This window comes from Phalacrocorax aristotelis, chromosome 1 (genome assembly GCF_949628215.1).
Source record: "Phalacrocorax aristotelis chromosome 1, bGulAri2.1, whole genome shotgun sequence".
NCBI classification, from domain to species: Eukaryota; Metazoa; Chordata; class Aves; order Suliformes; family Phalacrocoracidae; genus Phalacrocorax; species Phalacrocorax aristotelis.
Window position 1 is genome coordinate 2,431,336 of NC_134276.1, and position 243,709 is coordinate 2,675,044.

Here is a 243,709-nt window from a genome sequence, read left to right on the forward strand (position 1 = left end):
CCCGTTATCCCCGTGCACACCCCTGCACCCTCTCGTGCACCCCTTGCACTCCCTGTGCGCCCCCCTGCGCACAACCCGTGCACACCCCTGCACCCTCTTGTGCACCCCTTGCACTCTCCCTGTGCACCCCTATGCACCCCAGCACCCCCATGTACATCACAGCACCCTTGCTGTGCACCCACCCCCCTGCACACCCCGTACACACCCCTGTAATCTCCTGTGCACCCCTTGCACTGTCCCTGTGCACGCCCATGTGCACCCCCTATGCAACCCAGCACCGTCCCTGTGCACACCCCTGCAACCCCCGTGCACACCCCTTGCATTCTCCCTGTGCACATCCCTGTGCACTCCCTATGCACACCAGTACGCCGCCGTGCACCCCAACACCCCCCCGTTTAGCCCCCAGCACCCCACCGTGCAGCCCCCAGCACCCTTCCTGCACCCCCCGCCCCGTCCCTCAGCGCCCCCCAGCGGCCGAAGCGGGACCCGGCGCGGCGGGAGGGCGGGGCGGGGCGCGGGGGGGGCGTGCCCACTCCGCCTCTCTCGCCTCACCCGCCTCTCTATGGTGGCCGCTCTAGCCGGCTCGGAGGCCTCCGCCGCTGGCGGGGCGGGCCGTTGGCGGGGCGCGCGCGTCCCCTCAGCGGGGCGCTCCCGAGCCGCGCTCCGCCGCCTCATTTTTTTCTTTTTTTTTTTTTTTTCTTCCTTTTCCCTTTTTTTTTTTTTAATTCCCCCCCGCTCCGCTTGCCTCAGCCCCGTCCCCGCCTTCCCTCGTCCGCCTCCTTTCCCTCCCCGCTCCTCAGGGCCGGCACTCAGGGCGCCCGCCCGCCGCTGCTGCTGCCCGTGAGGAAGAGGCGGCCTCTCCCCCCCACCCCCCCCCGCCATCCCCTGCTCCTCCCGCCGACCGGGACTCGCCCCGAACCGGGAGGGAGACGGTCGCTGCCCGCTCCTCCTCCTCTTCTCCTCCTCCTTCTCCTCCTCCTGCAGCGGGGGCCGCATCCTGCTGCCGGGGGGAGGGAATTGATGTGGAGACCCAGCGCAGCACCATGCAGCCCCCGCCGAGGAAGGTGAGGGGGGTCCCCCGGGGAGGGGGGGGGCTGGGGATGTGTGTGGAGGAGGTGGGTGGGGGAGATCGGCGTGGGGTGGGCGAGTGGGGCTGGGAGGGGTGACTGGGATGGGGTAGGTTTGGGGTAGGATCGTGGGGCCTTGGGGGGTGGGTTTGGGGGGGTTGTGGGAGGGATGAGGGGGTCTGGGGGTACGGGGCGAGTGGGGAGGGAGGCAGCAGGTTGGGGCTGTGCAGTGGTGGAGTCTGGAGGTGGTGAGAAAAGGGGGAGCGAGTGTTGGGAGGGAAGCAGGGTGCTGGGGTGAATCGGGGCCGTGGGGTGTTGGTGAGGGTGGCCCGGTAAGGGGGGAATGTCTTGGGGGGGCTGGAAGCTGGGCATGGGGGACCAGGTGTGGTGGTGGGGTGGGATGGGTCAGGTGTGGGAGCTGAGCTCTGGAAGCAGGACAGATTTTGGGGAAGGGCTGGCGAGGAAAGGGGTGCAGGGGGGGCCGGTGTTTGATCAGTGGGTGTTGGGGTAGCCGTGGCTGGGTCACCCCCATACCCATGGAGGCTCTGCAGATCAAGGAGAGCAGTGGCTGGGTAGGGCTGGAAGGGGGTCAATGACTGCAGAGGGCTTGGTGGCACGGAGGTGTTGAGACAGCCTGTACCGGTTGTGGGGTGCTGCTGGCAGTATTTTGGGGGCTTAGCTGCTTTCAGGTCCTACGGTGGGTTGATACCAACAGCAATGGGTTGGTTGTCTTGGAGCAGAAGGTCACGTCTGGAGTTGATGCAAGGATGCAGGCTACCCCGGCATGTATGAGGAGCGTGGGCGAACAAGGGGCAGCCAAAAATGTGCAACATATGTGTGATGGGATCAATCTGCAAATGCAGCGGGGAGGCTTTTTTGTGTCCATGCGGTCCCTGGGAATATGGGGTGCTTTGCGTTAGGGGGAGCTGGTGCGGGAAGAGATGCAAGAAGGAATGTAGATTTGGGGAAAAGGCTGCTCCTAGTGTGGAGTGTCTTTGTAGGCAGGTTATCTGGGGGACGAGGTGTAGTGGGGTCTTGAGCTACGTGTGAGCGCTGATACATGGAGACTTATCGGTTAGTTATTTTGAGGGTTATGTGTGATGGCCGGTGTGTGGGGAGAAAGGGGGAGCTAGAGACGATGAAGCGGGTCTCAGGATGGAGAGGCTGCTCCTTCACAGGCACCACGCAAGGGAGTTCTGTGGGTTTGAGATTCGTGCGTGTTACATATTCTTTGCGATGCTGCCCGATAAGGGAGGTTTGGGCTGTAATCGTTTACAGTCTGGTTGTTGTAGCTTGCCGTAGATGTTTGAGATTTCGTACCGTGGTGTTGAGGTTTCTCATTGAGGAGAGGAGATTGCGGGGCTTTGCTGTGTGAACTGTATAATAGTGACTAGGAGAGATGGGGAGGGGAGGAAGACTTGAGAGGGAGCGTAGACAGAAATCCCTTGTCATCCCCCGAGCTCCCCAGTAGCCCTGGCAGGCAGCTGCAGTGAGGATCTTTCCTCGACTCATTCCTGCCTCTCGACCTCTTGTTTTGCGGCTGGACTCTGCTTTTGTTAAACAGCTCTTATTTCTATTTTAGTTTGCATTTGGCAGCTTATTTATGTTACATGTGTATCATTCTTTGCCTATATTATTTCATTTGAGATTATTTCCATTACATGGGTCATCTTGTGTGGGTTTATTTATTTTAAGTAGGGATTTTTTTTTTCATATACAGATAAAAATGAAAATGCTGAAAGTTCATGTTAAAAATAGACACTTTCTGCTTAAAGTGATTTTTTTCTCTATCATGTGAAAAACTTGTCTTTATGTAATGTTGCGATTAAAAGGTGCTTGGTTGCTGGGGGATTGTTTTCAGAGTTAAAATCAAGGAAGCTTTTGCTGGCTGATGAGATCTATAATTTTTATTTTTTTTTTGCCTGGCTAGTGAAGAAGAGGGAGATCTGTGTCTTCTTCCTCTCTGAATTTTTCATCTCTCTTCCCCATTACAGTAACTGTTTGGCATTTCTGTCCTCATGAATGCATAATGTCTTCAGATATGCTGGTGATCACTTTATTTAGGCCAATAGATGGATTCCCTGTGATCACTAGAGGGCTTAAATGCCAAGACCACTTGTTTTTATGAAAACAAGAACAAAACAACCCCAAGGTTCCCCTCCCAAATCAAATAATTCCTGATACCTGTGGCAATGGTGCTACCTGCCAGTTATCAAGTGGGTTCCCAAAGTATTGAAATTTTAGCTTCATGATCACAAGGTTCAAAGGAAAAATTACACCAATACTGAAAACATAAGGCCAGCCTTCTGAAGCCTTTTATAGAAGGCTTTTCTGACCTCATGCACAATCAAAACCACCTCAAAGTTTAAGCTATCTGTAAGTGATAACAATTGTTGGACAGTTTGATAAATTTCAGAATTGTGTGACTTGCAATGAAGTGCTAAACATGTACACTGTAATTTAATTTTTGCCTCCTGTGGCTTGCTTTTTCTTTTTGGTAGGCAAAACTGTTTCGTTGCACACGAGCTTCCTTCCCAGGTTTTGGAATGAAATTGCACTTTTGTTGATGGTTGGGCATAAGTGTGAGATTCCTGCCATGGGCAGTGTAAACCTGCTGGGGTTACAGCGCTTACTGAAATTGGCCTTTATGATTGTTGCATGGGCTTAAACTGCACTCTTAACTCTGTGTTCGAATTTTCCACTGAAATGTTCAATTTCAAAATTGATGAAGAACATGAATTGCTATTTTTTCTTGTTGAAATTTGATGTAACCTCTACAGAAAATACATGTGGTCTATGTTTTTTTTTGTGTGTGTTTTTTTTTTTTTTGTAGGTGAAAGTTACACAAGAGCTAAAAAACATTCAGGTTGAGCAGATGACAAAACTTCAGGCCAAGCATCAGGCAGAATGTGATCTACTTGAAGATATCAGGTAAGGTTACAGAAAATGCTACCAAAATTCCTTTAAGATCCAGTTTTTGGAAGAACATTTGAGTTACAAAACTTCAGGAACTGACGATGGAATTTCCTCTTTGGATTTCCTGCTTTTAGGCTGTTAAAGTTTTGACACAGCTGGAAATTATAACTGGAGCTAACACAATGCAAACCATTTTTTATTCTCTTCAATGGGGGAAATGTAAAAAAAAAAAAAAGTCACAAACAACATACAAAAAGCATTGGTCTTTTCAGCAATATTTCTCGTTATGATAGACTGAGATTTACCAGTTGTAAGAGGCTGCTAAAATTATTAAAATATTTTAGAACCACTGATGATTTATAGCTCGCTAGAGATAGCTTGTACATTGATTGTATTTCTTACCAGAAATTTATAAGAAGATATTTGCATTTATAATTTAAAACTCTGCACAGGTTGACATCAATAGGGAAAATCTACATGACATCAGTTGCGGGGGTTTCAGTATTCATTTTCCCCAATGTGATTGCTTCTCTTTGAGTTAAAAATTTGCTTTTAATAAAATACGGTGGTAGTGGGTACCTGGCCTTGTGTGAAGGATTAATCATTCCATTTGGAGAGGATCAGTTTCCAGGATGGTTCTTCTGTAAGATATTCAGCAGTAAGTCCACGGCTGTCCTGCTCTTTTTGGCAGTGTATAGTCCACCCGTTGATTATTTAAATAAGTTTTTTTTTAATTTATATTCGAATATAAAATGCAAATGTGGCAGCTTTGACAGATGACGTGCTGTTTGTCTCGCTCTCATGGTGTCCTCTCTTCATAAATCAGAACGTTGAGCCTTGAGCCTTCTCTCCCCTGTTTTGCTCTGTGGGTGTTGAAACACTTTTTTTGTATGAGAAAGATCACAGCGTTCATTTCCTTAGATTAAAATTAGTGGCTGTGCAGTGTTTAACTAGCAAATGCTGAGTAATAAGTAACAGACTGATCCAAGGAATTTTTCCCCCTAGATAGAAGCTTATTTTTAGAACATCTAGACCAGGTACTGCTGCTCTGGTCCAGGTTTTGTTAGCATTTTCTATTTTTCAGGAGCTTAAAATTACTTCTGTCTGTATTCTGCTGAAAGGTGTCATGAACATGATTACCCTGTGGATACAAAAACAGCAAAACATGTGAAAACGCTGGCTTAAAATATTTTTCTTTAATGTAATTTAATTCCTACAGTTAATTTAATTTGTTAATGTTATGGATTAAGAAGCTGTGTTAATATATCTAATTCACTGACGTGGTCACTAAACGTACATAGTCTCTGTTCAGCATTCTTGTTGCAAGCAATCTGCGCTTGCAGAATCACTGTGTGGCTTTACAGATTAAACATTCTTTAAATACGGAATGATGTGATAGGATATGACAGCTCCATCGTGTCAATGATTTGTTCAAATATCAGATAACAGCGCAAGAGAGAACAAGAGAATTTTTGCTTAATAATGTTTGCTGGAAAAAACCCCCGATCTTGGTTTGTGATGCAGAGACCTTTTAATTGCTGTGAAGGAGGAACTGGGCTTTGAAGGCCGGGTAGTCTTGATGCTGCGCTGGTCAGCGTGTGACACTCGTGTGAGAAGTCGGGTGTCAGCCTCGTCATCCCGTTACTTGGGTATTTACGACTGTATTCAGGAGAGCAGCCACTGTCATTCCGGAGCATTCCAGAACGCAGTGCTCGCTGGAACCACACACAGGATCTTTTTGTCTCTGGGACGAAGAATTATTTTTATAGAAAGCCCCCTGCTGTTGTCCAAAAGTATTAAAATTTCACTGAATGCTGTTTGTTTATCAAGGCTTGAGAGAATTAGGGTCCTTTTGAGGCACTGTCGGAGCTCTCAGGCACTGCAGCAGTAGAGCTTCGTGCTCTTGTATTACGCGGCTCTGAATTCTGCAAACGTAACTGCTGCAGCGGCAACGAGGAACTCTGAATACGTGGCTTGCAAGCTAGTGATTAAGAATACGTATTTTAAAATGTTAAATTGTAATAAATAATTACTGTATTTGTTAGCATATAAATACCAACGTTCAAATAGCATGCAGTGCTTATAAACCATAGCATTTGTGTAGGATTTAAAACTCTTAATTAAATTTCTTACATCGTTTCAGTTCAGTTTTGTATACAACCAAAAAGAAGCGATACAAGGAAGAGATCAGAAAGTTCCCTTATGAATTCTAGCAGAATACATCTATTGTCTAGGATATTAGCAGATGATTTTTGGCAGCCTACCAGATCATGAGCATTCTTGCCATTCCAATAGCTTTGATATCTTTATGCAAACCCGAGCACTGCTTTAAATGTTTGTAGTTTGAAGGCTTAAACTATGTCATTTGGAGAGGATGAAGAATGATCTACTGTTTATTCCGAGCGGGATTCTTCTTGGTCAGGGTTGAGGCATATAGGTGTAACTATGTGTTAGCAAAGAGGTTTAAAAATACATTTCTGTGTTTATAATCTCCATTTGGCTCTTCTTGCTACATTTCTTCATACCTGGTGACTGGGGAATTGGTGGAACAAGTGATTCAGGATGCTTTTAGGATCGTTGGCGCAGTTTTAGGCATGACATATGTTTGTCTTCTGTTGCTCACTGAGGCTACCATATTCTTTCACATGGTAGATTTGTGCTGGTGTTACTATAAAAAGATTGTCTTTCTGCAGCTGTGGTGGAGAAAGAGGTATTTTCCTCCTGAAAGGTAAATGTAGGCTTTGTTGTGAACCAGAAGTCCATCCAAGCTTCTCTATGACTAGAAGTACTTCACTCTATCCACACCTGGCTGCTTTTAGGCAGCAAGTTCCTTTTGAATGGCTGAATTTTTCAGGGGTGTTGGCAGTTTTAATTTATTTTGGTTTTAAAGATTTCCTTATTTGATTGGTGGTAGTAAATAAGTCACATGTAGTGGTCTGAAATTGCCCTTAGTTTGTCGGGACATGGGCATGCTTTCCTTTTGTGTGTGCGTGTGTGTGTGCATGCGTGTCTGCAAAATTGTAAAGAACTCTGGAAGATCCACGTTTTAATTCAGCTTGGTATTTCTGTAATGTAGTTGTATGCTATAGGCTTTATAAACTTGGTAGGTGATAGTTGCTTTACCTTGAACGTTATCTCAAGGCTTGCTTTTCAAAAGAACTTTATATGCTGTTACATTTTTCGCTAATGTATTCTAAAAATTTGAAAATGTCTTTGCTTTCATGTTTTGCCAGAGAGAATGAGGTTGTGGTTACGTGGCTTTTTTAATCTGCTAAAGTCCAGACTGCCGCTGAAGGGCCAGCTCCTCTTGCCAACGGTTTCTACTGTCTTCTTGCAGGAGCACCAGGATGGGTGAACCATGTGGATTAGGGAACTCACCCACCTGAAATCAAACCTCCCCTGATTTTTCTTCCCCAAAAGTGATAATTTTTGGCTAAATCCATTCCCAGCTCCAGCTTGCTGCATGGCTGTGCAAGTGCCGCTGCTGGCATGAGGGGCAGGAGGAATGAGTACCTGAGCAAGGAGAGGAAAAGCAAGATGGTGCAGTGCCAGCCCAGGTTCACATGGGATTAAAGTCACCATGTAACCGCAGCCTAGTGCTCCTGTAGAAGGCACAGCTTCTGCTTTGTGAATTACAGAGCTGGAAGGGCCATCTTATTTAAGCCTTAGCTAATTTTCTGCTGTCTGGATGTGTTAATCCTCTGTTGCTTCATCATTTTAAGTCAGTTGGCTGTGCAGTATGTTGAAAATAGATGTCAAGATTGCGTTATTTCTGGCCGAGATGGAATAGCAATATAATCCTTTCACTTGTTGGGTCCCAAGTTTAGGTTTTCATCATTTTCAACTAAATGAATGTTAGAGGAATTACCAAAATTGTAGGCTCATAATCTTTATGTTCTCCTGATATGGATGCAAATATATGTACAAATAGCTCCTTCTGTTTCTTTTGCTTTTCTAACCTTGTGGTTTCTCCCTCCTTACCTTTTCTTCTTAATTAAAATATATTCTAATTCGGACTAGCATATAGTGTACAGCATCCTATAGATTCATTCAACTTCTTTTCATAAAGCCCCATTCTTCTCTCACTCTATTTCTTTGTCATTCTCCTTTCTCCTTCTGCTGCCTTGGCTTTTTTTGTGGTATGTTCTGTCTTCCAGCCCCTCCGCCAAAGCCCTGCCCTCTGCAGATTGCTTCTTCCTTCCAACTTGTCAACTTAATTTTTTGTTTTCCCTCCCAGACACTTCACCTCTTCCCTAGTCTGTCCTTCATCCCATTCTGAGCTTGTGAATTTTAATTAGTTTTTGGGTATCACCTCTGTTTCTGAGATGCTTTGGTATTTAACATCCAGCAGTACTGCTTACGCGCCTGCTAGGTTCGTTAAGCCTCTGTGTTTTCTTGTTAAGTGGGGAGATCTTGTGAGTCTTCCTTAACAATCTGAGCCCCTTCTGGGCTCGAATGCTGTTGCCCTGTCAGCTGGGCTGTCACTCGCGTCTGCTCCGCTGAGATGTAGCGGGTTAGATGTGGAGTATGTGGATGAGGAAAGGAGGAACTTCTGGGGATTTGTGTTTATGTGTCCAGTATGAGGACAGAGAGCTTCTTCGACGTCTCTAACTCCGTGTCTCATTCCTGTCATAACAAGCCTGAGTGAACTGTAGAGATATTTTAAAAAAGAGAAAGTAAAAGTATGAATGAATATGTATCAGTAGATAGCTAGTTGCTGCTAGTTTTAACATGTCATTTTATGTACTGAATTATGTTCCACTTAATAAAGTTGCGTGTAACCTTTTGCTATGAATATACTTTGTACTCTCCCGTGGAATTTGACTACGCTTCTGTAATCTTACTGATTATATTGGTGGGTTCGTGATAAGGTCTACAGCAACTCTGGCTGTGAGTCAAGCTGCTGAAGTAGCAACTAACTGCAGTTCCAATTTTAAATACAGCAAATCTAATATAGCAGCTACAACACAGATCACTTAACAGATAGTGTGTTAGGGAAAAGTCTGGTCGCAGTATGGGTAGCGCTGCAGAAGGATAGGTATCTGGAAGAGAAAACTGTAAACGAATACGTGTTTATATATGTATATAGCCATACATATTAGGATGCCATAAGAGATTCTGAAAAATTATGAGAAAGCTTTACTTTTCCTGTCCTGAGGCGAAGTGGTGGTGAGGAGTTTACCTTTCTTCTTGTTCTTTCTGGTCTCCAGCTGCAGGGAATGCAATTTGTTTGGATATTCTTGAACCCTGCGTGGGGCTTCAGTGCATGTTTGCCTCTGGCTAGTGGGTATCTGATAAGGTGCTTTTTTTAAAAAAAATTCCTGTTCAGAACTTCCTCTTTGCAGTCGCTGGGAGGTTTTCATACAGAGGTCATCTTTTTTTCTTTTGTGCCACTCAGAAATTTGCCCTTTATTGCCATCTTTTCCTTTTTCCTCCGAGGTCATTCACTCCATTCAGCAGGCGTGATGCTCGCCTCTGTGTTTGGGGCTTTCTTTAAGCAGGAGCAGAGTGATTTTCTGTGTTTGCAGGTTCTGAATTCTGTAACGTGGCAAAGTGGAAGAGAGCAGAAGAATTAGAAGAACTCATGAAAACTGTATGCATGATACTGTTTTAGTCTTGGAGGTTTGATTCACACTTGAAAAGGCTTTCCCTTTGCAACTACTAGATCTAGAGGCTTAAGTTTTTTTCTTTAAAGCTTGCAATTTTCTTAGCAGTTGATGACACTTTCTTTCCTCTTGGGTTGATCTTTCTCACCACTAGTGAGTATTGTGAGTTCATTTTTTGTTTTTCAAGCTCTGTTAATTAGGTGAGGGGACACAGCGTAATTCATCGCTATAACACTAAATATGCAGAAATTTCAGAAATTTTGAGAGAAGCTGATGGTGTTACTTCTGAATAATATTCCGCATAAAGATGCCACGGAATCTGTGGTCTGGGCACGTTACCTATAATTAGACAGTCCTTTAATGAGATGCTCGCATTCTTGATGGAATTAAAATCTGGTGATGTTTTGACTGGAACTGTTTGAGGGAAGCTTGGAATGTACTTTAAAAAAAAAAATGTTGCCTGCTGGGTATGGAAGTCCAAGTTTTGAGTGAGGGGAAAAAAATAATAAGTTTCAGTATAAACATAGCCACAGTGTAATGATTCAGGCCTGTCTTGGCACAGTGAAATTCTGAAATGGACCACACTCCTTCATGTTTTTTTTTTTTTTAATCCCTGACATATAAAAAGTAATGGATCTCCTGTTTCAATATTTTTAAGTAGCTTTACAGTTTTTGGTTAACTGATGGAGGCTTGGTTTTGACAGTTCTTTGGTGTTTTTTTTTTTTGTAGCAGAAGTAATAGTGTAAAAACCCAACAATCCATTTCTCACATCAGAAAGAAAATTAAATTTTTAAATTTTTGTTTTTACTCCACTTTAGCTTGAAGGTTTGCATTTGAATGAGCTTTTGTGTATTAAACCAATTCCAACACATGCTCTGGAAGTCTGATTTTTAAGGGCTTGTGTTTCCTTAGAAGCTTTCAGGGGAGTTCAGGCTTGTTATGTTCACTGGTGAGCACTGTGCCTTCAGTATGCGCGTCTTGGAAGACAGTGAAAAGATGATGATTCTGGTACCAAATCCAACCCGTGTATTCTTTGCCAAAGGTTGCATTTTCAGTTTTGACTCAGTGCCCCCTTTTTAAGAATGAATTCTTTAGTTTGCAGAAAGTTGTGTGGGGTTTTGGGTGTTTTTTTTTTTTTTCTTCTGAATTTTAACTGAGTATGGCCTTTCCTGGAGCTATCGTTTTTCACCATGTTATTTGGCAGAGCTCTAGAAAACCAGCAGTTGTGATGCAGTGCTGCAAAGTTGCCTTTGTTAGAGATTTTTACGGCGACATTTGCAAGGTGAGGCTGAAGACCGACCGAGTTAGGTATGTGTATTAGAATACATGGTACGGGATAATTTTAAAGGAAAAAAGTGCTCTTCCTTTGATCCACTTGATCAGACCTGAGCCTGATTCTGTGAGGAAGGCTTTCCCTTTGAGGTTCTGAATATTCTTAATTTCAAATCTTTCTTCCAAAACCCTGTATGGAAGGGGAATTGAAGATGTTCAGGACATACCACAAATGTCATGATAAGCTGTATTGGAAAGAGGAAGAGCATTCTTATCATTCCAGGCACAATTAGTGTAGCCTGGCTTAATTTCTGATGGTGTTTGATTGTATTTGTTTCATCTTGTTTGGTGGGATAAAGTTTATTTGGCAGGTTTTGCATCCTTTGCCAAGAGTGCTTTTAGCGTCTTTTGCAGACGGTGCTTTCAGCCTTTCTAGCATAACCTACACAAAGACTTTTGTAAACAATACCTGCTGTGGCTGGGGACTTTGAGGCTGTTGATAGAGGGCACTCCCCCGTTTTCATCTAGCTTTGTGGCTGAAGACGTTATTTTATCTTCCCCTCCCCTCTGTGCCAGCCTTATCTTTCTTCTGGAAGTTATTTCAGACATTTACAGGTGAACACAGAGATGTGCATCCACCAGTAAAGCTGATTTTGTGTTAGTCCAGTTCATGGTCCGTTGTATTATCTGTCTTGCGGGCACAGATTCTTGTCTCTTGCCTCTGTGAGAAGGGTGTGGTGAGTAGCAGGAGACGGTATTACACCACCAGAACTGGCTTTGCTGAAGTGTTTTTGACCATGTGTCAAACTGGCTCAGAAGAAGTTCAATTTTTGCCACGCTGAAAATAGCCGCTAGCACGTTGTGAACGCTGATTCTTGGCAATGCCGATGTTTGTGCCACGGAACTGGAGTTCATCAGAAAGTAAAACCTCGGCCATGATCCCTAAGGCAACCAGTGTCGTGGGTTGGTGTTTCTAAAAAATAATGAAAAAGATACGGCTTTTCATAGAAGCTGATATGACTCACAGAATCTGGTGGTTGTTGCTGAAGTGGTTTTTCTGGTTTTACTAAAAGTTATAATTGGAACCTGTGTGTGTTTTGTGTCTTGTAAAGGCTAGTTGAACTTTATATAAAGGATGCTGCAGAACCTCTTAAGAAACATACAGAATTTATGTTATAGACCTGTTTGGCCAATCTCCTGATGGTGCATTGTGTGAATTCCCTTTTAATAGTTGAGTTTCTGGATTCAGGTCAAGTCTGGCTTTGGAATCAAAAGAGAACGGCCGGTCTCGCCTCCCATCAGGAGACCTTGAAAACCTCATGGCTTTTCAATGCTAGCGAGCGGGAAGCTCATCCTGACAAATGAGGGGAATGATACTATCAGAACATGCCTCATGTAAATACTCTGTGCAGGGGAGGCAGGGGTACAAAGAGACCTTTTTTTATGGTGTTTTGGTGTTTTTTTTTTTTTCCCCCGACAGGCCAGTGTAGCGTGGTTATCTTGACTGCAGAGAACTTAGTACCGTGTTACTTTGCTTGCCATCCTCAGCTGTCACTGACATCAGCTTCTCCTGCTCCTAGTGGACTTTCAACCAAGCTGTTATCTTGTATTACAGTTTGTGATTTCAGTTTTCTGATGAATATGCATCTGATTTTTTTTTTTTTTTTTGGTCTTAATACAGCCGGGGACCTTGTTCAGTCTTCATAATCGCTTACTGCAGTATGAAAGCACGCAAAAAAGGTGGCTGCATTCATGTTTTTAAAAATGGGCTGGCAAAAAAGGGCAAACCTAATCAAACCAAAATTATTGCAGTCAAGTATTTGCAGTAAATGAAACTGGTTTATAATGGCTCAAAGTAGTGCTTTTCTGTTTGTTTTTTATACTAGGTCTTAAAATTTTAATAACATTTTTCCGAAGTGCGTAGTAGGAATATGTTAAGTTAGAGGCTTTTTATTGAATTAATGTTTGTAAGTGTTGGGTTGTATTTAGTTCTGAAATAAACGCAATATTTCCAATTAATACTTGAGGAAAGAGAGTAAAAGTAACTAAAAAAAGATACGTTGAAATCTAGTTTGTTTTTTTTTTTTCCCCTGTGCGCAATTGTAAGCATGTAGATTCTATTATTAGATTTTTAAAGTCACTCTTAATGTTTGGAGATGTTCCTCGTAACAGTCTTTGGAGTTAAGTATTCCTTTCTTTGTGCCTGTGAGAATGCGGTTAGGTCCAACCTCCAGTGGCTGTGAGAAGGTTGTTCACACACATCTCTCTCCTTGTGCGCTTTCTCCGTCAAACATCCTTTTAATGAGGAAGACAAAATGCGTTGGTGTCTAATTTTATGAGAAGAGCTCAGCCATGCAGAAGATTTTTGAAGATTTATGGTGGTAAAGCCACTAAGTATGGTTATTTCTAGCTTCTGTGCCAGATGCGAGCTCGAGTTAGTGAAGAAAACTTTGGCACTTGTGACCGTGTTTAAATACATACAATACCGAGCATAAATAAGTTGTGTTTTTGGCTCTGCTATACCCTGTGTGCATATTTGCAGGGGAGAAAAAAAAGGGAGGAGGCAAAGAACGAAACAAGCCACAGTTTTTCTTGAGGGTATGATACTCTAAGATGATCTCAGATCAAAAGTGCTTTTAAAGGTGTTTGAATATAAGGCTAAATGAATTTGTATATTTTGTGAGACATTCCTGGTGATATTTGGAAAGGCTGGAAATTTGAGAAATTACTTAAAATTATTTTCTAAGTGTATAAAAGGTGGAAATATTTTGGTTTTAATTCAGGGTTTGAGAATGACAGAGATGAGGGCCTGAATTTTTTTTTTAAAATGAGATAAAATTAACCCAAGCATTTTTCAGACTTTCAATAGCGTAGTAAAATAGTTGTATTCCCTTGATGTAATTGTGAATTTCTATCTTGAAACATTACCATACGTTAGGCTGCTGAATTTCTGTTGATGTTTGGTCTAAAAATCAATGTCTGTCCACCCTAAAACCAGGCAGAGACAGATGAGAGAGGTTAGAGTGACTTGTGAATTTAAAAAAAAACTCAGAAAAGCAATAATTGGCAGCATTATGGTGTCTTCATTTCTGGCAGCCACTTCTCATGCTGTTGGTATCTACCCAGCCTGGTTTTAGCCTATCTTATCTCTCAATCTACTTTGCTCATTTTCAGCTGTGTTGCCGCTAGTGAAAAAGGGCGTAGATGGCAGTGGCTTCACATGCTATTTTAATGTGCTTGTTGTTTATGAAGTTTTCTTTCATGTTAATTGATTTTGTGTGATTGTTTCTAATTATCTCTATGTGATCTAAGCTGACCAAATAAGAGGACAAGTAAATATAGCTGCCTCATAACACCTCATTAGAAAAAGGTCCTGCTTCTGAATTTCCTCTCTATCTTCTCATTCTCTTGTTCTGCTCAACGCTGTTAGTCCACGTAGTTGTGTGAGAGACATAGCGCATAGGTAGTGTTTATATCTTCTGTGCAAGATCTGCTATGGTATTTATGCATTTGCTTAGTTGGGCGAAACCAAGCCATTTCTGGGAATACTAGTATTAATTTTCAGATTCTGCTCCATCCAAACTACATGAAGGAGAAGAAACAACTTGAGAGGACCATCGCAATGTTTTTTTTTTAACAAGAGTTGCAACAAAGCCCACACCTTTTGAATTTTAAGATATTTATTTCATCAGCTCCTGTGGTATTGGTGGAAGGTGGTAGATAAACTTAATTAATTCACCATACCAGCAATACCAGAACGTAAAGGTGCTCTGTAAAAATAGATGTGCCTCCAAGGTATCTCCCCTGGGGTGTCGAACTAGTGCGCATTTCGAACTCTGCCACACCTTCATTCTGTGCTGCAACTATTGCCTTGATGGAACCAGCTGCTTCCTTCCTAGGTGAGGAAATGAAATCACGTACAGCAGTTGCTCTTGCTTCATCCTTTTGATGTCACCGCTCTCTGCTTGCATGCAGCACTGCTTTACGATTTGGCGCATGGGGAGTAACAGCTGTAGCTTGTCCTTCCTGATATTGGAGGAAATAGTTTGGTGACTGGAATGATCTCTACCCGCCTGCCGGGTTCTCCAGTGAAAGCTGCTGAGGTGACTTGTGCTTCTTTAATGTGTGTGAGTCTGTATCTGGAAATACGTCCAGACAGAATGCTGGGGAGTAGGTCTGGCTGGCTTTGCTCTCTAAATTGATAAAATGTGAGCTAACTGCAGTCTGCAAGTTCATAGAATCATAGAACAACGCAGCTTGGCAGGGACCTCAAAAGACCATCTGGTCCAGCCTTTCATGGAAAACGGAGCCTAGATGAGATTACCTTAGCACCCTGTGCGATCGTGTCTTGAAAACCTCCAGCAATGGGGACTCTACCACGTCCCTGGGGAGGTTGTTCCAGTGATTGACTGTTCTCTCTATAAAGAAATCCTTTCTTGCATTGAGATGAAACCTCTCCCAGTGCAACTTGTGCCATTGCCCCATGTCTTCTCCATGTGGCTTCTTGTGCATAGAAGTTTTATGACCATGGTGGACAACAAGGAGTCAGAGACGTGGGACCTTCTAGCTTAGGCTCGGTGGTAACACAGCCAGTAGCACTTACACATGTTCAACCAGAGGACTACAAAATTTGACTTTTTTTTTCCCCGCCTCCCTTCAGTGCCCCCAGAGATGCCAAGTGTTGAATGGGACTGTGTGTCTGGAGCAGCAGCACTGTTGAAACAGTGTATCTATATAGCAGGGTGACGTGGTATAGGAATGTGGGCTGTGAAAGCTGAATGTTGTGCATTTCAATACCTCATAATAACAGAGAATTTAATTCTGTTTACTGAAAGTATCCTTAGGTTGTTTAAAAAACTTAGATACTAGGCAATGTTTGTTCTCTATCTCTATCTAAAAGCAGCTGATAAATCTCCTAGAGATGATCTGTCTGAAACTTTGAGAATCTAAACAAGAAAGAAAATGCCTGTAGTGTGGATTTTTTGGTGTTTGTTGGTTGTTTTTTTTTTTTTGGGAGGGGGGAGTTATCTTAAAAAAAAAGGTGTGCGAATCTGTGAGCAAAACAATTCAAGTCTCATGATTTGATTTCCTCTCTAGACCTTTGAGCAAGTTCATCTTTGCAGTTAGAAGAATGCTCAGATCTTGGTATAGCAAACGTTTTTGGGGTACTGAGTTATTTTGTATGACTGCTGTCTTTGGGTCTGTTAGCGGGAGCTATGGCTATTCCCTGTATTCCACATTTTCCACCCAAGAGTAGAAAAGAGGCAAAAGAAAAGTAATTTCTGCAGTTTCTTTGAGCAGTTGCAGTAAGGCTAGTTAGTATTTGTTTCTCAGCTGTTTTCTGTCTGTTTCAAATGTAAGTGGAGAGCTCAGAAGTGATGGTCCGGGAGGTGCTGACTCTTTGGAATCACTACCTCAATATGTAGTGGCAGACTTGGGAAGTGCACTAGTTCTCTTTAGGCATCTGATTTTTTTTTTTCCCTGTAATTGCTGTGTAAAAGGCTCAGAAGCACCTGATACAATGCGGCGACTGACGGGCAGGCTTTCAGGGTAGCATCTGCCTAAAAACTTCTAATCTAGGAAATGTATGCAGAGCTTAAATGATGTGTGTTATGTTCAAATAGGTTAAAAAACCCAACCAACCAAAACACACACCCCACACACCCCCAAATCAAACAAACTTTAAAATTGTGCATCTGTATTTGTATTAATCTATGTGAAAGCAGATTTTGGTTAGTTACTATGAGCTAATCAGTTGCATAGAAGACAAAGAAGGCTGTATACTCTATTTTTTGTAAGCATTAGAAGCTTAGGCTTTTCTGCTGAGGAGGTGAATCTTTGTTATTACGTGAGTCTTTCATTTCTAAATCTGCAGAATTTTGATGCCAAAGACTGGCTAAAGTCGATGTTTCAGTCTGCCTGTTACTGGGGGAGAGGTGACTTGACTATCTCTAATGCCAGGGGAGTTAAACCCTCTAGGTTTCTATTGCTTCTGTGGCAGCTAGTGGGCATTAGGTGCTCAAAAAATAGTATAAAAATCTATATAAAGAGTTTGAGCATCTTCTAGTGTGGTGCTGAAGCCTGATAAAAATGTTCTTTAATTCTTCCTTTTGCACCTGCTTCTCGTTTGTTCCCTTTTCTTTTGGTAAGAGGTGGCTGTCTTCGCTTTCATCTTTACAAATGTGCTTTCAGGAGTGAAGGTATGTTTCTTTTACTTGAAATCAAGGATGGTGGTGGTGTTATTCCTGATTTCGTGGGGAGACTTGGACTTCTGACCAGTTGCATTCCGTGTCCTGCAGCCAAGGTTTACCATTGCTGCAGAGCTCTGCTGTGTCAGAGGAACGTGACTGTTGATGGTGGACTTTGTTCTGGAGTTTGGGGGAGACCTTTAAACAGCCTGGGCCTAGACTGTGGAGTGCATTGAGCTTTGATCTTTCCTCAAGAGTTCATTTTACTTAGCAGGGGTGCTTTGATGTTCTCTGCTTGCTGGAGGTGGTTACTGCCAAGTCCTTCATGTGGAGGGGCACTGCAATGCTGCAGTACAGTCAGTAACCGAGACCAGACCTTTTCAGCCAGAGAGATGTTATTGTGAATCCAGATGCATCCAAACGTTTTTCTACTCACAAGTGAACAAATGTATCGTCCTCCTGTAGAAGTTTATCTGTAGAATTTCTGATGTTTTTTTTTTTTCTTTCTAAATTTAGCAGGTTACTTCAATACTATGCTAGATGAGGGCTGGGCCCTGTTTTGCTGGCATAGCTAGCTAGATGTTCAACATGTGTTTTGCCGTATCTCCACCTAGTTGTGCTGGCGAACTGCCAGCGCAGAGGCAGCCTGCGCTAGCAACTGTGTCCTGGTTTTACTGTAGCTTTTCATTCAGGAAAAATAGACTACCTACATGATACTCGTGCTCCCCAAAAGTGCTGTTTTCATAAATGAGTTTCCAATTTAGTTACATTAAAAACTGATTCTTAATTCCCAGTTAAGCACCTGAGCTGCATTTGCCCTTGGGGAAGATTATCCTCTGTTGGGCTTCCTGTTCCAAGGTGTTTGTAGCAGCTGATGCTACTGTGGGTAGTAATCAAGATCAAGGAAAGCCAGTGGCAAGAAGAACAGGCTTCTCGTGCTCTTTCAAATATCTTTTCCGGGAGGCTGGTTGGCACTAGACTTCAGTTTCTGCTTTTTGGAAAAAAAGGATGGGGCAGGACCCTGGCTTCCCGTTCCCTGATAGGGAATGGTCAAAGCAGAAATGGCTGGTTGTACTCAGGAACCATCCCAGATGAAACAGGTAGAGGTGATGAATGCCGCCATTCCAGAGAAGGAGGTGAGCTGAATGGAAAAAGGAGCAGTTCAAGGATAGGTGGTGCCCTGCCAGGCCTGTTGGCAAGTGGCATTAGTAAGAAAACACTAGGGTTTGGTTTTGAGTGTGTTTGGTTTTTCTCCCCTCTACCTACAGAAATTTAGCTGCGTCCATTCCTTTTCTAAGTATTTCAACAGTAACACCAAATTCAGAAAGAGTAATTCTGTTCCAGTGTCTCCCCTGTTGCTTCCTCTGAGTCCCGTCTGGCCCAGGGATAATGTACATGAGCTGAATAGTGGGGAACTGAGCAACCTTTCCATTGCTCACTTAGAACAGGCGGTTGCAGTAGTAGGGGTTTTTCCATAGCATGTGGACCACAATCTGTAATAGCGATACAGCATTGAAATATTCTGGCAGGAAAACAAAACAACAAGGTGGTGGGAGGAAGCGTGCATTTCACAGTTCTTGGTGACTGCTGGGTCTGATTCCTGCATCCAAGGTATGAACAAGCTTAAATATTCTTTAGAGGAAAACTGTGAATGGTATTGTTTACAGAAAGCTATATGGTGTGCAGGAACGTGCTTTCTTGTTATGACGTCTGTGTCCAGTGGTGCATCCAGCTGTGGGGAAGCAGTTAGGTTGGTTAATCTGGCTTGTGGGGTGTCAGCCATCCTTACGCATCTTCAGCCCACTTTCTTTGGCAAAGTTCTGAGACTTGACGTTGAAGCGGCTGAGGTGTGGGCGCATTCCACGCCGACTGATGTACGGGTGGTGGTGTCTAGGGCAGACGTGCAACAAATGGCGGCTGTTTCTTGAGCAACAGCAGCTTTTTGTGAAGGTACAAAGGGGTTAGCGCATCGAGCAGTGTGGTCGGGGTGTGAACAGTGTGTGAACATTGCCTTCGCGCAGACACACCTCGTGAACAGTGTTTTAGTGGTGAATGTGTGGAGGTTCTGTGTGTTGCGTCATAAGTAGAAATAAATTGGTTTCAGTTGCAGCTTCTTTTCTTGCTCTAAAGCTTTATAAGAAATACTCTTAAGATAGACCTACAGTTATATTTAGAAATATTTAGATATATTTCAGAAATTGGACCACGTATTTTCAGTGAACTATTAAGTTTTATTGACTTAAAAAGTAACAGTACATGTACAATATTCTTATAAGACAGTTCTTTAAGGAGAAAAAAACCATTATGGTAATTATTATTACTTGTCAAATGCATTAAAATAAAGAATTTGACTTGTGTTAATGACAATGAAACCTTGTGAAGGGCATAGTTTAAAAATGAAGCATCTGTATTTAAAAATATAGGTGAAGAAAGGAGAAAAGTCTGTGTAATAAACCTGGGTGGCACTGTCAAGATTCCTAAAATGTGACAGATGAGCAAAGTAAAAACTTGAAGGTGGTTGTTGCCTACTGCAAAACATTTTGGAGATCCAGGATGAAATAAGCTGCTTGAATGATGAAATGTGTCGTGGCTTCTTCAGAGAGCTGTTAGGCAAATGGGGATCAAAGAAACTCTTCATATTCCTGTTTTCTAAAAACTCCTAGTAGGCTGTCTGAATTATGCTGGTGGTTTTTTTTCTAAATAGGAAATATCTTGAATATGATGAATCAGGTTTGGGTAAGCTATAAAAAAAGCTTTGTATTTGTCTAAATTGTATCTTTCCCTATTTTCTCAGTTTCCCATTTAAAGCAAAAAGTCATTAGTGATCACTTCAAATACACTTAAGCTCTAAACCCAACCTTCATAGTTGTTCTAAACACTAATGCTATAAAAATGGCACACTTTTCTTTTGAAGAGCGCGAATGAAACGTTCTCGCTCACAAGCAGCTTCCTGGTGGTTCTTTTTGTTTTCTTTTTTAAATTCTACTAAAGGGGAAAACTATTGTTTTAGTGTTGTTTTGTGTGTGGATGGTACGTTTCTCCGATCACATGCTGGACTGCTAATACTTTTCTGAGACAAATTGCTGAAAACATTGACTAGGTTTGAGGTTACAAGAATCTTCTATATATAGCGGCAGAATTTAATTTTTTTTTTGGCTCTGTTGCTAGTGGCAACTCATCCTAATCCCAAACTGTACAGTAATGTGATTTATGGTGAGTACATTGCTGTCTTGTTGTCTGGAAATTTTTCCAGTGTGCATTGCTGGAGGGTCATTGTTCAGGCACGAGGTAAAGATATTTCATGGTTTAAGAAAGAGTCATTTTTCATAGGTTGGGTGGATTGGAATATTTTAAATGATGAATAAAATCTTAGTTCAAAAGCATACTTAGAACTGAAACTTGGGAGAAAATTGCTTCTTCATTTTTGATAATGTTTATGAAGCTTCTGATTAATTGGAAGCTTGTGCTGGTAAAAATCACAAGTGTCTCCTGTTTAAACTCCAGTTTGCTTGTGGATTTGTACTATCGCACTAAATATTTTCCATAAATGTTAATGTTTTTGTTTAAATCGGGTAACTCTTACTGAGCGTGTTCCCCACATACTGCATTAAAAAGCTTCTGTTAGAAATGTTACCAAGCTGTACATTATGCATGTTATAAGGAACACCTAAACTTGCCCCCACTGGCCCGTTCCGGTTGTGACTGACCTCTGAATGGCCTGGTAAAAATGGTGACTTCATAACATGTTGTATGGGGAAGTTGTAGGTTTTTAAGTACATCAGTTAAACTATTGTGAGTGAGCAATTTACTCTTTAAAATATAAATGCGCTTTTTAGGGAGGGATATTTTTTAAACAGCAGGACATAATTAATGTGTGAGAATTCCTAAGGTCAAGAAATTCAAAGTTAGACTGTCTGGATTTTGTGTTTCTAAGTGAGGTCTTGTTTATCTGCTCTCTGTGGGCATGGAAGGCAAGACGGTTTTTTACTCCTTTGGATTGAGTGCGGTTAGAAGAACACTAGTGAATCGATTGCCAAAAATACACCAGCTGATCATTTTTTAAACCTGTCTGCCAATGCAGTGATTGAAAGCTAATATCAGAGCCGAGAGGCTGGAGTTTTGTGATGTGGTGGGTGGCACTACCCAACCACTAAGGGCTCAGGGTCATGTGGAGAGTTTCTAGCTACAGAGGATAAGGGAAGCTATTTGGCTTCCCTCTATTTACTACAGACCTGTTTCATACACGCCTGAATTTCTCTCAACCATTTTAGTAAGTGTGCTGCTGCTCGTTTCTTGTATAGGAGGTTGAGCCTTCTCTGGTTTAATTACCTCTGGGTCCAAATTAGGGTAAGCTTCTCCTGCATCCAGAAGAACAATGCTGATAAAGACCTGTAGCTGTGTTTAGAAACAGCTATAATTTATGTCAAGGATGGGGCTCGGTGATAACCCAGAAGAGGCAGATAATTTCTAGCTCTGCCTCTCTTCTAGGTTTTTCTAATTCCTCTGGAATCTATGCATAAAAGAAGTAATTTTTTTTCTATTTCAGAGAGTTGCTTGAGGGGCGGGCAAGAGGGTGATCTATATTCTGAAAACCGTGTGTGAAAATTGTAGTAAAACAATTGCAGATGAATGCCAGCAGGAGAGGCAGAAGACTGCTTTGGACAGAAATATGCCATGCAGAACTTTGATTCCTTGATTTAAGAGGATCTGTGTTATATAGTTTGCTATATGGTGATTTAAGTTACAAGCAGATTTTCTGCAATTTGGTTGAAATATTTTCTGCTCTAATACCTCTGTTTACATTCGAGAGAAGTTTCCTTTAGTGTAGTTTATCTTAGTTGAGAATAAGTGGATATTTAAAGAGTAAGCATTCCAAGGGACAAATTGTAGCAAAGCTGCCTGAGATGATTAGTTTTAGTGGCAGGAAAAGCATACTTCTAATTGCAGTGTGGAGATGCCAACTCGGATGCAATTGGAGAGTTACTGTAAATCCTCTGTGTAGCAGAATAGGAGTAGAAAGATGTTGCAAGACTCCTCAGGGTGGTAAAATGTTCCGTAGTAGTTGAATCAACAAGGGATTACTGTGTACTTGGCTCTAAAAGGGATAGGGTGGACATTGTAGCTTTTATTTCCTTGGGAAAAACTACTGTTTGAAAATGTTGATGCATGTGGTAGTAAGGAATTTATAGAGAGAAGAGCTCTGATATGTTACAGGATGTCTGAACTGTCAATTAATACCTTTCTGAAGGAGCTTAGGAAGCTGTATGCAGAAGAGCTGACTATTTTAAGGTTAAAGAGGAGTAAGGTAGTACAAGGAGTATGTATATTGAAGTAAAATTCCAAAGTCAAATCCACTTTTTTCCTTCTATACTTGCCAGAGAACTGGACAAGTACACTGAGGTAAGTAGGAAAAGCGAGGGATGACTTGCCAACGAGCTGCATGAACAGTGCCCTACAGGGAGGATAGCTGAATTCCTTGACTCAGCGAGCAAAGAGCTTCTTGATATTACAAATATTTGTGCTTTAAGAGCTGTGAAGATGTCCTTCACACATATGCTGAGATCAGGCAGACCTCGAGTTGATTCACAAGAAGGAAATGTCACTGGCTTCTTGTGGTGGGTCACAGAGCTTCATTGTGGGCAAAAGTTTAGGCTGTGGGCGACCTCGCGAGGGTGGTTTTGAGTTTGTTCTTCTGGCTTGCGTGCTTTCACAGCTGATGGGAACTTGGCTACCCAGCAATGATCGTATTAGTATGCTCTTGTTAGAAGTCTTGGCCTGGAGACCGCATTCACACTGCGTTGAGATGCTTGTGGTGTAAGAACTGCAGATTGTCCATACTTGCTGTGGGAGGAAGGCTGGTATTCGTAACTTGCTGTTAGGAGTCCCGTCCAGACTAGCGGCAGCTTGGGCTTCTGTGGCCACAAGTTGACTTTGGGACCTGGAGAGAGGCTGTCGTGAGGGCAGAATTCAGCTTCTTCATGCAGTTGGTGGGCTGGATCTCCTGGGAAGCAGACAGGAAGGGGAAGTATACCTGGACTGATGGTTTTAGCTGAGATTTTCTAAGGAAGACTTCCAAAAGGCTAAGGAGCAGACCACCCTGTTGTGTGGGATGATCAGAAATTTCAGCAGAAGCCCCACAAGGATGAACAAGGAGCTAAAGGACGGCGTACAGCACGTGAAATCGGTGGGCAGTAAAGGAGGTGTATTAAAGCTTTGCATGGCTGCTGAAGGACAGTATCAGTTGCATCTGCAGCTGGTCAGAAATGTGAAGAGTAATGAAAGGAGTGCTATGAGAATGGTAGCGGCAAGACATTTTCAGAGGCAACAGGGGAGACAGCCTAGCGATGGCTTCTAGGGAGAAGACTGCAGTACTCAACACTTATTTTTTTTCCCCTCAGTCCTTGCAGGCAAAATCTTTACCTAGACTTACGTGCTTAACATATCGTTCGGAAAGATACTGCTCTGATATGAATGTTGACGTACATCTTTCTACAAGATCTGGGGGAAAAACTGCACATGTATCTCCATGCAGAACTATGTGGATGATGATCTTGTACTGATGTATGAGACAGCAAGGTTAGGCGGAGATCAGACAAATAAAGCCAACGCAAATTCTAAGCAACAAAACTGTGTTTGGACAGTGCTGTTAAATCCTCAACACAGTTCAGTAACTTATTCTAGAGTTCAATAGGTGGTACAAAATCTTCAGCAGGATAGGCAATAGTCAAAGTGCTGATATTATTCAAACCTGACATGGAGTAAGAAGTGTACGCACTGAGGGATCCAGACTTTTGCTCCTTGATAAAAATGCTGGTGAATTGCTTTTTCTTTATCAGATAAATCTGGAAGGTAACAGTGTGCATATAAAATAGTCACCTTTCTAGAAAGAGATCTATTTCATTCAGACGATATAAAATCATTGAGCAAAAGTGTTTGTTATTTTTAAAACCAAACATAAAGGCTGTAACACAGCATCTCATGATTTTTTTTTTTCTTGGATTGGCTGAAAAGGAGGCTAAAGTACTCCGTGGCAGTGGAGAGTACTGTCATGAAAGAAATGTAAGCGAGCAGAAAGTCCCTTCTAACTTCTTGATTTCTTCAGTTGCCTTTTTGCAAGAGCAAAGGCGTGATGTCTGCTCTTAGAGAGGCAACGTTGGTTTGACTGACATATAGGGATGTTTACTTTGAATCTCGCTAGCCCGAAAGTGATTGGAGGCAATGCCCTCCCTGGTGAAGTGTCTGTTGTTGCCAGTGACTTTCAGGTGATCTGATGGTGCAAAGAGTTGTAATAAAAGAGTTAATTCTTCTACGTATTCTGATTAAGGTGAAACTTCACCTTGGCTATGGGTGCTGAAAGAGGAACTTGACACCTTTTTGCCTAAAAAGCCTTTGAACTGCTTCCTCTTGGGGATCTCTGTACCTCTGCCCTTTTTCTTGTGGGGATCTCTGTACCTCTGCCCTTTTCCAGGTGGATACAGGGAGGAAACGTCCCATGAGCCTGCTTGGATAAGAAAGACTTGCCGCTATCTAGTAGAGAATGCCTCAAACAGCTTGTCTGTGTTTTCCCAAGGCAGTTGAACATGGTTGTCTACATGGATGTGGGTGTATAAGCTCCTTTGCTCCATTCTCAGAGCTGGCAAGTCTGTTAGACACAGACCATCCAGATCAGAGCTGTTGGAGGTTCAGCCAGCTTCAACCACGATCGGAGGAACCGTCGGACTCGTACTAGGTGTACGGGCCTGCCTGTGACACTTGGGACATGCACTGTGCCTTTCTTGCTCTGAATCTTGCTGCTTTCCAAGTCACTTGCTTTGTTTTTTTGTGGTGTATTTTTCACTGTCAAAAGAGAAGTTAAATTTGTGTTAAATCTAATAGATTTTAACAACACTTTATCTGCGATGCTGGTACAATAGCAACAATGAATGGATGTGTTGGCACAAACTTAGTTTGAAAAAACAGACTGTTTGTTGTGATAAAAGCATTGCTGTACATTTAAGTTTGCATGCTTTGTCCTAGGTGAATTTTTTGATGCATAATTAAAACGTCATTAGTGGTGTTCAATGATGAATGTAAGCAGGGTGGGCAAGTAGAATTTGTGCCAGGAAATATATGTTATGGCTAGAAAAAATTAAACTAAACTGCATGTGGTCACTTAATGCTACTTTCTCAAACTTTTCTAGGCAGGCATGTCAATACGTTTCTTTTTTGAAGTTCATCACTGGATCAGTCTTTTGTGATCTTCATATATGTTATAGATACAAGGAGCCCCCTAAAACAGAACAAAGAACTGGTGCTGTATGGATTTTCCAGTTCCGCTTTCTTTACTGGAAAAGCAGGCAGGCTGGTGACTTTACAGCTGGATAACTCTTGGGGCTGGCTCAAGGGGCAGGGAAATACACTGTTGAGAACAGGAAAGAAGGCCGCACTGCTATTTTCACTGGTAGCACAAAGCCTGATCTTAAAATAAAACGACTGAAATTATACCAGCATTAAGAGTCCAGAATTCACGCTGTAAGGCTGCTTAACCAGCTTCCACTGGACTGGTGTGGGGTTTCTGTTCTGTAGCAGAAAGTGCAACAGCCGTGATCTTGTCTCAGCTTACCTTTAGCTGGGTGGTAAGGGACAGAAGGGTCACTGTCTTCCTGTCCTTTTCCTTCTTCCCAGCTAATGCCATGTCTGAACTTTGTACAAACCTGAAGAACCTGAGAGAGTTTTCCAGTTGTCTGCCAGATACTCGTGTCGAGTCACAAAGCCGACAGTGATTTTTTTTAGATGCTATAGGCAGTGAAATGGTTCTGTTCCTGCATTCCGGGCAAGGCTGCTTCATTGCTGTAAGACAACATTTTCTATTTTCAGAGGAGTTTTGCTTGGAAAAGGGAAAGCCAGTCTTGTGTGTAATTATGTCAACTCCCCAACCTACAAAAATCTCTGAATTTGAAGCCGTGGGTACTTTGTGATGAAAATTGTTTCTGATTGTTCTACCTCCGTTGTATGTAGTGTTTTAAATTGCCTTTGAAGTGGCGCGCTGCTCGCTCTTTTCTTTGAAGAACCACATGTGCGCTTACCTGGTAGAAAGGAGCTAACAGGACACCCCTTCTTATTAGATGTATGTTTCTAATTTTAATAACCTGGGTTGTTGCACTCCGGCTGCTGCTGTGGCTTCTGAAATCTGTATACAGATAACTGTAGAAATCAGTGCTTTTCTGTAAAATAATTTATCTTTCAGACACTCAGAATTTTATGCATATCATTTAAAATTCTTTGGTAGCGGTAATTCTGTTTAGTGTAAACAGAAAAACACAAAGAGGTGGCTGTTACATGCGGTGTTTGAGAGTCTCGTCATGATGAATAATTTCTGTAGATGAATTATTGCTCCAGGTATGTTGTCTTTGTCTCTGCTGGACATGGAAAGGGAATATTAATGCAGTCTGGCCCTGCATATACGGGTGTTCCTGAAGTACCTAATTAGGCATGCAGCTGCTAGTGTGCTATGTTATCTCAGCATTTATTGCCAACCACTGGCCTAAAGTGAGCTATGGAGATGCTTTATGTTAGCTAAGTACTTCTGAATTCAGTTGTGCCTTTGTTAGTGACACACCCATCCTTAAATTAAAAGCCAGATAACGGCACTTGTTCAATTGTATGGTATTGATTCATTATGGTGCATTTTTTTATATTACTGGGGGAAATTGGGATGAGGTATCCAGATAAAGTGTTGAATTAAACCTCCAAACAAGAATGTCAGCATTCCTAAAGAAATCCTGTTTCCCTACAAGACTGGAAAATGTTTTGGCTCCCTCCCTCCTGCCAAATATTTCAGGATTGCTCCCTCTTTGATTTTGTAGTGGCAGCTGGAATTACAAAGGATGTGTTAATTCAACTGTGACCATATCAAATGTAACTCTCCCTCTATTAAACATTAGCTGTAGTACCTTTGAAGTGTTAAGATGTTTCTTCTGGTATGCTGTGCCTTTTGCTCACGCACGGTCGTGCTTCCAGTGAGATTTCCCTTAGCATCGGCAAGATGGTGCCAGCAGAGTTCGCTACTTGACGTAGCAGTTGGTGCAGCAGTTTTCAGGCTCCTTCTTCAGCGCTCATCTTCTGGGGCACTGCTGTTTGCTTGCTGCTGCTGGCTGCGGCAGGCAGCTTCTCTTGGTTATTTCCTGACAGGGGGGTACTTAAACCTTTTTGTCTTCAACAGACTGACCAGGGAGCCAACTCTTCAACAGATGCTTAGAGAATGGCTCTATAGCTGCTAGCCTAGAGCACCGCTAACAGGTAGCAGATGGCATGGCAGGAATGCAGGGTGGGCCAAAGACTCTGCTCAGGGTGTGGAATTGCTTGCAGTGGAGCAATGATGGTGTTGGGAAGGTCAATGGGAGCAACAGAAGTTGCTCAACACAGGCAGAGGATGCTGCTGCCCAGGTCTGGGGCCGCAGAGTATGCATGGTGCCTCTCCCTGGGGCTGGGGCCAGCAGTCGCCCCTCCGATGGGAGATGTGCTCCGAAAAAGCACTGAGTTGCCACCAAGTAAAGGAGCTGTGGGAGGAATTGAATAGACTCTGTACCGTGAGGGGCAGGTGATCATCACTGGAGGCTCCCTCCTGCAGGAAGCAGAAGCATCCATATGCTGAGCTGACCTGATATCTTAAGGTTTGTTGTTTGCTGAGGCTGGAGTAGGTCCAGGATCCTGAAGAACAGCTACAAAGGCACATCCAATCTGGGGACTCTTATCTCATGTGGGCACCTAGGATGCTACCAGAGGTGACCTGGAATGTGTAAAGAGATATGGCAGAACTCGGGGGACAAGCGTGGAGGGCAGGGGAGGCAGTGGGTGTGTTCTTAGCCCTTCCTGTGAAGGTGAAGGGCTTGGGCAGGAGTGGACACAGCCAGCAGGTCAGCACCTGGCTTCGCAGCTGATGTTGCAGGCGGGGCTTTGGATCTTATAAACCTAAAAGCCTCGTTGAAACAAGGACTGCTGAGGAGGGGTGGGATCCATCAGACAAGGTGGGGCGCAAGCACTTTTGTCAACAGCTGGACCTAGTGAGGAAGGCTGTGAACTAGGTCTGCTAAGGGAGAGCTACCATAACCTGAAGCAAAGGCATGGTGTCTAATGAGCAGTTGTCTGGGGGACGGTGTCCTGGAAGAAGCTTTCCCCAGTATGACTGGGGACCTCTCGCAGGTGCCTGTACATGAGCCCGTGTAGCTGGGAAACACAGAGGAGGAATTGGAAATGCCTGTGCAGTTGGAGAGCCATGAGCTTATTGGGACTATAGAGATGTGATGAGGTAGTTTACACTCACCTTTGAAAGGTTATTGCGATCGGGAGAGGATCCCGATGACTGGAAAAAGACAAATGCCATGCCTGTTTTCAGAAACAGGTAAAAGGAGGATCTGGGGAACAGCAGGCTGGTCAGCTTTACCTTAGTTCCTGGGAAGGTTATGGAGCAAAACCTCCTAGAAGCAATTTCTTGAAGGGTCAAGGAAGTGATTGGGAGCTGCCAGCACGGATTTACCAAGGACAAATTGTGCGTGATTGCCCTCTGGGATAACTGGCTATGTGGGCGAAGTGACAGCAGTGTATGTTGTACGTGTTGACTTTAGTAGGACTTTTGACACAGCCTCCTGTAGTACCTTTATAGCCACATTGGGCACATGTGGGCTGATAAGTGGCCAATAAAGTGGGTGGAAAATTGGCTGAACTCCCCAGCTCTGAGTGGTGGAGAGCAGTACAAAGTCCAGCTGGCAGCTGGGTGTCCCTCGGAGGTCGATACTGGATCAATGCTGTTTAATTACTTTAATAACAACCTGGATGATGGGATGGAACATGCTCTCAGCAACTTCATCAAGGGTATTAAATTGGAGGAGAACAGTTGATAGTTAGGCTGGAGGCAGGGCTGTGTTCAGAGCGACCTTTACACATGGGAGAAATGGGCTGCCAGGAAGCTCACGAAGGTCAACAGAGGCAAATACCAACTCCCGTGGGACACGCCGGCCTTGAGCAACAGGCCAGGCTGGAAATTTCAATGCCATCTTGTCTGTAAATATTTCAAGTGTGTGTGGTTCACCATCGGTGTTCCCCCCCAGTGCTGGGGTATTGGGATCTATTTCTGCTGGCTGGAATAAATACGTCTCATCGCTGTAAAAGTCATTCTGGATCTGTTTGTCAGTTAAGGGAGGCAGGGAATCGATATCTAACGCTGTATTTTAACTTGCCGCATGCAGTTTTTTCCTTTGAATGTAGATTGGGAGGTCTTTTCCTGCTAAGCGACTGTGTTTATGCATGTATTTGCGTTAGATAGGTGGCTTTTAGGTTATTCAGTAGTGATTTTTGGTTTGTCTCTTCTCGGAATGGGACAAAAAGGACAAACAAAGCCAGCACTGTAATTCTGCTATAATACATAACACTGGCTTTTGAGTTTTCTGGGGTTGTCTCCCCCCTTTTTGTTTTTTAATTTTTTTTTTTTCCTTTTAATGAGAGCTGTCTGTTTTAATATTCCTAGGAAGGCTTCAGTACGAGTGCATCCTTTCCTCTTAAAAAGCAAAACCACCATAGCGTTAGTTTGGACGTCATTGCGCACGGAGTGTGTGTGCTGCCAGTGTACATCATAAGCAGAAGTGGAAAGCCATGATTTTCTGCTGGCATGTGTCCTAGATGTCATGAGTTATTTTTGATCAACTTTTTGAGAAGCTAGAAACTTCGGGGTATTTCATAATTCCATGATTCACCTCCTTGAGGTGATTGTTGGTGGATTGAGTCAACTTGAAATCAGTTGCGATGCGCTCTACAATGGCTATGTAGATTTACTTAATGAATTCTTGATGGGGTGAATTCCTTTTTAAGCTGAATTTCAAAATTGCCTTAATACCCCATAAAATTGAAACAATGGAAAATCTTCTAGTTCTCCACCTGCTTCTTTCCATTCCTTTTCTCATTGTTTTGGGGCTCTACATAGATCTGCACCTGCATCACTTAATGTGGGTTTCACTTTTTGTCGACCAAAATGTGGGGAGATGCACAGTTGGTAAAGCAAAGAGAAAACGATACAGACTTTATTGTTTTGATTCTGTTAGGGATACAGTACCATGTATTAAAAGGATTAAAAAAAGGTTTTGGAGAGCTGCCATTGCCATGCTGTGTGTGCATGTGTGATTCCCCCCCTTCCTGTTGTCATCTTTCAGTTAAATGGTGCTGGAAGTGTCAGTTCTGTTGCTCTGTGTTCTGCTGACCCGGGAAATCCAGTCTCTGCAGGGCTGAGCATGTTATTTTCTCGCTTGCTGCTCCTTGCTTTTGTTAGAGTAGCAGTTGGGGACTCTCTTAGGTCAAGGCCAGTTCAAACAGGTGCAGTTCTTTAGTCTAACATTTTTGCATGTTTCAGATGTGATGCTAATTTGTAAGTTTTCTGGTGCTCTGCATAGTTGTATAAATTGTAAATAATTTTTTAAAATTAAAATTTCTAAATAATTTGTCTGAATGTCCATGGCCAAAAACCTGTATTGGCACAACCTGCTGGTGTAGGTGAGTCGTACCAATTTGTCAGTTAATACAGACGGGTTTTGACCCTTACGGATCGTGATCTTGCATGGGGACTCGTTCCAGATGTGATTCAGGCCCCTGCTTGGCTCGTTGTTGAATTTCTTAGCCATTAAATGGAAATACATTCACCTATGCAAATTCAGCCCCTTCTTTTATTCAAGAGACCTGTACATGAAGTGTCTATTTTTGCATAACTCTCTAGAAGTAGTTAAATTAACTTTTTAATATAGAGAGTAATTAGCTTTCAGATTTTCGGAGTGTCACTGCGTTTGAGTGTTTTTACTCTACGAGCTGTGACCTTCATCCTTAGATTTGTATGGCTGGATAATCTTGGCAAATACAATATTGTTTTATATAACATTAATGTATATTTTTATATTAATATAATGATTTTTCATGAAAATGGGAGCTTTAGACATTTCCAGCCCAAGTGGATGTCCACATACCAGGTTGAGCCTGTCTGTTTCTCCACTGCCAAGTCTATAGGAAAACTTCTTGAAGTACCATTGTTCACTGACCTGACTCCTGAGTTCACGTTGTTACACTTATTTACAATGAAAAGTTAAAAAGATACCCAACTGTTTCATAGCATCTGTTATCTTAAGTTGATACGAGTTATTTAAATACCTAGCAGTTGCTGGAATCCATGTTTGGAAGCGACAGTGAGGGTTTGGCACTCGTAAAAAGTAGCATTGGCAAAGCGAGGGTGACGGTGAGTGTAGTTTTCTTTCCCTAGCTCCCTTACAGTTCGACTGTTTCACAGAGCCACAGGGACAGTTAGATCACATAATCTAACTTCTTTAATACAACAAGATCCTTATGTTTCATCCTTACGTTTCATCCAGATATTTTTTGTCACATAAAGTCACGTGAATTAAGACCAAAGAATTTCCTTCCTCGGGAAACAAAGCAACTCGGCCTCGTGGCGCACCTCGGAGCATGTTATCCCAGGTTGGAAACTTGGTGAGGAATGTGAGGAGATGACGTAGGTGGGCAAAGTCCTGCTACGCAGCAGAAAAACCTCCACCCTCCTCCTCTTCAAATATTCTTACTAGTTTTTAGACTGAAAGAGAAGTCCTTTCCAACCCCACATTTAGTCCTTATTGCCTGAATGACAACAGGAGCGACTGTTCTCTAGCCCCACTGCTCTGTTTTCAGCCAGACTTGGCCAATTGCTGATGTGTCAAAGGAAGACATCCCTTCTCTGCAGAGCTTCTCTAGCTCTTTGTGCTTCGGGTAGAACATTCCTTCGTAATCCCTGCAGGATTAAGTTCATTCTAGTCGTACGGAGCCGTAAGGCACAGAAGGGGCTGCAGGCAGCAGAGTGTGAGGAAATGCTGTGGGTGGCTGACATTGTCTCTCGATGTTAAATCATGTGTGTTGAAACCACTGAAATAACTTTCCCGAGTGTGACTTTTCCTTCGGGCTTGCAGCAGCCTTCCCTAGCAGCAGGCTCTTTTTAAAGACAGGTGCCTGGTCATACTCTGGACGTGTAATAAAATAATGTTTCTTTTAAATGGCGGCTTCTTGTCCTGATGGTGAGTGTAAATTACTTTTTTTTTTGTTGTTGTTGGTTTTCTGGTTTTGGAGACTTAAGTCAGGGTTTTCCTGCAATGTGAGGATTGTGGCAAGTACCATACTTCAACGAAAAATGGTTTCAACTTGATTATATGCGCCCAATATTGTTGAATTTCATTGTATTTATGCTTTCTCACCCTCTTTTTAAACTGGCAAAGACTTTAAATGCTTTTGAATGATTTTTAGTGGGGCAAAGGGAATAAGCATACCGCATGAATTCATGTTTGCAGGATAGGGGTGATATTTAGGAATTACTGTCCAAAAACAAGAACTAAGCCACTTTTTTGGGTGTGCAATTCTGGTGTTTCTTGCACTTAATCAATGGTTAATTTGATAAAAAGATGCAACACCAGATATTAATACATCCTAGTTTAAAGAAACCCTAAATAACGTTCCTGCTTTCTTGCAGACCAACTAATTTTATTTCTTAAAAACTATTTGGTAACAGTTAGAGAACATTTTATTAGCTTATGAACCAAATGTTTCCTTACATGAATGAACTTGAAATTTCATCTTGAATGACCGTGAGGTCAAAAATATCCCAGCTTTGCACGTAAAATCAAGATCCAGACATGAAAGAGTTCAGGTTTCCCAAGTTACGAAACTATGATGCACTTATTCGTCAGGCCTTTTTTTTTTCCTGCTCAAAATAATTTTCCCCTGGGAAATTTGACTACTTCAGTCTCATATTTCATTATGTTTTGCAATATATTTATGATTGTCATAAAGGATTCCTGTATAAACTGTCCCGAGGTTAAAAACAGCTCTGTTTTGACTAATCAAGGGAAATGCAGTTACAAAGCAGCCGAGAACACCGGCTTCAAGGAATGCAGACGGCTGATCCTGCCGGTCCTGCGCTACTTACAGTTTTCTTCATTCACCAAAACGTAGATCAAACACAAATTTAAGTATTGTATGACTTGAATTACGTGCTGTCTTGCCAACCTTCTTGTAAAACCCCATTTAAAATACAGAACAAAATCTAAAACTGCTCTAAAATGGTTCTAATTTATGGAGCTGCTACCGTACAATACACTTTCCTCATGCTGGAGCTTGTGGTCGTTCCAAGTCTGAGATTTCTGTCGTTTTTTCGAGTAAATTTGATTTGCATGGTATTTTGTAATTCTACACTAGGGCCAGTTGAACACTTTTGTTTTTCTTCTCTAGTGTAAACCTTTTAACTAGAAGGTTTTCAGGGGATATCTTCGGCTTCCAGCTTGTCACAGGTATTGGTATGCAATTAGTTTAAGTGGAATTTGTTTTGTATGGAGGGAAAAAACCCCTCTTGGTGAAATATCGAGCTCCATATCCAGGTTTTGTGTAAACCAAGTATCCTTAACATTTAGCTCTGATTATATGTTTTCAAATAAAATTAGCTGAGAATTGGAAAATACCTGCCTTTGCCTAAAGTCTTCCCAGATTTACGTTTCAATGACAGCTGCCTCTATTCTTCTACCTTTTCAATATTGATAATAGATTTCAGTTATTCCTAGCAGTTATTTCTACATTTATTTATACTTTGTACTTCTGCTAAAAGAAAAGTAAGTTCTTATAGAAGGATGCTGTGTTTTTTAGGTGTTTGCTAAACGAACTGAGATATTGGGCTTTCATAGTTCCTTTGGAACAGGAGAGTGTAAAAGAAGTTGTTCTGTAATATTAGATGAAATACCTTGAATGCTTCACAAAGTAGATTGATTTACAAGTGTCTCAGACCACTTTCCCTGTTCGTATAGGGGAGTTTCATATGGCACAGGCGTGCAGCCCTTTGTATCCACCCGAGCTGCACAGGGGGATTTAGGAAGATGGGGTGTAATTATCGGAGTTAGACTATGGCCAGCTCTTTGGGGCTATCATCAATCTGGAAAGAATTAAGTGATCACGATGCGTTTAGACTTTAGTTTTACGTCCTGCTGGGGAGACTGAGGCTGTAATGCCCTGTCAGCGTGTGGGTGCTCTTTGTGGGTGAAACGGAGCAGACGGGGCAGAACGAGCCTCTTCAGAGCTCCTTTTGTTTGTGTTTATTGAGTTAACTTCATTATAGGATGTTCCTGAGAATTTTTTTTATTAATGTGTCACCATAATTATTGTGTAACTGATTTAAGTAGATTTAATTTTCTTTTGCTGGTGGCATAGCCTTACGCTTAGTAGTTTACAGTACAGCCTGAAGAAAACTACTCTGCTTTGGCTGTTGAAGGGATAAAGAGGGAATAGCTTAAGCTCTTGAAGAAAGAGCCTTGCCACATCTAGGTATTTGAACCTTGTTCCTGTTATAACGGTGATAGTGTCAAAAGCTTCTATTTTAAAATAAGCTGAGATGGTGCATCTCGAGCCCCTGTGTGCACATACGGCGCTGATGTTCATGTGGAAGGACATCCGGCGATCGGCACCATTTGTGTGAAGTGGGTCTTACATTGATGGGTGGTTCAGGATGTTGCTCTCCAGTAAGTCTGTCTAGATGCATACGGCCAAATTCTTCCCTAGGCTATACCAGTGGAAAGCTGATGAGCCTTTAATGAATTAAATGGTATTTACACCGGTAGTCCTGGGAACTGAATTTATCCAATAAAACTTGGAAATTTGAACACCGCGTATGTGAAGTCCACCAGTCCACCCACCCTGGTTGCTAAGCTACTGATATACAGTTGTCAAACAATTTCGCTTTTTTGTTGCTCATCTAACTCTAAGGACTGTCTAGCAGAAAATCCTTTTAAGTAAATTATTGAATTTATAATGCTTTGCTTTTATATTAATGGATTTTTTTTTTCCCTTTCAGAGCATTCAGTCAGAAAAGAGCTGCGATAGAGAAAGAATATGCACAGGTAGGTTCTGGAATAATTTTAATGTCTATGGCATTGTTCTCTTGAGGTAACTTATTCATTAGCAGATTTTCCACAGTGTGTGTTTTTTTGGTTAATCCTTTCCATAATTTGCTTAGTATGAAAGTGTCTGGTGGAAATTCTGGATGAGAAAGTTTGGCCTTCGCAGGATTTAAGCCTATTCTGTGTTTTCGTGGACATTTTGACTCGAGGAAGTTCTTGGGTACAGAAGACATTTTTAACATTTTTTTTTTTTTTTTTTCAAATTGTTATAAAGTCAGTCAACTCTCTGTGAGGTTTTCTCAGAAGTTAGGGCGAAACTTGAGTAAAAAGTAAAATCAGGTCAATTAGAGGAGAAGAAATGTGTTCTGGCGTACTCAGTCCAAAATAAATTTACATTCACATTCTTTAGTAAGAGCAGCTTCCCATTATCTGAAATAAAAGCAGCCAGATTCGGCCTCATGCTTGTGTTAGGGAGCGGAATGAACTTTGATTCGTTTGTGGGAAAGGAGGGAGGATTGATTTTTCTCCATTGTTCCAAATTAGAAAGCATCTAATAAGGGGCAGCTGCCTGCTTAACTTATGGTAAAGGCTCTTGGAGCTTAAGTCCAAGTGCAAGAGATTAAAAATACACTAATTTATTTTAAAATAGATTAAAGGTAGATTAAAAATACAAGCGAGGGAGCTCGTGGAGCTCAGTGTACAATAAATACCACTGGAAATGTGCCTGATGTGACAGCTGTTGATGTTGGGGCAGTGACAGGAGTGAAATGTGAAAACCCAAGCTGTCGCTAGGATGTTTCCAAAAGTAGTTGGTGGGCGGTTGCATTAGGCATCCTCGTAGTCATCAGTGCCGCCGCGTCACCCATGAGAATATACAGAGCAAATGCTTTCTGTGGGCCAGCCTTTACCGTCAGTTTATGAAGGAGGGTTTCTCTATGCTTCCAAACTGTGATGGACACACTTTCTAGTCCTAGATTTTCTGCGTCAGCCCAAAACTTTGCTGAAAACACTTAGGAAATCAAACGAAATTTGTACTGAATTTGATCCAAACACTCACAATGGTGCTATAAGGGTCTGCAGTCACCGGTGCTCCAGTTCTTTCATTGTACGTGAATTTACATTAGCATCCATTGATTACATCGGCAGTTTCACTTAATTTGATTAAATAAAGCAATTTTTCGATGACAGAATCAATATACGCCTAATGAAACTTTGATTAAAAGTATGTATTCTTTAGTGATTTTTGTGATGACATTGTAGAGCATTTAAGATCCATTCTTAATACATTCATCCATTCTACACTGGGAATGTTTTTTATACGCAGAGGCACTTAGAGCAGTCGCTGCATTTAGGGAATAGTCTTCATAAGTTGGAAAAATAATTACGTTCTTAAATTCTGAAAGCTCAGTCTTAACAACCGAGGCTTTCAGATACTTGCATTTAAAACCCCGCAACTTTCCAGCAATACAGCTGCACCATTTGAGATTCACTGAATGGCTGCTTACATGAATGAAGTCTTGTGGGATCGCTTCCTCCGTTTGCCGATAAGTGTGCAGTTAAAGAACAATGTTGGATGTTTCTTCTTGGGCCTGTAAAAGGATTTCTGTTTTTGAGATGGTAATAAAATTTCACATAAAGCCTTTTGGTGAGAGAAATTGTAATCAAAATAAATGTGAAGTCGTATTCATCAGCAGTGGGAGATGCCTTTTAAACCAGTTATAAAAGGAACTGGAAAGTCTCAGCAGTTAGTTTCTGAAGCAAAACTTCGAAATCTTTTCACAGATTCTGTCCGAATGCCTTTTGTCACCTTAGGGAACGCGGAATATTTGAACTTATGAATTTTTGGCAAGCTAAAAAAAAACAAAGTGGAAGGGTGGATGGTGAAAATAAGTTTCCCAGAACTGACTGCTTTGTTGGTTCAGAAAATTTGTATGCCGATGCACTGCGCTGGGGTGCCAAGTTTTTATACAGAGTGCTTTTGTTTGGAGAAGAACCTGTAGAAATTCTAGTGAAACACCATGCTTTGGTGTTTATAATTTATCCCTAATTACATGGTAAGTGGCTTGAAGGCATGTGATGAATTACAGGATCTGTATGTAAATTGCCCAATGTTTTATTTTATCGAGGGATTTTTTTACTGACTCTTTTCACCGTATTGTACCTGCTGCCGTTGAAGCTTTCCTGAGCTGTTTTTCTGCTTATTGTCTGCCTCCAGTAGGTTCTTTCCTGGCTTTTCTAGGCTGTGCTGTGGTATAAATGGGAGAAGGAGTTGACATATCAGCCCTAGTACTGCAGTTCTTCAGTCCTTTCTGGATCTGGTGTGAATCTACACTGAGCTATTTTGCTCGTACGTTCAGTACTGAGTTATTTAATAAACACCTAAAGGCTTAGCTTAACATTCAGAATTGAGAGTATAGAAAGGCTTTCATTTCCCTTTAACGGTATTCCTAGTAATAGCATTTAAAATGCATTTTAAAATTATTATTAGTATCTGTTCTCCTTGATTAATAAGCTAGCTGAAATCGGCGGCTAAGAGTACTCTTTTGTTAGGTTGAACTTGGTGCCCGCGCGCTTTTGCTGCTACCTTGTAAAAAAGACGTTTACCTAGCATGTTAAATAGGTAAAATAGGAAAAAATATTCTGAGATTGTAATTACATTTCTGCTGTCCTTTCTATTTCCTTTAATTTCCTTTATTATGTCCTTTTGGCTTGACAACAGTCTTTCCCAGTCTGTCGCGTCCTGAGAACACAGAGGCGACCTTCCTAGTCGTGTTTTGTCATGCTTTGTTTTTGCTCGGTGTTTAGCCATTCTTGTTTCAGAGTAAAACGTGACTCTGGGCAGCCAGCGTGGTGTATCTTCCAGTTTGCAAGTGACCTCAAAGCGCTCGAGCTGGGGAATGTGCTACTCGTTTCAGTGCATGCTAATTCACTTGCTAACTGTTGTACCTACGCTGAAGGCATCGATAATGTGGAGAAGAGGTAGGAAAGTGTTCTGTGAGCTGCACAAGAGCTTTAAATTTGAACAGAGTTGCAAGTAGAAGTTTCTTTTTGCATGAGAAAAGAGAGACTCTAATTGTTAGGATTATTATTTTTTCCCTGTCTGTTTTTTCTGGAGGTCAAATTAACACTGAAGAGACGTGCGTGCTCAGTAAAAACAACTGTCTTATCTGTGATCGGGAGAGGGGACAGGTCACTCACTCGGTGTTGATTGCTGCTTCTTGTTGCTTAGTCTGTTGCAATGAGAAACGATACACTGGAATAATTTTACTATCTTTTATTTTCTCTGCATTTTAAATCTCATATCCACACATTCCTATTGGCAGCAATAAGTGAAGTTGTATCAATGACAATAATCAGGAAAGGAGACTTAAAATAAGACATGCCAAAGGAAGAAGCAGCCTGTCAGAGCAGCCGATGGAGGGAGAGGAGATGGAGGGGAGAGAGGAGCCGTAAAGGCAAGGGGAAAGGTGGATGGAGGCAGAGGGTGTGATTGCCTTTACCAGCTTCCCCCGTGTCTCACCAGACTTGAAAAAACACTTCTTTCAAGACATTGGAATATGTGAATACCTACTTTCTAGAAAAGGGATGAAAATGTGCAATATTCCAATAGCAATTTTTTTTGTATATATGACGTGTGTGTATATATCTGTATGTGCTTTATATAAAATATACATTGGATTTATATATTTATATATCTAAATACTACTTATGGGCTGCAGGGCCCAAATAATTGCTTGATTACTTTTTTTTTTTTCCTTACTATATTGGTTTTCCATTGTTTAAAATCGTAGAATCATAGAATGGTTTGGGGTTGGAAGGGACCTTCAGAGCTCATCTAGTCCAACCCCCTGCCATGAGCAGGGACATCCCCAACTCAATCAGGTCGCTCAGAGCCCCGTCCAGCCTCACCTGGGATGTGCCCAGGGATGGGGCATCGACCACCGCTCGGGGCAACCTGGGCCAGTGTCTCACCTCCCTCAGCGTAAAACATTTCTCCCTTCGATCCAGTCTGAATCTCCCCTCCTTTAGTTTAAACCCATCCCCCCTTGGCCTGTCACAACAGGCCTTGCTAAAGAGGTCGCCCCCATCCTTCCTACAGCCCCCCTTTAAGCCCTGGGAGGCCGCAATAAGGTCTCCCCGCAGCCTTCTCTTCCCCAGGCTGTTGGGTATCAGTAAAACAAAGCTGAGGTACCTGCCTTGAAAGTGCTTCTGGTGTGTCAACTGCAGACTTGCTGAGGGTGCACTCGATCCCACTCTCTGTGTCACTGATGAAGGTATTAAACAGTACCAGTCCCAGTACAGACCATCTTCTACCAGAAGATAGAAGCTGACAGTTTCTTTTACCACCTTCTGACAAGGATGCTAGGCAGCTTTACTTAAGATATAGTGGCCTTTTTAACAATTTTTCCCTGGATTAAATTCCTGAGGGTTAAAATCAGAGATTTCCCTCATGCTGTAGTTAACTTGTGCTGTGGCTCATTTTTTTTGCTTTGCTGTTGGGCATCAGTAAAACAAAGCTGAGGTACCTGCCTTGAAAATGCGACAAGCAGCTTCCTGTAAGTTTATTCCCTGTAGCCTGGACAGAATGGGGTGGGTTTTTTTGTGAGCCCAAAGGATACAGAAGGTTACTGTGGCCTTATGGGGAGCAGGAAGAGATGGTAGATGTCAAGGGAGGGTCCCCGACTTGGGGATGAACGAGAAGCGGACGTAGATTGAGTGGTCGGTAGCCTGTTTTGTTCACTGCTGGACTTAAATTATTTGTTTCTTCCTTTGAGGATGACGTTAGAGTTACTGCTGTGGTAAATCTCTCTAGAGTACTTCTGTAATATTTTAGTAGTTTGTCTTGGTTTTGCTTTATGGCTGAAATTGATGACTTTTGTAATCTAGCAGTAATTTAAAAATTACCTGTGAAACTAGCTTTTGGAGGGGTGGGGAAGGTATAATATTAAGATTTAAGCATACTTTATCTTTTAGGGAATTAAGGGCTTTGACTTCTGTCTTCCAGATCATGTAGGGAGGGGTTTAGCTGGTATTTAGCACACATACAGAAACAAGTTTTTTTTCCTCAGGCTTATCTTTTGAAGAAACTTGGCTATCGTTGCACCGTTCCTCTGCAGAGAATGGGGTAAATGGGTAGTTTATGTAGAAATTGCCGTACCGGGCAGCGAGATGAATGGTTGCTATATCTGGATGTACTTGATAGCAGTTAATTTGGAAGACAGCAAATTGCTTTGAAATCCTTCTATGTATGAATTTTTCCTGATGTTTCCTACAGAATTTTGAAAACATAAGAGTGAAATCTTTCTCCATAAACAATCTCACCACATGTCTGCAGGTGTTAGCTTTGTCATTCTTGTCTGGTTTGAAATTTGTGAGCTTTCTTTATATAATCCTTCCCTTGAGGTCTTCAGCATCTTTCCTGTTTTAGATCTCTTTAGAAAGCCACGTCCAGCCTGGCTCGCACCAGCCGTGTGAAGTGATCCCGGGGGCTTGAGGCGATCCACGTGCACAAGATATACTCTGAAGTATATCTGTAGGTTTGAGGTAGCTTTGTTCCGTTTTAGCATTAGTATTTTTGCATAGCGTTTTAATAATTTCTCAGTTGTTCTTTTACTAAATATGAAAAGCCACATTTTTGCCCTCTCTCTCTGGGGAATGTTCACCCAAACCGGAGCTGTGGCCTCACCATCGCAGCCTGGAAGGAGACTTTTCTGTGTGGCTTTTTTCTAGTGTCATTTGTCTCCCTTAGAGGCTGTGTGAATGTGCCACCTCCTTGACTTAGGAGAGTCCATTCCTTACCTGTACAGATATAACAACTACTGAAATCTTATAATCCAAGGTCTGAATGCCTTTCCCTTTGTAGGAATTTCTATAGGAAAAGCCAGCAGACCTGCTGAAGCTTCACGTGTAACCTTATTTTGGATGTTGCTGCCTTAAGCCTTGTTGGCACAGCTAGTTGGGGGAGGGGGAAAAGCTGTATCCAAGAAACCTCCGGATCCAAATGCAAAAATGCTGGAGCCATTCAGGCCTATTCCTGCACCAAGCGATATTCCCTCTCGTGTACTTAGGGGCTGTGAGGCTTCTCTGTTTCTCCCGCTTTGGAATCTTGCTCTGGTTGGTCCCATCTGTCATAGGAAATAAGCAGGTTTGCTTATAAACACACTGTGCTTCTTTCTGAAGCCTTCTTGCTGCTTTGTGAATAAAAATGGGAAAAACCGAACAGATTTCTGGGAGGGGGAAAAATAAAAAGTGAAAAAAAGGTATGCTCTTCTATTAACCTGAGAAACCAGGGAAGATGTAGAGCCTTTACAAGGAGCTGATGCTTTCTTGAGATGATGTCTTTGGTTGACACCTGTGTCATGCTGGCACGTGAAGCACAGGACAGCCTGTGAGAGTCCTCGCCTCCCCTTCCAGCTCCGGCGGGCCTGCCTGGAGGCGTCTCTTACTCCTGAAGCGCTTCGCTACACGCGTGCTTGGTGCGAGTCTGAACTCTGTGAGAACGTGCTTTGTTTGAGCTTTCCTAGTTCACCAAGTGACTCCAATTCTGTTTTGTGACTATTTTGTCCTCCTGGTTAGTTACTCTTTTGTTGTCTTTAGTTGATATAAGCACAGAATACTGAGAGGGCCTTGTGAGGTGCTTGGAAAACTCAGCTGAACGTGGCTTAAATCGATGATTCTTTTGACAACTGTGTTTTGAAGTCTTAGTTACTGGTATCTAATGTTTTTAAATTAAAATTTCATTAGGTACTAAGACAAATGCTTCATGAAAACGTTTTACATCTACCTCTAATGCATAATAGATTAGCAGTCTTCGCATACTGACCTATGACTCCATTCCCAGTGACGCGCTGGCATATAAGTTGAGTGGAAAAAACGGCGGGAAATGTTCAAGAGGGATTTTCATTAAAATACTGCTGGTTTTATTTTTGCAAAAAGCAGAATCCAGCTGGTCCAAACGTTTATTAAATAGTGTTTTCTTACAGGAGGAAGGGCATCTCCGTGTACATGTATCTTGTCTTATGGTATTCCAGTGTTTATAAAACAGAATATCAGTGGGTCAAAAGCTTTCTCCCTTAAGATGTGACTTTAATGGGTGTGTTGATTAGCAAGTCTTTTCCCTCGCTAATATCGCACATTCTCCACGGTACTAATGCGCTGCTTTGTGTTTAAAACATAAGCAAACTGCTGCTTTCCAAATATATGCTACAGATAGGGATTGTGCTTATGCACGATCTTCTGTGATTTGCTTTTTTTAAAAATCCATGTATAAATTTAATCACTGTACCTGACAGTGGGCCTGTGTTACCGCTAATTCTGACACGTCCATCATTCCATCTGCCAACAGAATTTCCTCCTCCCCAGGTTGAATATCTTAGTAGCCCCTATTTCCTCTCTTTTCCGTTTTATGTATATTTTTTTCTTAAAGCCTTCTACACTGATTGTGACTTCTGTTTAGTTATCTGACGAATCTATTTGTCCCAGTCTGGCTACATTTTTGCTTGCTCTAGGTTTTGCTCATTTTTCTCCTTTTGGAGTAATGAATGTATTTTAAAAAGCTAGAGAGAATTGTCGTGTATCTTTGTCCGATACTTCCTCTGCTTACCTTAATCAGGTTAGAGTCAGCGATCTGTAAGGCATCCCCACATTTCAGTCCAAGAATTCAATAATCTGTGTCTGTCTAAATGAAAGTTTAAATAGTTGTCTTGCCGCGTGCTTTTGTTTTCGGTTTAAAAAAACCCTGCCTTTTTAAGTTAAGAAGCTTCTCATGTTCTACTTTCTAGAGGTGTCCTGCAATTAGTAACAGCTCTCAAATAATTTTTCTGAAAGAGTATTTTCTACCAGGGAAAAAGTATCTTTCAAGTGTCTCCTTGGCAAAATAAGCTGTGGGGGTTTTGTTTTAATTATTTTTAATTTTTAAGTTTTTTTAATTCTGTGCCATTATTTAGTTTATGATATTTCTTCTGGATAATCCATGGCGATCTCTAAAAGAGCTTTGGATTCATTCAGTTAAGGTACAAAACTAAGAGGAAAACCTGTTTTTCAAACTGGATTATGAGAAATATGTATTTATTAAGACTCTAAGTGTCTTCATTCCTTGCCGTTTTCCTGGAAAACCTCATATTTGGTGTGGGCGGTGTGTACGCACATGATTTCAGAGACACCTGGAGACTGGGCTGTTTTGTTGGGTTGTCTTAAATCTCTGCTTGCTGGATTTTCCATTTTTCAGGAGAGGATCCGTACCGCTTCCCGGTCGCTGCCCGCTGGGGAGATCATGCATATTGATGGCCTGGCTTGGTCCTTTAGGCCACGGTGCTGCATAATACATCAACAGAACTTACTGGTTCCAGAAAGAAAACACCTGCTTGATACTACCTTTGTATTATATTCTCCTATAGCCAAATCCCATTCAAAACACCAGGATATCAGTAAGAGGTTGAAGAAAATGAAGTGTAAGACTTAATAGCTATTCACGCCATTCTTTCCAACAAAGCATGGAGAATCAACGGCTGTGAATGCTACAAAGACGTGATCTGCTCCATTTCATAAATGGTTAAGAACACTATTGTGAATTTTAGAATAACTTGTCTCTACAAGTTTGACAAATCAGGTGTTATAATGGGATTATTGATACTATTCTGCACTTGTCACAGTTCAACCTCTTAGTGCACGTTTCCCTTTTTACTGCAAAACAAGAAGCTCTTTAGAATTCTCTATATTAAATGTCCGTTTAACATTTAATATAATATACTTTGCCTGGAACAAAGGCTACGGGTCTCCGTGTGACATTCCAAACAATATTATTGGTGACCTTCTCTTTTTATGTAGATTTTGTGTTTGGCCGTTCATGTACGTTTTCTTCTCCAAGAAATACATGTCCGCGCTTAAAGCGGGGAGGGGAGAAGTCAGGTATCTGATTTTTAGGTCTTGTCTCTTCTGTTCTGTGGGACGAAAAACTAAAATGCCTTACACTGAAATATTTGTCCATTTAAAAAATTTTAAAAGGCAGCCTTGTAAAAATGCTAAGCTATCTGCTAAAGTTTTTATGGAATTCTTTAGGTTAAAATAATATTTCTCTAAGAACAGAGCTGGACTGTCAGCTTCTATTTTCAGTGAAAACATCTAGTCCCTTATAAAGGGGTTGCTAAGCTTAGAATTACGCTATTTCTACAAAGAAAGCCCTTCATAAAGGAACTACATTTTTTGCTGAACCGATGCAAGCAAATTTCTCTTAGCCTGCTTTTAGCCGTTATTTTTCTTTCCAATTACTGTGCTCATAAGCATCCACTGCCTGGAATTTTGATACATGCAAGCACTCTGCTTTCAGATGAAAACCTTTATTCTTAAAAGCTGTTCATTTTAACTTGGTCTTTCAGTTTTAGTGAAGCAGGCAGTGTTATCCTTCAGTCTGCGGAGTTATCTGTGAGCTGCTTCAGTGGGCATCCCTGTTTGCTCTAGGTTGGGTGTGTTTGGTTTTTTTTCCAACTGCATCGGCATCTCAGCTTTCTTCTAAGACATTGAATCCAAACAGTCATCCTTCCCAATATCTGCTCTTCTCCTTCCTGTGATTTAAGAGGGTAGGCTAGTCACAGCTCAGTCCTTTAAAAATAAAGGAAGTGGAAACTTTGGGCCTCCGAAGTAGTAGCAACACCAGCACTGAGTCATAAGTCCACACCAGCAATATACTGCTTAGTCTTTTCCACCTCGATTTGGATTCCTTTCTCATCTGTATCTTTTCATGTATCTTGTTCTGGGTATGCAAGAGGAAGGCTCCTCTTTATTTCCTACCTTTCCTTACCAGTATTCCTTATACGCATCACATATTCAGCTCAGTTATTTAAGTCTGGCTTTATGGCACCCCTCTAATACAGATGCTTTGTGCCTGTTTCGTGTAAACCTTAGGAATGACTTGGGAGAAGGGAGTGGGGTACACTTACGCAATATTTTGGAACATATGAAAAATTACCCCTAAGGTGAGGCACACAGTTTACAGTAAAAGAGCTCACGTCCTATTCACATTTTTGGGTTTTCTTTTCTTTCTGGGAACAAATGAAAAAGATTTTCCCAATCGTATTTATTGGCCATTTGTTTCATCCCAGTTCTTGTGCCCTCCCTTCCCTTGATCAAAAACTAGTCCTTGTATCCAAGGGGATGGGTTGGCAGGATTACCCCTCCAACGTTCCTGGGTTTCAGTAGGAGAGGAGATGCCTGAAGCGGGGAAAGACAAGGGAAAATGAAGCAGAAAATGTGTTGGAGGGAAGTGGCTGGGGCAGGTATGTTGGGAGAATGCTCTTGTGGGAAATGGGGATGGAGAGCAGGCAGCGGTGCTGGGGCAGGCAGTTCGTAGGTCAGGAATGAAGGTGGTTTCACTGCTCTAAGTCGTCCATTTTTCAGTCACAGTCACAACTGCCTCTTCTGTTCCCGAGACCTTTGCTGAGTAATGGAGCTCTATTTCTACTCATAATTTTAGAATCAGGATACTTTTGGGTGGAAGAGGTTCCTGGAGGTTGTCTGGTCCAACCTCCTGGTCAAAGCTGGGCTAACTTTAAAGTTCAGTGCAGTTGCTTAGGTCTTCATCCCTTTAAGTTCAGAAAACCTTGAAGCATGGAGATTCCCAAACCTCTGTGGGGCCGTTCCAGCATTCAGTGGCCCTCATGAAGAGCGTGTCTTCATTCTCACGGCCGTCTGATAGCCCAGGCCCTACCCGAGCTGCCTCCGTGGTTTGCAAACGGCTGCTGGGGATTTCTGTGCAGGGATCTGCAAGTTGTCCATAAGCTTATGAATACTCTGAATGTGGGCCGGGTATTTTTATCCCCAAAGCTTCTAGGTAGAGAGGCAAATATTTGGTGGATAAGCATCACTTATCATCCCTTCCTCATATTTCCTAGCACACTGGAGACAAGTCAAAAGCCATTTGTCTTTTAACTTTCTTTTGTCTTCTGTTAGTATTTATACACTTTCTCAGTTTGCCCTGCGTTCTGGAGCCATCAATTGTAAAAAAAGTAAAATCTTTTGTATTCCAACATAACACTGCTTCTTTACCTAATAAGCACGTTCTCTGTCACAATCAAAAGGCCATAATTTAGGGGAAAAAAGCAGTCATGGAATTGCCCGAGAATGGTACTCTGGAGAGGGTAATTAAAATGAAAATGTTTTTTTTTCTTTTAAAAAAAATCTATGCAGAACTAGAGGTATGTAGAGCTTCATTCCTTGTTTTATCCTGAATTTCAGCGGGTTTATAGATGTTAGGAAGACAAAGTTAATTTATTATAACAGGTTTTTATTCCTTTTTTTGATGGGATTTAAAGAAATATTTGTGTGCACCTTCTGCACAGTAACTGGAGTGGTTTTTTGGTCTATGTCTGTATGACTCCATTATAAATAGTGATACTTCTGAGAAATGATTCTTCTAATATTTCTCACATCATGTTACCTTAATTTTCCTGAGGATAAAGTCTCCATTGGTTTAAAAAAAAAAAAAAAAGCTCATTTAACCCACTGTGCAATAAAGTACCTAAATTTGTATGTATGCTGTAAAACAGCTTGAATATACCTTTACAGGAGCGGCTTCTCATCCTTTCAGTTCTGGAGCAGTCCCTGACCCCAGTGGTCCCCATTTTATGCTTGACACTTAGCAGTTTAGTAGATGGATGTAAGGTAAACTGGGCAGACCTTCTTGGCTGCTAAAGCTGTTTGTCTTAGACCGAGGATTACTTTAAAGGGTACAGTAGATGTGTTCTTACCTATTTTTAAAAACTATACTCCCTTCTTCCCCTTTGCAGCCCTGGAAGTTATGCTTTCAGACCTGCACAAACCAGGCCGTGTTGACAGCTGGAAAAAAAAAAAAAAACACAGAGAGAATGTTTAAGGCAAATCTACCGTAAATGATTATTCAGTATAAGACCCTACGTATACAGTGGTTGACTTGTTCAGCTCCATACAGATAAAAGGCCTTTTATCAGCCAGTCCTGCCTGCCCTCCCGAGGAAGAGGAGGGAGAAGGGAAACGCAAGGTTACTTAGTCCAGTGCAGGAGAGGAGTCCAAATGGCAGCTGCAAAGTAATGAAAGATGTGCTGCTAAACTGACCAGTATGGGCTACAGCAAAGAAGTCTGTCGGTACCATCGAGGCAAGTGCGTGTGTGCTGCTGTTCGCACGGCTTGCTGCTTCGGTAAATGTAGAAGTAAATGGCTAGGATGTTTCTTGCACGTGTTACGAAAGGGAGGCTTATTCTTCGTGTCCGCCCTGGAGCCACAACTGTGCAACCCTCTCACTGATGTGCGTGCTTTATGATAAAGACATGGTATATTTATAAAGTGTAGATGGGGAGCTTTTACATCATCTTACTCCTTACCAGTAATACGTAAGCTTTCCTTTAAAAATAAAGTGGTTTGCCCATATTTAAAGGAACTACTGCAAAACACCAGCAAAACCCAGGTATTACATCAGCTTTTAGATCCTAGGGGATTACTTCTTATAATTTACCAGAAAATGGCTGTTGCCTCAAACATTTCTTATGACAGATTTTCAGGTCTTTGTGGCCAGCAGTGAAACCCACCCCAACTGGGTCTTCCCTTACACGTTGTTTTAGAAGAAATAAGTAACGATATCTTAAAAGCTTGTTGCTCTAGTTTTTTGTCAGCGCAGTGCCGAAGATCTTGAAGATGCCAGTTTAGAACTGCTTTAAAGTAAATAAAGAAATAAAACAGTGGAGTTTGGGGTTATTTTTTATGCAAAACCAGCGCTGATGAGGGAGCCTGCTGTCCAGCTGGATTCTGGAAGAAATCCACGGGCCTGATATACAGTCTGTATAGATTATGGGCTCCCTGTGTATCACAGTTTAGGAAGCACCATTGGGGACCATCTTGGGCCAGTGCTTCCAATTTCTCCCCTCCCCTGTACCAGTTTCAGAACACAGTGTGGGCATTGTTTACTGCATTGGCAACATCACTATAATAATAATAATAATAATAATATTTAAAAACCCTGAGGTGTTTTATAGAGTGCTCAGTGAAATTTAAATGTAAGTCAACAGTTGCTTGCTACTTAAGTGAAAGATTTTAACCAAATCATGACGTTTTAGGCAGGTAGATTCAACAAAGCTGCTATTTGCCTTAGCTGGAAAAAACTGGGATAGATGTAAGCACGTGTTTGAAGTACAATACTGAATTGAAGCCAAAATGGGGCAGAAATTTGTGTTATGGCATCCATTCTAATTACATAAAATTCAAATGAATCTCCTAATTACAAGCATGAAATAGGGAAAACATACTGTGCTTCAGTCTCTTGCAGTTTTGGTGGAAACGGCATGGTGGTTATTTTCTTAATCTCAAACTGTTGTGACTTATCTTCGTTTAGTAGTGTTCGTTGGTTTGTAGTCTGTTAGTTACAGCGGCGTACTTGAGAAACTGGGTAATATTTTTCAGTACTTCCCCTTATTTTCCATGAAAAGTAAAATTAGGCTGTGCAATTAGCTCTATATTGGGAGATTTCCATGTATATTAAAATAAATTAACTCTGTACTTCTGTTATATTGAGGAAACCTTTTAAGATGCAGTTTGACTGCTGAGTTAGTGACATGGTCATCCTCAGTAAACTTGGATGCTATGCCTGAGGTAGAAATCTAGTGTAAGTACAGACCAGGAAAAAATCCGTAACATTGATTTGCATTTTAATTTATATATGTAAAATATTCTTTTCAGTCACCAAAGTTGTTTTCATGATTGCATAGACCTTTTCCTCCTATGCTTTTTTTAGCTTTTTAAATATTATTTTGTATTTTCTGCTTGACAGGTATTTTACCGCTGTTCATTTCACTAGCAAGGTACTTAATACACCGCCTTTTGCAGTTTAAAGCGTAGTTTATCATATTTTCAACAAGAATAAAAGCATATTTCATACTGGTTGCAAACAGAAACTAATTGAGTGGGAGGAAGCCTGCAGATTTATGAAAAAAAAAACCCTCAGCGCTGGTTTTCTTAGCCCTGATTGTGTACAAATGTGGTTAAAAGCTTTTTTTTACCTTCTCAAACCATAAAGAGGTAATTTAAAATAAAAAAAAAAATAGTAAGGGCTGGTCACATTTTTTTTGAGAAGTGAAATTGTGAGCTACTAGGTTTCCTGGACTTACTTCTGGTCAGGATGCCAAGTACATCTGTGTTTGCTTTTTGATTGTCTATCCAAATAGGTTAGCGAGAAATCTGCATTTTTCCTTGCAAATTATTTTTCTTCTCTTTATAGTAGTGTCTTGAAAGATATTTGCTGTCTGGTGTTGGTCTTCTGGCTTTGTTTTGTTTTTCCTGATAATGTCTGTTAAGGTAGAGCAAAGCATCTGTATGAATGCCCTCCAGTAAATGTGGTTGAGGTGAGGTTTGTGAGTAGGACTGTGTTTTCTGTGTGTTCATAAAGGTGTCATCTTCTGGATAAGGAGGATAACATACTATCTACCTCTTTGAAGAGAGCTTTCAAGTATGTAACTCTTATCAGGTGTAATGATGATACTATGTAACTTTTTTTAAGAGTATTTGATAATAATTGAGGGGGGAAAAGCAAACTTTTGGGTTGATGTGACCATTTTTAGGCCTTTGATTTTGAAAACATGCTGTAAATATGCACATGCTGCGGTTAGATGGGTAGAAAAAGAAGAAAGCTGAACGAATTAATCCAGGTTGGGGAGGCTATGACAGGACATTAATGAAACCAGAATGGGGTATGCTCCTAAGCTAAATCTTCCATAGCGACGTTCATATATGTAAAAGAGTAGAACATCCATTTTTGGAAAGATCAGCATTCACCTCTACTCTTACATCTAAAGTCTGAGACGTGAAGCTATCCTACAACTGATCCTGCCATGTTCTGCTTCAGTTTTCTTTGCCACCAAGCTCGCCACCATGGCTGTCCTGTCAGTTCTTCCTCATGGTCAGGAAGAAAAGGTTTCATCGCAATTGATGGCCAATGGAAGGCTCTCAAAGGGGTGTAAGAATCAAAGATCAAATGTTGCCTTAAACATGGCTTTCCATTTTTTTCCATCATGATGTGTGCTTTTAAATAAAAGACAAGGCATCAGCATGAAGATCTCCGTTCATCAGCTGTTTAACACTTGCTCTCCCTTAAAAGGGGTCGTGTAGAGACAGACAGCTGAAATCTATCAAAATGTTTATTTCTGATCATTCTTTTAGCCTATAAATAGCATGTTAGAGCTCCTATCTCCTCCATTTAGAAGCAAAATCCCCCTCATAACCTTGACTGCAAGAAAAAAAGCTCAGGAAATTTGAATCTTGGTGCAGACAACTTCTGGAAAGTCTCACGCAGAAGGCTTTTGGATGAGAACGCTACCATGAGTTCTTAGAAATGTCCTTAAGAAATACCAAGACTTTGGTAAAACTACATGGTGTGACTATTTTTCCCCTCCCCAAAGAGATGTACCTCTTACCCCACAGCTATTTCAGGGAACTTGATGCTGTGTGAGATCTGCACTGTTCCCTTTTTCAATTTACAACACCAAAATGGGGTTTCTTGGTAGGAACCAGAAGGGTTCATCCAAGCCATCAGGCTGATGGCTCAGCCAGCTTTCCTTGGGAAGATGGATTTAGGAGTTACTCTACAGCCTTACCTAGTAGCACTTGCACCAGCCAGCCAGAATCATGCTTTGCAAAAAGTGGTTTTTACTAACGATGCTAGTTCATTCCTCTAGAGGTAGGTTTTTCCGTAGAAAAAGAACAAAAAGCATATGGTGTATTGATTTTTATGGGTAGAAATAAGTCTGCTATTCCTCTAAATAACAAAGAAACAAGAGTTCTTGACTTGAAAGCTGATTCCTTTGCCTCTGTAGCAATAATTATATATCAATAAAAAAATAAAAATTGTGGCTTTTGGGGGGGTGGGTGTTTATTTTTTTAACAATAGGGCTTTTAGATAGTGGAAGTCTTGTGCTACTTCCTCCCCATCCCTTCTTTCACTCTGAGTCCATTCTCAAGAGTTGTTTGTTAGATGGCCATGTCACATAAGTTATGTCTAGGAATAAAAAAGTACATTTCTAGTGCTTTGTAGATTACTGTTAGGGCCAGGGTTGGACCAGATGGTCTCCAGAGCTCCCTTCCAACCTCAACCATTCTGTCGTTCTGTGATTTTTATTTCTAAAAAATTAAAATATTAGGAATTTCAGAGTCAAAGAAATGAGTTGTATAATTTTCATGTCACACTTTTAAGTAGGCCAAGATATTTTAAAGCTTTTAATGAAATGTGTCTAACTGGCTATTTCGGTACCTACATAGCTTCAGAAATGAGGAAGTACGTTTGTCATGTTTTGAAACTTGCTTTCTAGAATTAGGAGGCTGACAAGCTGAGATAGCACAGAAGAGCCCCAAAAGTTGGCCTGGACTGTATGCTTTGTTGTTCTCTTAAAAAGTAGTTCTCAATAAATCTACTGAGATTGTGAAGATTTGGGGAATTCAGCTGCCCTTTTTATTTTCCTTGGAAATTTTTGCAAGTCATATAAAATACAAAATATTAGATGGAATTGGATAGATCCCACTTGTTTAAATTACTGCACTACAATGAAATGTGTTATCATGTAGCTTGCAGAGTTCAAAAAGTTTGGCCCCCTTTTTAAAAATTTTTTTAAATAAAATAGTTTTTCTGGTACTGTAATATCGCTAGATAAACTTTTTTGTTTTGCATCAGCAATGCAAGACTTTATATAACAACAAAGGTATTTTTGCAGGTATAAAAGTCAGGGAGGGCAGAGGTTTTTATTTTTTGAAGGCGAAACTTAGGGCTTCTAGCAAATCTGAGGGCTTCCTCGGTACTGCAGAATTAATTTCTGGCATTAGTGCTCTTACTTTTGACATGGTCTCTATTCATCGCATCACCTTGCATTCATGCGGGCTATTCTTAAGTGAAGTCTTGAATCGCAGAGGAGTGTTGTGCAATTCTGTTCTTGCAGTAGGCTCCAGAGAGAAAGAAAAAGGTTTGATTGCAAAGAGAAATCATGGTACTTAACTAGCTGTTTTGATATGTGAAGACTGCTTTGTAAAACCTAGAGTAAAGATGAGCATTTCGGTTCCTTCTCTTCCAGCCTTTTGTTTCTCTTGAGCTTTTTATTTTTCTATGACGGATGGCAGTGGAAAAACTGACAAAGCGAAACCCTTTTTGATTGCCCATTTGAACATCTGTGAAGGAAGGGACAATAATGGCATCAGCCATCACAATAGATAAAGCATAAATTTTATGAGCGTATTTTTTTTTTTTTTACGTTTCAGTAAAAGCACAAATTACATCTTCTTGTTCCTCTCTCTAATACTCCAAATGGGGAAAAAAACGTTTGGATCAGTTGCTTTTTCCTTCTGTGCTCGATCTCCTTTTGTCGTGGTTTAACCCCAGCTGACAACCACAGAACGCATGTGGTGCCACCTTCCCCTTGAACGGGAAAAAGGCTGACTCGTTGGAGCGCGTGAGGAAGACCTCCCCTTCTTGGCTTGCACAAACGTTTTTTGAGTCAGTCTGTCCACAGCCAAGACACAGGCACACATGGAAGGAGCAAGATTATCTTTTGTATTCTTGGAGCTGTTTGTCCAGTTCATCTGTAGTTGGTGCCTCTGTTCCTGTCCAGCTCATCGTCACCGGGGTGTGGGCGTATGACGTCGGTGCATTTCATACAAACTTCCACCACGTGGACCGTGATGTGGGTCACCATGTGATCCATATTTCTTCTGGGTCTTTGGATGCCTGGTCATTACAGATCACCTCCAACACAGCTGATTCCCTCAGATACTGGACGCCTCCCTCGATGTTGGTCCATCTGCTTTGGGAATTCGCAGGTTCTTCTTGAAGGGAAACCTGTCCTTCACACTTGGCAGGAGTCGCTGCCAAGACCGAGGACTCCTGCCTCTTTTCCAATCCCTTTGTCTATAGCCTTGTCCTTAGCAAGGAATCTGAGCTGCCGGGCTTCCTTACCCGATTAATTCCTGACTGCTGGCCCCAATATCCCGGCATCAGAGTAACCAGCTGAGAATTAGCTTGCCTGGTTGCTGGCTAAAATCTTTTCACGTATCTCACAGCTCACTCAGGGATAGGGATCGGGTGGTTTCTGTCTCTTCCTCCCCCTGTTCTTGTGCCTGCTCTGCTACAGAACAGGCTGCCTCTTCTGATTCTTTGTCTTTGTCCCTCTTAGGAGAAGCTGCTTCTTCCATTGTTTCTTTTTAGTTTTAGGGGTGACTGATGTAGCTCCTGATTTAGCCACAGTGTCGGGTGGTTTGTTTTCCCTCTCTTTTTCCCTGAGAGTGCTCAATAATACCTAGATACCTTCCCATATTCTCCTGCATGCCATGTCACTCATGATCGTACTCTCGCGGAGCCTGGGCCATGTTCCTAAATTGCTTGTTAACCTAAGAACTACCAATAGAAGTATTTTAACTACCCAACAATGTTCAAGATGCTGAGGAGTTATTGTAACGAGGGAGAAAACATCACAGGAGGAGGTAGTGAAGGTGCCATTCTGTATTTCTTCCACAAAAAAAATCTCTAGGAGGTAGAAGTATAATTGCTAATTGTTTCCATGAGATGGTACCTGAAGAACAGTAATGGCTTCAGTACAGAGCCAAATGCCAGATTAAGCTCAATTAAGCTCAAGGTCAGTGTTTTAATAACAAATCTGAACTATGTGAAAATGAGCATGTAATTCTGTGGAAGTGAGTCACTGGTTCTGCCGGGGCTGATGTTTGAGGACCGCATCAGGATGCGTAGCGTGGCAAGACCTTCCTCCCTCACTGTTTCCATCAGAGGTGGCTGGTGTCTCTGCATACAAGCCAGATCATGTGTTCCCGGCATGAGGCACAACCTCTGTGTCGTGGCTGTTGGACATATTGTGTGTCAAGGAGGCCACAGAGGGAACAGAGAAGCCAGCAGGGCCTTGGAGGGTCCTTACGCTGTGGTCAAGATGTTTCAGCATAGAGGAAAGCTGACGGAATCAAAATACCAGGAGCAAGCTGTGTTGGTCATCTAATCAGTAGAAGTATTGTCTAAGTACAAGGTAGTATTTCTGCCTCCTGGCAAGTTCTTCTGGGTGCTTTGCTGTAGATGTTACAGCTCACAGCCCTTCACTACTAGAATTGTCGCATGACATGGAAAATTTGCCACCTGCCGGTTTTGGCAGCCATGTGCTGCCTGTCCGTGCTCTGAATGACCAGCTCATTGTGCCTGGTGCTGTTGCTGGTGTTGTTGGTGTTGGTGAAGTCCCTGGTATCCTTCGTGTTCTGGAGCAGCATGGATGTCACCTCAGTTTCTTTTAAAAGATGGAAGAAGTTAGGACAACTCTTGAAGAAAACCCGTACAAGATGAGATAATATGGAGAACCTAGAGCCGTGTCAGGGAACCTGGTGGGGAGGCAGTGGGCTTTAGGCTTGTTTGCTTTAGATTCCTGCCTTCCCGTGATTTTTATTTTAGGGCATTCTTTATGGATGTACCTCATAGTCCATGTGCCAGCTTTCGGCTGGTCTTGATATCCAGCCCAGTGTAAGGTTGCCGTTTTTTTCCACTTGAAATTTTAAGTGTCTGTCTTTCTTTTGATATTACTGCTGTGTTAAAAGAGGTTTGTTGTTTGGCTGGAACTCATGGGATTACCTCAGCTTCTGTTGTTGATGCAGCCTGGCTAATGTGTCCTTTACTTGGAACCTTACTTCTCCTTGCTTTGTCTGATGCCCTCAATTTATTGGAGAAAGAGAGAACAGTCAAAATCTCTCTATTGTCACTATATTGGTTGTGATTTCATAAACCAACGTCATTCTCCCGTCCCTTCAGTTGTCCGGTTTCCCAGGAGAACCAGACAGAACAAGCCCTCTGAGCCGTTCCCGATGTGCTGCTGATCTGTGCATTTTTACCACCCTTATACCTTCTCCTTCTCCAGGTCTTTATTTCTTGGAGATGGGGCAGAAAGAAAGACCACAAGAGCACACAGACGCCTGAGATGGTGCTCCATCTACTGCAGCGATGGCAATAATCTGCGTTATGTTCTTCCTTCCACTCTTCCTCTGCCTCCTCTATCACTGTTGGGGTTTTTTTGACTGCTAATAGTTTTTTTGATGCTGATGTTTTCATGCACCTATCTGTTATGACCCCAAGGTCTTGACCCTGCGTGGAAACAATCCCCGCAGCATTTTACATAGGAGACTGGGATACTGTTTTTTCCCTTGTTTCTGTCTCTTTACATGCTTTTGCTGTGACTGCTTAGTTTATTTAGAAGTTTCTGGTGAGAAATCTGCAAGAGAGTGTTGATACGGTGTTAGCTGAGCTCTTGAATGTTTAAAAAAAAAAAGCAAGCTGTATCTTACTACTTGCTGTGCAAGTTTGTGTGGCTTATCTAAGTTTTTTTTCCTCCCCTTTGTGTCTCAGGCATTAAGAAGAAGTTAGGCAAAGAGCCTGTAAGGTAGAAACGTTGAAAACAACCTTCTGAAATATTTTTCAGTTCCTGATATTTCTGCTCTTTTTGGTAAGCCACAGAGCTGAAATGAGGCTTAGCTTCCAAATTAAGATATTAAATGTAGCTAAATTTGAGTCATAGACTATAGCTAAAAATAAAATACTCTCTGGTTTACAAAAATTTCTTTTCACTAACTGGTGATGGTATTTTCTTCCTTTCACATTTAGACTAAGCAGGTTGTAAAATTCCACCAACTGTTAAGTCTCACAGGGTTGTACCTAACAGGAGTAAACGGAGATTTATTCTTTCAACTAATTTCTAATGTTGTGTTTGACAAAGTTTCTCCCGGATTATTCTTACAGTTTATGCAGGTTCAGGACGGTGAAATGCGTGATGATTCATGGCAGGATTAGGACATGCTGAGGAAGCATCATTGGAATTTAGACTTGGTGTGAGCACGAGTGTAGCCTGGCTGGTTGATGGTATCAGTATGTGTGTTCAGCACTGTGGGACGCAGCAATAGCTCTGCGTTAATTCCATAGTTTAGATATATTCAATGCTTTTTCTGGTATTTTATGACTTTTCTGATATTATCGGTAGTTTTAAGGAAAAGCGTTCAGTGTGTTTTAAAAGAAAAGTATCTTCCAGTGAAGACGGGAGAACGTTTGAGGTTGTTCTGCTGTGCATGTGTGTCCGGTCCTGCTCATGTAGCATTGTCCATTTTCCCTTTATTTGAGTTAGGATTGAAAAGACAGTGCCAGCGCTTCTGAAGGTATCACCTGTATCAGCTCTTTTTATTTTGCTCAGGCTTCTGATGCTGAAATTCACTTTGCCTTACCAGTTTTGGGAGAAGTCATAGGTTTTCCGCAGTTACTTGTGTGGCTGCTGCACTGAGAAATGTTGAGTGAGTTTTTCTGTAGGTGGTTGTGTGGGCTGTGTTGTTAGTGCCGCTGCACTTGGGTTATCAGTAAGGCCAGTAATTTGGTTGCTGAGGCTAAGATAGGATTTCAGGTGTTTGAAACCATGACCAGAGGCTACTGATAGGATCAGAGATATTCTTCTACAATTTAAAAAAGACCAAGTAAACCCAACCTTGAAATACAAAGCCAGCCACTTTTATCCCTTTATTATCCAAGAAATGGTTAAATGCTCCATTGGTGTGTATCTCCATACTAGATGTGTTTAATCAGCCCTCTTCGAGTGCAGGAGGTGTAGTTTAAAACGAAGATCCTTTATTTCCTCCTTTCTGATACCAGGCTTCAGCACAGGTATTGATAGCTTCGGCGTTATCGAGGTACTCCAGGAGAACGGCCTCCCCGCCGAAGAAAACAAGGGTTCATTGGTTTGCCAAGCGGTAAACTAAAATAAATAACATTTGTACAGCATTAATGTACATAATACTCCACTGATTTGGGGCTTCTTCTATCTCAACTTTTCCTATAGTTTACACCTCTGAGTTTTTAAAGCAAACTGCTCTGCCAGCTGTCTCTACCCTCAAAATTATACTGTCACCCGTTCTGTAAACACAATAAAAAACCAGTTTTTTATTAAATTCCTTTCACTGCATAAATGGTCAGTGAAGCTGGTAACCAAGTTACTGAAGAATCAAAAGCAGAGTAGCTTTTAATTGAATATCATTTGGCGAGGTGCCCAGAAATGTCACTGTTGGGGGAGTGGAGAATGAAAAGCAAAATGAAGAACTGCCACTGCTGCCTCTCCGAGCGTCTGGAGGGTGGATGCGCTTGTACGGGCAGATACGCTGCCAAATATTGCTAATAATAAAAATACAAATGCACTGAGCGGCTACTGTGTCAAGATGACCCTTGTGTATGTGTTTTTCATAATCCTGGTGCCAGTCATGATCAAATTTCACAGAAGGGCATCTTAGCAAAAGAATGGGGTGCAAAAATAAAATGAAGAAAGATCAGGCGTGGTTTTAGGATATTGTTTAAAGGTGCGAAGCAATTTAGTCCCATTAATTGCTCCTCATTTACATCAATATCACATGATACCAGATCATTTTTTAATCAACCCTGCTTGCACGTGGACTCATTAAATCGTTCGTACGCTGCTGCCAAGGTTGGTTTATGTATGTATGTATTTGGGGGCGGGGGGTGTCGTAGTCTTTGTTTTTACAATGTTCGATTTATGTCAAGGTTTTCCATAGCTGATTCAGTTTTTGGTTGTCCCTGGGTTTTCTCACCCACACATTGAATACCTCAGTGAGTGAGCAGATGGTTTCAGTGGATCCTCTCTTGCTATATTCAAGTGTACGGTGGTGTGGTTTCAGTCCCATCTCAGGTAGATCTTCCCTGCCTTTAACTGGCACTGTATATGCTTTTGATTTCCAAATCTGTCCTTTCATCTTTCTCAAACAAAATAGATTCTGATTTGGAAAACAGTGAGATATCATCTTTCTCAGTGACCTGTTTTCATATTTCACATATGTTTTGATTAATTTTTTGCCTCTTTATTACTGCCAGAATGTCTTTCTCTGTTGTCGAAGTACCAACATCCCTTATATAGCAACTGAAATGACTTGAACAAAAACTTCCTTTCAATATTCATGGAAACATTTGATATAGACTCATGTGCTTTTCTTCTACGCACAAGTGTTTTTCTGTCCCTTACTGTACTACAGCTAAGCCCTTTGTGAAGCTCTGAAGTGTCGTACCCTTGCGTATTAGCTGGCCTCTGGTTTTGAGCTTGCTCCTCTCAGTCTCACGGCTATTTTGCCCACAGCGGAGCTGTTCTGTGCCTCTCAAACACCGCCTAACTTCTGCATCTGGCAGGTCACAACATGCTCTGATTACTCTGGTTATTGGTGGTTTTATTTGTGTTGTAAGTGCTTCCAGGTAGGAAATCTGTTTCCTTCTGTGTTTGTACAGCACTATGTAAATTTGCAACAATATATAAATGTTTTCTAATGACTCACCCGTAGAAGTTAATTAAGTCACGTCAGAGCCGAGTTTGACGTCTTGTGTTCAGAAACACACAGTTTATTTAAAGGAGTCAAAATGAAAAACGTGGTAAAGAGAGGTTTGAGTGGCGAGATGAGACCGGACTGCAAATTTGAAGCTTGCTTTGGGCTAAATAAAAGTTGGGGTTTTTTTTTAAATCTGTTCCTTAGCAATGGTGATTTCAATATGAATGCAGTTCACTTTGGTTCTGATTCTATTTCAGATCTTTTAAAAACAGATTTTGTTGGCTGTTCGTAGCAGAAATTTGTTCTTGATGCATTTGCTTAAAACAAGACTTTAGAAAGCCCATCTGCATTCTGCAGTCGCTGTATACAGTAGTCTCTTCTTTCTGGCTTCAGGCATTCATGTGAAAGAGCATTTTCCTTTACAGAAACTTTGAATTTTAGGCACACATTGGCCAGTGTGTAAAATACAGTACCAAATGAAGTTAGTTTTATTTCTCTAAGTGATCTATTTAATTTCCCTGCTTTATCTCAGTTTTAAAGCTTTATTCACATCTTTGTGTCTGGGATTAATTTGACTTGGCACACTGCAGTGTCTCTGTCTCCCAGGAGCAGCTGATTATTTACAATGAATTTCTTTTTCCTCTTCTCCCTATGGCTTGTAGCGAAGATTTTTCTCTACGCGACTCCGAGTAATATGCAAAGAGCAAAACCTGTAACGACTGGAAACTCAAACATGACTCACCTTGTAATGAGTCCAAAACTGTTATTTACCAGGACATCTTTGGTTTGCAGCAGAAACCTTTGAGTAATGAATGGTGGCACTATCTAGCTCGCTGGACAGAAAATATTGGGCTAGAGGCCTGCAGTGAAACAAGGAGTTGACAAACATATGTTAATTATATGCTAAATTAATCATATGGGGTTTGTATGCCAAAAAATAGGGAAATGTGTTTTCTTTCCTCGCAGGTATGTGCATAATCATGATGTGAATAAGAAAAAAGTGGCTATTTGGATTCTCATTTTCAAAAGAGAATTTGTTATAATTTTTTATGAGCGCTGCCTTTTCTATGTTTTTTTAAGTGCAGCCTTACCTGTTGATTTCTGGGAACGTGAGGCAGTTGAGAGTGCCTGTAAGAGACTGGTGTCACTGGGCTGGGCAGACACTAGCCAGGGCAGGGGCCTGTCCTGCACCGCGCCCCGTGCCGGTCCCGGGCTGCGCAGCTCTGCAAGCGTCTCTTCAGTCAAATGGATTTGGCAAATAATTGCAAAGGAGAGGAGAGGGGAGCACCTACGTGCAGGCCCCGTTACGGGTGTATGCCCGGTGATGTGCCAGTGCGGTGGTGGAATAAACACGGTCCTGAGAGGGAGAGCACGCGCAGCACTGCAGCAACTCATGTGGTGCGATTTCTGGTTGGGGTTGAGGGAATTTGGGGTGGGGGAAAAAAGGTGATGGGGAGAAGGCCGTGGGTCGGACTCTGCTACAGCAGGCTGGGTTTGCTTCCCCTTCAGTACACATTATTTTCCCTGTGAACCTGTTTTTGTATTTTCAGTGCTTTTTGTCCCTCTGTCAACGTATTTTCTGTATACCTAGAAAAAGGACCAATAATAATATATAAAACCTATATAATGAAAGGTGGAGCAGAACTTTTAGTAAAATCCAGTTACGTGCGGTCATATAACTACAGCAGTGGTATTCTCCTATGCAAATATTTTTTCTAATATGTAGAAATAACCCCCAAAGCAACACAAACACTGCCGGGACCTGCAGCCATGCTTTAATTACAATAGGAAACACGGATATTTTTTAGCTGTGCTTCTGCTTACTTTTTTAACTGTTTCTGAAATTCCTGATTATTTACAGGAGCAAGTATATAGTTCAGTCTCAGAATAATCCCTGTCCTCTAAAGATTCAGTGAATTGCACATGATGGCGCACAAGAATTGATAACTCCGGAGGGAGCTTGCAGTAAATCAGGGTATGTTCCGAAGGCCATCGAAGGCTTCCTCTCCCACAGAATTACCTCCAGAACTAAAGTTAGTGCTGGCATCAGTGGAGCTAAAAGCAACCAAAAAAGTGTCAAGAGCGAAGATCTACGATAAGCGCAGATGGAAAGAGCCAGATTTGGGAGAGGAGACAAAGGACTTGGGGGGTGGAATTTTTGTCTCTGGTGAAAGAAGAAATGAATGGTGAAGAGCTGTGGAACAGCATAAAAAATGAGATTATAGGAATGGCTGATGCTATTTTGTGCTGCCGGGCCAGGACAAAGAAATAGAGGTGGGTGAAGAATGAGGAGCTGCTGAGCTGGAAAGTGTTAGAAGTTGCAAGAAGGAAAAAAAAGAGATTCAAGAGATTGACCAGTTGGTGTTGAAAATGGAAATGGAGAAATGCCTGGGTAGGGGAAGAATGTTCAGAAGCGTGCGTTGAGAGAGACCTGAAATGAGTTGTATCGCAAGGTAAGAGACCTCTGAAGCGGAACATTTGAATCGAAGACGGTGCTGAGAGACGCGCAGTAACTGAGAACAAGCAAGCACACAAAAAGAAATGGCTGAAAGATATTTGGAAGATCTACAAAGCGCCCAGAAGCCAGTAGGTAGGCTGATCCTGGAGGAGCTTCCTACAAGAAAGAGGGAGAGAGAGCAGGGGAGTTAATGGAAATGCAAAGCACTTGATAGCTTGGGAAAAAAGTAAGACTATGAATTCTAAGGAATGTCAAAATAAATGTGGTGTAATTACAGACGGGCAGGAGACGCGCTAAAGGCCATGTACGGGTGATGAACATACCAGCGAGAGTCCGCACTCCACGCTATTATTCGTAAATTCTGTTGAATGAGGAAAAGCAGCAATAATATCTCTGGTGTAAGGACGATTTTATTAATTGCTTTAAAGCTATGGCAGAAACTGCCAAGAAATTCTTCTGAAGATCAGCGTGAAGTCTTTTAGTTGTCAGGATCTGAATGGAGAAGAGGCGGGGATCGGAAATGGCAACCAACGTCCAGCAACTGGGGAATCAGAGCTGTATGCTTTGGGAACCTGGCTCAAGGATTAGGTGGTGTTGAGGGGAAGCAAAAAGAAGCATAAAAAATGAAGTTCTGAAAAGCTGTGCTTTTAAAAGTAAAGAAAATCTTTGTATAGGAGGCAGCTTTTATCTTTCCTAGTCCAAATTACAGGGTTGGAATAGGAGGAAAACCTGGGTTGCTGTACTGGAAGCGGGGGAGGTATCGGTCTTTCGATCACCGAATACGGATTATCCTTAATACTGCTCCTATAAGTTACACTCAACAAACTTTGAGGCTTGCTGTATCTCTGATTGCCATGGGGGTTTTTGAGGAATGAGGAAAGGGTTTTATTTTATTTAATTTTTTTTACTTGAGCCAGGTTGGCCAGGTGATTATTTCTTATTTTAGTCTCCTGATACCAGCTGTAGAAACCTGGTTCCTTTAGAAGAGTAAGAGTGAAGAATAATAGCTAACTGAAGAAAATATAATGATTATTGAATCAAGTGTCACAGCTTGCGGTGGTTGTCCGGCTCACGTGAAACCATTTCCTGGAGTAAATCTCCATGGGATGCAGCTGGCTTGGCCCTGGGAGGTGTGGTGGATGGGGAACCTACCCCCACTGAACGCAGCCGCTCCTGCACCCCTTCGCGGCTGGAAGAGCTCAGCTGCGGAGCTGCATCCTCGACCCGCATAAAAGCTAATGCTGATGGGACAGGTTGTTTATCTGGTACAACCTGAGCCCATTAATGCTGCTCTGCATTCATTTAATACCTGGTGCTTTGTGGGGAGGGACAGTCATGCCCTTATAATTATAATTAGTCATGCCAAACTTAAAAATAATAAAGTTGCAGGCTGCTGGTTAGTTACATCACTTTTTTTTTTTTGCCTACTGTCTTTTTTGTGTCCTGCTGAATTCTCTAAGATACAGTTATTAAATGAGCAGAAGGATAGTTGAGTTATTTAGATGGAAAATTGATCTTTGGGAGAGGTGAAGAACATTTTGTGTAGAAATGGGTGATTTAAGCCGTGGGTTTTGGTGTTTGAAGTACGAGAACCATTCTGGTACTTTTTAAGAAGGAATTTTACATACCTTTTTTTAAGCTACTAATTTTAAACTAGTCTATGTTGTGGTACAAGGTGCTGTATTTTAGTAAAACATGCTTAAATTAATAATCATTGAAGGACTGAAGTGCATTGACTTAGATTTCACTTTTTTTAATCACTCTGTGATCGAGATGTGGAATTAAAAAAACCAACCCTCCTTCAATAGCATAAAATCCGAACGAAATTCAGGCTCCCAGGTAACTCCGTGATCTGCTGCCCATCTTTTATTACAAACTTTCTGCTTGTCCTGGTAAAGCATCACCCGGCCCCGCCGTTCCCATTTAAGTGATGTATAACAACCGAAGGAGAGTTACCATCTTTAAACCGCTTTGTCCCTCTGTAGAATACAAGGGAAAAAGTAGAATAGCTGCGTATGAAGAATACTTTTCCTGGGCTCTGAACTCTGTGTCTGACCCCTGCTATCCGCACTCCCCCATGGAAATCACGTTACCGTTATGATCATTTTAAGCATTTTTCAGCGAGAGAGAGCAGAAGACCAGCCCGGTAAGGGTATGTGTTGCTATCTCCCGTTCACATTCCCTCCCTTCTTTCTCTTCGTTTGTTTTCCACATGACTGGGAAACAATTGCTTCTTCCACATGGAGCCCTTCGCCCATTCCTGGGAAAATAGCAGGGAATAGGGAACATTTGCATAATCGTCTTTAGTGCTATTGTGGGCGGGCTTTGGATGCCGGCACGGAGTTGCAGACTGGCCACCTGTCCAGAACAAATGAACTTAGCTTTTGTATAACGTTATCTGGTTTTCCACAGTGTTATTTTTGTGTAATGAATAACTCGATTAAAATATTATAAAACCCCATCATTCAGTAAATGTTTGCGTTGGGTTTAAATCCCCCCGTTTCAGGGGCAGGGATGGGGTGGGGGGAGAATTTCCTCTTTCTGTGTTAGCACAACTATATTTTCAAGCTGCCTCTGACATAGTTTTATAACTGCCTTTGTGAAATTATCCTCATGAATATTAATTAGGGGTGTGGGAAGAAAAAAACCCCAAACCTCAAAATGATTTGCATTCATCCTTGTATAAATGATAAATTAAGTGTTGTCTAATGTTTTCTAATGGTCCATTTCACCTACGTAAAACAATTAATTAAACAATTGAGTTCTTAGCGAAGGAAGACAAGGAGGGTAGGAAAGGGTGCTGAGGACGCTCCCCCTGCCAGCGCTTCATCACAAGAATGAAGTTTGTTGGCTATACGCCTTTTCTTGACTTTTGCATGGATGAATGTTATTTCTTGATCCCTTGTACCCCAATGGCTAGAGGTGCAGTAACAAACTAATTTTAATTTCCACTTCTAAGAATATAAAATATGTTCTTTCGTGTAGGTTTGGTGCTTTTGACAGCCAAGGCGTAGGAAGGGCAAACTCTTGGTGCCACATCTTATTGCACGTCAACCTTTGCACTGAGAGCGTCTCGGTACGCGAAGATTGAGTTTTGATTGCTGCATTATGATAAAGGAAAACAACCCCTTCCATACTTATTTTGGCCATAAACTGCATCTAAGATAAACCTGATAGTAAGATTCCCATACTGCTATTTTTTCACTTGTATATTTTAATGCATCTTTTGTCCATATTGAAAAACAACTGGCCAAAGTTTGGCTGAGTAATTGTTACTAAAGAATAAAGCCAGGCATGTTTTTTTTCCTTCCCCTGCCTTTTTTTCTTTCCAATAGAAGTCAAAGGTAAGAGATGCATTGCACCAATAAAACATTATTATTTTAACTCTCTCTTTGAGCCTTTGTTCGGTGCTCTGCAGTGTCCGTGGCATTTATGAGTGCTCTTTGGCACCAGTGGATAAGCGGACAGGAGATTTCTGTCAACCATCAGCTGCTCTTGCAATTACATCTTGAGACGAGACGCACACCACGTACATTTTACTACCTTGTTTTGCTGCTGTCTTTTTCCTGATTCACTTTTATCACCATTTGGGTGGGTATGGAGCTGCTGCTGCTCCTGTATTTCCCTTAGTTAGCAATCATTTGCTATTTACAGATTACTTCTATGTCGGTAGTGTCAGCTGTGCAGGTATTTGAATTATTGTGGGCTTCTGTATGAAAACTGCGTGGAAAGACCAGCTGATCAGTCCCTGTTGGTCGGTAGTGCTGGTTTTATAAAATTCTGAATGCTGTTACTTGCTATTACCCGGTAAAAAAAGAGCTGTTTTGTTTGATTTGCAAACCGTGCTATAGTTTGCAAACCCTGAGTCACTAAATGTGTGTTTTCTCTGCCTGAAATGTGGTGTTTAAAACCCAACAAACTAGTGAATTGAAAAATCTGTGCATGTTGATGAATTGGACGTGTTTGTTTTCATCTAGCGCTGGTTTTTTCCTGCTTTGGCTATCTCTTCCGTAATAACTGAAAATTGATTTCACTTTTTATGCTGTCATCCTCTGACTGAAGACCTGAAAGATCTCTGATTCTTAGCCGAAGTTTCTGATTTACAGCCGTAGTTCAGAGCAGTGTTTATAGGAGCAGTTCTCCATATATGACTTAATTTGGGGGATTTAAAATCTGACTGTTGGGTGTAATCCGATTCCTTTCTCCGTTCCTTATTGACGAGGTTTCCTAGGTTTTCCAGTTGTCAGCTTGCTGATGTAGCTTCGAGATTTAGGATGTTATGTGGGTATGGGAATCTCACTCTTTGTTTTCTTATTAGGAGCCTGACCTCTCGTACCTCACTTTAACATTAGAGCGGACTCTTGTGAATAATGGTCTGTGTTGAAAGTGCATCCAGCTGGAATTGCGTCTTGGGTTGTGGGGGTAGGGGAGACCGGAATCTTTGGATGCCATCATGAAGCAATTAGACAAGCTACTTAATAATTTATAGCTTGCTGTCTTAAGAGTTGTAAGCATTTTGACTGAAGAGGTTTTTGTTTAACCTTTCAGTGCTTTCTATGAAGCCTATACTTAGGTTAGAAATGATTTTCCTTTGAAGAATGGTGGAGAATACAGAACCAGATGATTTTGTCATCTATTAATTAACGCTTTGTGCTGCTATCTAAATATAACAGTTTGCTCAGATGTATCGGAGCCACGGTGTATTGCGAATACGTAAAAACCTTTGTGAAGCAGAAAGTGAACATAACGGTATTTTTTTGCAAATCCTGTCAGATACATTTGTTAAATTCCTTTCAGTCAAATTTGCTTGCAACTTGGTGGGGTTTTCTTATGTTCTGTAACCTTAAATATAATACTAAACCAGGAAAAAAATCTAATACTGGGGAAGGGAGGAAAGCAATTGCGTATCTGCTAGATCATTATTTCAATATACTTGGCATTTATATGAGTGATCTTAGAAATTACATGAACACCTTCTAGCAAAATAGTTTCTAGTAGTTTAATATTTCACAAAAAAAATAGTGAGGTGCCCAACCTTTGCTACATCAAAGAAAGAAAAGTGCACCCATGTTTTCAGGTGCAGAAGCATGAGGCGCTGTTAGGTCCGATTTGTCTGTCTGAAGATGTGCAAAGGTCAAGGAGAACCAGAAATACCATCCAGAGCCCATCATACAAAATACTGTCTGTAAACACTATTTTCATTTTCACAATTAAAAAGGTTTTTTTTTGTTTTATAATAAATAAAATTATTTTGGAAAATTATAGCAAATTTCCATTGCTATAAATGTTATAAAATTGAAAAGTTACGAGCAATTTCTAATGATAGTCTCTTAAGCGTTTGCCTAGGGAAGAAATATTCATCCAATGTAGCGCTAACGTTCTTGCATGTGACTTTTCCATGTCCAGGCGATGGGCAGCTGCTTTGCTTAGTTTAAATAGTTCTGCTGTTATTCTACAGTGAAACTCTACAGCCATCAGGGGACATTTTGATGGCCACATTCAATAGTTGTTTGTTTGGCTTCTTCCAGTTGTTGCAAGGGTATTATTCAAGATATAAACCTGTGTTTTGTTTCACATTGCTTTGAATTCCATTCTAAACAGCCACATGGTTTCCACAATTACAGCATGGATTCACTTTTCCGTACTTTATTCTGTCTTTTCCCTTTTTGCAATCAAACTAATCCCTTTTTTCCAAGGGCTCTCCACTGTGGGGGGGCCGGTCTCCATTGCACAGTGTCTTTTGCAATATCAATACTAAATTTTGTGGGTTTTTTTCCTAAAAACTTTCAACCGTCACGTTTTAATTCTACCAGAGCTCCCTCCTCCCCTCTTAAGTGTGCTTAGTAGTGCTCTTTGGCTAATATTATTTCTACTTTAAGGATTGGAGTGTTTCCATTTGAGTTGTGGGTTTTTTTCCGAAGGTACTGAAATGCAAATATTCATATAAGAAATACTACGTTTGATGTATCGCTGGTTGTAGAATGACTTTGCTGGATGTAACGCTGGTGTTCATTGCTGTGTGGACGGATAACTTCAAAGTCAACTCTAGCAGCGGAGCTCATGGTCAAGCTGCCGTGCTGTATCCTGGTTCTGTGCATCTGCTGAGCCCGGGTAGCTCTTGGTGCGCTCTTGGCTGGAACCGCCGGCTGCCACGAGGGTTCGGCACACTGTTGTTTTGGAAGAAAGCGGGGTGGTTGGAGCAGTTACCACTAATGGCAAACAGTCAAGCCATTAGAAGAGTAAAACGCTCAACCGCGCTGCTTAGCGTAGGAAAACTACAGTTCCACAGAGCTCAGCTCCAGCTGCCGATCACCAGGTAGCTGCGTTCGCCCTCAAGCAATGACTTATAACACGGCCGCTGGATCAACAGCGATGTTTGCCTCTGCGCTGAATGAATCCCATCTTGTATTTGCACTGGTTAAGACCATGGACACAGTTACTGCTGTTCATTTGGTGCATAGTAATCTTAATTTTATGGCTGCTTCATCATGATAACATCCTGAAAGCCTACTGAAATATTTGTTCTAGGAGTGAAGGCACAGCACTTGAAGGGCTCAGCCAGGTTAGTTGGCCACATCTTTGTAAGCGTAGTTTTCCACCCCCCTCCAGCTCATCTGCGTTGTCTTTGATAGGAGCAATCTGTGGTTTTCTAAGCAGGCTTGTGCAAGGCTATTCCTGTTGGAATTTAGTTACAGTAGTTGCTAATACTTATTCCTGGTAGCTGCAGATTTTTTTTAATCCTCGTATCTTTTTAGATACGAAGATAAAAATTGTACCTACTAATCTTTGCAAAGTGACAGTTGCTGCTGGGTACAAAAAAGTAATGCTAAATACTCAGCAAGTCTTTACTTTGAGTACATAACAGCTGAACCTATTGCAGTAGGAAGTAGTGCAACTTCACGTAACTGCTGCGTAATGGCAAATTAAGGGACTGATGTGCTGAGGTCAGTGTTGTGTCGACTGATATTGTCTCATTCTCTCCTGTGCTCGAGTCATTTACATTAGATTAATCTTTTTTATATAATTTTTTGTCTTAAACTTGAGGAGTTGTTACTATAGTTGGTTTCTGGAAGTTTTGGTTTATCTTTCTGCCCTGGTGTTACAGAGAGCTGACCCATTCAGGGGGCACTGGTGCTCCCAGACACCACACCAGTCCATATAGAAAAATCTACATTAGTAGGCATTTATCTCATTTAAATTGCTGAAAACTTGAAAATATAATCAGAACTTAGCATGGAAATGAAACCTTATGATAACCTGGGTGGACAAAACACCTGAGATGCTGTCTGTAATACTTATGTGAGCGCCCGTGAAATATGAAACTGTTTCCAGGTAACTTGTTTCAGTCCTCTGCTAATTTTACATCAAAATATAGTATATTTGCTGCCAGCAGAGACTTTTAAATCTTCCCTTTTTGGTAATTTCAGACTTCTGGTTTGTTTTATCGATACACGAGTAAAGTCGGTGCTTGAGAGCTTGTCTTGTAACAGTTAGTAAATATACAAATAAAAATGTTAACTTTTTTAAAAATAAACTTACTCTGAGCCCAAAAAAGTTTGGCCCAGATAATCTTGGTATGATTTTACTGATATTTCAGTCCTGCTGTGTTTTTTTTATTATTATTTTTTTTTCTTTGACACGACCTTGATGCAGACTAGGGCATTTGCCATATCTACTCTTTGAAAATAGCATAAGGAAGATGTCGCATGTTGAATTAGCGCATGACCCGTTAAGAAAGCAGAAAAAATACCAACAGAACAATTCCCAAAGATTACAGAGATTTTCAGACTTACTCTTCCTACTTAACTCTGCTTCAGAATTACCCAAAGCGAAGAACTCTGAGGCTCTCTAGGGTTTAATTTTCAGTATGAGAAAGCTTAATACAAACTACGCAAGGTCTGTTAAGGTTCTGACACAAACTAAGAAAAGCCAGAAAATGCCCAGTTAAGAGGAAACGTACCATATGCTTTCCAGTCCTTAGCTGCCAAACTCAACTCCTTCCCTATTGTGTTAGTGTGTTAGAGACCAGATGGTCTGCTTCCCCCGTCGCCGGGCGTTTTCTTGCTTTTCTCAGTTGTTCTGTTTGTCTGATAATACCAAGTCCGTGAGTTTCACATGTGAAAATATATATATATCTCTATATAAAAATAAAAGTTCCTGTGGGCGGACCTGTACTTTGCAAACACTAAGACTGCATAAATTTGTGTTGTAAATACCCAAAGACAAGCTTTCCTTCTTCCCTGGCTGGTTTTCATTGACTTGTTTTCTGTGCAGAGATTAGCTCGATTTTTTTTTTTTTCCCCTGAATTGTTCCTGTTAAATTCTTTCTTAAATGAACAGGAAGGAAATTTTTTTTTCATATGAATGAAGTCAAACTGAGTTGGACTTGGATGCTCTTGGCAGCTCTTATAAGAGTTGGCTTGCCTTATAACTTCAGATTAAAAAATATTTTCTAATACTGTTTTTCCCCTCAGCGAGTGCTTTGGCACCTGTATCCTGGCTGTGGAGGTTTTTTTTTACTACAGATGTTTGAACATGAACATGGCCTTTATCATCTCTGCAGTAGTTGCAACTGCCTGTTCTTCTGTCCTGTCAAAAGTAGAGTTTTGTTTTTTTTTTTAAAGATACCCTTGATTTAAGGTACCAAGATACCTTGAGATACCAAATTTACCCCTGATAAACTTAAAATGCTAATAAAGGCAGTTTAAGGTTACTCAGACCTTACTTATAATTTAGCATAGTCTGAATATCCGTGTTCAAAGATAACATTGTGTCTCTGCTACTGTTTGATTTAAAGAAGACAAAATAAAACACAGTAAAGCCCCTGAAATATACACTAGTGCTTTTTAAGGTCAGATTAAGGAATGCGGATGTCATCTCAATAGCTTCTTATGTGACCTGTAGGATATATGAGGGCAGGCGTTCTAGGAAACTGCTCTGCACTAAGTGATATTACTCTTAAATTATATCCTGCTTCCACTCAGAGTTAATAATGGAGTCGTAAGAAGGTGGGAAATTTTATATGTTAAGGGCTCTGGATAGAGGAACTACAACCACTGCGAACCGTGAAAATCACTGCTGCTCCTTAAAAACAGGCTGTGAGCTTTGGAGCCACCTTGCTGGAGGAGCGCTGGTATTGGTGATCGCCTTTAGACCTGGTTTAATTATTTGCAGTAGTGTTAGCACGGTACGTTCCCCTGGGATCGTCTCACAGCAAACTTTTTGTGGCTTTACAGGTAATACAAGCATTGCTTACTTTTACTGCTCTGTGGAAAAAAGCCCCCAGAGATTCTCAGTAGGCAGCGCATACGATTTGCGTGGACCTAAAGTGGAGGAGAAGCCGCCGTCCTTTCTTGTCGCCATCAGCGTGAGAAGAGCAGCGAGCTTAGTTTTGCTATAGATTGATTTTTATGTTCATCCCAGGAGCGTAAAATCCAACTTTGTGTTCTGCGTTGGGAAATCTTGACTCAGCTCCGTTGCCTTGGCGTGTGAATGGTGACAGTTTCAGACAAACAGTTCAGTTCTCATCATTTGAAGTTGAACACTGCGTTGGCACCTAGCGTTTCATGAACTGCAGCGTCAAGTACATGATGTAGTGATGCAGTGAGAGTGGCTCATTCGTTAACTGGAGTAGTAGACCGTGGCTTAAAGATCCTCGAGAGCGTCATTTTTCATCTCAGCTCAGCTGAAAGGTCAAAGAAACTTCTGCTGGTGTTGAAAAATAGTAATTGCAAAAATTTGAGGTGTCCCGGGTGATCAGTGGTGTGTTGTTTTGACTGATGCATAAAAGAAGGCTGAAATTTGGAGTTATGGGAAGGAAATAAATACTTGTATTTTATTCTTGTTGGGAGTATCTTCCATAAATCTCTCACCTGTGGAAGTGGAAGGTGAGATTTTTTTTCATTCTTAACTGGATTAATGGGCCTTTATCAGCTCGCATCGGCTTGCAGATCAGCTGTCATGAGCCGGCCAGCCCGAGACGAGAAAAACCCTATCCTTGGCCACATTTCTCCTGAAATAATGTTTCTCAATCTTCGTAGTTTTTTCTGTATTTCCCTGTGGGACACCATCGCATCAGTTTTTATGTCCTTACATGAATGTGGATTCTTACGAAAAACCACTTAGCTGGCATTCCCCTCCCCCAGCATGTATTTATTATTCCGTTTCCTTACCACATCACATCTCCTCCACTGAAATTATTGAGAAATAGTTCATCAGCCCCTTTTTGTGGGTCAATTTTCAAACTTCACTAAACAGAAGAAAGTAGCTTTGGTGTCTGATGACCTCAAATGTTGAAAATAGTGTTACGTACGACCACACTCCTCCTTACCTCCTCCTCAAGCTGCCTGATTAATCCAGCTGTTTTACTCAGGAAGTCTAAGCCTTTGTTTTCCGTAACTGGATCATGATGCCAAAGCTGATTTGCAGATGTAAGCATGCACGCTTTTTCTTTCTGATTTCCAGAGAACAATTGGGTTGTTTGTTCAGCTGAAAGAGTTGACGGGCTGAGGTGAATCATCTTCATTTGTTTTTAGAAATTTGCAGTTCTTTATGTCTCTTTGTCTTTTACACTTAAAATGCATACCAGTCCCTTTAGGGCATGCTTGTTTGTTCAAAACAAATCCAAACTATCAGTCTAGAGATTAAATGTACTGGCTGAAGCAGCCTGGTGTAGCATTTACACTACAATTAATTATTTTACTGATCTGTTCATATCTAGACAAGCAGTGGCAAACCTTTCCTCCTCCTCAGCTGTTGTATTAGTCAGAAGAAAATAAGCTGGGCGGGTGGAGGAAGGGAAGCTGGTACCGAGCAAGACTTGGACATGACTGCCGGTTGACTGCTGAGTTGGGTGGGTTTGGCCTTGTGCCTCCTCACATCATCAAATTTTATCATCTAAATTATGCAAGCGTTTGTATTTAATGTCTATATTTCATAATAATCATTGTGATTTGTCCTTATCAGGATATTCCTTTTCCAATGAGAACGTGCGAAATACTCCCCAGACCTAATAAAGATCTGGCATCGAGGGAACTGTTAGAGAAAATAAAGGTTTCTTGGAGAAAACCGTGTGAATGGGTTGGACTGTCTGTGGTGGTTGTGGGGCCAGTTGGGGCAATGTGGTGGGGTTGGGGGCACCAGTAACACTCGCAACGTGTGAATGTAGAATTAGGTGATCTATTTTCCATGCAAGTACGTGTTTTGTGAGGTACTTGAGGAGAAGGGGCTTTGCTCAATTAGCCCCAAACTACATAAGCTGACAAATATAAAGCTGTAGAAACAAGAGTGGCTCTGCACAATCTTTATCATCATCATCATCTTGTATTAGAGGGTGTAAGATTTTGGCAGTGCTAAAAGTAGACTCTCGGGGTTTATTGCTTAAGAAGAATACTTGAAACAGAATGGAGAAGAAATATTAGTAAAGAAACCCCCGTGAAGTCTGACCAGTGATAGTTTCCAGAGTGAAATTTGTTCGTGGAAGCGTTGCCAGATGTACCAAATACCAAGATACACCAAAGACCAAAACATGCCAAACTAATTAAAAATACCAGCATTGCGTTGTCAGGTGGATTTTTGTGTTCCCCCCCACAATATGAAGAGCACATTTAAACTAATGCCAAAAACTGACATGAAATTTGAATATAAAAGATGACCTAATTGCAAGTTCCATAGTCTGAAGATAAAACAAACTTGGAAGCTAATTGCCAAAAGCAGAATGAATTCTGACACTGTAATGTGATAAACTTCAGAATAGTAACATTTCAGTTGTTCTAACCAGATCGATAAATATTACGTGGAGCACAACAAATGCAATAGTCATCTGCCAACTGGTTTAGGACGGAAAAAAAAAATAAGCTTTGTGCTTCTTAAACCACGGAGCCGTGTCGCCGCTTTGTAATCATGCGAACCTGTAATTAAGAAGTTCCCACAGGACAGAGAATGCCGACCTGGTCTGTGGCAAAGACACAAGGAATAACGCCGAGCACCTTCAGACGCGGCAGGTAACAGCGCCTCAGAAGATACAGCACATTCAGAAGTGTTTTCTGCAACACAGAAGGAAGTGGGTGTAGGATGTGTTCCTCTGCAGATGGGGAGCGGGGGGAAGTAATGCTTTGCAGTCCTTTTCTGGTGCAATAAAATACAGACTCGTTCAAGAAATGCTTGTTAGAGATGAGCGTTCAGATTCGCCAATTAAGAGCTCTAATAACTCGGAAGGAACAGCTGCCAGAATGGTTTTGCGGTTTCTCTCCTTCTGAGATTCCTTCCAACGCTAATATACCCACGACATGAAATGCTGTATTTCCAGTTACTATGCTTTTTCAAAATATTAAATATTCAAAAATTGAATTCTCGCAAATGGAATAATTTTTTAAAAACCCCAAACATATTTATGCTTTATTTATAACTGTAAACGCAAAGTCACCCAACGATGATAAGAGAACCATAATTTTACAATCCCAGGCTCTGCGGCTGACTGGGTGAAGTCTTAGATACCATTTTCAGTAGCAGCCTGTCTCTGCAACAAGTTAGAGAGATTGCTAACCAGTCTTTGTTTTACTCCGACATTCCCATATGCTGTCTTTTCAGCTCCTCTAACGTCCCACTGCTTTTTGAACAGGTTCAAAGTAACTTTAAAGCAAGCAAAGACGGAAAGGTTACGCAGCGTGGCGCTTCATGCGCACACGGGACGTTTCAGGAAATGCGTTGCCTTAAATCGGCCTAACCTGAGTTAGGCTGAGAGGTGCCACGTCTCCGTTCCTGTGTCCCAAGTAGTAACTCCAACTTGTGTACTCTTCCGTACTCCTGGTTTCTTTGAAACACCACCTTTTGCCAAAGCATCCAAAATCCAGCTGCGCTGCCTGTTCCCGAGGGACGGTTGTGCAAGTGAGCTGATCTGCAGGGAGCGGTGCTTGCTTGGGGGCAACGAGTACCTTTAACGTGGAAGCCGAATCTGTTGGGCTGGTGTGGGTTTGTTTGTCTGCGGTTTCTTGGAAAACATGATCACCTCTCAGATTCAAGAGATGAGTTGTGTAGCTTTTTATAAGCCAGTGTGGTGGCTGAGATGCTGGTGCTCCCGTTCATAAAGCCAGAGAGCTCCTCCTGGCATAGTTATGCTCCTGCCTTTGTAGGAGTATCTCCGTATGATCTTCACGGAGGCTATCTATGGGTTTTATCCTCCTTGTTGATCTCAGAAAACGCTCTGTTTCGTCTTTACCTCAATATGCATTTTTGTAACTTCTTCTGGCACTGTACTAAATATTTTCTAGCTGACCATTAACTTATATCAAGGGCAGCTACTGAACTACAAGTGTTTTCAAGAACAATTCTTAATATGTTTTGGCTTACTCTGAACGACGCGGTCGTGCTTAGCTTGTGTCTACCATGCTCTTACATGGTAATATCTGTGAGGGGTGTTTTTGCATTCCTATATCAGAAAACTTAACTTGCCTATTGCTGTTCATTTATTTTGTAGCTGCTGATTCTTTGGGGAGTTTCAGCTGTGTTTGATAAAATAAATGCTCTAGTTTTAACAGATGATATCACTTTCTCTGTCTCCTGACCCGAGTCTTTTAAACTATTGTTCTTAATTGTATGCTTTTTCCGTATACATCTGTTTTCTTTAAATAAACTGAAGATGAACATGTTTAATTTTGGTAAGGTTCTTATGCGGCTTAGTTCACAATTCTGCGTTTTATTAATAGCCTCAAACAGTGACTGCAGTTACTAGAATATTTTCACCTTTCCCTGATACTGCGGTTGCAGGCTTTTAAAGCTGGCTTTGATTTGAACTTCCCATTTACTTAATTCTTTCCTGAAACACTGTATTTCACCCCGTCAAAATTCAGCTACATGTGTTTTATAGCCTTGTGATCAAGTAAAAGTAAAATTGGACTGTGGGATTTTCCTTAACTGAACTTCCTCAGTTAACGTGCTGGTTTTGATGTCAGACGTGGTGTTCAAGTTTTCTTAAAATCCCCTTTCCTACGGTCTCTGTAAATCTCTAATTTTGAAGAGCCTGTTTTTATTGTCGCTTAATCTGCCGTTGTGGAGGACTGATCTAGTATGTAATTTCATCATCATATTTTCAGATCTTTTCCAGCCTGTTTTCAATTTGCACGCTCTTTTCATATCTTTTTACACTTTACTGTAATTTTGTAAGAAAATATATACATTCTGTAATGTTATATTCTACTGTGGCTTATTTGCTACGTTTTTAGTGTCCCATCCAGTGTCCCAGTGTTTTTATTCTTGTACAGTTCTCTTCTTGTGCTCAATTTTTCTGCGCATCTGCATGAATTGGGCGTCCTTTCATGTCCTAGAAAATTGCTGCAGAGTTGACTCAACCATTAAATTGCTTCAAAAAACACATTTGAACTTGCGGGTGAGAATGTGCTTATCCTGTTTTCAACCACGTCTCTGCCACCAAGCACGATTTTGAAAGCAAAAGTTTGGATTTTTCAGGTTCCTTTACAAACCAGGCTTAGAGGCAGGGTCAGCTGGCACCGTTGCTTGGCCAGTCTCTTCGGAAAAGGGTTTGGGTAGATTATAAATACATCTTCTTTTTTGTGTTTTCTTTTTTTGGGAGGGTAAAGAAAGCATTTCCCTTTTTAGAAGGAAGAAAATAGCAAGCGTTGTCCATGACAGGTTGAAGTTACCGAGGGCAGGAGAGCTGCGTGAATGGTTTATCAAATTTGGGGGTGTACAAAGCTATAGTAACCTTTTTGCTACTTTCTTTAACAAATGTCTTGAATCAGAAACTGGTCCCAGTGGTGGTGATAAAAGCGCTCGTGCGGGGCTGTTCGCTGGTGCAGATCGACGCACTTAGAGCTGTTTCACTGGAAGGATGATAAGTAATTCTCAAATTCTTCCATCAGGCAGGTGAACTAGTTAATGTTGGTTTTTAATCCCTAGTTCAGTTTTTGCCTACGGGATCCTGTCCTGATACTTCTGGTTTGTAGAGGAGTGGTTGCCCCAGACAAAAATACTGTAGAAGATGAAATTGTTGCCATACTCCATCGGCCACCCGAGATCTGAGTTACAGGAAAATTGACATTTAAAACTGCACCGACTCCTCATACGTTACAAAACTGGGAAGTGCCAGGTTATGGTCTCACTCAGCAAAACAGAACCTGTGGAGGTCATTATGGGGAAGGCGAGAATTTGAGAAGCTGTTGGGTTTTGGGTTTGGGTTTGTTTTGGTTTTTTTTTCCATATTATTTTTTGTCCTAACTGGTGCTTTGCTTTTTCCCGCAGCACCAGATCACAGTCCTTGTCCTTCTTTCTCTCCACTGACACCGGGCTCCCACCTGAGGGTGGGGGGGAAAGGCGGCGATCACCATTTCAGCAGTGCATAGAGTAAATTCTGTACTTGTTGCAAGTGATATTTCTCAGCAGTTCAAACAGAAAGTTGTGCAGAGAAGAAAAATACCTCTACTTAACAGCAGCGCTCATTCAAACCCGGCATCGAGCGCCTTCAAAGTCATATTAGATAGCACCTCTTTGTGCTTTTGGCTTATATCCCTTAAAAGGGCAGAAGGTGATGGTGAGGAAATGATACAGATCTCTCCCGTCTCCTCCTCCACAGGCAGCATTGCTCAGATAAGGTTTGTGCAAACGACTTGTTTGAGACAGAGGAAGGATGTGGCATTTGTTTCACAGAGGGCAGGAAGACTGCTGGGTCCAGTAAGTGTGAAATTAGTTCCTCTTCTGAGTGAATGACAACTGCTTTTTTACTATCACTTTTCGACGTGGTATTTAGATTACATTTTGCATAGGTGAGGAGGCTTAACATTCAAACGTTCATTTTGTGAATGTGCCCTTGGGGCCAAGGGGGCCAGCGGTGCCCTGGGGGGCATGGAAAGGCGTGTGGCCAGCAGGGCAAGGGAGGTTCTCCTTCCCCTCTGCTTTGCCCCAGTGAGGCCACATCTGCAGGGCTGCAGCCAGTTCTGGGCCCCCCAGTCCAAGAAGGGCAGGGAACTGCTGGAGCAAGGCCAGCGCAGAGCTGCCAAGGGGATCAGGGGCTGGAGCATCTCCCTGGTGAGGAAAGGCTGAGAGACCTGGGCTTGTTCAGCCTGGAGAAGAGAAGGCTGAGGGGGGTCTCATCAGTGCTTGTAAATATCTGAAGGGTGGGTGTCAGGGGGATGGGGCCGGGCTCTTTCCAGCGGTGCCCAACGCCAGGCCAAGGGGCCACGGGCACAAGCTGGAACACGGGAAGTTCCAGCTGAACATGAGGAGAAACCCCTTTGCTGTGCGGGTGCCAGAGCAGGGGCACGGGCTGCCCAGAGAGGCTGTGGGGTCCCTTCCCTGGAGACATTCACCCCCCGCCTGGACGCGGCCCTGTGCCCCTGCTCTGGGTGTGCCTGCTCCAGCAGGGGGTGGGACGGGATGGGCTCCAGAGGGCCCTTCCAACCCCCACCAGTCTGGGATTCTGTGTTTTATGACTTAAAATTTGTTCAACTAATCTGTCAGGATACTCTTAATAACAGAGGTACGCAGATAAAGAAACTTCCAACCTTTATTTTTTGCCAAGTGAAGTAGAGCACTGTGGGTAGTTGGGATCATATTAATCCCTAGATTATATATCTATCTTGGCCTGATGAAAGATCAGGAATATAATAGGTTAGAGGATATTGTGATGAATAAATCTGAATTGGCTTTGGGTCCAGTCAGCTTGGCTGCAGAGGATTTAGCCTCGCATAATTTCCTGTCTTAAAGCTGTGAGAGTTTGTCTTTGAAAACTTTGAAAAAAGTGGCAAACTTTGTGCCAGGTGTTTTTTTAAAAGGAACGCTGAGAGAGGAAGGGTTAAATTATATACCATTCAGGTCAGTTTAAATTCCTAGGAAAGCATTGCAGCAACACACAGAAGTGTAAAGAAAAACTGCTTAATGCCGGCCGGCTTGGTGTAATTTTTTTACTTATTTTTTGCTGTTACAGGGTAACAGGTCTGTAAATAGAGAAGGTGCTGGGTGTCTCGGCTTCAGGGAGGTTATTAATTCTTTCATGATGTGGTCTAAAATGTACACTAGGGAAATGTGGTCTGGGTAAAATGACACAACCGCGATGAAAAACATTTGGAAAATCCTGTAGATAGCAAATAGTTCTTTGTTGAAATGAAGGAGGTTTCTTAGGGCCTCTCCTGAATCTGGTAGTAGTCAGCGTTATCACTGATAGCTGGAGGATGGAGTGGGATGCGTGCTTATTAAATTTTCTGATACCGACTCAGGATGGGGCGGCAGGTGAATGTGCCAACAGCATTGAGGTTCAAAATCAGCCTGGAAAATGAGCCGTCCTTCAAGTCTTGGCTGCTACGTTTTAAGGAAGATTTGGACCAAGTGGAGAGAGACCAGAGGAGAGCAGTGAAGATCAAGGGCAAAGAAAATAAGCAGGTTATAAATGAAGACTGAAAAATTTAGGATTGAATGAAGAGGCACATGTTTACTCTAGAGCGTTAAGGAAGTCTTGAAACACTAAAAAGAGTGGTGTAATTATTCAGTTTCTCTGTTGTATAGTGTGCTGCAAGTTGCAGTAAGTGGTATTAGGGACAGTAGGGTAAAAATAGTTAGGCGTTGGGATAAGACTCCGCAATCTTTCCCGAATGGCCTTTGCTGGGGCAGGATCATTCCTCCCTGGACTTGGGGGACTGTCATGCGGATGGCTTTTGCCTTTCCTTTCTGTAGGATCTCACAGATACTCCTCCTACCAGTGAATATGCTATTATTGGGAGTTTATTTTTTTAATCTCTTTTATGGATTGAATACAGGAGATAATGCTAAACTCCAGGAGCAAGATGTTTTGGAAAGAATTAACAGGCTTCCAGTGAAGTAACGCTTTTAACTCTTAACAAATGAACAAAACCCATGAAGGATAAGAGATTCAACATTCCCTTTGCTAAACCTGATTGCGAGAGTGCCCTAGGTGATATTTAACTGCTGGAAATTAATTTTCAGCTTTCCTCTTTGTTTTCCTTTGCCTTCTTGTCATGCTTCAAATATCAAGAAATGAGAAATGGAGCAGCCTGGAAAGAGATTGCAAATGGAAGGATGAAACTCTGTGTTTTCTGGCATTGGAATCATCTAATAGTAGGAAGGGATACGCCATCGCCAGGAAGGGGAAGCAGCGTGATTAGAGATGCAGCTTTATATTAGATAACCAGCCTTTCATTATGTTTCTGGGGAGTTTTACAGTTGATGCTGCAGGCACAGGGAAACCCCCTGTACCCATCGGTTAGCTCTATTAAAGGCAATGCAGATAAACAGCCCCGGCATAGTTCTGATCTGCGCCTTTTAGAAAGTATTGGGATGCGCTGTAGAAGTCCGTGTGCTGCCGGTTACACGGTTTGTTTTCATTTTTATTTGCGCTGCAGCAGCGCTTTAGTCATGGTCTTGTTGCCCAAGGCCCTGTGTAAGCTCTGAGCAAAATAATTGTGTCTGACAGTGGTTTCGTCATCAGCTTATAATGTAAATTGGACCAAGTCGTATCCTGCATGGAATCCCTGAATTGAGTCCATGCTGAACGGAGTTCATTCTCGCTAAATCGGTAAGGGTTTTATTGAATCTAGCTCTCAGAAATAAAATACCACTTTAAATAATCACCGTGAACACTTAATAACTATCTTGGAATTTAATATTGAGGCTAAATTGTTCTTCTGTATTCAGGAGCTGGAGTCCTCTTCTCACCACACAGACGGCATCGCGTTGTTCGCTCCCACATGTTCTCTTCTCCCTGTCCAAATGTTTTGAAGGGATCGGCAGCAGCGTAAAATATGTTTCCAGTTACTCTTCAAGCTGGTGAAAAAAACATCTGTATGACTGATAAAGTTGTCTATGAAATTTTTGGCACTAAGTGTCTCGCTGTTTCAGTGAGTCGGGCTCACTGAGCTAGCGAAAGTCGTGTAAAACCTTGCTGATTTAAGAAAAGAATCTGAGAGCATCGGGGAAGCACGAGCGTCTGAAATGGCTTTTTCGGATGCATCTAATTTTTTTCTCATTTTTGTAGTAGAAGCATTCTGCAAAATATGGAAATTTAGCTCAGTTGCGTGGGGTTTTTTTCCTTCTTTTTTTTTCGGAGGATTCTCTGTATTTGGCAGTTTTCCTTCATTCTCAGCCAGTCGTACTCTCCTACAACTAAAAATGTTACTTTAAAAATATCTGATATCAGTCAAACTGCTGTTTTTACGGAGGCAAGACAGTCTTAATGTAACTCAATTTTATTTTTGAAGAACCAGTAGGACTGAAATAAAACAGAATTTTCCATCTCACACACAACTCTCAAATAATAACAGTCCAACATTACTGAACCTTTCTTTTTTTGTTTAAAAATAGACCAAAACAAGGCTGTCTTGCACATAAGCAATGGATGGGTTTGACAATAAGGATTTATACATAATAAAAATACTACTTTTTCTGCTGCTATTGGAGAACCTTAATTTGCAGGCGTTGGATAGTACAACTGGCTTCCAGTCTTCTGCGAAGTCAGTCGAATTGGGAATAACCTCACTCCTCTCAGAAAAGTCAAGTAAAGAGAGAGATGCTAAAAACCTCTCCCTTGTGGAATGTTTGCCTGCCAGAAGAGTACTTAGCAAACAAAATAATGCCACTTAGTAAACAAAGTAATGTCAGGAAGCTGCTGCTGCAGCACAAGACGCAGAGGCAGCGATCTCGAGGACCAGCCAAGCAAATTGCTGTGCATGTATCCGTGGGGGAGAAATAAAGCGTTATTTGTTGTCACTTGTCAGCGATCAGTGCTTGGAAAAGTTGCTTTTCAAACTAGAAAAATAGCGTATTAACATCCGGTAGTAGCTAATGGATGTTAAACATACGGGACATCATCTGCCCAGCTCAGACTTGGCTTCAGGTAGGGGCTCTCCCCTGGTCTCCTGCTTCAATTTGCCTTTGCATCTTCTCCATCGCTGCTGCTTCAGGGTCCCGCCACCGCTGCAAACGGCATGGCTGGGGGAAGCTTTTCAATCACAGACTTGTTCCAGCAGCTGCCGTCCATATGCCCTCCTTGGCTGCCAGCCTCAGATTTAGCGTGTTGCCTAAGGCCTTACCTCCCGGCTGGGCTTCTTCTACCATCCATTTCCCTTTCCCCCACTCGGAGGGATTATTTGGGCCGTTTGCTTACAACCTGTGTTGGCGTTCCTTGGATCGCTGACTGTAGAGATTACTCAGACGACGGTATTTCTCTGCCCTTCTCAGTTAAAAGTTCCTTTTTTTCCTGCAACGATAACAGAGTACAGATTTATTTGTAGCACTGAAAGTTATAAGGGTTGGTTGGTGGATTCGCTCTGCTAAAGAGAAATGCTCAAAATGGTGCAAGACACTGAAAGCACCTCAGTGAAAAAGCGCACCACGTTTGTCCTGTTGATAGGTGTTTTGCAAAGCTCGGCATTACATCAGGTAGCATCTACGATGCCCTCTGCAATCCATAGTAGGTTTTAGAGGACCTGACTGTCATCAGCACCTCGCAATTGTTGCAAATAAAGATCTCGAGACTACTTTGCAAAGCATCGTTGCTGTATCTTTTTAAAAGCCGCCTACTTTTCTGTCAGTGATCTTTTAATTTGGGACATCTTTCTCTACCCTTTTCTGTCAGTAATTACTTATTTCTATTACTATTATAGCAAATATTTACAGAGTATTCCTTTTTTTGGGGTGTTATTTTTTTTCCTCCCCCAATATCTGTCTGTATTGGGTTTACGTGGCCTTATTAGAATTGGCCCTATTAGAAAATACTGATACATAGACTTTAGCTAAGGTCTGGTAACAGGGAACATCAAATAGGAGCTGCAGCACTGGGAAATATGAATTTGAGCATTCATGAAACCGTGCTGATTTTATTGATGGTCTTTCTGTTCAGCAGAATTTAATTTCTAGGTGTTGATTCCTTGGATGGTTGATTGACACAATTTTATACCCCATCCATCCATCTGTTAGGCAGATTTGCAAGGAGTTGAAGTACCCGTGAATGTGCAATATTAACGCGATTGTAGCACAGCGATACAACATTTGTTTTGATGGAGGGGGAGGAAGGGGAAACCAAGACATGGAGGAAGGACATGCGCCTTCTTCAGATGAGTTAAAATTGGGTTTATGCGACAGCCGGTCTGTTTACGCTATTCTATATTTGCTCTTTCTAAATCCCGCTTAATGAGTTAATAACACACGCAAGCAGAGTCACCAAGTACATTTCTTTCGACAGAGGTTGAGCAGAGGTTGCACAGTGCTTGCGGGGATATCAGATGTTTTTGACCTTTCCTGTCAGTAATTATTGATTAAAAACAGTGTAGTTCAAAATGAATCAATTGTTGCTACCATTCAAAGGTAATTAACTGAACTGTGATTCAAATTCAGTGATACACACCTTAGAATGAAGTGGAAAAATTAAATCAAAAAACCTTGTTTCACAGCCATCAGAGAGCAGACTATTATTGTAGTTTTGGTGAACTACACTTTTACATATTTGTACTAAAGATTGCTTTAGTTCTTCTTCCGCTATGGAAGGTTTGAAGGCAGGCCCGTGCCTTCGCACGGCCCACGGAGGTGCCAGCACAGCGGGACGCAGGGCTCTCGAGCCCCGCGGCAGCTGGGCATGTGGATACACCGACCTCGCAATATGCTTCTCTTGAACAGGATTTTCAGTTGTGATGCTGCAACTGTCTGTAGCCCGTCGAGACTGAGAAGGAGGGTTTTTATGGAGTTCACTCAGCTTTGGATGGGGATTGACGTCATTTTTGGTAGCGCCTTTGTTCAATGAAGCTCTGCCCCTTTCTCTAAAGTTACTTTTAAATAAATATTAAGGAAATGCGTCGTCAAACAAGATGGAAATCAGGAGGGCATTCTGCACGGACTTCTGTTCTTGCCTCTCGACAAGTTTATCTTTGCATTTAAATATTATCTCAAGCCCGTTAACTGGGATCGATGTGCACCTTCAAGGAAGACACGAGCACGCTCCTAGGCTGCAGGCAGAGTCGGGCGATGCCAAAGGTTAAACAATCAGTTGACTTCCCTGCTTGAGCCCGACAGTGCCCTTCTTTGTTTCCATGCAGCAAAACAAGAAGTGTTATTGAGAACAGGACAAGGAGGATCTCATACAGAAAAGTTACATTCCGCACAAAGTTTAAGAAAGCAAACCTACTGTGCTGGGCTAATCAAAAACCACACGTTCGCCTCCAGAGGTTCTGTATGAAATGCCAACGTGTGGCTTCCCCTTTTACATGAACAAATGCTAAACGATGAGACGTCTTCCCGCTGCAGCTGGAGCCCCCTCCTTGACGTTTCATTGATTTCAGTAGCTGGCTTTGTTCTGTTTGGAAATAAATGGTTAGTCTTGCTAGTTTTGTAGTTGATTTGCTGACATCAGTAATAGGGTTTCTATGTGCAAAAATGGTTTTCTTTATGGAATGGAAACATGAAAATAGCACCAGGTGGGGAGTGCCTAATACAGCACCAAATCCCATCACAAAATGCTCCGCCAGAGTTAAAGGAAATGTTATTTTTCCTTTTATCTGGGATTTTTTTAACAGCTACCTAATGCAATTTGCGCATCTTTAAAAAAAAATGGAAGAAACTGCAATGAAAGTGCAGGAATTTATAGTTACAGGCATGACTTTATGTGTGACAATAATTGCTGGCTGTATATGTGAACAGGTGCGTTCACGTATTTCATGTTCCACAATGAAATACCAACGTGGAGTTTGAAAAATGATCCTTAACTGAGCAAAAAGTGCAACGGAAATCAGGGGAGGTAACTTGGGAAGACTTGGAAGCTCAGAATGGGAAACAACAGATCTTGAAAACTGGCTTCACGAGGACTATTAGCATAAACCCGGCTGCAAGTATTGTTAACACCAAAACCTGGTACCTGGCTCAGCAGATCGGTTCAGAGCAGTTGAGCTCTAAGGTGAAATATATATGTTTACAATGAGGGAGCGTAAGTTTTCTACTAATGATATATTAGCAACAAATAACATTTTTCTGTGTGAAAGTGTCAGTCAGACTGTAAGCTCAGTAATAAATTTTTAGCATCAAATGGGCTGGTAAGACAAGAATGAATTCTGGTTATGTTTTTGAGTTACTTCTGATATTTTTCTCTAAGAGAACTTAAAGGCTGCCCTAGCAGGTGGCAGCATCTTAAACAGAGTACGGAAGATGTAAACAAATGACACTGTGCCATGCCTCTCGGCCCTGGGGAGGCCCCACCTCGAATGCTGGGCTCAGGTTTGGGCCCCTCGGGACAAGAAGGCCCTGGAGGGGCTGGAGCGTGTCCAGAGAAGGGCAGCGGGGCTGGGGCAGGGTCTGGAGCACAAGTGTGCTGGGGGGCGGCTGGGGGAGCTGGGGGGGTTTAGCCTGGAGAAGGGGGGGCTGAGGGGAGCCCTTCTCGCCCTCTGCAGCTGCCTGAGAGGGGCTGGAGTGAGGGGGGGGCTGGTCTCTGCTCCCAAGTCACCAGTGACAGGGCGAGAGGGAACGGCCTCAAGCTGCGTCAGGGGAGGTTTAGGTTGGCTGTGAGGGAAAACGCCTTCCCTGCCAGAGCGGTCAGGCCCTGGCACAGGCTGCCCAGGGAGGTGGGGGAGTCCCCGTCCCTGGGGGGTTCAACCACCGTGTAGCCGTGGGACTTGGGGCCATGGTTTAGGAGGCCTGGGGGTGTTGGGTTGGGGGTTGGACTCGATGATCTGAGAGGTCTTTTTCAACCTTAATGATTCTTTGAATCTCATTGAGTGGGTTGGAGGTGAAGATGTCTCACCCCAGGCATTTCCTTAGGATGCACTCTTCTGGAAAGCATGTGTGGGGTTGATTTTTCTTAGCTGGAAAGGGAATCTCAACCCAGGTCTCCCACTTCTTTGCTAAATAGACTTTTATACAAAAGCTGGAGAGTGCTTCTCCAGCGATGGTTCTTTAGAAGAAGCAGGAATACTTCTCAGTGTTCGTAAACCCATTACCCAGCTCCATGAGTTGGATACCATACATACTCCTTCCCATTTGATGGTACTCAATTCATAAGCGATATATACTGTTAAATGAGATTACGAGCCCAAGGAGGGACCACTGCGACGGCGACTCCCCCTCCCTTGCCTTGTTTACAAACTAAATTTTGCTGCCTTCTGAGCTTGAACGTGAAAATGTTGTTATTGATTTTCTGAGACCATGCAAAGTGAAACGCAGGGACTAAAGAGCGTAATTAACATTAATAATTAAAGGTGAACTGCATTTTTCAATCTGTGCGCTGTTGTAATCCTCTGAGTAAAGGCTTGATCCTGTGAACAGCACAGCTTCTTCAGTTCACTGGTAGTGGTGCAACCTTGAAGGGTCAAATTTGGGCATTTCGGTTTGGGCACGTAAATGACCAGATATTTCATTGCTCCTCAGAACCCCAGGTCCTCGTTCAGTTAAAGAAGAACTTCGACTCTTACAGCTGTGACAAACTGAGACGTTTTACTTCCAATATTCCTGCCTCTGATTCTGCTCAAACATCTTCCGTACTATTGGTCTCACTGGGGTTAGTCACATGCAGAAGTACTTCAGAGCTGAGCTGTGCATGTGTAGGTCTCGGCTAGAGTCCCTCTGATTTAAAATATTACTGTGAAACTCATGAATTGTTCTCAACAGAAACTAAAGTCAAACAAAAATATAAAAAGGGGTAAAAATAACGGTCTTGCACTGTAGTATTTTGCTACTACTGTAGGTTGATTGCTTCTTTATGCATCTGGTTCTCATTCGTCTGATATAAGAGGTAACTAAACAGTTTTGCTCCTAATTTTAATATCTTTTTCCTTCTTTTAACAGAGCATTCAGAAGCTGGCTAGCCAATACTTAAAGAAGGACTGGCTTGGAATAAAAGCTGATGAACGAAGTGATTATAGGTAATCTAACAGTTGGATGTCTCAAAATAGCTGCCTTTATAATTTCAATCTGTATAATCATTTTAGTCAACAGGGAAACACTGCTTTTCTGTAGCTAAAGTTATTTTTATCTCTGTTGTAGAGCAGTGCCAGTTAAAAATGAACCTTCGTTTTCCCCTGAAATTCTGAGATTAGTCTTAAATAGATGTTTCTTACTTGAACATCTTTCCGTAGGAAGATTGGAAAAACAGAATGGCATGAGAATGGCTGGGTATTAGTGCTTGTACCTGAACATATATTTTAGTAAATAGCTTTAAGGTTAGAGTAATGAGCATGTGGATTTCTTCATAGGAAGGACCAGCAAGAGATTTCTTTCTAGGAGGCTGTTCTTCATGAAGATCACATCCAGCAGCAAGGAGGAGGCAAAGCAAGAAACAGTTGTTTACAAAACTGGGTTTCATTAACATGAAAGGTGGTTTGTAACATGACGACAGAAATGGCTCAGTTGCTGAAAGCCTCCCACCTTCGAACAGCACCTCCTAACTGTTTTGAAAAAGTTCTCAGATGCTTTGTTTTAATGTGTTCTTTGTTGTCTGGCAAGTTTTATTTCAAACAGGAAGAAATTGTTGATAGATTTGTGTTTTGGACTTCCCATACCTTCACACCGCTTGTGTGTCTAAGAAGGAATAAACTGAATTATCAGTCTTAAGTATATATAAAATGCTCCCATAACACACAGACCCCTCTGACATGCAGCTTGCTCCCCACTGAGTAAGCCTTTCTTCTGCCTTCCGTGCCGTCAGATACACCCACAGCGCCCAGAGCTCTCCTCCAAACACCTGCCGCCCCCTCTGTCCCTGTTGCCATGTGCTTGGGCTCTGCAGGCTCTGGCAGTCGTTCCTTTCTGCCAGCTGCAGGGGAGATCTTGTCATCCTCTTCCCCCGCTCTCCCTGCTCCACCTTCTTCTGACTTGGGTGCTTCTGAGCGTTCGTGGTGAATTACTGGAGCCCTGCGAAGCTCTCTACACAGCTACGGCGGTTGTCTTTGGCCTATTACACATGCTGAAGAAATTACAGGTAGCTGAGGCAAAACTGATGAGCTGTAGCTACTTGCTTGATTGCAAGATGCCCAAAATCACAAAATCCCTGATCTTATCAAAAATTGTCAACATCCGCTCTGGCTTCAGCTGCTGGACTCTGTAGGGTCTGTTCCGTTGGAGCAATGGGTTCAACCAAAAATATTTGCCAAAAAATTGAATCACAAAACAGGGACAGGAGGGAAGAGTTTTCCTTTTAGTAAAACTTCACTTAAAATTTTTTAGCTTTGCTTTTAGAAGCAGTCCCTAGAACGTACGCTACTGTTATGTCAACCAATCCCTATTTTCAGTGTAACGCCTGGCCTCCCTTTCTCCCTTCCTTCCCACAACCTTTCTGTGCTTCGATATTTTAGGAGCATGTACTCAGTTTGGAAATCGCTCCTAGAAGGCACGATGCAAGTGGCCCAATCCCGACTCAATATCTGTGAGAACTATAAAAACTTAATTTCTGAACCAGCCAGGACTGTACGGTGCTTTAAGGAACAACAGTTGAAGAAGGTATTTGCACTTTAATACTATCTTTAAACTTGTGTCATTTTTATTTAGAAAAGATGGTTATTACAAACCTTTTAGTATGGCACTTTTAAAATATATGTACTTTTTGGTCTCTTCCTATGCGTGTTGTTGTAGAAGTAAATAGTTTCTTGAAGGTCTGAGCTGTGTTATCTGAAATGAAAATTGCTTGGAAATGAGTCTTTTAAAATGTGATAGGCAGTTGGTCAAAACTATCTCTGCAAGTCTGACATCACGCTGCAGCCATTACATTGAATCGGTTTTGCAGTGACAATTGCATGTGAGTTTTGTTAGAACAGGCTCTGATTTTAAGAAAAGGCGTATCTTATAGCTGAAGGAATGACTTGTGCAGTAGTCAGGGTGTAGAATGCAGGTTATCCAGCCACCTCCGGTAAAGGTATCACAAGAAAGTATTGCAAAAGCTGCTGTAATTGATGTATGTATCCATGCAAAGAAAATAGCGTAGTTCAAGGAAAAAAAGTAAGCTTGACTTTCATTTAACTGATTGTTACATTTTAAAGTCATTTATGTCTCAAGAGGTTTCTACCATACCTCTTAATCAGAATCCGTTTCAACTAAAATGTGGTGTTCCATCTGTTTCCATAAGGCAGTAAGACACGTTTTAAAATACAGTGCTGTGTATTTATGTAAAAGCTAAATACTCTTCATATTTCACCTAGTTCGTGTTTGTGTTCTGCGGATTCTGCTGCAGTGAGGAGAAAACTTTCTGTTTTAAAGAGTGAGCGTAGCTTACAAAAAGTCACTGAGGCACCGAACATAAACTTCTGGAAGTTTTCAAGAATGATCTTTGGAAATGCTTGCTCTGTGGCTTGGGTGAAACGTAACAGAGGGAGAGGAGTAGAAATGCTGGTGGAATGCACTTTGCAAGCGTCTCAGATATTAGTTGGTAGTTGTAAATATTCCTTCTGTACATTATCAGCAAGCATTTATTAACATCGCCTCTGGGTTTAATTTGAGGTAGGCTGAACGATCCATTCTAGGTAAAAGACAAAAAAAAAACAAACCCAAACCACCCACCATTTCAGTTTTGTTCGCTAAAAAGTTACGACAGCTAACTGGAACTTACCTAGTTATATATTTTAAAGGACTGTTTTGTAAAATACTTGGCTACAGACTTTTAAATAGATGTTAGTGTAACATGAGTTCTTTGTTTCTGAGCCAATTATTATGCAGCTCTTAGAAGCATGTGCAATAGCTGTTTTTCTGGAGGAAGAAATAACTTTATTCATGTTGTTGTATCGTCCTGTGAAATATTATTTTTCACTGAAGCTTTCCAAACAATGCTATAGCAATTTTATAGTGCCCTTACTGGGTAAATCACCTCCAGTTTTATTATTCTGCAAGTGCCGATGCTTCAGTGTTTATCAGTCAGCAGTAGAAGTGGGGACTACTTCTTTAGATTACATAAATGATAGAGGTTCCTTTTTTCCTCCACTTTTGAATTAACAGAACAAGTTATTACAGTTATCGGGGCAGTACTTCAGGTTCAAAGTATTCTAACAGCAGTACGCTTTCTCTACAATATGGAATAACCATCCACTTGGCGGTACTAATTTCCTCCACAACAAACTTACTGTTAATACAGTGCGATCTCTCACCCTTTCCTTTGGATTTCCAAACAGAGAAATAATGAATTGAGCTGACCTCTGTCTAGACAAAAGCTTAGTAACGCTGAAATTCAGAGTCAGTAAGACACTTGTAACATTATACTGGAAAGCCCGTGTAAAATGGAGTTTCTCTTAGAAGCAGCATCTCCTTCCAAGACTGTGGTAGGACTTGAGTTGCTCTTGATGAGACATCAGGCCTGTCACTGTGAACTCAGTGCTAGGGAAGGTTATGGAGCAGATCGTCTTGGTGCCATCATGCAACACGTACAGGACAACCAGGGGATCAGGCCCAGTCAACAGAATTTAGGAAAGGCAGGTCTTGCTTCACTAACCTCACCTCCTCCTGTGACACGGTGACCCGCTTAGTGGTGAGGGAAAGGCTATGGATGTTGTCGACCTAGACTTTAGCAAAGCCTTTGACACCGTCTCCCACAGCATCCCCCTAGAGAAGCTGGTAGCTCATGGCTTGGATGGGTGGACTCTTTGCTGGGTAAAACTGGCTGGATGGACAAGCCCAGAGAGTTGTGGTGAACGGAGCTGAATCCAGCTGGCAGCCGGTCACGAGCGGGGTTCCCCAGGGCTCAGTGTTGGGGCCGGTCTTGTTTAATGTCTTTATCAATGATCTGGATGAGGGGATCGGGTGCACCCTCAGTCAGTTTGCAGGTGACACCAAGCTGGGTGGGAGTGTTGATCTGCTGGAGGGCAGGAAGGCTCTGCAGAGGGACCTGGACAGGCTGGATCCATGGGCCGAGGCCAGTTGTGTGGGGTTTAACAAGGCCAAGTGCCGGGTCCTGCCCTTGGGTCACACCAACCCCAGGCATCACCCCAGGCCTGGGGCAGAGGGGCTGGGAAGTGCCCGGCGGAGAAGGCCCTGGGGGTGCTGGCTGACAGCCGGCTGGGCATGAGCCAGCAGTGCCCAGGTGGCCAAGGAGGCCACCAGCCCCTGGGCTTGTGTCAGCCCTGGTGTGGCCAGCAGGAGCAGGGCAGGGATGGGGCCCCTGTGCTCGGCCCTGGGGAGGCCCCACCTCGAATGCTGGGCTCAGGTTTGGGCCCCTCGGGACAAGAAGGGCCTTGAGGGGCTGGAGCATGTCCAGAGAAGGGCAGCGGGGCTGGGGCAGGGTCTGGAGCACAAGTGTGCTGGGGGGCGGCTGGGGGAGCTGGGGGGGTTTAGCCTGGAGAAGAGGGGGCTGAGGGGAGCCCTTCTCACTCTCTGCAGCTGCCTGAGAGGGGCTGGAGTGAGGGGGGGGCTGGTCTCTGCTCCCAAGTCACCAGTGACAGGGCGAGAGGGAACGGCCTCAAGCTGCGTCAGGGGAGGTTTAGGTTGGGTGTGAGGGAAAATGCCTTCCCTGCAAGTGTTGTTGAGCATTGGAAGAGGCTGCCCTGGGAAGTGGTTGAGTCACCATCCCTGGAGATATTTAAAAGACATGTAGATGTGGTGCTTGGGGACATGATTGAGTGGTGGATTTGGCAGTACTGGGTTAATGGTTGGACTCGATGATATTGTAAGTCCTTTCCAACATAAATGATTCACTGATCTTTTTTTTCCAGATGTTTCTGTAAACCTTTACTTCCTCGACTTGGTACCTTATAGAAACTTCATTTTTATGACCTGTTTTAATACTAAACTGGAACAATTTCAGAAAACCTCATAATTTGCTGAAATATATTGCTAAACTGCAAGGTGACCCTGGAGCAGCAGCAATAAATACGTCTCCTCTAGATCATGTTTGACCTCTTAAGAAAAGTAATCCCTATCCCTCGCTCAGCAGCTCTTGGACACAGACGAGAAGGCTGTTTTGAGGGCAGCAGCCACCCCTTGTCATTATCTTTCCCCAGAGACCATGTAAGCTTATCCCGTAAGTGATGTGTGGTTTCGTATGTTGGCCTGGGACGAGAAGGCAGAGAGCTGCAGCGGTGTTCATCAGGTGTGTTCTGGGAAGATGAGGTGGCCACCACTGCAGACGTGCGCACGGATCTGTATCAGAAGGCTGAAAGGCAAATAGAATAAAATGGTGCCGGGCGGAGGCAATGCAACAAGAAACCATCCCTGTCAGCTCTCTGGAACAGCTTTTTAATACAACCAGTGTCTACCCAACCCAGAACCCCTAAATGGCATCCACTCTCCTGACAATTTTTTATTCTTCAGAGATGCAAAAGCGAGATTATTTTAGGCTTTTAAAAAGATCTTCTTAACAACTGGGGTTATTTGATATTTTAATTTTTGATGCCGGCAGGAGACTTCAGGGATCAAAATACCGATTGATGTAGCAAACCCCCCGTTCTTTTGAAATGATTTTAGGTCTCTGTCAGCTGTCCAGATTTTTCTACCTTTCATTTTTCTATCATACACTTGGAGGACTTCAGAAAACCCAATCCTGCCCTCTGCTACTCTCCAAACCCCCCACCGTGAAGCTTACCTTACGGAGCCCATTGCTTCATTGTTCTGCCCACATCCAGTACTGGTTTTAGTGTGAACTTACATAAATTTTTATGTACTTTATAGCCAGAAAGGTATTTGACTTTTTTAGCGAGACCAGGATGTGTGGTGAGAAGATGAACAATTTCTATTGACTGAAAGAAAAAGCTTCTTTTGTACGGGTGGCTGGATATTATTTTCAGCAATTGTTGAATACAGTGAAACTAATGTTACGTTGTTGGATTGCATCACCTTAGTAGTCCTGTGATGCTTGTGAAGGAAGTTACATGCATTAATAATTGGTGTAATGAAAAACCATAGCTGTTTAGGGGGGGTGTTCAGTAAGAGGACAACATGTGGCTCCTTGAATGGGAGAAGTGGGGTGTGTGATAATGATGTGAAAAGAGGTGGGTCCTTGGGTCCTCTCTTTGGAGGACAGAAAGGCAAATGGAAAGGCAAATTGATTTCCTTAAGCTAGCTCGAGGCTCTGCCTCGGAGTATTGCCTGGAGCCTTCGCTGACCGCATCTAGTCTGTCATAGCTATAATTAAATACAAATGTGTTGAACTGTCACTCCTGCATGTACTTAAGCTACTTCGGGTAAAAGAAAATCTTTACAAATCACTTTGAAAGATAGTATAATTCTAGACATGGATAATTCACATTTGTTTTGTTAAGTAGGTCCTTTCTGCTTAACATAGATCCTTTCCCACAAATGTTTTTCGAGGCTGATAGGGCGTTTGGAGAATTGCTGAATGTTATAGCGATTGTTGTGGGTTAACCACAGTCAGCAGCTCAGCCCCAGGGAGCCGCTCACTCACTCCCCGCTGGCGGGATGGGGGAGAGAATCGGAAGGATAAAAGTGCAAAAACTTGTGGATTGAGATAAACGCAGTATATTAGGTAAAGCAGAACAAGGAATTCGTTTGCTCCTTCCCATCAGCAGGCAGGTGTTCAGCCATCTCCAGGAAGGCAGGGCTCCATCACACGTAACGGTGACTTGGGAGGATGGATGCTGTAACTCCGTATGTCTCCCCTTCCTCCTCCTTCCCCCAGCTTTTATTGCTGAGCACGACGTCCTACGGCATGGGATTCCCCTTGGGTCAGTCGGGGTCACCTGTCCCCGCTGTGCCCCCTCCCGACTCCCTGGGCACCCCCAGCCTCCTCGCTGGCTGGAGAAACAAGCGGCCTTGACGCTGCGTAAGCGCTGCTCAGCGGTAGCTAAAGCATCCCTGTGTTGTTAACGGTCTTGGCCACAAATCCAAAACACAGCACCAGCTACTACACAGAGAACGAACACACTCCCAGCCAAACCCAGTAATTTTTCAGCTATTCCTTTGAATATTATTATTTAACATTAAAATGTATGTCTTAACAGTGGTTAGGTCGTACGGAAAACGTGGGATTATCTTCACTCCTTGACTAGCTCGCTGTGTTAAGCCCCTAAATTTTCTTTGCGAATGACACCCATTTCTGACATAATCCTATTTGGTGGAAAGCTCTCAAAATAGTTTAAGAAAAAATGAGCTCTTAAAATAATGTTTATCAGTTTGTTCTTGTTGCTGTTGCGTTGTTGTATTACAGAGAAGGAAGGATTAATCATTTGTTACATCACCTCCGGTAGATTGCCTTTGGATTTTTCCCAATTGTATTCCAATTATTGCAACTAATTGCCTCATCCGAAGCTTTCAGAACTTTTATGTTTAATTTGCAAGTTATCATTGAATTTGAATAGTTAAACAGCAGCAGAAAGAAAGAAAGAAATAGGGTTTTATGTTCTGATCAGCTTTAAGAGAAAGGCATGAATAATTGACCAGGGGTGACTCGGAGACAGTGTCGTTCCATATAAAATGTAATAAAGAGTAGTAAAATGATGGTGATGGTATTATTTGGAGGCAAAAAACCCCATTAACGTTTTGTTTCCTGAATGTTGTTTTTTTCAGTGCGTGGACCAGCTGACAAGGATCCAAGCCGAATTACAAGAGACAGTAAAAGATTTAGCTAAAGGCAAAAAGAAATATTTTGAGACTGAACAGATGGCTCAAGCAGTGCGGGAGAAAGCTGATATTGAGGCCAAGTATGTTTTTATAATAGCATATGTATAAATAATTGCATGCGTATAAAGCAGATTTGTGCTTGTATTAGTTTTTACACTTGATATTATTTTAGAAGCTAATTGCTTTCAATGAGCTTGTGCCATTTTTTTTTTCTTCTTGCTTGTGTACATTTTTGTAACCATTTCCAGCGTGCTGCTACCTCGAGAGTAAAGTGTAACTTATTCACGCTGGTTTCTTTAGGAAGGAAGTTAAACTGTTTGACATTTCCAAAGGACAGTGCGTGAGCTGCTGCTCTTGTTGATACTAAAGGCTGCTCGCTTTGTTTTTGCTCCACGGATCTCAAATTTGGTATCAGTCCATCTGGAAGGGGAGAGGGGATGGCACGCTCTTTCCCATTTTTGAAGATTAATTTTTGAGGCTTTAGGTTTTTATGTGCCTTGACATCCTAAAGCCGTCGATTTCCTTCCTTTCAGGATAGCAACTCTCATGTTTTCAGTTTGGAGTTTGGCCTGCCTTACGGGAGTTTGCTGTCCCCTTTTTTTGCAAATTTATTTGTTTTTATTTTTATAAATGACTCAGCGTTTTTCTCAGGGAATGAAAAGAAATTATGGTTTCATGGGAGAATTCTTGTGTCTTTCACTTTATGAGGGCTGGATGATGAAAAGAACTTTAATAAGATTTCCTATAATACCTGTAGAAAGTAAAAAACCCCAAACAAAGGAACAAAAACGCCAACCAAAAACCTGAGCTTGGGAATTTTGGGGCAGATTCATCCTGCAGTATTGTTCAGATGAAAATAGCTATTTATTTGATTTTGGGTTTTATTTCCTTTTTTTAAACCACCGTCTTTCAAATAGCTAATAAAGTACTTCTTTAATTTCTCTGTCATGAATCCAAATATCTTCTGTTAATTTCTGTTCCAGGTCCAAACTTAGTCTTTTTCAGTCAAGAATAAGCTTGCAGAAGGCAAGTGTAAAGGTGAGTATAAGAAAAACTTGCGTTTTGCTGCTGATTTCCTGAGGCATATTACCAAAGCAGTCTGGAATCTAGAGACGACTGCCGTTTTGAAAGGTATATTGTTAGAACAAGTGATGAGATAAGAGCGCTCCTTCGGCAGTCAGAGTGCAGAGTTACATAGGACCAAGTTTACCAGGAAAGTTTTTCTAGTGTGAGTTACAACTGTTCTTTGAGGCCCGCATGTGAAATGATGGTTGCATGAGAGGAAAACGCATTAGAAATCCCCTTACCATTTATAAATCTGTTAAGCTAGTAATCCTTTAAAGTTTTGACTATAGTAGTACTTACATATGCATGTTTATTTGCTATTAATACATGTTTGGCCATTTAACTTCTCATTAGTACCTATTTTTTACCTTCTGTTTCTCGTTGTAGTTAAAAGCACGACGATCCGAGTGTAATTCCAAGGCTATCCATGCAAGGAATGATTATCTTCTCACTTTAGCAGCTGCTAATGCACACCAAGATCGCTATTATCAAACAGACTTAGTAAACATTATGAAGGTAAGGAAGCTAATTTAGGTACGGGAGCTGGGAGGTGTGAAAACCTGGAAAGCAAAATGAGTGAAGTACAAAATCTTGGGTCGCTTTGCGACAGCAACGTTGAATTCTCTGACATGCTGCGATCAATGACAGCGTGGTGTGGTAGATAGATCCTGCAGTAGTGTGCAGGATACTTGGTACCAGTTGTCAAGCCTCAAAGCTGAGCAGTCAGCTTTATTTTTTAATTCACTTTTTTTACCTGAAAAACTCACTTGGATAAAGGAATCAAGTTTGTAAAACTAAGACCTGTATTTCCTATTGTAGTCGGCCTTAAGGAAGCTGGAGATTTTTTAGCTCTTGAGCAGCATAACCCATAATCCTTGTTTTGTATCCAGTTATCTGATCAGAACATTCCTTGCTGGTGTGATTAATGAAAACATAATCATGAAATATCTTGGTTTCGAACTATGAATTTTAGAGAATAGCAAATCAGCCTTGCTGTACTCACGCGTGGCAGCTTGCCACATCAAGCCAAGAGTAGATACTTGAACTCATAGGAAATGACATACTTAAAAAGTTCAAATATGATTGCTCACATTTTTTTAATATCATCCTAGAATTACTGAAACGTTCACTATTCCTGTAACTGAGATAGTTGTGGATAAATTGGAAAATCCTTAAAGTCAGCTATTTAAAGCTAATTCTTGCTTTATGTAGGTGCATTTCATGTATTGACATATTCAAAGTTTATTTAAATTTGCTAGCTACAGACTGTTTCCAGGTGATGCAATCAGGCATGGCAACTTAGGAGTCTGTAATTTGCATTTAAAATGGCTTTCCTGAAGAACTGCCACTGTATGGTAACAAATCACTCTTTTACCAGCATGCTTTTGCATACTGGGAATAAAAAATATTGATCTGAAAAGCAGGTAGCCAAAATAGAAAATGAGAGTGCCAAACGAGGCCTCTGAGGGATTCTTATACGTAATCCTTTATATCTTGACTGAGGTAAGCACTCCTATGGCAATATGTGCGTGCCTCTTGGAGTAAATTACAGCCTGAGTTACAAATTCATTGCTGTGCCTAATATCTGACTTGGAAGGCTTAATCAGAGCTGGGTATCTCAGGGGCAATGCAGGGCTGATAGTCCTTGAGGCAGCAACCCTGCCTTCGCTCTGTCTGTGTGTGCAGTTGTGCTTTTCTATTAGTAAAATGGGAATATTTGTGCCGGCTAAATGTTTAGTACATGGAAATTGTTGCAAAGTAAATATTGCCTCATGATACTGGAGATAAAATTATTAATTGATGCTTACATAAGGAAATTCCATACTTACATGCATGGTTGGCTGTCATCAGTTAATGCTCTTACTTGGAAGTAATGCCAGAAGCGAATTTAGTGTGTTCACAAGAAACCAAACAAAGCAGTCGTTTGAAATAATTCAAGAAATGAGCAGACAGCCCAGGTAAAATGGTGTCCGGCTCTGGGGGGCTATGGCTGCTCTGGTCTCGGGGCCGTGGCCCGTAAACCCTGCAGAGGGATTCTTGTCGCCTCTGTATGTCTGGCTGCGTTTCGGGTGTATTCCAAACTAAGCACATGGTGAGCCAGGCAGCATCTCCAGCTCGTTGAGTTTCCGTAAACATTTATGTCTCTTGGAAGGTGTGGGTTTTCTGTACTGGCAGGTGAGAAACCTGCGGATGCCCCGGCAGCGTAGGTTTTTTAATAAGTTGCAAGAAACCATCAAACTAAAAACTGTTGAATTGTTTCTGAAAGGCTGAAAAGTACAATAATGGAAAACAAAGTCATGCTGGCTCCGTTGCTCTGCGTGCGTGCTGGTGGCCGTGGACGTTCTGCTTGCATGGGGTCCAGTCGCTATAGCTGCTGCTGATCCGTGGTGGTTTCTTCACTCAGCTACTGGGCTCCCTCTTATCCAGTCCTTTCTTTTGTAGAGCTTGTTTTGAAGCTTTTTTCAAAGTGAACGTTTTTTTGATATGGAACCTATTCTTCTATATAAATAATTGTGGTTTGCTGAAAACCTAAGTTGCAAGTGCTTTCATTGAGCCAAATTACTTTGGGAAGGACAACATTCAGCGTTCTTTTTCTGCATCTCTCTCAGATATTTATAGTAGTTGGATCTCCTCGTCTGATAAACAACTGTGTTCTTAATGAAGAACTGTAAATTCGGGATTTTTGCACTGTCGTCCATGAGCAAAATCACATGGGAGCACACCCGCGTGTCCTTGCAGCGGGGTCATTCTTTGGAGCAAGGGAGAGAGTAAGACAAGGCAGGGTCTCAAATTGAAATGGCTGCTGAATGCGTTTTTAGAAGAGGGAGTGAAAACCCTCAGGAAAATCAAGTGTAACGTATCACCGGGCTCCAACTGCATTCATCCAAGAGCTCTTATGTAAACTCAAACATGAAACTGCTTAAATATAAACAACAGTGTGTAATCAGGTGCTAAAACCCACCTCGGTGCCAACAGAAAGCAACAAGTGTGCCCCAACCTTTGAAAAGGGCTCCAGGAGGGGCCCTGTGAATTCTAGATGAGGAAATGCAACTGCCCTACCAGGCGGGCTGATGAAAGGAGTGGTGATGAACAGAGTCAGTTCACACATGGGTAGAAACGATACGCTGGGAACAATCAACGTGATTTTTTGACGAGGGAAAGCATCCTGCAAAAAGAGATCTTTAAGGAGTCAGTCGGCCTGGGGAGAAGGGTGATTCATCTGACTTAATGTCTCAAATTTGCCGGGAGCTCTCAGCAGACTTCCCACTCAGTCTCTGCTTACGGAAAAGAACGGTGGTGTGACAGGTAGGGCAGTGAGGGTTTTCTCATAGATTAATAACTGATGAAGAGATACAGAAGATGTGGAATTAAAGTGAGTACATGGGTTTTATAAGGGAAGGAAATTTGCTGGCAAGTTCCTGGTTTCTCTCTCACCAGTCTCCTCCTTCTGAAATGCGTGGGGGAACCGTGCTCTTTAACCTCCTGAGGAAATGATTATTTAGCATAATGATTTAGCATCAACAATGTGGAGATGGAGCTGAAGAGCACGGTGATGATTTGGAGGTGAAGAGTCGTTCAGCGTAAGCAAATGTTAAGCTTATGACCAAGAGCCGTAGTAAGATCCTCACAATTTTGGTTGGCCAGGCAACTAAACAGCACATGAAATTCATGTTAAAAAGAGAAGAAGAGCCAGCTGGGGAGAAAATTGCTGCCTGCAGAATGAAGAACTGCGAATAGCCATTACCATTTATGAAGGATGCTCAAACTGGAAAATGGAGTGAAGGATAAAGAAATGGAGACTTTGTCTGTTAAATGTTTATAATCCTTCCTGTAGGTAACATCTCTAGGGAAGGAGGTGTTTCCAAAGGGTATTAACACCCTTCCTAGGCAGCACAATTCCTGTTCTAATAGATTGAGTGGTGGTGTGACCCGATATGTGTTACATGCTATAATACAGTTGTGGTGTCTCAGCTAAACATGCTCATTTTTGTCTTGAGATTACCATTCTAAAAATGTATCTTTTATCTTCATTTTGGTAAGCCCTTAGGTATTCCTGTAGTGGTGGCCACTCTGCTGTCTGTAAGTATTTCTTCATTCAGCTGCCACTGAACTGATACAGAATCAGAGTCTTCTTCTGTTTGAACTCTGCAGGTCTGTCCACATTTCTAAAACACATCAAGTTTCTCCTTAAACTGTTCAGATTTTATCTGTCTTGCAGTACCTTTGGAGTTACTGCCTTCTTGCAGATACTCAGCTTCTCTCTTCTTGGTTCTCTCTTGACCAAGACTCTCAAAGACAGAACTAAGCATTCCTGAAAAATTCACTTCCCACAACAGCTGCCCCATTTGAAAGCGAACTGTAAGACTGAACTGGAAGACTGACTTCTGTGAGGAATGAGTTGGGATTGTTGAGCGGAATCAGTAGCATCTTGAAGATCATAGGGCTTACGCAGTTATTTAGTGTCTGCTCTTCCGGATGAGTTTTCCAATAGAGCCATTAAAATCATGTGGAAAGTGGAAAAAATGCAATTTTGTTCTGGTTTTAAAGACAGAGCTTACATCTTTGTCTAGAACAGTTGTTTTAAATGGCATTTAGGTATAAAATGATGGCTGCTTGGTACTGCTCCTTTGGAGTGCATCAGTATGAAGTTCGCTAAAGAATCATGGAATCATAGAATCATTAGGATTGGAAAAGACCTCTAAGATCCAAAAGTCCAACCCCCAACCCAGCACCCCCAGGCCTCCTAAATCATGGCCCCACGTCCCACGGCTACACGGTGGTTGAACCCCCCCAGGGACGGTGACTCCCCCACCTCTCTGGGCAGCCTGTGCCAGGGCCTGACCGCTCTGGCAGGGAAGGCATTTTCCCTCACACCCAACCTAAACCTCCCCTGACGCAGCTTGAGGCCGTTTCCTCTCGCCCTGTCACTGGTGACTTGGGAGCAGAGACCAACCCCCCCCTCACTCCAGCCCCTCTCAGGCAGCTGCAGAGAGCGAGGTGGTCTCCCCTCAGCCCCCTCTTCTCCAGGCTAAACCCCCCCAGGTCCCCCAGCTGCCCCCCAGCACACTTGTGCTCCAGACCCTTGCTCTTCAGAAAGAGTTGAAGTTTATATGGTTTTCTAGTTAAGTTACCCAAAGATGATAAAAACTTTAGCAGTGGAAAAAGCTGTGAAGAAATTTCAGCCGGCTACCTATTACTGTGCAAGAAAGTAAATCTCATGCTTATTTACAAATGTCTCAGTGGCTGTTTCTGTTTGCGTTCATCATAAACAATTTCTTCATAGGTTTTCATTTTAATTGGGTGGTTGTTTCCGGAATGAGAATTGCGCTGTGCGGGTGGTGTTGGTGAGAGAGTCGTGGGCCTCCAGCTCGTTCGAAGCCAAGGTTGGCTTGGCTGGAACACAACCAGTCTCTGGCCATGAAATGCTGCCTGCTGCTGGCTTTGGGCTGGAGTTGTAGCGTAGCGCTCTCTGAAACCATTGCTTGGGACCATCTGCGTGTGCAGACAGCGCTCGCTTTCCTAGAAACTTTGAAACTTTACTAACTTTGACGTCAACTTGTATACATTGAAAAATAGTGGATTAAAATAAATAAGCTGTCTTTTGCTACCTGTTTTCTTCTTGTATTAAATTATCTTCTATTTCACTTTGCTAAAACCTAGGTCTGTCTTAGTGACACTTGATCCAAAGGTGGCAATTCGTGTGACTTCTCTTAAAAACTCTTGTTCACATTTAACCAAGTTATAATTTATTAATTATGCCTTCAGTTTTATAGTACCCAGCTGTCAAGAACTCTTTTGCTACACGTCCCTTGACTCCTACTTACTCAAGAGGGCAAAACACTGCAGTTGGTTATAGGATGCGTCCATCAAAGGTTGGCCGTTGCACCCTGTGCCAGTTGAACTGAACGCAGACGGGTAACGTTAATGCATGGACAACAGCGTGTTCGTCCGTGGCTTATAAGCAATTAAATCCAATAAAAGTTCATACCAGTGTTAAGACAAAGGAGGGGTGGTGATATTTTTGCAGTAAGAGTGTTTGTTTATGCTGGCACAAGGTATTTGCACAACTCTTGTCGGGAAAGCATAACGTGTGTTGAGTTAGAGACACCTTAGGCTACTCCGTGGTTGGAAGAAGCCGGTGTTGGTTTTGTTCCTCGTACCTGACTCAGAAATGCTGCTGTGGCACTGTCCTGTGACAGACGAATCACCAATACATGTTGTGGCCTTATTTAGTTCTCTGTAACAGGCAGCAAATCGAGTTTTCCATTGGCAGGATTCCTGGTGACATCCAGCTTGTGACAACTGTCTGTAGTTTAGAATACGTTGCTTTATTTTGCAACGTTTTTATGGAGAGAAGAATAAATGATTCACTCTCCTGTGTTTGCAGCCGTGAAAGCCGTCACAAACAAAACAGGGTGAAAATACAAAATGCTTCCAGCATTTTTAAAGGAATCGAGAATTGTTTCTACAGTGCCATCCTACTTAACTGATGACACCACTAAATAAGAAGCAAAATCATTCTAGATCTCCCTTTGGAAAAGATTTTAAGCCTATTGCCTTCTTCTGTATCTGTCCTTTATGTCCAGAATTTACATCTGGGTATAACAAAGTTACACCACAGACCTGAGCTCTGCATTTCATCCTTTGTAGGGAAATTTAAAAAAAAAAAAAAAACAACAAAAAAACATAGACTAAAGCATCGCAATGTTTTATTCCTTACCAGTTTCCTGACAAGCTGCTTAGGAGCAGTTGCCATCACCTGATTGCTGAGGTTCAGCCTGGAGACCCTTTTAAGCCTAAGTTGTCTGCCTGGTGCTCAGGCGTCTGCGGCGGGTTAAACTGGGGGCAGAAGGAAGTGTAAGATGATGGTTGAAGTAAATTCAGGGCTGTTTTGATACTTGGGCTTTTTAGAAACTTTATTATTGCTGCATTTAATTTTTTACTGCTCTGCTCTTAACTCCTCTGTAAGTTCCTGTCACGAGCCACCTCAGAATATGACTTCCTAAAGCAACTTATAATGAGGAAATGTTGATCTAAAACCAAGGGGGCGTCGCAAACGTTTTAAATAATTCTTGGTGTATTTTTAGTAGACGGGGAGAACTAAAACTTAAATTGATTTCAAAGTCTAGACTTTTATAGATGACATGAGCATCGTCACAGCCGTTTATTCCATGACAGCCTGTGGGAGGTGGGTGCTCGCGTGTGCGTGCGACTTGTGGGGTTCAGGACTGCCTCATTGGAGCTTCGCAAAAACCAAGGTCTTTGACACAGTGTAAAATATTTTAATATTTTGTTTCTCTGGTACGTTTTTAAAATCGGTTGCTCTCAAGGGTTTCCCTTGCAATGCTTGTATTTCAGTGTTGAGATCTTTAAGGAAAACCTGCCTTAAGATTTCAAAGGTGTTTTATGGAGGTACGTCATCAGTGGAGCTTCGTGGTTGATGCCAGCCATACGGTCACCTTCGTAGCTAATCACTCTTTAAGGATCCTGAGTGGTATCGTAGGGTATAATAAAAAACAAAACAAAAGCCCCAAAAAGAAACCTCACCAAACAATGAGCAATCGAGTGCGATCTTAATGTTGGAGAACTGTATAAAGTGATATATGTTTTATGAACAATGAAAAACATCTCAATAAGGTATTTCTAAATAAAGCTTCCTGGTGCTTTTTTTTTTTTTTTGTCGTCTTAAATTTATTTCATATTGTACCTAGCGCGGCCTTTGGTGTTTGAGGGCTGCGTTGGAGGAATGGTGTCAAAAGCCAGTGTGCTTTGCTATTTCTGATTTCAGTCAGGGTTTTGATATTGTTGTATCAGTCACCTTTTCTGGTTTTTCTGTACTTTCCAATTTGCGTGGCATGAGGAAGTGCAGTTGTATAACTTGGCTCTTGTTCTCGATCGGAGTTCTTGTGGTGGTACGGCAGGTTTAAATAGAAACTTCGTGTTACGTAATTTCCCTGAAACTGGTCTTTACTTATGCATGGGCGATGATACTGAAACATGTTACAGCAGTGCTTTTTTAATTCGAGAGATCAGTTTTTAAAATTACAGGTGCTGTTTACCTTTTCCACATATTCACCTGTTTTTAAGCGCTGTCTTAAAGGGTTCTGAGGGAGGAAGAGATCTGGCTGGCTCCTGAGGAATGAGCTGGCAGTCATGAGGATTAACGTGAGCAGTGGTTGAGCCATTGCAAGGGAGCACCAGGAGTGAGTACCGTACCTGGAGCACATGGTGAAGGAGGAGACACTGAGAGAACTGGGCTTGCTCAGCCCAAGGAAGGAAATGGAGTCTTAAACTTAGGCTTAAACAGTCTTAATGATCTACAGGTGCCTAGTGGGGAGCGTATGGAGGCGACTGGGCCAGGCTTTTATTTTATTTTTTGGAGGTGATGGCATCATGGGCAGGGAACGAACTGGAACCCAGGAAATTCACATTAAATGTGAGGGAAAGGTTTTGCCATGAAGGTGGTCAAACAGAAACAGGGCCTCGGAAGGGAGGAACGTCATACCTTGGAGACATTCAAAGCTTGACTGGACGCAGCCTTGAGCAACCTGATGTGAGCAGAGGTTGGACTGATATCTCCCTTTCAACCTAAATTATTCTGTGATTCTTTGAAATAACATTTTCTATTAAAAAGGTCCTGCTTGGGAACCCCTACCTTCCACTTTCTGGGGATTTTTTCCTGCCATTAACTGGAATAACTGCATGAGCCAACAGTGCTAGAATATTCGTGTTTTGATGAACCCTCTTTTTTCTTTATGAGAACTGTTGGGAATTTTTGTGAAGCTGAACTGACGTCCGTGTTTTCAGCATCGTCATCCACCACTTTTACGGAGCACTTTTAATGATAATTTAAAACAAATGTAAATACAGGCTCCAAATGTGACTCGTACAAATGAAACTCAGCTGAAGCTGGCAGTTTTTATAAAAACGACCCAAGTTTTGAAGACTTGGTGGTTTTCAGTTAATAATTTGATTTATGCCTGGAAACTAACAGCTTGTGTATGGCAGATGGTTCTTTCCTCCAGTGACTCCGTTTGACTTGAAAAGTAAGTTGATGTTAGCCGAAGGTGTTAAATTGTCTCAGGAATGTTATCCTAGCAGTGGCCGGCCAGCGTGTGTCCTGTATAAATCAATGGCTGACATTTGCATATTTCTGCAGGCTCCAGAACAAGCAGAACCAATCTTATCGCTGTAAGAAATCATTTTATGTACACGTTATTGTTTCATGCTTCTTAGAATGATTTAGAAGCACCCAGGGAGTTACTTTTCTAAGATGGAGATTATGTCCTCAATGAAAAAATAGCATTAAGATAAAATAATTTTGAAGTCACTCGAGGTTTCTATTTTCTTCTATAAATCTCTTTTATTAATTCAGCACTAGCTATTCTTTTAAGATCCTGTAATACTCCCTTTAAAATGTAGAGGGAATTGATGTAAGCGAAAGAACTATTGTTTCACTTCCCGCTCTTGTCAGCTGCGAGCCACAAATATTTTGTAATTACAATTAAGCCAGCCTAGATTGTGTTATCTACAGTATCAGATGGGCACGGTAACTTTCCTTTACAGACGGTCGATGAGTGTGCGTTGCTTTCTCATGTTCATTCCAATGAATGGAGGATGAGTGAAGGGAAGCAGTTGCCCAACACATGATACGAGTGTTCCAGAAGTGCTCGTTGTAGGCTTCACAATAGCTGATACGGCGCTGTTTTCCCTTCCGGGGACGTCCGTCTGTGTGCATACATGCACGTAAAACCTTGGGGAAATGAATATGTTTAATAAGGCCCTGTTTGTAGTGTGATTATGATGCGCGTAAATTGTTGGATAATTAATACAAAATTGTGCTCTCTTGTTCAGGCTTTTTCTTAAATGCTCATCCGTCCCACTTCCCAGCTGATACCTAAGCGCTGCTTTGGAGAACTTTAGTTCCTTCACAGTCTAGCGAATATGCGCTAACTACAGTTTTGAGCATTAATATTCCAGCTGACTGTGAGTAAACATTTACAGGGAAGTGAAAAGAAGCTTCCCAGAGGAAAGACAACCACTTCTGGTGGTAATTTGGGCACAATCACAGGGAAGGGAAGTTTAGATGGCCTCAACAGTGAGGGGTGCTGCCACCACCGGCTGTGGCAGCATCTAATAGTTTTGATTTCAAATCCGCCGCCTGCACTCTGGGAGATCCCGCTACTCATCACGCAGCCTTTCCAAGCTAACTCGAGACGAGAGCGTGGGTCTGAATCACAACTATTTCTGTCGTACGGATGAAAAACTGAGCGATGGTCACATTGGCCTGGTGACAGTCAGCTCTGTCTCGCCTCGTGTTTTAGCCACTATTCCTTGTTCGAGCATTTGGTCCAAAAAGGCTTTTCATTTCCAGGGGGGCTAAGTATTTATTCCTCCGTGGGTGCGGAGTGTCTAGTGTAAAGACAGAGCATAGCAAAACCTAACATATAAATCAGGGCAACTTAATTATCTTAAAACAATAATAATTTTTCATGGGATAATAAAACTATTTCTTGATAATGCTTCTGGCTTGTCAGCGAGTTTTCCCCTGGTGTTTTGAACTGAAATACCTTTAGAAAAGAGATGATTGTGAAATACTGTGTGATTCTACAGAGGCTCATGAAAGGTATTTCCTGTGCGGGTGGTTATGTAGAAGTAGTCACGGATGTATTTATATGAGAAAGTTAATCAGAAGCTATCATTGATGAAGTGAGTGGGAGCGACTTGGGAAGGAATAAAGAGAAATAATCAGCGCTGAAGGCTGAATGCAATGCAGTAGAGCAAGGAAAGTGACTGGAAAGCCAAAACCCCTTAAAATCACTGCCAGGAAGCGGGCACAAGGAAAGCAGTGCAAGGGTTAAGATCTGGAAGGAGGTACTTATCAGGAATCCTGGCGGTCTTGCTGAGAAATCCAGTTTAAGGAGTCAACAGAAAACTTGAAAACCCTTATTTTGGGGGGCTTTTAAAGATTTTATGGAGAAATTGTTTAGGATTTGGATCAGGCTTTCAAATGTCATAAAACTGCCCATTTCGAACAGGAAATGAAACTTTGCCATCTTGTTTCAAAGCCCTGCTGTAATACAATAAGAACGGTTCCTGAAATACTTCGCTCTGCCAGAAAGCAGCCGGCGTGCTTTCGAGCCACTCTGTAGCTAGCGCGGAGAAATAACCAACCTCAGGAAGCACCTGGAGTGCTCCGATTGGGAGGCAGGTGGGACTAGGTCAAACAGTTTTAACTAGAAACACGCAACATTCCTATTTTAGAAGCCATGGAGACAGACGTCTCAAACAGATCATCCATGGGGTTTCGGTTGGTTGGGGTTTTTGTTTTTAGCAACTCCGGATTCACTTGAAGAATTGGAGATGGAAGGGAAGAGAGTCTCTTTTCCTCAGCATTTTTGGCTACTATTACTTGTAACCACCGAATGGGTGAGAGAGTTACATGGAATTTACATGTATTTACATTGAATCTATGTGAAAAGCTCACGTACTGTTTTAAAAATTGAATGCGAGTGTGCAGGTTTTGTCCTGTTAAATGAGATATTAAACTATAAACATTATTGAAACTGTAGACTACTAATATGTATAAGTTGAATGGCAGTCTGTAGGACTTCTCTGTGTGAGACACGAGCTGTCCTGTGCCCCCAGCCTGGTTTTTTAGGACTGAAGGGATAACAGAGTTGGTACTGAAAAACACTGAGATGCTCCGTTGGATGATTCAAAGTGAAATCCAGAGGTTTCTGTGAATAACTGCTGCTTCATCAAGAATTAAATATCTACTTGTGTAGCTGTCCTGCTAGACACTTCATTGTTGATGAAACTTAGCCAATATAGGTTGCAAATTGGAAGTGGTCGTCTGGACGCATTGGAGCTAGTGGCAAAGATGAGGTGGTTTTAATCCTCTACGAAAGCCTCTAGGAATGGTAGGAAAATTTTAAAAAGTGTTTGAAGCACAGTCTTGCTGTAGATTTTATCTACGAGGAACACAGAAAGCGATTTAGAAGGCGGCCAAACATGTTATAATGACCATCTTTTGATGGAGACTCTGAGGACTGATGCAGTGACTCGTACGTCAACGGCAGGAGAAAACGTTTCTGAGTGATTTAACTTATGAAAGAGGTAGAGGAATTATAAGAAGGAGATAAAGACCCAAAATAGCACAAGCCCAGTAAGTGTGAAATGGAAAATGTCACACTGAATTTGAAGTGTAATTGGGTCCTAAAAAAAAAGTTACTGGAAAAATGGTTTCTAATCTATTACTTTCTTGCATCTCGATGCCACCCCAGAGGGAGGCAAACCCGGTAAGAGTTTGTACAGAATTGAGAAGGTTTGTGTAGGGTGCGGCTCTCAAACTGTGAGATGTTTTTCACTCTTCCAGCTTCAGAAGCTTTGCTTCTCTCTTTCAACCTAAGTCCATCTGGTCTCAGTGGAGGTATCTACTAGTATGGATGGATGGAGGTGAGGAGCTGGTCATCAGTTGTCAGAGCCTGCGTGGACAGTGGCTGGCTGGGCTGTATTTTTGGCACAGTCGTTAGAAAACTTTCTTGCCTTAGGATCCCTTCCCGCGGCTGAATTCTGGGTTTGTGCTTGTGAGCCTTTACAGGTGCCGTGGCTTGCTGCGCACGCTCAAAGGGCAACACGACATCGCGTTTCAGCTTCTTCTTGAGAGGTCAGTAAATAGCTCAGGGCTCCGTCGGCAATAAATGGGGTGTGCAGCTAGTGTCGGAAGAGAGAACTGTTCCTTCACTGTGAGCTGCTCTGAAAGGAAATGACCGGAGCTGATCTGTGTGCCGTCGGAACTGGGCCACTGAAGGGCATTAGGAGGCAAGAAATTCCTATTTAGCATTTACAAATTGCTAGGGAGATAATTGATTGGAAAGCTGGCCGAAAAGCTTGGTCAAGGGAGGAGGAGGAGGAGGAGGAGGAGGAGGAGGAGGAGAAGGAGGGGGAGCCCTGCAATATGATTTGTCTGCCTACCTGCTAGTTTTTGTACAGAATAAAAAAAAATCCCATCTGTTCAACTTGTCATCTCTGCTAAAAATTCTTTATAGCTAGGATAAACCCCTTTGTCGTGGAAGGGAAGCAAATATTCCCTACCAGTAGATCCATGAGATCTGTAATGCCGGACGACTGACCAGCTGGAACGGTGTAGTCCAACTGAACAAGGCTGTTATTTTGTAATGCTTTGCAAATTACTGAAGCACTAAGGTAACCGCTCGTAGGATTTGAATGCTAATTAAAAGAGATAATATTTCTCTGGTATACCCAGTGTTGCTCATCGTTAATGGGAAAGACCCTGTTCACTGCAGCTGATTTCATCAGAACCCGCCTGCTGTGGGTGCACTCGCTTCCCCCTTGGCAGCAGCATCGTCCGGAAGCATCAAGCAGCACCCTTCAGTTAGTACCTTTTAAAAATCTTAATGGATTTCAGAAACTTCAGGAAAGTTTAAATGCTTAGGTTCAAGGGCTTTAGTCTCTCATAACTCAAAGTTACGGGAGCTGAAAATGATCTAAAGATACTGGAAGAAATTTTGTTTGAAAGAACGATGACAGTATCCTGATTTTTGGGTGCCTAAATTTATTTGGAGAAGCTACTTTTGATGAGAGTGTAAAACCAGGTATGTGGAGAGAGGCAGAAATCAGGTTTCTAGTTCAAGCTAAAGAGTATTAGAAATAAAATTTTTCAACTCCTATTAATCAAATCGTTCCATGTTTTATATTAGACCTTAGATATAAGGATTTAATTTAATAGATGAGAATTCAACTCAATAAAAGAGAAATTTAAAAAGATGAGAGTCCTAAGGAAAAGGTGGATAAAAAGAAGATGGCCAATCTGAGTGAGAAGCGTCTTTTTTTCTCAGTAAAATCTTCACAAATATTTGAGACTGCGTATACCCAAATAATTTAACAAGTTTTAATATTTGGCCCACTTCTGTCATGCTTCGCTCTTCTCAGTGGGCGTTCACTCGCTTGGATTCTTACGGTGTATTTTCACGGAATGCATATGTGATTTCAGGTAGGAATGTCTCGAAATCCTGTGTGTCGACATTCGCGTTTAGCACAGACCCTGCTGTCTGGTCTAAAAGGCCCGTTTCAAGTTTACAAGACGAATCAGAGATGGTGTTCAGGGACCTAACTTCGGTGAACATCTCCATTTATTTAATAGCAAAGGCTAGGTATTAAAGACAGCCTTGTATCAAAGAAATCCGGAGCCTGCCGGATCCTTGGGACACCCCTTCCTGTGTGATTTAAGCGTTGCTTGCCTGTTCTGACCACGTAGTGTCGTTAGGACATCTGAGCAGTATTATTGCAAAATTAAGTCGTTTCTAAAAAGGTTCGAGCGTTGATCATGGAGTGTGCAGCGCTGCTGAAATAAGTTTGAAAAGAAGCTTACTTTAATACAGTTATGTTCGTTGAATGATGTTATGGGAGTGGAATATATCTAGGTGTTTCCAGTCCGGCTCCGCTTAAGAAGTGATTTAATTAAAAGATAATTTAACACCACCGGATCCCATTTTGTTCACCTTTCTGTTGATTTTTGTTACCCATCGCTGCCGTGTATCAAATAGTAGAAGCTTAGAAAATACTGCCAGCCTCTGGAGACAATGGTATGACCAGGGAACCCATCAATACTTCTTTAGGAATACGGCTTGTAACAGGTTTTTCCATGCCAGGCTTTGTGTTGGGGTGGGGATCTGTTTAAAAGGGAGAAACCTTTCACAATGTTTTTAATTACAGACGTCAGACTAAAATTATCTTTCTCCTGGCCCACTGGTGCTTCTAAGGAGTGCATGCATAAATTGTGAGCCGGTTTCCCCTGGGAAGAAATGAGAATGGACTACTAAGAGTAATAAAGCATAATTGGCACGTGGAATTCCCGAGCGATATTTGGGAAACACAAATTAATCTTCTGTGCTGCAATGCAGCTGCTGTACCTTTGGCATACCCCGGTGATGTTTTTTCCTTTATTGTTTGAGATAACTTCTTCCATTGTTCTGTGATTCTATAATTATTACAGTAATCGCGGTACTGTGACTCTGAGCCATTTGCCTTTTAAGAACATGTTGCTCATTTGTGTCGATTACAAAAATTCCTAAAAATAGTTTCACGTGCTTTGGTCCTTAAATCTTAGTATGACTGGTAAAGAGTGTTTAGCAGTCCTTTAGCAGAGTGCCTTTTCAGGAACCTGGGGTTTGCTGTAGGAAATATGCTCTGCCCTTTTCATACCATTTAATTAATTGACATTTTAGTATAAAATTTAAAAAACATATTAATTTGAGTTAGAAAATGTCTTCATTATCCCGAAAAGCCCCTCTGTGAGGTGGATTAGAGCGTGCAATGTTACGTTTGTAGGACCGCGTCACACTGCAGGTTGTGTCTCTTCGGCGGGGTAAGAATCTGAGACGCTCAGTAATAGATAAACTTTACTGAAGTTTTTAATATTGCAATATTGCCGTCGCTAAACTGAGAAGAACATTTTCCGAAAAGCCTCTTCGCTGAACGCTTTGCTGGGAGCAACAGGTAACTTTAAACCCATGTGCAGAAAAAAAAAAAAACCCATATGGAAGTGATGAATCCCACCAGCAATTGGGAACAACAGCCTCTGTTGGAGCAGAAAAGGTTTTGTTCAGCAGATTTATTTGAAGAGGTAAATGAAAAGCACACTGGGCAAAAAATTAACTGCTGTTAAAATGATAACACGGAGATTGAATCAACTGAACCAAAACTCAAAACAGCAAAGGCAAAATAGATTGTTGTAAAATGGAAGGATGCAAAAGAGGAAATAAAAGCTCATGAGGAACGCATATGATCCGTATCTCATTTTTTTTTACACTTTTTTATGCATTTTATCTGCCAAGGGAGTATTTTTAACTACTAAGAAACGTGGAATTTGGTATGAAATGCATTTTCACATGCAGACTTGTGTCAGTTCAAGGTTTCTGTTCCTCAGCCTCTGCTCCTGTAGAACACAGAAGTTTTTGAGAGTTATTGGGAAAAGCTAGTGTGTCTGAGTCAAGGAGGTTCCATCTGCAGCACGGGGCTTCTGTGGAGACTTGCTGGTCAATCCACACCTTGGACACAGTGCAAGTCTGTAGTAAGGAAAATTTCAAGAGCGTTCTTGGAGGTGGGTCTGTTTGTGCACCATCAAATCCTGTAGGAGCTAAGGATCGTCATGGTTTTAGCCCATTCTCGAGCAAAGTTCATTTCTTTAACCTACCTTCCAAATTCTCTAAAAAAATATATATTTTTTTTTAAACTGAGCAACAAAATAAATCATTGTTGGGTACATTTTCCTACTGAAGAAAAAATGAGAAAGCCAGCTGCAATTGCTAGGCATACCACATACTCCACTGCTGCTCAGCGGTCGTTACGATGACGATGATGATGATGATGATGATGTGGTCAGCGTAAGAATCCTTCCTTGAATAGCAGAAATCAGCGGTGAAATGCTGAACGCTTGAAATATGCATTTTTCCACGTGCAGGAAGCCAAATATTATTGGCAGGAACAGTATGGAGTGCTCTTCAGATCTGAAGGTAACGTGATGGTGATAGTCTGCCACAAAGCTTTCTTAAGTGCTGGATTCAAGCCCAGATTATTTTATCCCCCAATAACGAGGAAGTACAAAAGCAAAGACGATCGCACCAGTGCAACTTATGAAAATTAGTCATGCGGGCAGAAGGATCCCCTTGGGATTTATTCCAGTGCTATGATAGAAAAAGCAAAATAGGTCCAAGAAGTCTTGGGAGTTGACACTTAAAAACTCTTGGGAAAAGTAGGTGCATTTCTGGGTTATAAAGAATCTGCTTTCATCTTCCACATTTTTTTTAAGCCTTATACAGTAGAATTTTGGAAGATTGGATTTTTCAATTCTTATGGCAGTCTTACACCGGGGTGTTCCCACTGATCTAAGTGGAATTATTCTTGAACCCTGAAGCGTTCATTTCATGCTGTCTTCATCAGGTAACTCCCATGGCTGGCTGCCTTGTGGGGCAGCAAATTTTTGCCAAAGAAATACAGAAGAAAAATTCCCAAAGGAGATTTCCTTCGGTGCCTGCACTCACCTACCAGACCCTCTCATTAAATGTGACAACTACGCGGCGCTACCATGAGCTGTGTGGAGGCAAATCTACAAGGAGTACTTAATATTATCATGAATTTTGCTTATCCTTGTTTTAAAGGGACTCGGCCTCTGGATTGCGGAGGGTGATGGGAGGCTGATGGGCATCTGCTGGCGGCCTTTCCGTGTTTTTCTGTGGTCGGAGTAGACTTCAGTGCACCAGCAACAAAGGTTTTGTCATTAAAAACAATGACCCTGCCTAAATTGTAAGGGAACAAAATGATGTGCAGAACAATCATCAAGTGACTAATGAGACCAAACAAAGAACTTGCAAACAAGCCCAAAACTATTGACACTAGAAAATACAAAGCTCTGGGGTAAGGGAAAGTGCAAAGTGTGTTTATGAGCACTGAGCTGAAAGGCAAGCAAACAGAAGTTTGCACTTGCTGTCTTCTAGTGTTTATTGTTCCCACGTTTGCCACGATGAAAGCTCCTTCTCTAGGTTGGGGGAAGAAGAGGAGGAAACTAAGATAGCTTCTGCCACCTTTGTTGATTTAAATAAACACTTCAGACCTTTTGCAGCCTTTTCCATCACAGGTTCTTCCTACCTTTTGCTCTGCTTTTCTTATTTTCGCTCATTCCCAGATTTTTTTATCATTTCTCTGCTCCTGAGCGGAATGGATACGTCCCTGGAATATCTTTTGCTTCCTTGTTCACGGCTGGCTGTTTAAGAATGTACTTCTGAAGAACAGGCAGTCGTGCAGGATGTTGATTTAAGAAAAATAAAAAGAAACAGGAGAAGCTGATTAGCTTGGCAGCGACAGTACAGTGAGACAGTTACAGTAATTCCTTAAAATTCCTTTCTATGAAACCACAAGAAGGAGCAGAAGCCGGAGAGGTGGCAGAGGATCTTTCTGTGGGGGCTCTTGAGTTACTGGGCCAAAACGTTTATTTCAAGGAGATACGAACAGGTTGGCGGCTGCAGAGGTAGAAGAGTGCTCTGAGTGCAGTAAGAGCTAGCAAAGTGAGACTGGCTGCAAGTTACTACTCTTTTTTGGTTGTTTTAGCTGATACTTTCTGTCTGACGATGCTTGACATTCAAAGAGCTGCAGGAGTTGAGGTCAGCTGAGGTGCCCAGGACGCTTGGCTGTCCACCTCTACTTTAGGGTTGGTACCTACTGAAATACTTCCAGAGTCGAGCTGAAGATGCCACGTTACAGGGGAAGCAGTCAAAAGCAGTTTCAATTGGCAAATTCAAGTAGCAATAGGGTGGGTTTGCTGCAGAATTCAATTTTTACAAAGCGTTGAAGGGACCAGCGTGAGCAGATGAGCGATATTCTGCACACGGATGCAAACGTTGGGTAAGGAGCAAATGCTGGTGGGACCCTCTTGTTACTCAGAAAGCTTTTTTTTCCCCCTTCACATCCCAGGTAACAGCGTGGCAGCAGTCGTCTAAGGAAAACCAAGAGTTTCAGTCCCATCCTCCTTTTTACACTTGCCTCTTTGGGACTGGTCCCAGCTTCTGTAGCTCTGCATTTTGAGTAGCAGCTGCCTGCCCCAAATTAAATAGAAGTTTTCCTCGCTCTGTCCAGATGTATCTTCTTTAGGATAGTCGTGTTTCCCTTTTGTGGGACCCCGCTAAATTCCAGATGTTCACAGGCAGAACTAGCTGGTGTTACTTCACCGAGAGCGAGTTGGATCAGGAGCTCACTATAAAGCAGGCTTATCACTACAGCAGCTCTGGATGTGCAAGATTAACCTGGGACACCAATAATTTTATGGCCTTAGCTCAGCACTGTTGTGCATTGGATGCAACCTGTGGGGCTGCACTACTGTGTAACTTGAAATTCTGGTTTTACAGAGCTAAGCTTAAACGGTCCTTTCTCCTTGTAGGCTGCAGATATCCAGCACTAACTTTTTGACCCAGAGAAGAGGGTAGGTTTGTGTCATGAACTTGTCTTTGCAGCTTTCTCTACTAGCAGGCCTGGTTTAGCAGAAGAAGAGGGTTTTTATCAAAAGGCAAGCCTGCGAAGGGCGGGCTAGGCAGCAGGCTCGCAGTCATTTTAAAGTCAGGCTTCAGGATCGTGGTCGGTGCAGAGAGTTGTTCCTACAGGACTGCGGTGACTAAGAAACGCAGAAGCTCGCTCTAGTTTTATGTCAGCAGATACAGGGTTGCTGCAGGCACGGTGTTCAGGGATGCTTCTCTTGCTTTGATCTTGGGTTTGTAGCAATTTATATATAGAAGTCGCATTTTGTTGACAAATACTCCCAGACCTGATTTACTTTTATGTTAGGATGTCTTGATGGAGAAGAAGGGTATTTCAGCAGTGACAAATAACCACAGTGATGGAAGAATTTAAAAAGAAAAAGACTTAAAGAAAGGAAGCTCCTCTTCTGTGTTAGGAGAAATGGATGCCTAGAATAAATTACTACCAGGAATCAGCATTTTTAAGGGAAAATCACGATGGAGTGTAACTGTTAACTGAAAAGGATGGGTTTTCCTGACCTTCCTTCCTTTCTCTCCCAATGTCCTTGGGAAATGCTGTTACGTATCACTGATCCAAATACTGCTGAGTTCAGCTGAGCCAGCTGATTCAAGCTGTTGACTTTACTACTTCTGAGTTTTAGACAAGTTTTTAAAATACTCTGTCCTTCACCGTCAAATACTCTGAGATCCTTTGCCACACTTTGGATAAAATAGATAAGAGCTACTTTTTTTTTTTTCAGTCTCTCAGAGACCCGGGAGGAGGCTTAAGCTACTGTCTTAATAGTAATAATTCCTGTTAACAATTATTATTGTACCTTTCCTTTTGGCGTTCCTTTTTATATTCTGAGGTATTTTCCAATAAAAATTAAAACACTTGGAGTCTCATTTACCAAAATCATTCTGCTGGAAGTTCCCAGACTGCACCATCCCTGCGATGGCACTGTTTATTTAATGGATTATAGGCGTAAGCTTTAAAGACAAACGCTCAAAAAGCTTCACTCAGCATGCATGTTATGTAATTTATATTGAGGGGGGGTTTAATGTTAAGAAAGAAGTCTAGTGTTACAGAAATTATGGGATGAAAAACAGAGTCCCTCTTCTTAATGGGTTACAGGTTGCTTTCAGAAGAAAATAGGTCAGGGATAGATAAAACAGGGTTTTTAATGCAAATAGGAACAGGCTGGTATAAGATTTTAGTTTTAATTTTTAATAGGTTACTTAAAATAGAGAGAAGGCATCTATGATATGGATCTCCCTTTTTATTTGAGGGGTTTCCCCTGACTATTAAACAGGAAAATATGTCACATTGCTGTGATGCAATACCAAGGGCTTCACAGCGAAGTTATCACTCCGCGAACACAATGATTTTTGTTCTATTCATTTAAAACTTTTCCTTATCTTTTCATTTCCAGGCTGTAGTCTGGGTGGGGCAGGGTCAGGTCTAATTTTGTCCTGTTACCTCCACCCATGTAAGGAAATTCTTTCCCTTCAACATCAGCTATATTGTTTCCGACAAAGAGGTGGCAGCTTACGAAGCATTTGTCCACGTTTTTAATGCTTGGCCTAGGCAAAATTAGCACAGGTAAACTGTCAAGTTACATTAACTCACAACAGGTTGGGTGTTTCCAGACGAAAACTTCATTTGATCCACAATGATCATCTTATCGAAAGAGTGGGGTTCCAGTGAGGGTTAGGAGTTCAAAAAATATACAAAAATACAAGTGCTTATGTTTAAAAATACAAAATTGGTTCTAGGCAGTGGTGATTCAGATGAGAACAGTGTCAATTAGTCAGTGAAAACCCACGGGGCTTCACAAGTGTGGCTTCACAATTGTGTCTTTTTCACTTAGCTCGGTAAGGCCCAGGTTTCGGTGCCTGCCGGATTCAGATCGCTGAACGGCAGGGTTAATTTGAACACCTGAGTTTAAACTGTAAAAATATTACGCCAAGCTTCAGCACGGCTTAGCAGTTTCTGTGCAAGACAAACATGAATAGAATAACAGGAATAGGTCAAAAATAAATCACAGAATCCCAGAATGCCAGGTTGGAAGGGACCTCAGGGATCATCTAGTCCAACCTTTCTAGGAAGAGCCCAGCCTAGACAAGACGGCCCAGCACCCTGCCCAGACGGCTCTTGAAGGTGCCCAACGTGGCCGAGGCAACCCCTTCCCTGGGGAGATTATTCCAGTGGTGACTGTCCTCAGTGTGAAAAATCTCCCTCTCGTGTCCAATCGGAATCTCCCCAAGGGCAACTTGTGTCCATCCCCCCTTGTCCTCTCCATGGGACTCTGTGTAAAAAGGGAGTCTCCATCTTCCTTGTAGCTACAAATGAGAGAAAATGGAAGACCCACCCTTGGTGCCTTTGCATGGCTCTGGTCTGCGTGGGTCAAATAATTTCCATTTTCTTCTTTGGGATTTGAGAAGGAATGAGTCTTTTAAAATAACGCGCAGTCATTTAGCTTGTTCTCCCTCTTCTCCAAGAGATTGAAGTGGTAATTTTTAAATGGAGTGTGACTGAGGCCTGTCCTAGTGAAGAGACCATGAATTAACTTACAGGGATGAGCGAGATACGTTCAAAATGGCGTCTTTTCTACACCGTGCATTATCATCTGAGGTTAGGCACACCGTCCCGAAGGCAAGCGGGTATGCTAACGGGATCTAGAATAGTTTTATTTACATCTTAGCTTTTGAGGAAATCATTATAGAATGTAGAATGATTAAAGCCAGCCCCTATGAATGGAATAGAAGTTAGTTCCTACAGTGTTTAATATATTCTCTTTAATTGAAAAACCTCCTCAAAATCGTGATCTAAACGGGGACTGAAATTTTGTTCCTAGGAAAACTATGTTGTGTTATCTTGAAACTTTATGTTGCAATCAGAAAAATGTTCTCACCCCCCCGTCATTTTATTGATTTGAAATAATATATAGAATTTCTCATTAAAATAGACTTTCTTTTTATTATAAATATTTTAAAATATACTTTATTTTTAAATTCTTTTTATTTCTTATAAAAATACACTTTAATTTGGTGGTGTATCCATTGCCTGTGTTAACAGTTTCCATTTTTGTCAGCCCTGTTCAGCTGTTATCTGCTGAAGCGTGGACTCAGGTGGGGAATTTTTCACCTTTAATATGACAATTACGATGTAAAGAAATAATTTCTTAAAGAACATTGACTTTTTTCTGTCCTTGGAAATGGTAATTCTGTGGCACTTAACTTCGTATTATCTTAGTTCTGATCCCAGATTTAAAAACCAAAAACCAACAAGAAACCTTGATTTCCTTTTGAGGTTGGAAAAAGACAGGTTTTCAGTCTGATGGTAATACAGTAAGTGATTTAGTAATCTTTTGAGATTCAGAAGGAGAACAAAAGCTATTGTACTGAAATAATGTGTGTTGGGGTTTAGGGGTTTTTTTTCAGTTTCCTCTTCAGGTTGTGTGATCAGAAATTTTGAAAAGACTTTTTATTTCAAACCTAAATTGTGATGTTCAGTGCTTTGGGTCAGAGTTTTTGTAAGTAAATGAGATTCAGATTAGGTATTATAAAAATCCCACATGAATGCTAATTTCTATCGTATAGTTCAGCAAGTCAAATCTTTTGTTTTAATATTAACATATCCAGCTTGATATAATAATTACCACTTTATCGAATGAATAAGATACATTATCACTGAAAGCCATTTGTAACCAACGAGCTCTCTAATCCTGTTATTGATGGGATTGTCACTTTTTCTGTGCAACGATGAGTTTTTTAGCATGTGTTGGAGCTGCGCGCGTAGCCGTGGGTTTACTTGGCTGACAAACGTGCCTGTGTTGTATTGCGGTGAGTTTCATAACTTCAGTTCTGGCAGTTCTCATCGGTATTTAAGAACTTCATCATATTGAAACCGCTTTTAATTAATGAAAGGAGAAGGGCTGTAATGCACTTTTCACATGCTGACAGATTTGTATGCTTCCTAATGTTTCGCCACGCTTTACTTTGATGTTCTTTCTTCTATATCTCTCTTAGATATCTCTACATCGCATCGGGGGGGCGTATTCTGGCATTTTAGCACAAACCTTGAGTGCTGTGGATGTTGCATGAAGAGTGGGGAAATAATGACATTACTATTTAAATAGCTTTTTATAGTCCTAGAACTACAGAATACAGCTGTAGATTAATTAATTCCTAATGGTGAATAGTAGTAAATAGGTAATAGTTGGAGAGAATAAACACGTGTTGAGATAGGTTTCGTCTCACTCAGCTTTATATGACCACCGTATAGACATGTATATCTAAGTTAATTGTCCGGGCACTATTTACAGTCCGCGAAGGGGAAGAGGCACGTAGCATGCTGCGTTTCATCTGACCTATTTTAGCCATCTATCTTAGAGGGAGATGAATTGCACCGCAGAAGTACCAACTTCTCTCCGTTGACTCTAAAAAGGGCCTAGAGTGACACTCCAACGTAGATGCCTGCACTGTAGAAGTCTTAAGTTAAACGACATGAACCCCTCCTGCTGGGTTTAACATAAAAAGAACATATGGGCTTGATATGAAGGCAGGGGGAGCCAGCTCTGAAATACTTGTTTATGTCATGCTGGAATGAAAAAAATCACAGCTGCTTTGCAAACTGAGCATTTGTAATTGCTTCGCCGAGTTTAAACTATTTATTTACATTTTTTAGCAGAGTTGCGCTCCAACCCGGTGTTTGATCTGAAAAGCTTTAGGAAGAGAGTCATAGAGTCATTAAGGTTGGAAAAGACCCCTGTGCTCCATCATAAAAATCCAGAAGTTCCGTTTTGGGGGAGTTTCAGGATTGTCATAGTCGTGCAGGAGTTCTCCTGAGAGCACAACCAAGTCTCGGCAATTTTATACATCCTTTGTATTCTCTGAAAGTGCAAGACAGACCTGCTATTGGGACCGTGCGTATCTGATGTGAAAACAGATGCCTTTGAAATGGGATGCTGACTTTGGCGCTCATATCGCTACGGTGCTGAGGGCTCAACCCTTTAGCGTTACAAAAGCACACAAGGTGTTAAAATCCTCCTGCTAACCTAGGACTATGCCTCATGACACGTGCACTGCAAGATGAATTCCAGTAAAGCTGTGCCTACACCGAGAAGGACAAGAACTGAAGCTGCGCACGTGTGTCCCTGTAGGTTTTTATGGATTTGTGCTTGGGAATTTCCTGACATCTTTGTCAAATGAACATCCCAGCCATAAGCTCATATTATTTAATTATTTTAATAAGAATTTTTTGAAAAATGATGCTTAATAGCATCATTTTCTCTTCTCCCTAGTACCAAGCGATAGGACGAGAGGAAACGGCCTCGAGCTGCGCCAGGGGAAGTTTAGGTTGGACATTAGGAAAAACTTCTTCACCAAAAGGGCTGTCAGGCCCTGGCACAGGCTGCCCAGGGAGGTGGTTGAGTCTCCATCCCTGGGGGTATTTAAAAGAAGGGCAGACGTGGTGCTTGAGGATATGGTTTAGTGGTAGACTTGGCAGCGATGGGTTAGCGGTTGGACTCGATGAATCTTAAGGGTCCTTTCCAACCTTAACAGCATATTTGGCAGAGCAGACATCACTTGTAACAGCCTGGAGGAGTCAACCTGTAGCTCTTTCCCAGCCATACAGTCCGTCTTCCTTCGCTTAACAGCCTGGACTGAACCCCTTAACCCTCTACGTGGCTGGGGGGGGGCCTTGCGTAGCTGCCCTGGCTGCCGACCCCTCGAGAGCGGCCTTTGGTGCGGGGAGCTGCTGGCATGGCTGAGTGAGCGGCTGCATTGTGGTGGCTTGAAAGCGATTCCCATGTTTGCTGCTGGTTTGGCATGGCGGCCTATCTGTTTTCTGATGGCCCTAGTTCTTGCGCTAACAGCTTTGAGGCAGGTTTAATGCCTAAGGTGGGTGGAGGATGAAGAAAACAGTTTAGTACAAAGTGGATTTTGGATATAAAATTTTAGATGTGAGAATTCCAGTTGCTTAATTTGATTATTTTCCTCAAAGCCTCCTTCACTAAGGATGGCTGTATTTAAGGTTTCCATCTGGGGGTTGCCGTAGCTGTGTCCCCATGGTTGGTGAAACTTCTTTGCACACAGAAGATCTCTTCTGCTGCTCGTCGTCAATTCTGAGTGATTTGTCTCTGCTTTACATGGGTCTGTTAGCCTCGTCTTAAGTGTTGGGCCTGATTTGGCTGGAGCAGAAACTATTTCTTAAGGCTTGCACACTTTCACATTCCCTCCCCCCCCGACTTTTCAAAATGATTTAAATAATCAAATGCAATTTTATATAGAAATGCATTCTTGAAGCTGTTGGAATCTGGTATACACGATTTCAATGAATGTACTATTTAAATGGATACCTGTGAAATTAGGTATCTTTAAATATATATATTTATAAATATGTCTTTATAAATATATATTTAGATATATGTAATGCATACTTAAATATATCCAGGGTCGAATAATTAAATGAAATTGTCAGTCACTTGCAAAGTGGTACACACTTAATACAGAACTTGCGTTAAACCTCCGTGCACCCTAGGCCACGGGATGTGATTTTACGGCTCTGGTTACAACAGGGCTTTTGAGTTTGAACTTTGATGTCATCCTCTCGTAACCGCTAAGTTTGTGATACGTTTTTGTTACGTATTTGGTATTTCTGTGCGCAGAAGAGGTACGTTGTGCTTATGCGAAATGGCAGCTTTAATAAGCCAATAGCTGTGTGTCTGGAGCACGGTAACGTCATTGGGAGTGCGGTACCGTGGCTTGAAGAGAGCCACGGCGGGTCGACGGCCCGTATCCTTGAAGTTAGCAGGTCCCTTTCTTGACATAAATGACATCTCCCCGAGCGCATTCACGTATCCAACCCTGACCTCACTGTTCTGCTATGGCTGTATTACACAACTGGATGGAAATCATTTTATAGAACGTGCTATTGTTACGGTGCTCTGTGGTGCCATCTAATGGAGGTAACGCCCTGCCGTTCCTCCTCGGCAGAAACGAACGATGTCCACCTGTCGCTAGCCAGGCTAAGAATTGTGCGTGTTAAAAGAAATTATAGAGCGTCTTAAAAACCTGACCGTGAATTTTAATAAATGATATAGGTACAAAAGTAGACATTGCTTTTCTTAATTTCTTTCTTAATTTTCTCAAATTCTTTCCCTCGTATAGGCTCTTGATGGAAATGTATATGATCACCTTAAGGATTATTTAATGGCTTTCAGCAGGACTGAACTAGAGACATGCCAAGCTGTACAAAACACGTTCCAGTTTTTACTGGAGACTTCCAGCAGGGTAAGTTTTTACCGAACGATCCTTTGTAACTGAACACCTACAGCATATATAAGTTCCCAGGCTCAAGATTTGCTTCCAAAATAATGACAAAACTGAATGGTTATTATTTTTGGTTACTCCTCAGTGGTATTAAGTTAAAAGAAACTAGACAGTTTTCTTGGGGAGAATTTTCCCTGTCGCCACCCAGATGGCGTTCTCCTGAGTGCATTTCCACAGCCCAGGATCTTTAGAGAGCGGCAATCGAGAGATGCTGTTACGCTCACTCGGCATGTTTGGAAAGAGAAATTGCAGCTGAGCTCTGCGCTGGGTAATCCAGAACCGCATTAGTCATCCATCACAGTAAAGCCCTGTGAAACTGTTTGGATCATTTCTTAATAATTGACTGTCAACTTTAAAAAGAAAATATTATGGCATTTTCTGCTTTGAATTAAGGATGGCAAATAGAGAAAACAGATTAGAGTCTTGTCATAGACGTGGTTTGTTTGCTCTGTCGAGCAGCCAGAGTCAGGAATACGTGATCGCTTCCAGGATAATTTTGATAATTAAATAATTGATCTGCAAAAATAATTGCCATTGAGCTCAAACGAGCTGCTTTGGTGCAGCCATAATATTCCTTTGTACATGTACCTTAACCACCCGCATGGAAACAGAGCTCATTTGTGCAAGGACGTATGTAGAAGCAACATTATTTAAGACGTTCCTTAGTCACCTGCAAGCATGCTAACTCACACCTGACGAGATGTAGAGGGGGTGGATTAAAAATTGGCTTTGCTCTAGCTTGTCTTTGAATTTACTTGGCAGCAACTGTAAAGATAATGAAAATAGCATTTTATCTTGTGTTGGAAAAGAACTTCCGATAATTTACCGTGGTGGATGTCATTCAGGTCAGCTTAAACTATCTCCCCCAAGAATGCTGATTTGGAATCTTTTAAGTAAATATGCTTATATAGAATGTCTACATATTCATGATTAATTTCTCCATATTGTATTCAGTGCGTTGCGATGAGAATATCTGGAGCGTTGCCTGTCTGGGACTTTCACCTAACTAAACTGTCGTTCCCAGACAGCTCGTTTGCGTAGGGGTACCTTCGTCGTACGTTTGCGTGTGCTGAGCTTGTGATGGCTTGTGTTTGCAAGCCTCTGTGTGGCCAGAAGCCTGCGGGTCTGGCTTATTTTATACAGTAACGTCATGCTGTATGTTTGAGGAAAATAGTTCTGTTTCTGCTTTACTAAGTTAGTACAATGCCTGGAGACCGAACAAAAATGTAAATACAGCTGTCAGGTCTGAACAGGATTTTTACAACTGGTTTGTAGCTCGTCAGCACCAATTTTCTTGCAGTTCAGGAATGCAGGGAAGAAAAATTTGTATTACGTTACTACTGAAAACGTGTGTCTGGCTCTAAACCACATTAATTGGTGGCTTATTCCATGGAGGTGGGCTTTGCTCGTCCTTTCTTTGGAACTTTAAGTATTTTGTGTAGGTCCACGTTGCAGGAATCAGCTCAAAAAGGAGAGGGGAAACCAGAGTAGAAACTCTACCTCAAAAGCTATGCATGTGTTTTAAAAGCAGGTGGAGTGTTAAACATGTACAAATTTGTTAGCAATTTGGTAATTTGAATAAAAACCAGCTTGCTAGCGAAGCAAAGATTTAAATATTTACTGTGCGTTATTAATGCTTCACCTGTTCTTTGCTAGTTTTCAGTGCAAAATCACAAGCTTGCCAAGCTACGTTTAGAAAAGACACATTATATCACTGGCAGAAATGGTTGCAATTTTTCCATCTCAACTATATTTCTGTTTACAGGGTGGAATTAAAAGATATTTGCTTTAGAACAAGCCGGGTTGCTTCCCAGAAGTGCCTGCTTACCTCTTGGATGTCAGAGAGCCAGAGGCGGCTGCTTCGGCTGGGCAGGGCTGTGCTGTAGTCAGCTGGTTAGGAGATCGGCAGTCACCTAATGCTAGCGCAGGTGGAGGAAAACATCTCAAAAACCAAGTTTTCTGTATGAAATGAAGGGTTTTCACAGTTTATCGTGGCATCATTTGGTGCAGCTTTGGAGGTTTTATTACTTGTAGGTTGGGCTGATCCATGTCATGTCTCTGGCATGTCGAGGAAATATTCCCCTCTGACACTGAGCATATGAAGGTGGAATTTAACTTACTTTTTGCTTGAATGGTCTTATTTGAGGCTGCTACTTCTTGCACTTCTCTTTTGGAAAAAAATCTGATTTTCTTTGGAACTTTTTCTGAAATTCCATTTGCTGTTTTGAATAACATTTCTGTGATATTTCTGGTAAGAAGCTGCATCAGCCTGGGGCAAATAATGTCATTTATGCTCGTCTCTGACTAACACTTCTTTCTGCACATGGTACATATTTAATATTTGAAGTCTATTTAACATGTCAGTTGACATGGGGATGGGGCCAGACTCTTTTCAGTGGTGCCCAACGCCAGGCCAAGGGGCCACGGGCACAAGCTGGAACGCGGGAAGTTCCACCTGAACACGAGGAGAAACCCCTTCCCTGTGCGGGTGCCAGAGCAGGGGCACAGGCTGCCCAGAGAGGCTGTGGGGTCCCTTCCCTGGAGACATTCACCCCCCGCCTGGACGCGGCCCTGTGCCCCTGCTCTGGGTGTGCCTGCTCCAGCAGGGGTGGGACGGGGTGAGCTCCAGAGGGCCCTTCCAACCCCCACCAGTCTGGGAGTCTGGGATTCTGTACCTAAAGGACTATGTGAAGACCGGATCTGTTTAACGTAAATGATCTCGATGCCCTGGTCAGTCCTGAGCATCGTCTGAAGCTGCAGATGATTCCTCCTTTAGTATTTCCCAATTTTCTATTTATGGGAATTCCTAACGCAGACTCCCTGTATGCCTTCTCTGTGTGTTTTCTACGCATTTCAATGTGTTTACATTCAACTGCTGAAATTGGTGCAGTAATTATGTACTTTACTGTTTTAAATGAGTGCATTATTGGCCCTGGAGGACTATTTACTTTCTTTAACTGGAGATTAATTTTTTATAGTTTGGTATATCGGTAACACAAGCATCAACATTTTGATGCGTTAGAGACTATGTTGTATTTACCATTGTACGTGCAGATTAACCAGAATTCTCGGTCGATACAATGCTGCTGCTCTTTCTGGAGAAATACCGGCTTTATTATACACTTCTGTACATTTCAGACCCCAGTTTGGTGGTAGATATTTATAATTTCGTGCTGCTCTTTATGCATTTTCATCAATTGAAGCAGTGAATACTCTCTAGAGTTCTTCACCCAGTGATACTATTTTCTCATATTGCAATCACTGGGTTTTATTTTATAAATATGTGTAAATTGTGACATAAGAGGTTTGTTTAGGGATACGTGTCACGCTATCTGAAATGTGTCATTAAACAAATTTAGTAGCTGAATTAGTTTTGGTTCAGGAAAATGCAAGCTATGTGAGTTTTCTCTGGAAGCAATTTAATATAAAGAGACGAATTTTGCAACTGATTTTGTATGCATTATTCCAAATAGTCTTTTCAGCTCCCGCAGCTAATAATTTGTGTACAAATGAGACATTTCAGCTTAAGAAAGAGCTGCGTGCAAGAAATCATCCACAAGAGGAGAGGAAAATAGGAGCGAAACCGCATACTGTATAGCTGATGGTTGACTTTCCCCCCCTATTTTACCTTTGTGGGATTTTTTTGTTGGTTAACAGCAGGTATTTTTTAGGTCTCTGTTGTTCAGCGCATGTCCTGCCCGTCACTCAGAATAACTGTGGGTAGGACTGCCCGGAACCAGGCCTTGTATTTCCTTTTGTTGCATTCAGGGTTCTGCTGCAGATTTGATCTCTGCTTGAAACACTGTGCTGATTTTAGTAGATAGCGTGGATTTAAGTTTACAAAATAACGGCTCTAAATGGCATTTGTTATCTTCTCAGGTGGTGCGGGATTACAATCTACAGCTGTTTTTACAGGAGAACTCTGTGTTTCACAAACCGCAGCCTTTCCAGTTCCAACCGAGTGACAGTGACACTGTAAGAACCCTGCTGAATTCCTTGATTTATTTGTTCTCGCTCTATTTTTAAGAATGTTGTTCTAAATGGGTAAAAGAATCGCGCTCACTGGTATCCCAGGCTGGTTTAACCTCATGCTATATTTTTGGAAAAGAAAGGGAGAGCGGCCTGATTCCACCAGCTCCGCTGGCAGTAGGTGGGTAATCGTAACAAAAGCATCAAACAGGCTCAACGTCACCCGCAGAAGAGCTGGATCTGTTTTATTTCCAGACTGTGACTAGCAGTCCTTGGGTTTCTCTGCTTTCAGCATAATTTTTACTACATTTTATTAGCTTTTTATCATGCTGGTGAGGTTCTTTATAACTTTCGGTAATACTGGGTTACAGCGTGTCTGATGCTCTGCCAAATAAAGTGTCCAAGTACCCCTAAATCACTCAAGGAGTACCTATAGACACATATAAGAAGTTACTGCTTTAGAAGGAATACTGTTAAATCAGTGCATTCCAAAATAATCTTGGAAAATACTACTTTTGTGCGTACGTTGCTTCCAAAGCCATCATTAATGACACTAAAACTGAGCAGGTAATAGTATGTAAATATATTCCCAAACAGCACATTTATTAAAGTGGGTTGTTGATGTCCCGGCAACATTGCTAACATTATTTTAAGAAATACCAGTTCAAAAGAAGTCTAGAGCCTTAAAAAAGTTGACCTGTGCGGCTTTTTATGACTTGAATTCATTAGTAAACTGACTTGGGCAGAGATGTCTTGCTCTCTCCAGTTCCGGTGGTTAAATTCAAGAACCCTTGTAGCAGATACGTACAGGTGATTTTCCAGCCGTACTAACACCAATAACCCAGTTCCCTTTGTCTTTACATTTTAACAGCCTGTGATTTTGATTTTTCTTCCAGCTCCTTTGTATAGAGCCACTTATTTCCATGAACTTTTCGGTTGTCCTTAATACAGTGAGCAGAATCTTTCTAACTGTCTTTGCCCTGCCTTTCTAACCTTTGCTGCTGTGTGTTTTCATCCTTGTGCCATCTCTGCGTCTAGAGTTTTAATGCAGTTCAGCTGGTGGATATTGAGCCGTCACCTGTCAGTGCTATGAGAATGACTATAGCAGAGGTATATGGTAGTATTTATGATCAGCCTTTGGCGTTCGTGTTGTGCTCGGGATGCTGAATTCATGCTCACGCAGAGGTGGCAACAGAATGCGTAAGATACATATAAAATAATAATAATAATTATTATTATTATTATTATAAAAGCTTTTTCCACAATGAGATTTAAGGTAAGGAAGGAAGAAGCAATTCAGCTGTGTTATTTGTGGGGATCGGCTTCACGCTTATCTTTTGCACTTGCACAACATTAGTAATTGATATTCTGATCTTTTGGGGCCATGAATTAAAATTTCACAGCTCAAGATAGCGCTGTGTGTAATTGGTTACTTCTCTAATGTGAGTGGGGAAGCTCGTGTAACACCCGGAGGCTATTAGTGTGCGCTGCTGAAATGCGGCCCTATTACTAATTTAATTTTGTTCTTTTTTCCAGAGGGCTATCCCCATGTAAAGTAGAACTGTAATTCGCTCTTATTAAACTCTTCAACATTAAGAATTACATGATTCTCTGACATGGCACTTGTGCGGTCTGGCAGTGTACGTGTGCGCTGCTTGTACTGCTTGACTTCAGGAGCTTTTTAGAAGGCAGTGAATGGGTGGATCACGTCTACAGCTGTCTCGGTGCCTCAGAGGCAGTGACTTCTTTACTCGGCTAACCCACCTGGGCTGCAGAACGACTGCATTTCTTCATCGCACGGCATTTTTTGAGCTTCTAGCTGCTTGTGCTGTAACTGTTTTTCACAAGATGAATGAATTATGCAGGTTTCTTTATGATCCATAGAATTACGCTCAGCTAACAGGACCCTACCTGGGCAATTGCAGGTTACACATTCACCGTTGTCAGTCAATAAATACAAGAGAATGAGGGCTTTTGCTCAGGGTCTTAAATTTATCAGAAATCGTATGTTTTCTAATTAATCGAACAACATTTAATTGAAGAGCAATTATCAAGCATTCTTTTGCCACGTATTCTCTTTGTAGATGATCGGCAGAGATTATCGGTTGGCTTTTAGTTTTTATGGGTTATGCATGATAATTTTCACACCAAAGTCTAACACTGAGAGAAACATAAGTGGAGTGATTAATGCATGTAATCAAATTTAATATCAAGTTATGGCCTCTCTTCAGGCTAAATACCTGATACACACGGTGACTGGGGTCAAAGTTTGGAGCATTTCAATAATACTGGCATGAAATTGTGAATATTGTAGGGAAGAAAAATCTTATAAACAATATGGATGTGGAACTCGGCTGTAGGAAAAGCTCTGAATGCTTTTATAAAGTCTAGTTTTACACGGTCCGTCTCACAATTTCGTTTTATGACGGGAGAGCTGTTGCCAAAGAATAGCTTAGAATGGATTGCCATGCGATCCTTGAGTCAGGTACAAAACCCGCGGCTCAATTCGCTTTCAAAATACTCTCAACATGCTCAGTCAGAGCCTCCAAAAGAGACTGTTCCTAAGAGGGGTAGGAGTGACGTGGTTCTCCGTCAACTTTCAGGGTTTTTGTTTCCCCAACATCACACTAACACTGGCTGAGACGAAGACTCCTGAGTGTCCACGAAGAGAAGCCCACTGCAAAATACTCTACATCAATCAACTACTTTCCATTATCTAGAAAAAATTGGTTTGAGCTTAACTTTATACATTTGTTCATCTTACTAAATTATTTAGATTGTTCCAGTTTCTCAGTTAATTTGGACTGACATAAATGTATTTTTTAAAAAAAAGGTTTTTAAATTTAAAAAAAATCCTTCAAGGAAGTAGTTTGTTTTAAAAGTTTTCAGTAAGAAATTATTGATAAATTCCAGCCAGCTTTAACCCTTTCAATGAATGATTTGGCAAAATAGGTTGGGCCTTTGCGACCAGCAAGGTGGAAAAAATAAGAGAGTCTTTTGAAATACCTTTAGCCTCACAAGAAAAACCAGTCAGGACCCGCTGACCTTACGCGGAGGCTGCTGCTGTATTCAGTGTAGTGACAGTTTAATCGTCAAACATCCTCCCCTGAGGCGAGTGATATTTATTAAATCCGCAGAAATCTATCGCGCTGAAAACATACCGTCCCCGTGCTCCACAGATAAGCCCGAGCCACAAGAACAGGGCAAAATATAACGGAAATTACCCAGCTTTTCTCTGTTTCCTGTTTGGAAAAGATTCTTTTTCCTTGAACCGTCTGTTATCAGGTGAGAAAATGAGCCAGGCGACAACAAGCGCAGCCCAGTGTGGGAGGATAATGGCAGCAAAAAGCTGACACTAAACTTTTGAGGTCTTTTTCCTGTTTTTTTTATCTCCACGTTGTCTGTGACTGTGGCTTTCCCTGGACATTTCTGCTGCTGTCGTTGTCTTTGAGCACGCAAGGGAAAAACGTAGCCAAATCTTACTGTATGACAGCTGATCGACGTGAACAAAAGGCTTTTTTCTCACTGTAATTTGCAGAAAAACAACATCTCAGTGAGATCCCAGAATCCCAGAATGCCAGGTTGGAAGGGACCTCAGGGATCATCTAGTCCAACCTTTCCAGGAAGAGCCCAGCCTAGACAAGACGGCCCAGCACCCTGCCCAGACGGCTCTTGAAGGTGTCCAACGTGGCCGAGCCAACCCCTTCCCTGGGGAGATTATTCCAGTGGTGACTGTCCTCAGTGTGATCAGTGGAGAGTTTTGGGGTTTCACCCCTCGTTACTGGGATGTACAAGTTTTATGGATAGGTTGTGAGAATAAGGATGAATTTCAGTTCACTATCATACACGGAGGAATATCTGGCATTTCTGAGCAGCCTGTATTAAGCTGTTTCAGTTATACAAGCTGCACTTACAGAAGGACCTCGCTCTTGCTTGCTCAAGGCGTGTTTTTGCAGCTCTTGCAAGCGCTCAGGGGTCTGAAAGTAGGTAGATATTACCAATGGGAATGAGGACTCAGACTCCTTTTAGCAGGTTTCTGTGCATGCATGTGGAGGCAGAGGGATTTACACATTTCAGCATTTACTACTGAGTTTACTTAAATATTTAAAATATATTTAAAACCTTTTCAGGATTGAATACGTTTAAATATTTTAAAGTTCCTTAGTTTTCTAAATAATGTTATATTCTATTTTTATAATGATTGAACAGAAATATTTGGTGTTCGATATAAATGTTTAAATACAAAAAAGTTCATTAAGTGTAAACTGTTAGTAAAAAATAACCCCTCATGTAAGTAAGCCCAAACTAAGAAGTCCAGAGAATTCACTACTTTTTCTGTATTTAGTCTGAGCTTTAACACCAAGAATGAGTAAAGTGATTGTTTTTAAACAGAACTTTTCTGAAGCTAAATAGACCGAAAAAGTTATAATTGAATTTTATCAAAGTATAAAAGTTATGATTGAATTTTATCAGAGTATAAAGTATTAGGTATTAGGAGTTACTGCTGAGGAGAAAAACAGCCGTCAGACAAGGGCGCCTTCAGCGGATGCAAGCGGGAGCCTGGCAAAGCTGTAAATTCCCTGTATAACTTGATGTATCTTGTGTGTGGCCGACATGGCTACAACTGATTTCACTCAATTCCTCCCCACCTCAGTCGTGGTTAAAATCAGGTCTGAGATATAATGCTTATATTTGAAGTTGATATTGAAGATTTAATTTGAAGAAAAGGGAAAGTCCACACCCTGGAGTTACCGGCTGTCTTATCTTGGGCTGACTTTTAGCATCGTTTCTGATTACCCTAAGTGTAATGAGCTGAAATTGGCCCACTACCTAATGGATTTGATTTTAATTTCGAGAGCGTGCTGTTAGCATTCTTTTTTTACAGTCAGGAAACGCTGCCTAAACAAAGCTCTGAATAATGTCTAACAGTGAGACTAGAGAGCAGAAGCAGTGCTTGAGGGAAGTGGACTCTTAAGAAGTAGTTCTTTGTTTATATTGCATTGAAAAATACCTATAAAATTGTCAAATACCTAAAAAATTGTCTGTGTCAAAGTTGATTCAAAAGGGTACTCTTTTTTTTCCTTTGGTTACCCAATAAGGGCGTTTTTTCTGTTTCTGGTTACAGAATGTAGAGATTTTTTTTGAAAAGTTGGATGCGAATGCAGCTGCGGTGACAGCTGAGGCGAATGGGAGTAATTGTGAGGGTGAGAATGGAACTACACCAATAAAAATATACTGCACTCTAATTCAAAAATTCATTTCAGTGAGATTAAAAACATTTAAAAATAAGGTTAAATTTAAAAATATATATATATATTTGTGGCTTTTAATCTCTGCTATATAGCAAAAGTGCTTAATACAACACCATCAGGCCCTGGGAACAACAGAGCTGTATTAGTCACTGACATTTAACAAAACCCAGTACTGTTAAGATTCTAGTCTTTAAAAAAAGAAAAACAAACCCAAAACAAACCCAAACCAGAGCTACAACCTTTTCATTAACCTTGTTCTAACATGGTTGTCATCAGCTGCTGCAACAATCCGTGTGCACAGTGTGCTTCAAAAGAGCTTTCTAGCCAATGGTCACTTGTAGGTTAGTTGTGAGCCCCCAAAATACCGATCGAACCAGAATTCAAAAATAAACAACTCCCTAAAAACCAACGGGATAAAGTGTTTCATCCATACGGCTGTACAGCTCTTCCTTTCGTGGGCTCTTCAGTAAGGTGGGTTTCAGTTACACCAGACGTCAGACAATAGCTTCAAAATTGTCATAGAATCATAGAATCGTTAAGGTTTGAAAGGACTGTTAAGATCATCGAGTCCAACCGCTAACCTATCACTGCCAAGTCCACCACTCAACCGCATCCTCAAGCACCACGTCTGCCCTTCTTTTAAATACCCCCCAGGGACGGTGACTCCCCCACCTCTCTGGGCAGCCTGTGCCAGGGCCTGACCGCTCTGGCAGGGAAGGCATTTTCCCTCACACCCAACCTAAACCTCCCCTGACGCAGCTTGAGGCCGTTCCCTCTCGCCCTGTCACTGGTGACTTGGGAGCAGAGACCAGCCCCCCCCTCACTCCAGCCCCTCTCAGGCAGCTGCAGAGAGCGAGAAGGGCTCCCCTCAGCCCCCTCTTCTCCAGGCTAAACCCCCCCAGCTCCCCCAGCCGCCCCCAGCACACTTGTGCTCCAGACCCTGCCCCAGCCCCGCTGCCCTTCTCTGGACACGCTCCAGCCCCTCCAGGCCCTTCTTGTCCCGAGGGGCCCAAACCTGAGCCCAGCATTCGAGGTGGGGCCTCCCCAGGGCCGAGCACAGGGGCCCCATCCTTGCCCGGCTCCTGCTGGCCACACCAGGGCTGACACAAGCCCGGGGGCTGGTGGGATGGAAAAAGTTCACTATAGCAAATTTAGTAAAAAAAGTGTGATCATGTTAGGTCTGTTTTTCAGCCCAGATGATGTCAGCAAGTCCCAGGATCCCCCTTCTCCAGTCAGATATCCCGGAACCATCTTTCTTGTGATGGGTTTAAATGTAATTATTTTCTTTACTCCCTGCCTGGTGGGATGTTCCTCATCCTCCTGCACCCCCCAGCACTCACCAATGCCAGAAGAGATGATAATTTATTAGATTAAGAAGCAGAATGTGGTTATGTAACGGTCGGTTTGTTTTATGCTTTATCATACCATATGAACAGAGGTTTATGTAACTTATTAACAGTGGATGTAGGTCCTTTTTTATTCTTCTGAGTGGAAAAAGCCCTCTGTATGTGAGTAATCTTTATTTTTAAAGACGGGGGGTGTCCTGTTTATAACGCTGAAAACTTACTGAAATGTAAATCAATCCTAGCTCCTCCTTGGCTAAACTAAAATTAAATCAGTTCTACAATAGTAGACTAAAACGAGCACCGAACTTGACTCACGATTTTCTGATCACTGCTGTGTTTAGCTATCAGCTGTGTGAAAAATGTCATGCATATCCCTCCCTCCTCCCCAGCGGTGCTGACCATAAAGTTGAGCTTGCTTTTCAACATTGGCATGGTGACCTCTTATTTTCACCCTTGGAAAGAAACGGCTGTGATTTTTAGGTGTGTTTTGTGCTGGTGGTTTGCATGCAGTGAATGTTTGCTGTGTTTTTCCTTTGTTGAAGCAAACTTTTTCAGTCTTCTGCTACAAAACTAAGGAGCTTTTAGGCTTGAGAGCCAATTTCTTTCCTGCTCTTAAAACTGTACGTGTGCCGTCTTGCATCCAGGTTTAACTGCATAAATAAGAGAATGCAAGCCGTGTGTGTTTGTCCCTGTCATAAGGCAGTTCTGCACCTGCAACAACATTTCGGACAAAAATGGAGCTGCGACATGTGTCTACAGACTAAATGCGTTTGTTAATTTAAGAAACACCATTGCTAGCCTCTAAGCTCTTTAGCTGGTTGGAGTCATCTAGTTCTTTCTGTTGGTTTACTGATTGAATTTTTAGCGCTAAACACTGCTTTCACTGTAACCCAAACCCTGAGAGAACAGCAGAATGTCCATCTATGTTTAGCTCAGGTTTTTTGGCTCTTCCTTCATTCCTGGGCCATGGTAAGTGGTTTTGGTTTCCCTCTTTTTTGGAAGAGGTTAAATTGAGTCATTGGATGTCTTGCCACCACCGAGTTCCAGTCTTGAAAACACTTAAGCGAGAGCTTAATTTAGTAAATCAGGTTAGGGCCAGACACTTCAGTTCCCCCACCATCTTCCCTACACTTCTGATTTTCATGTCTATAGCAGATAAATCTCTGGTTTAACTCCTTTCTTCATACCTATTGAAATGGCAGTGGGTTTTTTATTTCTTACTTGATCTACCCCTCTAGCCTGTCTTTACCTGAGGATACAGACTTCTCAAGTCATCCTTGATGTCCTCCTGAAGCATATACTCTTCCACACGAGTCAGCTTGGCACTGCTCCTCTGCTTGTAAGCTCCTTCACGGCCTTAAGTGCCAGCATCTCGGTCTTTTACAGGTGAGGTGAAGGCCGTCCCTGTGATTTCAGCTCCATTTATTCAGGAAGCATTCCAGGTCCTGATGGCTTTGAAACCTTCCTCCTTGCACTGTCTTCTCAGCCAAGGAATTCAGACTGTGTATTTCCGCTGCTCTCCCTGGTTTCGTGCAGTTTAGGAGTCCCTGTTTTCAGCTTCTTCCCCAGGAGACTAAATTTTGCCACTAGATCTGGTCTCCTGCTTTGGCCTGTGTTTTTGGTATCCACACAGACCACAGCTCCAGGTTTCTCCCCAACTCTTTTTATTACCTCATTTTCAGGTTGTTCAGTTTTAGACCTTTAAGCAAGGGTGAGGTCTGTGTGGATACAATACTGTTTTATGAATAACTAATATAACCGCTCTGATCCAATAGCAATTCATTTCTCTTTTAGTATGCCCTTAGGAGTAGCCACAAAGTTTGCATTCATTTTTCTGGTCAAGTGCTTTTGATAAATAGATTAAAAACCAAAACCACACTTGGAATAACGCAGAAAGTTATCAAGCGACTGAAAAGGAGTCTGTCTTCTTAATGAAAATGGGATGCTGAGTGGGAGCAAGACCAACGGGAACACTGAAAATTCATTATGAGATGTGTTACAGGGGAGAGGCAGTGTTAAACCATTCTGCTCAGATTGGCAGTTGTTAAGACTCAGCTGGAAGCTGTGGAAGAAGCTGTACAAAAATGCTTACTCCAATAAGCCGGGGGAAAAACTGAGATCAAATGTTATCTTAAGGTTCCGATGTGCCTAAATAAATCCATGTGTTTGTTCCCTTTACGTGTTGCAATGCCCTAGGGGAGTAGCTTAATGAAGGTCCTTAAAGGGGTCAAACAGTAATGAGGAGATAAGACCGTATAAAGCCACTTCAGTAAAAACAGGCAAAAGCCAATTTAATACTTAAACTGAGGGGATGGATGAAGAGAGCTGCACCTCTCTGTTCTTTGCCTGGTAGGCAGCTTTGCCTTCCTGCCTGTTCAGGCCAGAGGTAACCATGTGCTTGTAACGTGCCTCCTCCTCTTCCAGGCTGCTCTACGCCTCATCTAACAATTCCTTCTACTTTGAAAATACCGTTAACCCGGGCTTTGGGGCTCTGTCCCACTCCAGTGGGTGAACTTCATGGAAATGTTTGTTTCTGGCTTTGAGCTAAAATAACTTGACATCTTATACTGGCTTGTAAAAGCCTCTTGGGGTGGTGTTTTTTGGCCTCTGTGAGCAGCGCAGGGACGCTACCTCCCCTCCGCCCCTCTATCGGTGTATGCCTTAAGGCATTCTGTAGGCACAAGCTGAAGCACTGCAACTTCTTGCCAAGTTACAGCTTCTTGAAACAGAGGCAGAGTGTGGCCTGAAAGCCGCCTCAAGCATTAGATATATTTCAGAGCCCTGTGGTAGGAGTGTGTGTGTATGTGATGGGGTTGTCTTCCTTTCCCTCGCTTGCCTCTACCATTGGAAGTCATCTCCTTCACAACCCCTTGAATCCGCTACCCCCAGGTCTCTTGTAATAAGAAGATGAATAAGAATAAAGGCCAGATTCAATTTTGTTGAAAAGGAGCTTAGCGGAACAAAATAACACGCTGAACCAATTTTTGCCTCATTTCAATTAAATCCTCTGATAGGAGGTTAGCACAAGTTATTCTTATTGCCTCTCCCACGTGGGCAGTGTAATCCAAAGGCATAAAAGTCTTGCTTTCAGAATCACTTTGGTTTGCTTCCCAGTATCTCTTCATTTTACTCCAGCCTATACCAGAAGCTGGTATTAAAATCGTCTTCCTTCCTCGACACAAGTCGTACCGCTCTGCCTGCTGAGATACCCGATAACACCATCTCTTCTTGTGCATCAGCTGGAGGCTTCTCACCTAGCCTGAAATAATTCCTTGCCTTTCTGGTCTCTTACCCTTTTCCTGCTGGCTGACCTTGAATTTCTCCTTCCTAAACAACTTTTGCATACTTGTGGGATATTCTCTAGTTTCAAACCGCACCCGATGGAGAAAAATCCTCGTCTTCTGTCACAGAGCTGAGAGTCAGAGAGAGGAATTCATGGAGCGGTCGTTCCTTTCTGTGTGCATACACAGCCTCAGTTTGTTTTGAGCAGCGCTAAACATACTCTCTCTTCTTGAGTGATAATTCATAAGGGGATTTTTGCAGTTGATCTCAAAGGTTGTGCAAGATTTTATCAGCCCAAAGAGGACTTGTGATACAAAGGAGCGCAGGGTGGCCCTGGACGGCAGCGACTGTCTCGGCAGTGAGATGTGTGTGAGTCAGCAAGTCATCCAGGAAGAGCTGTTGTTCGTGAGGATCCCCTTCAGAGATTCATTAACTTAAATTGGAGAAACCACTGCAATGTATGTTGAAAGAATCTATTCTGTTGTGCCAGGAGCACGCCCTGGGATGGTGGGGTGAATATAATGTCTTCTCACAGCTAATTTTGCTGATTGGGAGAGTGTGAGACTGGCTCAGAAAAAAAAATCACAGAATCCCAGACTGGCTGAGGTTGGGAGGGACCTCTGGAGATCATCTGGTCCAGAGCCGGTTGCTCAGGATCGTGCCCACAGGGCTTTTGAATATCTCCAGGGATGGAGATTCCGCAACGTCCCTGGGCAACCTGTGCCCACGCTCGGTCACCCTCACACGGAGAAGTGTTTCCTCGTGTTCAGAGGGACCCTCCTGTGCCTCTGGTCCTGGCACTGGGCACCCCGCAGAGAGCCTGGCTCCATCCTCCTTCCCTTCACCTATTTTTTCCCCTACATTTATCCCCTATACTGATGAGATCCCTCTGAGGCTTTTCTTCTTCAGGCTCAACGGTCCCAGCTCTCAGCCTCTCTTCGCAGGAGAGATGCTCTGGCCTCTCCATCATCTTCGTGGCCCTTTGTTGGACTCTCTCCAACTTCATCGTTATTAAGTTACTTATCCTTACGCAGTTTAGGTGCAATATTTGCGTACACAATACCCACAAATACAGAAGGAATATCAGGAAACCTACTTCAGTGGGAAGATAGACACGGATTTTCTTTCTAAACACTGAGATATGTGTGCAAATGCAGAGTCGCTGTGTCAGTAACGGAAGTTGTAGAAAGATTGGGAGTGATTTCAGTTACCCGGTGCTGGGAAGTCTGTCTTCAGAGTTTCACATGGGTTCTGCTTTATCTGTGGAGAACAGAGAACTTCATCTTGCTTTAGTTGGCATTTCTTGAGCAGGAGAAATAATTTTTTTGGTTACTGGCACAGTAAAAGCAGGCATAAGATGAAACAATATCCAAAAAATGAGATTTGAAATTTGAGTTACTGCTTTGCAGACAATTTCTTTTTTGGACAGAAACAGCTGTGCTGTTGTAAAATATTTGACGGCATTGTGATTTGATCACAAATTACAAAGAATGAGCCTAAATGGCCAGTTGGCTCACGCTTAACCTTTCATCTCTGCTTCCTGTAGTGCATGTTTGTTTTAGAAATGAGGTGACTTCCTTGGCTAGTTATTCTTCATCTCTTTGATATAGTGTATGGGTGAAATAGTATTTCAGTTTTATTCATTGTCTTTCATCGCAGTAGAACTGTGTCTGGTATTCAGCATCCCGCTGATTTTCCTGAGACAGTGAGTTGCAACTTCTTTTGAACTTTGCTTTGCTTCCGTAGCTGGCTTTCTATGACATGGTACCAGCACAAAGTTCATCCGGAAGAGCGTTGGGTTTGTTGACTCTTTCTTATTTTGTATGAAATGAGATCCTGGGCTGATAAATGTAATATAAAGTTATCCTATAACTAAACATCATCGTATCTACAGAGGTAGCCCCGGGTCTGTGTGGTGACTCATTCTCTTGTTGTTTTCTGTTTCAGAGTCGACAACTGGAATCGGAAACTGGAACGACTGAAGAGCACAGCCTCAACAAGGAGGCTCGGAAATGGGCTACCCGAGTAGCCCGTGAGCACAAAAACATCATCCACAGCCAGCGGGTAGGTTAGGAAAACTTCCGTGTGCAGGTTTTATTTCTTGCAGCTCCCCACTCCATGAAAGAGGAGCTGCTACAAGCACCCAGGAGTTATTTTTGTCCTGTTACCTCTACGGGCAACCTGCCATTTTAATCTTACCCTTTCGTGACATGGTGCACTCAAGCTGCCAGAGCTCCTCAAACTTTTCATCAATAAGTTTTGTTATTCCCATATAAATCTGAAGTTAGAGCTTTACTTGTCTGCAAATACCTTGCAGACCTACCTCTATCCTACACAGTGTCCTCTGTTCAAATTAAAGTTTCAGGGGTCCTCTTATCTCTGCTATACCGTGTCTATATTACCTGTAGAAAAAAATGTATTCATCTGGATTTCAAAAGTCTTTCCAACACTAGGAAGATCCATGAGTACTGTGCACTTAATTCTAATGTGAAGACACAGAATTAAGTGTGTATTGATGAATTTATTTCTACATAAGTGGCTCAACTTAGAAGAACCTAGGGCTGTATTTGGACGTCCTACTGGGCTTCAGGTAGCTGTATTCTGCGATGCAGCTGAGCCTGCCTAGGAGTAAGAATAAAGTCAGCCAGTAGAAACGCATCCCTTGGGTCCCCAGGTTCCTTAAACAACTATGGCAAGGCTCTCATGGTCTTGTTTGGAGAGAGCATTGGGACCCACGCTAACTTCTAGTGCTAACTTCTGCCTAAAAACATCCGTTTCACCTGCGTAGGTCAAGCCTAACTTGCACATACTACATTAAATTCAGTTAAAGACAATGTGTCTATACTACAATATCTGTAATACTGTATAACATTCAATGAGCTTCAGCCCAGGACGTGGGTGACCTGGCTTCCAGTTCCACTTCGGTCTTTAGAGATTTGAGCCATTCCTCGAACTACCCAGGGGAATGCACAACGCAAGGCCAAAGTAGGCGTTCAATGCCTTACCCATCTTCTGCTGAGCCTGGGTCGCTCTGTAGCAAAAACCAGAAGTTGTAACATCAGGCAGAGGGTATGAACAGAGTCTGTAACCAAAATATGATGGGAAAAAGCTCTCCTCAGAGGAAGGAGTGAGCATCCTGGATTCTGGTCCTAGCACCAGAAGCACCTGATGCTGCTTCTGCTCTTTCTCCAAAGACTATTTAACACCAAACGCATAGGCAGTCGCTGAACCAGTCACAGATTTGCAGATAACCGGTGACGATTTGTGCCCTCACGTGATTTACTTATTTTTCACTTGGATCTGTACAGTCGACGTACACGTACGCGAAGCTAAGGAACTCCAGCGTGTCTTACGTGATTGAGCAAATGCTCCTCTGGAGACAACGTTTTTACAAATGCAGCAAACTTGTCTTGGCTTCCGCTACAGCGCGGCTACCATTAGCAACGCTGCACTCCATGTTTAAGACGTTCTCTTTCAACCTGACATGAACGTGGGCCAACGTACCCCTTTTAAATATGTAAATATCAACATATAAATGAGTTGATTCGTACCACAATATCGTGTTTTCATGAAGATGTTGAAACATTCCCCTAAGCGGAATTTCCATGTGAAATCCTCTGCTTTTAAATGGTGTTTTCCTTGGTCATTGCCTTTTTTCCTGGAACAGGCTATAGTCGGTCAGCCCAGCATCTAATCAAACACTGATTTCCCTGACTTGTCATAAATATTTATCGTGTGAATGGCTTGCTAGCATTTCCTACATCTGTGATGTGCTTTCTTATTCCTGACAGACACTTGAAGAGCTCGAATGCCATGGGCCTGTGATGTCTGAGCAAACCCGAGCAGAACTGGAGCAGAAAATAGATGAAGCAAGAGAGAGCATTCGCAAGGCTGAGGTAAGAGGGAAGTTCTTTTGGCGTGTTCAGCTTCTTACCACGGCAGGATTTATGTTACAACTATTTAATTCTGTTTGTGGAAATGTAAGCTTTCAGCCTCAAAAACCAGGGGATTTTAGGATGTCGTTTTTTTTCCTTGATTTTGTCCTTCTGAAACCACTGAATCAACTTAATGAAAGACTCGAGATTAGAAGAATAATAGTAAAAGAAAACTCCTGATGCAGAGTGATTAAACTTGGTGTGTGTTCCGCTATTGTGCAAAGGTCGAGAATCCCTGTATTTAGGAGCTTTGTCTTAAATAGGGAGAAACCAGTCTCAAGTTTACTGGTTTCCTCCTGCTTGAAGAAATTAGTACCAGAAAATGGTAATCGTACCTCTTCCTTCACACTTTTTGTCTTCTGGAAGTAACTGCCACACGCTGATGTGCCTTCTGTTCTGGTATTTTTTGATACACGTATTAATTTGTGATGTTGATGGGAAAACTCTTTGTGAGGTACTTCTGGAAAGGTTGCAGAGGTTTTTAACCTGTTCGGGGTTAAGAAGGACTCATGGAAAGATTAACTCGCTTCATACTTGACTGCCACTCTTGGGTTGGTAAAAGTTAACTATTTTCATGGCCAGTGATTCAAAACCCTACTGCGAGCAACAGGAACTAATCTGTTAGTTTTCGGCTGGGTGGGCTGCTTAATTAAAACCGTAGAGCAAACGTAATTATTTCAGTTAAGTGCTTCTCTCGTACTGCTGGATATTCAGAGTACCTGATGTAATTAGGAATGTGATTTACAGTTTGAGAGGTTAGAAGATACAGAGTGACATTATTCCTCCTCCTGGTGTGATAAATGTTAGCCTCTCTTTAAAACAAACCCAGAATACGCACTTTTAACAGGAAGTGTTTTAAAAATGCAATAGCCCTTTATTTGAGTAAACAGTTTCAAAGAGACTGTGCTCCCAAACTGCTTCGGTGTATATATAGTTAATGATTAAATATGCAAGGACAGAGAGCATGAGAATGAAAGATAAAAGCAGCGGCAGAAAGAAGAATCAAGATAAGAAGTTGCAGGGGAGAAGGTTCTTGCACAAAAAAATATGACAAAAGGTACAAATTAAATTGGTCTGGAACGTAAGTGATCACGCGTCTTAAGAACACATAATTAACAGAACCCAATCAATCAGTGGAAACTGAGCAAAGGGATAACACGTTTCCTTGGGGGACATGGTGGAGAGAAAAAGTGATAGGAGTATTTTTTTATTTGTTAAATTCTGGAAAGTTAGAATTTTAAAATAGTAATGGCTAAGAAGGATCTCCGCAGCAGAAATTAGGTCACGGTCCTGCATGAATGGCACAGGGAGCACAGAGGCACGGGGTAGCACGGCAGTTACTGCCTGGGCAGGTGCAGCAAAGAAGAAATGTGAGAACACACGGGGCCTTTTGCCCAGCAGAAGGTTGACTTTTCTGAGAGCTGTTGCTAAAGGAGCTTGAGACAAAATTGTTAAGTTTTCCTTGGCCAAGCCACAGAATATAACTGAGGATAGAAGGAAAGTGCTAAGAAATGGAAGCTTTATATATATTAAAGAAAACCCAAATGAGATGTGAGATCAGAAATAAACCCCGTGGAAGGCAGCGGTCCTTTCCAAAAGCAGAGGGATGGATAGAGCTCCGTTCGGAAGCATGTTGGGCAAGACGTGCAGGGCCAGGAAGGTGATTCATAAAAGCAACGAAGGAGGAAAATACAGCATGCAATTCTCTGATCTACTGAGGAGCAAACGCAGAGTCATATGTCAGTGTCCTCGTAAGCACCAAACAGAACTCCAAAGAGGTAGAGAATATGGATATTTTTTTTTCCAAAAGATGTGTTTTACAGTATTTGGTAGAAAGCATTAAATGTAGTCGGGTACTGTGTTTCCGTGGTTTTCCAGTGCTAGCCGCCGTGTCGTGGTTAGAATGTCCCTAACCTTTCTAATATTTAACACGTGTTCTGTTTTACAACAGAAAGTGGCGAAAATGCCAAGTACTTGAGTCTAGGAAGACTCAGCGGCTGGGTGATTTTCACTGATTTTCTTCCTTTTGATACAAGTTTTCTACTGTGGATTTCAAAGCCATGAAGTTGTCTCTGAGTGTCTGAATGGAAGGTGTGTAAACCACTTTGTGTTTGTGACTTCTAGAGAATCACAGAATCATTAAGGTTGGAAAAGACCTCTCGGCTCATCAAGGCCAACCCCCAACCCAACCCCCCAGGCCTCCTAAACCATGGCCCCAAGTCCCACGGCTACACGTCTTTTAAATACCCCCCCAGGGACGGTGACTCCCCCACCTCTCTGGGCAGCCTGTGCCAGGGCCTGACCGCTCTGGCAGGGAAGGCATTTTCCCTCACATCCAACCTAAACCTCCCCTGGCACAGCTTGAGGCCATGAGTATTGCCACATAAGTTATTTGTAGTAGAGAATTATTTTTAAGGGAAATAGTAAGTGAATTCTGTAAGTTTCTTTCCTTTTACTTAGGGATGGCCTTTTCTTTTAGCTTCAACTCTTATTAGTCCCCACTCCTCTAAGTCCACTATTAAGTAATTTCAGGACCATTAATTAGAGAAGGGCGTTTTGCACACGTGTGATCCATAGAAGAGTAAACTACATAAGCTTGGAGTAAAAATGTTTTCTTCTTTTCGGTATGTGAAAAACAAACATTTGCAGCATTCCTGCATATTTAAGTGAAACTGATTAAGTTGGAATTACTGATGGTTGGGTTCGGGAATGGTATTTGTGCAAAAAGTTACAGTCACAGACTCCCAGAGTGGTGGGGGCTGGAAGGGCCCTCTGGAGCCCATCCCGTCCCACCCCCTGCTGGAGCAGGCACCCCCAGAGCAGGGGGCACAGGGCCGCGTCCAGGCGGGGGGTGAATGTCTCCAGGGAAGGGACCCCACAGCCTCTCTGGGCAGCCCGTGCCCCTGCTCTGGCACCCGCACAGCAAAGGGGTTTCTCCTCATGTTCAGGTGGAACTTCCCGTGTTCCAGCTTGTGCCCGTGGCCCCTTGGCCTGGCGTTGGGCACCACTGGAAAGAGCCCGGCCCCATCGCCCTGACACCCACCCTTCAGATATTGATAAGCACTGATGAGACCCCCCTCAGGCTTCTCTTCTCCAGGCTGAACAAGCCCAGGTCTCTCAGCCTTTCCTCACCAGGGAGATGCTCCAGCCCCTGATCCCCTTGGCAGCTCTGCGCTGGCCTTGCTCCAGCAGTTCCCTGCCCTTCTTGGACTGGGGGGCCCAGAACTGGCCGCAGCCCTGCAGGTGTGGCCTCACTGGGGCAGAGCAGAGGGGGAGGAGAACCTCCCTCGCCCTGCTGGCCACACGCCTTTCCATGCCCCCCAGGGCACCGCTGGCCCCCTTGGCCCAAGGGCCCGGTGCTGGCTCAGGGTCACCTCGCTGCCCCCCAGCACCCCCAGGGCTTCTCAGCAGAGCCGCTCTCCAGCAGGTCCCCCCCAGCCTGTGCTGGTGCGGGGGGCTGTTCCTCCCTAGGGGCAGGACCTTGCACTTGCTCTTGCTGAATTCCCTGAGGTTCCCCTGGGCCCAGCTCTCCAGCCTGGCCAGGTCTCATTGGAGCCTGTCCAGTCACATATTTAGGCTGGGGAGGAGCTGTGGAACTGCCCTTTCCCTGTCCCACTGCACTGCATTTGGGTCAAGGAGCTGCGACAGGTAAGTAAAGCAAAGCAAAGCAGCACCTGATTTAGCTCAGTGCTTTGAAGAAGTCCTTCTCGGGATAGCGCGTGGGGGAAGAAGGATGTCTGGAGAGTTGGCCCGAGTCAACAGCCAATTACTGGAAAGACCCAGCTTGGGAAGGGGCAAGACTTTTCATTGCCTCCCTGTTATTCAGAAAAACTTGGAAATTGAAAAAAGAAAGATTACACACATGATGTTTCTTTTTTTTTTTTTTTTTTTTTTGACAGTCAGTTTGATGTAATTTATAAAGTTAAACAGAAGAAAAAAGTCCCCAAAAGATGCAGAGAACTATTTATTGGCTTTCCATTTGTGGCTGTTACTGAAGGCATGGTATTTTACGGTTGCCTGACACCATACACGGTTGCACCCTGTGTGAACAGCCCGAAGTCATTTGCCCTTTAACTCTAGTTAGTTCGTTATCACCTTGTCGCATTCAATCTTACCATCTGCAAAGCTTTGTGGCTGCTGCTCCGACTGTAACTGGAAGGGTGGTACGTTCTGCTGCCGCGTCTGGACGCGTTTGATGATAACACGTAGATTTTCGTTTGGTAAAAAACCTCCATACTGTTTTACTGGGCAAGTGTCGCTGCAACTTCGCTGGTGACGGCAACAAGTATTGGTTAATGTGCTGTTGGTTGTTGCCATAGTGGTCGAGTCTCAGACGTGGAAAGCTCCTTTTTATTCTAATTGAGCAAAGCAGCTAGGGGATAGTACGCCTGGAAGATGACAAGGGTTGCAGAGTATGAATTCCGTAACCTTGAGGTAACTTCCTTAAGTCAATGGTTGCGTCAGCCTGCAATGCCTGTAAAGCAGCATGCGTCGGAGTTGCTGTTTCTAAACGATGTGTGTGTGCGCTGCGCATCTCAACGAAGACCCGGCCATTTTGCTGGATGTTATTTGTAGGGCATAGGTCACCTCTTGTGGTGTGTTAGGTAGCATGTACCGTCATTCCTCATTCTGGAGGCGTTCTCCCTTCTGCCTTTTGGGGTTTTTTTTGTGTTTTTCTCTTGGAATCCTTCCTCTCTGGAGCAGCATGCCTGTTCTATCCCATTTTGGCTGCTTGACCCATGCTTTGGTGCTTTTTCCTTTGCAAATCTACTCCTTTTCTTTCTTCCTTCATCATTTCGGAAGAGGAAGTTAACTTCATAAGCGCATTGAGATTAAATTTTGCCTGTCTTCTGGCAAAGCTATTTTGGTCATCGTTAGACCCTTCCACTCGCGTGTTTCTCCCTGGGGGATTTTACATTCTCGAAACGTTGCTCTAGTGCCAGCCTGCTTAACTCTCAGAAGGCAAACCGGTCTCCGTGTGCCTTCTAATACAACCTGAGCTGAGTCAGAACCTTTTAGAGATGATATATGTTGGTAATGTGGTTTCTCCATGGTGCATTGTGCATCATCTCATTGCCGTCTTCCTCACAGACCCTGAATCCTTTGAAATCTAACAACTGAGGGGAACCAAGGAGCTGAACCGTACGTATAACTTAGGTGTTTCCTGGCAAATGCGCCGGGTGTGGAAGCAGGCACGGCTGGAAGGTACAGCGAAGAAATACAGTAAAAGCGTACATACAACCAAGACATACTGAAGAAATCCACGTTTTTGTCTGCTGAAAGGTGCAGTGCCTGGACGTTAAACCTTAGATCGGCACATTCACGGCACAGTGGGTTATTTTTGGTCTTTTTCTCCCTGGGATAGAAGGTATTTTTCCCTGTGATGTTCCATGGAGCAGCGTCCTTGATTAAAGTCTGGGGAAACTATGGCTTACACCAGACTGCTCCTGTACAACTGGGGCATGACAGATGATACACCAAGGCTGTAATTGGTAACCAGAACCCATATATTCTTCTTAAAAATTCAAAGTTTTTGTTTTGTTAAAGGTTTTTTGTTCAGTTTGCTTGCTTGTTTTTAAAGGAAATGTTAGATTATGTCTGATAATACCTCTGGCACTGGCAGAGCGCTGAAATTGGCTGCGGTTAATGCTACGCCGTAGTGTTTAGATCCAGAGGAAACTCCATCCTTGTTAAAACAGCATTTAACTACTGCTGCATCAAGGCTGGATTTTGATAAAGGCAAGCACTGAGAGCAGAGGGTGCTTGTTTAAATTGAAGGCGGAACAATTCAAGGATCATCTGTAAGAGGAAGTCAACACCTTTGAAATTCAGTAATTGGAGAAAATAAATTATTCTTGTAGCTCTTTTGCACTTACCCGACCAACTCAGGGAACTGAACTAGAACTTCTGTATTTGAAGCTTTCATTTTTGTGACAACACTAAGGAACGTTGCTGGGCGTTTTACAGCTGTTAGTTCAACCAGTTGGGTAGATCTGCTTTGCCATAAAACTGCTTTCCGTTTCTCCACTGCCTGTGTCCCTTTATCTGTAAACTCCTGGAGACAAAAATTTCCCATCTCCACTGCTCTGTGTTACAGCAGGAAAGGAAAAGTTGAAGCTGTTTCCTTGGTTTCTATAACCCTTCCCTCAGCCTGCATCCCGGACCCCGAGGCTGGGTTAGCTGAATTCTTCCTCTCATCTCATTCCGTCTCTGTCAGACTAAAGACTCCGATACTCTGATAGCCCGGCGTGAGCCTCGCCAGGCAGTACAGCTGCTCCCAGGGCTGACATCATTTTTCTCAACGATGATGGGAGATTTCCCCTTTGTGCTCAGGTCTATGCTTAAGGAAGGTCTTGGGGCCTCCACAGTAATTAATCCTATTTCCACTTAATTATAGGGGGATGTGTTTTGTCTCATCATTAGGAAATCTACAGCTCTCAAGAGAGTATTTGTACCAGATAAGATTTGATTAAGACTCATTATGGTGCTGTTTACTTCCTTTGATTAGTTCAGAAGCTTAGGTCCATTTTTAATTGTAAATGGAGGGCTGTTTTCTCCCTCCCCTTATATTTAGCTATGAATATTTATTACTGCGCTGTGGTAACAGTTGTGTTTGCTGGCCGGGCTCCTGTTCTATCCTAGGATCTAATCTATTAATCATATGCTGCATGCGGCCCTACTGCATCTCCAGTAGCCGTAGCTACATTTCAGCCTGTTGTTATTTGTGCGTTCTTGCAGCTGAACCTTTCGACTGCAAGAGCGGCGTCATTCTCTGCTCATAAGAAAAGTGAGAACAGCTAATTCCACATGCTTCACTCAAATAAATGAAACGGAATAAGGCTCCCAACCCAAAACGAGGTGAAATTGTAAAATGTCGCTCGCTGCCGTCGATGGCTTTGCTCGGGAAACATATGCTTGGGAGAGCTGCGCTAAGTAAACAGATTGCCTTCTCGGTGTGAGATTTGTAGGAGCTGTTTGTCTTTCCAGCCAGGCAGAACGAGGGCTAGCCTGGAGAAATGCCGCCACATCCCCGGGTTGGGAATTCTGAACTCTTTTGGCGAAAGGCAGTTCAGTGAGGATGTCTGCAGAGGTGAGAGTGCCATTGCTGGGGAGAACATCATCAGAGCCCGGAGGCTGTGTTATGGCATTACGAAGATGTACAAGTCTTAGTACTTTGTCAGCTGTATCCAACCATTCTGACTGCTGTGTTGCAAGAATTACACTGTCATATTTGAGAACTTTTATCTTGAATTAATACCTTCTGGTAATTATTTTTCAGGGATGTGCCGTGAGTGAGGCATTTGGAGAGTCTGCAGGACGCTCAGATCCTCCTTAAATATTTCACAGCATAATTTTTTGACAGGCCTGCCTGTTCTGGTGTGAGCAGTGAGGAAGGAGGTCTGTAGAAGACTGGGGTGCATGAATTCACGATAATAATGAAAGATATTTTTTCATCAGTGGGCATTTAACAGAGAAAGGTATTTTGTGGGATGAAGGGGCAGGAACAAACAGGGAGGTGTTTTGAAGCTAATGATGAAATACAGTCATAAAGATTCCTGGAAGGATATAGTCAACTGAAGAGCCGCATTTACCCTCCATAGAACTTACAGATCCCTAGGGACTGTGAAGGCTAGATGCACTTATATATGGAAACAAGTGGGTAAGGCATTTCAAAAACATCCTACAAATAAGAGTCATCATGACTTCAGATGTTGCTGAGGTGAGGAATAACTGCCGTAGGACTTCAGGCAGTAGACTATCTCTCAGATCTTTTTGGTAAACGGATCAGGGAAGAGCCTGGGCTACAAGAATGGTAATGTTGCGTGTTTTGTAGATCTTCTTTTTGTCTCTCTTTTTACTCAGTTCTTTTAAAAGGTGGTTTACAGTGAAAATCCAACTCAGTTCCTTAAACCCGTGATTTGAAAGCAGTGTCATTTCACAGAGTCATTCAGGTTAGGGGCTTTGGGGGGGTCTCTAGTCCAGCCTCCACTTAAATCTTCCTGAATCTGTTGACGTTGAAGTGTGTACAACATCTTTCGCTATAATAGGAACCAGTGTTCGTTACCAGGACTGCAGAGAAATGTGCTAATAAAGGTTTGCATACATATATTTTATATACATTTCATTTCCTACTTACAGAATTTGGGTAATTTCCATTCAGCCCCGTTACCAGTAGCCTGGGAACAACTTCTTAAACCCTACAAAACGCTTCGACCCTGCTCTCATCTACCCTCCACCTCTTTCCCCACCAACTGCTTTCTCCGTTAAGGAATTTCTAATGTTTTTTTTATGCTTGAGCTTGGGAAAAATCAGCCTGCCAGTTGGGCTGGAACTATGCAGGTGGGCTCTTCTCCAGTAATAGCTTCACCTCTGTTTTCTTAACCTTGGCATTCACTCTTGAGACATGTTATCTGTGTCAGTGTTTCATTTCCTGTTTGCTTGACTCTAACAGTCTCGTTTGATTTAACTCCATGCAGAATATTGAGCATATAAATTAACTGACTCCGCTGTAATATCTGTAGGAACTTCCCGCCCATCCTCCCACTTAACAAAAACCACTCAGTCTTGCCTTGAAAAATGTCACTTATTAGCTAGTTCCTTAGCTGGCGCGGAAAAACTCTTGGGTCAGGGGTTTTTGGTCCTGGCCAGGTGAATTCACAGGGGCCGGTGGTTCCAGGTTGCTGCGGGACTCACCGCCGTCGCTCTGTTGCAAGCAGTGGCTGAGCTTCGCCTGGAGCCAGGCAGCAAGTGTATTTGTTTTTTTTGGCTGCAGGGAAGACAAAGGAAACACGGGTTAGAGCAGAAAGAATATCTTTCTTCCCTGTTTTTTATAAATCTCTGCCATCATATGGGCTTGATTTGCAGTACTGCAGAAGAACGCTGTACAGCGAAAATTACTGATAGCCTCCCCTTCCGAGGCTGAGCTCAAGTTTGTGCCTCAGGGATCAAAACTTTAGGTGAGTCATGTTGGATAGGATTGGGGGTTTTTTTGATCGGGGTGGTTTTGGCACAGCTAACTTTCCACCCCAGACATCGGCAAGGCAGTGAAAGTTGAGCTCCGTGGATTATTTGCTCGTGCATCCCTATGTAACAGCACTGGCCTGGGGATTCAAGGTGATGTGCAGGGGAGGGCTTACGGCGGGTGGTGAGGAGTTTGTGGCATTCCAATACTTCTGCCTGTCACTGCACAAATAACTCTGGTGGCTCAATATTTAAATGAATCAGTATTTCTCATTAAAAGAATGGTTTCATTTTCATACTTCTTATAAAAAAGCCTAGGATTTAAACAAAAATTCCTCTTAAATGGGAAAAATAAAGATAATATCTTTCCAAGCTTTGCATGTTTTCTTCTCAGCTAAAACAATTTGCCAGCTGAGACTACCCACGCCGCTAACAATTTTGTTCCTGCGCTAAAAAAGATCGCAGTGGAATAAAATGCTTCTTACAAAAGATGGTGTAGGTCTACTTGTAATCCTAATCTAATCTGATTTTAGTGCCTGAACTTGCTCGTAAGTATAGCCTTTGTCTAAAATTAATAACTCTGAATTCTTTAAGAGAAAAATACGGGCTTGGCAGGGGGATTTGGGCGGCCTTAGTACAGATCAAAAAGCAGAGGGAATGCCCAGCAGGGAGAGGAGCGCTCCGCTGGGCCGGGGTCGCGGTCTCGTTCTGCGCCCTGAAAAACTGTGGAAAATAAAGCAATTCTACTTTCAAGAAACTCCGTCCAAAACTGCCCTTAACAATCATAAACCAAAATATTTAAGGGACCACGTTAAATCAGCTTTGCTGGATTTCTGTATTCGTTTTTTAGCCCGACACTTTTATAAATGACTTTAAAAGACTCGTAACCAAGGTGTTTGTGGGATGTAAATGAACGCTTGGTTTCTTATAGGCCCTTTTCCTTCTGGCAACAGAGAACAGCCGTGTAATGTATTCTTGCCGGTTTTCATTTCCATGAATTCCAAAGCAGTTGTTTATCTTCATCTTGTGCAAGCTGTAGGTCTAAAGCCTCTGCTTAATTAAGACTGGAACAGTAAATAAACAAAATCATTCCTTCTTCCATGTAGAGCAACGAAAGGTATGTGAGAAATAGATAACAATATTTATATTTTAAAAAACTTCGGGTTTTTTTGCCTTTGATCTTCTTACAACCTACCGTCAGCCCCGGCAAAAGAACTGCTCAGAGGAGCAGGAACCACCCAGAATGCTGTTTGTAAACTTTGTGGGTGGCTGACGGTCTTTAAATCGGCGTAAAGAGATCCCAGTCCTCGGCTATTAAATGGTAATTGGTAAATAGTAATTGTAAATAGCAATTTTGCTATTAAATAGGAAAATATTTGTCCTGCAGAGAGACTGAACAACAATGAAATTTGGGCAGCACCCAGAGCGAGTGCTGGATTCCAGCATTCCTGTGCTTTGGAAACTCAGCTGCCTTCCTGGAGACACTTAGTATTGCTGGGAATAGAAGTGGTTACTCGATCGAAAATATTTTCAAGTCTATGAGCTTCTGTCCGCGGAGGTCACTCGGGCAGGACGTGTGGCATGGGTGTCCGCTAGGGTCCGTTTTGTTGAGAAGGGAGCTCAGGGATTAAAGCCTTGATTAGTTTTTAATTTGAAATATGTGATCCTTTGGAGGGAGCAAGGCTTGGAGAGCTAGCGCCTCCTCTTTTAAGGGTCTTGTAGTCTTGCCTGGGTTCGCGGTGTAATGCGAACCTGGGATTCGTCAGGCCACGTCTCTTCCCCTTTCCACGCGCCGCGTTCTGACCACCTCCCTCCCAGAAACTGAAAGAGAAGGCTGGGCAGGCTGAGGTTGCCTCCTTTGTGCAAGGTGGGGCCCTCCTTGATGGCGGCGTCCAGCCTCCAGAAGCCTCAAAGGGAAGAGCTCACCTCGTGCCTGGGGACACATCCAGAAGAGCTCATTGCATGACACCAGTGTTTCCTGCGGGTGATCCCTCGTTTCCCTCTTCCTTAACATTTTATTCCGGCATAACGAAAGCACCAAATCCCAGCTAATTTAGACATAGTGATACTTGAATGAAGTGCTTGTATTTTTAAATATGTAGTTGCTCCTGTGTGAGGAGCAGAATAGCCATACTACCCTCTGGTATTTTATTTTTTTTTCATATAGGTAGGAAGCTGTTAACCCTGGCCCACCAGTATAATTATTTAGATAAAAACATATGTGGGCCTGTAAATAGCGTTCTACATCTTTCAAGTGCAGGCCTGACCTAATACCGTAAGTACTTCTATGGTTGTCTGCCGTGGAACGAAACTCAAAACATTTGTGGTTTGGACCAAACTTTTGTTGAATATTAAGACGACTCCGGGTAAATAGAGCGGGGGAACTCGGCTGGGTTTGCTGGGTACCTTGAATTGAAAACTCTCATCTGACCCTTGGCAAGTACAGTCAAGGATCTTGGAGCGGCTTGTTTATTTGAGCTAACAAGTTTGTACAAACAACATGGTTTACAGCAGACCGAGTGCTAATATGAACTACAAATGTTTATAGCATGCCTAGACTGATGTTTATTGCTGTTGCGTAACTCGAGCTCATTGGAAATTGCATAATGAGGTAAAACAGCAAAACAACTAAGCTGATCATTTTTCCTAGGCAGCTTTTGTTGAAGGCAGACGGAAAATCCTCACGATATAATGCCAGAATTATCAAGACAAATCGGGGGTAGCTACTTTACTTCACAAGTATGTGCGTACACGGAGGCACCTCAGCTTGGTAGAGCGATAAAACGGGGAGTTTCTCATTAACGAGCTAAAGCGAACGACTTGCATCAACTGCGTTAAGTTGATCTGTCACAGCTCCAAAAAAAAAAAACCAATAAAAGGATGATGTGTCCGCCGAAGCCGCCAACCCACCCGTGCCCAACCACAGTCACAAATCAACCCCGCGTGAATTAATTGCCTTTGACTGGGTGGCTCCCACGCTGCAGATGTCTGGCCTGCCTGGTAACAGGCAGCTGCCGAGGTTGGAGCTGACCGTGCCTCAGCATCGAGCTAGCAGGTAGTTCATTTGGGTGTAGGAGCCTCCAGATAAGAGGCAGGATCTGTGCTCGTCTTCACCGGGTGCTGCAGAGCCGCTCGTCTCCCCCTCTTTCAGAGCGGATGTGGTTAGAAAGTGGGTTTGCTCAAACTCTGGAATACTTACTAACAGAAGAGAGGGGTGTGTTCGTGGGCAGAAATTGGCATCCCTGGTTTGAGCTTTTTTGATGCAACCCTTCTGTTCTGACCCCTTTCGTTTACAGGAGTATTCTCTGTTTAGCTTGATCTAGCGAGAAATCCGCTTCTCAATTTGAAAAGTGCTCCTAAAGCAATTCTTTCCAAAGAAAAGGTTAATGATTAATCAAAATTATTATTGTTTCCATGTTCTTACAGCTTTAAACTATACAAACTAATATAAGTAGGGGTAAAAGGAAGAAAACTAAGTGAGAGGTGTTGCCTTTCTAAGTCCAATAAAAAGAAAAACGCCTACTCCATCCCCCCTGGAACTCAAAACTCTAACGCCATCTAACAACTCTGATTTCAGACCTTCTCGTAGGTGCTGCTTTTGTAAACATTTACGAAGCTCAGGCTGGGGCTTGGGCCATACTCACTCACAGGGTTTTCAGAAGATGCTCGATGCCACAATTGAATTGAAAGGATCTGCCTTCCAACTAGAGTGCGGATGTGTGCGTCCATCTCTGGTCTTTTTATTCATTTTAAATCGGTATTTTCTGAATCTCGACTGAAGCAGGGTGACACATATTAATACACTTCACTATTTTCCTCATTTTCTCGGCTGTATGAATGGTATTTACGGTACGTGTTAATCATTCGCCTTCACTTGGCGAAGCGGCTTTGGCTTTTCCCGTGGGAAACACTTCTCCAGCCTGTCCGATCCTTCAGTCTCCGTACTTAATTACGTGGGGGAGCGTGTGCGTGCAGCTGTACCCATAGGAAGATACATTTCACATAATAAATTCTACTCTAATAACTTATCTGGTTTTTAAAAATCACATTTCTTCTCCATGGAACTAAATATCTCTCAAAAGAATTTTTGTTGTTTGAAACAGGTTTAAAGTGACTTTCGTAATTAGTTTTAAAATGAAAAGGGACCTGTGTTCAGGGCTTCATGAAAGTTATAGTCATTTATTTTCTGATTTATCTTCTTAATAGAAAGATAACAGCGAAGTGCAGCAGCGTGTCAAAAAGAAAACTAGTGGTATCGTTTTGGCTCAACACACAATCTTCTATATAGTAAGGATATTCATCAGAGAGATAAAAATCTATGTAGCACCACGTGGCATTTTAATTCACTGTACATACATTCCTACAGAGCCTGCCGTGCTTCAGCTGCTACCGAAAAAGTAATTTCCCTCCCATTTTTGCTTAGACCCATCTATTTTTGCTGGTTTTGCTTGGTTTCCCAGGGCCGCTGATAACCTGATCTCTCAATCCAGGCAGTGATGCTGAAGTCAGGTGCTTCTGATCCCCGCGGAAGGGGCTGGAAGGGTGAGAAAGGAGGTGGCGCTTTGCTACTGGCACAGTCACTTGCCTAGAATAAACAGTGCTGTGAAAGGAAATGCAGACAGATAGATAGAACTCCAGGGCAGCCCAGTGGGTTCCTGTTGTTGCCTCCTTCAGTGTCTCACTGAAGGACCTTTGGTAAATCACTTGGTTTTTGTTCCTCCGACGGAGCAGTGCAACAGGGTGATGGTGATAGGGCTGGACTGGACATAAATCTCCTCAAGTTTATTCCTAGGTTTGCCCCCTGCTTCTTGAACATTGGAATTAGAATCACAGAATCATTGAGGTTGGAAAAGACCCCTCAGATCATCAAGGCCAACCCCCATCCCAACACCCCCAGGCCTCCTAAACCATGGCCCCAAGTCCCACGGCTACACGGTGGTTGAACCCCCCCAGGGACGGGGACTCCCCCACCTCTCTGGGCAGCCTGTGCCAGGGCCTGACCGCTCTGGCAGGGAAGGCATTTTCCCTCATATCCAATTGAAATTCTGCTTTTCTTATCTTGAAATTCTGTTTTGCTTTGCTTGAAACTGCTTTGCTTGAAATTCTGAATTTCTTCTTGTTACTCTTTCTGTTCCTTCCGTTAGGTCGTTAAATAATTTGGATCAGGGTGGTGTTTTGCCATGAATTTGTTAAAGCCTTGGCTCTGTCAGCCAGAAAGCGTGCCAGGATGCTGAAGTGAACCCAGCTGTCAGAAAACCTAAATTTTCCTTCTGTTCTAAAGAAAGAAATGGTGAAGCGGTTAAAGTGTGATATGTATTTAATTTTGCAATTACTAAGATATTCTGTTTCCCTCACAAATAAGCTTCCTGCGATCTCTGGCAAGTGCCGATGGAAAATAGCCTCATTTGGGGGGTCGGTGAGTTTGGGCGCGTGTGCGTATCGCGTCGGATTTATTTGCGTATCGCATCCAGTTTAGTCACCAGCCAGAAGGGGCCTGCAGCCCCCGAGGACCGCGACTTTTAAAAATACTGTGAAACACTGTCTTTTTCTGGGTTTTTACACTTTGAAAATAATCTAAACTAGCTGACCACTACAATGTACGAATAGGATGTTAGCGTAAACTAATAGATGTTGTTTTAAAAACTTGTGAAATTGGCTGCGCCCGGAGTTTTACGTCTCTAGAAAACCATTCCCCTCCTCTTGGCTCACGCCGCGCTCCTGCAGGCAAGGAAATGAAGAACTGGACTCGTTTCCGCGTGGAGCAGCTTTCGGAGCCACCTGAGCGATTTGCAGATCAGGAAATAACCCATTCGAATGGTGGCGAGGAGGGAAATGTAATCTTGAAAGAATTCTGACTTGTGCGTGTTTGTTTCCTCAGATAATTAAGCTGAAGGCAGAAGCCCGTCTTGACCTGCTGAAGCAGATCGGTGTGTCTGTGGATACGTGGCTAAAAAGCGCAATGAACCAAGTGATGGAAGAACTGGAAAACGAGCGCTGGGCCAGCCTGCCTTCGGTGACCAACAACGGCTCTTCACACCTGGTACGCTTTCCAACGCGTAAAACTCGCTTCGTCTCCACGTGGCTCTTTCCTGGTAGCAGCTCCTAACTCAACACCGAGTATGAAATAGAATTGATGATGTTAGGTTGGTCGTTAGCTAACAGGAAAAAGCTTGGAGCTTTACGTGCCTGAAGCAAGTGGCTCAATTTCATGAAAAACAAAACCAGCCAAACAACAGAAAAAAAAAAAAAACAGGATTTGTGGGTTGTGGTGCTGAGTTTACTTTAGATTGATTTTTCTGACCTTGGATAAGTGCCATCACATTTATTTGCCAACTTCCTGAAAAGAAAAATGTCTCCGTGTTTCTTTGAAGTTTCATTAATAGTTTACGATGTTATCTGAGACACTTGGATGAAAGGCTATGTTTTTCCTAATGTTTAGAAAAAAATGGAGACCCTACATCATCTCTTCTGCAGTCGTTTGTGCGCCGATCGCAGTGAAAGCCATCAAGAAAGCAAAAGCCTGTTTGCCAAATTGATTTGGATACTTGAGGTGAAAAATTTGATTCGTTAAAAATCAGTGAAATGATTTGGGAAACAGGCAAAAAACCCCTGTGAGCAGTGTTAGGTGTTCCTTCAAAGATTTGTCGTAGATTTAGATGTTCCCGCTCTTCACCTGCAAGTTCCTGCCCTGGTAGCTGAGATACATTAAATATTTGACTTTTTTCTTTATGAGTAACTAGTTTTGTTAAAACAACACTGAAGTTAGGTTGGAACAGACCACAGACTTGCTCACGGCTGCGTTTCAGCTGAGGAGCTGATAACTTCTTAAACTGTTACATTCAATCGCGTGAACGCGTCTTGCTGTGACCGAAATCGTGCTCAAGTCTTTTGAGAATTCCATCCAATACACCCAAAACTGAACTGAAAAGCGACTTGGATCAACGGAAGATGGGCAGTGAGTTTTTACTCAGTAGCACGTAAGGCTGATTGCATTTGTAACATCTAAGGCTGGTTTGCAAAATAAGCCAGAGGTATCTCCCATCTGTTCAGCTTGGAAAAAAGCACATTTTTATGAAATTTAGGGAAGACTAAAAAGCAAATCCATTTCTCCTCCCTCTCCCCCCGCCGAAGAACGATATCTTTCAATAAAAATAGCAATAGCTGAATCGAACAGCTGCCTGAACGAAGAAACCCTGCTCAGAAAGCAGGAACTGCTAAAAGAGCTCATGTTCTCCTTTTTTTAATTCCCCTACATGGCACACGATGCTGAGCTGTCACCTTTGGCAGTAAAACTAACCGATCTGTTGCTCTTCACCAATAACCGACTACAATACAATCCCTGAAGGTTTAGTCAGTTTGCCTCAAGCAAATTTTCAATTTTCTCTGCGCCTTTATATATTTAATATTTAACAAAATTCAGAGGCTTTTATAAAGTCTTGGTTTGCACGTGGATACTTCCTAACTCCAGTCGTCATACACTACTAAAATTACTCAGGTCACGCTTTCTTTTTAATCTTAAACGCTTTGGAGAGCCAGAATATATCTTCTTTGTATCAAAACTTTCCGGGGGAACAGGGATGGGGTTTTTCATTGCATTGTGAAGGATTTGGAGAACACCTCGCTTTCGCCAGCCACCTGAGAAGCAGAATGTCCTTTTCAGCAAGTATATGGTATCTACCCACAAAACCCCCTGTGTGTTCCCAGGTTTCTTCATGCTTTTCTGCTTCTTTATTGATTTCTTGGTAAAGGTGGCAAACCCTTAGCAGGAGAAGGTTTGGGGGATGTACGGCTGTCTTCATCTACATCAGCGTCAGTTCAGAAAAGTGAGCGAGCACTGGATGGAGTCTCAGCAAACCCGGAGACTCCTGAATCCGCTCTTTGCTTTCTTCAGGGTGTTAGGATGTTCATTCCAGGATCTCAAACAGGGTGACAGTGATTTGCAGTGCTTTACTCCCGTGCTTAGCAGCGTACGTAGAGATTAAAGTTGGGACACGCAGATCCAGCCTTCAGCCTTCCCAAATCCCAACGGAGTTCTGGTGCCGAGTTCCATTTCAGATTCTTTCTAGCCAGGATAGATGAGGATATGTAACGTAGCTGTGTTTAACAGTGGGGTTTTTTTCCCTTTCTTCTTGTACTCCACCTTCTGTAACTTCCCGGTGTGCGTGTTGGATTCCGCCCAACACCTTGTTCTCCGTCTCATCAGACGTGCCAACAGTGGGCCCTGGAGCCAAACCCCACACCAGTCCCCGGCGAGCCAGCAGATGCCACAGCGTGGGAGGTTAAACTCTGATTCTTATTTTCCCCTTTTTTTACACTTACGTACGCTCCCGGATGAAAAAAAGACGCTGTTGACCTTGGCAGGCCAGATGAGGACAGCCCGTCGATGGAATTCTGAGAACCGTTACTGAAATTATGTTGCTTGTAGTTACTAGAAGAATTACTGCAGCATATAACAAGCAGCACTTTCACTTCAGCCTTGACGAGTGGGCAGGTTGGAGGGGCAGAACCCGGCTATCTGCCGAGCTTGCGTCCTGCAGACGGTAGATTGTGCCTGTATTTCTCATGGCATAATTTGTTCAGCAAAGCTTTTGATATATTTTCTTTTCACAAGCTAAAAAGAAGGCAGCATCGATGGCTTGATATCACTGTATTTATTTAACCCACTGCCATTATATAACGAGTTGAAGTAGTTAATACCCCATCACCTATCCAGTCGGCTGACTTTCTGGTATAATGATGGAATGCATCATAGGATCACAGAATCATTAAGGTTAGAAAAGACCTCTCGGATCATCAAGTCCAACCCAACCCAACACCCCCAGGCCTCCTAAACCATGGCCCCAAGTCCCACGGCTACACGGTGGTTGAACCCCCCCAGGGACGGTGACTCCCCCACCTCTCTGGGCAGCCTGTGCCAGGGCCTGACCGCTCTGGCAGGGAAGGCATTTTCCCTCACATCCAACCTAAACCTGCCCTGACGCAGCTTGAGGCCGTTCCCTCTCGCCCTGTCACTGGTGACTTGGGAGCAGAGACCAGCCCCCCCCTCACTCCAGCCCCTCTCAGGCAGCTGCAGAGAGCGAGAAGGGCTCCCCTCAGCCTCCCCTTCTCCAGGCTAAACCCCCCCAGCTCCCCCAGCCGCCCCCCAGCACACTTGTGCTCCAGACCCTGCCCCAGCCCCGCTGCCCTTCTCTGGACACGCTCCAGCCCCTCCAGGCCCTTCTTGTCCCGAGGGGCCCAAACCTGAGCCCAGCATTCGAGGTGGGGCCTCCCCAGGGCCGAGCACAGGGGCCCCATCCCTGCCCTGCTCCTGCTGGCCACACCAGGGCTGACACAAGCCCGGGGGCTGGTGGCCTCCTTGGCCACCCGGGCACTGCTGGCTCATGCCCAGCCGGCTGTCAGCCAGCACCCCCAGGGCCTTCTCCGCTGGGCACTTTCCAGCCACATCTTTCCCATCTTTGGAGGGAATCCATTTTTTCCCCCAGTGTACACACCTCAAAAAGTTGTCATTTTGAATTTTAATGTCAGCTGGAAAACGTATGCAATGTTACTGTTACCTATTAACGTCGTTGGGAAACCTTTGTGCTCCCTGCCACAACTATATTCTAAATAGAGTGTAATTTATTCAGAAAAGGAAGAGAGAGTAACATCTTTATGGGTTGTGTTTTGTTTTCTAGTCGCTGGGACTGGAAGCAGCACAGCTGTAAGAAACATTTGTACAGCAGAAGTGCACAATTGCGGAGTTAGAAATCAGGTTTGCAGTTGGTACATTTACTGTGCCCATGAAAACGGATGCTTTGAACTTTAGAGAGATACAGCATCTTCTGACTGTAAAAGGTTACAGCGTCTTTCATCTCTGAGGTTACTGGGTCATATTCAAGCCCAATCGTCATCCGACAGCAGCAACCTACGCGAAACAAGCTGTGGTTCCAGTCCCTAAATACATGGACTGCAGAGTTCCCGTGACCGATACCTTCGGGCGCTCCGGCAGGCGGCTCCGTTAGCGAGCTGGCAGGCAATGGCAGCCGTGCTCAGCTCCTGCAGGTCTCACGGCCAGACCGGACTGGCGTTGTCTGTCGTTGCCAGGGTCTCTGCGCTTCCAAGAATAGATAAAAAAGGGCTTTTGGTATATATTTTTTATATCGAATCTCTTTTTTTGTAGTATCCTACACAAAACAAGATCTATACTTGCATACCTTTTTCACATGTATACTCCAGCTATCTTCACAGAATCCCAGAATGCCAGGCTGGAAGGGACCTCAGGGATCATCTAGTCCAACCTTTCTGGGAAAAGCCCAGCCTAGACAAGATGGCCCAGCACCCTGCCCAGACGGCTCTTGAAGGTGTCCAACGTGGCCGAGCCAACCCCTTCCCTGGGGAGATTATTCCAGTGGTGACTGTCCTCAGTGTGAAAAAATTCCCCCTTGTGAACCTCCCCAAGGGCAACTTGTGTCCATCCCCCCTTGTCCTCTCCATGGGACTCCGTGTAAAAAGGGAGTCTCCATCTTCTTTGTAGCTGCCCCTTAAGTACTGGTACGTGGGGATGAGATCCCCTCTGAGCCTCCTTTTCTCAAGGCAGAACAAACCCAGCTCTCCCAGCCTATCCTCATATGGCAGCTTCCCAGTCCTTTGATCATCCTGGTGGCCCTTCTCTGGGCCCCTTCCAGCCTGGCCACATCCTTTTTGTACAGCGGGGACCAGAACTGCACACAGCGCTCCAGGTGTGGCCTGACCGGCGCTGAGTAGAGCGGGATGGTGACTTCTTTCTCTCTGCTGGCGATGCCCTTTTTGATGCAGCCCAGCACCCTGTTGGCCTTCTTGGCCACAGCAGCCACTGTTGGCTCATGCTGAGCTTCCTGCCCACCAGGACCCCCAGGTCCCTTCCCACAGAGCTGCTCCCCAGCCAGGTGGGTCCCAGTCTGTGCTGCACTCCTGGATTATGTTTTCCCAGGTGCATGATCTTACACTTGTCCTTGTTGAACTTCATAAGGTTCTTGCTGGCCCACCCCTCCAGCCAATCCAGATCTCCCTGCAGAGCAGCTCTCCCTTCTGGAGTGTCTACTGCCCCACTCTTGTCACCTTCTTACCTGCATTTTTTCTTGCCTCTGCTCTCTGTTACGTACCTGCGGGGTAAGCGTGGCTGCTGTATCCATTCTTTGCTGGCGCTGTCGTTCATTACCGGACTCCGTAGAAGGATGAACTTTGTGAAACAAACTGCTCCGTTTTCAGTATCGCTAATGCTGGTTTCCCTCCGTGTGCCTACTTTGCAAATGATTCTATTCAAGGAGTTTGAGCAACCCACACACTGAAAATTAAGATGGATTTTTCCCTCCTCGTGTAGAAAATGAGGGCCAGATGTTTTACGAACAAGTCTTCCTAGACATGATACACTCATTTCCACCATGTTTCATGCGGCTGTCAGCTGAACATCAGCTTTGGCTGCTGGGACATAGACCATGCACAGCAAAAGGCGGTTAAAACTAGAGGGGGAAACCTTAAATTTGCCATAATTTATAGTTGGCTGTTAATATAGCAAAGCATTAGCTAGGCAGGATAACGGGTTTTTGTTGTTACCGCAACATCCGCATTTAAGTAGCGACGGATGCGAACTGCACTTGAATGAAAATGAGTGGGGAAAAAGAAGCTGACTTACAAGGACGTAGTCTAGAAATCACAACATAAGCATTAATGTAAGTCAGAAAATGATGAAGCTTTGTGCTCTTCTACCCCAGGTCTAGAAGAGCAAAGACAGAGCAGAGGGACGGAGAGGGCTGCTTCAGGGAGCCTGCGGAGTGCCTTTTTGGTCTCAGCCTAACTTTCTGTTGATCTTTCAGGCTTTTAGGTTTCACGAGGAATACCAAATTCACTCCTAAATTAAAAGCAATAAATGAAGGGAAGATGGCAAATGCATAACAGTGTTGCCTTTGATTAAAGGACTTGCCTATTTTCACATGAGATAAAGTGTTTATTCAAAATTTAAGCCAGGCACGAGGCCAAAGCACAGCTCATGTCAACGTTGCCCAAACGACATTTATAGAAACTTGTATTTTTCCAGGGTATTGACTTCAGCTTTTATTTAAACTTTTATAGCTAGTTGTTAATCATCGTTCTTTCTCTAAGGACTTCTTTTTTTGTTCATAAACTGCAGCAAATCTATTGTGCAGAATACAGCAGCTGGAAGGCTGGTGTTTTAGAAAATTTTTATTCAAGTTTAAGTATTCCGACTGCGGTTTCGTTTTATAACTCGTGGTCGCAGGTATATTAATCTTTTAATAGCATAAATTCTCAGTGAGTGACTCTTTTTTTCCATTAAACTTTTTGCTATGCCTGTGAAATGGCATCTCCAAAGGACATTAGCCACCGTTTCACAGCTTATATAAACGCGATAGCTGTCCAGCAGTTGAGTTGGAGCTTCCAAAATCTGCGGTCCTTTCTGAAGTCCGCGGGCCTGTGCTTGAATGAAGAAACACAGCTGAGTTATGCCAAGATGTCATTTGGTGACAGCTCTTACTCTTTCGCCTCCTTGTATTTGCTGTGTTCGACGACTGCTTTCCCGATGTTACTTGAGAAACCTGCGTTGAATAGCACGGAGTCATTGAGTGGTTGTTGAATATTATGTAGTCATTGGGGTTTTGTCCAGTTTCAATAATCGTAAGCAGTAAAAAAAACACGCTGAGGAATATTGATCAATTAATTTTTACTACTATTTCTTCACTTAGTCCCATTTGATGATAAAACTCCAAATATAATTTGTTTTAATAGGTTAATGCTGATACAGAAAAGGAAGAAGGTGAAGAGTTTGAAGACAGCATGGATGTTTTTGATGACAGTAGTTCTAGTCCTTCTGGTACTCTGAGAAATTATCCTCTCACCTGCAAAGTTGTTTATTCATATAAGGTTTGTGATTTTTTGAAAAAAAAAAATATTAGAAAAATAAATTATGCAACAAACAAACAATAGATGTAACTGTTCTGAGGGAGCTCCAGGTAGAATGGCAGCACTTGGCTCAGTTACGGTGCACATGAAATATATTTAACACCAAGTTGTGAAAATGAGCAGCATAAAATTCGTGGCGCTGTGAAGCGCGTCGATCTGCGGTTGAGTGGAGTATTTACGGGTGAACGGGCGTATGCAGAGACGTCCCTCTCTGGCTTCGAGGAGGCCAGTTGCCATTCGAAGATGTTGTAATTTCTGTTGCTGAGCCCGTGTGGCCGTACTGGCAACGCTTCCTCGGCATCAGGCGTGCTTGTATGCGGTATGACAAAGCCCCTCTTTGTACTAGCAATAGTGAAACCGCCATTCATGAGTTAAAGCTTTGCTGACAAACTGCATTCATGCTATTTACTACTGCTGGCGCTGCGAGGTCAGCTGTAAATCACACCGCTGCGGCAGCCGACGCCAGCGGCAGCCTTCAAGTACGGGGTAATTAGGGTTTCAAAAGTAAATGGGGTTCGACGCTCTGGGTGGTGTTCAGGGTGCTTCCATCCGTCCTCTTGAGTGAAAAAGGGTTTGCGATGCCACTAGGCAAACAGAAGAACCCTTATTAATACATTTTAAAGTATGCTATGTTGTTAGATTTTCAGTTTTTAAAAAAACATAAGTTTTAATAACAAGTCTGGATGAGAATGTTCTTCAAACTACCCGTCCCGTGGACCCGAAACCACTTGTATTTTCTAATCTTCCCATTGTATATTTCAGGCTTCTCAGCCAGATGAGTTGACCATCGAGGAACATGAGGTGCTGGAGGTTATTGAAGATGGTGATATGGAAGACTGGGTAAAGGTACGATTCTTCCGAGATTATTTTCTTTTCACTATTACTTTCAGAATGAGAACTTGGGACAGGAGAAAGTATTTGGATTCTTTTCAGAGGGTCTTTTCTGTCGTTCGCTGACAGGCACGGAACAAAGCGGGTCAGGTGGGTTACGTGCCAGAGAAGTACCTGCAGTTCCCGACATCCAGCAGCCTGCTGAGTATGCTGCAGTCCCTCGCGGCGCTGGACAGTCGATCACACACCTCAAATAACTCCACAGAGGCCGACTTAGTCTCAGGCAGCCTGAATGGAGACTCCAGTGGTAAATACCGATAATTAAGTAAAGGAGTGTATTAGGCTTGTCCTCAAAAGCGTTCTGCGTATGGGGTTTGGATGTCGCACGTGAGAAGCTCTCGTATGTGACCTGTCTCTAAGTACAGCTGTTCTCAGTAATCATGTATCTCATATCAAATCTGTGCAATTTAACCGGCTATCTCATGGAGTTGAGATTAACTAAAATTAAGGAAAACTAAAATAATTTGACTCAACAATTACAGAATCACAGAATGCCCTGAGCTGGAAGGGACCCACAAGGACCATTGAGCCCAGCTCCTGTCCCTGCACAGGACACCCCAAATTCACACCGTGTCTCTGAGGGCCTTGGCCAAGTGCTTCTGGAATATCGCCAGGCTGGTGCCGTGATGCCTCCCTGGGGAGCCTGTTCCAGGGCTCCACCACCCTCGGGGGGAAGAACCTTCTCCTAATGCCCAGCCTAACCCTCCCCTGGCACATCTCCCTGCCGTTCCCTCGGGCCCTGGCGTTGGGCACCAGAGAGCAGAGACCAGCCCTGCCCCTCCTCCTGCCCTCGGGAGGGAGCTGCAGAGCGCCATGGGGCTGCCCTCGGCCTCCTCTGCTCCAGCTGAACAAACCCAGGGACTCCAGCCGCTCCTCGAACGGTTTCCCCTCTAAACCCTTCCCCAGCTCCGTGGCCTCCTCGGGACACTCTCCAGTACCTTTATGCCCTCCATGTCCTGCGGCGCCCAACGCTGCCCACAGCACTCGGGGTGAGGCTGCCCCAGCGCGGGGCAGAGCGGGAATCATTTAGGTTGCAAAAGACCTTTAAGATCATCGAGTCCAGCCGTAAAAGTATGGATAGTACTTTCAAGCCAATGCCAATTATACTTTATTTTCCCCCTTTTCCATTCTTCAGTCTGTTTTGTAAAAGCACTTTATGATTACGAGGGCCAGACGGACGACGAGCTGTCCTTCCCGGAAGGAGCCATCATCCGCATCTTGAACAAGGAAAATCAAGATGATGATGGCTTTTGGGAAGGAGAATTCAACGGCCGCGTTGGGGTGTTCCCATCAGTATTAGTTGAAGAGCTTACGGCCTCAGAAAACGGAGAGACTCAGTGGATTGGAGATATTCAGGTACGCAGAGAGTTGCGGTGCTACCTTGCACGTATGATATGAGTTTGTTGGGGCGACTTTGGAAGGCCGGAAAGATCTGCTGCTTCTTTGGGGAAAAAACCTCTCAGAACCAATCCGAGAAGAAAAAAACCTTTTAGTTTCTTGCCTAATAATTTTAGCTTCTAGCGTAGTAATTATCAACTGATATATTTTGGCAATTGTAACAGATTTGTGAATAAAGGAGAGTACTTGGGTAGAAAAGAAATGAACCAAAGGAGAAAATTCAGTCTACTTCCTGTAATTAATTTGTGGCATAGACTGAGACATCAACAGAACCTGGCAAAAAGAGAATTACAGGCTCTCTCGGCCCTAATTTATGTTTTTGTACTTAAATTATTCCATAGCCTCTCAATTTTTGAAGGGCAGAGCACTGCCGAATATCATATCACGGTCATTTTTGCAAAACTCCTCATTTCGGTACGGTTCTGTAATCCTTGTGTCATACTAGAAAATCAGACACGATCCCGTATGTAACTGGGGCTAGAAACTGGACTTCCATGTTCCCTACAAAGAAATTTCTCCAGTATTTTTATTCTTTGATTTGAGAAGACCACAAACACTTAACATTTAAGTGAGGTATATGCAGCTGAGCTGGGATAAAGCTCGTTACCCTAACGCTTTGGGTGAGTGTCTGTGGAGAGGCGTGCTTGGCCAAACAACTTTTTTTGAATAACCTTCAAAAAGTCTGTCGAAATTATCTGGGAGAGGATGAAAATTTCTGCTCGGTGGCAACCTATGATTTAAAAATATATATAATCACTGTTGGATATCTTGGCTTTCCTTCCCAAACGTACCCGACAGCACTTTTGGCAGATAGTTTTTCTCCAGACGAAGGTTCGTAGCGTACTGATGTGTCAGAGAACTTACTGCGCCGCGGTGTGTCCGTGAAAACCGTCGAGAAGTGAGGCTTTCTGCAGCCCCTCTCTCTTTCTAACACAGGTATCCCCGACTCCCAAGCCTAATAATGCCCTTCCACCGCTGCCACTGTACGACCAGCCTCCCGCTAGTCCCTACCACAGTCCGGATAAAAGAGGTTCTCAGTATTTCCCCAGATCACCATCAACTAACGGTAAGAAATTTAAGGAAACGTTTCAGCTAAATGCTTAATTTAGATTATTCTCATTTCGGAGGCGGGGGGGGCGGGGGGGAAGGCTTTTTCGCAGCGTAAAGTTAATTCGGCAGTAGCGAGTGGCTTGTTTGTGATGGCTTGTTGCTTACTCTTTCAGAAAACAGCTTCGGTTCAGAGTCCCCTGGATTCTCACAGCCTCCGCGAATTCCTCCCGAAACCTCGTATGGCAAACTGCGACCTGTAAGTTAAAAACAAACAGCGGTGTTTTTATTGCCGCCGCAAAGTTTTAAGGCCAGGTCTAGGTCAGTCGGGGTATGTCCGTTCGTAGCAGGGGGGTGATACGACGATTTGGCTCTCCGTGTTCTGCAAACGCAGTGACGCTGTATAAAACCACGGTATCTCAGATGAAAACTGCGAGGAGAGGCCTGGTCGCTCCCCCGTGGTGATGCTGGAGACGTGTCAAACAGCTATGGAACGTGAGAGGTGTTTGAGATTAAGTGAACACTAGAACCAAACAAAGCTGCCCTCGTATCTGCCTTCGTAGGTGATACCTGCACGTCTCCATGAGGCCTAGGGACCAGGAAATCTAACCTCCGAGGAACGATAGTAAACCAGATGTTAGTCGATAAACTCACACTGCCTTTTCGGGCGTTGGGATGTTATTTCTGTTCTTGCCGCATGTAATAACTCCTCAACACAACTAAAAAAGAGGTGGCGAATAAATGCCAGAACGGTTTAGTCAGGATTTGGGCAACTGCTGCTTCTCCAGCATGCCGGCAGAGAAACCTGCTCGCCGGCAGGCTGGCGTCATCTGCGGTCCTCGGGACTCGATGGCGTTTAGGGTTAAATTTATTTCCAAACCCCTTTGATTTGAGGGGTTCGGATTAAAAATTCTTGATAATCAGATCTATACATTTGCCATGTCCCTGCTGCCTAGAGAGAGAGATTTTGCCAGAAAAGGAAAGGAAGACTTTAATATTTAGAACTTGCAAAATCCACCTCCTAGGATTAACTCTGAAACCAAGTTTTGGAGGTTTCAGTGTCCTAAACCAAATCATATTAGGGCGTAACATTTGTGTTTTTCTGGTATTCTCCGTGAATGAGGTTGCAGAAAAAGAACTTTTATGGATATTCATAAATTATGTCTGAATGTGCCAGTAGCCGGTCAGTTGCCCTTATTCATGGACATACACAAGGTGTAGAGCTGCATCGCTACGTCCTCAAGTATCAAACAGAGGAGTTTCACGTCACCTTATTCCCCTGTAAAAAGACACTGATTCAGCTTTTCCGTTTGTAGATTGATATTTACTTCATGAGTTTCTTGCAACTGCCTGACTGTTCAGGATATTACCACAGTGTCATGCCTCCATTAAAAGGATTTCCCTTAGAATTGCATTTTAAATATGCCTGGTTTGAAAATACCGTGACGTTTGTTCTGGTATTGCTCCACAATTCGTGTTTCCCGTAGCGAGTCACTCTGGTGTCTTCTGAAATCCTGTGATAAAAACCCCACATGAAATGCTGTTAGCACTTAAGGTAATCTCCGGAGGGAGCAATAACAACTTTATTGATGTGGCAGAGCGTAAAAATAGCATCAGATTTCAGGTGTCTCTTGTTCAGGCCAGTGGTTGATTAAATATGAGTAAAAGGCTTAGATACAACAAGGCATTCCTGAAGTTCCCAGGCACAGAATCAGATTGTGTAAGGCCCAAAGCCCATCCCAGGTTCACGTACCGGCTTAGCCGTGGGTACAGGGAGGGCAGGTCGGTTCTTCCCCTCGGTGCGGTCACGCTGTCACGATTGCTGGTCATCCTGGAGAAAAATCACCCGAGAGTGGTGACGGTTTATAAGGAAGAGCCTTGATGGCTCAATTGGAGGCCGCAGGACCTGAATTCGGCGTGTTACTCGCTGTAGTTCTGTTGATCTTAACGTACCATCTGTGCATTTGCGTCCTTTGGAGGAATAAGCCCAAAGCGGCAGTTTTAGTCCATAAAAGCGCTGAAATGTTGACGGGTTTCTGATAGTTACAGGCTGGTTCTGGCTGTTTCAGGTGCGAGCAGCTCCGCCGCCCCCTACGCAGCATCATCGCCGGACAACAGAGAAGATAGAGGACGTGGAAATTACTCTGGTGTAACGATCGGACTAGTTAAGTAGTAGTGCTACAATCAAGACCAAACGCGGTATTTGGTCAATCTCGTTTTTAGGCACCTTTGCATGATGAAGACTTTTAATAGAGCAAGAGATAGGGAGGATTTTATGTGGCAGCGACATGGCGGATTCCTTCCCACAGTCATGAATATTTTGTGCCTTTTTCTTTGTTTTGATTTATATACATCGTTTTTCCTCTCTTAGCACAAACCAAGCCGGGCCAGGCAGCGAGCAGAGCATTGCCTCGGAGCAGGTTTCTCTCTCGGCTGAAGACGGTCAATTTTTATACGGAGGCCGAGGAAAGAGCCTCGTTCATGCAACTTAGTCATAGCGTACTTCGATCACGTGCATTAGTACAGTATATTACTGTTGCCATAGGAATGTGTTAAAGATTGTCAATTCTTCAAGTAGCGTTACTTGTCTGATTAGGTATTAATCAGATCTTGCGGAATGAAAAAGGGAACCGAAAAAGAAGTATAAGGAGAGGCTGGCTCCTCTTTAGTCCCCTCGCAGAAAGGAAGAAACGGGAAAATAACCTTACAGATAAGGAAAACTGAGGCAGATCATATGGCGTTAACTCCATTAATGCACACCTCTTCAATAATTAACAGTTAAACAGAACTAAATGTTCTTTGTATTAATATTTATGCAGTACATTTAGTAATAGAGTATCTAATACGGAGGTGCTGAATTAGTAGCAACATCTTGTTCCATAGCATAAACCAACTGGTAGAAAAGTAAGTGAGATTTTGTCTAGATCTGGAAATTCTGCTTCATTTTTTTTTGTAGCAGATTTTTGGGGTTTTGGTTTATTTTTTTTGTTCTTTTGGGTTTTTTTTTCCAAGTATTTGGGTGACTCTTACCCCAGTTATTGCCGTGTACTTTATTATCCAACATTAGCAGTGTATCTTTGTCATCAAAACATCCGGCTAGAGCTAGAAGTTACATTTAGAGTATTTACAGGCGTTATTTAGTTTTTGCATTGGATGGTCCCGTAGCGTTCTCCCACGCGAAGCCCGATCCCCAGCCTAAGCCAGAGAGGCGGGAGAAGCTCCGGTTTCCGCGGAGCCGTCGGACCGCCTTTGTGGCCGAGGCTGCGGCCCCGCGTTAGGCGAGAAACGGAGAGCGAAAGAATTTCAAAACCGATTTTTGATTGGAGATCTCTGGGAAGGAAGCTTCTTGTTTGAAAGAAGAGGGCAGAGGATGTTCTGATGTTTAACGTGGAGGGAAAACCGGCTGAAAACAGGTTTTTTCTTTGTGTACGTACTAAATTACTTTCAGCGATCTCCATCGGATCAAAGCGTCAGTTAAAAGGCATCCCAAGGTTGGGGTTTTTGAGCTGATATATGGGTTCTGCTGAATGCGCTCTTACGCCGTCATATTTTTTTTCCTAAGCCAGTAAGTTTTCTACCTTTAGTTTACTAACAAGGGCTATTTTTTGAGGCTGCATTTACAAAAAAAAAAAAAATTAAAAAATTCAATCATCTAACCAGATTTTATCATAAACTTTGCACATACTTGTAAATCCCAACCCAGGCCGGGTCTCTGAGGCGTTCGTGTTTGCCAATCTCCTTCCCAGAGGGATCTTTAACCAAGAGCGGAGCTGTTTGAAGAAAACAATTCATGGATCAGTTATGAAATCGGTGACTGTCCAATGAAGTCCTTTCCATATTTTTCATTCTTTTGCACCTCTTGTCCTGTTGATCTGTTTGAGGTCTTTTTTATGTGTTTATCAAACTTGTTCTTAAGTTTAAAGAAAAAAAAAAGTTTTTAAAAAAAAGATTTAACTGTTTGCAAAAATTCTGAAAGCTTCACAATGCAGAAGAAAAGCAAGTATTGCCATAACGTTCATGTTTGATTTCTTTGGCCAGTTTTTCTGTGTCCTTCACACCTGGACTTTCAAAATTCAGAAAGTGTTATTTAAAGTCTCTTTAGTTGTATTTTAAAATATTTTCTGTAAGAGCTGCTAATTTTATTTAAAAAAAAAAGAAAAAAAAGAAGAAAAGTTGTAAAAATATGCCTCCTTTTTAACTATGATTTCTTCATACAGGGCATGTATTCGACTTATCATCGTGTACAGCGTCAGTACACTGAAAGCATAGGTGCAAATGCTTTCTTTATATTGGCTGTAAAAAGTTTGTATTTATTATGTATAAAAAGTTGAATAATAAAAAAGTGGAACTAAATCCACGACGTTGCCTCGGTACAGACACCGCTCATCCTGCCGCAAAGCGTCATCAGAAGATCTGGGAGGAGAACCTGACATTTGGGCATGAAAACGAAAATTTTCTTCGGTATCATCTTTATGGTTTGTGCTTTCAGATGAAATTTGAATCTGCTGCTCACAGACTCCCAGGCTGGTGGGGGCTGGAAGGGCCCTCTGGAGCCCATCCCGTCCCACCCCTGCTGGAGCAGGCACACCCAGAGCAGGGGCACAGGGCCGCGTCCAGGCGGGGGGTGAATGTCTCCAGGGAAGGGACCCCACAGCCTCTCCGGGCAGCCTGTGCCCCTGCTCTGGCACCCGCACAGCAAAGGGGTTTCTCCTCACGTTCAGGTGGAACTTCCCGTGTTCCAGCTTGTGCCCGTGGCCCCTTGGCCTGGTGTTGGGCACCACTGGAAAGAGCCCGGCCCCATCCTCCTGACACCCACCCTTCAGATATTGATAAGCACTGATGAGACCCCCCTCAGCCTTCTCTTCTCCAGGCTGAACAAGCCCAGGTCTCTCAGCCTTTCCTCACCAGGGAGATGCTCCAGCCCCTGATCCCCTTGGCAGCTCTGCGCTGGCCTTGCTCCAGCAGTTCCCTGCCCTTCTTGGACTGGGGGGCCCAGAACTGGCCGCAGCCCTGCAGGTGTGGCCTCACTGGGGCAGAGCAGAGGGGGAGGAGAACCTCCCTCGCCCTGCTGGCCACACGCCTTTCCATGCCCCACAGGGCACCGCTGGCCCCCTTGGCCCCAAGGGCCCGGTGCTGGCTCAGGGTCACCTCGCTGCCCCCCAGCACCCCCAGGACCCTCTCAGCAGAGCCGCTCTCCAGCAGGTCCCCCCCAGCCTGTGCTGGTGCGGGGGGTTGTTCCTCCCCAGGGGCAGGACCCTGCACTGGCTCTTGCTGAATTCCCTGAGGTTCCCCTGGGCCCAGCTCTCCAGCCTGGCCAGGACTCGTTAGGAAAACACTTATGTACATATTTCAAGCAATCTTTAAATATTGGGTTTAGGTGGTATTTATATGAGGAGCAAAATTACAGCAAAACTGGAGAGCCTAAAGGCCTTTATGCAGTTAGGATAATTACACAAAGAAAGGGAGGGAGAGAGTGATTGATAATAACTCTTCAGCATGATTGTCCTTTAATAGGGCTGATTTGCCTAATTGCACACGGGGTATTTCCACCGCATCCCAAGCCCCTCTAGTTTTAGGATCCCTTTCAGCTCCGGCTTTCCCTGCCATATTTCCTTGCCGGCACTCGGAAGCCGCCCGCCGGCGACCAGCTCCTCGCTCGGCTAATACCGGTTCTCGGAGGTGAGCGCCTTCTGCGTTGGCTGTGGTACCTGCGCTCCGCCGCTGATTTCCTCCCCATTTTTGCCTTCAGCTGTTTGGAGCCGGGACTGCATTTTACCCCGTTTGAACCCAGCCCGCGGGGTGCTGCCGCGGCGTTGCATCGGCTCTTTCCTCTTTCATTTCCGCCGTTCACACAGAACTCTTACACAGGCTTTCGTCCTTTTTCCCCTGAGCTCCTGCAGCCTCCTCCTTTGAGAAATCCCATTTTCCCCTGCTTTTGATACGCATTCACAGTGCTCGTCCAAAAATTATTGTCCTGGTTTGCTCCTTTGCCCACTTCGTCCTTCTCTTTTGGCTCCCTGCTCGTTGCATCTCCCATTTTCTTGCCGCATCACACACAGACCTCTTTGCTCGTGATTCTTTTCACCGTCAGCATCGCTTTAGATGATGTTAATCCTCAAATCCACCAATCCTTTAATGTCTTCCGTTTTTTTAACAGGCCGCCTTCGTGCCTCTACTTTTTCTCCTTCCCCTCCTTAAAAGCTTTGCCGTGGCAAAACCAGCCCAGCGGCGAGTGCCCGTTCAGCAGGTGTGCGGCGATTGTGTCATTCCTGCCTTGAACACGGGCATAACTTATTTCCATGAGAACCTTTTCACCCCGCAGTGCTCTCCCAGCGGAGCGGCCGGCCCCCGTTGCCGCCGTTTGCCTGCGGCTGGGAGGCGGCTGCGGTTTGAACAGCACGCGGCGGCCGTTCAGTGGCAAAAAGAAAAGGGGCTGAGTAAAAAAAATACAGGCTCTGCGGGTCTATATTGTGCTCGGGATAGTCAGAGCGGCGGCATGTGGAACTCGCCCAGCGCGAAGGTTGAGACATTGGTCTCGGGAAGGCGGCAGCAGGACCGTCGTCGTCTCCGTTAGAGCCGGGGTTTCCTCTGATGGCTCCGGCTCCCGGATTTTCACAAAGGATAACAAGACCGAGGCTCAACAGAAGCCATGGGGGTAAAGGATGTGATGTACCTGACCACAGATTAATTGTGCCGGGGTTTCCTTTTGTTTGTTTCATGGGAATATTAAGCCCAGGCACGTGGGTGAGTTCCCTTTCCCATATAGCACAAGTACCTCTCACTGTTAGTAGTAATTAAAAATCAAAACCTGCACCCTCTTCTCCAAATAAAGGATCTTCTGCTTCTCTGCGTGTAACATGGAGGACTGGCTACTCTGCAGCTTGCACGTTTTTCCTTCCTCCTCTTCCAGCAAGTCCCTATAACTGATAACCTGCAACTCTCGGCACGGCCGAGGCAGGAGGAGCAGGAAATCTACCTTAACCGGCCTTGCCTTGGATTGAGCCTCCCAGGAAGCTGTGGGGGGGAGACGCTGCTGCCCCGGAAAGGGTCCTGCCTCGCCACAGCTCCGCTTGCAGATCTGCTGCTCTAGAACGGAGCGATGGGAGGGACGGGACGAAGTACGTGGCCCCCTTCTGTCCCACGCCTGGCCGGCTCCCTTCGAGCGGTGAGCTCGGGGGTACTGAGACGCCCGAGTGAGTTCAAGGTTGGAGAAAGTGAAGGATAAAAGGAAAGAAAACCGAACTGAAGTCAGGGATGCCGTAAATGAGCCAATAAAACACGCAGCTGGGAAAATGCTGATGTGCTTACTATACCAAGTAGTTTCCTACACCAGGCATTACCCAGGGGGACTGGAGATTACAGGTCTGGGAGAAGGATCGCTGTAGCAAGCGAGCCTCTGCATTGCAGGTCATTTCATCCAGAAAATAAAAGCACCGCAGTGATACCGGGGCCGGCCTGGGGAAGGTAAGAAATCTCCGTGGTTAGGGGAGTTGAACTGGAACAGACGCCGGACGTGCGGTGAATAACCACCCCCGTGTTCGCAGCAAGGAGGGGACGACGGTCACGGGTTTGCTTAAGTACAAGCGCGGTCGCTGGCCGTCTCCACACAGCAGCGTTTGTGCGCGGAGTCCGGGTACAGTCGTACTGCAGCTGTGCTTTGCTACACGAGCTGAAGAAAACCGGCGGGCAGCAGGTCGTCAGGCTGTCATTTAACGTGGTGGAATGTGCTTTACGTCCCAAGGGAAAATTCAGCCCCACCCCCCCTCAAAAATACACCTTGGAATACTTTTATCTGTAGCAGAACCATGATTTAGTTTATATTGCGTACGGCAGACCCAGCGGGGGATAAAATTGAGAGGGGCTAAGTGGAAAAAAAGTATCTCTTCATAAATTATTAAAACTATTTCTCATATACAGCCATCACCGAGTGCGTGGTGCTGCTCTGAGAGCTGATGAGATTGTCGTCTGGAATAGGATCACAGAATCCCAGACTGGCTGAGGTTGGGAGGGACCTCTGGAGATCATCTGGTCCAGAGCCGGTTGCTCAGGATCGTGCCCACAGGGCTTTTGAATATCTCCAGGGATGGAGATTCCGCAACGTCCCTGGGCAACCTGTGCCCACGCTCGGTCACCCTCACACGGAGAAGTGTTTCCTCGTGTTCAGAGGGACCCTCCTGTGCCTCTGGTCCTGGCACTGGGCACCCCGCAGAGAGCCTGGCTCCGTCCTCTTGGCGTTCTCCTTTTGGTGTTGGTGAGACTCCCCTGACCCTTCTCTTCTCCAGGCTGAAAACTTCTTCCTCTGTACTCCTCCGTGTGCACTCCCTGCAAAGAAGAGCTTTTAAATGGGCCAGAAACCTTGCAGGAAGCAAGCGCTGTGGGCTTTGTGTTGTCTGTGGGTCCCAGCTCGCTGCTTCGGCGGGTCTGGAGCTCGCCGGTCCGACAGAGAGAAGCTCTGTGCTGAACAGCACGTTGGGCTGGGCACCGCGCGGTCGCCGCAGACTCGCATCGCGGGACGGAGGCTTCAGATTGTACCTCCTCAACGGGCCACGAAACCCAATGTTCTGAGGTGGCCTTGTTTCTGTTCCCAAAAAGGCTTTGGAAAAAAAACCCCACGTGATGTAGAGACGGGCTGCTTTGTACGTTGGAAACAGCTCGTGGAGCCTTTTGGATCCCGAGTCCAGGCACCACCAGTGAGCGGGGTGTGTTGCCGTGCCTGCCAGATCAGTTTGCTGCCCCGTCTCGTTCCTCCTCCTCTTCCCATTTCAAGTTTGCTCCCCGCAATCACTTTTCCAGCCTCTCGGCCTATCTCGAATGTATTAAGCGGCGATTCTTCCGCCGCTTTGTTTAAAACCCTCTTTTGCTGTCTTCTGAATTTCACAGCAGGTATCTGAAGGGGCCCGGCGGAGGAAACGGGCCCGGCGATCTCCATCTAGCTCTTACTGAGCCGGCGTCGCCTCTCGCGGAAGCTCACTGCTTCTGTCCCTGCTACTTGACAGCCTGGGCAAGGATTAAACGGACGTTGCAGAAGGCTTTGGATTCTCTTACATCATTTCACCCAACAAAAATATAACCATGTGAAGACGTCTTACGTGTTCTGCTCAGTCATCTAGTATTTGCTGCAAAGAACAGGGACATGGTTAAGCTTGCCGCCTTAGTGCTTCATCTCCGCCGTGAAAACAGAAGCTATTGAACCACCAGCCTGCAAGCTGAGCTCCACGGATGGTTTTCCCAGTTACCCCAGTTCTTCTTGCACTTAAATAGATCATTTCAGCCCAAAACTTGGGTGCAGAACAGGCAGTGTAGACACCCACAGGTGGAGGAGACTCTGGGTCCTCTTCTGAGCACTCACCGGGAGAGAGTGTTGCTGCTGAGGCTGGTGCTCAGCCTTCGATCGCTAATATGCCTGTGCGTCGTCACGCAGCTGTGAAGGGCTCCGGAAATACACGGTTAAAATTCGACCCGTGGAATTTTGCTGCATGAGAATATGCTATTTTATGTTGCATTCTGCATGTGCGGTGAGGGCAGAAGCAAACCTAACCAGATGCTTTGAAGGAAGAGGTTGGGCTGATGGAGCGGTGTTCTTGATCAACACACAAGTGGTCGTGGCTGCGGCACGAGTGAGACGAACGTGAAATGGGCCTGATCAGGGAAGAGGCACTTACATGAAAACATTGGATTGAGGAGCTGGGAGCTCATTTCTCACTCATTTCAAGTGCTGGGTTTTGCCCCTGGGGTGCGGCAGCCCTGGCTGTACAGACAGACCGGGGCACGAGGGGCTGGGGAGCAGCCCCCCAGAGGGACCTGGGGGCTCTGGCCAATGGCAAGTTGAACACGAGCCCCCAGCATGCCCTGGCAGCCCAGAGGGCCAGCCGTGCCCTGGGGGGCACCGAGCCCTGCATCGCAGCCGGGCGAGGGGGGGGATTGTCCCGCTCTGCCCCGCGCTGGGGCGGCCTCACCCCGAGTGCTGTGGGCAGCGTTGGGCGCCGCAGGACATGGAGGGTATAAAGCTACTGGAGAGTGTCCAGAGGAGGCCATGGAGCTGGGGAAGGGTTTAGAGGGGAAACCGTACGAGGAGCAGCTGGAGTCCCTGGGTTTGTTCAGCTGGAGCAGAGGAGGCCGAGGGCAGCCCTCATGGCGCTCTGCAGCTCCCTCCTGAGGGCGGGAGGAGGGGCAGGGCTGGTCTCTGCTCTCTGGTGCCCAACGCCAGGCCCTGAGGGAACGGCAGGGAGATGTGCCAGGGGAGGGTTAGGCTGGGCATTAGGAGAAGGTCCTTCCCCCAGAGGGTGGTGGAGCCCTGGCACAGGCTCCCCAGGGAGGCATCAGGGCACCAGCCTGGCGATATTCCAGAAGCACTTGGCCAAGGCCCTCAGAGACACGGTGTGAATTTGGGGTGTCCTGGGCAGGGACAGGAGTTGGGCTCGATGGTCCTTGTGGGTCCCTCCCAGCTCAGGGCATTCTGTGATTCTGCTCCCCACTCTGACGTTGGCCTCCCTGGACAAATCCTCTGTGCCCCTGCGTCCTGTTCGCAGATCAGCGCCAGCGTCACCTGAAGATTTATCTTTACAAAGATAAATCTGTGCATTATCATGCTGTGAGAGGAAGTACCCGTCTATTTTGAACTTGTTTTTATTCTCCTCCTGAATTTTTACCTTTTATTTTTTTGAACTGAGTGGGTTTTGGTTTAGATTTTTCTTTTTAAATGCAGATTCAAGAGCAATTGCTGTGAGGTATGCTTTACTCTGGTGTAGCTTTGTGTACTGAATTGCTTCTCCTTTTTCCATTGTTTATTGAAAGATGAATGAATTTCCAGGTCTAGTTGCACTGGGAATGCTGACAGCAGCGTTTTTGAAATCCCGTAGCACAGCTATTTGTCTTCTTTACTCAGCTGAATCCTGCAGAGTGGGCCAATTTCGGCTTCACCTCTGTGTCCTGGGCAAACTACCACACTAATTAATTTCTCTAAGACTGGGGCCTCCTCCCTGCTTACCATAGGGGCACGAGGAAGTGAAGGCGTCTGTCTGCAGGCATCAAGTGTGGATAGAAAACAGTGACAACCTCGGGTTAACTTGCCGAGTAAACTTGCATGTCAGGACGGGAGAGGCTGATCGTTTAAAAGTAAGGTTACAGGATTTTTTAAAAATCTAGACTATCATTCGTAAGAATATCTTGATTTCTGAGAAGCGAGGTGTGACACACGCATTGCACGGGGTGTTTTTCTGTTTATGCTCCCTCGGTTTTTTGCTGCAGGGGTTGCTGTGGAGTTGATTTTAAAACAGAAGAACTGACATTTTTCTTGGGACTGAGGTGACAGAAATTATCGCTGCTCCTTAAAAAGGCGAAAGGGGGGCTCCGTACGGCAGCAAGGGAAGAGACGACGAGGGGCCCGTGGCTGAAGGACGTGCGTGGTTACTGAGAACATCAGTAACGGTGGGAGAGGACAGACTGTGCGGCACGTCCGGGTGCCAGAAGAGGAGGACTCCGCGGAGGAAAGCTCCTTTCGGCAGAGCTTTGGAAGAAAGACAGAGGGAAGCAGGGACTGCTTGGGCATCCCCAGACCTTCAGTGAAAGGATCCGAGTGCTCCTCTTGGGGTGCTTGAGCCAGCAGAGCTGAGACTAAGCCAGATAATAATCACTTGTGAAGGCGTGAACGTGGCAGGACACAAGCGGCCGTGGTTTGGTGATAGAGTAAATCCGGCTTTAGGGCACCTTGTGCTAATCCAAGAACACCGTGGCCCCGTACGATGGAGCGCTGATGCAGATAAACTCCCTCTGCCAGCTCGGATGTGTCCAAAATGCTTTTGACGGGTTAAGTTCTGTACCAGCAGGCCGGGTTTTATCTGTCTGTGACACTCGAATACGCCAAATCAGGTCTTGCGCGTCCCCTTGAAGGCAGCGCGGCGAGGGACAGCTGGCCTGAGGTCAGAGCTCTAGGTTGTAGCTGGTTCAGCAGAGGCAAACCTGTGCCGGGGCTGGTTCAGCTTTGTGCTGGTGGGCACTGGGCAGGGTCTTGTTTCTGAAACGAAAAGGCGAACGGGGAAAAGCATTAAAAATTTTTCCAATGAAGCAGATTTCATTAGGAAATGCTGGTTTGGCAAAACCTTTTAAGAATCCGTAGCAGTAGCTAAAGCAGAACACCTCACTGCTTCAGTCAGTTGCGTGGAAGCTTGGGAGAGAAGCACCCCAAACCCGGGTGGGCGTTGCTGGAAAGTTCGGTCTCCCCACAGATCCGAGGCTCGCAAAGCCCTGGGTCCCCGCGCACGCTGCTCTCCCGCTGGGGACACCCGGGCGTCCATCGAAGGCAGGCCTTCCTTCCAGGGTCGAGGAACATGGCGCTGCAGGCTGCCCGTGTGGAGCTGGAAGCCCATGAACAACACGGAGGGACAAGGACCAGCAGAGCCAAGAAGCCCTCGATGCCTCGATGGGCTTCCCTGCCGGTGATGGGGGCTTCTCCCTCTCTGCCGTGACACTCGTCGGAGTCACAGCTTCCAGGATCCGCTGCATCTGCTTCCAGTTTTTCCAAAACAGGTGGGTTTTTTTTTTTTTTGCTAGAGTTTTAACAAAAATTTAATTCCAAATATTAAACTTCATAAATACGTACTTTTGACATGGGTAGACTTCTGAGCAGAACAGAAACGCCACGTTTTGAGCGTCCCCCTGGCGAAAAGCCTGCACAGATCTGAAGTGGAAGCCCACTGCAATGCAGGACACAGCCAAGGAGCTGCATGGCTGTAAGATCGAAAGAGGGAGTGCTGAGTTCTTCGCTCAGAGTGACATTTGAGGGACTGCAGCAGAGGAGAGAGGAGGCCAGACCGAGAGGTGCATCGGTAAACCTACTGTTGTGATTTCCTTTAACCCAGCTCTCGTCTCTGAAGTGTCTCCTACGAGTTGGCGTTTGATCACCGCCGGCTTTGCAAGGCCGGGTCTCCCCGCACCATAAATCAGCACTGCTTTCCCTCAGCCGACGTTACCGCATCGCGGCTCTCGCAGTGGAGAGCCACGCTGGCTGCGAGGAGACTGAAATGCCAGGCGGTTAATGTTCCTGGAAAGGAAACCCGCATCGCAGCCGATTCTCAGACTACCACAAATTGTTGTCGAGGTCAGTGAAAATTATTACCCAAGGACGCTGGCAGAGTGCGATTGTTCTCGGATAACAAGGGGGATCTCATGTTAATTCAGCTGGCAGAGCTGTTAGCACTAATAGCAGGGAACTGCTGCCGCTGCTTTCGAAATTATCTGACTGAGCTAATCCGAGGATGAGGAGACGATTTATTGATTTGAAGTCCTAGCCAGGCGTAGATGGAGATAATTCTAGGATGTTAGGGGTATTATTCCTACAGAAAAGCAGGCTTGGTAAATACTTTTCATTTATTTATTAGCCCCAGCAAAACAGTTGTGCTGTATTGCAGCTTGAATGTTTTATTTAGAGATGTGAATAGCTGAGATACTGAAAATAAGAGCTTTCTGGATGGCAGTCATCTGATGCTTCTGCTGAAACTGCTCGTTTTCTAAAGCAAATAGCCACTCAAACGGCTAACGCCGGTTTGAGCTCGCCCTTTCTTTAAAGCTATTTTTAAAAGATAAAGGTGTGAAGTTTGCAGCTCTGCTTTTGCATTCTCGTCAGGTGTCTTTCCACTCTTTGTGAGTCTTTTGAAAGCCTGTTTCTGCAGACTCTGGTTAATGTCCTAGAAAATAACCTTGTGCGTGGACTAACAGCCATTTTATCACTTGCTGGTTCCTGGGGGTGGAGAATCGTCTGCGGGAGCAGGGCAAAGCAACAACCAGGCTACTGCCAGGCTGCTCATGAGCAGCTCCCGCCCTGCTGCCCACCGCCGGTCCCGAGCCCGAAGCGCTGCTGCCCACCGCGGCTGGCTGACATGGGGCCCCGCTGAGCCGGCCGCCTGGCGGACCGCGAGTTACCAAGATCAGATGTACGTATTGTGAAGGATGGGCTCGGACCCCGCGACTCAGCTGGCGACGGGGCCGCAGAGAGCGTTTTGCCCCATTAGTACCGAGTCTGTCCTCTTGCCAACGGCCATTAGACGGAACCGCAGGATGGAGGTCAGCCAGCGCTGGATCAGAAAGCCTCCCCGAGGAGCCCTGGTGTTGGATTACAAGTGCGGATGCTGCCTCTTTGATGCCTTCATCTTCATTCTCTGCGTTGCAAAGTAGTTTTGCTTCCCCGAGCCCAAACAGAGAGGCGACATGGCTGAAATCTTTTGAGGCGCAGCTCTGGGGTGAAGGGTCTGGGCGTCGAGGTCAGCGCTGGCTCCTGCTGCAGCCTCGTCAAGTCACTTCGCTGGTACTTGCCTCCAGGTCCCTTAAAATGTGCTGTGGCTGTCATCCTCCCACATGGGTGGCTCCACGGAGAAGTGCCGTGTCGGAGACGGAGCAAGCGTTGCTGATTTCTGGCCCTTTCAGGCTCTGCGTGTTATCGCTCACCGCCTGCAATCTTTCACCATCAGTTTTGCTTTCATTCGCCGTATCACTATCAGGCTGGGATAAGTGCTGCTCTCTCGTTACCCCAAGAAGGGAGAATCCTACATCCTCCAAATCCCCAGACTCCCATGAACCCCCCCAAAATCTCTGTCACTCTGCAGAAGAACAGATTTCACATTCTTAAGTAGCATGTCCTCTGGGAGGTGGCTCCATGGTCCAGAGGGGGGGGCAGCACTGAGTGCAGGGGTTGCATGTTCATAGAACCACAGAATCATTGAGGTTGGAAAAGACCTCTCAGATCTTCAAGGCCAACCCCCAACCCAACACCCCCAGGCCTCCTAAACCATGGCCCCAAGTCCCACGGCTACACGGTGGTTGAACCCCCCCAGGGACGGTGACTCCCCCACCCCTCTGGGCAGCCTGTGCCAGGGCCTGACCGCTCTGGCAGGGAAGGCGTTTTCCCTCACATCCAACCTAAACCTCCCCTGACGCAGCTTGAGGCCGTTCCCTCTCGCCCTGTCACTGGTGACTTGGGAGCAGAGACCAGCCCCCCCCTCACTCCAGCCCCTCTCAGGCAGCTGCAGAGAGCGAGAAGGGCTCCCCTCAGCCCCCTCCAGGCTAAACCCCCCCAGCCCCCTCAGCCGCCCCCCAGCACACTTGTGCTCCAGACCCTGCCCCAGCCCCGCTGCCCTTCTCTGGACACGCTCCAGCCCCTCCAGGCCCTTCTTGTCCCGAGGGGCCCAAACCTGAGCCCAGCATTCGAGGTGGGGCCTCCCCAGGGCCGAGCACAGGGGCCCCATCCCTGCCCGGCTCCTGCTGGCCACACCAGGGCTGACACAAGCCCGGGGACTGGTGGCCTCCTTGGCCACGGGGGCACTGCTGGCTCATGCCCAGCCAGAGAGAGACCGAACTGACAGTTAAATAGTTTGAGTATGGCCAACCTACCATCACCCCGCCCCAGTGTCTGATGTTTGATGGCCTCGTTATACACAGTGTGTTGATACGGCAGTGGGTTTATTCAGGGCTTTGTCACTCGACCATAATAGTGTGAAAATAGTGGGTGTTTTCATGAGTCTGTGGCCAGCAAGGACTTCACAGATGCGAGCGCCATGTGGTGCTAATCTGCAGCCCTGGCCCGGCGGCTGCTGTAGAAGCAGGAACAGGCCCTATAGCACCTATAGCAGCGCTGCCGGGTCTGCAGCAACTGTTCAATCGTGGCCACAGCCAGGGTTGTGTGAACGTCACTAAGGGCAGCTACGCACGAGGAAACCAGGTGGAGAAACGCTACGGATCCTGTGCTCCTTGGAGAAGCAGCTCTGCAGGAGCTGTGTGAGCTGCTTTGCTTTGCACTAAAAAGAGGAGGGGAAAAAAAAAAAAAAGAGGCCAGTTAAACCACTCAAGACGCGATATTCACGCTCCCATCTGATGCCTGCGGCGGCGATGGGACCCAGGGCTCAGTGCGCGCGTCGGCGCGGGCGCCCCTGTGCCACCTGCCAAGGCTCTGCTCGCCGGCACCACACGCTGAGCCCAGAACCGGGGCGGGCTCGTGATCCATCCCCAAATGACGCAGTACGAGCGTGGGATGTCAGCGGGCGTCCTGCGATTCTCCCGTTGGAGCTGGGGCCAGTACTGACATTTTCCATTACCAGAAGCATGGGCGAGGGAAGGTATTTTAAAAGTGTATTTATAAACCCGTGCTCGTAAGCGCTGTTTCCCAAACTTTGGGTGAAGAGCAGGAGAGGCAGGGATTTGTGTCAGGCCATATGGCTGCTGGCGGTTAGGAACAACTGGAGCACGATTCCTGCCTGGGAGAAAAAGGGAGTGATATGGGCTGAGCCGATCGCCGGTGTTGGGGTGCATGTGGGGAACGAAACACCGGTGCAGTGGATGAACTGAACTCCTGCAGCGCTGTGTGTCCGCTTCTCTTGCCCGTCCCCTTTCATGACAGTGAAATAAGTGACATTTCCATCGTAGGATGACATTTCCATCGTAGGGGAATATACATGCTGCTGCTCCGAGCCCAGGGGAGAGAGACGTGCGTGCCCATGAGTGCATCAGAGACATCGGCCACGCATTCCCCTCCCACCCATGTGCAAGAGGGAAACCGCTTGCGTGCAACACCCAGAGATCCCAGCACGACATTTGGGCCTCTGGATCATTAGGAAATGTTTGCTGGCAGGAGGAAAAGCTCCTCGGTGGTTAGTCTCTGATGCGGTGTGATGCCTTTGTGAAAAAAATATGAGAGGCTTGTAATTTTCTGGCACTGTATTTCTCCTGCCGTAATTATTGCTTTTAATCACCTCATTACCTAGCACGGAAAGGAGCCAAAGGCTGCAGGTAGCAGCACAGCGGGGAGAAGGCACGTCGAGGTTTCAGGCTGTGTTTTTTCACTCTGTGCCTCTGGGCATTTGTATTACTCCCCTCGAGGACCAGCTTTCCAGCAGAAAATCAAAAGCTGCGTGAAGAGGTAGCGGGAGAAACACGGCGGCAGCAGTTGGCCATCGTGGGCCCGACGCTGCCGTGGCTGAGATCACCATCAGCTCGAGAGGCTTTGTCGGGGTGAGCTAATGAGCCACGAAAGTCCGTTGTCGCTGCAGCCCGAGCGCTGCAGACGCCGCTGCCGAGAGCAGGCACCGCGTGCTGCCGTGCGTTAGGGCGAAAAGCAGCGGTGGGAACCGAGGAGCCTGGAACTTGGTGCCACGGCACTTTCCCACTCTCCACTTTTTTTCAATAAAAAGCAGTAAAAATGCCTCCTGCGGGATCTGTGGTGGCCTGGGGCACCTGCGCTGTTCCTCCCTTGCAGGCTGGAGGAGAAAAAGAAACCCTTTCTCCCTGCTTTGTCCCCATACTGAGTGCACGCTCGTGTACGCACACCCACATCCATCTCGACGGAGCCCTGAGCTCTGCTGGGCTCTCCACATCCTCCTGTGTCGTGTAACCACGGCGAGCGGTTAAACCACGAGCTGCCGCTTCGGGGGGCGCGTGGAAGAGCGGTAATGGCCTTTACAGCCGGCCTTATCTCAGTGCATCTGACACAGATGCACCCATAAATCATCGTAAAACGCGGTACGCGGGGGAAAACAGCCGCCTCCTGCCCTCTGCCTATTTCCTGGAGCTTGAAAGCTGATTAAGAATCACTTACTTAAGCTGATGGGTTTCAAGTGATACTACCAGGGCAAACTGCTCGCCTCAAAATGACCATTAAAGTTTCAATTTACGTACCTTGCGCAGAGCCGTAGGGCCGGGGTGTGAGCTGCTGGAATGACCTCTGTTAGCAGCCAGTCGGTTCATTAAATAGTAAAGAGCTGAACAATTTCCAGCTAAATAGGACACTAAGCGTCCTTATTTCATTTCCTGTTTTTAAAGGAAGTATAAATTATTTACTAATGTGCTTACAGTCCTTTAAGTGAATCCAGGCAGTGAAGCAAAATCTTGTTTACCGGGGCAGATGCCCAAAGGAAAGTGTCAGAGTGACGGGCCCGTTTGTGAACAGCCACTAAAACGCTGCCAAGGATTTATCAGCTTTAATGGAGGTAATGGGCCAGGACTACACCGGAGTCAGGCTGGTGGGTTGGGTTTCGGTGCTTCAGTGACGGCTCAGTGATCGCTGCGATTTACAGATTTTAGTCCAGAAAATTTCCGGTGCGGAACTTTTAAGTTTGGCCATTTGGAAGTTTAGGGATTTTTGATTTTCAAGCCTTGTCGCTTGAAAACTTTACCCATGTTCTCCCACACGTGAAGGCTCCCCCTGGAGATCCGCACGCACGTTTCCAGAGCCGTATTTCACGAGACCGCGGTTATTCATCCTCAGCGCAGACCTGAGCTGTTTCTGCCCCAGTTTCAATCCTGCTCTTGGATTCCTTTAGCCAGGGAAGGAGGCAGGACTGGGGCAGCTGAATGCCATCTCTGCCTGAAAACACGGCACCCTTTCCCCTCCCTGTGCTGCAGGATTGTGCCACCTTCCACTGCTGGACTTAGTCCCCCGTGTTCTTGCCAAGCCAAGAAACAGTAAATCCTCCTGTGTGTGAAATGTTTACAAAAGGCCTGTAAACGTGGCCCTGACTCCTGCTCCTCCCGGCTGTGTTTCCTCTCCATTTCGCCCCACTGACAGCTTCCTCGGGCTGCTCAGGGTGGGAAGGGCTCACCTGAGCAGGGCTTGGGCTCCCCGTAAGGTAACTGGCTCCGCAGGGGTAGGACATGTTTCTCAGGAACTTTTCCAGAGCTGCCAGAGAGTTGTGAGTAACTCGGTAAGGGGATTTTTAACAGGCATGGCAATTCAACTCGAATGGTAGCAGCTGCTCCAACTGCGGCAATAAACTATAATACTCCGGCTCTTGCAATAAAACTCCCATCTGAGTCAGACTTTACAAATGCTTTACAACTGGTGCTTGCAATTCATCATATCTCTACTTGACTTGCTTTCCAGAACGGGTCTCCATTCATTCAATGCAAACTATCTCATCTTGTCCATCTCTACCCTGGGTTTTATATTCCACAGCTCCTTGCTGGGAAAAGTCATTAACTCTGGTGCGTCCGATGAAGTTGCTGGTCGTAGGGATGGTGATTTGGATGGTTTCTTTTCTAGGCCTCCAGCTCCTGTACAAAAAGGTGGTGGGATGTCAGTTTACCCTGGAGCATTGACCTTGGTCTCGATTCTTGGTGTCACAGCAGGGCCTGGGAGCTTTGGGTGGGGGTTAGGCTCTCGGGAGTGTGGGAAACGTGCCTCTGAGGATGGCAATGGCCCGGTTTTGCGACAGCTCCAAGGCCGTGTGGAGACAGCAGCATCCCATGGACACGAGGTTGGGTAGGTGTGTGAAGCTGTGGGTCTCGTGCCCGGTCCTGGCACCCGGCCCTCCTCCTGGCCAGGCAGAACTGACGGAAACAACTCTGAATTATGTGTCTGAACGGATCTCCATGCAAGGAGGTACTTTGGATTGCTCATGCTCAAATTACTGTGTTTCAGGGGAATGGCTCCTTTCGCAACGAAACACTCCATGGGGAGGTGGCTCGGCATCCTCCGTTAGGGAGGTGAAGAGAGCTTCTGCCCTTGGCTTCTTGTATACGTGATCCTGCCCCTTCCACTGGGCCCGGCAGCACTGGGCTGCCACGATGTGGCTCCCAGCCCGCAGCGGGGCCACGGCTTGGGCTGAGGTTTCTCTCCATTTCCCATAGCAGCCCTTCTCCCCTGGGACCACCCCATTACAGGAGAGCTTCCTGGCCGCTGAGAAATGCGGTCGGGAGCTGACTGGCATTAAGTGCTTTATTTCCCCCCCCCCCCGCTCCTTTAAATGATTTGGTTATTCCTGTAACAGCCACCACCAGATTTCTTGCTGCCGGGGGCAGCTCTTTCCTTGCAGAGGCCGTCTTAGTCCCCCCACAGCTCCTTCTTGCTGTTCCTCAGGCCTGCAGGTGGCAGGGCTCTGGCGAGCCCTGTACTGGCCCTCAGTCCAGTGAGGCAGGTCTGCCCTGACAGCGCAGGGTTGTAGTAAACCCTCCTGCTGGGGAACAGCCAGCCCCGGGCAGCCCCTCTGTTAGAGACCATCTATCAGTCAATAAATTTATATCCAGATGGATCCTTCCAAGCAGCCACCCCTTCCTTTATCATCAGCTCCATCCCTGCAGCTGCAAGCAGACAAGCTCAGCTGCTGTGAAAGGGGTGATTTTTAGGGGCAGCAGTGCCATCCCTCCAACACCCCAAAAAGCTTTTGGTTCCCCCAAATTCTCAGAGCCAGAGCTTGGAAGTGAGTCCATAGTGAGGCCTCGTTCTCGAGGGGCTCTGTTGGGGTCTGCCGTGGGTGGAGACAAGGCCTCTGCTGAAGCTGTCGAAATCCCCCCGTAGCATGGCCCCAAGGACTGTGCCACAGCTTGCTTTTGCAGGGAGAGAAATGGGAAGGAACAGGCTCCCGAGGCATAGCCGGAGAGGTGACGGGACCCAGCTCATAACCCGAAATCCCGCAGGTGTCTGAGCACGAGGGATCACAGGGCTGAGGTTTTACCTCGCCTCCCTCCCTTTCACCTAATTCCGTTTTGCATCTTGCTGTGCGAGTGCAGGTGGAAGAGATGGGACCGGGCTGCGGCTGCCTCGTGTCGCTGGGGAAGGGCTGTCTCTGCAGGGTGGGAAGGAGCAGGCCCCGTGCTTCTGCCCGTACCCATCTGTCCGCGTGCGGTTTTGATGACTCCGAGGCTGTTCGCTGATGCTTTCTTCCTCTGCAGAGCCAGCACGGTCCTTGGGTGCCTGCAGAACTTCCCTGCAGCGCCGGCATTATTTTGCTGTGTGAAAGCAGCAGCAGCAATGGCAGTCAGAGACCTTTCCAGGCAGGACATTTGCTCCCAACGCCACCCTTTGCCATCGCTCAGGGAAAGCACGGGGTATCCCAAAATCCAGCATGCCTGCGAGCCGGGAAAGCTGCCGGCTGTCCTGGCTCCTTCAGTGCGAATGGCTGCCAGCCCCCTCCTGGATGCTCTGAATAGGAGCCAGGTTCCCGGGGAGAAAACGCAGGGATACCGGCTTAATTGAGCCTGTTCAATGGCCTTGGGCTGCCATAAACCATGTCGCTGTCTGGGCAATGAAAGGAGCTGGGGGGAGGCAGGACAGCTCCTGATTCCCGAACCTGCTCCGAGCCGGCTTCCCCTGCAGCGAGGAAACCTGCCGCTAACCCCTCCCCCGCCCCAGCACCTGCGAGGGACTCTCGGCAGGGGCGTGGGGACATCCCTGGTGCCCAAATGCCATGTCTGGGGGTAACAACCCTCCCGAGCATCCCCTGCTTTTGATCCTGCCCATGTGTGAAAGGAAACCTGATTTGCAAGTGCGAGAGAAGATCCAAGTGCTGCGTGTCAGAGCAGGGGCTGCAGCGGGGTTTTAATGCCGGCTGGGGGGCAGGTGGGATGTCAGAGATGCCCATCCTGTGCCTGGGAGCCAGGTGGAGGGTTGTGACCAGAGCCGGAGCCTGTGGCTGCATCATCGTGGCAGCCTCCAGGTACTAACCCCAGGTCCTCCGCAGCAGAGCAAGGCTAGGCTCTGTGCTTTCCTGACCAGCCCCATTTATCCCACTCCCAGAGGACAGGGGAGCCCCGAGGCTGGCCGGGAGCAATCCTCTGGGGATGCAGGTGAGGACCCTTTGCTTTTGCTGCTGCAGCCTCAAGGGTTTTTCCATTCACCCGGGGCCTTGGGGACAAAGGGAGCTCCTTTCCCCAGGGCGAGGCAGCCCCTGCCCTCTCGTGGCTGACTCCACGCAACAGCGGCAGGGAAACGGGGGGCAGCGGGGCTGCAGTCCCCGAGGACGGCCACCCTTTCCCCTGCTCCCTCCAGCCCCAGAAACCCAAGTGACACCCGCTGCCGTTGTGGGGTTTACGGATAGTCCTGGGCCTGATGCAGATCCAAGCCACCGACTGGCTTCGCTGGGGCTGGGAGGCCACCAGGGCCCTTTGATTTGCTGGACCAGATTTGAGCTCTCCAGGGTGAGGGGTGTGAGCACATCAGAGCTCTTTCGGGATGCCGCCAGCCTCCGTTTCGGCAGGGATGGTGCAGCGGTGAATCCGTCCCCGTTTGGATGCAAACAGCATCTCGGAGCATCACCACGTATCTCTGGGAGCTGTGCTGGCTGGCTTGGGCTGCACACGGGGACGGCTGGAGCTGAGGGAGGAATCCCACGTTGCTATTTGTGGAAGGGACTGAAATGTTCCCGGCTGTGAAGACCACGGCTCGGAGCCCGCTGGCTTAGCCAGGCCTCGTCTAGGGGGGGAAAGGGGACATTCCCTTGCTGCCTAACGCCACCGAGGCCCCTGGTTTGTACCAGGGTGCAGCTCGACCCCAGCTCCGGTTGTCAATGCTGACCCTGAAATGCTGACACAACACATAGTTTCTCCTTAATAGGGCATGGAAAAGGCAATGCACGTCAGGGCCAGGCTTTTTGCTAATGTTGTGCCTTTCTCTGTCTTTGTATGATCCAGAAATACATTGGTTGAGCCCCTCCTGGGTAAACTCAGTCTAAAAAAAAAGATGATCTTGGGCAGATACTTCCTGCTCTGGAAGTATTGTGGTCCCAAGCTGGAAACCAGCAAACAGAGTGGGTAGTGGGTTTTGTGCAGGTTAGGAGGTCTTTCCTTAAAAATTGTTTGAGACCCTGGTTAACAGGGCCTTGGGCTCAGATCCTGTGCAGGACATCCTCAGCTCCCAGCCGCTTCTCCAAAGCCAGTGTCTGATGATCTGGAGTTACCCTGGGGAGAGGACCTCAAACGCAGATGTCCCCTCGACTTGGCATAGTGCTGGGACTGTGGGTTCCCCAAGTGCCACCCCAAACCTGACCACTTTCGTGGTCTTTTGAGCCTGGCCTCATCCCCATCCCCCTGCCGCAATTTGCTGCCCTCTCCCTGGTGCTCACAGGCTGCTGTGGAGCTGGGCTGGAGCAGGGAAACGAGCAGGGCTTTAAATAACCTCCTCCAAAATATATGTGTGTTTGTGTTGGATTGTTTCTGGGCGCTGGTTGACAGCCGGGCTCCAGAAACAGCGGGATGGGCCAGGGAGGGGGGAGGAAGGGACAGGGGTGAGGGAGGAAAGAGGGAAGCTTCTCTAAGCCTCTTTGCTGCCAGGGAAAATGCAATACTGCACCACGCTGGAAGGAAAAAGGAAAGCTTTCCTCAGAGCTGAGGTTTCTCCTGCTCATCTTGTGTCTCGGTGATGGGCTGGGGAAAGGTCACATGTGCATTGACGCTTGTTTGCACCCAGTGCAGAAATACCATGTTGCTCAGTCCTGTGGTCCACCCAGATGGATTAGGGATGTTCAAGGTACATCCCTGGCCTCTTGGCTTTAGTATCTCCTCATAAGGTGACTTCCCTGTCCCCTTTTTCCTACCTGCTTTAAATCCTGGGCGCCCTCCTGAGCTCCCCCGCAGCTCTGCCATGGCTCCATGCAGCCCAACGGCCTCAGCTCCTCTGGAGGATGAGGCTTGGTGGGTCCCTCTGAGGGCTCAGGTCAGAAAGCACAGTGTGGAACAACCTGCAGGCTTAGATGGAGGGACAGAAATTAGGGTGCCTTACACCCAGGCCCATTTGTTGCAGATACAGGCTTGGATGAAGTGTTGGTGGTGATTTAAACAGCACTCGGAAGGGACCAGCACCTCTTCTGCTGTCTGGATGTGAGCTGGCTTTGTCTCACTGTGTCCAGGGGTGCAGATGCAGAAGAGCACCAGGAGCTCACAGGGTGCCTGAGCAGGTATTCCTGTCCACACTATGTCAGCCCAGACAGAGCCCTGGGCCTGGGGGAGAGGTCAGGAAGAGATCGGTGGAGATGTGGCTCCTAATTTTGGCCCCTGCTGAGAACAGCACTGCTGGAGTCCATGGACAGTAACTGGCACTGGAAGATAACGGAGATGAAGGGCAAGAGGAGGATGGGGCTGCCAGAGAGACCACAGAGGGCACTGTGTTTTGCAGCCTGAGAGTGAGGGAAAAGAGTGGGGGCAGAGGACAGTGGGCATAACTGGATCAGGAAAGGGGGACTGGGGTGAGGGATGGCCTGTCCTGCTGTGTCCCTTCTCTCTGGAGAGATCGTAGCTCTCTGCAAAGGGTGGGGAGAGAGGTGGAAGGGTGGAGGGCGTGGGACAGCAGAGCTTGGACAGGCCCAGAGAGAGGGGAAGGAGTTGGCCGAGAGCAGGGCATGATGGTTGGACACACCAGGAGGGAGAGAGAGGTGTTTGGTGACAAGAGGGGACACAAGTCCCTCACCAGCAGCTGTCCTTGCAAAGTGGACCGTGGGTTGCTCCGGACAGGCTCTGTCTCGCCGATGTCTCTGTCATCCCTCAAATCCTGGACAAATGAATCCCTGGAGAAGACGGAGGAGGGAGGTGAGGAGAGACGCGAAGCTTTTCCCACCCTGGAAACCTCTCCACTGACATCTAGTGGCAAAATAGTCCTTTCCCCGGTAGAGAGGCGAGCTGGTTTCTCTAGGCGCTGCTGCCTCCCCACTGCTCCCCACATGCGATGCTGGGGCGGGTGTTTGAAGGAGAAGCGTTTTACCATCGCTGTACTGGTCATACTGGTATTCCCAGCATGGTTTGCCTGGCTACGTCTCAGTGAGGCAGCAAAGCGGTGCCAAAAACCACCGGCACCAAAACACCTTCGTTGCTGCAGTGACACTTAACGGGGCCCCGGTGGGGTTTGGCCCAGGAGTCAGCACAGGACAAACCTCCACAGGGGTCTGGATGCGGCCACCCTGCTTGGGAGAGAGCTTAGACAGCTGAACGAGGGAACGAAGCTTGCGTGGCCTGGTAGATCTCAACCGTGTTTTATCTTTTCCAGGTTGAGTCCCGACTTGCGCAGCTTACTTCATGCAGAGGTGCTGCCAGACCTGTAAGCATCCCTTCTCTGACCCTCTCCCAGGTCTCCTCCACCCTTTTGGAGATGGAGGATCAGATGTGCTCAGCGGGCATACCACGGAATTATTTACAGAGCCATGAAACGATGGTCTCCCATTTCTTCTTTCTTTTTTGATAACTCTAGCGTTTAATTTCTTCTTTTGTTGCGCAGACCCCTGCAGCATCCATGTAAGGAGCAGAGCTGTGCAATGCCCCTGCCTTCGCCTACAGCTGCTCAGTTTCTGTAAAGCCTCTGGCAAGGCTTTCCAAGACAAGCCTTACAGAAAGTCAAGCAGCTCATTTCAACCTTTTTTACCCTTATTCCCCTATATTCTGTCTCCTTTCTGGGAGGTTCGCAAGGCAGGACTTCCCTTTGCTGACTTTTCCCAAACAGACCATATTTACTCACTAGCACACGGGTATTTTCATGTACCAATTCTACCCAATATTATTATTATTTCTAATCCAAATGGCACAACCAAAGCCCTGTAATCCCCTACAATTCCTAAACCGTTTCCAAAAAAATCACCACTTTGCCCATCTTTGGCCACTGCAGAAGTTTCAAGCACCAAATCCCATCCTGCTGTTACTAATTTAACCCAGTGCCCAGACTGCAGAGGTGATGATACCATTGTAAGAGGGGAAAAAAACCCACAGAAGATCTGCCCTGGAGCCACAACTGTCCTATTTACTGACTCATTTGTCTTGCAGCAAGGCACAGGGACCACAGCCCTGTTGCTCGAGATGCTGTGCACATACAGCAGGAAAGACGTGCAAGTTTACAGTTAGCTATCATCCGTATTTACAGTTAACTGTAAATAGTTAATACCTATTGTTAAGATTTACATAAAGCAGCAAATTACTGGATAACAGTACAGCATCCTCTGGCAGCAAAGACTCCTGATGTTTCCCCGGAAATAACCAAACAGCCTGTCTGTGATTTTCACACTGTTTTCCTGATGGATGTTTCCTTCATCTGTGACTGCCTTTAAAAAAAAAAAAAAGAGGTTAAAAGGACAGAAGCAGCCTGTTAGGAGAGGGGCTCGGCTGCTCCCCTCACGCCTGAGGTGGCCAGCTGCGGTACTGTGAGGGGAGAGCCCTTTAACCACCAAAACGGGCCTCCAGGTAGAAACCCGGGGTGAATTAGCATGGCGCTAGCTCCCGTGCCCGTTTATACTGGGTTTATAGCCGTTTTACTGCCGACTGCGGGCGCTCGCAGCAGCCTGGCAGGGCGGGAAAACCCACCGGCAGCGGGAGGGTTAAGCCTCCCCAACATGGCGGCGCGCCAGAGCACCGGGAAGACTACATTTCCCATCAGCCCCCGCCCGCGGACCACGTGACCTCACCGACCCAATGGGGAGCGGCGGAAGGCAGATATAGCCCTCCCTCTAGGGCCCGCTCCCTCTTTTCCGCCGGGCGGCGCGGCTCAAGATGGCGGTACAGATCTCTAAGAAGCGCAAGGTGAGGGCGGCGGGCCGGCTCGCTGCGGCCGCCGGGCGTTGTCATATCGGTGGGGTCGCGCCGGGGACGGTTCCGTGTCTCCTCGGGGGGGGGGCGGTGGTAAGGGGATGGAGGCGGATACGGGAGGATGGCGGCGGATGCGGCTCGGCGGCCTGGCGGGGAACATGGCGGCGGGAGGCCGCGGTGAGGGAGGGCGCTGGGGTCCCTGCGCGGGCCCCGGGGCTGAGGGGAGCCACCATCTCCCCTACAACCCTGCGTGGGGTTTGCACAGGGCTCTGCATTTGTGTGCACAGGGGAGGCGGGCTGGGGTTGTGCCGAGGGGCGCTGAAAGCTGATCAATTTGATCGGTTTTTCCCTTTTTCTAGTGGAAAGCGTTTGGTTTTAGTGACTCCCTGCTTCTGTGCATCAGAGGGACCGTGAGAGTGCGGGGCTGTGCCTGTCCTGGAGAGGGAGGGAGGCTTGGGGCCTGTGCACTGTCAGGGTGGAAGTGGGAGCCCGACCAACAGGCCCCTGTGGAGCTGGTAAAGGGATGTGACCCCTTTAAGTATTTGACATAAATGGATATCGAATCAAAATACCACCGCAAGACATAGCAGCAAGCTATGCTTTCAGCATGAAGAGTGGCTGTAGCGAGATGTGGGTCAGGCAGTGGTGTGTAGGCTCCTCCTAGAAATGAATTGGCTCTGGGAATTTCAGGGGAGATGATTTAATTTCTCCCCGCTGCTGCTTCCTCTCTGTGGAGGGAGAGACTGCCAGTCTGCAGGATGGTCCTGGGGTGAATTGCAAACTCAGAATGTGAAAATCTTGTGTTCTGGCTGAGCACTTGAGCAGAGCTTGACTTGGTCCGTTTGGGTTTTTTTAGTTTGTTGCTGACGGTATCTTCAAAGCTGAGCTGAATGAGTTTCTGACTCGTGAACTGGCTGAAGATGGGTACTCTGGAGTAGAAGTCCGGGTCACTCCAACGAGGACTGAGATTATCATACTTGCCACCAGGTAACTGAGGTGCTGCTGTTGACTCACAGGTGCTGTGCAAGGTTGTAAGGGATGCTGCTGCAGACTGAAGCTTAAAGTGGTAAATATTATTATGGGAAGCTACATGGGAAAGAGATCCCAGAGTGTTATTTAGTGACCCAGCAGTGTTACAACCCCGGAACTTAGTTAGATGCTCAGTCTGGGAGGTCTTTGGGATGGTTTCAAGCTCAGATCTGGAGGTACTTTTCTCAGTCGTACTGTACTTTTTTGTTTCCAGAACTCAGAATGTCCTGGGTGAGAAGGGGCGCCGCATCCGGGAGCTGACCGCTGTCGTGCAGAAGAGGTTTGGATTCCCTGAGGGAAGCGTTGAGGTAAAACTGTCTCAGTTAAAACAGTAGTGAGCGGGTTGTGCAGTTGGCTTTGTGCGCTGTCAGGATGGTGCCAGCTGAAAGGTGGTTTGACTTGAAGAAAACTTGGGGTGTGTTTTACCTGTTCTCACAAAACACTCGTTGCATTGAAATAGAAAAAGCTTTCATGTTTGTGGTGTTTTAAGTGCTGTCGCTTGGCTGGTTTTCTGATTCCCCAACAAGGAGGGTGCAGATAAAACTTCTTAAACTTGCCCATAAATATTTTGTAGAGAATGTTGCTGCCCCAATATTGAGGGGAGAAGCTAGTCTAACAGGATAACCTTTGGTATTCGTGTGTTACCATTACCCTTATTGAGTTCATAATGCTTCTGTCCTTACAAAGAAACTGTTTTTGGTGCTGAAAGATCTTTGAGATTTTTTGAGTATGAGACTGTAATGGAATAGACAGTGCAGTGACAAACAGGTAATTTCTGGTCTTTTAGTGTTTGAAATCTGGTGCCCTCACTAGTACGTTCCCCTAAAACAAAATGGGGGCGGGGTGGAATGTGTGGTCTGGGGTGCTGCTCACATTTATTCTTGCTTGGTCAGTGTTGCTGGATCACATTATATAGTGAAGGTTGCTGATTATCTCCAGCAAATGCTTCAACATACTGAAAGGCACAAACCCCTACAGAGCACATCGCGATTTGTCAGCTCTAGGAATATCGCGTGTGTGATTTGAAATGCCTGCGTCCTCTGAAGTTTCAGGCTTCGGTCAGTTGGAGATGTCAGATTTAATACACCTCACTCTCCCAGCTTTTCAGAAGCAAACCTTTTCTGAGGTTTGATTTTAATACTTAAGCAGACTTTATGTAACTGGTGTGTTGTAAAAACTGTGTCTCAAGCAAAGTTCTTGTGATTATATTGCGATTGAGGGTATCCCTCTCTCCAGTGATAGCTAATGTTCTGGGGCTGTTTGAAACCCATGGATGTTTTAATAGTCTCCTGACTTTCAATATAATGTTGTCAGTGTGTCTCATCTGTGCCAGGAGTAGGAGACAGGCACCAAAGGAGTTAAGGGAGTGTAGTGTCCGATGATAACGCTTCTCTATGTAAATGCAGGAGGACTAACTGAACTGGGTGTATAAGACGGGGCATAGAGTAGTATGAAGCTCCTGTGTTCTGTTAAATTAAAAGTTTCTTGAAATCCAGCCTTGTTTCTGAGTTTACTTGTTTTCCTTTGTAGCTCTATGCCGAGAAGGTGGCCACAAGAGGTCTGTGTGCAATTGCTCAGGCAGAGTCCCTGCGGTACAAGCTTCTGGGAGGTTTAGCAGTGCGTCGGTGAGTAGAGCAAGATGAATGTGATGGCACAGTGAGGAAGTGTGGGATTCAAACACCATTTCAAAAAACCTCCTTGCCAGCTTGTCTTTAGTTTGAAAATTTAACCTAGTAGTGCTGCCCTTGGAGAGGGCAGTCCATGTTTTTGAGAATTCTACCTTACAGAAGCTTCTTGTTTAGAACACAGTTTTGAGAGCAATTGCTAGATAATGTATTTCAGACATAAAAGTTGAAGTCTTAGAGTTGAAGAGATCACAGGTTGTCTGACTGGTGTGCATAAAGCTTGCATTTATTTCTTTGTGAATAGATGGGTGGAGGAGTGAAACAATTTCAAGCCTTCTGGCTGAATTGTATTTCAGGTGACAGTGGCCTTGCTTTTCAGATCCCTTCGGTGATGATAAGATGACGAATCAGAATCGGGTGGCACTTGCTGTGGTACCTCTGTAGTGTCATGTTCTGTGATGCTGCGTGTGGTTCTTCAGCAGGAGCATCCTGTCATCATTGGATGATTTAGAGGCATTTGTCTGAGAGGGGATGGGGAGCTGCGCTCCTGACGTGGGTGTGTTGGTCACCTTCAGTGGTGGAGCTGCTTTTGTGTTACAAAGAATGTGCCTTTGTCACAATTCCACAATCTTAAAAGGACCATAAGTCACAAGAGTTTTGTTAGGCTGGGTTTGACAGTGCTAGAACAGTATGAAGGTTTTTGCTGCTTTGCAATAGCATTGACAGAGCTTTGGTGGCATGGGTGTACATTTGGAAGGCTTCTTAGAAACAAAAGTTGAAGTGTGATTTCCTGTGCTTAAAGTTGGGGTAAAATGCCTCCATGGAGCCATGTGGATTTGGCAAAGTGAGAGTAACGATGTGGATGTTGCTGCTCAATCCCTGCAGAGCCTGCTATGGTGTCCTCCGCTTCATCATGGAGAGCGGTGCTAAGGGTTGTGAGGTGGTTGTGTCCGGCAAACTCAGAGGTCAGCGTGCCAAATCCATGAAGTTTGTGGATGGCTTGATGATCCACAGTGGAGACCCGGTGAATTACTATGTCGACACAGCTGTGCGTCACGTCCTTCTCCGGCAGGGTGAGTGGCTGGGATGCAGATCCCATTAGAATCATGGAATCATAGAACAGTTATGGTTGGAAAAGACCACTTGGATCATCAAGCCCAACTCCCAGCCCAACACCCCCAGGCCTCCTAAACCATGGCCCCAAGTCCCACGGCTACATGGTGTTTGAACCCCCTCAGGGACGGTGACTCCCCCACCTCTCTGGGCAGCCTGTGCCAGGGCCTGACCGCTCTGGCAGGGAAGGCATTTTCCCTCACACCCAACCTAAACCTCCCCTGACGCAGCTTGAGGCCGTTCCCTCTTGCCCTGTCACTGGTGACTTGGGAGCAGAGACCAGCCCCCCCCTCACTCCAGCCCCTCTCAGGCAGCTGCAGGGAGCGAGAAGGGCTCCCCTCAGCCTCCCCTTCTCCAGGCTAAACCCCCCCAGCTCCCCCAGCCGCCCCCCAGCACACTTGTGCTCCAGACCCTGCCCCAGCCCCGCTGCCCTTCTCTGGACACGCTCCAGCCCCTCCAGGGCCTTCTTGTCCCGAGGGGCCCAAACCTGAGCCCAGCATTCGAGGTGGGGCCTCCCCAGGGCCGAGCACAGGGGCCCCATCCCTGCCCGGCTCCTGCTGGCCACACCAGTGCTGACACAAACCCGGGGGCTGGTGGCCTCCTTGGCCACCTGGGCACTGCTGGCTCATGCCCAGCCGGCTGTCAGCCAGCACCCCCAGGGCCTTCTCCGCCGGGCACTTCCCAGCCCCTCTGCCCCAGGCCTGGGGTGTTGCCTGGGGTTGGTGTGACCCAAGGGCAGGACCCGGCACTTGGCCTTGTTAAACCCCACACAATTGGCCTCGGCCCATGGATCCAGCCTGTCCAGGTCCCTCTGCAGAGCCTTCGTGCCCTCCAGCAGATCAACACTCCCGCCCAGCTTGGTGTCACCTGCAAACTGACTGAGGGTGCACCCGATCCCCTCATCCAGATCATTGATAAAGATATTAAACAAGACTGGCCCCAACACTGAGCCCTGGGGAACCCCGCTCGTGACCGGCTGCCAGCTGGATTCAGCTCCGTTCACCACAACTCTCTGGGCTTGTCCATCCAGCCAGTTTTTTACCCAGCGTAGAGTCCACCCATCCAAACTATGAGCCACCAGCTTCTTTACGGGGATGCTGTGGGAGACGGTGTCAAAGGCTTTACTAAAGTCCAGGTAGACAACATGCACAGCTTTGCTGCTCAGTTGGTTCCTTCTCCCAGTGCTTTAGAGCCAGATGATCTCAACTCCTGGCATCCCATGGCTGCAGGTTGGAGGCTTCCCTCTGTCACCTGTGGGGTGGTGACTCCCATGGTTTTGATTCACCACTGGTCTTGCAGAGTGGTTCAACTGTGCTACCACTAGTTGTTCTGACTCTGAAAATCTGTTGTTTTCTTGGGCTTTGGAATTACATCTGAAGTAGAATTTTATTTGCATGTGTTATGTGAATGGGCAATGGAGAAGGGGCCTTCAGCAGACAACAGAATTTTGCATAGTCATCCCAGGTCATCCACTTCCATTGTGGTGGGGATTGAATGTGGCTTTTGATTTTCCAGATACTCTCACTCGTGTCCTGCAGCCTCTGAGGTTGGCAGAAAAAACAACTTATATATGAAACGCATATTGCCTGAGTTTAAGAGCTGTTGGCAGTTTGGAGTCTGGGGGTAGGCAGAGAGAACACTGGTGCTACGAGACCCACGAAAAAGCGAGTGTCAGAGAGTTGTCCCCCATAGCTGTGCCCTGACAAGTCTTCCCAGCTAAACCAGCCAAGCCTGCTTGCGCTTGTCCTTTCCCCTGGTAAAACGCAAATGACTTCTGCATCTTTATTGGCTTTATGTTAGTTAATTGCAGAACACCTGATGTAGGGACACTAGCATAGACAAAGCTAATCTCCACCTTCCCTTCGGTGATGATACGATGACGAGTCAGAAGGGGTGTCCTTGTGTCATTGCAGCCTGTTCAGTGCCATGTTCTGTGGTGCTGTGCTAAGGCTGCCTTGGGCAGGATGTCCTAGTCATTGGATGATCTAGAGGCATTTGTCTGAGAAGGGATGCAAAAAAACCTGATGCAATTTCCTTGGAAAGCGAGCCGAGGTATCCTGGGAAAGGGTTTAAAAACTGCGGCATGACTTCAACGACATAGCACGTTTTCATCATAATCCCAGGCTGCAGTTAGCAAAGGCAATGAATTGGATAAAAGTAAACACGCCAAAATAAATTCACAGAAACTAGATTTTTAAGCTACAGCATGTTTGTGTTCAGTCTTGTCAGGAGATGGTTTTGATGCAGAATAACATATTTTGTAACCTTGGGGCTTGTCACTACTGAAGGCACGCTTGATAGTTTGTGTCAAATGAATGTGTCTGTGTCGTCCTGTCACTCTTTACAGGAGTACTGGGAATCAAAGTAAAGATTATGCTGCCCTGGGACCCAAGTGGAAAGATTGGCCCCAAAAAGCCTCTACCAGACCACGTCAGCATTGTGGAACCCAAAGAAGAGATCTTGCCCACCACCCCCATTTCAGAGCAGAAAGGTGGCAAACCAGAACAGCCAGCCATGCCTCAGCCGGTTCCCACTGCTTGAGGGGTAAGTGCCTGCGAGCGGTGGGAGGTAGCTTTGCTGAGGATCCAAGCAAAAATGATGTCATGCCACCAAAAAAAGCTGTCAGGTAGCTGGGGGTACTGGGGAGAAAAGCTGCTGCATTGTACCAGGTGCAGTGATCAGCTGGGTTGGGTTTAGAGTGTTGTCCTGGCCAAAGAGGTGTGGTTTAAGGCACCCTGCAAACCAGCTAAACGCACCCTTCAGTGAAGATGAGATGACGAGTCTGAAAGGGAATATCCTTGTCCAAGTGCCCTGTTTCGTGTTGTGTTCTACAGCATGGATTTGGGGACCTTGGGTCACAATTTGAGTGACTCAGAGGCATTTGTCTGAGAAGGGTTCAGTGCCTTGAATGTTTTCACATTGTACCACCTGCTACCAGTGTGCAGTTGGCAGCACAGGGTGTATATTCCTGATTCCCCTCTCACGGGATCCAGTTTGGGATAGACTTAGAAGCCAGTAACATTGAGCACAATGTGTAGGCTAGTTTTGTAAGTAAATAATCAAGGTTTGAAATCATGTCTCCCTGAATGAGTAGCTTCTAAGACAGAAATTGATAGCTTAAAACTGTCTGAGACCTGCTCTGGGTTGTTCCCAGTGAAAACGTGCGACTTGCTGCTTTTAAGTTTTGCTCGCTTTCTCTGATCAGAGCAGTGGGAGGCACGGGGCCTAAGGCCTCTTCCAGAGACTTCCTTAGCTGCTAGTGAAAGCCGGGCTGCGTTGTTCTCTGACTGAAGCTGGCCTGATGTGAACAGGGAGAGTTGAGGCAGTTTGCAGGGCCACAGTGAAACAAGGGAATCTGGCTAGCAAGATCTGCTCCTGCGGAGAAAAGGGGGAATCATTGTCTAAAATGCAAGAAGGGAGGGATGCCATTTAATTTGAAAACTGGGAGCCTGTTTGTTTGTTCAGTGTTTTGGGTAGGAGAATGGTTACGGGAAACGGTTTGCCACCATCTCACTCAGTATTTTGCTTTTTCGTTGTAGGGTTTCTAACATCTGCAACCAGAAGCTTGACTGTCCTGAAAACATCTCTTAATAAAATCACAAAAGACAGTGTTTGTGGAGGTGCTTTTTTTTTTTTTTTGCAAGGTGTATTCCAGGAACACCTTGCTCCCGCCTTTGGTATGGAAGGAGTTCTGTTGCCTTTCTTCCAGCTTGTGTAACCCTTTTGGAGTGGACTTACCAGATCCTGGTCTAAAGAAAGTGGGGAAAAAATGCTGATTTCTAGGTAGAACTGGAACAGCAATCCAGTGTGTAGAGGGTCACGCCTTAACACAATGTGAACAGGAGTAGTACTGGTAGCTCTTCAGTCACATACAAGTCCTTTTCTCTGAGGTTTCCAGAAGAGGGAGCTTTTTTAGCAATGTCCAAAGCAGTTACAGTACCTTTCTGGCCTCAGCTGAAGTATTACTATATTCTGCTAAATGCTTTTTTCACCTCTGTACATCCATTTCCCTTGACACTGAGAAGATGCTCATTATGTGGCTTCCAGGGCTATAGACCATGTAGGAGCACTGTAGCTCCTGCTAGGGTCAGGTAACCTTAGTGGAGATGTGGGGTGGGGCAAACTTTGAGTAGGTATTTACACATCAGTTGGGGGGAATTTCAGGATTTCAAACCTTCTGTCCCTAAGCTTTGAGATGGAAATACATTTAAGTGATTGGGGAAAAAAAATTGTCTTCCTTTGAGGCTTGAACAGACAGTTTTCATTTGCTACTGTATTAATAACTGGCTTTAATGAGCTGTAGGATAACATGGGGAGATCCTGAAGTTGATAATAGATGACAAGACTACTTATGCTATTGAAATGCATAGTCTGTAGGCAGAGATGTGTTTTCACTTGTGTTCCGTTGCTGTATGAACTCCTGGTGCTGGTCCTGTCTGCTGTGGCCAAGCAAAAGCCCTGTAGCTGAAGCAGTGAGACTGAGCATTTGGTTAAGTTTCAGGTAGAGACTGTACTTCTGTCAGCTTTCCCATTGTGTTTTCCGAAGTCCTGTGCAGTAACGGGAAGAGGCTGTTACACGCATCGTAACAGATCGTGTTGTGCGCAGGATCAAGGCTTTGTTTTGTGCAGATTCTGGGAAATTCAGAACCTGTTTGTTGCATTAACAAAAACTGTACAAAATTTGCTGCTTAGGAATAGCTTTTACATCCAGATTTCCCTTTTTGGGAGGCTTCTCTGCGTGACCGAGGCAGGTAACTTAGGAACTGGAATTCCAAACGGATGGTGTCAGGAGCTGGTCTGTCTGCCAGCGTGTGTGGATGTGTGAGCCTTGGCCTTCCTGTTCCGAGTTTCTCTGGCAGGCCTCTGGGAAACCTGGCCTGGCAGGGAAGCTGGTTATGTCTGTCAGAGACAGATGTGCCTTCTCAGGATGTCAGAGAATGACTCGGATTTCAGGTTTCTGTGCGCATCTTTCAGTGGAAAGCTTTAAAAAAAGTTATATGTTAAGTGTTAGAGTAAATAATACCCACATTTTTAATTTTTTTATATGGATTTGAATTTTGAAAAACAAAAAGTGACAGACCAGCTTTGTCACTTTGTAGGAGCTGGGAATGTGTGAAAGCTGGAAGGCCTGACACAGTAGAAGCGTGGCACACAGTGCAAGGCTTTGCATAATGTATCTAAATTATGAAAAGTGCCTGTGTACTAGACGATCAGCTGGAAATTTCTGCAATCCTCCAGTGAGGGTTCCTGGAGATGACTCAACCCTCTCTCCCTCTGGTTTAGAACCCCCCAACCCAGTCCACCAGCCTATTAATCTCACAGTGCTGATCACTGGTAGAATAAAGAGGTGTTTAGTTGCTTGTGTGTAAGATCGAGAGATGCCCAAGTAGTGTGTTTAAGTGGTATTGCTTGTATCTCTCTTGCTGCATCCATCATGTTGTGAGAAGTTGCGGACAACGTCAAGGAATATCCCATAACGCTCGATGGTTGCATGTGTGAACTGAACACCTTTCTCACGTGCACAGACCACTGCCCCGAGCTGCTGGAAGCAGCTGCTAAAGGAGGGGTAGGGGACTCGTTCAGTTCCCTCTCCCTCAAGGGTGCTGTCTTGCCTAGGATGAAAACCATGACTATTTAAAGCTGCTTGTAAGACGAGCTGGGGTAGGATGGGCTCAGGAGTTCTGGAGAGCTTCTAACTTCCTTGCACTGTTGCTCTTCCAGGTTGATGGTGTTCCTGGGCTGCCAGGGTTAGTGCTGGAGATGGCTGCTGCCGTTTTCTGCAGTGAGAGTGACCTGGCAAGCATCTAGTGCTTTTTCAGTCTGTGAGGAGCTCTGTGCGGCCGTGTGCGCCTGCCCACCCCAGATCTCTGCTATTTTGGCACAGGGAAAAGGGGAGATCTCTGTGGCTTTAGTTTTGCCTTTGTCTGAGTGGCAGAATATTGCATGCGTGAGAGGACAGCAAGTTTCTTCCGCTTCCAGCAGTGGAAGGACATGGGCCAGCAGGATCTGACGCTGCTGGATTCTCCAAGGCTTCACTGTATTCCCACAGCGATGGGGGAGGTTCTCGTGGTTCTTTTTTCCTCGATCTCGACTGGATCTCAGCTAGAGAAGCTTTGGGTTTGAGGGTCAGGAAGGCTGGTCCCTGTGGCTAACAGCTGAGTTTTATTCCTACGCTGCCGTATTTTCTCTTTAACAGAGCCATTTGCTGCTCTGTGTAAGTGTCAGAGCAGGGGCGGGCAGGAGGTCCTCATACCTGTAAGGATGCTGGATACTTGTGCAGTTTTCAGAGAAAAATGTTAAAGTGAAAAGCCTGCCTGCCAATAGCGTTCCTTTCCCATGACACGTGTCATGGGAATTCAAGTTTTGTTGTATATTAAGTGTAATTTTGGTCCATAAATACCAGATTAAGAAAGGTGCATTGGCAAGGAGCCTCTCTCAGCAATTTTAGTTGACTTGATCCAAACCCTGCAAGTGACTGTGGCTGCCAGAGGTTCCTTGAAAAAGTTTTATTGCAAAATTATACAACTGTCACTGTGTGGTACAAGGACAATAAAAGCCATCAGACGCCTGCATCCACATGATGCAAATTATTCACAATATCCCACAGTGTGTTCTTGCCTTGCCCACCCCTTTTTACCCTCCCCCCCCATCCTCCATAACATGCTACAGCGTGTGGGTTTCAGTGCGCTGATTCACGGGGTAGTACCTAGCATACACGCTGGGCTTTAGGCTTCCTGTGCATTTGGGGTACATCCTTGTGGATTGCCTCCTACCTCCCAACACGGTGGGGAAAGCACCTGGGAGCGTGATCTGTGAAGAGAGAGTAGGGACAAGATCTCCCATTTGGGCTGGCTTGGATAGGTATTGGGACAGACGAGCTTTTCTGCAATTGTAAACCTGGAGAAGGCACAGTCAGGTCAAACTTGGGGGTGCAAACTGCTGTATTTTTGCCTGTAGAAAACAACTAATAAGAGACTTTGTAGTTGTAACTAAATAAATAAGTGGAAACAGTCATGTGTATGGTCTTGAAAATGCAGTACTGGGCTTCTGTGTAGCAACCTGACAGCAAGTACAAGGTGGGGAAATAAAAGCAATGCAGCCGCTGTCCTTGCTGGTGTCAGATAACTGGCACTTAGGTTGTGATGCACAGATTTCTCTCATTTCAATAATCTTGTCATTACTTGCTTTGTGATGTCTCTCAGTGCATAGCAAGGCTTACCTGACACATGCTTCAATGCTCAAGGGATCATATCAGTTACTTCTTTAAATAGTATTAACCTGATGATACCCCTTAAAGAGAAGATAGGAATAGCCTCCAAGTCCAGGCTGGAGCAGGCTGTGAAATGTGCTAATTATCAGACATAAATACGAGTATAACTTTATAAATACGTTTGTTTTTCAGCGTGCCCTTATCCAGGTCAGCCAACAGGGAGGAGAGGAGCTTCAGAAGAGGGTCATTAGGAAGTCGGGTAACGGCAGCTCTAAAGCTTTGTATTTAAACAAGAAAGCAGAAGTGAACCTGATCCACCTCCCTGTGAGAAACCAGCAGGAGTCCCTTGGCCTGCTACGGGAGCTGATAGGTACCAGCCCTGCTCATGCCTGGGAGAACCTTCACGGTGGGAACTGTCTCTTTCCCAGCCCTATGTGCTGATGCAGAAGCACCAAGACAAGTGGAGTTCCTCCGTTTGCCTGGTATGGGATGTTCAATTCCAGGTGTTGGCCCAAGAGCCCCCTTTGTGATCCCCAGAGGGGTGAAGCGCAGCTATTTCTGTCGTGCAAGCGCGTCGAAGGGACCTCAGGTTTATCTCTCTAGAAGCCTGTCTGCTCTTTGGCCTCTCTGCAGACACCCCTAAGCCATTTCTTTGTGAAGTGTTGTGCAAAGCTGCACTTGGCTTTGCAGTGAGTGTTTCTAGCTAAGGAGCTGACGACGTGCTGCGGTTGGAGCATCTAACAGTCATCCAGAGCAGGGTTAGGCAGGACAGAAGGTCACAACTCCATACAATCTCTGTTCTTACATGCTGTCATGGTCCTGCTCTGCTCCCCGGGCCATATAGGGGGCTGGACCGCAGACTTGGCCCTTTGTGCTCTGTTAAATACCACTGAAGGTAGAAGAGAGAAGCAAGGAACAACTGCAGAGCAGCCAGAGCAGTTGTGTGTGGTGCTGCGTAGCATCAAAGGGGGAGGAAAAGTAAGCACAGAGCTAAATGTGCAGAAGCATTTGAGATGGAAGGGCGGAGGGCTTGTGCCTTTGCAGGGCTGATGGTAGCAGCAAGGTTCTTAGCAGGAGGCTTAACTAGTGCAGGGAGGAGCTCGGCATCAGCCTGAACATCTCAGCTCAGGATACCAGTAGCTGAGACAGTGCATGCCAGTTCCCTTCCACTCCTGGTGACCCTCTTGTGCCAGGCTCCCTCTCTGGAGGTGGGTTTGTGCAATACTTATTTTGGGGTGAGGTAAAGTGTATGCTGGTTTCTCATCACAATGCACCCTGGTCTGAATAGCACCCATAGTTCGAGAAGGATACAAAATAGTGTTTCCCCTTTTTTGAAGTCCCCCACTAAAAAACACACAAACCAAAGCTCTGGGGAAAAAAAACCAAGCCTAACTACAACTCATCACGCATCTTGTCCCCTTTGGGCCTCACAAGCCTGCCGATGAAGAGAATGGAGTTGGTTTTACTGTCCTTGATCATGAAGATGAAGGGGTGGTCAGCATAGAAGAGCTTGGGGTTCCTCATCTCCTCTCGGCCGTAGATGTCAGCATCGTAGGGGTTCCCTTCCGTGTCCCATTCGAGAGCAGCAGCGTGGAAGACGTTGGACAGGTAAAGGTCTTTCTTGCCAGAGATCTTTGACAAGTCAGCCTTGGTTTTGTCAATGGCTTCCGTCAGGCCCAGATCAGCCAAGTGTTTCTAGGAGGAGAAGAGAGGTCAGCAACCTTGCCAGAGGTGACACAGTACAATCCTTTCCTGCCACGGTTAGACTAGCCACTGGAAAAAGGACGGCAGGCACAGAAAACCCATCATCCCACTACTCTCCCGCCCCCAAGAACTGTAAGGCCCAACTGTTTTCTTTAAGGACATCCTTTACCTGAAGGTCGTGGCTGACTTCCAGGACAACTTTAGGCAGCGAGATAGCCACTGATCGCTTCTTCATCTTGCCAGCCCAGGTCTTCAGCTGCTCCCTGTTCAGGAGTTTCTCAACCCTCTCCAGAGGCTCCACATGGTTTGGCATGATAAAGATCATGCTGGAGAGCTTGTGAGCGAGTGGCATCTCTACCACCTGGAGCTTCTCTGTCTCATCATCGTAGTAATTGTAGAGACCTTGAAATCAGAAGCAGGAGATGGTGAGATGTGGAGCAGAGGCAAAGCTACCCACAACCTTGTGAATTCACCCTGGACTTTCCCTGACCAGCAAGGGAAGTGAGTGTGAACACTGGTTTGGGAACTGGCCCAGCATTAGAGTTGGCAACAACTTAAAACTGCGGCTCTCATTTGTGTGATGAGCTAGGATTTATTCCTAACAGCCAAGCACTCGATAGCAAACACAGATTCTCTCTGCTCACAGAAAGACTGAATCAGCAGAACAAGCACGCTCTGCTTTGTTCTCTCTCACTCATCAACCGTGAGGCAAAACAATCTTGGAAGCGGTTGGTTGAAAACTGGGTGATGGAGCAGCGGTGAGCGTAACTCCAGTTGGTCTTGCCGTGGGGCAGGAGGTTGGCGACTTACCCGTGCGATGCATCATGGGAACTCCCACAGTGTAGGAACGGGTCACCATGAAGCCACGGTTGTCCACCATCTTATGATGGAACTTCTCATCCCAGTGAGCTACAGGAGAGAGAAATTCAGCTTGTAAGAAAAGGGAATGGGGGGTAATTCCATTCAGCGTTCCTAACTACTCGCTCTGAAAAAGAGCACGCCTCCAGCGGACCTGGGATTTGTTCACCTTCCCATTTGGGCTGCTCTGTATCGGCTCAGGCTAGGCTCTACATCACCTGTATCAATAATTGAAGGTAGAACTTACGCTTGAAGAACATGGCATTGACAATGAGGGCCCCGTCGGTTTTCTCAACGTCTTTCGTGACCTCTGGGAGTTTCCCGTCCGTGGTCTGGGCTGCCCACTCGTTAATGGATTTCAGGGCACTCCTCTTGTCTCGGAAGTTGATCTTGGAGTGCTCGTAATTGTAGTGTTTCTTGCTGCTCTTCACAAAGTCATCGGCGAAGTTGATGGAGGCAGGGCCGTACAAGCGGTTGCCGATCTTCCAGGTGACGTTGCGGGCTGTGCTGTTGCTGACCTCGTTCAGGAGCTCGGACAACCCACTGTGCATGTAGTCGTCGTTCAGTTTGTCTGCGCTGAGCACTGCCTTGGCTTGGGAGGCGGTTGTGGCCTTACCCCCGAGGGACACGAGGCCGAGGGAGGAGGCCACAACCACGGGGGACAACAGGATGTTCTCCATGTTCTTGTCTTTCGCCATGGCATGGTAGAGGTTGAAGGCCAGCGTCGTGCTGCGGTCAGCCAGCGTTGTTGCCTTGTCGCTCAGCTTCCTGTCCTCCGAGGGCACGGCTGCGGCGAGGCCGCAGAGAGCAAGCACCAGAATAATCCCCATGGCTTCGGCAGCACCCAGCGCCTCTGAGGACCTGCTGGGAAAGAAGAGCTCGTCATCAGCATGATTCAAGCCCTCCCTGGAGCATTCAGAGACCCCGGGGGCTCTTCCAGTGAAACCTGCTCCAGTGATAGTCGGAGCGCCTGGATCACCGCTTCACTTGGGGTACAACAATCCCAAGTCCACACTGGGCTTTCCCCTGAGCAACAATTAATCTTCAAGAGCCCAGGCTGCGCTCTGGCATGCAGAGCCTGGGCATTTTTAAGGAAAGCTTCCTTTTTAAGCAATTTTACTATCTTACTATATGTTTGTGTACAGTAAATGATTTAAGGAGGGGCCAGGGGATGGAAACAACAGATATTTCTGTTCCCAGAGTAGCAGGTCAAACCTCTGCCCTGGTGAGGAAAAGCTAAAAGCGGGATGTTTCTGCTGCCCAAGGGCCACACAGGACAGTGCTGCCCATCGATCCAGGGGCTGTTGCTGTCAGCGTACGGCAGGGATCGTCCTCTCTGGGAACACCGGCTTGGTACCCAAACGCTCAGATCTCTAGACACTAGATGGAGCACATGAGCTTCCACCAAGCTAAATCGGGGGGGCGTTAAGATGCAACGCTGTCTTGTCAGCTGACTTAGTTTTGCCTGTACAGCCCTGCCAGGGAGGTACCGGGACAGAGGAAGGTGGTGGACCCCTCCTTTCACCCAGCAGAGCCCCTTCCCAATATGTTAATGCGTTAGGTAGATGCATCCTTTCACAACTTAAGTACATCTATCCCCAGTGTGGGCTCTGAGCTACCGGCTTCAGTAAATGTACAGACTGACCAGTCCTAAATGCCATGCATGAAAGCTCCTTGGAGCTCATCCCGCCTGCCTCCGAGGCTATAACCTGTCCCCGGAGCTTCCCTCCCTCCAGATATCACATAGCTCACAGCAAACCTTCCCAGTGGCAGATCCCCAGGGCTTAAATTCCACCTTCGCACCCAAAGTGAGCTTTTCCTCGACAGGCTGCATCATGCCCAAGGCCAGAGTGGAGCTGCATTCCTCGATCCTCTCCTCCCACCCTGCTCCCGGCCAGCCTCAGAGGCCGCTCCTTGCATGTGGAGACAAGAAAGGGCTGCAACGGGGCAGCTTCAGGGTTAAAGCACATAGAGCAGGAAGCGAAGGGCCCGCTGGGATTACATATGGAAGGAAACACGCACGTAGCCTGAAGCAGAGAGTGCAGAGAGTGCGCAGTTGCACCAGGGACCCTTTGCCAGAGTGGGAATTACGTAGCCTCAGCGAGGGAGGCAATTCGTAGCCAAAAATCCTTTTGGGAGCAAGCCTGCCTTTGAAAGGCAGAGCCATCCCAGCTACCTAAGAGCAGAGACTTGTGCAACAGGCTCAAAACTGCCCTTGATGCACTTTAAAGGTGCAGACAGCATCGGGTGTGGCAAGCATTTAAAATCTGAGGGTTTTTCGTTTGGTTTTTTTTTCATCCCGTTTATTTCTAAAGATACCTTGAAACTCTTTCATAGTGAGGTCAACGTTTGCCTTTTTCATTCTGAAAGAAAACAGATACATGGAGTAGTTCTCGTGTGAGCAACGGGCGGCCCACACCACTTACATCCTCAGCCTAAAAAAGGTTCATTACTTCAGAGACTGGTGAGAAATCTGGCCGGGCGTGCTGGGCTGCGATGAGTGACGCAGCCTGCGGTGGCAAGACGGAGGAATTTTGCCCATCCTTGGATTACGGCTGAGATTATTGGTGAATTCATGAGCCAGGGTGAAAATAGAGGGAATCTGGTGGAATGCGCAGCCGGTAACATCCTCTCTCTTGCGTTTGTATAGCCCAGCCCTGCAAGGGGACGCCCCGCGCCAACGTGGCATTCCGCAGACCTCCTCGGGGCTGTCGGGGACCCGCTCTCCTGGCAGGATTTGGAGGTGCCATCACCCACGGCAGCCAGGCAGAGGCACGGCACCCCCGCCAGAGCCACGCACCCCTTCGAGGACTGCGTTTCTTCCATCATCGCCAACACAAAGCCGCAGGACAGAGGCATGCAAGCAAAAGGCCATGTCCATGTCAGCAGAAGGACATCACGCTTTGTTAAGGCAGGCAGAAGGACAGGGTTAGTTGGTCTTGACGCAGGGAGGCTGTAGTGGGAGCTCAGCCTCCTGTGCTGGGCTGGTGCCCAGGGTCCCGGAGGCTCCCAGGCTGGGCAGGAGCAGCGGCTGGAGGCTTTCTCCAGCCAGGGCTGATCTGGGACCGTTTGGACCAAGTTGGTGCTTCCCTTATCCCCATCTTCTCTTTCTTCACCCCCTGGAGGTTTCTCTAGGGTGCAGCTTTGCTGCAACTGCCTCTAGCAAACTAGAGGTGGTGGTGGTGGGGACATCTTTTCATGTCTTTTCTCCAAAAACAGAGCCAGTTTGTGGGACAGTCTGTACCCTACACACATGCCCAATCCCACCTCAATGTCACATCCCCCTCCCATGCAACCCCCCCATGCAACTCCCTTTCCCCCTATGCACCCCCTTTCCCCCCATGCAATACGCCCCCGATTTCCCTCCCCTGGGGGGTGGCCAGCCAGGAGCATGCAGGACCCCAACAGAACCCCCGGCCTGCTGCAATCTCAGCTTGGTCACACCCCTGCTTGGCAGCGGTCCTGCGAGCCCGGGTTGCCCCGGACCCCCCCAGCCCTTACCTGCGGCGGTGCGGGGCTGGGGCGCTGCTTTGCTCGGCTCCCCTGTGCACCTCGCCGTCCCGCGGAGGGGGTATATAAGGGGCCGGGAAGAAACTTCTGGAAAGTTGGGAAAAACCTCTCAAAAAAACGCCTAGGGAGGGAGAGGAAGGGGAGGATCCGATAAAGCTCTCCCGGCCTCCCGCCAATGGCAGGGAAAGCCCGGCCCTGCTGCTGCTGGAAGGGGGGGGGTCCGGCGGGGCTGGGGGGGACGCGTGGTCCCTCCTTCTGCCGGCACGGCCGGAGCTGCCTCTCTGCCTGCCCCCCCGCCAGCCCTGCGCAGGGGTATGGGAGGCTTTCCCAAGCCAAAACAGTGCTTTTACCTTTTTTTACGGGGCTCTGGGGGTGTGTTTTATCTGATTTCCCCACTCCTGGTACCTCTTGAGGCTGGGTGTGATTTATTTATCTAACCTTTTCTGGGGTGTCATCCTCTGTGAAGTCGGGGGTGCCACGACTGGAGCGGTCACGAGCAGCAAAGGTTTAACATCTGGTTCAAGCCACATGTTGCCATCTGAAATGCCCCCTTGTTTGGTGATACCCAAGAGGACCTGCATTTGCTCTGCAGGGACCTGATGGCCCTGTTACAGGCGGCTGGGGAACTTCCTCGTACTGCTGTATCCCAGACGCGCTGGGTTTCCATCCATCTCCCCACCTCCACGAACAGCCACCTCTCCTTTCCCCCAGCAGCTGGGCTGATGGAGTGCTGAACCTCTTACCCATCACATCTTCCACGCTTCCCCCTGCACCGCAGGCGTGAGATGAGCACGGCTGGGGTCTGTTCTTCATTGTAGCATAACACAGTGGCAAAAATCCTTGTGTCTGGCAAACTTAGGCAGTTTCGAAAGGCGTTATGGCAGCAAATCTTCACAGCCCCAGGGTAAGGTTGGAGGAGTTAAATGCTCGTGCCAGACGGCCTGCCTTGCAGCAAAGTATATGCCGTAGAGAAGTTTCTGCGCCGAGTCAGGAGTGTTGAGCACTGCTTGGTTTCAACCTTGTTGTATTTTAAGTGGGCATGGCTTTTTTTTTAATGGGAGCCTGGGATATAGTGACATTCTAGGTACCACCCAGTAATTAAGCGCCATCCTCACTGATGATTACCACATTAGCAGGATGGTGCCTCATTGCGTAGTTTAACTGATGTCTATGTCTTCCCTTGCTTCTAATCACCAAGTAATTTCATTTTTCTGCCTCTATTATTGCTGGTTTTGGCTCTGCAAGTTTCTTTGCTTCCCTCACAAGGCAGGGGTCTCAGCAGGTTGCTACCTACTTGTTGTTGCTGTAGTAGAAACCAGCATCTGGTTTAGTCTTCTGGCTTTGACTATTCTGTCCAGAGACCCAGCACCTTGCACTGGGATCACCTCATCTTTCAACAGCCCATACCCCCACCCCCAGCATCACTCCACTAATTTCTAGAAGACGGCATCAAAAAGTGGTTTTTTTTTTTTTTTCTGTGTAAACCCTTCAGATGATGCCAAATGAGCAGATACGCCACACCTCAGATGAGGTACGTTTTCCACCAGCTGCAATAAACCAGCTCCCCAGAACTCTAACAGCAAAACAAGACGTGTGTTTCTACGATGATTTTGCTCACAGCACGGTTTGCAGCAACCAGACCTCGATAACAGCGGGAGCAGATAACGGGAGGTTTGTTCTGGTCACTGGGTGTTTGCTTCTGGCTGTGAGAAAGATTGGCCCATTCATCCCTTCCCAATAGCCTTTACTAGAGCTGAATTGATCATAAAACATAAAAAAAACCTGTCATTTGCAGAAAAGCTGTTAGAGGGGTAAAGTGCCAAGGGGTCTCACTCGCTGGGCGACCTTTCGGGTGCCAAGCATGAAACCATTTCACGTGCCTGAAGGCTCCTAGCCTTGTGTGATTTATTTAATTTTTCTTTTCTTTTTCAGTGGCACGTGTGGAGAAGGAAATACCTGAACAAAACACGTTTCCAGCTGACATCTTCCCTGGGAATTTTGCATTCAGGCAGGTACCTTACGCTGCAGTCTTTAATGATAACATGCCTAAATGGTCCTAATGGCCTCACAGCGGGTTCAGCGAGCAGCTTCCTTCTGGGAGAGATTCAGTGGGTGAAAGAGGCTTGAAGTACCTTGAGCATCATATTTTTGTGTGCCCTGGTGTATTTTTGGAGCAGTTTCTTGACTTTGTGTCTGCATAAATGATCAGAATGTGGCCCGAGGGTTCTTACAGCACAATCTTTGCTTTATTACTACGTTGCTGCAGTAAAAAAGATGCATTTGCAGATAGCAAACAGTCAGCACACAGGTGAAATATTACGGGTCTGTACCAGCAGCACGTGCCAGCTGAGAAATGAGAAAAACTCCTTTAAACTTCCAGTGTCAGTTGGTTTTCTCTGCCAAGCTCTGACTTGCTCCACCTTCTCAAACCCTTCTGTGCAATTACTTCCCATGTAAGATTTTTTTTTTCTTCCTAGTGAAATTTAAAATAAACTCTAAAACTTTTAATGTTGATCTCTTTCAATCCCTCCCAGCCCCAAACTCCTTCGACACGAGCACAGGGCTCTGTGCTTCAGTCCTTTTAAATGGCTTTGCCTCAATAATAGGAATTTGGAGTTGACTAGAACCAGTTATTTGTGTTTGAGGACAGACAGCCCGGCATAAAAATACTTCAAATATTTGCCTGATTTTTAAACGTATATTCCCCCCCATTCCTGCTCTCACTAACTGTCCCACACTACTAATTCATCCCCCCAGACAACACAGTCCTGGGTGCAGTGCTCTAAGACAGCCACGATAAATCCACAGGGGTTTAGGATGTGAATATGCAGAAAACTAGTACATTCGACAAAAATGTCAGCAAACAGCTTAATGTTGACCGTGAACATATTTTCCAGGGTAAAAGCGCTAGGAATTGGGCTGATTTGCATTGCAGGGGGAGATTTTGGTTGCCATCGAGTGATTTCCAAGCACAATTGGACATTGCCAGCGCTCCCTGCCCCCACAGTGCCACGTAGGAGTTCCTACAGCAGTGGGATGGGGGGAGAGGACCGGGAAGGGGGAGCGATACTGGGAGTTGCCTCCTTCCGTCTTCTCTGTTCCTTTAATGAGAGGGCCCGGCTGCCAAAAGACACTTCTCCAGCACAACTCCTCCCCTCCAACCGCCCAGCTTTAAAATGCACTTGCGCGTAGGGCAAAACTTTTGTCGCGAGTTATTTCGAGTGCGGTTATGCTCCCTGGGGAGCCTTTGGATTTAGGGCGCTGCAGATCTATGGAGCTATAACCTCCTTGAATTAGAAAAACCCAAACAGTTTGTGATACGGATCTGATCCTGCACACCGCGACAAACCAGGCGGAGATTTTTCAGCCTGTTGTTGCAGCGCCTGGGCCGGGTGTGGGGGAGCTGCTGGGGTGGGCGGCAGTGAAATCTAACTGGTACTGGGAGTCCTACGCCCAGCCCTGCGGTAAACAGCCCATGCCCAGCCATAAAACATCTGGACTGATGCTGTCGTGGTCGGTTGGCTTGTCTTTATTTAAAGCAATGTTATGAATTCACTCGATTATGTATTAAAGGAGCGCTTTATTTCTACAAAAGCAAATGAAAGCAAACACTGCGGTCTAACAGGCTCTTTGGACAGAACTTTTTAAACATAAACTCCAGCTGCTTTGCACATTCACCTTTTCCTGTAGGCTGCAGTGACCCAGGAGACTGACCCTTGTGAAGACAGTGACAGAGTCTGTCATCTTCTAAGCTGCCATGAAGCAGTGCTGGTGCAGGATTTCTGCTTTCCAGGATCAAGCGTGGTCTGTAGCGAGGCTAGCAATGAAGGAGATGGGGAGAGCGGAGATACTTAGTCCCTTCTTGTAACTCTCTGCTTTAATAGGGCAGAGGATTAACGCTGTTCACCAGATCCCACAGTTAACAGCACAGAGCTAGGCAGAAGCTCGCAGGTCATTTTAAAACAGATCCCAGGCAGGCAGTCCTTCTTCACACAGTTGCATCCACAGGAGGCAGATGGGCTCTAATCTAAAAGGATTAGACAAATTTGACTAATTAGTTCCAGAAGTAGATACTAATGGGGGCGTATACCGAGCATCCCTAATCCAGCGGGTCTGGGTGCTGGGGTGGCACAAGTGCAACGGACCTCAGGCAAGATGGAACCAGTTGCTTGCCCTAAAGGTGCTTGCCTCTCCCATGGTCGCCGTGGAGCAGAGCTAGATGGACCACGCTGGCCTAGTAGACATTTTGTATGTCCTTTTGAGCCTCTCCTCCCCTTCTGGGTAACTCTGGAAACCTCTGGGGTTTCTCTGCACTGCAGATGAGGAAGGCAGGGATGCTCCGAGCCAGCATGGCTCTAGCACTGAGGAGCAGCTAAGAAGCCATCCTGGTGCTGAACATCTCTTGGAGGGAGCACAGCACGTGGCAGGGTTAGGTCTCGAGGGATTAAAAACCATGGGACCTGCAAAGATCACAGCAGGGGCAGCAAAGGTGATACTGATCCTTTTTGCAGCCTCCACCTTGAATGCATCCAGTGTTCCTGCAGAGGATGCAACAAGCCTGGGAGGCTCCTTGATACAGTCAGAGTCCTCAGTTTGCACATCCCCGCTGTGTCCCCCATCACGGTGACAGCGTTATCTCACCTGCCTGCAAGGGTGAGGCAGAGGCAGCACTGATGTGAATGCTCCCCTGCCTCTGCACCGCTTCTCCTGCCCACATCTGCTGGGCATCGTTTTCTCACCTAATGAGCAGGAGTGGACAGGGAAGGTGAACCAGCCTTAAAGAAACCCTCCTTAGGTCAGCTCAAGCCTTCTCAAATCAGTTCAGCCCTCCCCAGACCATTTCTCAGTCCCAGGAGCAGAGTTATCTCTGATTTGCCTGGGGTTGCAGAGGAACTTGCGTGTGTCTTGGCTTCATCAGCCAAATCTCTCACTAAACCAGAGCAAACGGGTCTGGATGGATTCTGGAAGCAGCCGTAGCTGATGGAGGGATCCAGCCTGAGGTCATCTCCCAGAGCCATGTGAGGAGACATGGGGGCCAGGGCCAGCAGAAACCAGTACGACTCCAGGCGCAGGTGCGTTCCCAATAGCACCCAAACAGCATGGCTTCATCTCTAGGCGAATCAAACATGTGTTGGATGAGGGGTTTCCCATCCAGAGCTAGTCAGAGCTCACCTGGTTCTCTGGGTACCCACATGCAAAGGCTTTGGGGGGGGGATTCTGCTTCTCTGCTCGGCTCAAGGGCAAATTCAGGATTGGTGCTTTGATTTGCCCCTTGTGACATCCGCCTTTGCCACTTTGAACTCATTCATGCAGCTCAAGGCATCACGGAGCGATGGTTTTGCAGGCAGCAATGTCTCAGACTCAGGCAGAATCGCAGCCCTTTTCCCCCCTCTCTGGCTTGCACCCGCGCCCGGGTCCCAGTTTGGCTGGAGCTTTGTCTGAATAGACAGCACACAAAGGATGGCAGCGAAGCTGAAAGGCTGAGTGTCCCGTGGGTCTGTGCCCTGGCCTCTCTGGTCTGCAGCAGTGAAGAGACAAACTCATCTCTGCTAGCCTGCTGTGCCCGGAGCTGGAGATGCCAGCCTCTGGCTTTCTGGGAGGTCACAGGGTGGGTTTATGTGACCTAAAGGTGCAAGTTCAGCCTAGAGATGCTCACGTCCTCTGCAAAGCACCGGTGTCAGTTTTTGCTTCTTCAGTAGATGCAATGGAAGAGAAAAAGGAAGAGGAAAAGAACTGCGGTTGCCCTGGAGGGGAGGGAATTCTCCATCCGTGGCGTCACACGTATGCCGTGATGCATGAACAAGGAACGACGGGCTAGCGAGGCCCCAGCTGCAGCTTTCCCACAGGGCATAGAGGAGAGAGACTCCCTTGATCCCAGTTTCTAATCCCAGTTCAATACTCCCAGGGAAAAGTTCAAAATCCACAGGGTCTCCTGCCAACACGTCAAGGCGGGGGGAAATTCCTCTGGTGCTTTTGGGTGGAAAGAATGGCATCTGCACGGCCTCGGCAGAGGTCCAGCACGGGTGACGGCAGGTCAGATTGCAAACCCCTGCATCCCGTACCTTCCCGGGAGCCGGGCTTTTGGGTGGGGAGGAGATGGGGTCCTTGTGGACAGCCACAGCTCGGGGGCAGGAATTTGCCATCCCTGGGCATCAAGCTGGGAGGACCCACGTGGCTGCCGCGTCCTGTGCTCTTTCTGTGCTGATACAGGAGCTCTGGTTTGGGGTCGTGGCAAACCAGCAGGACTCGGGATTCCGGAGTACTCTTTCCAAGCTGGCTGGATGAGCTGCCTTGGACTGGTGATATGCACTCCTCACCTCTTCCCTTCTGCCTCGCAGTGACTGGGACCATCTGGGTCCACCCGGAAGTTAACAAAAGAAAAAGAAAGTGGTTAGTTTTTCAGCCACATCAGCCCCACGAACGCCAGGGCCACCTCAAGGGCAGGCTGCGAGAGCAGGGTGAGACCAGTGATTCGGGACGCTGTAGCTTCAGTTTCTCCACTGTGAGGATCCTGAGGCAGGCAGCAAGGAATGTGCCATTTCCAGTTTTTTACCCTTTATTACAAAATATGAGCAGAGTAGCCCCAGGAATGGGGAGGTCGGTCTGCTCAGAGCTGTGCATGGAGCTGGGGGGCTGCGAAGGGGAACCTCTGATGTCTCGTTAAAAGCTGAATTTGCGTCCGCTGTGGTGTTACAGCTCTTCCTCATCTCTTCCTGGCTGCCTGTTTTCAAGAAGTATACGGGAACTTAAAAGGTTTGAGCTCTCTGCCTCTCCTTTAAATTTGTTTGAAGCTGTCAGAAAGCTGAGAGGAGGCGCAGACACACCCCCCCACCCCCCCCCCCCAGTGCAGCAACATTTCAGCCCTCTTCTAAGGAAACGGCTTGTAAAAGGAAACCATTTATTCTGGAGCCAGCTGAGGGAACAGAAACGCCCCTAAAACCGACCCTTGCTTGGAGAGAGATCCTCCGCCAGCCAATCTTCTGCTTCCAGCGCAGAGCTGCGCTGGGCCAGGCAGCGGGGCGGGTTCCGCACATGCACGCGTGTGCGCGCGTGTCCACGCGTGTGCGCGCCCGCTTGCCTGTAGGCACGCGAGTTACTCAGCTGCCTGTTTCACCGGTGTCCCTCAAAGTGCCTTGAGTTTTGGAAATCAGGTCCCCAACAAGCCGAGATGTAAAACCCTGCCCCTGGTGATGCCGATGGGGTGGGGGGGGCTGCATGCAGGACAGGGCTGGGGCAGGTGTTTTCGCTGCGTTGTGGTCTTCAGGGTGCTTGATGCAGCAGTTTTAAGGCAGGAAAGGAGGAGGAGAGAAATTAATCTGAGGAAAGACACGCTGGGGTCGGCACCCCCTCCCTGCACTGGGCAGCGGTCCAGCAGGAGCAAACAGCATGTACATTTCTCATCGCCCACGTGCTGCAGATATGTAAACAAAGGGATGCTCAGGCAGGGGCTTGGCACCCTCTTTGTCTTTTCTGCTCTTACAGAGGCAGCAGCAAAGCTGCGCAGAGAGATACAACAGGAGAAGGGCCTTCATCCTTCCTAGGGTCCAGGGACCACGAGCCCTTGGTTGCCCCAACCCTGATAACCTTGTGCTGATCTGGTGGGACCAAACCAGTTTGTGTCTAGATCTGAGTGGCTGCGTCTTTGCTTGGGATGACACAACCCGGGAGGCAAACGTCACACCGGTCGGGGCCCTTCACTTAGGTCCAAACTGGGTCACGGAGCATAACCCTCATGGCAGTTTCGGATGTACCTGCAAAAGGCCAAGACAAGTCTCCAAGGCAAGGGGACCGTAGGAGGGTTGAGAAAAGAGATGAGGCATTTGAGGGGTTCTTTGCTCTCTGTGTCATAGGAGTGGTTGAGCTCAAGTGAACGTTACCCAGTTGAACCTAATTTGGCCTTCCTAAGATTTTAGCGCTTTTTGCAACTTTAATGCCACTTCTGATGTCATTTTGCAGCGTGTGATGGATACGGAGTGTCACACGCAATGTTTAATACATTTAACCATGTATTTCTCTCTCTCTGAAGTTTTCCGTATCCCAGAATACCGGTTCTGTGTGCGGGACCCTTAGCAAAACCAAACACCTTTCATACATCCCCGTGCGTCAAAACCCACATACTGTGCTTAGCCTAAACAATCCTGCCTGTTTCAAATATGCCAGCAGAGAATTGCAGTATGTATTTCCTAGCTACTGTATAGATTTTCAGCGAAAGCTTGGCAGCAGAGAGGTGGCAGGCAGGATTTCTGGAAAATTCAAGGAACCCACATGATGCAACCCTGATGCATTCTTGCAGAGCGACGTCTGCTAGCGTAGCCTTTAGAAAGGGCTGCGAGCATTTTGCTCCAGATGTTAACAGGCTGCATCCACACATCAAAGACTTTTCCAGGGACAGATCTCTGTCCTGCCAGCGCACCGGGGTTTGTGCTGCTGATATTGCAGTGCCACATTCATGCGTCAGGGAGAATTATGTTAATTTTAGAAGCGAAAGCCACTGTTAGATTCCCATTTTCCTTCTTTTATAACTTGCAGGGAGGAAAGTTGTCGATCGTCCAATGAACTTTTCTCTATTTCCCATTTTAGAATTAACCGCAGCTGCTGCAGTCTTTGCTAAAAGCACAAAAAAGTACTTCCAGCTGTTGCAAATGTCTCTTCTTTCCTTTTTCCTCTCAGATCACCCTCTGGCCATCGGACACAGCAAGTCTTGCAGGGTTTGAGCTGTGCGTGTGGCTGAGTCTTGCTCTGCTCAGCTGGTGTCCTGGCCACCAGGAACCTGAAGGCCTCGCAGGTAGCTGGGATGAGACAGAGGCGATGGAAGTGCCTTTTGGCTCTTCCTGTAGTTAAATTATCTACTGTGGGCGTTGGCAGCAGTTTGGCCACTGCAGGTAAATATACCCCGGCCTTTGCCTCTCTCCTACATCATTGCATAGACCAGAGGTTGTATTAATTCCTATAATACTGATGAAGATGGTGCTATGACCCCTGCGTTGCTAATGGAAGTGTTTAACCTAGGAAGGTTTTTTCCCTGGTCTTCCCAAACATCTAGAAACTCACAGAAGTATTTAGTTGTGGGGATAGTCAGGCACTTGGGAGGCGTCTGTGGTTCTGCTGCTGCAGTAAGAAGAGCAAATACGCATCCTGGAGCTGGGGAAGCCCTGTAGCTCTTCCATGGGAGATGGCCACCGTGATGCAGGGCTCAGCATCTGTGAGCTGAGTCACTCAGGGGAAGATCTGACTCATTACTTATGAAGATCTCTGTCTGCATGTGTCCAAAACTTTTATGAAATTGGGTGAGGCTGATTGTCCTGGTTTAAGGAATAGTGTGGCCAGCAGGAGCAGGGCAGGGATGGGGCCCCTGTGCTCGGCCCTGGGGAGGCCCCACCTCGAATGCTGGGCTCAGGTTTGGGCCCCTCGGGACAAGAAGGCCCTGGAGGGGCTGGAGCGTGTCCAGAGAAGGGCAGCGGGGCTGGGGCAGGGTCTGGAGCACAAGTGTGCTGGGGGGCGGCTGGGGGAGCTGGGGGGGTTTAGCCTGGAGAAGAGGGGGCTGAGGGGAGCCCTTCTCGCTCTCTGCAGCTGCCTGAGAGGGGCTTGAGTGAGGGGGGGGCTGGTCTCTGCTCCCAAGTCACCAGGGACAGGGCGAGAGGGAACGGCCTCAAGCTGCGTCAGGGGAGGGTTAGGTTGGATGTGAGGGAAAATGCCTTCCCTGCCAGAGCGGTCAGGCCCTGGCACAGGCTGCCCAGAGAGGTGGGGGAGTCACCGTCCCTGGGGGGATTTAAAAGAAGGGCAGACGTGGTGCTTGAGGATAGGGTTTAGTGGTGGACTTGGCAGTGATAGGTTAGCGGTGGGACTGGATGATCATAAGGGTCTTTTCCAACCTTAACGATTCTATGATTCTATAAGAGCTGGGGAAACTGAAGCACAGAGAGCAAGTCTGGGGCAGAACCAGAAGCCAGACATCCTGCACCATGAGTCCTGTACCAGTTTCACTGGTTTGTGCTGCGTTCCTTCTCCCAAAGGATGCTTGAGTACTTTACAGGGAGTCACAGAGGCATCTTCTCGCTCCCTGGCCAGATAATCTGCCTGGAGGGCTGGTACCCCGGGATCCTGAGCTGCTCTTTGCCAGCTGCACTGAAGCAGGGCTCAGCCCCTGTGATTACCCCAGCTCAAATCTCATGCAACAGAGACGGATCTCATGGCCAGGCAGGCTACATGGTCCTCGCAGCCACAGAATAGCCCTCTGTATCCTTGCCTTCTCTCTCACCTTCTCGTCAGGCTGTCATAAACCCCAGGCAGGAAAAGGCTCTTGCTTTGTGTTTTTGTAGCCCCTGAGCACCACGGGACCATGATCGATGACCCTTCTGCAATGTGGATGCCCAAATTTTGCTTTAAGCAAGGAGTTGTCTGTTTCCCGGAGTGGGAGGAGGTGCACAAACCGCCTCTCTTTTCACCTCCAGCTACCGGCCTGCCCAAAGGCAGCAACCATTCATGCTCTTGGCCCAACACACAGCAAATTAAACATTTCTTGCATATCACCCGGGGTTCGAGAGGCTGTTTCCAGCACTGGAGGAAGCATCGGTGCTGATGAACTCGGTTTTGCACACAAGGTCTCTTGTTCAGTGTGGGGCAGGGGTGGTTGGGCAAGTGTGGGAGAGGTGGGGTAGGAGGAGTGGATGAATAAGGACCGTTGTTTCACTCCTGATTACCTTCAGAGGGATGCTGGACGTTTACCAGCCATGCACAAATGGCTTGGATTCAGTCTTTCAGAATAATTTCTGCTTCTGGACTTTTGGCTTTGACAACAAGACCTGTATCGCCCTGTGATCGCTCCTGGTTTGGTACCCAGGGGATGGTGTGGTTTGAAAGACATGTGTGAATCGAAGTCTCTTACAGACGCCCTTCTCCTGTCCTGCATGGATCTGGCTCAGTCCCATCCAGCTGGGATTTATTTCAAGCTCATTTGCTGCCCTAACATAGAGAAGAAGCAGCAAAGAATGAAAGGCAGCTCCTGAGCTTTGAATAGTTCAGGGTGTGAATAAAAGTCTGCACTTTATTTAAAGGGAAACACTCAAATCCTCAACTTCCAAGGTGACAGGTATCTGTTGGATATGGTAGTACCCAGCTGTGATTATTGTTGGTTGCAGTTTCCAATGGCAAAGCTGTGTGTTGGACATGAAGAATCATAAGGAAACCATAATCTGTACATTGTACAAATTGTAAACAAGCCGAATTTGCTTCCAGGTGGAGACAGTTGGAAGATCTCCAGATCCAAAATCCCAGTTTCTGTTTAAGCCCGTAAATGGTTCCTGCCCCAGCAGCCTCCTCTGATGCCGTGTCTGTGAGCTGTAACCCACCTAACAAGCACTTTTCTAGAACTCCCTGGCACCTCTTCAGGCGCAGCATCCACGTGGGAAGTCGCAGCGGCACGGCAATCTGTTTTCTCAGTGGCCACACTTGTGATGAGGGGTTGGCAGAGTAAAATGCAGAATGTTTGGTGTCTCCTCTTCACCTTGGTTCACGAATACCCTCCTCTATTGGGTTTGCGTGGCAAGGGTTTGGTAGCGGGGGGGCTGCAGGGGTGAATTCTGTGAGAAGCTGCCAGAAGCTTCCCCCGTGGCCGACGGAGCCAACGCCAGCCGGCTCCAAGACGGACCTGCCGCTGGCCAAGGCCGAGCCCATCAGCAATGGTGGCAGCACCTCTGGGATCACATAGTTAAGAAGGGGAAAAAAAACAGCCAGGGAGAGGAGTGGGAATATGTGAGAGGAACCTGCATACACCAAGGTCAGGGAAGAAGGAGGAGGAGGAGATGCTCCAGGCGCCAGAGCAGAGATTCCCCTACAGCCTGTGATGAAGACCATGGTGAGGCAGGCTGTGCCCCTGCAGCCCACGGAGGTTAGCGGTGGAGCAGATACCCACCTGCAGCCCATGGGGGCCCCACGCCAGAGCAGGTGGGTGCCCGAAGGAGGCTGTGGCCCCATGGGAAGCCCACGGTGGTGCAGGCTCCTGGCAGGACCTGTGGCCCCGTGGGGAGAGGAGCCCACGCTGGGGCAGGTTTGCTGGCAGGACTGGTGACCCCGTGGGGGACCCACGCTGGAGCAGCCTGTTCCCGAAGGCTGAACCCCACGGACAGGACCCACGCTGGAGCAGTTCATGAAGAACTGCAGCCCATGGGAAGGACCCGTGTTGGAGCAGTTCATGGAGGGCTGTCTGCTGTGGGAGGGGCCCCACGCTGGAGCAGGGGAAGGGTGTGAGGAGTCCTGCCCCTGAGGAGGAAGGAGCGGCAGAGACGATGTGTGATGGACTGGCCCCAACCCCCATTCCCCGTCCCCTTGCACTGCTCAGGGGGAGGAGGCAGTGAAATCAGGAGTGAACTTGAGCCTGGGAAGAAGGGAGGGGTGGGGGGAAGGGGTTTTAAGATTGAGTTTTTCTTTTCTCGTTACCTACTCTGGTTTGAATGGTAATAAATTAAACTAATTTCCCCAAGTTGAGTCCATTTAGCCTGTGGCAGTAATTGGTGACTGATCTCTCCCTGTCCTCATCTCGACCCATGAGTCTTTCGTTATATTTTCCCTCCCCTGTCCAGCTGAGGAGAGGAGTGTCAGAGAAACTTTGGTGGGCACCTGGTGGCCAGCCAGGGTCAGCCCACCACACCTCCGATGCCACATTTCCAGGTTTGATTTCACATTTTTTTTCAGGAATCCCCCACGAGCATCCTTTTGTCTCCATTTTTTCTTCCTGCTTGCTTTTATTTTTCAACTTTTAAAGTTTGTTTGTTTTTTTTTAACCCTTTCCCATTCTCTGTCTGGATACAATGACAGGAATTAGTGAGAAAGCCATTTCTTCATCTCTTCCATGGACCCTGCGCCTCTGCTTTGAGCATGTGTCTGTGGTGGGACTCCTATTATGCACTTCCCGCATAGCAGCTAGTGTGGGATAATCCACAGAGAGGACACGTTGGGCTGTTGCTTCCACTTTAGTTAACAGATCCAAAGGTCTCAGAGTCTTCCAAGCATCTAAATTAAATGCATGCCTCTCTCCCAAGAGACAGGAACCTTGAGAGATTAATCTAGGTCCCTTTTCAGACCCTGGAGGAAGCCTGAGATCAGGTCTTGCGTTAGAGCACATATAGACCCTCTTTCTAGGCTTGACTTCCAGCTGCTAATCCACCTCCAGGCTGGCTTATGTTTTTCCCCTGTGATGGTGGAGCTTGGGATGCTTGAAGTCCGGGAGCATCGTACACCTGGCGAATTCGTATCAGCAGCTATTGGGGAGCGAACACTGAATGCCAGGGAACATCTTACAGTGCAGGGAAACCGGAGGCTTGCCTGGCATTGACCTTTCATTTATCGCGGTACACGTCAGGGGCGGGCGCTTGGCACAGCAAAGCGGCGAGAGGGACGTGGTTTCCCCATCCCCGCGGAGAAGCCATGAGCAGCGGCATCACACCAAGCCTGGCGGGACTGCTCACCGAAGGGGCTGCCCTATCCCTTCTCCCTTAGCCACACTCCACCTTCACACCACGTCCTGCTGATGCAAACCCAGGGGAAATCCGCTTGCGAGTTGATTTGGTGGTGAGTTATTCGGTTGTTGCTGGCGTTAGGAAGTGCAGGCAGATGACTGGCTTCCCTGTATATTCCCTGTATATAGCGGGTGGGTCTTGATTTTCCTGTGGCATCACCATCAAGTGAGCTAATCGGTGATGTCAAGGTTGGGCTGCAGTGGTCATGCACTGGTGGCGTTCGCCGTCCCGAGGGATGTGGGTCAGGCGGAGAGCGAAGTCAGGACCCTGGATTTTAGGAAAGCAAACTTCCAGCTCTTCAAGGAGTCAGTCCATCGGGCCCCCTGGGCAACTGCCCTCAGGGACAAGGGAGCAGAACGGGGCTGGCAGGTCTTTAAGGACACTTTCCATAGAGCACAAGAGCTCTCGATCCCCAGGTGTAGGAAATCACGAAACGAAGGCCAGAGACCAGCATGGCTGAGTTGAGACCTGCTGGTCAAACTGAAGGGCAGAGGAAATGCACAGGCAGCGGAAGCTGGGACGGGTATCCTGGGAAGGGTATAGGGACGCTGCCTGGTTGTGTAGGGATGGGGTGAGGAAAGCCAAGGTGTGGAAGGAGCTGAACTTGGCAAGGGGTGCTAGGAATAATAAGAAGGGCTTCTACAGGTATGTCAGCCAGAAAAGGCCCTGATGAGCCAGACTGGCAAACCGGTAACAATGGACAAGGAGAAGGCTGAGGTACTCAGCAACTGCTTTGCCTTGGTCTTCACTGGCAGCCTCTCCTCCCACACCTCCTGAGCGGAGGGACTGTGGGATGGGGACTGGGGGAGCAAAGTCCCTTCCACTGTAAGAGAAGATAAGGATTGAGACCACCTGAGGAACCTGAACATACACAAGTCTATGGGACCTGGCGAGATGCATCCCAGGGAATTCCGGCGGGAATTGGCTGGTGTAGTTGCCAAGTCACTCTCTGTGATATTTGAAAGCTCGTGGCAGTCAGGGGAATCAGATTGTCACGGTTTTAGCTGGGACAGAGTTAATTTTCTTCCCTGCAGCTGGCCCAGTGCTGTGCTCTGGGCTTAGTATGAGAATAACGCTGATAACACACCGATGTTTGGCTGTTGCTGGGCAGGGCTTGTACTAGCCAAGGGCTTTTCCAGCTCCCCAGGCTCTGCCGGGGGCACAAGCAGCCGGGAGGGGAGGGGGCACAGCCAAGAGAGAGGATTCAAACTGGCCAAAGGGATATTCCATATCATACGACGTCACGCCCAGTATATTAACTGGGGGGAGCTGGCCAGGGGAAGCAGTGATTGCAGCTCGGGGACCAGCGTCGTCAGTTGGCGGGTGGTGAGAGGTCGCAGCACTTGTGGTTTGGGTTTTCCTCCCTCCTGAGGTTTCGCCCCTCTCTCTCTCTCTTTATTTTCCTTTTAATTATATTATTATTGTTATTATTATTATTACTATTACTGTTTTATTTTAATTATTAAACTGTTCTTATCTCAACCCACATGTTTTCTTGCTTTGGCCCCTCTGATCCTCCCCATCCCACTGCGGTGGGGGCAGTGAGCGAGCGGCTGGGTGGTGCTTAGTTGCTGACTGGGGCTGAACCATGATAGAGGTGAAGACTCTGGTGACTGGAAAGGGGGAACATTGCACCATCTTTAAAAAGGGTAGAAAGGAGGACCCAGGGAACTACCAACCTCTCAGCCTCACCTCTGTGCCGGGGAAGATCATGGAACAGACCCCCCCAGAGCTATGCTAAGGCACACAGAGGACAGGGAGGTGATCCGAGGCAGCCAGCACGGCTTCACCAAGGGCAAGTCCTGCCTGACCAACCCAGTGGCCGTCGATGATGGAGTGACTGCATCAGTGGGCAAGGGAGGAGCTGCAGATGTCATCTACCTGGACTTCTGTAAGGCCTTTGACATGTCCCCCCCAGGATCCTTCTCTCTAAACTGGGGAGATGGATTTGATGGGTGGGCTGTTCGGTGGATGAGGAATTGGTTGGATGGTCGCATCCAGAGGGTAGTTGTCAACGGTTAAATCAAATCTCCTTTCATTGCTGGGGTTATTTATCTCACATCCCCACGATGGGAAGAATTACCTGCTAGAAATGGCTCTCTGTTGACAGTGGAGGAGCTGCACATTCCTTGTCCAACATTACAGGCAGCTTTGGCAGGAGTGGTGTTTTTGTCCCAGGGGTAACTCCAGAAGATCAAATTCATTGTTCATTCTGGACAAATCAAGTTAGAAGGGGCAATTTTCCAGCGAAAAGGGACATCTACAACACTTAATTTGATGGGAACGTTTTGTTTCTTTTTTGTTTCATTATTCTGAAGGGCCAAATGTAGCCTCACATACCATTTTCAGCAAAGAAAATGAAAACAAATGAAAGACATTAAAACAAATTGCTTAGCTGGTTGTCTCCCATTTTTCAAACACACCCCAAATTCAGAAATACCTTCAGACACCGTGGCAGTGCCTGGCTTGAAGGATTGATTATTTAACAACGGTTTTCTCCCTAATTCCAGCTAATAGAATGCTTCGATGTGCCGGAGGCAAGTTCATAAAATGTGGGATGCGTAATGAATCCTCTCCGGGCCCTGCCACTGAGTGACCACGTACCTTTGACTTGAGCGATTCACCGCTGCCTCAAGCTTTCCCGATGGCAGGTTGAGCCACAACGTTTCCCAGAAGGTCTCTGGTCACCGCGTGGAAGGGGCTGGGAAGTGGCAGGTGGGTCACGGGGCAGCAGGGTGGGGAGATACCCAAAAAGCCCTGCAGGAACCAGCTTAGGCATCACAGGGGCGATGTAGTGTTGGTGCAAAAAAATCCTCAAGGACACGAGGTTCCTGAGAAGCACTAGGCGTTACAGTGCCGTGTTCTCCAGCAGGTCCTGTAGGACCTCATCACTTGCGTTTCCCCATTAGCTGCAGAACCTCAGCTCTCTTGCTTCAGATAAATGGAAAATTCTGTTCCTTGGTGTCAGCCCTGCTCCCCCGGGACGGCACCATCGCTGTCCTCAAGGGTGACGTCAAGGTGAAAAACCTCCCCCACTCAACTGCTACCAGGGTTTTCTCTCGCCTGTCCAAGCCCCAGTCCCATGCCCCGAACCCTGCACTGGGAATAGGCTTTGGGCTGTGCGTGGCCATGGCTGACAGCTTCCCACGCTTCAGAAAGTGCCAGAAAACCACAAAAAACAGCACAATCGCTGTGGTGCTGTCTCTGAGCTCCCACTGATCCCTAGTGGAGCTGATGCCCACCCTTGGGAGAACAATTATATTTAGGAGGACTTTCTGGGCTGTGTCAGTGAAGCACATGGAAAAGGCTGCACCAAAGCAAAAGAGACCAGCAGAAATAGATGGATTTAAAAATAGTAGAGGCAGAGGAGATGGGCTGGATGATGTTCAGTAGCTCACAGAGAGGTGGGGCACACAGATCAAATTAGTGTGCTGCAGAATTAATTCAGACCCTGTTCCTATACGGGTGGTGAGACACCAGCCCTGGGCAGGGCTTTCCCCTGCAGACTCCCTCCATGCCCCTGGCATCGCTGCCTCTGCCCTGGGGGGGGGTCCCGACCGAGCAGCGGCCAAACACGGCTCCCACCGGGCTCCACGATGTCCCCTTTCTGCGCAGCGCCAGGTCCCACCTAAACCCATGCAACGCCCCTCTCTGCAGATCTCAGGGCTGGCAGGGCCCTAAGCCTTGTCCCCCCGGGAAGGTCTCCCCGGCTGCCAGGAGCCCGGAGACCTGCTGCTGCCCTGGCCTGGGGGAAACCCACTCGTCCCACACCGCGGCCCATGGCACGGTCTCGCTGCTCCCCCCGCCGCCCAGCTCCTGCACCAGGGACCTGCCGTGAAGTATTCACAGACCTCATGAAGGTCTTACATGGGCTCCGTCTTCTCCACTCCGGGTGCTGTAGCCCAGTGAATGCGTCATTGCCACGGCTAGGCCAGGTTGCAGGCTTCGTGCTGGGTTTTGTAGAACCTCAGGAATGGGGATTGCCAGTCTTGCTTTGTCTTGTCTTGAGCCACCTGAAGCTTAGTTTTTTCCTTGATTTACTTATAACTGCATTTTTTATCATAACCAAGTGGCTATGACTAATTTGTTTTACTTCTGCTCCTCTTTGGTGTAACCAAAGTTCCATATAGACACAAGGAACAAGCAGTTTATCTGTGTGGAGCGAATTATTTATGCCTCTCCTGTACTGGTGCGGGGTGGAAGAACAGAGGCACGATGTGACAGTGGAGGTCCTGGGCAGGGGGTTGCAGGATGAGGGGGGACTCGGGCTGGTGCAGAAGCCCCTGGGGCTGTTTTGGGGTGCAGCAAGGGCCACTGGCACCATAAGGGATCTGTATTTCCAAGCCAAGCACAGTAACAAGGCTGGCTGGTGCCATGAGGCAAAAAATGAAGCAAAGACGGATGCACACACCACATTTCACAGGAACATTTTCTTTCCTTACTCCTTGACAGGTTCATCCTCTCTCCCATCCTCTCCCTCACATCCTCGTCTTGGCTTTCTCCTATCTAGCTGATTCCTGGAGCTCGGGTCGGCTCAGTGCTCGTTGCATTGGCTCTGCAAATGCTTGCAGGCTCCTGGTGATGGAGGAGGGCTCTCACCATCCCTGGGGTAGCCTGCCTGGTGGTAAATTATTCTTGGTGGTAAGAACAGCTCGTGGTATTTATATAGTCGTCACCAGGTGTTTCTGCTGACATTGGAGAGGAGCCTGGCAGGAGGAGGAACAGGCACTGACTTTGCAGGGACCCGGCTTTGCCCGCATGGAAACACCATTCCCATTTAACAGCGCTGTGATCTCTGCAGATTCATCTCCCAGCCACACTTGCAGCAGCCACGACACTCCCCGGTGACTCCCCGCTGTGCTGCTCGGTTGGTGCAGGGTGTTGCATAGTTAAGGGGACATTTTGGGGACAACATATGATGCTGGCCTTTCCCGGAGGGGGCGGCCAGACCTGTGACTCCTCAGCACCAGGGGTGCTAAAGAAAGCTGGGCACTCACCCAGCCTCTACCCACTCTGGCAGCGTGACACTATCGGGGGCAACCACGGCCCTGGGGGGGGCTAATGTTTCTCTGATGCTATAAGTTTAGGGGGGCAGGAAAACAGGGTGGGGGCTGCAGTCCTTCCCCCTGCAAGCGGTGGCCCTGAGCTGATGGGAACCTGATAGGATATTTTCCCCCAGGGGCATTAAGTCTTCTGCTGCAAATCCTGCGCTGTGATACATCTGGGGCACTCTCAGAGCCCACCCCGAGCTGTGAGCAGGGCATAATCCTCCTGGTGGTGATACCCCTGGCTATAATATCAGTTTAATTTTGGAGTGATGGGGTGGATTTCCATAAATTAGGATTACTTCTAGCAGAGGGACACACAGACATTACTGATTCCCTGGGGCTCTGCATTTGTCTTCTCTCCTGGTTCAGCCTAGTAAGAAAGACTCTGCAAAGTATTATTTAAAATGTGATTTGTTGGAGTCAACACTAGAAAGAAGGCGATGATAGTACAGACAATCCCCTCCAGATGCTGAGGTCCCCAAATTGTGCAGCATCGAATGAGTGCCCAACAGCAGCCGGGAGATGCCGCATGTCTTTTCAGGTTTCCTTTTAAAAGCTTTGGCCAATGCTGCTGTTCTGCTAGAGGGCAGAGAGAGGGAGTCCTTGTCCTTCTCTCTGAAGCGCCTGCAGGATCCTCTTCTCTTGAAGAGGGTTCCCCAGACTGCCCAAATCCCAGTTGCCATGAGGACTCCCTGAACCGTTCCCATGCAGGGAGGGAAAGAGGGGCAGGGAGCAGCCGGGATCTGCAGGAGAACCTTGCAGCAAGAGCGTAGGACAGGAGGGACTTTGAGCAGCTCTCATATAAAATCACAGAATCATCAAGTCACAGAGTGGCTTGGGTTGGAAGGGACCTTAAAGATCATCTAGTCCAACCCCCTTGCCACAGGCAGGGACACCTTCCCCTAGATCAGGTTGCTCAAAGCCCCGTCCAACCTGGCCTTGACGGGGAACATGACTTATGTGCTCCATCCTTGACCATTATCAATACCACGGAGGCTTCGTGCTAGGTCCCTGGTGAGTCGCCCAGCTGGAGAGGGTGATGCGGTGGGGTCAGAGAGCAGGAGCTGCTCAGGGGTCTGCAGGCAGCCCTTGGTCACTAGCCGAGGCAGAAGGCCATGGGTAGGACCAATATCAGCCTCTCCACAGAAGGAGATCAAGAAAGATGATGCAAGTAGAGCCCCAGAGCACCGGTCCCTGGTGACCAGGAAGACCAAAGCCCCTCAGCGGCCCGGCTCTTTGGTCTGCTCTCCTCCTTGCGCCGAGTGGGGCTGAGTGGGAAGAGCGTTGGCCCCGCAGCACGTGGAAGGAGAGGCCCCTCTTCCCTGCGGACGGAGGCGCTGAGGACTCGCCCGCTGTAGCAAGCTGTTGCACGCTGTGCTCTGCAGGCGATGCCGCCATGGCAGCCCCGTGCCAGCACCGGCTGTGGGGCGCCTGGGGGCTGGGCGCTGGAGACCAGCTGCCCTTCTCATCCCCCTGGGTGCCGAGGTGCCAGTGGGTGGGCTGTGGAAGGGGAAGGCTGGAGACAGCCGTGCCGCACACCCAGAGGCCCCTGGTGCAGGAGCTGGGCGGCGGGGGGAGCAGCGAGACCGTGCCATGGGCCGCGGTGTGGGACGAGTGGGTTTCCCCCAGGCCAGGGCAGCAGCAGGTCTCCGGGCTCCTGGCAGCCGGGGAGACCTTCCCTGGGGGACAAGGCTTAGGGCCCTGCCAGCCCTGAGATCTGCAGAGAGGGGCGTTGCATGGGTTTAGGTGGGACCTGGCGCTGCGCAGAAAGGGGACATCGTGGAGCCCGGTGGGAGCCGTGTTTGGCCGCTGCTCGGTCGGGACCCCCCCCCAGGGCAGAGGCAGCGATGCCAGGGGCATGGAGGGAGTCTGCAGGGGAAAGCCCTGCCCAGGGCTGGTGTCTCACCACCCGTATAGGAACAGGGTCTGAATTAATTCTGCAGCACACTAATTTGATCTGTGTGCCCCACCTCTCTGTGAGCTACTGAACATCATCCAGCCCATCTCCTCTGCCTCTACTATTTTTATATCTATCCATGTTCAATGCTCGCTCTCATCCCACCTTGCAGCCCTCTTCTATAAGCTTTACTGGAGGAAGAAACCCCCATAGAGCCGGGGTCAGCCCCTTGGGGAGCTGCAGGGAGAATCCTGCAGTCACAGAGACCCTTTAACACCCATTGTCAGAGCCAACTTGGAGCTCAGAGCATTTCTGAGTGATGCAAAGAGGAGAAAAGGCCGTATCGCACCATGTCCCATGTCACAGGTGGCTCAGGGTATGTGCGATTTAAGCCCTGGTGTCAGGATGATGGTGTTGGTAGTATCTGCTGTGTGATGGTTTTTTCCCTATTCTGGATTGTCGATCCTTTTGGGTGGAAAAAATCAAAGTCTGGGCATCTTCTGGGTATCCCAAAATGCTTCAGAGTTGGTGGCTATACTGAGAAGAGGGACGTGCTGCCCTCCCTTGCTGCAGTTGTTAGTCACTATTCCATGAGCTGCCAGATCTCCTGCTTCTGGGGCATGTCTGCGTGTCCTTGAAGGACGTGCCAGGGTGCACAGCCCAACCTAAGCAGCAAGCAATGCCTTTAGCAGGGGATGGGGAGGACTGGCTTCCTGCAAGGCACTAGGAAAGAGAAAAATAAGGGCTGGAGCCATGAGAGGGGGCTTCCAGTGATACGCTTGTGGTCTCCCGCTCAGGTCTGCTCCAAAATTGCAGCCTCGCATCAAACACCAACCAGCAAGGGGGGGTTTGGCGTGTAGGGAATTGTTTTATTTTCTTTAATTAGTTCGATCTGAACTGGATGGAGACCAAACGTTTTCTCAATTGCCAGCCAGCCCTGAGCCGTGCAGTGCATGATCGGAGCTGACAGCCTCAGCGGTGTTGGTGCAAATGCCAGCAAAACCTACCGATAGACCTGAAAAACCCCTACAGATTTGACATGAAACATTTCATGCTCAGGGAATGGACATTTTAAAGGAAACATCAGGAGCAGTTCCTGCTCAGATCCCTTCTCTCCTGACTTTGCAATTGCTAGCGGTTAAGAAAATCCCTGCAGAGTAACTCAGACCTGCTCTAATAACCCCTTGTATTGGAATAACCAACTGAAGCAATAAGTTTTACCTATATATATTCAGGACAGAGCAATTAGAGCCTGTCATGATTATTACAGCCTGTCTGTGGTGATGTACCAGGCATCTGAGTGCCTGTGCACACATCTCCGGGTGCCTCACGCTTGCCTTTCTTAAGGACACGATGCTTCCCGCAGGGATCTGCTGAATGAAGGGGGAATTAAAAGCATATGTTATTCACTGACACAGTTCATCGACAGGCCGGCTTCCCGAGGAGCAACAGCTCAGGGTCTCACCTTCGAGGAAAGAGCTTCTTTATCACGGTGTGGCAGCTCGCCCGGGGAAAGCCAATGCTTCACCCCACCTTGGAGACGGCTGTGATTTATTCCGGAGCCAGATTTCTGCCTCTGTGCTACGGGGTGGCAAGACGTGGGGTCGGAGGGATGAGCCAGGCTGCAAAAAGGAGACAGGGAGGTGGCTTCGAACTTCCAGCATCCCTCCTGTAACCACTTCAACACTGCGTCCCCAACCCAGCAAGAAAGGCAGGTCCCAGCCCCAGTAGGGCTTTGCCTTCCCAAAGGATCCCCAGTGTTTTTCTCCTGGTGCTCAGGGCTCGTTGCACAGCCCAGCCCTTCCCCTGACCTCTGTGCAGAAGACTAATCAGATGCACGTAGGGATGCTCCATTTCATGCCTGAATACATGCTTGGGTACCCGCCCTGCAAACCCCTCTGCCACCGCAGCCCGTTTCCCCTGGGGAGTCTTGATCCATCTCTAAACCCTGTGGCCTTTTGCTTGCAAACACTTTCTTTCCGTCCTTTTGGCTCCCATCTCTGTCCTATAAACGGAAAGGCTTAGACAGACACTGCTGCGCATTTAGGGCTGTGTGACCATGAGATTTACTGAAGCAAACCCAGTCAGCTGATCTATCCCAGCACACTCATTAAAGGAATTATTTTCCACTGACATTCAATCTGTGTCTGTGCCGAGTTGGGGGAAAGAAAAGGGTGAGCTGGTATGTTTTGCATAACTGGTGAGGGAAAAGCATGCCAGACAGCGTCCCGGGAGATGGGGGCACGTCTCTGCCATACCTGCATCTCTATCTGCTACACCCTTTATCAGGGAGTGTGTGGTAGGATGAGGGGTAATGGCTTTAAACTGAAAGAGGGTAGGTTTAGATTGGATATTAGGAAGGAATTCTTCACTCTGAGGGCGGTGAGACACTGGCCCAGGTTGCCCAGGGAAGCTGTGGATGCCCCATCCCTGGACGTGTTCAAGGGCAGGCTGGATGGGGCTTTGAGCAGCCTGGTCTAGCAGAGGGTGTCCCTGCCCCAAGGCATCAGGGTTGGAACTTCCAGCCCAAACCATTCTGTGATTCTACCTGCAGCCTTTTCTCCTGGGTAGAGTCGGATGGGCTGGGAGTACAAAGACCTCTCTTTATTCCCATAGGAACTTCTCTTCTGAGCAGCCAGCGTGAGTGCTGTAGAGAGAAAGCTTCTCAAAGCAGACCTGAGGATCAGCAACGTGATGGAGAGAGGCCCTACCCCACGCTGTGTAATACTTTCTAATGTTTAAACAGCTTTTCCATCTAGGAGACCAAAGGACATGTTATACCCTGGTCAGGATTTGCATAGGATGTGACCAGCTCTGGCTTGCAGCGCAGCCCCCGGCATCCCCTGCGATGATGGGAAGGGATGACACCAGCCTGGGAAGGCCATGCCCTTGTCCAGCAGGGCTAGATGCCATCGAGGGCTGGACTAATGCACGTGCCAGTGTGCACGTCCCATGCTGGAGGATGGGCACCAGCCCTGTCCGTTCTGAGCTCATCTGGAGGACGTCAGGAGGAGGACATGGCTGGTGGACTCTGGCTGATCGCAGGATGTTTAAGTGTGTGATGCTGCACGAGCAAACGCAAATGAGATCCCCAGATGCACCTGGAAGGGTGTTTTTAGCAGACCAGAGAAGGGTTAGAGCCAAGGCACAAACCCTTTGGGCTACCTTCCCCTGCACAGCCACTTTGCTGGTGGCATGGATGGACCAGCCCAAATCCTTGGAGGGACAAACCCCCACTGCTCCCAGTCTCCCAGAGACTGAGTTGCACATCCAGGGAGTCTGACAGAGCAGGAGTGTGAATTCAAGCATCCAACACCCTGTCTAGTGCTCTAAATGCTCAGCCATCCCCTCCCCTGACCTGGCAGTCCCACACCATCCCTACAGAGCTCTCTGCCAGCAGCACTGCCCATGAGGGCTCACCTCAACGTCCTGTTCTTGGCAAAGATGAACCCGAATTATATCAGAGGCAATTCCAGGCTGCAGCATCCACTCCTGGGCTCCTGAGGCCTCTTAGCTCCAGACTTTTAACTGGGAATACTTACACAGGCCTGTGGAGATTGTGGACCACTTACCAGGGTGCATTGGAGACCAGCCTTCAGCCCCTTGGACCTTGGATGTCATCTCCAGAACTCAGTTGTTCCGCCCACACTTGTCTTCTGTATTAAATATTTGGTTTTATTCTAGGTTGGAGAGGGGGACAGAGGAGGATCGAAGCTCTCCGTGGTGTTGTGGATGTCTTCTCCATCTGCAGAGCTCTCTTCTAAAGGAATATCACTAAAAAGACACCAGGAAAACTCTTTCATGGCAGGCTAACAGACCTGAGCCGTGCAGGCCTCCCAGCTTTTTGTTGTTCTGAAATCAAACTCAGCTGCAAGTATTTTTTCATATCATGGTGATAAAAACACTGCTTTCTGGCTTGCCCTATTGCATCCCTTGGTGCAAGACACCCTTAAGACACCTTCTTAAGCCAGGCTGCTGTTCCTCCTGGTATATTCTCTTTGCTGTGTGTCTTTTTGAACAGGTTCAAGCCCCAGAGGACCTACAACAAGCTCCAGTGACTAGATTTTTGTCTCTGTGGTGGATCAACCTGGAGACATATTTGAGCTAGGCAGAGATTTGAATTTGGTACCGAGATCTGAACTTCCATTACTAATTGGATCAGATTCTGGCTTCACATACAGGCTGCTGAATCTAAAACCCTTTCATAAAACGCACGGCTTACACTAAAAAGAAAGCCCAGCTGGGCATATAGCAGATGTGTTCTTGGGGTCACTTCATAGCTGCTTGAGCTCAGAGCTGTTTCAGCCCTCTTTTGATTTCCCAAGTATATTTTTTTTTTGTTTGGATTAATTCTATGCTGAGTTGTCCAACTGTAATCTGCAGCCTTAAACTCCATAACTTTCATAAGGAGTATTTCTAAGGGAATGGGGAAATACGAATGCCATTGCACTAGGCCCTACTAAGGTTGATCTGAAATGTCGTGTACAGTTCCTGGGGTTTGGATCAAGGAAAATCAAGTCAACCTGGAGCGAGTGCTGTTGAGCAGTGATGGTTTCTTCAAGACATGGCAGGTTTGGAGAGGGGACTCGCTGGATACCAGGCAAACAAGATGGTGTTGATGTGGAAAATATGGTCAGCATCATCCTGGGATGTGAGTCCTGCAAACAGTCTGCCTTCTGTTGCCTGCCTCGGAGAGCCTCTGGCTGGTGAGCTGTATGCAGCCTGGTGGAGATACCAAAATGGGGGACCAATGAGAGACTTGATAAAAAATTATGGGAGAGACTGGCAATCAGAAGCATGCAGTTTCTGGGGAAAGATGGATTGAAATGGGATTTTTAGCCAGAAGAAACCAAGTGGAGACATGAAATGTCCTTCAAATACACAGAAAAAGCTGGTACAAAGAGGAAAGGAATTAACTTTTCCATGCTCAGGATGTATAGGAGGAGATGTTATAGTCTTAAATCCTACCAGTTAAGGTCAGGCATTAGAGAAAAATTACAAGGGTGAAGAGACAGGAGGCTGGAGAGGCCTTGCAGTTCCCATCACTGGAGGTCTTAAAGCACATGGTAGACAAACACATACCGTAGCTGGGCCTGCCTGGGGCAAGGGATGTCTCAGTGGCTTTTTGAAGACTCTGTGATTCCAAGTGAAAATGATTTGTTTAGTCTAGGACAACAAAGGATGAGACATCACTGACTATAAATGTGTAGGGAGTCTGGAGAGGGAAGGGGTAGTAAACACACTGGGGAGAAAAAAAAGTGACTTTGAGACAACTTTGGCACAGTATGGACTAGCCTGGGTGATGGCTAGGCAGGAGGAGGACTCTGAGCATCGGAAGGTCCTGTTCATGGCAGCAAGGATCTTCTCTGCCTCCCAAAGTGGGGAACTGAGAAAACCAGGCTCACTTAAGGAGGAGCTCAGCAGTGGTTACATGCCCTGGTGCGACTGACGACAGCACCCAGGTTTCCAAATTCCTGTCCAGTCCTTAATGAAGCTCAGTGAAAACATCTGATGAAACCCTGGAAAGCTCTGAACTTTGAATGCTCTAACCATAGATCCATGGTTTCACTGTAGCTCAGGCTTGCTGCAACCATGGGCAGACTCATGTGGAAGGTGTCTCCTAGCGAGCATAATCCTCAGGCATTAGAATAGTTTGGTTGTAAGGGCCCTACAAGAGGATAATCACAGACTAACAGGCTGGAAGGGACCTCAGGGATCATCTAGTCCAAACAATGACCACCTAGTCCAGCTACTTGACTGCTCCAGGGCTAACCAGCAGCTAAAGCATATTATTAAGGGCATTGCCTAAACGCTGTTAATAAGTCAAACACGTCCTAGCCAGCACAAGCTGTGACTGGTGCTGCAAACATCTGGCCCAGCTCAGACAGGACCGTCCTGCTGCAGGAGGCTACTGTGTGCCTCTGTGTTGGTGACCTCTTTGGTGTTTTGCTGCAAATGAGGTCCACATCTGGACCCTTTCCTTCCAGCTTCAGCTTTCCATGATCTCCTTTCAGGCTCTGCACCTTATGCTTCCTTTAAGAAATCAAGGCTTGCCCCTGAGGCTACCCTAGACCTAAATCAGCACTGTAAATCCCGCAGGGTTGGGTTTATTGCTGTTGCGTGGTGAATTGAAGGTCTTGTATCACATTAGCAGCTGCTGCAGCATCGGTGTTGGCAGCTCCTACAGACATGGGCTGCAGGACCTGCTCTTGTGGGTTTTCTGCTTGTCTCAAAGGAGAAATGGAGGCGGAGGGTGAGTGACTGCAGCTTACCCAGGTGAGGGACGTGGTTATCCCATGAGCCATGGGCTACCTGGTGGTGTGGTCATCCCTGGATGTCTTCTTCTTAGCACATGGCTGAACCTGTCTGTGCATACACAGCTAATCTGAGCTTGCAAATAGACCCGAGGCTTCCTGGGAGGGTTGAGGTCCCTCGCTGTGCCTTGCCCAGCCTTGGTGACCGTGAAAGCCCTGGCTGCACCTAGGCACCATAAGTGGGACAATTTGCACACGCGATGACTTTCTCTTCATGACCAGCCCTCCAACCCTCATGAAGGGGCAGCTCTCCCCAGTGTTTCTGTATTTCACCTCTCCTCCTTCCCAAAGCTTGCCTTTGGCAGCTGGGCGAGAGCTGAGACCTTGGGAGCCTCTCGGCCGCATTCCTGCACAGCTGCTGACAGCTGGGGCCAGAGGAGGTCTCTGCTTCTTGGCTGCTCTTGACAGCGGCCTTCACCCCTGCGACTTCTCCTTGTTGCTTTCTAGGGGACGGCTGAAAATCTCCAGGAGGAGAGAGGGGCTGGAGCGCTCCCACAGAGGGGATGGGGTGAGGTGGAAATTCCTGCCAGGGATGACTCACGCTCCGCGTGCACGACTATGCCTGGAAAAAGCAACCACTGGCAACTGCTTCCCATCCTGCTGTGGTGCTGGCGGGGGGTGGGGGGGTGGGAAGAAGGACTCACTGGGTCCTTTGGGATCACTTTTCTTTTTGCTTGCTTTTTTATTAATGGGGGTGCACGGCAGGGTTGAGCATTCGCTGAGAGGCTGCAACTCCTTCTCCTGTGCCCTGTCATCACACCAAAGCGCCTGCTGGCGTTTATGCTGTGGGATCAGGAGAAGGAAAGATGGAAAGGATCTTTTTGGGGGAGCCAGGCTGGTGTAAGATTGCTTCCCCAAGCAGGAGCGTTACTGCTGTGCTCAGTGCATTTCAAAGTGGCCACCCAGGGGGAACGTCGGTGCCTCCGGACCCCAGTTTAGGGGTAGGACTGCTGCAAGGGAGTGAGTTGTCAGTGGGCCGTGCTGTGGAAGCTGCTGTATACACGCTCCCAGCCTCCAGACATTTCTAGCCTAAACACAGAAGTGAGGGGGAGCCAACAATGTGGACGTTTTTTGGTGTTTTCATTTTTTTTTTTTTAATTTTATAAAATGGTTTTCTTCAGAAAACGCTGCTTGGTTGAAGTCGCCCTTGCCTGCACGTCTGCGAGCCCATGTGGTGCTTACCAGGTTTCAACCCAATTCCATTTGGAACAAGCTCTATGTTTTTTCTGCTCTAAGACAAAGGGAGAATTTTTAGGCTGGAGTTTCACCCAGGTTGGGGGGGAGCAGCAGAGCTGGGAATCAAATCTCAGATGGCTGCCCAATTCCTACCTAGTAAGGCACAAAGCATAGAGTGACGTCTTCTGTTTTACCTACATCCCTTGCTTTTTTTTTATTTTTTGGTCCCAGAACAACTGCACTAAAGCCACCCAGCACGTCCCAGGATGCAAACAGCATTTCCCTTCCCAGCTCCCAGAGAGACACTACCCCATTTTATAGGCACAGCACCCGAACTGTTTGCTCACCGCCACTCGTAGTCAGGCACAAAGGTTTGTCTGTGCTGCCGGGTCTAGGAGCATCCTCAGGGCCTGGATGCAGCACTTGGTGCTATGCTGTACCAGTGCCATGGCAGAGCAAGGTCCTGATCTGCACCGAACCCCTCTGCCTCCTTACCCCTCCAGTGACCACCTCTCCAACCCTGTGGGTTTTTTCCTATCAGCTCCTCCTCCGTTTCCCATTTACTTCTGTGGCATTTTGCCTCGAGATCAGGCAAAACTCACCATCCACCTCAACCGCGTTCGTGCTGTTATCGCCGACTGTGGGAAGCAACCATACCACTGCATTTACTTGTGCTTCCCACTCTGTTTAACATTACATTTTCTGAAAGAGTCTCCTTCTGAGCACCGACCGTTACATGCACTTTGTAGGAAACATCCCCTGCTCGTGCATCTCCAGCAAAGCCAGAATACTCCTGCCTAAAAAACTAGCTGTCCATGAGGCAATACCAGAGGTGCTTTAGGCAGAGACGGACTAGCATTAAAACCAGCTTTGAGCAAGGGCTTTGGTTTTGCGATGGGGCTGCAGAGCGTAATCCGTGCTTAACTTTGCTGGGGTGCAGGCTTCCAGCACTGGGAAAAATAATAAACTACGTCCTGGGCTGAATCTCTGGCTGATGCCTGGAATTTGAGGAAATCCTGCGAGTTTCTAATCTTAGGCTGCTTTTCCTGGGTAGTTTATTCCTTTAAATAGAAAGGCTTAAATGGGATTGACTCCTACAATCCTGCTCTGGACCAGCCTGTAATCTGTAGTGGCCAGCTCCGGGCATCGGTTCTGCATTGCACATCCTTCCTGCCTCTGCTGCGAAGGGAAAGTGAGGCTTAGGTGGGCTCACTTTCTGCTTCTTTGCCCCACCCAACCCACTCTGGCAGCCAGTTTCAGACACACTCGACGGGCAGTAGCAGCCTCCAAGCTTTGCAAAACTGGGCAGGCAGAGAGAAGTTTTAAATGATCCATGGGGAAAAGGCTTGAATGCAAGCACAACCCTTTATGAGGCACTAGAGAATCCACACGGCAGAAAGCTTCTATGGCCACAGACTGTTTGACTCAGATGTACCAGGACCCCAGAGCATCCCTCATTCTAAAAATAGTCCAAGGAGATCTAAAACATGATGTGCTACTAAACCCACGGTGGAAGAAGGATGCTCGAGAGATGCTGCTGAAAAGACGGTTACACATGGGTGAATCTGGAGACTTCACCTCCAGGTAAGACTCTCTAGAGTTCCTAATTGAGTCATTAATTCAGAAGAGCATAATTAACAGAGTAATTTAACCAGGCATGAAAGCCAAAGGCAGAAAGGTTGCTAAGTGGCTAGCAATCACCCTGCTGAAGAAATCCCACTGGGCGAGATGGTGTTGGCAGCCCAGGTTTGGTGCTGAGCAGGCAACGTGGTGGTACCACCTGGACACCTGTCCCAGCTCCGAGCCTGCCCCCTCGAGTGGCAGGGAAAGGACCCTGCTGTCTGCTGCTGCATGTGTCCAGACCTCTCCCAGGTCTCTCCGGGGCTGTTTGAAGCCCATGTGAAATTGGAAAGGATGGAGTGGGTGGCCAGAGCAGGTCATGGAGCAGAAGGGTGATGGACCCGTTGCTTCAGCTCCTCGGCTCCGTGGCTCCCGGCCATGCGCGGCCAACTGCCAGTCCATTGCCCAGGACTAACGGAGCAGAAAACCCAGTCGTGCTGTAAGTGAAGGAGATGAAGCCCTGCTGGTGGAGAGGCTTGAGACAGGGTGCATCTCCGGGAGATGTGGCAGGGATGGTAACACAGGGCAAGAAGAGGTCCTTGAGGATTCAGCCACTCCTGGGGTGCAGTGCCTCACTGACGGGCCGTGCCCAGCCATGCTGCATCCCTTTCTTGCCAGCGGTGCCTGGCTGTCTGTGCACGAAGTGTGGCAGACACCCGTATCACAACCACGCCAAGACACCCTCGTCACGGGACCTTTCAGATTAAATACCTGGGATGCTTCCTAAAGCATATTTGTTCAGTCTGGAAGGGACCATCTTGTTCATCTGCTCTGACTCACGTACGAAACAGGTCAGAGAGCGTTGCCCCCCCCCAGCTTGCAATGGCATGAGGGAATAGCTTTTTTAGGATGACCATCTATACATCTGTTTCAGGTGTGCTGGTTTTGTCTGGGCTAGAGTTAATGTTCTCTGTAGTGGCTAGTATGGGGCTATGTTTTGAATTTGTACTGAAAACAGAGTTGATAATGCCGAGACGTTTTTGCTATTGCTGAGCGGTGCTTACAGAGTCAAGGCCTTTTCTGCTTCTCACCCCACCCCACCAGTGAGCAGGCTGGGGGTGTGCAAGGGGTTGGGAGAGGACAAATAGCCAAAGGGATATTCCACACCATATGACATCATGCTCAGTATATAAAGCTGAGGGAAGAGGAAGGAAAGGGGGGATGTTCGGAGTTATGGCATTTTTTTCTTCCCGAGTCACTGTTAGACATGATGGAGCCCTGCTTTCCTGGAGATGGCTGAACTCCTGCCTGCCCATGGGAAGGAGGGAATGAGTTCCTTGTTCTGCTTTGCCTGTGCATGTGGCTTTTTCTTTCCCTATTAAACCGTCTTTATCTCAACCCATGAGTTTTCCCACTTTCACTTTGCCGATTCTCTCCCCTATCCCACCGGGGGCGAGCGAGCGAGTGGCTGCATGGTGCTTAGCTGCCAGCTGGGGTTAAACCACGATGCAGGATGACCATCTACATTGCAGATCTCCAGGAGAGCAGCCCACCTCATCCCTGGCGAGCGAACGCATGTTTCTCCGTAATTTTTCAGTAGGATTTGCAGTGGGTGTTCACAGACTTGAGAGCTTGGCAGCCTTTTCAGGGGTGCTGTTTGCTGCATAAACCACTTATTTTTATCCTGGTATGGAATAATTATCTCCTGACGTCTGCGCTGAAATCTGTGATATGTGCAGCCAAGCTCCCTAACTTTACATGGGTGCCGCCACCCATCACAGACCCCAAAGCAAGACACCAACCCTGGCTTTACCCATCCTCTTCCTCACGTCTGCAAATTCTTTTCCCTAAACCTGCCCCTGGCCCTTCTCCTCAGCCAGAAGAGCGTGTCCTGGAGAGCAGGTCCCACCGCGTGTTGGCTGATGCTTGGGAAACCTTTCCCATGCTGGGCAGCAACTCCCAGACCAGATCACCTTACCTCTCTACATCCCTGTCCAGAAGAAGAGTCCTTGCCCTAACCCAGCCTGCCCCAGCTTCCCCACCCTGCTAATGCGTCTGCAATGCCCTCTGACGCGTCCTCAAGGCACAGGGAAGGGTGAACGGAGCATTTTCCTCCTCCCACCACCCTGTCTTGGAGGGCGTGGGATGTCCGACACTGCTGGGAGATTGCGATGAGTCAACGTGTGCACATGTTGAGTCACCGCAGGGAGGTACCAGAGAGGAGGGGGGGATGCCCAGCCTCATCAGGGAGTGTAAATGTCCCAAGAAGATCTGTCTGAAAAATATTCGTATTAATGAAACCCACTGAGCTATCAAAGACGGGTCACCACCTTGTAGGGTTGCTTCTAGCAAGGCCACCATGGACAAGAAGTGTCACCCCATGAGGAAAGGTTATTGCCTGGCCCTGCCTCTGTCTCAGTCCTTTCAGATGGCCCACAGCTCATCATTCGGGAGGTGTGCTGCATCCCTCATCTGTGGCTGCCCGTGCAGACCTGTCCTGTGACACGCAAAGGGGCGCGTCTTTGGAGCTCCGTCATACCAAGTGTTGGGAACCATGCTGTCCAACATGCCCTACTGGCAGGGAGGCTGTGGAGGAAGGACTAGCAAGTCCACAAAGCAGGGCTTTTGGGATGTCTTTTGAGTATAACTAATTTCCAGTCCCCCCACTGATGCAGTTTGTATCTTTTCCTTTTTTTTTTTTAAGGTTAAGATGCTCCTGAACATGTGATGGCTTCAGGTGAGAGTTGCAGCGTGTCCTCTGTGCTGGACACCCTTGCTGACACCCCCACAGACACCCAAATATCATCTATCCCTCGATGAACAGCACCGAGTGCATCAGAAGATGCTTTAAATATATGTCCCTGAATCACCCTCTCTCTTGCCAAGCACTTGCTAGTTGTAGGGATGCTCCTCACAGCCAGCCTGAAGGAGTCCTGATTATTTTTATCAAGCCCTTGATTTCCTCTCTCCTTTCTTCCAGCTATAAAATGAGGGAAAAAAATGAGCCCTTAGGATGATGACAGGCTCAGGAGGGACAGTGAGGGGGACCTTTCCCTTCACAGGTATGGTGGGAGCTCATCTGCACCACAGCGGAGCCACATCCTCCTCCAGATGATCCTCCTCCCTTCATCCTATTTGGGAGTTATCCTATTTGCTTTCTCATATGTGGCTCCCTTTCTCTTCACCCTCTCCTCCTCCTGAAAAGCAGGCCAGAGGCAGGACCCGGACGCATGACAGGAGGACAAACCCCAAAGAGATTTAGGTTTATTTTTTTGCTTTTGTCAAAGTTCAAAACTCCTTTCAGGTTCCCTGTTCTGGTTAAGTTCATTAATAGAGTGAGGTAGTCCTGGCTTTAGATTTTCACTTCCATTTCCACCTTGAACGGGGTAAATTTCCAGGTTGAGAAGAGCTGGAAGAACAACCCCAGGAGTTTTTCATCTCAGGGTCTCTGCTAGGACCTGCCTTTAACATGAAATGAATTTTCTGTGCTTGCTCAGAGCAGAGGCCAAGCAGGGAGAGAGGCCAGAAAAACAGGGGTCATGTTGGAGTTTCTTTTTTTCTTCACTTAACTCGGAAATAAAAATATATCTCAAGCTTGTTTTGGGATTAACAAGAAAAAATTCATCTTGATGGGAACCATCTGTGGCCGGGAGATGCCAGCTGCTTTCTGCTTTCCACCCAGCACGCAGACGCTGTTATTTGGGGTGTGTTCCTCTCCCAAATATTATTCTTCTCATCCCTATGCTTGTCGGAGGAATCCCAACTATTTAAGGAGGCTTTTCTCTCTGGATGGGCCCAGGATTAAAAAGCAGCAGCAGCTCATTACACCTATATAACATAATATTTGCTTTCCTCATTACAGCACCGCTGCCCGGCACAGCTTGCTGATGGCTGCTGCTCTCGCTAGCATAAATACTGGAAGCATCTTTGTTGTAACCTTTCCACCCCAGACGTTACCTCATGTTCAAAGCAAATATCTCGCTGCCTCCCCGACCTGTTCTGCGAACCGGGAGGGGAAACCAGCCCCACGGAGCAGAGATGTCCTTGCTCTGCGTTTGCTGTGCTGCTGACAATGAGTGTATTTGCACCAGTCCCCCCATGGTGTAGAGGACCGCGGTGATTGCTGGGGTGGCTGCTAACCCCACATGAGGCTTGGGGTGTCTGCCAGCGAAGTGCAACCGCTTCTGGGTTGGAGGATGGGCAGCGGGAGGATAAAGAGATGTGTTTACAGCATCAGAAATGTCAGAAACCATTAGAAGCAGGAAAAAGCCTCCTAGACCAGGAAGAGGAGGGGAAACTCAAGAGGAAACCAGCAGAAGACAGGGCAGGTCTGGTCCCGGGAGGAAAGGAGGGGAGGCTGAATATGTTTCACTGCTCTCACCATGCTTCTGGCAAGAGAGGATGCTTCCCGGCTGAGATGTCTCCTCCTGGGGTTGGCTCCTGGCAGGTTGAGCAGGAAGCTGGAAGTGAGACGAGACCAGCAGGTTCTCCTTGCTGCAGGGGCTGTGAGAGCCTCTCAGACAGCAGCTACATACCTGACCTGGGATCCACCCTCTGCCGAAGAGCAAGGTGCAGAGCTGAGCTAGCTAGGCATGAAAATGGGCCAAAATGAGCACTTTAGGGGCTTTTACAAACCTGGATTGAAGAAGGATTTTTGCGTGGGCCTTACTAGCCATGACATCTTCAGAGTGAGTCCAGACCTTGGTCGGGAGATGGTTTGGACTCATTTGCACAAGCGATGGCAGGATGCGTAGGTCTTGCCTACAGGGTCCTCCTGCTTGTCCCTTGAGGACAACCTGCTGCATTGAATGTGGGGACCCCCCCCCCCCGAATTATTTTAATCTACCAGGTTTGAGTTAGCTCACATCTCATCCATGGAGACCAGCAGGAACCGGTTGGAGAGATGGGTGCTGCTTCCACATCACTACCTCCTTCTCACTGAGGCTGGCACAAAGTGTCCCAGTGTCACGGGCACTGGTGGATTTTGCAGTCCAGAGGACGAAGGCAAAATGCCTTCCATCTTTGAGGCTAGCAAAATCCATCTGTAAGACATGGATGGACATTGCTTTGCCCAGCCTTGCTCTGACCAGGGGCTGGGAATAGTCATCGCTGCCCTCCCTGGCCAGCCAGCCCTACCCATCCTGCCTGTCTCGCATCCCTAGGGATTTGTATGATAATTGCTGAAACTCCCTTGGATTTCATCCTGCCCTGGCACTGCAGGATCCCAGGGACAAGGAGCCCTTGCAGCTAAGTGCTGGCTCAGCCCTGGCACAACCAGTGCCCCCAGTTCCATGGGACCCTTTTGCTGCTGGTGACCATGAGGATGTAGCAGGAGATCTGCCAGCACAGCTTGGGTGGCAGAAGTGAAATTCTTGCTGTATCGAGGCCCTTTTCCTCCTCCTGCCATTTCACACCCTGCTTTGATTTCATCTAGGAGAGCACAGATGCTGCCTAAGGACTCTGGGCTCGAACGCAGAGATAAACCCGTGTGGGTAGCGAGTGTGGCGCATTAGTGACGCAAATGGAGCAGCGAGGCATCGGGAAGAGCTGTGTGGTCTTAGCTCTTAACATGGTACTAGACATCTCCTGGGAGAAGGCTTCATGGAGGGTTTGGGTCCAGGGATCTTGAGCTGCTCCAGTAAAGGATGGGTAGCACACAGGCAGTTCTGGCCTTTGACTCACCTCTGACTATTTTAAGGCACTCGTGCTGTCTACATGAGCATGTCCGCCCCGGCCGCTGCACACAAGGTCTCGCTCACTCTTATTCCTGAGTCACTGCTTGTCTGGTTCCCACCACGCAAGCTCTGAGTCCTCCCTGGCTCTGACACACAATCCCGGCGTCCGCTACTGCAGTTATGCTCAGACCAGTTCAGCATGATGAGGGGTGACCCCCTTCCTCCATCCCTGCATTTATCCTTCCTGTGAGAACTGATTAATTTGCTTTATGGTTGACACTCTTTGCAGTAGGTGGTAACACTCTGCACCAGAAGAAGAGAGTGGTCCTGCTTTACTAGTGGTGTTTCTTGGGGGTGTTGAACCTTTCAAGTGCACTCAACCTTCAGGCAACACCAACTCTAACACTGACCACTCCGCTCCGCTTAAAATCCTCTCCATGAGCTCCGGCCACCCAAAGGCTGGCTAGCACTGGTGGTGCTCTGCAAGGAGGACTCATCTTTCCGAGATCTTATATGAAAGCCCTGATGGGTCAAATATGCCCCAAAATGCCATTCTGACTTTGGTAGAGGAGTATGTTTGTGCATAGTTACTGATGCTTGGACAACTGAACCCAGATGCATCCACATGTGTTGTATTTCACCCATCAAAAAGCAATTGAGAGGTTAAATTTGTATAAACCACTGGAACAGCATCATGCAGAACCACATTATATTGTAGCAGGAAGAAAATAGGTTGCTTATTTATTAGAAAAGGAGGGAAATGGATTCATGTAGCATTTTTCAGACAATGAGATTTTGAACTGCAGGGGTTTAATTTCAGCATTGTTTGTGCAAACACGGTCCATCGCAGACAGTCTTAGCCAAAGGCTGTGACGGGTCTTTCATCCCAGCCTGCAGATAAAGCCCCTGTTACGGGGTCACCGAACAGAGACCTTCAAACCCCAGCGTCTCCACCCGAGAAAACTCTGGGATGGAGGTAATCAGAAAACTGATGCTCCCCTTTGCCTCACTGAATAAGAGAGGCTTTGTTCAGGGATACAGGTCAGGTCTGTGGCAGAGCCACTTGCGAGAGATTTTATTTCAGCTACCTGCAAAGAAGCTATGAGAAGAATGTGGTATGTTCCTCTCGGTCTGGAGAAACGAAGAGATATCACCCAAAGGTGGTGTTTAATATTAACTGGACCAGTGCACATCTATGAAAGGTTTGATTGTGTGCCTATCTGTCTTTATATATAAACATCATCTCCAAAATCATATTAATGTGGCTAAAGCCTTGCACAGGCTGGAGCAGGTGAAAGTCCTCCTGGAAGGAGCTGTATCGATGGTTGATTTTGTCAATAAAGATAGATTTCTGTGTTGGCATAAGCCATGAGCCCAGACCTTCCTGTGCTCGGTGATGTGCAGGCACAGAACAAAGGCATCATCGAAAAGCCTCTGATTAATGTTTCGATTAAGAGAAAACAAGGCGCGGGCCGGCAGGGAGCAGGAGGAAACAATGCAGCCCTGTTTGCAT

The 243,709-nt window shown here is 45.7% G+C and overlaps 3 protein-coding genes and 3 non-coding genes across 9 annotated transcripts; 5 read left to right on the top strand and 1 right to left on the bottom strand.

The window, feature by feature from the left end:
• Positions 1 to 653: 653 nt before the first annotated feature.
• Positions 654 to 168,063, top strand: FCHSD2 (FCH and double SH3 domains 2). Of its 2 annotated transcripts, XM_075111324.1 has the most exons (20): positions 654 to 1,064; positions 3,901 to 3,998; positions 34,938 to 34,983; positions 85,562 to 85,638; positions 87,067 to 87,211; positions 93,212 to 93,345; positions 94,249 to 94,303; positions 94,718 to 94,846; positions 120,535 to 120,657; positions 124,576 to 124,671; positions 136,493 to 136,609; positions 138,337 to 138,441; positions 153,320 to 153,481; positions 160,201 to 160,335; positions 161,137 to 161,220; positions 161,335 to 161,512; positions 162,401 to 162,621; positions 163,600 to 163,729; positions 163,887 to 163,969; positions 165,780 to 168,063. In XM_075111324.1, exons 1-20 carry the CDS (start codon positions 1,044 to 1,046, stop codon positions 165,861 to 165,863), a joined length of 2,223 nt encoding a protein of 740 aa, XP_074967425.1. In that variant the 5' UTR covers positions 654 to 1,043; the 3' UTR covers positions 165,864 to 168,063. The 2 variants fall into 2 exon arrangements, with proteins under 2 accessions (XP_074967425.1, XP_074967491.1); XM_075111390.1 differs by lacking the exon at positions 124,576 to 124,671 and having other exon boundaries at positions 917 to 1,064.
• A 21,142-nt stretch (positions 168,064 to 189,205) lies between these two features.
• Positions 189,206 to 197,341, top strand: RPS3 (ribosomal protein S3). Its single transcript, XM_075111807.1, has 7 exons — positions 189,206 to 189,957; positions 190,820 to 190,950; positions 191,207 to 191,300; positions 192,523 to 192,617; positions 193,503 to 193,690; positions 196,078 to 196,274; positions 197,270 to 197,341. Exons 1-6 carry the CDS (start codon positions 189,928 to 189,930, stop codon positions 196,269 to 196,271), a joined length of 732 nt encoding a protein of 243 aa, XP_074967908.1. The 5' UTR covers positions 189,206 to 189,927; the 3' UTR covers positions 196,272 to 196,274; positions 197,270 to 197,341.
• On the top strand, positions 193,001 to 193,147 carry LOC142052184 (small nucleolar RNA SNORD15). The gene has a single exon (XR_012658755.1). It is a non-coding gene; the product is annotated as a small nucleolar RNA SNORD15 (small nucleolar RNA).
• Positions 195,591 to 195,738, top strand: LOC142052183 (small nucleolar RNA SNORD15). The gene has a single exon (XR_012658754.1). It is a non-coding gene; the product is annotated as a small nucleolar RNA SNORD15 (small nucleolar RNA).
• On the top strand, positions 196,488 to 196,624 carry LOC142052185 (small nucleolar RNA SNORD15). Its single transcript, XR_012658756.1, has one exon. It is a non-coding gene; the product is annotated as a small nucleolar RNA SNORD15 (small nucleolar RNA).
• Positions 197,342 to 200,221: 2,880 nt separating the features above from the next.
• SERPINH1 (serpin family H member 1) lies at positions 200,222 to 207,125 on the bottom strand. Of its 3 annotated transcripts, XM_075111687.1 has the most exons (6): positions 207,004 to 207,073; positions 205,822 to 205,865; positions 203,750 to 204,366; positions 203,455 to 203,553; positions 202,814 to 203,046; positions 200,222 to 202,635 (listed from the first exon to the last, which is right to left on the bottom strand). In XM_075111687.1, the coding sequence occupies exons 3-6, from the start codon at positions 204,330 to 204,332 to the stop codon at positions 202,333 to 202,335; spliced, it is 1,218 nt and encodes a 405-aa protein (XP_074967788.1). In that variant the 5' UTR covers positions 204,333 to 204,366; positions 205,822 to 205,865; positions 207,004 to 207,073; the 3' UTR covers positions 200,222 to 202,332. The 3 variants fall into 3 exon arrangements, with proteins under 3 accessions (XP_074967788.1, XP_074967707.1, XP_074967618.1); XM_075111606.1 differs by lacking the exon at positions 205,822 to 205,865 and having other exon boundaries at positions 203,750 to 204,363; positions 207,004 to 207,125; XM_075111517.1 differs by lacking the exon at positions 205,822 to 205,865 and having other exon boundaries at positions 207,004 to 207,124.
• Between the last annotated feature and the right edge of the window lie 36,584 nt (positions 207,126 to 243,709).

Excerpts from the sequence above, each read along its gene's own strand:
- FCHSD2 (XM_075111324.1), top strand. The coding sequence starts at position 1,044 with ATGCAGCCCCCGCCGAGGAAG. Across the intron at positions 85,639-87,066 it reads GATGAACGAAGTGATTATAG|GAGCATGTACTCAGTTTGGA; the intron begins GTAATCTAACAG and ends TCGATATTTTAG. Across the intron at positions 138,442-153,319 it reads AGAGCATTCGCAAGGCTGAG|ATAATTAAGCTGAAGGCAGA; the intron begins GTAAGAGGGAAG and ends TTGTTTCCTCAG.
- SERPINH1 (XM_075111606.1), bottom strand. The coding sequence starts at position 204,332 with ATGGGGATTATTCTGGTGCTTGCTCTCTGCGGCCTCGCCGCAGCCGTG. Across the intron at positions 203,554-203,749 it reads CAATGCCATGTTCTTCAAGC|CTCACTGGGATGAGAAGTTC; the intron begins GTAAGTTCTACC and ends TCTCTCCTGTAG. Across the intron at positions 203,047-203,454 it reads TCCCATGATGCATCGCACGG|GTCTCTACAATTACTACGAT; the intron begins GTAAGTCGCCAA and ends TCTGATTTCAAG.
- RPS3 (XM_075111807.1), top strand. The coding sequence starts at position 189,928 with ATGGCGGTACAGATCTCTAAGAAGCGCAAG. Across the intron at positions 192,618-193,502 it reads GGAGGTTTAGCAGTGCGTCG|AGCCTGCTATGGTGTCCTCC; the intron begins GTGAGTAGAGCA and ends CAATCCCTGCAG. Across the intron at positions 193,691-196,077 it reads TCACGTCCTTCTCCGGCAGG|GAGTACTGGGAATCAAAGTA; the intron begins GTGAGTGGCTGG and ends CACTCTTTACAG.